At 36.4% G+C, this 288358-nt stretch overlaps 22 protein-coding genes, 7 long non-coding RNA genes, 2 other non-coding genes and 6 pseudogenes across 75 annotated transcripts; 21 read left to right on the top strand and 16 right to left on the bottom strand.

Annotated features, from left to right (window-relative positions):
- Positions 1-22756: 22756 nt before the first annotated feature.
- Positions 22757-24343, bottom strand: LOC147485621 (uncharacterized). The gene has a single exon (XM_086573564.1). It carries the CDS (start codon positions 24341-24343, stop codon positions 22757-22759), a length of 1587 nt encoding a protein of 528 aa, XP_086429690.1.
- Positions 24344-25731: 1388 nt separating this feature from the next.
- LOC147485620 (cytochrome P450 87A3-like) lies at positions 25732-28352 on the top strand. The gene is made up of 8 exons (XM_086571658.1): positions 25732-25963; positions 26098-26422; positions 26523-26672; positions 26799-27047; positions 27334-27412; positions 27585-27691; positions 27800-27927; positions 28011-28352. The coding sequence occupies exons 1-8, from the start codon at positions 25764-25766 to the stop codon at positions 28099-28101; spliced, it is 1329 nt and encodes a 442-aa protein (XP_086427784.1). The 5' UTR covers positions 25732-25763; the 3' UTR covers positions 28102-28352.
- An 8581-nt stretch (positions 28353-36933) lies between these two features.
- Positions 36934-37845, bottom strand: LOC147485619 (protein FAR1-RELATED SEQUENCE 5-like). Its single transcript, XM_086573563.1, has one exon. It carries the CDS (start codon positions 37843-37845, stop codon positions 36934-36936), a length of 912 nt encoding a protein of 303 aa, XP_086429689.1.
- Positions 37846-47543: 9698 nt separating this feature from the next.
- LOC147485618 (uncharacterized) lies at positions 47544-49448 on the top strand. 4 transcript variants are annotated; one of them, XM_086573453.1, is made up of 4 exons: positions 47544-47693; positions 47787-47912; positions 47997-48362; positions 48493-49448. In XM_086573453.1, exons 1-4 carry the CDS (start codon positions 47687-47689, stop codon positions 49209-49211), a joined length of 1218 nt encoding a protein of 405 aa, XP_086429579.1. In that variant the 5' UTR covers positions 47544-47686; the 3' UTR covers positions 49212-49448. The 4 variants fall into 4 exon arrangements, with proteins under 4 accessions (XP_086429579.1, XP_086429578.1, XP_086429576.1 ...); XM_086573452.1 differs by having other exon boundaries at positions 47578-47693; positions 47818-47912; XM_086573450.1 differs by having other exon boundaries at positions 47614-47693; positions 47799-47912.
- Positions 49449-49509: 61 nt separating this feature from the next.
- Positions 49510-49581, bottom strand: TRNAG-UCC (transfer RNA glycine (anticodon UCC)). The gene has a single exon. It is a non-coding gene; the product is annotated as a tRNA-Gly (tRNA).
- Positions 49582-50376: 795 nt separating this feature from the next.
- Positions 50377-53549, top strand: LOC147485616 (phytoene synthase 1, chloroplastic-like; annotated as a pseudogene).
- Positions 53550-56039: 2490 nt separating this feature from the next.
- On the bottom strand, positions 56040-59311 carry LOC147485615 (uncharacterized). The gene is made up of 3 exons (XR_015203190.1): positions 59178-59311; positions 58703-58771; positions 56040-56070 (listed from the first exon to the last, which is right to left on the bottom strand). It is a non-coding gene; the product is annotated as an uncharacterized LOC147485615 (long non-coding RNA).
- Positions 59312-61874: 2563 nt separating this feature from the next.
- LOC147485614 (protein FAR1-RELATED SEQUENCE 5-like) lies at positions 61875-63486 on the bottom strand. Its single transcript, XM_086573562.1, has 4 exons — positions 63177-63486; positions 62917-63026; positions 62265-62760; positions 61875-62206 (listed from the first exon to the last, which is right to left on the bottom strand). The coding sequence occupies exons 1-4, from the start codon at positions 63484-63486 to the stop codon at positions 61875-61877; spliced, it is 1248 nt and encodes a 415-aa protein (XP_086429688.1).
- A 249-nt stretch (positions 63487-63735) lies between these two features.
- Positions 63736-64698, bottom strand: LOC147485613 (uncharacterized). Its single transcript, XR_015202934.1, has 2 exons — positions 64188-64698; positions 63736-63954 (listed from the first exon to the last, which is right to left on the bottom strand). It is a non-coding gene; the product is annotated as an uncharacterized LOC147485613 (long non-coding RNA).
- A 3217-nt stretch (positions 64699-67915) lies between these two features.
- LOC147485612 (uncharacterized) lies at positions 67916-69146 on the top strand. The gene is made up of 6 exons (XR_015202182.1): positions 67916-68057; positions 68163-68262; positions 68379-68444; positions 68538-68609; positions 68749-68847; positions 69010-69146. It is a non-coding gene; the product is annotated as an uncharacterized LOC147485612 (long non-coding RNA).
- Positions 69147-72341: 3195 nt separating this feature from the next.
- On the top strand, positions 72342-76029 carry LOC147485611 (cytochrome P450 87A3-like). The gene is made up of 9 exons (XM_086573155.1): positions 72342-72600; positions 72728-73052; positions 73154-73303; positions 73429-73677; positions 73784-73873; positions 73967-74045; positions 74227-74333; positions 74447-74574; positions 74658-76029. Exons 1-9 carry the CDS (start codon positions 72401-72403, stop codon positions 74746-74748), a joined length of 1419 nt encoding a protein of 472 aa, XP_086429281.1. The 5' UTR covers positions 72342-72400; the 3' UTR covers positions 74749-76029.
- A 9966-nt stretch (positions 76030-85995) lies between these two features.
- LOC147485610 (uncharacterized) lies at positions 85996-90028 on the top strand. 6 transcript variants are annotated; one of them, XM_086571411.1, is made up of 11 exons: positions 85998-86256; positions 86681-86888; positions 86950-87252; positions 87434-87496; positions 87715-87896; positions 88147-88217; positions 88314-88536; positions 88633-88730; positions 88938-89119; positions 89427-89495; positions 89953-90028. In XM_086571411.1, the coding sequence occupies exons 2-6, from the start codon at positions 86685-86687 to the stop codon at positions 88148-88150; spliced, it is 756 nt and encodes a 251-aa protein (XP_086427537.1). In that variant the 5' UTR covers positions 85998-86256; positions 86681-86684; the 3' UTR covers positions 88151-88217; positions 88314-88536; positions 88633-88730; positions 88938-89119; positions 89427-89495; positions 89953-90028. The 6 variants fall into 6 exon arrangements, with proteins under 6 accessions (XP_086427538.1, XP_086427537.1, XP_086427536.1 ...); XM_086571410.1 differs by having other exon boundaries at positions 88106-88217; XM_086571412.1 differs by lacking the exon at positions 88147-88217 and having other exon boundaries at positions 85996-86256; positions 86995-87252.
- A 1445-nt stretch (positions 90029-91473) lies between these two features.
- Positions 91474-92599, bottom strand: LOC147485609 (protein FAR1-RELATED SEQUENCE 5-like). The gene is made up of 2 exons (XM_086573561.1): positions 92470-92599; positions 91474-92348 (listed from the first exon to the last, which is right to left on the bottom strand). The coding sequence occupies exons 1-2, from the start codon at positions 92597-92599 to the stop codon at positions 91474-91476; spliced, it is 1005 nt and encodes a 334-aa protein (XP_086429687.1).
- Positions 92600-94490: 1891 nt separating this feature from the next.
- LOC147485608 (cytochrome P450 87A3-like) lies at positions 94491-97150 on the top strand. The gene is made up of 9 exons (XM_086571632.1): positions 94491-94715; positions 94850-95172; positions 95268-95419; positions 95546-95794; positions 95900-95989; positions 96083-96161; positions 96335-96441; positions 96550-96677; positions 96757-97150. The coding sequence occupies exons 1-9, from the start codon at positions 94516-94518 to the stop codon at positions 96845-96847; spliced, it is 1419 nt and encodes a 472-aa protein (XP_086427758.1). The 5' UTR covers positions 94491-94515; the 3' UTR covers positions 96848-97150.
- A 4627-nt stretch (positions 97151-101777) lies between these two features.
- LOC147485607 (uncharacterized) lies at positions 101778-103679 on the top strand. 3 transcript variants are annotated; one of them, XM_086574973.1, is made up of 4 exons: positions 101778-101926; positions 102021-102146; positions 102231-102596; positions 102727-103679. In XM_086574973.1, exons 1-4 carry the CDS (start codon positions 101920-101922, stop codon positions 103443-103445), a joined length of 1218 nt encoding a protein of 405 aa, XP_086431099.1. In that variant the 5' UTR covers positions 101778-101919; the 3' UTR covers positions 103446-103679. The 3 variants fall into 3 exon arrangements, with proteins under 3 accessions (XP_086431099.1, XP_086431098.1, XP_086431097.1); XM_086574972.1 differs by having other exon boundaries at positions 101813-101926; positions 102052-102146; XM_086574971.1 differs by lacking the exon at positions 101778-101926 and having other exon boundaries at positions 101934-102146.
- Positions 103680-103747: 68 nt separating this feature from the next.
- On the bottom strand, positions 103748-103819 carry TRNAG-UCC (transfer RNA glycine (anticodon UCC)). Its single transcript has one exon. It is a non-coding gene; the product is annotated as a tRNA-Gly (tRNA).
- A 1300-nt stretch (positions 103820-105119) lies between these two features.
- Positions 105120-107592, top strand: LOC147485605 (phytoene synthase, chloroplastic pseudogene; annotated as a pseudogene).
- Positions 107593-108594: 1002 nt separating this feature from the next.
- Positions 108595-112228, top strand: LOC147485604 (uncharacterized). The gene is made up of 3 exons (XR_015201685.1): positions 108595-108810; positions 108912-109147; positions 111840-112228. It is a non-coding gene; the product is annotated as an uncharacterized LOC147485604 (long non-coding RNA).
- Positions 112229-115106: 2878 nt separating this feature from the next.
- Positions 115107-128506, bottom strand: LOC147485603 (uncharacterized). The gene is made up of 11 exons (XM_086573560.1): positions 128273-128506; positions 128077-128160; positions 127435-127980; positions 127177-127278; positions 126514-126777; positions 126016-126333; positions 124865-125134; positions 124574-124721; positions 124156-124193; positions 116125-116221; positions 115107-115412 (listed from the first exon to the last, which is right to left on the bottom strand). Exons 1-11 carry the CDS (start codon positions 128504-128506, stop codon positions 115216-115218), a joined length of 2298 nt encoding a protein of 765 aa, XP_086429686.1. The 3' UTR covers positions 115107-115215.
- A 2545-nt stretch (positions 128507-131051) lies between these two features.
- On the top strand, positions 131052-133110 carry LOC147485602 (phytoene synthase 2, chloroplastic-like). Its single transcript, XM_086573516.1, has 5 exons — positions 131052-131507; positions 131621-131671; positions 131751-131923; positions 132008-132243; positions 132440-133110. Exons 1-5 carry the CDS (start codon positions 131183-131185, stop codon positions 132795-132797), a joined length of 1143 nt encoding a protein of 380 aa, XP_086429642.1. The 5' UTR covers positions 131052-131182; the 3' UTR covers positions 132798-133110.
- A 1025-nt stretch (positions 133111-134135) lies between these two features.
- LOC147485601 (serine/threonine-protein phosphatase PP2A-2 catalytic subunit) lies at positions 134136-138778 on the bottom strand. Its single transcript, XM_086570457.1, has 11 exons — positions 138607-138778; positions 138440-138496; positions 138278-138361; positions 138125-138196; positions 137902-137973; positions 136982-137022; positions 136685-136751; positions 135144-135335; positions 134950-135039; positions 134745-134852; positions 134136-134616 (listed from the first exon to the last, which is right to left on the bottom strand). Exons 1-11 carry the CDS (start codon positions 138697-138699, stop codon positions 134551-134553), a joined length of 942 nt encoding a protein of 313 aa, XP_086426583.1. The 5' UTR covers positions 138700-138778; the 3' UTR covers positions 134136-134550.
- A 12016-nt stretch (positions 138779-150794) lies between these two features.
- LOC147485600 (eukaryotic translation initiation factor-like) lies at positions 150795-158006 on the top strand. Of its 3 annotated transcripts, none has more exons than XM_086572031.1 (4): positions 150795-150952; positions 151116-151154; positions 151266-151508; positions 157035-158006. In XM_086572031.1, exons 1-4 carry the CDS (start codon positions 150872-150874, stop codon positions 157095-157097), a joined length of 426 nt encoding a protein of 141 aa, XP_086428157.1. In that variant the 5' UTR covers positions 150795-150871; the 3' UTR covers positions 157098-158006. The 3 variants fall into 3 exon arrangements, with proteins under 3 accessions (XP_086428157.1, XP_086428159.1, XP_086428158.1); XM_086572033.1 differs by having other exon boundaries at positions 151082-151154; XM_086572032.1 differs by lacking the exon at positions 151116-151154.
- Positions 158007-159923: 1917 nt separating this feature from the next.
- LOC147485599 (DEAD-box ATP-dependent RNA helicase 37-like) lies at positions 159924-165544 on the top strand. Of its 4 annotated transcripts, none has more exons than XM_086570157.1 (8): positions 159947-160098; positions 160334-161254; positions 161384-161467; positions 162177-162419; positions 163377-163544; positions 163698-163811; positions 163988-164503; positions 165085-165544. In XM_086570157.1, the coding sequence occupies exons 2-7, from the start codon at positions 160493-160495 to the stop codon at positions 164492-164494; spliced, it is 1878 nt and encodes a 625-aa protein (XP_086426283.1). In that variant the 5' UTR covers positions 159947-160098; positions 160334-160492; the 3' UTR covers positions 164495-164503; positions 165085-165544. The 4 variants fall into 4 exon arrangements, with proteins under 4 accessions (XP_086426282.1, XP_086426283.1, XP_086426285.1 ...); XM_086570159.1 differs by having other exon boundaries at positions 159958-160098; positions 160374-161254; XM_086570156.1 differs by lacking the exon at positions 165085-165544 and having other exon boundaries at positions 159924-160098; positions 163988-164867.
- A 6207-nt stretch (positions 165545-171751) lies between these two features.
- On the top strand, positions 171752-172105 carry LOC147485598 (protein AGENET DOMAIN (AGD)-CONTAINING P1-like). The gene has a single exon (XM_086573559.1). It carries the CDS (start codon positions 171752-171754, stop codon positions 172103-172105), a length of 354 nt encoding a protein of 117 aa, XP_086429685.1.
- A 9957-nt stretch (positions 172106-182062) lies between these two features.
- On the top strand, positions 182063-185695 carry LOC147485597 (F-box/kelch-repeat protein At1g55270-like). The gene is made up of 2 exons (XM_086572401.1): positions 182063-182360; positions 183808-185695. The coding sequence occupies exons 1-2, from the start codon at positions 182301-182303 to the stop codon at positions 185056-185058; spliced, it is 1311 nt and encodes a 436-aa protein (XP_086428527.1). The 5' UTR covers positions 182063-182300; the 3' UTR covers positions 185059-185695.
- Positions 185696-186712: 1017 nt separating this feature from the next.
- On the top strand, positions 186713-188106 carry LOC147485596 (putative glucan endo-1,3-beta-glucosidase A6 pseudogene; annotated as a pseudogene).
- A 15-nt stretch (positions 188107-188121) lies between these two features.
- Positions 188122-194456, bottom strand: LOC147485595 (uncharacterized). 3 transcript variants are annotated; one of them, XM_086571689.1, is made up of 13 exons: positions 194294-194456; positions 193118-193297; positions 192392-192461; positions 191268-191464; positions 191081-191156; positions 190902-190985; positions 190745-190824; positions 190509-190635; positions 190293-190352; positions 190153-190203; positions 189893-190051; positions 188901-189033; positions 188122-188580 (listed from the first exon to the last, which is right to left on the bottom strand). In XM_086571689.1, the coding sequence occupies exons 2-13, from the start codon at positions 193279-193281 to the stop codon at positions 188414-188416; spliced, it is 1368 nt and encodes a 455-aa protein (XP_086427815.1). In that variant the 5' UTR covers positions 193282-193297; positions 194294-194456; the 3' UTR covers positions 188122-188413. The 3 variants fall into 3 exon arrangements, with proteins under 3 accessions (XP_086427815.1, XP_086427817.1, XP_086427816.1); XM_086571691.1 differs by having other exon boundaries at positions 194360-194382; XM_086571690.1 differs by lacking the exon at positions 194294-194456 and adding an exon at positions 194010-194103.
- Positions 194457-197923: 3467 nt separating this feature from the next.
- On the top strand, positions 197924-200182 carry LOC147485594 (glycosyl hydrolase 5 family protein pseudogene; annotated as a pseudogene).
- A 6258-nt stretch (positions 200183-206440) lies between these two features.
- Positions 206441-210953, bottom strand: LOC147485593 (uncharacterized). Of its 4 annotated transcripts, XR_015201502.1 has the most exons (9): positions 210446-210953; positions 209965-210056; positions 209598-209854; positions 209157-209254; positions 207514-207940; positions 207283-207339; positions 207115-207201; positions 206886-207032; positions 206441-206760 (listed from the first exon to the last, which is right to left on the bottom strand). It is a non-coding gene; the product is annotated as an uncharacterized LOC147485593 (long non-coding RNA). The 4 variants fall into 4 exon arrangements; XR_015201499.1 differs by having other exon boundaries at positions 207283-207940; positions 210446-210952; XR_015201500.1 differs by having other exon boundaries at positions 207283-207940; positions 209630-209854; positions 210446-210952.
- A 770-nt stretch (positions 210954-211723) lies between these two features.
- Positions 211724-216903, top strand: LOC147485592 (putative disease resistance protein At4g27220). The gene is made up of 3 exons (XM_086573558.1): positions 211724-211906; positions 212672-216106; positions 216508-216903. The coding sequence occupies exons 1-3, from the start codon at positions 211724-211726 to the stop codon at positions 216517-216519; spliced, it is 3630 nt and encodes a 1209-aa protein (XP_086429684.1). The 3' UTR covers positions 216520-216903.
- A 162-nt stretch (positions 216904-217065) lies between these two features.
- Positions 217066-221024, bottom strand: LOC147485591 (F-box/LRR-repeat protein At3g26922-like). Its single transcript, XM_086573557.1, has 3 exons — positions 219958-221024; positions 217757-217912; positions 217066-217589 (listed from the first exon to the last, which is right to left on the bottom strand). Exons 1-3 carry the CDS (start codon positions 220969-220971, stop codon positions 217305-217307), a joined length of 1455 nt encoding a protein of 484 aa, XP_086429683.1. The 5' UTR covers positions 220972-221024; the 3' UTR covers positions 217066-217304.
- A 1456-nt stretch (positions 221025-222480) lies between these two features.
- On the top strand, positions 222481-227915 carry LOC147485590 (mitochondrial inner membrane protease ATP23-like; annotated as a pseudogene). The gene is made up of 7 exons (XR_015201465.1): positions 222481-222615; positions 223133-223265; positions 223392-223513; positions 223746-223883; positions 223968-224052; positions 224711-224876; positions 227697-227915. The product of XR_015201465.1 is annotated as a mitochondrial inner membrane protease ATP23-like (transcript).
- Positions 227916-237925: 10010 nt separating this feature from the next.
- Positions 237926-239568, bottom strand: LOC147485589 (F-box protein At5g46170 pseudogene; annotated as a pseudogene).
- Positions 239569-246997: 7429 nt separating this feature from the next.
- On the top strand, positions 246998-252945 carry LOC147485588 (26S proteasome regulatory subunit RPN13-like). Its single transcript, XM_086573556.1, has 11 exons — positions 246998-247156; positions 247242-247358; positions 248112-248155; positions 248520-248600; positions 250770-250871; positions 251101-251139; positions 251235-251309; positions 251423-251489; positions 251592-251676; positions 251815-251938; positions 252593-252945. Exons 3-10 carry the CDS (start codon positions 248150-248152, stop codon positions 251855-251857), a joined length of 498 nt encoding a protein of 165 aa, XP_086429682.1. The 5' UTR covers positions 246998-247156; positions 247242-247358; positions 248112-248149; the 3' UTR covers positions 251858-251938; positions 252593-252945.
- A 1201-nt stretch (positions 252946-254146) lies between these two features.
- Positions 254147-256185, bottom strand: LOC147485587 (uncharacterized; the record flags this gene model as incomplete). Its single annotated transcript, XM_086573555.1, is given in 3 exon segments — positions 254147-255118; positions 255120-255926; positions 256030-256185. Coding segments are annotated over 3 exon segments (1854 nt in total), but the record flags the coding sequence as incomplete, so codon positions are not given.
- A 5702-nt stretch (positions 256186-261887) lies between these two features.
- On the top strand, positions 261888-265257 carry LOC147485586 (uncharacterized). 14 transcript variants are annotated; one of them, XR_015201397.1, is made up of 8 exons: positions 261888-262049; positions 262131-263236; positions 263329-263408; positions 263862-263962; positions 264099-264157; positions 264277-264351; positions 264696-264754; positions 265084-265257. It is a non-coding gene; the product is annotated as an uncharacterized LOC147485586 (long non-coding RNA). The 14 variants fall into 14 exon arrangements; XR_015201398.1 differs by having other exon boundaries at positions 265025-265257; XR_015201407.1 differs by lacking the exon at positions 265084-265257 and having other exon boundaries at positions 263862-263933; positions 264696-264990.
- Positions 265213-272592, bottom strand: LOC147485585 (uncharacterized). Of its 11 annotated transcripts, none has more exons than XR_015201417.1 (12): positions 272008-272590; positions 271858-271895; positions 271302-271391; positions 270546-270608; positions 269842-269916; positions 269669-269718; positions 268849-268926; positions 268265-268765; positions 267438-267503; positions 266570-267093; positions 266249-266400; positions 265213-265786 (listed from the first exon to the last, which is right to left on the bottom strand). It is a non-coding gene; the product is annotated as an uncharacterized LOC147485585 (long non-coding RNA). The 11 variants fall into 11 exon arrangements; XR_015201418.1 differs by having other exon boundaries at positions 271862-271895; XR_015201414.1 differs by having other exon boundaries at positions 271302-271895; positions 272008-272592.
- Between the last annotated feature and the right edge of the window lie 15766 nt (positions 272593-288358).

The following is a 288358-nucleotide window of genomic DNA, read 5'->3' as shown; positions in this document are numbered from 1 at the left end:
TTTCTTTATTGTATAAATAGCAAAATGAAAAGTATATTTTGCATAAGTTAGTGCTTTGTGTAGGCTCCTCCAACGTTACATGACTAATCTAGTTCAGTAAAATAAATTGTTCCATTGTCGTTAAAACCCGGGTTCATTCTCTATGTATAATATGTATAAGCTAGAATAAATATATATCAGAGTGATATAATATGATCATTGGTATATGGTAATGAAGTTTTTAATCAACTTCAACTAATCAAATACAAACTATTTTACAATCTACAACACCACATTATATTTGGTCTCATATACACTTCTTATTGATTCAAGAAATGCATTGGCACATAGAACCTAAAAACCATATGTGGAAACTTTTGAATTTTATTATCTCGCTCACAATTTTTAACCAAATTATTAACTAATGTGTAGCGTATTAATTTAGCAAGATTATATTGTAAATAAAGAGTTTAAGAGAGTAATCAAACCTGGCCCTCAATTCTCTAAAGAGGGCTGAGGTGAGAGTAAGGGCTTCACAATTTTTGTCACATCACAAATTTTCAGAAAATTTAAAATAGAGAATTAGCTAATATATAAATATCTCAATCGTCACCCTATTCAATCATCTGAAAACCCAGGATAAAACGAAAATCCTAACAACCCATTATCAAACACGACAATAAAAATCTGAGATCAAATTAAAACCGAAAGAATTCTTCATTCACAAATTCAAAAATAACTAACCAACTCTATTACATCTGGTTCAAATCAAAACTTTACACTTTAGAAAACTTAAACCAATAATACTCAAAGAGTAAATTCAAATAAAGCATCTTCATCCACTGCATTCTACCATCTATATTTCCAAGAACACACCCACATTGCAAAAGGAAGCAAACATGGGTCAATAAATTGAATTTGCTGGTATGAGTAAGACTAAAATAAAATATACAATACTACATTCAATATTCTAATAAATAAATAAAACATTACCAACCATTTCAATTTGGAATACAAGATAGTTATGTTTTCCAAAACAGTGTGTAATTTCTTCCAAACAAGCTCACTATAAATAATTTCAAACTAGAAAACAAACATATTATACATTACCTTTAATCTATCAAGTCGTGTTAAGGTAGGACAACGTCTTTGCATAAAAAGTTAATAAGTCCTTCTCTCCTGCAAAACAAAGTTAGATTTCCCAAACGTAATCCTTTACAATATATATCTATTTCACTCTCACTGCAACCACTATGAGTATACATAATCAGACTGAAGATATCACAAATATCAATATTCATATCACACCACCACATTCATCATATCACGCTAACCACATTCACATTCCTCCATAGAAAAAATCATATGCATCATATCATAATACACAACCAATCATATCCAACAACTCACTTATACATAAAATCAATATTTTACTTAAAAACCACTCGTCTACTTATGAGAACGAGGAAAATCATAATCATGGAGTACATTAATCTCTTGTGAGTATCAACTCACACAAACCACGTATACAATTCTTATAAGAAATCATGTACATCATAATACATAAATATTCATATGCAATAACTCACTCATATACGTGGAAATCAATATTTTACTTTTGCTTATTAATTATCTCATTGACTCATTTATTAATATACTCAACTTTTAGTTCCTACTCCACGCGATTTGCACTTCACACATTTACCAAATCACCCATACCCGGTGCCTCTCTCACACGAAAATTACCACTACAAGACATGTCCCAAGCGAGATATCACCTTAGAAAATATATTTCCATCTTGTAAACTTCGTAACTTGTGAGTCACAGCCATATTTGGGATTTCCATACACATAAACAAAATCTCTTTTGGGCATAAAAAAAAAATAACAGGTAATTCTCGTACATTCAAGGAATCCAAACTTACATTCTCGTACACTTAAGAAATACAGCCAGCCGACCTGCAAGACGAATACCTTAGTTCCTCTTTAAGGCGGTTTTTCACATTAAGTCATAAACATTTATTATTATTTTTTTTTTCAACAAAAAGGCGTGGAGAGATCTAATGATGTGGGCGACACATTAAATTTTCACACAACTTTTACAACGTGTTTTAACACCCAAGAGTTCTCATTAATATAATTCTTTCATCATGAAATCATCTTATCAAGTAATATAATATTTACTTAAACATACCAAACGCTAATAGCTGATAAGAGCCCAAAATTGTAGTTTTAACCCCTTAATAATACTACTTTTTAGACCAATTATGTGAGTAATAAATAAGAGTTAATGCTAAATTCACGGTTTTATGTATTTCGTGCATGGAACTCAATTATGTGTGGAGAAACGTACCCTTTTTTGGCGATATAAAGGAGCAAATGGTTGGTTGCTAAGAAGTTAAATGATAAAGGCCAAGATTCAAGGAGACAAAGCCTTTATAAATCCCGCCAAAAGCAGAAAAGTCAACACGGGCGAAAACAATTAACAAGTCGGTGAGAATTTTCAAAGACCATATCTTTGGACTCGTGCCTCGGTTTAGGCCTACCTTATGTCAAAACGACCGCTTCGGAAAGAGCTTTCCAATGGTCTAAGCCTTGACCCAATCAAAGGAGTAGAAGTGGACGAAAAGTCTGCTGAAGTCAAAGCAAATTGAAACGGGCTCTATGGATCTGAGAATTGGGCTTTGGGCTCGATTTTCCGCCCAAAACATGGCTCCTCAGCCCATGCACGAAATTGTGGATCTGGGCTCCCTTTTACAAAACAAGACTTAGCTCTTAAGAAAGAGATAGTTAGAGAATCTAGAATAGAAAGTAGCCATTAAAATAGCTTGTAGATCTAGTTTTAAATTCAATTAGTTAAATTAATTAGTTTCATACATTGTTTTAGATTAATTCTTGGAATCATAGTTCTTCATTGATTAGATAAATAAAATAGTTATTTCTTATTCATTTCGATTTTGTCATTTAAAATTGTTTGATCTAATTTCAGTTATTGTTATTCAATTCTTAGTTATTAATTTAGAATTCAATTATTGTTTAGTTAAATTTAATAAAGTTATAATCTTTATATTACGTCTAGTTTTAATTCACATCGTAGTATAATTCCCACCATTGCTCTCATTAGACTTTGAATAGATTAGTCAATCTAGGAAACTTGAATTCTAAAGAACTAAGAGTGGACTAACTTTTTACTCCACTCTATTTCCGAGAATTGAGAGTATAGAAATCTTTGATAGCAACGCGCTAATTAAAGTTTAGTTTCACTTATGCTTTGAGTTTCATCTTTCATTTCAGAGGTAAATTATTCAATTTTACATTTATCAATAGCCATTTAACTCACCTCAACATCAACTATATAAACAATATATATAAATATTTTCAATCATGAACAACGATTAATTGAATGCCTCATTAATATAATTAAAATACACTCCCAACTGGGAACCAACACTCAAAAGAGTAAAATCAAGTTTCATATACCATTTATCACGATACTTTAAATTTCCAAGATATACTAACAAAATTCAATAACTAGTTATAACCAATTCTCCATATATTTTAATATTTTACTTATAAAATGAAATGTATATCTTTTCATTCTACACCAATCTTTCCATAATATATATATATATACCGTGATACAATGACTTTCATACAACAGTTCATACAATAGATCTTGACCGCACATCATACAAAAATCTAATGGTTTTAGATAGAATGAGTTGGCATTAATTTTGGCGATAAAGTTGTGCTAAAACGGCTCAAGCCAAGCCAAAAAAACCCCACGATTCCACTCTATTTTTTCACCTTCTCGTATCTTTTAGATCAAAACAACAAGAAAAAATCTTAACAAACTAGATTTTTCTCCCTCCACGACCGATCGACATTCAATGACAAAAGGTTTGCTTTTCTCAAACACTTCCTCTAATTGAAAGAGAGTAACTTGGTTAAAATTTTGTTTTGATTGGTTTTTGGGTATCTACTTACTCATTTTGTTTTTAATTATTTCTGTAAATCTTGTCAAAAAAGTTGGTCACTTTCTTCTTAGTAATGAATTCAATTTAATAATGCACTTATATCATTGTTTTAGGTGCCATGGAAAAATGGAAGAGTCACATGTGGATGAGTTTGAGGTTACCGGCACTATGTTGGAGTCAAGAAAATGGGAAATCCAATGATGTCATAGAGACACCTTATGTTGGGATGACTTTTGGTTCAAGTGATGAAGCTAAACAGTATTACTGAGAGGTATGCTATAAGTAAAGGTTTTTCTACCGCTACAAGATCCTCTAACAAAGGTTGGAGACATTGTGACAGAAAGTGACAAATGTCTTTTGCTTGCTTACATTTTGGTCTCACAAGAAAAAATAAATGAAGATGTGGACAATCACCGCCGTTTGAATACGCCAACCCAGATAGGGAAATGCAAAAGCTCAAATGTATGTTAAACTTGGTCGAACTATTGAATGATGTGGGAGGTTGGCCAATTTTGTGATGAACACAATCACACTTTTGTCTCCAAATACTCAAAAAGAATGCTCCTCAAATCAAACCGAAGCATGCCTGATGCAATGAAGGGAATGGTGGAACGTTTTAGATGCAAACCTACAAATAAACAAAGTCAAAGATATTTTGAGGTGATGTGATTGGTTTTTAATGACCGTACAGAGGTGTTGGAACCATCTTCGACATAAGGCAAAAACTTGATGTTGGGGATGCTCATGGGTCTTTAACCATTTTCAAAGAAGACAAGTTGAGAATCCTCGGTTTTATTCTCATCTGATACAATGTGATACTGAAGGGAGCAAGAAAAATTTTGGGTTGATGCTAGGTCGCTGTATGTCATATGAACAGTTTGGAGATGTAGTCTCGCTTTGATACCACTTTACAAGACTAACAAGTATAATATGCCGCTTGCACCATTCATCAGTGTGAATCACCACTTCAAAACAATCCAATTTGATGTGGATTGTTCTGAGGATGAGAGATCTCGAAGAAAGTTTTATATGGCTATTTCGACTTGGAAAATGCAATGGGGAAAGGATCCGCCATTTATTTTCGACTCGTCGAATCTAGCTATGAGAGCAGGGTTCTAAAGTTTTCCCTACTACATGGAAGGCTATGCTATTGGCATATAAAAAGAATTTTGGTGAAAAGTTAGGCCACTTTGTACTATAAAAGTCAAGTTTCAAAAGAGCGGTCAAAGAATGTCTATGCTTTTACTATCGAATTGGGGATTTCAAGAAAAGGTGGGACACATTGATAGAAAAGTACAAGTTAAGTGAAAATTTTGGCTCCACTTAGCTATATGAAGATCGTGAGGCATGGGTACCTGTGTACAATCGAATCTACATTCTTTTGTTGGTTTGAACACTCACCGGGTCGAGTGAGGAGTTAACGGTTTCTTTAAAGATCATATCAATCGACGCAATGAATTTAATGGATTTTGTTAAAGTATGAACAAGCCTTGGAGACTGGAAGTAAATGAGAGAAATGAGGATTTTGAGTTCCGGAATGAATCACATTATCATCGGAGAAGCTTCATTTTAAAACATGGTTTTGAAATATATATACAAGAAAAATGTTTGAAAAGTTTAGGACTCGGTTCTTTAATTGAAGTTATACAAAAGTTTCCACATGGTATCGCGAAGAGTTAATGACATATGATGTGAAATTCATCCGTGAAGAAGACCAATTGGTAAAGGTGAGCATTGGATTATGAAGTGGAATCAACATATGTGTGAAGGAGTTTGTTGAGTGCCATCTTTATGAAAGTTTGTTGGAATACCCTAGCCCATATACTTAAGGTGTTATCCAAACTTGATGTCTATGAAATTCCAAAATGTTTCATTAACGAAAAGATGGTTGAAAGGGGCTAACCGATTTAGGAGGGTGACAAGGAAGGGTCTCTTTGCCAGAACAAGTTGATGCTATATGAACCTTAGTTACTTGTGCCAAGAAGCCACTAAATGGGGCGTGGCTGTTGCCCCAAACTCCGGCAAGCTATAAAAGTGTTCTTGGATGGTTTGAGAGAAACTTGGTAAAAAAAATTCAAAAATCATTCGATGAAGTTGTTGAGGAAGATATTTTCCGGCGAATCAATCTCCCATGTGATTAGGGGATGACTGTTCTTCACTTCAACCGATTTTAGATCCTAATGTATCACAAACTAAAGGTAGAAATAAAGACGATGGTGCAAGAGGAAAACATGGTAGATATGTGCATCGACGTGTAGGGACAACTGTGGGAATTATTGATCGGACGATCATATTATATCGGAAGTTTGCAATGTGTATTATAATATGCTATAGGGATACGATGTACAAATTTCTCGATCTAATACAATATATGTAGATGAAATGTTCAACAGGCTTAAAACCTTCCCCAGCATTACAACTGAGAGAAATGCACATTGTTATGTGTAGTAAGATTATTGCCCTTTTTGATATTTGCTAGTACTAGTACCTAACTTACAAAAATGTGTTCAGTTTTTCCCATATCATCAAAGATAGGCACGGGAGCAGGCAAGACCGCAAGACAATAGCCATGTCTACTGATTCTGCAGTGAAATATAGCGTAACCAGATTGCACTCTCCTTCAAATAAAATCAAGGCAGACTTCCAACAAAATTATGGAAATGCCGCATCGCCGACAGTGACTTGCATTTCAAAGAAATTGTCAGTAGGCATGCTGCAGTGAAAACATTATCAGCGAAAGATTCATGGATAACTCCAAAATTCCAACATACGTTTGTGGAAGAAGCATGAACGGTGTGGTCATATTTGCCCAAAAAATTGTGAGAATGTTCACCGTTTATTCTATTGCTAATTTCATACGCGACATAATGTTGCAACAGTCGTCATAAATTTATTATATTTTCTTGTCGCTTGTGTCATACACGACATAATGTTATAACACCGGCCATAAATTTATTATATTTTTCGACGTTTTGTGTCATACAAGACATAATGTTGCAACAACTGTCATAAATTTATTATACTTTCTTGACGCTTGTGTCATACACGACATAATGTGACATAATGTTGCAACAGCTATCATAAATTTATTATATTTTCTTGACGCTTGTGTCATACACGACATAATGTTGCAATAGCCGTCATAAATTTATTATATTTTCTTGTCGCTTATGTCATACACGACATAATGTTGCAATAGCCGTCATAAAAATATTAGCAAAACACCTATCTTGATGGCTTTTAAGATAGATAAAAAACAAGCGTCATAATATGTCATTTTTTTAATAGTGGTACCAGTAGCAACAGGTAAAATCAGCGCCAACTTAATCAACAAATACACAAGTGGGTACACAATGTCTTTTTTTATCTCAACCATTATTTTGGCGAGGCCGCTAATTCCGTTTACTTTACCAAACTTAGTATCGGAATGCACATCAATAATATAATTCTCAAACTAATTCGCTAATTCCATCTGATCTATCTCTGAAAAATCATCGGGATAAAGTCGAGCAAAATAGATCAACTTTTGCTTATCGAAAGCAACAAATGACTTACAAGGATCAAGACATACCATGCAAAGAAGTAATTCTGTGTTTGCTTCATTAAACCGATCATTTAACTCTTGAAGTTGCTTCATTAAACCAGTCGTTTATCTCGTATTTTTCTTTCTATTTTTTTTTTAATAGATACAAGATGGTTTCTGTTTGGGTTTATATATGGGTGGATAAATACAAAATAAATAGGAGCACAAGTACTATTGGGTTTTCTATTTGCTTTTTTGGTATTGTTGCTTTTTTGGTACTGTTGCATTAAACGAGTCAAATTTGTACATCAAGTACATCACACATCACATGACATCAGCAATCCCTTTTGTTTTGTTTCTCATGAGCACATGCCGCCCTTTTCTTTTTCTTTTTTGTCTCTTACCAGTTACCACTTAGAACTTGCGCCATAAGAGCATTCCCAATGCAAGTATAATCCCCCCTTATCACCTCCACGTAGGCAGTTATTTTCCCTCTTTTCACGGTTTTGGTGAAAAATAAGGTGAAGTTGTGCAATGCAAAGGTGAAAAAACATCTCGGATGGGATGTTGGATTCCGTCTGGACGTAAACCCGTCTGAAATTTTTTAAAAAAAAACCGAAAAAAAGTCGAAAAATCATGCGAGACGGAATCCAACATCCCATCCGAAAAAAAAACCCATTTTTTAAAAAAAAAAAAAACACACATGAGACGGAATCCAACATCCCGTCCGAAGTTAACAAGTCAGCCACTATCTCGGTGATGAGTTTCACCTTGAAATCAACTTGGCAAAATATTCACCAAATAATCACCTCTGCATTGCAGAGCAGTTTTTCCCCAAAACTGGTGACTATAGTCACAAACCCCTTGAAATCCCCTGCATTGGGAATGCTCTTAGAGCATTTGCAATGCAAGTGAATATAATCCCCCCCCCCCCCTTATCACCACCATCTCAGCACTTATTCAACCCCTTTTCACCAAAACGGTGAAAAACAAGGTGAAGCTGTGCAATGCAAAGGTGAATAAAATATCTCGGACGGGATGTTAGATTTCGTCTGGAGGTTTTTGATTGAGACGGAATGTAACATCCCGTCAATGTAACATCTCGTTTGGTATTTTATAACCAGACGGAATGTAATATCCCGTCTGATGACTTGTTATGAACAGACGCGAACAGGCTCCATTTTCACTTTCTTCCCAGCCTCCATTGCGATTTTCTAGCCTCCATTAATAACATTTTATCACAAACTTCCATTCCTAATGACTTCTCCACCCCCCCCCCCCCCCAATGCATCACCACCAACCTCACCACATGAAGAGCATTCCAGATGGTTTGGAAATGTCAAAATATCCAAAAACAAATGGGCAAAAAAGATCGTCGTCAAGAACGTAAAATGTGGGCGAGGAGGACAGGTTCAATTTCCCACTGCGTTGTGAAATCGAGGAACACCCACCATTAGCGTCAATATCGGTCCGACACGTAGCAAATCAAGTGGCGGAGTCTCAAGTAAGTTTTAGATTTTTTTTTTTATGTTAATTATTATTATTTATGTTAGTTTATATCAAGTTTGTTGTTGTGTAATTAGTTTGAATTTGTCGCATTATTTTTAAAAAAATTAGTTGTAATTATATCGTATTGCGTGTTGGTTGAATGTAGGAAGTACACCTATGAAAAGTGCGTTGTGCACTTTCAAATGTTGTGTCGTGGTGGCGTTGTATGAAATAAAAAATGGATCCTAATTTTGTCACGGTTACGAACATTATAGCCGCCACACCATTTGGGAACTTTTTGAATTCTAATTTGGGACAAAATAATCAAGCGTTGTTGTTTGGGATAGTTGAGCGGTGGTGGCAAACTACCTACACATTCCATTTCCCATGGGGTGAGCTTGGGATTACCCCTCTTGATTTCACAATGCTCACGGGTATCCCAATTGGTTATGGAGATGTCGTTCCTTTTGATGAAAATTTAGAGGTTTTTACGGGCGATGAGTTTCTTTGAAGGTTTTGATTTGGTTGAAGATGATGAGGAAGACAGTTTTAAGATTATCTATTTGAACAGCGGTTTAAAGGGAGGAGCTATAAATATGAGTTGGTTTACTTCGAGATATTTGAATAGACTCAAGGAGAAGCCGAAAGACTATCATATTGGTGAGGAGTCGATCCACGAATATGTATGTGCCTTCCTCTTCTACTTTGTTGGTGTGATATTATTTGGATATGCTGATAGTTATTTACGTATCGGGTGGATGGTCATTGTCTCGGGCGGACGAGAGAGGATATGGGATTATGACTGGGGTCAATCCATCTTGGCATACCTTTACCGTTGGCTAGACCTCGCAGTTGAGAAGAAAGCCGCTAAAGGCAATTTGTGCGGCTTTGTTTGGAGTATACCGGTAAGTCATATTTATTAAGTTATTGTTTCATTTCATTTATTTATCTAATTATTAATGTTGACATGTTTATATATATATATATATATATATATATATATATATATATATATATATATATATATATATATATATATTTATCTATTGATTTATTTAGTATTGGTGGTACGAACATTTTCGTGTGATGCATCCTGTGTTGAAGAGGTTGGAAGAGGATGAGACTCATGACCTAATTCCACGTATTCAAGCATGGGGGCTTCATCGTAGGCAGAGGGGGTATGGGGACCTATCGGATAATATTCATAACACTCGTCAGCAGATTGAGCTTTTAGGAGCTACCCAAATTGAGTGGCAACCCTGGGCCGAGTCCTTCATCTTTCAGACCCCTTATGCAGATATTCCAGATGTTCCAGAAAACACTAAGCACCGTAGACTATCCTATATGTGTCATAAAGCAAGGTTTCTTTCTCAACGGCGAATGATACTTATAGGGTCAGTCACTGCATGGTACCTTGGGGACAGATGTTGGTGGCAAGTATCTAAAGAGATTTTTATACCTTACCCACCACCCATAGATATGACAGCCTCTGATATTCTTCCTACTGCTCTTTCACACTATAGAGCAAACCCAAATGATTGGCCAGACGCATCAGCTTTCATTTTTACGGGAGACTATGACTTGTATTGGAAGAGGGTTGGTCGAGGTTTCTTGCTAGGTGTGTTATACCGGGGCACCAATTTTGAAGGGGTTACTTCTGAAGCATTGAGGCCCGACATTCATTTCCCAGGAGGAGTGGAGTTGCTTGATCATCCACAGCCAGTGGTGTTTCATGATATTCAGATGTCGCAAAGAACTCCACAGATATTTGATGAGGATGACCTTTGGCACTGGAGCATGATTACCTCTCAGGGGCAAGATATGAGCATACCTATTCCACTAGTAGATGCCGCATTGGTAGCAAATTTGTCAGTACAGTTTGAGCAGTTAGCCGAGGTTAGTATCATTTGATTATTCATGATTTGTTATTATTATTATTCACTATAACCTCTAACATGCATTTGTTTTGTTAAACAGGATGAAGTAAGGTCGGAGCTCCTTAACTACAACTCTCTCAGTTATGCCATGCGTGCGTCCTTCATGGAGTCCTCTCGTCGCAGTTTTGAGTACTTACAAGAAGAGCGAAATTGAACTTTGCAGCTTCAAAGACGTGTGCAAGAGTTGAAGAATACTGGAAGTGCCACACCTCAAGCACAACCTCAACCAGAGAGGCGACAATGACGTAGGGGGGAGAGCTCTTCGACCGAGCCTTCTCGTAGGGGGAGGAGGTCTCAGAAGATATTTTTTTGTAGTTTGTAATAATCGCCATTACTTGTCTTATGGCATTTGGGATTGTTGTTGTAACAACTTTTTTATTAGCAGGTTTTTCTTTGATGAGTTTTGGATATGAATATGTCATTAAACAAAGGAGGTTATGTCCAAAAAAATTCAGAAATTATAAGTTAGTTTTTTTACCAAGTTTCTGTGTTAGATTTGGGTGTTGTTCATGATTGTTGTTTGTCTTATTTATTATTTTCAAAGTATATTAGCAGGTTTTGGATATGAATATGTCAATAAAACAATTGAGGTTATCGCAAAAAAAATTAAAAATTTATAAGTTCGTATGTTACAAAGTATAAGTTCATATGTTTCCAAAAATTTCACATTCGTTTCACTCATTTCAAGGTTAGGCTAGACCTCGCATTTCACTCATTTCATATGTCTTGGTTGAAACAGAAAATTTTGATGGAATATCACTCATTTTTGCAGGTGGTTTGGTTCTGATAGGAATAGTGTATGGGATACCGAGACGGAATGTAACATCCCGTCTGGTATTTTTAGACCGAGATGGAATGTAACATCCTGTCTGGTTCATAGGTTCTTCTCACTGCATCTTTACTATTCCAAACATTGGAATTATGGATGGGGATGGTGGCCCATTGGAATTATTGAGGGTACATTTGGATAGACATTTGGATACAATGTGTTGTCACTTGGAGAGTGAACAAAAATCTGATAAAATGTGTTGTCCATTGGTAAGTGGACCAAAATCGAAGTATCACATGTGACCTTAGCTTTCATATTTCGTTTTACTCTTCTTTCTTTTAGATCAAACAAACAAACAGCCATCTTCTTCCCCACAACCAAGCTAAAAATATAAAAAAATGTCTAGAGAAGAAAGAATTGCATATAACCAAAGGTTATGGGGAGGATCTAGTAGTAATAGTTCGTCTTCTGATTTTACCGGGTCGTCTTCTAGTACTTCTGCTAAAGATGACTACATGGAAAGAGTAAGAGATGAGCATAATGATATGATGAGGCGAAGGAGGAGGAGGAGGTTGCAGTTATTATCCACTGCTGGGGCATTAATGACTCAAGCAGCCATTGAAATTAAAGATGTGGATACAGACAAACGCGGTGGATCTGTGAAGGGCAGAGATTACACGTTTAGAGATGGTGGTTATTTCAGTAAACAAAAGATAATGAGAGATTACTTTACAACACCTTGTAGGTGGCCTCCTCATAAGTTTTTAGGCGAAGGTCTGGGGATGACAAAGAGAGCTTTTTATGTATATGTTGCAAACCCGTTGCATCATTCGACGATTACTTTAAAGACAAGGTGGATGGATTGGGTCGGCAAGCAATTTCGGGTTACATAAGGGACTAGCTGCAGTTGCACAATTAGCTTGGTTGGTTGTTCTTCCGATTCAACGGATGAGTATTTACAAATTGGAGATTCCCCGGCAAATATATCTATGAAGCATTGGTGCAAGGCAATAATCACGGCGTTTGAGGAAGAGTACTTAAGACGACCAACTAAGGCAGGCACTGCTAGGATATTAGCTGAAAATGCGGCAAGGGGTTTTCCAAGAATTCTTGGATCAATCATTTCGTATGCACCGGGTGTGGAAGAATTGTCCAAGTGGATGGAATTTGGAACACATGTAGGGTACAAGAAGGAACCAACTTTGATACTTGAAGCCGTTGCGAGCAGCCGGACATTGTTGGATCTCGGCATTGCTTCTTCGGCTTACGTGTTCGTGATAATGACATTAACGTGCTTCATCATTCTCATGTTTTTGAATCATTAGAGCAAGGTAAGGCTCCTGCTGTTGCATTTAATGTGAATGGTAATGACTACGATATGGGATATTATCTTGCTGATGGTATTTACCCAAAATGGGACACATTTGTTCAAGCCATTCGTTATCCAAGAAATAAGCATGAAAAGATCTTTACTCAACGTCAAGAAGCTGCAAGAAAGGATGTTGAAAGGACGTTTGGAGTTTTGCAGGCACGATGGCATATTGTTAAGGCTTCTGCGCGTTGTCATAGTGATGTTGTTCTTGGAGACATAATGAAGGCATGCATTATAATGCATAATATGATTGTTGAGAATGAACGTGAAAGTGGAGTTTGGAATTGGAAAGGTCAGAGGAAAGAAACAATACCTGCGCTTTTTCAAGAAGAGGATGGTTTTCATTTTGTCTATCAGATGATTAAAGCAAGAAATAAGATCAGAAATGAAGTTACACATACTAATCTTTAAAAGGACTTAGTTGAACATGTTTTTAATTGAACTGACATTGAAGAAACAACAGATCTGGTACCAATTTATGATCCAAATTGGTCGGATCCAGATGAGGGAGAAGGAGGCGAAAATTAAAATGGAAATGAAAGTGTATTTCCTATGTATTTCCTAACGTGAACTATGAAGTTCAGTAGTATTTCCTATGTATTTCCTAACGTGAACTATTAAGTTCCAACGTATTTTCTATGTATTTCCTATGTATTTCCTAATATATTTTCTTTCCTAATGTATTTCCTATGTAATTCCAATAAGTTCTAATGTATTTAATGAGTTGTGTTTTAATGAACTATATTACAATGTATTTTAATTTTATTGGTAATTGTATTTCTATGAAAATAATTATATTAGAAAGAACATACATAGTGCATTAATTAAAAAAAACAGTGAGATAAAAATACATAGTTCATTAATTAAAAATACAATGAAATTAAAATACATAGTGCATTAATTAAAAAGACAGTAAATACATAGTGCATTAATTAAAATACATAGTGCTTTAATTAAAATAAAATACTAGATATTACATAAGCTTAGTTAGAGCTAGAACCACCTCTAGCCCTTGCCCATTTAGCACGTATTTCAGCTTGTTGTTGCTCGATTAAAAAAGCGGTATCGGGATGGAGGACACTTGTATCGGTCGCTAAAATCTTAGCTTCATATTGCATCTTTTGAAGCCAATTTTTTTCCAATTGAATCCGATTTTTTTCTTCTCTTGCCATCACAGTTCTTTGACCATATGCAAGTTCCATTTCAATTCCCTAAGTTCTAAGCATTTTTGTGTTTCATTTGCATCCTGTGAAAATGTATCCTCTAAACGTGTAAAATAACCCTCCAACATACCAACTGATTTTTCTTGGTTCCTCTTGGACTTGGCTTTCTTCGATCCAAGAGGACGCTCCATTTTTGAGGACGCTCTATTTCTTAAGAACTCTCCAATTCAACTCCACCAACACTTGGTGAATTAGAAGTTGAATCTTCACCATCATTTTTGCGACCTTTTTCCTTTGTGGGGCGGCTTGACCTTGCCTCAAAAACGTTACTCCACTTTGGATTATCCTTGAGTATAATGTAACAATAATCAAGTGAAAAAGCCGTTTTTTTTTTTAGTTGGTACGTCATCCTCGGACAACTAAAAAATAAAATGGTGGTAATTAGACTAAGATAATAATTAGACGAAGACTAAAATGGAAATAATAAATATACTAAGATAATTAGACTAAGACGGAAATAATTAGACTAAGACTAAGATAATCAATAAATTCCAAATTGACAACATTGTTGTATACTCAAAAAATTACAATCTCACTCTTTTTTCTCGACCTCTTTTTCTCTTCCCTTCTCTTCTTTTTATCCTCTTCCTTTTCTCTAACTCCTTCTCTCATCAGGTTCGTTCATCTCCACTACATCCCTCGCCCTTTAGCTCTCCACCTGTCCCACTCCCTATATGGCAGTTCTCGGTAGTTCTCGACAGTTCTCGGCAGTTATGATTCCGCGGACTTGATTCGCTGCAACAGGCTCTCTCTTCACTATACTGCGTACGACCCTTTTTTACCTCTGACTCCACATGTCATCAATAGGTCCTATACAGATGCCCCTCTCGGTTCCGTTGACATTCCGCGGTATCATTTACCCCGCGGACTGTATACGGTTCCGAGAATCATCCCAAACCTCCTCCTCCAAATATTCCATCTCTGGCATGCACCCCCTTTGCATGTGCGCCCTCATCCACGTGGCCAGAGAGCACGTGTATGAAAGCTGTCTTTTCGGCGCACGCGCATTGAACCTGCCCTTTCGCTTTTCGAGGACCCACGTGTCTTTTTTGCTCTGGTCCTTTTTTCTGCTGATATTACGCTTTTACCCCTGTCGCTTAGTATCCCGCTCAAACCTCTCTCTTCCTTCAAAACCCCTCTTTTGCATCTAAACTCTCTCACTTCTCTCACTTTTCTCACTCTGCTCCTCCTTCCCTCTTCGTTCTTTCGTTTCCAGTGGATTTTTGGCCGTTCAAGGTTCCAGTTTTCTTCATCGTTCTTCATTTTCGTTGCTCTTTGCTGCTTGTATCTCAGGTTTGTCTTCATCCTCCTTGCTTCTGTCCTTTGTTCCTGATTACGCTTTTTTGTGTAGCTGTTCCTCCATTTCCCGCCGTTGGAGCTTTCCAACTTATCGGATTCTATTATGCCGAATCGAATGCGGAGTGCCTCAAGCACTCACTCCAGGGGATCCGCGTCCTCCACCTCCAGATCTAGCGGTCATACCGCAGAACGATCTTAATCCACGGCTTCTGACATTTCTAGCCCTGCCGCGGAACCTTCCACTTCAGGAAGGAAAGCCCCTCTTCCTCCCCCGCCTTCATATCGTTGTAGACCCAACTTAGAGGCCATTAAAACTGCTTACGGCATCCCCACCGACGTGATCCTTGAGCACGTGCCTAGCGTCACCCATTTTCCCCACCTAGTCACACCGCGGTCCGGTTGTCTCGTCGCTACCATAGGTCAGATAGCCGCCGGTTTGCGGTTTCCCTTAACTCCTCTAGATGTTGCAGTATGTAACCATTTCAACATCCCCCCCTGCCAAGGCATTGGTAACTTTTGGCGCATCTTATACGCCGCGAATTTCTACAACAAAACCAATTCCCCCAAAATCCAACTCTGCGACATAATAGCTCATTACTATATAAAGAAAAGTACCAAGTTTGGTAGCGTAGGATAAAAAAGAAATCCTTTGTATAGACATTCGAACCACCATTGGTCATATTTCTTTTTATCGAGAGATAGAAGAAGCCATTGTACCCGACCACAGAAAAAGTCCTTTGTCCTCCACATTACTACTTCTGACAAAGTATGGCATTATTATCCGTTATATGTGTCCGGTAGTTTTCTATCCGCGGATCTTCCCTCTGACGTTTCTCTACGGCATCTCGGTTTCCTTTCTAGTGGTACGTAACATCTTTCGGTTCGCAGTGTCTTTTCCTAACTAGCTTTTAACTCCTCTTTCTTTTGTGACACAGGTTGGAGACCTGATTCGCGATCTAAAATTTACACCGGCGTCTCCTCAGCAATTTTCCAAAAGCTCCGTGATTTAGGAAGTGCCCAGTGTGAAGTTCTTGGTATAGATACATACAAGGGCAACCCTCTTCTCCTTGATCCTTCATTGAAAACCATAGGTAACTATCAAGGTCCGCTCTACCGACCAGCACCACCCAAAGAAAGACTTCCCAAATCCTCCCCTCGCCCTAAAAGAAAAGCCTTCAAGTCCTTCAAGTATACCAACAAGATATCTCACTCCAAAGCCGTTGCCCAACGAGCTGCCGCCCAATCTCGTACCGCTACACCTAATACCGCCCCCTCTTCCTACTCTGCCGCGGCTGATTGGGAAGACGACTTTATTCAACCCTCGTCCGCGGTATCAGACGCTGCCATGGCCACAAACAAGCTCAAACTTTGGGAAAGTGACTCGGACGGTGAGGAGGCCCCCGAAGCTGCAGCCAAGAGTCCTCCAGCCAAAAAGGCTAGAACCGCCGCTCCTGTCATCACTGAACCCGCCTCTGTATCACTGCGACCCTCTGGTCCTCCACGACGTCCTGGTAAAGAGCCCTACCCATCTGGGTCTTTGCCATCTGGGGCCATTGACATATGGCGCCCTCAATTCACCGGGAACGGGATGTGACAACTCGTGACTCGGCCTTAGAAAACACCGCTGTTGCGGCCTCTCTTTTCTTCAGCTCGCATCTTCCGAAAGATCAAGCATATGGAGATTCTGGCTCGTTCGCTTCGCACAGAGCTTCCATCTACCAAGGCTGGGAAAAGGTATAAATTTTTCCTTGCAAAATACCTTTTCATTTGTTTCGTTTAGTAACCCATCCTTCTTTTCAGTTGAGTTTGGACATTGGCTACGTGGTTTGTGGCCTGACCAACACACTGGAATCGCTGGAGACCTTGAAGCAGGAGGTTGAAGGCCCTGATGGCTGGAAAGCTAAGTACGCCGCTTTGGAGAAAGATCGTGACGATCTTCGTATAATAGCCTTGAAGAACCAAAAAGTGAATCGGTGAAGAAAAACATCGCGATTATGTGTCCGGTGTTGCCTCCAAACTTGAGGGCCAAAAAGCGGCGAGTAAGATTGCGCTCCAAGCCGCTGTAGACAAGGCTGTGGTGGAGGCTGCTGATCGATTTCGTAGTTTAGCCGAGAAGAAGATTAGCCGTGAACTCAAACAGCAGCTAGAAGCTCTCACTGCGTCTGGCCGTCTTCTTCCCGTTACCACTCCCGCCGCGGATATGCCAGCTCATGTTCCCCTGCCAGCTCCCCGTCAGGACCCTTCTCTTGATGATGCTGCTACTCAAGGGGTAACTCTACCCACCGCCGGGGTGGTTACCTCTCCCATTGACTTGGATAATGATCCTCCTTCCTCTGGTGAAGGGGATTTGGCGTCCGCCCCGAAAAATGCAACTGAAGGGAAGCAGTAACATATTTGGCTTCATGCCTTTGTTTAATCAAAATTTGTGTATTTGTGGTCTTTGTAATCATTCTACTATGACTAATTGCCCATTTTGTATGATATACTTCGCCTGTATTTCTGGGTAGACCCAGCAGGCTTTTAACATCAGTCTTTAGCAAATCTATTTCCCTTGAATGTACTTTTCATTTCTCTATCGTTGGCGTTCCTTTTATCTAAGTTTGTTGCATAATTAAATTTGGATATTCAGTCTACAAAGGCTCCTCTCCCCGTTGTTTTAATAAATCGTGGAGTCCAGTGGGGCATCTTATCTTGCCCCAAGTTTTATTCAGACATTTCGTCCGCGAAGGGCTCATCCCCTCCGCTGTCTTTGAACGGCTGTGAGGCCTAATAGGGGCAGCTCATTTTGCCCCCAGTTGGATTCGGACGTGTAGTTCGCGAAAGGCTCGTCCCCCCCGTTGTCTTTGAACGGCTGTGAAGCTAGATAGGGGCAGCTCATTTTGCCCCCAGTTTGATTCGGACGTGTAGTCCGCGAAGGGCTCGTCCCCGCTCTCTTTGAACGGCTGTGAAGCCTTATAGGGGCAGCTCATTTTGCCCCCAGTTTGATTCGGACATGTAGTCCACGAAGAGCTCGTCCCCCCCGCTGTCTTTGAACGGCTGTGAATCTAGATAGGGGCAGCTCATTTTGCCCCCAATTTGATTCGGACGTGTAGTCCGCGAAGGGCTCGTCCCCCCCGCTCTCTTTGAACGGCTGTGAAGCCTTATAGGGGCAGCTCATTTTGCCCCCAGTTTGATTCGGACGTGTAGTCCACGAAGGGCTCGTCCCCCCCGCTGTCTTTGAACGGCTGTGAAGCCTGATAGGGGCAGCTCATTTTGCCCCCAGTTTGATTCGGACATGTAGTCCGCGAAGGGCTCTTCCCCATTGTCTTTGAGCGCTGTGAAGCCCTGATAAGGGCAGCTCATTTTGCCCCTAGTTTGATCGGACGTGTAGTCCGCGAAGGGCTCATCCCCCACGCTGTTTTTGATTAACCACTATGCATGCTATTACGCCAGGAATGCAATCTTTGTTTCATTGACTTAGAATTCCGCACATAACATATATACATTACACAAAATATGCTTGTTCCACTGAAAGCTACACACTGCTTCTCTCATGGAATTTTTTCAGCATTCTTATATTCCATTGTTTCTCAATCGTTACCCCTCCCGGGGTCTCTATTTTGTAAGTACCCGAAGTTCCCTTTGCTGTCACGACATACGGTCCTTCCCAGTTGGGTCCTAGTTTGCCGTCATTCTCTTTTTTAGTGGCCGGAGTAACCCTTCGCAGCACCCAGTCCCCAACCATGAATTCCCGCGGCTTTACTCGTTTATCATACTGTCTCTGTAGCCTTCTATGATACTCCTCCAGTCGTATGCGGGCTGTATCTCTTTTTTCCTCAATTATATCCAACTCAGTGGCTAATATCTTTTCATTAAGACCCATTTCCACGGCTCTGGTTCTTGTCATTTTCTCTATCATTTCCACCGGTATGACAGGCTCTACTCCATATGCCATTGCGAATGGTGATTCACTCGTCGAAGTCCGCGGTGTAGTACGATAAGCCCATAAAACATGATTCAATTCATCAGCCCACGCTCCTTTTCGGTCTTCCAATTTTCTCTTTAAATTGTCCATGATGATTTTGTTTGATGCCTCGGCTTGGCCATTCCCCTCCGGATTATATGGCGCCGAGAACCCTTGTTTCACTTTGTAGGCTTGAAGAAATTGACGTACCTTTCCCCCAGTAAATTGTGTTCCATTATCTGCAATGATTGTATGGGGCAAACCGAATCTGCATATTATGTTCTCCCAGAGGAACTTCTTCACATTCTCTTCTTTGACTTGCTGTAGTGCCACTCCCTCCACCCACTTGGTGAAATAATCAGTGGCGGCCAACATAAATCTTCTCTTGCCGCTGGCCATGGGCAAAGGCCCCACTATATCCAGTGCCCACATGGCGAACGGCCACGGACTAAACACATTATGCAGTGGCTCTACAGGGGAATGGATTAGTTGTGCAAACCTTTGGCATTTCTCACAAGTTGTTGCATACTCTGTTGCATCCTTCTTCATATGAGGCCAAAAATATCCCTGCGATATCAATCTATGGGTCGTGGTTCGACCCGCTGAGTGACTTCCACAATCACCTTCATGTTCCTCGGCCAACACTTCTTGCACCTGCTGACTGCTGTGGCCCTATGCATCTCAGTAGTGGTCCGCTGAAACTCTTTTTGTACAAATCCCCATCTAACAAAACATATCTTTGACTGACCTGCTCCATCTTTCGTCTCTCCTTGGTATTTTCTATCTCTGCTCCCATAAGAAAAGTTACAATGGGCGTCATCCATCCTATCTCCTTTTCAATGGTGAGACACACACTCTCAGTTTCTGATGTACTAGGCCTGCTCAAAACTCTTACTTCAATAGAACGACCCTCTGTTCCTGGAAGCACCGCGGCCACAAATGCTAACGCGTCAGCATGTCTGTTCTCTCTGCGGCCCAAATGAGCAAACTGAATCCTTTTTAACTTGCTGGCTTTTTGTCGTAGAACCTCTAAATATCGTGCCATCCTTGGACAACGCGCCTCAAACCCCCCATTCATCTGACAAATAACCAAGTTAGAGTCAGAGAACACCGATAGCTCGCTTACTCCCAGATCCTGTGCCAAATTCAAACCTGCTATCACTGCTTCATATTCAGACTCATTATTAGAAGCCGCGAATCCCAGTTTCATTGATAACTCCAACCTTGTGTTGTCAGGAGTCACCAAAACCACGCCAATCCCATTTTCGGTGTCTGTAGCTGATCCGTCCGCAAATACTCTCCATCCATTACGCGTATCCCAAGGGTCCAAGGGATCACGTCTAGATTCTTCCTCCTGATCCATGACCATTTCCTCTCCCCAAGTGGGATCCTCGGCTGGAAATTCTGCTAGGAACTCCGCCATGGCTTGCGCTTTTTCCGCTGTTCTAACCTGATATTTGATTTCGTAACAACTAAGCATCACCGCCCATTTCAGCATTCTCCCTGACTTTTCTGCCTTCAACGCTTGCTTGAGAGGCAGATTTGTTATCACTACCACTGAGTGTGCATCGAAATAGGGTTTCAATTTTAATGCAGAGAAAATCAACGCTAAGGCATACTTCTCAATTCTACTGTATCGCGTCTCAGCGGCTAGCATGGTTTTACTCTGAAAATAAACCGGCTTCTCTATCTTCTCTACAATACGCACAAGGACTGAACTTATCGCGTACTCTGAAACCCCCAAATAGAGATATAATATCTCTCCTTCCTCTGGCCGCGATAGCAAAGGGGCTTTCCCTAAATAAACCTTCAACTCCTGAAAGGCTTCCTCACACTCAGTGGTCCATCGAAAATCTGGCGTTTTTCTCAACAAGCGATACAACGGTCTGCATTTGTCCGATGATTTAGATATAAATCTGTTCAATGCTGCGACTTTACCTGCCAACCGTTGCACTTCTTTTACATTCTGAGGGGACGGCATCTCCACTAGGGATCTGATCTGCTCGGGATTGGCCTCTATTCCACGATATATGACTATATAGCCCAAGAACTTCCCCGAAGATACCCCGAATGTGCATTTCTTTGGGTTCAGCTTCAGACTATGCTTCCGCAGTATGTGAAAGGTTTTGTGGAGACCCTTCAAATGTTCCTCTTCCGACATGCTTTTCTCCACCATATCATCAATATATATTTCCATGCCTTTTCTAATCTTGTCTTCGAACATTTTTTCCCCCAACCGCTGAAATGTAGCCCCCGCATTCTTCAAACCAAAAGGCATTCTTGTATAACAATAAGTACCTCCTTCCACCACGAATGTAGTCTTTTCTTGATCTGGGCCAAACATCGCGACCTGGTTATATCCCATGGAAGCATCCATGAAAGAGAATACCTTGAAACCAGCGGTTCTATCTACTAACTCATCTACTCGCGGCATATGATAACAGTCTTTAGGGCACTCTTTATTTACGTCTGTAAAGTCAACACACATTCGAACCTTGCCGTTCTTTTTTGGAACCGCGACCACGTTGGATGACCACTCCGTTACATCCTACGCCCCACGATTATACCCGCATCCCTAAGCCGTATAACTTCTTCGCGAATCCCCTCCGCGTATTTGGGTCTTACGCTTCTCATCTTCTGTCTTACAGGCTTCGCACCCTCCTTCATATGTAAGTGATGGCAAGCGAACTCTGGATCTATTCTTGTGATATCTTCAATCACCCATGCAAATATGTCAGCATTCTCTGCTAATAACTGTGCCAGTTTGAGTTTCCACTCCTTTGGCAAGTCCGACCCAACCGAAGTAAACTTCTCTTCCTCTCCCACCCCCAGGTTCACGATCTCAATTTCATCCAGAGTTTTTGGCCTCTGATGAGACTCGCATCCTTTAGTGAGTTCCGCCTCCTGTAATTGCTACGCTTCTCCCTTATCATTCGTCAGCTTTTCACCCCCTATTCCACGAACCATACTTTTCACCGTCACTTGGTGTATATTCTGAGCCGCGACCTGATCCCCCTTTATTTACACCCCCCGGGGAAGCGGATCACCTGATAATAGGTCGACGGAATAGCCTTCATTTCATGAATCCATCTTCTCCCTAGAATGGCATTATATTGGGACCCAGTATCTACCACCATAAACCTGGTGAATACCGTCGTCGGACCTGCTATTACTGGCAACGTTATCTCCCCCATAGGCTTTGTCATGCTTCCATTGAAGCCATACAAATTAGTTCCGAGAAACCCCTCAACCGATGATCCTATCTATATTCATCTCTTCCATGGCCCCTATAAACAACATGTCTACTGAACTTCCACAGTCTATCAACACTCGCTTCACTAGATAATTACCCATTGCTATGGTAATCACCAACGCATCGTCATGCGGCGAAATCACTGATTCCAAGTCTTTCGGAGTGAACGTTATGTTCCTTTCGGCAATCGCGGTTCCTGAAACTAACCGCGTCATGCTTGCCACCTCATTTACCTGTTGTAAGCTCGCTGTCCTTCTCATCTTGTCACGGTGAGCATTCCTCCCGAGTGTCTCTCCACTGTAAATGACATTTATTGTTCCCAAGATCCTAGCGGGAGCCTGTCCTCTCTCCGCATGACGAACCTCCGCGACATACTCAATCAGCATCCCCTTCTCAATCATTCTTTCCACCAGCCACTTCAAAGCATAACATTCGTTAGTGGCGTGGTTTCTAATCTGATGATAGGCACAGAAAGGTTTCCCCTCAATCTCTCCAGGTGTATTCCGCGGTCCTTCATAATGTTGCAACCCCTTGATAAGTGGCAAGATTTCCTCTAATGGCCTATTAAGAGGTGTTTGTTCTATCTCACGGTACGGCTTTCTTTCACGAATATCTCTCCTGTTCCGATCTCCAGATCTGTCGGGTCCACGCTTTTCCCCTCTGTTGGATCCCCCTTCTCTCTCTTCTCTCTTTCCCCTATCTCTTCTATCATCTTTATCCACCGCCTGCACTGCCTTCCCCGATCTCTTTTGTTCCCTCGCATTTCTTTGCATTATATCTTCGTACCGAATATATTTTTCTACCTTTGGGTACAGAGCGTGCAAAGTGGTGATTTCGATTTTGGACACTGATTCGTGAACCCTAGTCCCCTGCTTCAAGCCGTGCTGAAATGCAATGACCGCGGTATGCTCCTCCAGATTCTCCACCCTCAGGGTCTCTTCTTTGAATCTGCACAGAAACTCCCTTAATGACTCCGCTAACCTCTGTTTGATGTTAAACAATGCCGCGATATCCACTACCCTCCGTTTCTGGTGGATGAAATGGTCCACGAAGGCACGCTCTAGTTCTTCAAACCTACTGATGCTCCGCGAAGATAAGCGGTAATACCAATCCGAGGCACCCCCCTTAAGGCTTGCAGGGAACATCATGCAGCGCAGTCCGTCATACTTATTTTCCTGCCACAATGGCATCTGTTGTCTAAAATGATGCAAATGATCAGTTGGGTCGCCTTTCCCATCATACCTTTCGAATCTTGGTTGACTGAATCTTTTAGGTACCTCTGAATTCCAGATCGAATCCGCCAGTGGATTCTTGTTGAGGTTAGCAACCTCCTTTTGAGCGGCACTTTGGTTCACTTTTTCAACCGCACGGTTAGCTTCTCTATCTTTCTCGATCATGGCCTGTACCACTTCCAGCGTGATGCCCTCTACTGTATCTACTCCCCGAGACTGGTATACCTCATTCTCCCCTTCCATCTCACTGCCCCGACGATCCCCATGTTCCATGTCATCTTGTGCGGTGTCTCTTTCCTTTCTCAACTCATCGTTCTCGTTTCTTAACCTGACTATTTCTTCTTGCATAAGTCTGGTGGCATCTGCCGCCACATCAGATATGTCTTCCTCTCCACCCACCTCTCTTTCTTCACTCACTTATTCCTCTACTACCTCTCGAATAACTTCTTTTCTAGGTCTTCCTACTCCCTTTTTTGTTATGGTGGCCATTTTATCTCGCTCTTCCCCACAGACGGCGCCAAAATGTATACTCAAAAAATTACAATCTCACTCTTTTTTCTCGACCTCTTTTTATCTTCCCTTCTCTTCTTTTTATCCTCTTCCTTTTCTCTAATAACTCCTTCTCTCATCAAGTTCGTTCATCTCCACTACATCCCTCGCCCTTTAGCTCTCCACCTATCCCACTCCCTATATGGCAGTTCTCGGCAGTTCTCGGCAGTTATGATTCCGCGGACTTGATTCGCTGCAACAGGCTCTCTCTTCACTATACTGCGTACGACCCTTTTTTACCTCTGACTCCACATGTCATCAATGGGTCCTATACAGTTGTAATTACCCGGCTTTGTATTGTTGTACCACTTGCATGTCAAGCCTCCGCCGCATTCACAATTGCAACAAACTTGTTCATCATTTTTTAAATATATTTCCATCTACCGCTAATTGAATCGGAAGACCTTTCCGACCCACGTGCTTGATTGAACTCGTTTGTTACACGATTCCAAAATCCTTTTGCATTTTGGAAAACACCAACAATGGAGTCTTCACTAATTTTTATCCAAGCAAGACATAAAGCTTGATCTTCAGACATGCTAAAGTGAGTTTTTGCTTTTGCTTGAGTACTACCACTTGCTTAAGATGCTTGAGTTGATGCCATTTGATATATTATTTTTTTGAAGAACTGATTTTAAAGAATAAGAAATATGATATATGATTGTTGGAAGTGTGAGTTGAAATGAAGCAAATGTTGTATATATACCAAAGTTTTTTATTTTGACCGTTTTTACCGTTCTGACTTTCTAACCGTTGGTGAACTAGCCGTTAGGACTCCGGACGGGATGTTTGATTCCGTCTGGAAAAAAAATATATAGCGAGACGGGATGTTGGATTCCGTCTGGTGAGTTTTGTAATCCAGACGGAATCCAACATCCCGTCCGAAGTTAACAAGTCAGACACTATCTCGGTGATGAGTTTCACCTTGAAATCAACTGGGCAAAATAGTCGCCAGGTATTCACCTCTGCATTGCAGAGCAGTTTTTCCCCAAAACTGGTGACTAGAGTCACAAACCCCTTGAAACGGGGCATTGCAAATGCTCTAACTAATAGCCTTTTTTTTTTTTTTGGGTGAAGTTGAGGGTACTATAAGCCAGGGTGTACCCTGGCCCCCTGGCTCCGCCACTGGTTGTCTATATAAGGAACTCCCCTTCTTCCTGAAATGTATCACAACTAACTATCTCTTCTTTACTTCAGATATCTTTAAACATACGAAGAGATGTGGTCACTTGCATTGGTTGTTTTAGCATTAGTTATTGTATGGATGACCAATTATGCCTATAAGTGGAAGAATCCCATCTGCAATGGAAAACTCCCTCCTGGTTCAATGGGACTGCCATTACTTGGAGAAACCATTCAGTTTTTCAAATCTCAGACCACTTTCGATATTCATCCTTTTATCAAAGAAAGGATGACAAGGTAATAGATTTAATATATGTAGCTAGTAATGCACATTATATAACAGACGAGACTACATAATGCATGCAAGCTTCTATATTTTCTTATTGATAGATGTATCATGTATGTAACACCTTCCGTTTCATGATTTTCAGATACGGGCCACTTTTTAAGACTAATTTGGTAGGTTGGCCAGTGGTAGTCTCGACTGATCCTGAATTTAGCCATTTCATCTTTCAACAAGAAGGAAACTCAGTTGAATTGTGGTACCTGGATTCATTTATGAAACTAATTGGACAGCAAAGCTTGACGAGCAATACTGGTGCTATTCATAAGTACCTTAGGAACATGATTATGGATCATTTTGGTCCCGAGGAGCAAAAAGAGAAGCTTCTCTCTTACATGGAAAATATGGCGCGTGAAAACCTATCCATTTGGGCTGAACAGGAATCGATAGAAGTGAAAGAAGTCGCTACAACGGTAAACGCAGCTCATAATCTGTTCTCAATCTGATAAAAATGCGAGGTTGTGTTCTATATGTTCTTTTTTGACTTTAACAAATATTCCAAATTACATACAGATGTCATTTGGTTTGGGTTCGATGAAACTAATGAGTTATGATCCATCCAAGTATTCGGAGAATTTGAAGGACAAATTCACCAGCTTTCTTGAAGGCCTCATCTCATTTCCATTGGACATCCCTGGGACTGTTTACAATAAATGTCTCAAGGTAATGCCAAGTATACAAAGTTATTAACTGTGAAACTAATGAGTTATGATCCATTCAATTTAAGTAAATTAATTAATTAAGATACCATATAACATAGACTCTAAAGTCTAAACCATGTACGTACAGGATCAAAAGAGGGCTATAAGAATACTCAAGGAGATGGTGAAGGAAAGATTTTACTCCGATAAGAAGCATGGCGATTTTCTTGATGTTGTCATTGAAGAGATGAAGAAAGACGCTCCCCTTTTCAATGTAGAAAGTGCTGCTTACTTTGTCTTTACAGTTCTTTTTGCCAGCTTTGAGACAGTTTCCTTGGCTATAACTTTAGCAATTAAGTTTCTTTCAGAACACCCTTCAGTGTTGAAGGATTTAATGGTTCGTGCCGCTCAAATCATCCTCTCACTCTACGCACTCTTTTGTAGTATTTTGATTGATAGTGTCTTGCTCTAATTTCGTTTTTGGTTTTTGGTTTATTTTAGGTGAGCATGAAGAGATTCTCAAGAAGAGGGAAAATGTGGGTTCTCCACTGACGTGGAATGAATACAAGTCTATGACATTCACTTCTCACGTTAGTGTAGCAATTTTCACACCTTCATATTCAAATTAATGCAATCCAACACGGCCTGGTTTTAAAAAAGATTCATATTCTTTTGTATTGCAGATTATTGATGAAACACTTAGGCTCGGCAACATAGTCCCCTTGGTTTTCAGAAGAGCTACAAGAGATATACAAATAGACGGTAAGGTTCGAAGCAGCTTATATTTAATCTAAACATCTTGCCTCAAGATACCATCGAGCTCCTAGGGAAACAGTGCAGCACATATGAAATTCAATCATAACGAAAAAAAAAAATAAATAAAATCGATCATAACCAAGTATTCTATAATCGGATCAATTTTCTCATTTCACAGGATATCCAATTCCAGCTGGCTGGACAATCATGGTTTGCCCTCCAGCCCTTCACCTTAACCCTGAAAAGTATGAGGACACCCTTGCCTTCAACCCATGGCGATGGAAGGTATGTGGCTTATACATCTAGCCTTCCTTTATCCAACTACCTTAAGACAGGATTCGTTTGAATTAATTTCTCTGTATTTAATAATCATTATTCCGTACCAAAATACAGGGACAAGGATCAAATACAGCTTCTAAGAATTTCATGGCTTTTGGTGGAGGAATGAGATTATGTGCGGGTGCAGAATTTGCAAAGTTGCAAATGTCAGTTGTTCTCCACTTCTTGGTCACAAAATACAGGTAATTAAATTTTAGTTCAAGTGTCTTCAGTAAATATGTGCACAAAAACTCTGCTGTATTTTGATCTTATGAAATTTACTCAGGTGGACAAAAATCAAGGGAGGCGAAGTCGTTAAGACTCCCGGGATATTATTTCCAAATGGTTTACACATCAAAGTCACTGAAAAAATTTGAAGTTGGTCAATCACCGATAACACTGGCGGTACTTATCCAATATGCAAATTGTCCATATTAATCTTAAGGATTTAAAGGGGCACTGAAGTAAGAATAAGTGCCTACAGATGTAAGAGGACTTTTTAACCACAATTGTTCTAGGATTCTATCAAGACCCACAATGCAATAAGAGGGAAGCTCTCCTATTCACAATATATATTACTTGTAAGCAACAGCAGAATGCTAATTTATTCTATGCAAACCACTTTGTTTTCTAAGGCTTTTTGCCATTCTTTAGACATGATAAATGCTAATTTCTGGTGGGGGCATAATGAACATGGTAGTCATAAGCTACATCTGTTAAATTGGGCTGCCTGTTGTCGTAAGAAAAGCTTGGGTGGTGTCAGATTCAAGCATTCCTGGTTTCAAAATAAAGCTCTTATAGCTAAGTTATGTTGGAAGCTCTTGACAGAGCCTGAGTTGTTCTGGGTCAAGCTTATTAAGGCTAAATATTATCGTCATGTTCATTTCTTGCATGCGAAAAAGAGTAGTTCTGCTTCTAAGTGGTGGAAGAACATTATCAAGGTAAGAAATGATATCTCTCACCTTCATTGTTGGAGAATAACTGATGGTAATAATATTAGCATTTGGGATGATAACTGGATCCCTTCTCTTCATTTTAAGAAGCCTTTTGGACCTCAACCCAACCCTCTGACCTCTGTTAGATATGTTTTCGAGGTGATTGATAATGTTTCTCATTCTTGGAATACTAGTTTGTTAGATAATCGATTTTCACTAAAGCTATTGTGGATGAGATTTTACAAACTAAGTTATTTCCTTTGGATTTAGAACGAGAAAAAAATTTGGCCGTTAGAAAAAATGGGGTATTCACTTTGTCAAATCTATTCTGAGTTGGTTTACGAGTCAATCTCAGAATTGTAGTCTTACCAGTCTATGGTATCTGTTAAAACTATGTGGAGTCATGTTTGGAACACTAAAACTCCTCATCGTATTAAGCTCTTCATGTGGAAGGCTGCTTAATGGTATTTTGCCTACTAGGAAGTTGTTATTTGAAAAGCATGTATGTTACGTTTCCATCTGCCCTCGTTGTCAGTCGGTGTGTGAGAGTTTAGAGCATGCTATTTTTAGCTGCCCTAGTCTTGATAAGATTTGGTTCGCTTCCCCCCTTGCCATGTGTTTCCAAATTTGGCCTCCAACTTTTATGTCTCTCGATGTGGTTAGAAAAGTTATCTCTAATGGTCACTCAAAAGATAGCATTATTCATAATTTATCTATTCTAGCATCTATCGCATACATGATTTGGTTAGATAGAAATTCTATGGTTTTTGATCCTCATTATAAGGCCATTTCTCATACTCAGATGCTTGAGCAAGCACGTAGGAGTATTATTCCAAACACTCCTCCTATAGTTTTGAAGTATTTGATTCCAGAAGGGCATGTTTCTGAGCTTTTTATGCTTGCTTGTGATGGCAGTTTTGACCCCATCTCTTTGCAAGCTGGTGTAGGCTATACAATGAATAGATGGAATTCTGATATTTGCTATGCAGGAAGCAAGCCCGTCGCTTGGCAGGATCAGCGAAGAGGCAGAGCTGCAAGCGGTAAAACGGATTGGAACAAGCCCGTCGGCTAAGTGTTAGCAAAGTGGTCGTCTGTTCGATAATAAGAGCATCGCCCAAGATTTGAATGGAGTATCGGCCAGATGTTTCTTGGTCTTCGTTGGAATTTTGCAAGAGATACATCATCTCAAAACTAGTTTAGGTTTACGTAAAATTGTCTTTTGTCCTAGAGAGTGATCAAACATGCCCATCTTATGGCAGCATCAGCATCGTCTAATCTGTCGATAGTATGTAACAGCCAAGTTCCTACGGCAGTGAAACTTGGGTTCTATGATGTCTAGTCATGTCTGTACGAACTTTTTGCTCTTGGTTAATGGAAAGGAAAGTTTGTGCAAAAAAAAAAAAAAAACAGCAGAATGTGTACAATGAAATGAATTTTGCCTTCACATATGCAAACCTGGACTCTGTTTCAAACTTTGAGTAATATGGTTGTTGTATTATACTTCACTTCTTCTTTCTTGACAAGTTGCATATAAGTTTGTTCATAGGAAAGCTATAAGACCGATTAGTAGAAATTGAGGTGAGAATCGTCTTGGATTCCTGATTGGGATACTTCAAATAACTGTACGAATATCAACAATGAACACCAGTGTGTTATTGTCCTCGATCTTCTTCATTGCAGATTCAGTCGTGAGCAGATACTTCAAAATCTGATAGTGGTCGAGCTTGTTCCTCGGGGTTGCACCGATCTGAGGGTACTTGGGGTCTCTCGCCTTTTCAAAGTCTTTGGACGATGAAAGGTAACCGAGGTAACGGATCTTCTTGGCTTTCTTCTTTAGAGTTGGCCTTTTGATTTCTCTGCCTTGGCAACCTTCAAAGGCAGCGCTTTGGGTCAACCTTCTTTGTGGTAGAAGCTGCGACTTTCACCGCTGGGCGGCGTTGAGGAAGGATAGAGAAGGGTCCGGTCATTGGAGAAGAAAGGTTTTGGGTTTTTCTCATGTCTCGTAAGTTTTAATTTTCTCAACCGAATCATTCTACCGAAAATATCCTTTTCGGATTTCTAGAAGGCGTGGAAATAATAATGTAACCGTACATTGCTAATAGAATCTGACTGTGTGGATTTGGAGTGAGATTGGAGTCTACCCAACGGCTACCATACCCTAATTGAATGCCATTTTTCTTTGTTAAGTTGTTGACGGTTTAAGTGAAAGCGAAAATGGTCCAACCCAGCTGGTGCCCAAAAAATTGTGAGAATGTTCACCATTTATTCTATTGCTAATTTCAGACGTTTGTCTTATACATGACATAATGTTGCAACAGCCGTCATAAATTTATTATATTTTTTTGTCGCTTGTGTCATACACGACATAATGTTGTAACAGCCGTCATAAATTTATTATATTTTCTTGACGCTTGTGTCATACAAGACATAATGTTGCAACAGCTGTCATAAATTTATTATATTTTCTTGACGCTTGTGTCATATACGACATAATGTTGCAATAGCCGTCATAAATTTATTATATTTTCTTGTCGCTTATGTCATACACGACATAATGTTGCAATAGCCGTCATAAAAATATTAGTAAAACACCTATCTTGACGGCTTTTAAGTGGTAGCCGTCAAGATAGATAAAAAACAAGCGTCATAATATGTCATTTTTTTAATAGTGGTAGCAGTAGCAACAGGTAAAATCAGCGCCAACTTAATCAACAAATACACAAGTGGGTACACAATGTCTTTTTTTGTCTCAACCATTGTTTTGGTTAGGCCGCTAATTCCGTTTACTTTACCAAACTTAGTATCGGAACGCACATCAATAATATAATTCTCAAACTGATTCGCTAATTCCATCTGATCTATCTCTGAAAAATCATCGGGATAAAGTCGAGCAAAATAGATCAATTTTTTCTTATCGAAAGCAACAAACGACTTACAAGGATCAAGACATACCATGCAAAGAAGTAATTCTGTGTTTGCTTCATTAAACCGATCATTTAACTCTTGAAGTTGCTTCATTAAACCGTTCGTTTATCTCGTATTTTTCTTTCTATTTTTTTTTAATAGATACAAGATGGTTTCTGTTTGGGTTTATATATGGGTGGATAAATACAAGATAAATAGGAGCACAAATACTATTGGGTTTTCTATTTGCTTTTTTGGTATTGTTGCTTTTTTAGTACTGTTGCATTAAACGAGTCAAATTTGTACATCAAGTACATCACACATCACATGACATCAGCAATCCCTTTTGTTTTGTTTCTCATGAGCACATGCGCCTTTTTCTTTTTCTTTTTGTCTCTTCTTACCGGTTACCACTTAGAACTTGCGCCATAAGAGCATTCCCAATGCAAGTCAAAATAATCCCCCCCTTATCACCTCCACGTAGGCAGTTATTCTCCCTCTTTTCACGGTTTTGGTGAAAAACAAGGTGAAGCTGTGCAATGCAAAGGTGAAAAAATATCTCGGACGGGATGTTGGATTCCGTCTGGACGTAAACCCATCTGAAATTTTTTAAAAAAAACTGAAAAAAAGTCGAAAAATCATGCGAGACGGAATCCAACATCCCGTCCGAAAAAAAGACCCATTTTTAAAAAAAAAAACACACACACGAGACGAAATCCAACATCCCGTCCGAAGTTAACAAGTCAGCCACTATCTCGGTGATGAGTTTCACCTTGAAATCAACTTGGCAAAATATTCACCAAATAATCACCTTTGCATTGTAGAGCAGTTTTTCTCCAAAACTGGTGACTATACTCACAAACCCCTTGAAATCCCCTGCATTGGGAATGCTCTTAGAGCATTTGCAATGCAAGTGAATATAATCCCCCCCTTATCACCGCCACCTCAGCACTTATTTACCCTCTTTTCACCAAAACGGTGAAAAAAAAGGTGAAGTTGTGCAATGCAAAGGTGAATAAAATATCTCGAATGGGATGTTAGATTCCGTCTGGAGGTTTTTGATTGAGACGGAATGTAACATCCCGTCTGGTATTTTATAACCAGACGGAATGTAATATCCTATCTGATGACTTGTTATGAACAGACGCGAACAGGCTCCATTTTCACTTTCTTCCCAGCCTCCATTGCGATTTTCTAGCCTCCATTAACAACATTTTATCACAAACTTCCATTCCTAATGACTTCTCCTCCACCCCAATGCATCCCCACCAACCTCACCACATGAAGAGCATTCCCGATGGTTTGGAAATGTCAAAATATCCAAAAAAAATGGGCAAAAAGGATCGTCATCAAGAACGTAAAATGTGGGCGAGGAGGACGAAATTGAACTTGGGTTCAATTTTCCACCGCGTTGTGAAATCGAGGAACACCCACCATTAGTGTCAACATCGGTTTGACACGTAGCAAATCGAGTGGCGGAGTCTCAAGTAAGTTTTAGATTTTTTTTTATGTTAATTATTATTATTTATGTTAGTTTATATCAAGTTTGTTGTTGTGTAATTAGTTTGAATTTGTCGCATTATTTAAAAAAAATTAGTTGTAATTATATCGTATTGCGTGTTGGTTGAATGTAGGAAGTACACCTATAGAAAGTGTGTTGTGCACTTTCAAATGTTGTGTCGTGGTGGCATTGTATGAAATCAAAAACGGATCCTAATTTTGTCATGGTTACGAACATTATAGCCGCCACACCATTTGAAAACTTTTTGAATTCTAATTTGGGACAAAATAATCAAGCGTTGTTGTTTGGGATAGTTGAGCGGTGGTGGCAAACTACCCACACATTCTATTTCCCATGGGGTGAGCTTGGGATTACCCCTCTTGATTTCACAATGCTCACGGGTATCCCAATTGGTTATGGAGATGTCGTTCCTTTTGATGAAAATTTAGAGGGTTTTACTACGGTGATGAGTTTCTTTGAAGGTTTTGATTTGGTTGAAGATGATGAGGAAGACAGGTTTTTTAGATTATCGGCTGAGCAGTTTAAGGGAGGAGCTATAAATATGAGTTGGTTTACTTCGAGATATTTGAATAGACTCAAAGAGAAGCCGAAAGACTATCATATTGGTGAGGAGTCAATCCACGAATATGTACCTGCCTTCCTCTTCTACTTTGTTGGTGCGGTATTATTTGGATATGCTGATAGTTATTTACGTATCGGGTGAATGGCCGCTGTCTCAGACGTAGAGAGGATGTGGGATTATGACTGGGGTCAATCCATCTTGTCATACCTTTACCGTTGGTTAGACCTCGCAGTTGAGACGAAAACCGCTAAAGGCAATTTGTGCGGCTTTGTTTGGATTATACCGGTAAGTCTTATTTATTAAGTTATTATTTCATTTCATTTATTTATCTAATTATATATATATATATATATATATATATATATATATATATATATATATATATATATATATATATATATATATATATATATAGGCTCGTCGACATACTATTCTAACATACTATCTTGACATACCTAACCAACCATCGGATCAAGCGAGAATCGGCGTCGGATCTATTTCTAAAAAACCAAACAAATAAATTGAAAGAATTGAAAAAGGGCAAAAATGTCATTTTGTTTTGCTAAAGAAAAAACCCTTTTTTCTCCATCGTAGCTTTTTCCCCCAAAAAAGAACTCGTTCTTCTTCTTCTCGAGTCTGATTAGTTTGGAGATTCTACCTATTGCTTGCTAAGCTCATCCTTTCAAGAGCCTTGCATTTTGCAAAACTTTAAGTGGTACAGTTCGATAAACTATTCATGTCCGGTTCAATAACTTCAATAGATTTGCGGGGCGTGAATGGTGGCAGATTACGAGATATGCCGCGAGGAGGATCTTAGAAATTGAAGTCGAGGCATAGACCATATTTCATTTGGAATCACGCCTCCTAAATATTGATTATTGGAGACATTAACGCATACTCAAGCTTTGAAGCTTGTGTAATATCTCATGGAATCGCTTCTATAAATCTATTTCTAGACAAGTCCACATATGTAATATCTTGAAGAAGGCTGAATTTTAATGAGATTTCACCGAGAAAATGAATTGTCTTCTAGTCGCATGACGAATAAAGAGAAGAACAGTTGGTGAGAGAATTTTGGAGATAGGCCACTGTGAAATTATTGGAGAAGAGTATCGACTTGATCAAGATACCTCTGCACAAATATCTGGCGGAATACTCGGTGAAACCATTGGTAGAAACATCTACATATTTCAGTTTCGAGTTCTTTTCCCAGGTTGCGGTGGTCGAGGAGAAGTAGTTGTTCCATACAAGAAATGTATCAATAACTGGAAGGTCAGCAATGACATTAGGAACCGAACCACTCATTTCATTGTACATAAGGCCGAAGTAGTGAAGGTTTGTTAAATTTGCAAAGCTTTCGGGGTATTGGACCCGAGAAATGTAGTTATCGGACAAATCTAAGCTCACCGGAGATGTAATATTGCGAAACACCACGGTATCCTTCGGTGAGAATTTGTAAGAAGATAGATAATGAAGGTTGTGTTTGTGTGAATTAGGGTTAAGATTCTATGGTGCGCTTGGACCAAATAATCAGATTGCTAGAATCTTTGTTATGAAACATCACGGGTGAGATGTATCTGAGAAAAGTCGAGGTTGAGAGGTAGTACAAAATAATGTCTAGCTGACCAGAATTGGATGGAATGCTCCTGTGTCACGGGGGAAGGTTGAGAATTCGGCGATATAATGTGGTGGTTCTTGTAGACCTCCCAAGGATTGAGTTTTCCATACCATTAATCAGAATTTTCATCCTTGCAACGAGCAAATCATAATTGCTTATGGCCATTATGGGAAGGAATTCCCTTGAACCTTTTGAGTTTTGATAGAGAGGTGCATGGGGTATTCACAAAACTGAAGAACTGAATGAGTTCCAGGACGTTCGGTCCATTCGCAGGATTAAACCAAACATGAGGTCATGTTCCTTTTGCAGCGTCAGTAAGAAACCAAACTATTGTGAGGTAGTGAGGTACTGATATGCGTTGCAGTTAGACCTGTTGTCACCTTCAAATACATTGTCATAGCTCTCTATGAAAATAAAGTGGTCGTTAACACGAACTAGCAGAAAAGGAGTCATAAAAGGCATATCATGAGATGGGGATATTGTCGTGTCTTCACAAAATTAAGTCTTAAGACCTGAAATGTTACACACCTGCGTAAATATAGTAGCCCATAATAACTGAAGCAGGAGGACCTTATATCCTACTCAAACAACTTTTGTACCACCAGCTTAAACTTTTTATACGAAAAAAAGACAAAAACAATCAAAACACAGATGCAGACTCACAGAAATACTTATATGCTCCGAAGGAACAACAGATGTCTAGGGGATTGAAAAGGAAACTAAAATCTGCATTCATTCTCTATATCCCTCTTTTAACCCTCAATGCCTTAAGGTACATGAGTAATGTTAAAATTCTATTTATTTACATGACCATGGTTTCGGCCTTTGTATTTTCTGCTGCCACTGCATCTCCATGTTATGCTAGTGAAGGTCATACTGCCAGAGAACGGATTTTCTCCTGTCTCTGTCAGTCTATCCAAAGAACAACTCAGTTAAACATAAAAATGACACCCAAACTCTGTCAGTGTGTGCTGTGTACACTTGTGTCAACCTAAAATAATAGCAATTGACCTCTGTCCACTCTCTAGGTTCTGTGTACAGTCGTAACCAGATGATTCTTGTGACAACAATTAAAAGAATACTTTAGAACAATAAACAAGAGCCCTTCAAATTAATAAATCAGTTCATAATGCTCAGGAATATCTCCACTGCAGTAACGCAGTGTCTACAGTCTGAACACACTTTGTCTACCACATTGTTTCAAATGACCAAAAATAATTGAATGATTCAGCACTAAAAAAAAACCAATAACAACACTTATTATTGTTCGGCATCCTCTCCATGCGAAAAAATCAGCACACCCCTATCAAAGTTCAACACCGCAGCTATCAAAATTCAATATCTCATCCCATTGCTAATTAGTCATTTTGCTCGCTAAAAGTAGCCTGCAAATAAAATACATGTTAAAAGTTGACAACAAGTATCCAATATTAAATTTACAAAAAAAATATAACACGTTATTACGTTTTGAATCTTGTCCGGACAATTTCTTGAGTCATGTTTTACAAACTTTTGGCACGTTTTACACAACCTTCCATTCTTTTCTTCTTGGGGCTATCTCCGCGGACTTTATTCTCTTATTTCTCCCCTTTGTTTGAGAAATGTTGGGGTTCAAAATTAAAACCTGTGAAACAAAGGTTAAGGGGTTAAGCTTAAAATTAAATTTAATCATGGTAAAAACAAGTGATAAGAAAATACCTCTGCTACATCAACTTTGCGCTTCTCGTTAGTTGAAGCCACCTCTTTAGTAACTCCTTTAGTAGCTCCTTCAATGAGAGTTTCCTTGCACTTGGCAACTCCGATTGACAGTTCACTCATTTTCTCTATGAAAAATGTGTAACTCTCAACATTAGTTGCTGCATCATATGCCAATTGAGTAGCAACCTTAATGCAATGGGAAACTCTTAAAGCCTCTTGGTTTCCATGACCGTTCACTAATCCACCATCAAACACGACCCTGTAAGTGTTTGCCTTTTGTGTCCACCTCTTCAAAATAAAGTGAGCTGGAATTTCTTCAACGTCATACTGCAGAAAAATCTTCAAAAGATGAGCGCAAGGTATACCCATAAACTTGAAATACTTACATTCACACTCAGCCTCCAGGGTTGTTCTATCAAAACTCACTTTCCAAACATTGGTATTCTGAGGCTTTCTTGATTTCAAGAAATAAGTTCCATTTCCGTTCCTATCAACCACCTCTTCAACAATTTTGTAGTAGTTTCGTGCATTTTCCACCTGAGACTTAAATTTATTAAAAACATTTATTGTGTACACTTTGCCAGCATGCTTCAAAAGGAACTCGTTTCTACCCACATTGCGACATTTATGTTCAGTGTTGTAATCAAAGTCTCTTTTATGCTTGGCAATCAATCCCAAACTTCTTTCGTTACCATGAACAAACTGCATGAGAGTAGTCGTCAAACTAACAAAGTTATCATAATAAGAGTTCATTGATTCACTTCGTCCAGTTGTGTTCATTCCAGCAAAGAAGGTGTCTAAGTGATAAACCCAAACCCAATTTCTTCTTAACTCATACATATCATTCAACCAACTATGCTCCACCAAATCGTATTTTACCATTAGTGCATGCCACTTGCTTTCAAAATCATCTATCTTATAGGATTTAAGAACGAAATTTAGCTTTGTAGCAAAGGTGTTGTTTTTATGGTACACATGCCCCAACTTCTCTGAAAATTTATTTGAAACATGCCAAAAACAATGACGATGTTGTGTAGAGGGGAATACCTTAGCAATCGCTCGATCATCATTGTCCCGATCACGTCGGTGAGAATCGAAGTTGGAGGGCGACCACCCATAGCTGCAAGCCATGTCTGAAATAACCACACAAATGTTTCCTCAGTCTCATCAAGCAATAATGCACACCCAAATTGAATGGATTGCAAATGGTGGTTGACACCAGTAAAAGGAGCAAAAGGCATTTCATAAATATTAGTCCGGTAAGTTGTATCGAAAGATACAACGTCTCCAAAGTATTAAATCGCACCCGAGCCCGTCCTTCAATCCAAAAAAAATTAACTGCGGTACCACTTGGATCTAGTTGAACAGCATAGTAGAATTGAGAATTTTCTGCACTCTTTTTCTTAAAGTAATCAAGTACAGCCCGTCCGCGTCATTTTCTTTTGGTTTCTTTCTTGTGGCAGAATAGTTTTGACACATCTTTGAAGTAAGCCCAATTGCATCCCGGAGAAAAGCCGATGCAACTTTTGCCATTGGTAAACCCTCATTATCAAAAATCTCAGGTGGGTTCTTTTCGCTTACGGCATAGATTTATTCGACCTCATTGAACCCCCTCTTGTGCGGAGAAACCAAGCCATGACTATGGTTGTTTTCAACCAATGCGTTGTGTATATATTGTCAAGTTTTTCTTTTCCAATCTCATTCTTGCTCTACAATCACACACCGACGGTCGATGTGTTTCTTGATGTTCGACACTCCAATAGACACATCTTCTTTCTTGTTATGGATCCCCTCACGTGAAGCGGACCAAGAGACCACTAGAAGGCGTCAACATGTGATTGTCTCTTAGCGCACTCCTAACACAGCGTTTCAAATCCACATTTGTCGACCATACTCTTTGTAGTATTTCTTCGCTTCCTCGAAAGCGTTAAGCGACATCCCTACATACGGTGCTTCTAACAATTGTATGTCTTCGTTTGTGGCTTCAACTGGAGAAGAATCCAATAGTACTGAATCAGGAACATCGGAAGCTCCATTCAAAGTCATTTCTGGTACCCAAAAAAAAAAAAAACAAATAATTAAATAGAGAAATGGAGACGAGTACAACTTAGAAAAAAACATACAATCAGTTCATCAAGGACACGATTTTTATAGCCTAAAAACCTCATTGGATTGAATGGCTAACTACCCTACTGGACTCGATGAGTTCTAGAGAAGGCAGAATGATGTAAAATAACACATATACCATGTACAATAATTTCACAGGTGGCCTACCCTACTGGACTCGATGTTATCTTGATAGTGTTTTCTTTTGCTGGTTTTTCCCAAGGAGTGGATAAGCTGTGATTTGTGAATGTGTAATTTGATCCCCAATCATACCATCAGTATGAACATCTACTTACAGATTCTATGCATTCAACTACTGGCGTGCTTGGTGAATAAGTTTGGAGAATCAGTCAAACTCCAGGTAATGTAATTTCCTTGTTATGTATTACGTACATACTAGTCTTGAACCTAAGAGTGGGGCAGAAATTCAAGTTATGTTTATTAATCTGCCACCATTCACGTCTTGCAAATCTATTGAAGTTATTGAACTGGACATGAATAGTTTATCAGGAACTGTACCAGAAAGTGTTGCAAATTGCAAGGCTCTTGAAAGGATGAGCTTAGCAAGCAATAGGTAGAATCTCCAAACTAATCGGACTTCGAGAAGAAGAAGAAGCGAGAAGAACGAGTTCTTTGGGGAAAAAAGCTACGATGGAGAAAAGGGGATTTTTCTTTAGCAAAACAAAATGACATTTTAAGCCCTTTTTTTCAATTCTTTCAATTTATTTGTTTTGTTTTTAGAAATAAATCACGGGCGTCCCGATTCTGTTTGATCGATGGTTGGTTAGGTATGTCAAGATAGTATGTTAGAATAGTATGTCGGCCCGATATATATATATATATATATATATATATATATATATATATATATATATATATATATATTTATTGACATGTTTATATATGTAGCTATATGATATGATATATATATGTTTATATATTTATTGACATGATATATGATCTCCCTAACCAATTTGGCATTGCTGAAATATTATTCGAAAATTGGTCATACATGTCTAAATATGTCTGAATAACTGCTCTAAAAATTATTTTATTGAAATTCAAGCTTCTCCAAACTCAGGTTTTTTAGTCAATAAATGCAACTAAGTTTGTTTTAGGTAAAGTCGTTCAACACATGGTGTTACACTAGTTTGTAACACCAGCAAATACCATATTGCCACATGGACAAGATAACTTGATATCACCAGAACCGGTTCCAAGCAAAAAAAGGGGACGAAAAAAACACAAAACAAACAAATAAAGAGTGTGTTGAAAATTAAGTAATTTAAACATCGCCACCACCAGACTGAGAGCTTTTTAATTCTACTTCTCTACACCATTATTTTTCTTATTGTGGCAATCTCTCTCTTTCTCTTCATTATTCTATAATATCATTTAATTAGAACAAAATGCAACAAGTTTACACCCCAAATAATTAATCTAACATATTTTATGGTTCACTCTAGAACTTAATTAGCAAATAAAAGGTTTTACTTTGGAATTGAACTAGTTATTTTAAATATTTTGTTCCAACACCCAATTGATTTGAAATTCTCACATTAAAGACCCAAATCTTTGTTCTAGCGTCATGAATTTCATAATTGTGGTGAGTGAGCGGGTGGCAGTCGGTTAGAGAAGAGAAAATTATTGGAATAAAGAAGAAAAATGATTGCACCTTCACCGACAGCGTCGTAAGTCGTAACCGGTGGTTATAGTATTTTTTTTTTTTTTTTTGGTTGGTAAGCGAGGTTTTTAGAGAGGTCCCCTACCCCTTTTATTGAAATAAAATGTTGTAATCAGCTTGTTACATTCTCACTCTCTCACATATTGCTGACCCCTCGCATCATCATATATAATTTTTTTTACATCTTCTGCCAGCAAGGTCGGTACTAATTCTAAAAAATTACATGATGGGATATTAGCTGCAATAGCATCAGCTAACTTATTTGCCTCCCTAAAAACATGAAAAATGGCAAACTGTTCAAAATGGGCCTTCATTCGCATAATAGCCCGTACCATCTTCTCGGCCTGCCATGGTCGCTGACCCCTTTCCTTTAAATATGCTATTACTCTCTTTGAATCAGTCTGTGTTTTTAACTTCCTTATTCCCTTAGCGCCATTTTCAGCCCCTGCTCAACTGCTTCTAGCTCGATGAGATCAATCGACATCTTACTTGCTCTTCCATGACTTGCCGCCACTACTTCCCCTTCACTATTACGAATCACTGCTGCCCAACCCCCTAAATGCCCTTTGAGTGTTCCATCTGTGTTGAGAGTATAAGTTCCCATTTCTGATTTCTGCCACCGTACCAATTTTTTCCTTCTTTGTTTGATTTCTACTTCCACATTCCACATATCAGCAAACCTTTCAATTTCTGGCCCGTACTCCATTCTAATCTCTACTGCCTTCAACTTTGCTCTGACATCACCAAACAACACTCGAGCTATTTGCTCGATATTCACTGCCTTATTCTCGAAAATCCTATCATTTCTAGCTTTCCAAGTCACATAATTGTACCCATTCCACATTAGTTGCAGTACATCCTTCTCAATTCCTTGCCCCTGTGTCGTTGCTTCAACCCATGATACCTCTCCCTGCCATGCAGCTGCCATTGTTCTGCTATATCCCATTTTCTGAAGTATCATGCCCCATAAGGATTGTGATATAGAGCATTCATGGAATAGATGCGTCTCCGTTTCTGTTTCTCTCCAACAGAGTATACAAATATCTGACTCAACAACCTTTTGTTCTTTCAGTTTTGCCAGAGTTTTCAGTCCCCCACTTAAAGCCATCCAACTGATGAAGGAGTGTCTGGGAATCTTGTTTGAGTACCACACCAGTTTATGCCACTGAACTTCATGCCTTATCCCTCTCAGACTTTCATAAGTGTCCTTCATGTTGTACTCTCCAGTTGTGGATGCAGACCATACTATGTTGTCCTCGTTACCCATAATCTCCACTTCATTTTGTATTGCTTCAGTAATCTCGCCTATTTTATTTCTTACGTTACTCGTGAATTCCCATGTACCATCTGTTATGAAATTCGAAACCATGGCCTGCATGTTACAACTAGAGTCATATAACAAACCTTGTGGAAACTGATCTCTTAAAATCCCAAAAGGGTGCCAAGGATCGTCATTCCAGAAACTCGTTCCTCTGCCATTGCCTATCTGATGAAATACTATTGTTGATGCTTCCTTTCTCACTTTAAGTATATTCCTCCAGCTTGAAGAACAGTCATTTGGTGTTTTCAGCTGCCAGAAATCTCTCCCTCTGACTAGATTCCTTTGTACCCACTGTACCCACAGGTTGTCTGTCTTTGTAATGAGCTTCCATAGTGGTTTCATGATTGCAGCTTGATTAACCTTCTCTATGCTTCGAATCCCTAAGCCATCTTCCTCATATGGATAACAGATATCATCCCATCCTATCAAGGCATGAGATTGTTTGCAGTCTGGCCCTGTCCATAGAAAGTTCCTGAAAATTTTATTGATGTCATCAATTATTTTTTGAGGTAGTGTAAATGCAGCCATCCAATACACACTCAGATTATTCAACACTGCCTTTACTAATTGTAATCTTCCGGCGTAAGAAAGTAATCTTCCCTTCCAACTTTGAATACGCCCTGTAATCTTTGATATTAAAGGACAACAATCTGTGGACTTCAGCCTTGTAGTGATTAAAGGCAGGCCTAGATACTTCACGGGCAGCTCACCCCTAGGAAATAGAAGTATTTGCTCTATGGATGTACTTGTACTATCATCCACTCCGGCAAAGAAAATATTGCTTTTTTGTACATTCACTTCCAACCCCGATACTCTGCTGAAAATATGGAGGTTATCCTTCAGCTTAGCAGCTGTTCTATCATCTCCGTACATAAACACCATCAAATCATCTGCAAAGGATAAATGTGTAATAATAGGTTTCGAACACTTAGCATGTAACTGATACTGGCCTTCTCTAACACTGTGATGCATGATTTCCGTAAATAAATCCATCACCAGAACAAACAGATAAGGCGATATTGGGTCACCCTGTCTAATCCCTCTTTTTCCTTTGAAGTATCCATACGACGATCCATTAATCATAACTGAATAAGACGCTGTCTCCATACACAGTTTCACCCATTTAATGAACCTTTTCGGCATCCCAACTCTTCTCATAGCAAACTCGGTGATTCCCATCTAAGCTGAATCATATGCCTTTCTTAAATCTACTTTTGCCGCACATCTTGGTGGATATTCATTTATGTGATAATTATGTACTAATTCTTGAGATAACAGAATATTATCCTGGATATTTCTTCCACTAATAAAGGCTGATTGGTTAAGATTCACTAACTGTGGCATTAATTCCTTCATTCTCCTTGTCATTACCTTGGTTATGCACTTATATATAACCCCGCAACAAGCAATAGGTCTATAATCTGATAAAGACAGAGGTACTTGTACTTTTGGTATAAGTGTAATACATGTAGCATTTACCTCACTTAGCATCTGGTTCGAGTAGAAAAATTTTTGTATAGCCTTGATGAAATCATCACCAATGATCCTCCAAGTGCATTTGAAGAAAAAAGCAGAGAAACCATCACTTCCCGGTGCTTTTTCATCACCAATGTTTGCTAGAGCTTCTATTATTTCATCTCTAGTTACCCTCTCTCAGTAACTCCTCATAGTTACGTGTGCCGATTTCTTTGCCTTGACCCAATACCATTAAAAATCGAGACATCCACATCCATCATCATATTAGGGCAGTAAATTCCTTTGTAGTACTCCACACATTCATTACCAATCTCATTGTAGTCCTGTATTACATTCCCTCCTGCATCCCGCAAACATGTAATCTTGTTTGTAACTCTCCTTGCTTGCACAGATTTAAAAAAGTAAGTCGTATTATTATCTCCTCCCCCTATCACTTGATCTCTTGACTTTTGTCTATACATATCTTCCTCAGTTGTCGTTGCTTGTGCATAGGCTGTAATCACTTGTCTTTCTTTCATAATAATCTCACTGTTCTGCGGCTGAGTTTGTAGTTCTGTTTGCACCTTATCCATTTCTTGTTTTATTTCTCTAACCCGGTCCACTACACTTCCCACTCTGTCTCTATTCCATTGTATAAGTGCTGCCTTCGTCAGTTTTAACTTTCTCATGAAGACATACATCGGATTCCCGACCACCTCGCTTCCCCAAGCCTTTGCTACTGTATTCATAAAATCCTTTTCTCTATACCAGAAGTTAAAAAATTTAAATGCTCGCTTCTTTTGATTCCCTTGTATCACTGAATTCACTATCATGGGCGTATGGTCAGAGACGGCACCTGAATTCAAGAACTCCGCTTCATGGTTCTCATATGCCCCAACCCACTCTGCATTCGCCATTACTCGATCTAGTTTGCAGCTAATCCTATCAACTTGCCTGTTGTTCCAAGTATATAGATAACCTTTAAACTTGATATCTCTACCCCAACTTGGTTTACGCGATCCAAAAATCTGCATATAGATTACGTGGCGACTTCCAACCCACCAACTTTTTCACTTGAGTTCAGTATAGAGTTGAAATCACCCATTAGCATCCAAGGCTTCTGAATTTGGCATGCTAACTCTCCTAGGCTTCTCCATAATTCTCTCCTTGCATTCATATGCGTACTGATCGCATACACAGCCGGATATTACCACCTCATCTCGATATCGTGCTTACCTCCATTGTTATGTGCTGTGAGTCCTTCTTTAATAACTTCGTTGTACACGCCCGCTGATCCCAACAAACCCATATATTACCTCCATCAATGTCATTGTAATTGTCCTCTAGTTGCCATTGATTAAAAGTTTTTCCTAAAAATCCTCTCGATTTTTCTTTTTAACTCTTGTTTCTACTACTCCCATCATACTAATATCATACTTCCTCAACATTTCTTTAACTTCTACTTGTTTGAATCCTTTATTGAAACCCTCACATTCCAACAAAGTAATTAATCATTAAGATTTTGAGTTTGTGCTAAGAGGCTTAGCTTCTCCCCTTCTTTTTGCCCTACTACCTAAAGATGCGCTTTATGTGATTTCCCCTTATCTTTGCTCCATCTGATCGTGTAACATCACCTGATGGTTCATTCAAACCTTCATCCATCCCCTCTTCCCCTTCAGAACTCAGCACAAGATGTTTAAAACGATTATCTCCTTGTGGCAGCACCATCCTTTCATTCACTGCTGGGTTTCGTTCATTACTATTTTTTCCATTTCCAGCTGCATTCCTTTCACTACTGCTGTGACTTGTACCAGTACCGCACTCTACTACCTTTCCCCCATTGATGCTTCTCGCCTTATAGCTATGTTTCTTCTTTGGCGATTGCCACTCTGCAGGCCCCCACCATTTGAGTGTACTTCTGTACTTCTCCGTCTTCTAACTTCTTTGCTGCATTGTTCCCCTTAATACCATCGTGTATTTTTCCATTACTATTTCAGCCCTTTTCCCTTCAGATCCTCTCGCCACTCTCCTTCGCGACCTCTATGTCCGAGTTTTGGATTGTATTCCTTCGTAATTCCTTTGTCTCCCCTTTTTCAACCATACTTTCGTGCTTTTGTACGTACTTGGCTGCCTTTGGGCAAGTAATATCGATATGACCAAACACCTTGCAACCACTACTGACCGCGGTGGTCTCCAAATGTACTTTCGAACTCTATCTTATGCGCTCTTTCGTTGATCCAATACTCTTTGGGATTCCCTCGGATCTGGACATGAGGTATCTATCTCTATACACACTCTCGCATACGAAGTTCTTGCCATATTCTCCGTTAGGCGATCTGTGAACATCGGTATCCCAATCGCACTCCCCACTTGGCTAAAGCCATTCTTATTCCACATTTCCATAGGTAATCCTTTTACCACTACCCAAATAGGTATCGTTTTTTTTCAACTCTCGGCGTTTTACGCCTCAACAAAAGTCTCCAAGGCCTAACAACGCGAGCGGCTTGCTTGCGATATGGAAGGATCCAATATCCAACGCTACCTTGCGTTCTTCTTCCTTCTCAAACTGAAAAGTGAACATTGTATCTGCATAAGGCTTCATAATAAACTTCTTTGTCCTCCATGTTCTCCCTACTATCTCCTTAACATAGTTGTAATTCATACGTTTTCCCACAAACGACCCAACCACCAAATTCTCGAATCTTTTATTGAACTTCGATGAAACTGTGAGCTCTGCACATGGATAATCTGCTTTCCATTGACAGCGATTCGGTGGAATGTAACTTCAGTTCATCTTTTCCAGCAGCCCCTTTCCCAATTACCTCGCCCAAGAGCTTTTGACTCTTGATGTTCCCTTAACATTAACATTAATCGGATTTCCACTGCTCATTACCCACCGAACTCTTTCCAATCACTTCAAATATCATGGTTATCGGTCCTCTCTTTTCCCTTTTCGTTTTGAGATCCTATAATATCGGTGTTGTCATCATTGGTGATACCTTCATCTCCTCGAAGTTCTTGTTTCCTTACCATAATCAGACGTCTTCTTGTAGTTTATTCAGCGTTTCTTGAGTGCTCAGAGACGTACTTCCCACTACCAAGTCGTGAGTTTCCTTTCCCTTCCCATCAGTATGCTCAAGACTGCGCAGCGCTATATCAAGGGCAAGGTCCTTTAATACATGTTTTCTGTCGAAGTTATGTCCCTCTAGCGCCTTGACCTCTGCAAAGTCTATTCTTTTCCTGAATCTTTCTAACGAACCCACTCCGTACTTCTTGATGAAAGCAAAGTTTACTAAATCCATATCACTCTCCTCACTCAATGGTGAAATACTAAAAGAGTCATCTTCCTCATCCCTAACTCTAGCTGGTGTGCTAGGGTTTATTGTATTTGAAAAACCTAAACCGTGTGTTTTTTTCATGTTTTTTGTGTTTATTTTGTAAAAAGACCTAACTACCCCTAAGGTTTAAAATCCCCCCTAAGAAGTCCCCATTAACAACTAACAAGCTCTTTTCTATATTGCTGTGGTTATAGTATTGTGGAGAAGGAGGTTTTTTTTAGTAGTTTACCAATTTATCCACCAGTTATTTATGTTGGTCTCCACGTGGGTTGTTTCCATTGGCGTGTGTTACCAATTTATCAAGCAAAACCAACATACTATTATGTGTTTCTTGTATAATATTTTTATTTTGATTTATAATAATACTTAATACTAAATTGAAACATATATTTATTAAATTCATTTTTGTAAGTATATAATTTATTTAAAATTTTGCAAAATAAACATTAATCGGTCCGATCAAATCGAACTATAGTTGAATCCGGTTTGGAGTATTTTAATAAAAAAATCGGTTCGGTTTTCAAAACATTGGTTACACTTCGAGTGTCACACATTGTGTTACACTATATAATTTCCCGTTTTAGGTACTTTAGAATTTTAAGAAGGTCCAATACTAACTATGTCTTTGAGAATCCTTAAATATGTTGTGGGTCTTTATTCTTTAGCTATGGACCTAATATATCCAAACCCACAGTAACCGGACCTGCTTCGGGCCCAACATTTTCTGCGACTGACACAAGGAAAAATGTGACATATCTGAACCAAATTAGGGTATCTAACTATCTATACTTGGGTTCTTCCTCTGATCAATTACCTCAAATGACTGGTTAGTCTCACTTCTCTTCAATTCACTTTAGATATGAAGTATATGAACTATAGGATTGCTTTATTTATTTTATTGTTTTTATGTTGTATCAAGTATCAACATTAGCATTTGTGGTCCCTACTAGCTGCTCGACCAGATGGCACGAGCCAATAGGCAGAATTTGCCCTCGTATACGCAAACCATCTCTAGTTAGGTTCTCAAAACCATCTGATTATCAAGGTAAGTGAAAAGTTGATATATTCCATTTATTTTTCTTTTCTCGGTAAATTTCTTTTGAAATATATTAACGACTACCTGCGTCAGATTTTCAGAACTATGTGAAGCCATTACGTCTTTTACCGGCCACGGAACCAAATATCTGCACACATTCTACAGTGGAAGAGATGTGTGTTTCCTTGGAATGGCATTCTCAGTCAGTTTATGTGGTTAGAATTTATACAAGTAGTGCATTTGGCTCGGGTTTGACTGACTCAAGGGCTGCAATATTGATTTGCTTGATAGATGAAAATGGTGACTCGATATTACAGAGAATATCGACTACACTAGTAGGAACTTCACTAGATGGAAGTCTTCCAGAACATTGCTTCCAAAGAGGTTCTGTAGATGAATTCATTTTCAAGGGACCTAAGTTGGGAAGAGTACAAGCATTTTGGGTTGGCCTTGATTCAGGTAGTCTCTTTTGTTACATTAGTATTAGTATCCTTGATATTTGGACCTCATTTGCAGTTGGAGGCTGAGAAAAACGATAGATTATATATTTAACAAATTGTTGTTTTCATCTCTTCTATTTTCAAGTCAGGTCGCTGGAGACTAGGAGGTGTTAGCCTGATAGTCGTGTACGGGTACAAGGACCTCCCTGTTGGTACTGAAGAGAACAGCAGAGTAAACCTAATTAGTGGATTAGAGTATGGCTTTGAAGCTGATGATATCCCTGTTGGAGAGGGAGAGTGTATGTCTATGGTTGAATTGAGACCGAGTCTTATAACTGAAATATCTGGGGCTGACATATTGTCCTCATTGAATAAAGGTCTATCTCAATCAACTACACCGTTTAACCGTGAAGTATCTAATGAAGAGAGCATGGAAGAGTATGCAGATTTGAAGTCTTCCATACTTATCTATGACTCGATGCTCATCTTTGGTGGAACACTGATCGCAGCCATCTCCACTGGCGAAAAATCAGCTCTAGCTTTTCTAACTGGTGGAGCAGGGGGTTTCCTATATCTTTTGCTATTGCAGAATTCGGTTGATGGATTACCTGCTCCAGCGTCAACAACAATGAACAAAGAAGGAAAAAACATCAATCAACTTGTCAAAAGACTGAGGGGTCCAATTTCAAGCTTGGGATTTGCCATTGTACTTGCAGGTGCTGCCCTGAAGTATACTTCAGGAGCTTCACCCATAGCATTGACACCACAAGAGATCTTACTTGGGATGACAGGGTTTTTGGCATGTAAGGTTGCCGTGTTGTTGGCGGCATTCATACCTATGGAACTCAAACTGAAAGAAATGGAGTGATATTTTGACAGACATATTCAAGAATGTGTGCACTAACATATTTTCCAAAATAAATATATTCATACGAAAAAAAATGTGGGAGGGTGGAATGTTGTTAGTATGTAAAGAGAATTTCTAAATAGTAGTTGAAAAGAAGTTTGTATAAAGAAGAGTCAGTGTATATTGTTTATTGATTTGGAGAAAATGTGCACATTTAAATTCAAAATTGAAGAAAACCTGAGGATGTTCTCGTCTGAAGTTCTAATTTTAGATTACTTTGATAGGAGAAACTAAAAAAGGGAGAAGTATATGCCGGGACTGCGTCTGCCGGGAGTCGAACCCGGGTCTATTGCTTGGAAGGCAATTATCCTAACCGTTGGACTACAGACGCTTGACGAAACTATACGTATACTGCATTAATAAGATGGCATCTTGAGCTACGATGCCAACGGGCAACCAAATGAGTCCACCATGAAGATTGTTATTCTTTAGTAAACAATCACCTTACACATAAGGTTTGAAGTGAATAGCTTATGGTTATCAATTTCTTGATATGAATACTTAGCTAAAATAACCAAAAACAATATAAGAATTCATACGCAAAATCTAGGTGGGGATGGGAGGGGAAGAGTATCTAACTGTACAGGATCCCCATACTACGACGTGTAGGGACAACTGTGGGAATTATTGATCGGACGATCATATTATATCGGAAGTTTGCAATGTGTATTATAATATGCTATAGGGATACTATGTACAAATTTCTCGATCTAATACAATATATGTACATGAAATGTTCAACAGGCTTAAAACCTTCCCCAGCATTACAACTGAGAGAAATGCACATTGTTATGTGTAGATAGATTATTGCTCTTTGTGATATTTGCTACTTTGCTAGTACTAGTACCTAACTTACAAAAATGTGTTCAGTTTTTCCCATATCATCAAAGATAGGCACGGGAGCAGGCAAGACCGCAAGACAATAGCCATGTCTACTTATTCTGCAGTGAAATATAGCGTAACCAGATTGCACTCTCCTTCAAATAAAATCAAGGCAGACTTCCAACAAAAATTATGGAAATGCCGCATCGCCCACAGTGACTTGCATTTGAAAGAAATTGTCAGTAGGCATGCTGCAGTGAAAACATTATCAGCGAAAGATTCATGAATAACTCCAAAATTCCAACATACGTTTGTGGAAGAAGCATATGAACGGTGTGGCATATTTGCTATGCTTATCTTGGTCTCTTTCTACTGGTCAATAAATGCATTTAATCCTGCAATCATTGATGTTTTTTGTTGGGGTTGTTAATTTGGTGCTCTAATTTCAGGATCATTGTTATTGCCGGAGGAACAAAAGAAAGCTATATGGGCAATTTACAGTAAGACTCACAACAGTATATACAAACGATTACACGTTTTAACTTAAATGATTTCTTTCAAACTTACACTAGATTGGCAGCTTGGTGTAGGACAACGGACGAGCTAGTCGATGGACCGAATGCAATCAAGAATACTATCGTTTTTTATTTGTGGGAGCTAGAAGAGACTTCAAGATCTCTTCAATGGAAGGCCTTATGATATGCTTGATGCTACACTAACTGGTGTAGTCCACTAATATCAAATCAATATAAAGGTTTCTTATAGTTTATTATAATTTCAGAAACTCATTTAACTGGATAGTTGCTTAAAGATTCAATTGAACTGACTTATGCTAGCTATTTCATTTTTTCCTCCTCAAATGTTCCCTTTTATGGACATGATTATAGGAATGAGGATGGACATAACGACATTTAGGTATAAGAATTTTCAAAACTTTTATGAGTACTGCTACTATTGTGCTGGAACTGTTGGTATGGTCTATGTCCCTGGGTTGACACCTTGAACTGAATCTCTCTATCATCGGTACAAAAGATCCGTGAAGGTGCGTTGTATTTGGGTATTGTTAAACGAGCCCATTATATGAACTCCACCTTATATGAATTCCAAATGAACTCCACTACCAAAAGTGGATTTATAAGATGAATTGAAAGTTGATTTTTGGTGAAGATAGTATTCTTATAATAAAAAATCTTCTTACAAAAAAATCAGCCCAAACTAAAAGGGCCGCGGTATTGGCACCCCCATAAATGGGACTAGCACCCCTTTGACTAATTCAACGGTACTAGCACCCCTCCATTAAATACACAAAAAACACTAACGGCAAGCACCTGCCGCGGGATCACACAATCCACGGCATCGGGTTGCCATGAGATCCCATATCTCACGGAAGATGGCTGTCGTAGGTCTTTTTTTTTTTAATAGCCACCGTAAAAAAAAGTTAGTTACCGCAAGATTATTTTGTTTACTAAAATGGAGTCTTTGCTTGTGTTAATTATCAAAACTCTTCTTCACTAATTTGATCACAAAATTTTCTTATAGCATATGAAAATATGTTCTGCGAGATAGCAAAATTATAGTTCGATTGTATATTTTTTTTATCATGGTTTTGGTGTTGTTCTTGGAGTGTATAAAGAAACTTTAAAGAAGAAAATGAGGTATCAATATATCGTGTGTGTTCAATACACAAAATTTGAAGTGAAAAAAAACAAAAAACACAAAAAAAATATGCCGCGGCAACTGCCTGCCGTGGGATATGCGATCTTGCGGCAATCCGATGCCGTGGATTGTGCGATCTCGCGGCAATTGTTTGCCGTGGGATATGAGATCTCGCGGCAACTGCCTGCCGTAGAACTATGGGCATGTGAGGTGTAAAATGACATATAAGAAATAACCATTATTGTTTTACTTTTTGTCAAAGGGGTGCTAGTCTATTTATCAAGGTGCCAATACCGCGCCCCAAACTAAAATGTTTATCCTTGTCAAAAGTTGTTTTGAATTTTGAAAATTTTGGACCATTAGATAATTTTATAAAATTGTAAAGCAAATTTTGATACGTCTAGACATCTTCAAATGTGCTGATTTTTTCCAAAGATGATTTATATTGTGAGGAGACTATCTCTACAAAAAATCAGCTTCTAATTCATTGTTTTTCATGGTGGAGTTTTTTTGGAGTTCATATAACGAGTAGGATTGTTAAATTGTCAATTTCCCCATAAGTTCAAACTTATGTGAATAGTTAATTCTATTAATATATTAGAGACTCATATATATATGTCAACACTCTCTCTCAGCGGGACACGTTGGAAATACACAGGTAGAAAGACTGGACATCCAAGACCTCTCATACACCAGTGGTTCATCAATTCTGATACTATGTTAAATTGTCAATTTCTTTATAAGCTCGAACATATGTGAATATTCAATTATATTAATATATTAGAGACTCATATATGTCAATGCTATAATACTATGTAAATGATGACAAAGGAGAAAATGCTATGTGTGTTTTTTAGTAATGATAGTTCTCTATACATAGAGTGTGGCCGGGCGTACAAGCTAATCAATCTAGCTAATCAAGCATTTAATCAAGGGATCTAGGTTTCCTATCCTACTCAGAGTATATACATATTTCCTATTTACGCAGATATGTACATGTTTCGTGACTTAGAATTAGAAGATGTTAAATATCTTTAGCATATATATCCATATCTTCACAGGTATGGCCCATTAAAATTACCAACATCCTTAGAGACGTAGGGGAAGAGTAAGTTCCTACCTATTTAAACTTATTTTCAACACTTCTCATTGAAACTTTGGTTTTATGTTTGCTAGTATGCAATTCAAATTCTTGAAAAACAGTCAGATTTTTTTTTAAAAAAAAATTCTTTTGTTTGTTTGTTAAGATTCAGATATATCAATTGCTATGTAGAACAACCTTTTTTGAGAAGTGAATGCCTACTTTTTAGCAGTGCTTTGGCAGGTAGAGTGTATCTTCCACAAGATGAACTAGCAGCATTTGGGTTGTCCGCCAAAGATATTTTTGCAATGAAGGTTTCAGAAAAGTGGAAAGAGTTCATGAAATTTCAGATTGAAAGGGCAAGATTTTATTTCAGCCTAGCTGGAGAAGGAGCTGCTAGTTTTGATTTGGCTTTTCGTTTATCTACATGGACTATGCTAGTTTCGTACCAAACGGTCTTGGGTGAAATCGAAGACAACAATTACGATAACTTGACAAAAAAAAGCATATCGTGGGAAGATCAGGAAGCTTCTTATGCTGCCACTAGCATTCACTAGAGCTTTGTTCAATGTCTCCAGCATATAACTATGAGGTTTTCTAAGCTTCAGTGAAGCCATGGCTTTTGATAAACGACAATAGTGACATACACTGGACTGCGAATAACTGTCATGGCTATTGAAATAACTGTTTATAATTTGAAAGAACAAAAAGTTAGTGGAATTATATGTTGCAAAAATTCACTGAATTAATATAAGTATTGGGAACACTCAAGTTTTTCTGAACTGTATGTATGGCACCAGAAAACTACGTCAAACTGTCAAAGCCAGAAATGAAAATGAACATAAATGGGTCCGAAAACCAAATGGGTCATGTGGATGAGTGGATCCATGAATTCAGAGTAATTGCATGTGAAATACTGTGCAAGGTTAATTACTTAATTGCACTGTCATTGCTTGTTAAAACTTTTACGTACATGAATCTCGATACTCAAAAGTCAAAACACAAGGAGTTCAGGCCCGGTCACTTGAACATTTTTCCCACCATTAGCAAGCAAATAGCTAGCAAGATGTGTTCAGTTTTTCCATTTTCATCAAAGACGACGGGAATAGAAGCAGGCAATAAGAGAATCTCCTCTCATGAATATAGAGTCAAATATAGAATTGTTCAATCATCCTCTCCAAATAAAGCCAAGTATAAGCCTGACTTCCATCAAGAATTAATGAAATGCCGCATTGCCCATAGTGACTTGCATGTCAGGGAAATTATTGATAGTCACTCTCAAGTCCAAAATTTATCCATGAAGGATTCATGGACAATGCCGGAATCCCACCCTACATTCATAGAAGCAGCTTATGAACGTTGCGGCCATATCTGTGCTGGATATGATAAGAGTTATTACCTTGGTCGGTTTCTCGATAACATTCTTGCCGTCGTTGTTGTTGGTCTTGTTAATTTGATGTATTCTAATTTCAGGATCTTTGCTGTTGCCGGAGAAACAAAGAAAGGCAATATGGTCAATTTACGGTAAGGCGACTAGAGACACTGCTACAGACAAAATTATGAACAGTTAGAGTCTCATTCATTCACTTTGGATCGGTGCAGCTTGGTGTAGAACGACAGATCAGCTAATTGATGGACCGAGCGCGATCAATGTTAGTACTGCTGTTTTTGATAGATGGGAAGAGAGACTTCAAGATATCTTCAATGGAAGACCTTATGATATACTTGATGCTGCACTAACCGATACAGTTCACAAATATCCCTTAGATATTAAGGTGCTCAATTAGGACATAAAAAGTCAATGGCTCAATTCAGTTGCTTTATATTCAAATAAACTGTTTATGTTGTTTCAATGTATTCTTTCTTTCTAATGTAGCCTTTTATGCACCTGATTCAAGGAATGAGAATGGACTTAACGAAAAGTAGATATGAAAATTTTGAAGAGCTTTATGAGTATTGCTACTATGTTGCTGGAGCTGTTGGTATGTTGCTTGTCCTTGTATCGGGAATTCAATTTGATTCACCAATATCAATTCAGAAAATCTACGATGCAGCGCTGTATATGGGTCCAGTTTGCCCTTGATAAGGAGTCATACGTGCCATCGCTCTCGGTACAACAGGAGGTGGAAATATAGGCGGAACTTGGGCAACCTGAACTTGAGATTCATTTTGTTGCCTCTCAATCCCAGCAATTCGTCTCATCATCAGAGTTTGATTATCTCTCATTTCACCCATTACCTGTAAGATTCTCTCCATTGTGCTCTCAGGACTTTGATTGGATGAATCTCCTTCATTCCCCTGTCTAGGGGTGACTTCGGATCGGATCGGATTAACCTCTTTCGGAATTTTTCCAATTTTTTTTCGGAACCTAATATGCTAGCCAAATCCGATCCAATTTTTTTTCGGATTCAAAATATATTTCCAATTTCGGAACTTTCGGAAATTTCAAAATAACTCAGAAATTTCGGAATACTTGGTAAATTTTCAAAGATCTCTTTACTTTCAATTATTTTTGGAATATAATACGCCAATGTTTATTGTAGGGAGAGAAAACCATGTCCACAATACCAATGTACCAACAACAATACGCACTTGTTTACTGAGAAAACCCATTTTCATTCAAACAAGTGATCCAAGAAAAAACGAGAAAAAACAATAGCAAGCATTGCATTCTGTTGAGGTCTGGATATTTGTAATGTTTCAATCTTTTTTCGTGTGTGGAAATTGAAGCGTGAAGTGTCTGCATAAATAATGGATTATGGTCTTGGACTCTAAGTAGCTTTACATAATATTCTATCTATTGGAATTTGGCTTTTGGATTGGTCTGGAAGTCATTGTATGACTCAATGACATTTTTTTTCATATTATTGTTGTTATGGCGGGACGGTGTAATGTGATGAAAGTGGTCCAATTCAAAGTGGGGAAGTAGCAGCTAGGTTATGTTTTTGTTTTGTTTTGGAAGTAAAAACTAGAAAATGAATGAACGGTCGAGATCTAATCAAGTGGATAGTGAGATAAGTATATATTTTCGGAATAAATTGGCAATAATATCGGAAATTTCAGAATTTTCGGATCGGATCGGATTTTAGAATTATATCCAAATCCGATCCAATTTTTTTTCGGAATTTTCAGAAATCGGAAAATCGGCCCATGAAAACTACACCCAGAGCCAGACCAATTTCGGGTCGGATTTCAGAAAATCAGAAATTTGGCAAAAAGAGACACCCCTACCCCTGTCCTTGTGAATTACTCATCGTGTACCTTCAAAACAAAACATATAAACTAACAAAATGCTACACAAAGTAATTCACACAAGCACACCTATTATAATACACAAACAAATTCAAACAAGCATACTTTTATCATATTAACTTCTTTATAAAAAAAATATATTATTTTAACAATCTTTATAGATTTTTTTTTTTTCCAATCGATTAAACTCAAGCCCAAAGGATTCTAATAACTGGGCTCTGATACCATTCTGTAACACCCCAAAATCAATAAAGATTACGAGGCGTTAATAAGATTACTTTCAACATTAAAATTTAAATGAACCATCATATATTTTTTTTTCTACAAAAAATCCGGCAGAGTTTCCTTTGTATATTCAACATATCATATACCTAAACCTGTCGTAACCTGAAAAAAATCAAAATAACCTAATATGCATATATCAACCCTTCCAAGTTATATAACTTTACATAGTTTGAAAACCAAAACATATCTATATACAACGCAACCTAAATATATACAACCCCATCAAAACATATACACAACACCTTCCAAAAGATAAAGTATTGACTACACTACAACATATACATACAGGGAAATAAAGAAAAAAATGCATAGATGGGTAACGAACTATACCCTTAATCAAATATTGGGGTTCAAACTTTTTTTTGAGCAAGTTTGGGTATCTATGTCTACCACGTTTTGCAACGTTTGGTTCTGTTTCATTTCCGTCCATTTTTTTTACATGTGACATGCTATTTTTCATTTTCTCTAATTATTTTCCTATGTGGCTATGTAAAACTTGCCACATCGTTGCCACACGGCAGGGGGTGTTCATTCGGGTCGGGTCGGGCGCTCTGTCGGTTTCGGTTTCGGGTAACCCGATTAAAACCCGGTACTTCAAGACCCAAAAAAAAAACAGATCTGAGAAGAAGGTAGCGGCTTAAATAGTTATTCAAGATCTAAACCCCAAATATTTACCAATAAAAACAGATCCAAATCCCAAACACTTAAAAGTTATTTTTTCTTGATTCCTCCTTTCAAACTTATAGTTTAGACTTTGGAATCGGAAAATGAAAATTGAAAACCCAAATCTCTAATCGGAATCGGAAAAGTTTTGAGTTGATGATTTATTGTGGATAGTGATAGCTTTATCTAAACTAATCAACTTTTGTTATCGCCATGTTTTTTCTTTTTTTGATAGTGTATCGCATGTTTTTTCGAAGAGTAATAAATTGAAAGCTAAAGATGGTGGAGCAGTTCAAACAATGAAGACGCCACCTTAAACCGCCATCAGTTCTCTTTCTGCCATTAGAGAAGCTTGAAGGATCGAAATAATGTTTTTTCTTCCCGAAATATTCACTAGGTTGCAATGGCGATATCTGCCGAATAATCGATATATGTCGATTTTGGAGGATTCTATATGTCAGCATACCACAGGGCAACTTTTACATAGCCACATAGGAAAATAATTTGATAAAAATAAAAAAGGTGCGCCACATGTGAAAAAAATGGACGGAAGTGAAACAGAACCAAACGTTGCAAAACGTGGTACACATGGATACCCAAACTTGCTAAAAAAAAAGTTTGAACCCCAATGTTTGATTAAGGGTATAGTTTGTTACCCATCTACGCATTTTTTTCGGGAAATAAAAGGTTAACTATAAACAGCTTCACTCCAAAGCTTCTACTCCTCGTGCTGCTCTACATACTCCACTAAACTCAGATCGACATCTTGACAATTATATCTGAAAAGGGAGATAGGGGGTGAACAAAAGTCCGAGAGGAAGATACAATCGTTATTAATCATCATAAAACATTTCACGATATATATATAATATTCTAGTATAAGCTTAAACATTTAAATAACCAATTTAACCTTCATAGCAATATCTACCACAACCCGAAAGTACATTCCACAAATCAAACCACATTCTAATTAATCTACAGAGATAAATGGATGCGGAAAAATATGTGGGATTTCCGGATTACGTTAAGAATGTTTTCATCTATTAGAAACCCCATAACCGCTAAGAGATGTATTCTGAACCATCCAATATAATTCTTTGTTGCGGACGAATACAAAAGAATTATATATATAAGGAATCGCAACCAACCCTCTTCCAAACATCCCAGAGTATCGATATACAAGTATTTAGAATAAACTATGGCCCGCGACCTATTTAAACCACAAGCCCGCGGCTAATTTAAATGACAAAGCCCGCGGCCAATTTAAATGACAATGGCCCGCGGCCAATTTAAACGACAATGGCCCGCGGCCTATTAAAACGACAAGCCCACGGCTAATTTAAATGACAAAGCCCGCAGCCAATTTAAAAGACAAGCCCGCGGCTAATTTAAATGACAATGGCCCACGGCCTATTTAAACGACAATGGCCCACGACCTATTAAAAGACAAGCCCGCGGCTATTTTAAATTACTTACACCCTTAATCAATACTTACCATTCTTCAATCCTGTAATCATAACTGATAACTCAAAAATATAGCAAGCTACACTATCAACTAACTTCCATCTCTAAAACCAATACCATATATAACCAATCATTCTACAACACAGCCAAACAATCACACGCATCACATCAAAATTATCATACAATATATATTTTTCATAAATGACTAAGAGAAGTAATATCCACCTACCTTCTACTCGCAACCGAAACCCAAGCCTCGGTTAACTCGCAACCACTAGTTCTCTTCCATTCCAAACCACTGAAATAAATATTGGTAACTTATATTAATCATTAAGTCATACTCTAAACTTACAAGAATTCTCTAGTTTCTAACCGTAATACCAAACACTACTACACTCAACATGATTTAAAATTCATCGACGACAATCGAAATACACTCCACTGTTACTGTTCATATCCTCCATTCAATATAATCAACTAACACAATGAAAATTACAACTACTCAGCTTCAAATCGTGTTTCTACAAATACCTAACAAAAACCCATGAAAAATCATGTCTACACTTAAAAACTAAAGAATATAGTATGGTTCTCATAGCATAATGATAGGGTAGTATTTAAATCATAAATTTCTACTCAAAATACGATTATAGATGATAAAAAAAGAAGAAGAAGCAAAGAGGACGAAAAATCAGCAAACTTACCACTTAAAAGCTTTAAATTCGTCACCCAAATCAATACCAAAACCACCCTAATCACTTAGAGCACTCAATTCAATCATTTCTAAACAAAACCCCTCTAAATTTTGTTTGAAAACGCAAGCTTTCTTTGAATATTGAATATGCTTTCTTTTAAAATTAAAAAAACCATGTTTCTGTAAAAGGTTTTATGTTTATCTACTAAAACTCTTAAGCAAATAACATATTTATTATAAAGCCCTCCCTTTATTCCAACTTAAGCAAATAAGCCCTCCTTTCTTTCTACTTAAAAAAAAAAAACCCTTTTTCTATACTAACACTTTATTAAAAAATAATATATATATATATACCTAAAATGCTAACACTCCAAATAAATTAATATTATATTAACAACTAATATCAATAGTAATAAAGATTAATCCACCCATAAACCTTGCATCATTACAAGTAGACTAACCACATATAAACATTTAAAATCTTTTCTTATCCAACTAACACTTTAACTCTATCATAACCTAATCATTCTCAGCTGAAAAGAAATGTAGTTCCGTCATCTCAACCGGCATAGTTTCTTCCCAAGCAAAACTTCCATTATATTAACTCATTTTAATAACTCGTTTTAATATCTAAATACTTGAATTAATACTTACCAATATCCAGTGCTATATAAGGGTAGGACTGCGTCCCTGCACAAAATATTATTAAGTCCTACCCTCCTGCAAAAGAAAGTTAGAACTTGTATATAACATATGTATTCAAAAGTAAACCCAACCACGCTCGCATAATCAAATCAATACAACTAACCCGCAAGGCGTATACCTTAGTTCCTCTCTAGGGCAGTCCAAACAATCTGGTCATTCATGGCATATTCAATGAATACCCATATATAACGCTAACGGGCCATTTATGGCACATTCAATAAATGTCCACCTAACATATGACATCAACAGTCATAAAACTAAATTTCAAAACTTGAGGCGTGGAGAGTTCTAAAAGATGTGGTAAATTTGTTTACGAATTATTGCACTTTATTGCATATATTATTTTAGAGAACGAAGGAATATCTTGATTCATTTATTTTTGGTTACGCGTTATTAATATACCGATGTCTAAGTGTCATAGCGTTGTATAACATAAAAACTGAAATATCACATAGTAGTTAATACACATACACACGTATATATAAAGGTCTTAGCCTAAAGCCAAGCATGCTAATAGCCCTAGACCTATCCTAATAGCCCAAATCATAATCCGAGTTAAAAGGTCTTATTGGGTTAACTTGTCAAAGTCAACCCTAATCAAAAGTCAACTCTGGTCAAAATCAACCCTAGTCAAAGTCAAAGTCGACCTGCCAAGGGTCAACAGCAGTCAACCAATATAAAATGATCTAACCCCAAAAGCCCAAAGCCTAAAGCCCATAGTCTAAACTTAAAATCCAAATTTGAAAATCTAAACTAAAACCCATAAGCCCACCCACGATTGGGCCCAAGCCCAAATCGAGATTTATTGTTCATCTTCCTTCCTCACCAAAACCTCCACCAGCTCTAGCCACCACCGGCCATCACTCAAGATGAGTTATCACTCAAGATGAGTTGGTTCTATCCAACCCACACTAGAAATGGTTCGGCCCAAGCCCAACATCAAAAATGAATTTCGCTGTCATCTTCTTCCTCACTCCACCAGTGCCACCACCACCACAACAGCCACCACCGGCCACCTATAACCAAAAATAACCCAGCGGTTTTCATCCTTTTTCAAACCCCTACACACCTATCCTAACAATTCATGATTCCATCATACTGCAAAAATCCAAAATCGACGCCATTAACAACCTTTGGAGCTTCGACAGCTCCTCTACAACTCCCAAACACCACCGAAAACACCAACTTATCAGTCACCATCTCCAATTCAAACAACAGCCCATATCAACCCGACATACATCAACACCTCAACCCAAAACCCAATAAAAATCGGCTTACCCAAACTCCAACAGTAACAAGCTTATACCAAAACGTATTTAACTAATTAAATTTGATTCAAAAACATATTTTTATTTCATAGGTTTGTTTACACAGTACCCAGACGAAGTCGATCACAGTACTGCAGACTAAGTCGAACAGTATATAGAATAAACAGTATGTAGAATAACACTGAAGAATAATTGAACAGAAAATAATTAGCAGATTAGCAGATATCAGACATTAAAGTTTTTAAACAGACTTAAAAATATTGGTTTAGTGAAAGATGAAAATATCTACTCACAGTTTTAAAACCGAACAACTTCCCGAAAGCGAAACCCTGAAAGACCGACGTCGACTGTCGTGCGAAAAGACTATCTTCCTCGTTCAAAACCTTTTCAGTAAAACTCTCTCTTTTTTTTTTCTAAAACTCTCGCTGTGTTTTTCCCTCAAAAACTCTACGTGAGAAACTCCCCGAAAAACAAGGACAACACTTATCTATTTACCTACGGGCTTTTATCCGTAACTGCTGGATATCCTATATCTATTTTATCTATTATCATTATTATTATTTATTATTATTATTATTTTATTATTATTCTTAGGAAAATAAAAGAATAAAAACACGGGGTGTTATACCTGTCTTCCCTTGGCTAGCTTTTGCAATGCTTTTCTCCAAACCTCCTTTTATTCTAGTACTACTTTTGTAAACCTTCACTTCCTTTAGTTTGTGAGATGTTGGGATTCATAAGTAAAACTTGTGAGACATCAATTGTAGATTGTGAGTTTTCATTGACAGTGTATGAATCGACAACGTAACTGAAATCTTGGTCCCGTCGTTACTCTTATTTATTTTCTTGAGCTCCAATGATAGTGCTTGTAATCTTTTCAACATCAATTGGTAAGTCTCATTTGCTTCAGCCGCTTCATAGACTAATTGATTAGCAACCATTTGAAGTTGGATAGCTATCAGTATCTCAGAACTCTCATGGCCACTTACTAGTCCACCGTCATACTCAGCTCTATATTTGTTAGCCCCTTTCATCCATCTCTTTAGAATAAAGTGATCGGATATCTCTATATCATGACACTGAAAAACCTTTACAAGGTGTCCATAGTTTGCATTCGCAGTTACCTTCTTTTGTGGCTGGGTTGAACTTCACCTTCCACTCACGCTGATCACCTTCTACTCGAGACTTGTAAGTGTAGGTCGTGTAGCCATCATTACCCTTTTCATCATCATCCAAGACATACTCAGCTCGAGTTTTCTCACATTCTTTCTTGAACCTATCATACGCATTCCTCGTATATAGTTTTGATGCACTCTTCAAGAGAAAGACATTACTATCGACGATGCGATCCGAGTGTTCTGTAGTATAATCCTCTCTTTTTTCTCTTTGAATAATTCTACTCAAACACCTATCATTCTTTAACACAAACTCTCTAAGAGTTGTAGTTGAACGGAAAAAATTCTTGTAAAAAGAATTCATGCCTTCGAAACGCCCGATAGTATTAGTGCCAACATAAAAAGTATCAAAGTGATAAACCGGTGCCCATTTTTCTCGAATCTCATATAGTCCTATGAGCCATTCATTCTCCACCAACTCATATGTAGACATCAATTCCTTCCACTTCGTTTTGAAAACACTAGGAATATAAGTTTCTTGAATACACATTTTGATAGCTTTTTTGAAAGATAACCTCTTGAAATAAACATGTGGAAGTTTTTCAGGGAATTTTTTCAAAATGTGTCATAGGCAAAATCTATGTCGTGTATTTAGGAATACCTTCGCAACAGCCGCTGTCATAGCTATGTCTTGATCTGTGATGATTGAAGATGGGGCATGCCCGCACATGGCTGCAAGCCAAGTCTGAAAAACCCACTGAAAAGATTCTTCTGTCTCATCCAATAGAAGTGTACAACCAAACTAGATTGACTACATGTGGTGGTTTACTCTAGTAAATGGCGCAAATGGCATTTCATATACGTTCTTGCAATATGTGGTGTCAAAGAAAAAAACCTCACCAAATTACTGAAACTGCATACGTGAACGACCATCTACCCAGAAAAAATTTATTGCCCATGCTTCGCTATCCATCTGTATTGCATAGAAGAAATTAGGATATTCTGTACTCTTCTTCTTAAAAAAATTTAGCATTGCGGTAGCATCACCTTTGACAGGTTTCTTATACTCCTTCGACGGACCTAAGTGGTTCCAACAATCTCTGTCAAAAAAACCATTTTGTGGTCCGTCAAATATATCAACAACTTTATTCACAGGTATGCCTTCATCACGGAACGAGTCAATCAACATCTTAGCTGCAACAGGCAAATTTTTGTAAATAGGCATGCACATCCTTTTCGCCGGACTAACAAGGTTGTGATTGTGCGCACCAATCAACATACTTCACCACTTTCCATAATCCACTGTCTTGTTTTGTCACTCTCATTGTTGCCGCATTTCACCGTATTCGTGTTTCTCCTCTTGTTTATTACTTCTTTCTCGGACCCCTCATATGTTCTTTTTTTTACTCGTTCTATGTAACTCCCAAAATGCTCACAAGTCATTTGACAAGTACTCACTTCGTCTGAATGTGGAATTCTCTTTTGGGTACTTCAAGTAACGACACTAAATCACAATGCTTTTCTGTAGTCTATATAAAACTATTTCGCACCTTCCAGACTTGTAAAATACATCCCAAAATATGAAATCTTTTCATTTTCAACTATGTCTATGTCGTCTCTAGTTGGAGGGAAGACGAAGCGGCCTCATTTTCATTTTCCTCAGATACTCCAGTATGAAGAAAGACGTCATCAATTGATTCTATATAAAACACAATAGATAATCAGTTGAAAGCTAGCGAAGGGGGGAAAAAATCATCTTTGAGGATTTTCATCTGCCAGTTCAAAACAAGTTGAATATATAAGTTGAAAACCCCTAACATCAAAACAAGTTCGGAATCAACATCAAATAATTTCGAAATATAATTTGGCAATATAAGTAGGGTGCAAACAACTAAGTTCAATATAAGTATGAAAAAATCATTGTTTGCTCACCTGAATAATTTCATGTTGGCGTCGATTCCATCTCTCTTTCTGGTTGGCGGGAAACTGGACAGAGTTTAAAGGTTTGTTTGAGAAGAGAATTAATAAATTGGTTTGCTGGTTTAATGGAGAGAGTTTATTCTTAGTTTTTAGTTAAAGGTTTCAGATGAATCCAATAATATTGATTGTTTGTTCTATTTCTTTTGGTTCAATTTCTTTTTTCGTTTGGGGCGAAATGGAGAACGAATGGTTGGTTCTTTGTTTTGTTTTAAAATGAACCATTAGATCTCCAGATGATCTCACGAGTTGAGTGGTGGAGATTTGGAGTGGGATGGGAGTGGGCGAAAGATGGAGTGGGTGTATCCCTCCCTTTATATATATATATATATATATATATATATATATATATATATATATGGGGTAGGTTCCATTTACAACATTTTTTATACAGTACCCCTACCGGACCTTTCAAGATGTTTTAAAGGCTAATTTTTTATAGATAAGATGTTCTCACCATGGATATTACCTCCACAAAAAATCGGGTCATTTGAACATTTTTAAGTTTGCCAAAAAAGGATTACAAAATCGATAGTTTTAGACCGTTGATAAAAATTCATAGGTTGAGAGCAATTTTTCTCATGGTTACGAGTTTTCAAATGAGTTAAATTTTTGTAGAGATGATTTCCATGGTATGAAGATCATATCTACAAAAAATCAAGACTTAATTCATATTTTCAAGAGGTATTATATAAAATGTTGTATAAAAAGTGTTGTATATACACGACAAGTGCTCTGGAAGGCGCTCTCTCGCTCCCACTTCCAATTCACGAACGAAACTTCAGAATTCCACCTAATATTTCGGTTTTTCAAAAAATCGGAATTCCAAATATAGTGTTGAAATTTTGAAAATTTTGAAATTAACCGAAATTCCGAATACAATAGGGGTCGAAATTTGATGAATTTCGGTTTTTGGATTTGTCGGAATTCCAAAAATTCCGAAATCCCGAACTATGGTTGAGAACTTGAGATACGCTTCACTTGAATTCTCACTTGCACGATAGAATGGTGATATGTACGACTTACGAGATTGGCCCACGAGTCCACGACCCACTTGGCTCAATCAAGTCCTCGTTTTATGTAAACACAATCATTGACCAAAATATCGCCGATATATATCGATATTTTGGTACACCGACATCGATATTTTCGATATATATCCACCGAATATAGAACCCTTTTTTTCCCGATATATATCGGAATTTCCGATATAACGATATATATCAACCGATATATACGATATATCCGATATAAATTGTTGACTTTGATCGATATTGTTGACTTTGACCAAATATTGTTGACTTTGACCGATATATTGTCGATATTTCCGATATAATAGACGATATTTCCGATATAATCGACGATATTTCTGATATATCGACATACAAAACAAAATTTTGACTAGTCACAAAAAAAAATTGATATATCCGATATATATCGGTTTTTGGGTACACCGATATATTCATCGATATCGATATTTTGGGCCTTGAACACAATTAGACCAAGCACAACATATTTGAAGCTTGAACATATTTCATCGAAGAGCCTGAACATATTCGAAACAATTCGTTGCTGCTGAGGTAGGATTGTTTTCATCCAACTAAGAGAAACCGATACTTTGAACGTATCTTTTTGGTGCATATAAAACCCCAAATACTTGGAAGTTGGAACAATAGCATAGGTGATTAATAGCATAGGTGATTTAACTAACTCTTCTCTAAAGCCCGAAAACTTGAAAATTATAATTTCAATAAAGTTTTAATTATCAAAAAAAGAAAATAAAATACGCAGGGAAAACACCTGGGAAGCATGGGCATAACTTTCTACGCTATAATTTTTCGAATACTTCAAAGTTCAAAGTGTTCATCTCAAGCTAAATGCTAGCATGACAAGGAAAGCAAAGGTGCGTGTTTATTTGTTTGGATGTACGTGGATGGCCCATTTGTCAAAAAAAGAGACATTTTAGGTTCATTTTATATTGAATATTGCCTTTATTGTGGAGATGGCTGCAACCAACTGGATAAAATGAGTATGCAAACATACGGTGGAATGATTTACTCCACACTCCTAATCCAACTTAATTGTTGAATTCTTTATTTGGCGGCCAAATACTCGCCTGAAAGAATTCTTTGTGTCACATTTTAATTACGTCTCTCTTGCAATATTAAGAAGGTTGCTTAAAATTTTGCTCAATACTTGACTGAAAAAACGCCAAAACAAAAATTAGTTTCTTAGTCATTGGCGATCAAAATTTGTTTGTACTTTGAATAATATGCAAATCATTCCAAGTATCTATCAATTCAAAAAATGAGCTCTGGTTTTTTGAGAAGGGACAAAGAGAGATCACCTTGTTTTCATTGAGGGCGACTACACTATATCAAGGCCCAAAATATCGATATCGATCAATATATCGGTGTACCCAAAAACCGATATATATCGGATATATCGGATATTTCGGATATATCTATTTTTTTTGGTAACCAGTCCAAACTATTTAAAATATCGGAAATATCGGATATATCGAAATATAATATCGGAAATATCGGATATATATCGGAAATATATTGGAAATATCGGATTTATATTTTAAAATGGTCAAAAAGTCAACCGATATATATCGATTATATCGGAAATATCGATTATATCGGCGATATAAAGTTTCATATCGGAAATTCCGATATATATCGAGGAAAAAAGGGTTCTATATTCGGTGGATATATGTCGGAAATATCGATATCGGTGTACCAAAATACCGATATATATCGGCGATATATCGGATATATCGGCGATATTTTGGTCCATGCACTATATGGCCCAACACAAAAAAAACATCTCAACATGGCCCAGTACAAAAAAAACATCTGAAATCGGCTGTGATTGGACTGGTGGAGAGAGAGAAAAGAGGAGAAAGAAAGAGAATTTGACTCGTTATTTTATTTCACCAACCATTAGAATGTTTTTTTTTGTACTGGCCATGTGTGTCAGTTCTATCTTTTCTTTTTTGAGTCCGGTTCCTCTATAACCGGGTACATAGATGAATCTCTGTAACCATATTATTGCACCGTTGGATCTGTGCCGAGATACATAACACACAGATGTCGAGGTCGAGGTCTGAATTTCGAAGCAAATGTGTATATTTCGAGACGATCCAACGGTGCAATAACACGGTTACAAAGATTTATCTCTGTACCCGGTTATAGAGGAACCGAACTCTTCTCTTTTTAGAACGGAGACGAGAGGAACAAAAGTGTCATAATTGCAATTATTAGTATCTACAAAATATTGATAAAAGTGTTTTCAGGACCACATAACCAAAGGGTGATCTTGGACACACCCATCGAAATACTCCCATACCCCATAACTAACATAAATTTTTGTCATACTCCAATAACTGACTAAATCCAATAATATCTCCCATATATTTTTAGGGTATTTTATATGAGCATGTCTTCAGTGCGTGAGATGTATGGTGCGCAGGCAATGTGGGCCTTTGGATCAGTACTTTTGCCATGCAATACACAGGCACCCCTTAGTATGAGTGGCCCAGATTTGACAGCATACCATACGACCTGCACACCATAGATTTAGCCATTTTATATAAGGGTAGAAAAATTAAAAGAAAAGAAAAACAAAATAACGACACGTCTATTCTGTACCCATGTTTTTTTTTTTTTAGGGAAAGTTTCTTTTCACATTCTTCTTTGCTATATCTTCTACCCAATGGAAAAAAAAAAAAACCTCCTTTTGAGCCTTGCAAAAAGGAATTGAGTCTGTTGTATGAATTAGGTGTAGTCATTTTGGTGAATGATGAATGGTTGTTTGAAGGTGGGTTTCTGTTATTTTTCCCTTTAATTGTCTTCGCTTACAATAATTTATCAGATTCTCACGATTTTCAGCATTTTATGTTTCAATTTGTATGATGAACCATAGGCCCATACTTCTTCTGCCTCCAACTGACGTTCAAGTCATTGAGTGTAAGCAATCTGAAGCTAAGCGGGACTTCTATGAGGCCCTCTTCAAGAGATCCAAGGTGAGTGCCCAATTTACATTGTTTAATTCCAGTTTTAGATTTCTTTGCTGTTTGCAGCCAGTCATATGTGTCCAGCTTGTTAAAGTTAAGCTTACTAACCATTTGACACGGAACAGGTTCAATCTGATCAGAAGAATAGGGAGTATGTTTTGAAGGAGTTCAGTGATAGCAAAGAGAAGATGGTAATGCTCCTATCTCTGTTTTAGCATTTTTTTTTTCTCATAAAGAATTTTTTGATAGATATTCAATATTTTATTTAAAATTTATTGTTTCAGGTCTTATTGATGTCACTGAATGCGGGTGGTGTCGGCTTGAATTTGACTGCAGCCTCTAATATCTTTCTAATGGTAAACTGTAAAATATGCATTCAGTCTTCCCATTTTATTTTGCATCTATAATCGTCATTAGAATTTTTACCTTTTTTTTTTCAATTTTATTTTAATTTTCCATGTTTATCTAGGTTTCTAAATCCTTTTCCTGAAATAGAATCCATGGTGGAATCCTGCTGTAGAGGAACAAGCCATTATGCGAATCCATCGTATTGGACAGAAGCGAGTTGTTCGTGTTAGAAGATTCATTTTCAAGGTAACATTTATGGTTCTCAATATCTTACATTTCTACGTCTCTGTGTTAGTCATGCAAGTAAATTACACACGGAATACTAGTCATGTTCCCTACCTCCCAAAAGTCATGTTTTATTTTTTGAGGCAAAATCTAATAGATATCATGCATACTCATGGGATGCAGGACACGGTGGAAGAGCGCATGCAAGAAGTTCAGGCAAGGAAAGAGAGAATGATAGCAAGAGCTCTAACTAACGGAGAAGTTCGGTCAGTTAGGATTGAAGAGCTAAAAATGCTCTTTAGATGATTGTTCAATAATTATAGCTTTTTGCCTTTTTGAGAGAATTAGTGTGTGTTTGTTAAATTTTAACTCATGGAAAGGAAAGGAAATAAAATGGGTGGTCCACTATGGAATGGAATGGAATGGAATGGAAAGGAAATAATTTTAAATGGTATGTGTTTGGTAATGGGGGAAAGGAAAGAAAAACTAGGGAAAGGAATAATCATGTTTGTTTGCAAAAAGCTATGGAAAAGGAATAATTGTATTGTTGAGGTGGAGTGTATTAGTAGTAAGTTCCTATTTATCTATTTCCTTTCCTTTCCTTTCCACAAAAATTTCAGGGGTTAATTTAAAGACACAAAACCTTTTCCATTTGTTTCCATATGGAAAAGCCCATTTCCTTTCCATGGGTAAACAAACGCCTTAAAAACTATGGAAAAGGTGGGCCACTCTTATTTTCCTTTCCTTTCCATAGTGTTTCCTTTCCTTTCCATCATAACAAACACACCCTTAGAAATGAAACAGCTACAACAAGAAATAGTTTCTTAAAGTATATATGGTCTTTGGAGTGGAGTAGAGGACAATCCTTTTGTAAATTTTGTGTTATCTAATGCTCATTTTTGTGATTTCGAGTGTTGGCTTCATTTTTCTTTTTCTTTTTTTGGATAATTACTAGTTCAGTATTGTCTTCTATATATTACTCTCAAACATGGCTCAATTTGCTAGACTAGAACATCGTTGGTAGAGTCACTCCTGCAGTCCTGCCTTTAAGCCAAAATGATCCTGAGATAACTGACATGGTATCATCCACTGAAGCTTGAAGTCGCCACCGATTCCCCTGAACGCATCGGGGTTGGATTCTATTACATAGCATAATTTTAGGACCTTGACAAGTAAACATTTGATCCTGACAAAGAGAGCGGCCATGTTCACAAAAAGCAATAAGTTAGATTGTAACAAAACTCATATCTTTTTTTTTTTTTTTTTTTTTTTTTCGATAAACCACTTCTTTCCATATATTTAAAATCTCATAAGAGGAGTTCTGCACTCAAAACCCAATTTGGAGGAGGTCCAATTCTCGCATATGGGTCGCCCACTTGGCGAGTTCATGGGCATCTCCATTGGTGTTACGGCTTATCCAAAAGAACTCGGAATTGGACTCATTATTTATATTACAGACTTGAAATAAATCTAAAATTTTCTTCACATGTTCATCTACTTGCCAACCTAAGCTTTTCTCATTCCCTGCAAGTTAGATTGTAACAAAACTCATATCACTAACCACATATCCTATCCTAAATGACTCGGGTATCAATTCACAGCTCCATGCAAGAAAACAGCAAGGAATGAATGTGTATTCGTAACCTTGTAGGTACCAATCAAGCGGCTAAGAAGCAAATGACTATTGTATTTTCAACTTAATAGTGTAAAATATAGATGTTTTGTCACTCTTATTGGTTTTCAGTCTATGATACATCCGTTAGAAGTCGAAGACAAATCCAAAAATTCTAACCAATTAGTCTTTGTCAGCTGTTTTTTATTTTTTTTGTTTTTGGTAACCAGCTGTTTTTCGTTTAGATAGGAATAGAAAGTTAGTTTGAACATTAACAACTTAACGGAATTCAGTTGATTAAATTAGAATAGACCTTCACATTTTTGTTTGGTGTTTGTATCTGTTCATTGTATTAATCCAAAGTATAATAGTTTTCTGCATTTTCCCATTCGTCAAAATTTGATTTTGAATTTTTTATTTCATCCTCATTCAGTTGGTATTCATCCTTATTACTTTGGTATGATTTATTCAAATCAAAAGTGAGTGTTTGCATGTTTATTGATGATATAAAAGAATAAGAGGTTATTGGAGGAGGAAAAAAAAATGCGGTCTTTTTCTTTTACAACTAAATTACGTAGAGTAAATGATTTATTTTACTAAATAAATATTTTGGGTACGCCCAATAAAAAAGAAGGGTAATTTAGGAAAAAAAATGTATCTAAAATCATTTTATTTGTTTATTTTAAAGTTGGAGTACGGGAGTGTTGGATATGTCCAAAGCCACCCACCCAAACTAAATTACTAGTTGCAATTAGGATTTAAATGAACAGATATAGTACAAACCACAGACAAAAAATGAGAGAGGGGCACATTGAGACAAGTTTCCTCTGACACATTGAAGTACGGTTGCTTGTTACTCTCAGCACTATTTGAGGTTCGCCGTACCTCAAGTCTTGCAATTTTCCAAAGTAAAGTTTTTTTTGGTAACTGAAAGTAAAGTTATTTCATAACTTTGAAACAAGTTTGAATTAAACAAAGTCAAATATACCAAGTAAAGACTTGGTTTAATTTCAACAAATTTCCTAAGCAAATCATTCTGAAACATAAACGTACTGAATCTTTGAAGCTTATAGTTTAATATTGTAGGAGGTAGGGCAATAAGCCCATAACAACACCTCATCATAATTTAACAACAGTAACAGCCAAAACAATAAGTGTGTAGCGTTTTGAAATAAACCCCCAAAAATCCTACAGCTAAAAAAGAAAAAAAAATAATCCAATCTCAAAATTCAACTCAAAACGCCTACATACTTATGGAGGGTTAACTCAAAAATGTCGAATTTGATAATTAGGAGTTAGAATGAAAGGGCCGAACTTTGGAATAAGGATTATAGGCTATCTAAGAAGAGCAAACACATCCTTAGCGTTAAAACACATGTTTGCATCCATTATAATCCCATTAATAACGACAAGTCTTGAGTCTTAGGGGTTGTTTGTTTTTTCGAGCCTCTGAATACGTTGAATGCTAAATAAACCTACCATCTGAATGCTAAACTCTAAAATTTTGTTTGTTTGTTTTTGGTTACTAAATGCTTAATATAAGTTATGTGGACCATTTTGCCCAATGGAATTATAATTTTTTTTTACTAACATAATCTTTATATTTTGTTTGAAAAAAATATACTATTGTCAATATTTTAAAAAATTGTTTTCTGAATCTTCATGGACAGGCTTTCTCTCTCTGCTGTCAATAAGGAAAGCAACTTCCTTTTTAAAGAATTTACTCATTTTGACCAAGATGAAAAATGTGTTTTCCATTTTTCTGTTCTCCCAAACAGCCAAGAGATTCTACTTTCCAAGAAAATACTTTCTTTTCCTTCACTTTCCTTGAACCAAACACAACCTACTAGATTGAACATCCCATGCAGCATATGGTTGTATATATAAGGAACTCCCCTTCTTCCTGAAATGTATCACAGCTAACTATCTCTTCTTTACTTCAGACTTAAAACATACGAAGAGATGTGGTCACTTGCATTGGTTGTTTTAGCATTAGTTATTGTATGGATGACCAATTATGCCTATAAGTGGAAGAATCCCATCTGCAATGGAAAACTCCCTCCTGGTTCAATGGGACTGCCATTACTTGGAGAAACCATTCAGTTTTTCAAATCTCAGACCACTTTCGATATTCATCCTTTTATCAAAGAAAGGATGACAAGGTAATAGATTTAATATATGTAGCTAGTAATGCACATTATATAACAGACGAGACTACATAATGCATGCAAGCTTCTATATTTTCTTATCGATAGATGTATGTAACACCTTCGGTTTCATGATTTTCAGATACGGGCCACTTTTTAAGACTAATTTGGTAGGTTGGCCAGTGGTAGTCTCGACTGATCCTGAATTTAGCCATTTCATCTTTCAACAAGAAGGAAACTCAGTTGAATTGTGGTACCTGGATTCATTTATGAAACTAATTGGACAGCAAAGCTTGACGAGCAATACTGGTGCTATTCACAAGTACCTTAGGAACATGATTATGGATCATTTTGGTCCCGAGAAGCAAAAAGAGAAGCTTCTCTCTGACATGGAAAATATGGCGCGTGAAAACCTATCCATTTGGGCTGAACAGGAATCGGTAGAAGTGAAAGAAGTCGCTACAACGGTAAACGCAGCTCCATAATCTGTTCTCAATCTCATAAAAATGCGAGGTTGTGTTCTATATGTTCTTTTTGGACTTTAACAAATATTCCAAATTACATACAGATGTCATTTGGTTTGGGTTCGATGAAACTAATGAGTTATGATCCGTCCAAGTATTCGGAGAATTTGAAGGACAAATTCACTAGCTTTCTTAAAGGCCTCATCTCATTTCCATTGGACATCCCTGGGACTGTTTACAATAAATGTCTCAAGGTAATTAATGCCAAGTATACAAAGTTATTAACTGTGAAATAACTAATGAGTTATGATCCATTCAATTTAAGTAAATTAATTAAGATGCCATATAATATAGACTCTAAAGTCTAAACCATGTACAGGATCAAAAGAGGGCTATAAGAATACTCAAGGAGATGGTGAAGGAAAGATTTTACTCCGATAAGAAGCATGGCGATTTTCTTGATGTTGTCATTGAAGAGATGAAGAAAGACGATCCCCTTTTCAATGTAGAAAGTGCTGCTTACTTTGTCTTCACAGTTCTTTTTGCCAGCTTTGAGACAGTTTCCTTGGCTATAACTTTAGCAATTAAGTTTCTTTCAGAACACCCTTCAGTGTTGAAGGATTTAACGGTTCGCTCAAATCATCCTCTCACTCTACGCACTCTTTTGTAGTATTTTGATTGATAGTGTCTTGCTCTAATTTCGTTTTTGGTTTTTGGTTTTTGGTTTATTTTAGGATGAGCATGATGAGATTCTCAAGAAGAGAGAAAATGTGGATTCTCCACTGACGTGGAATGAATACAAGTCTATGACATTCACTTCTCACGTTAGTGTAGCAATTTTCACACCTTCGTATTCAAATTAATGTAATCCAACACGGCCTGGTTTTAAAAAAGATTCATATTCTTCTGTATTGCAGGTTATTGATGAAACACTTAGACTCGGCAACATAGCCCCCTTGGTTTTCAGAAGAGCTACAAGAGATATACAAATAGACGGTAAGGTTCGAAGCAGCTTATATTTAATCTAAACATCTTGCCTCAAGATACCATCGAGCTCCTAGGGAACACAGTACAGCACATATCAAATTCGTTCATAACATCTATCGAAAAAAATAAAAAAATAAAAATCGATCATAACCAAGTATTATATAATCGGATCAATTTTCTCATTTCACAGGATATACAATTCCAGCTGGCTGGACAATCATGGTTTGCCCTCCAGCCCTTCACCTTAACCCTGAAAAGTATGAGGACACCCTTGCCTTCAACCCATGGCGATGGAAGGTATGTGGTTTATACATCTAGCCTTCCTAGCTTTTATCAAAGTACCTTAAGACAGGATTCGTTTTAATTAATTTCTCTGTATTTAATAATCATTATTCCGTACCAAAATACAGGGACAAGGATCAAATACAGCTTCTAAGAATTTCATGGCTTTTGGTGGAGGAATGAGATTATGTGCGGGTGCAGAATTTGCAAAGTTGCAAATGTCAGTTGTTCTCCACTTCTTGGTCACAAAATACAGGTAATTAAATATTAGTTCAAGTGTCTTCAGTAAATATGTGCACAAAAACTCTGCTGTATTTTGATCTTATGAAATTTACTCAGGTGGACAAAAATCAAGGGAGGCGAAGTCGTTAAGACTCCCGGGATATTATTTCCAAATGGTTTACACATCAAAGTCACTGAAAAAATTTGAAGTTGGTCAATCACCGATAACAATGGCGATACTTATCCAATATGCAAATTGTCCATATTAATCTTAAGGATTTAAAGGGGCACTGAAGTAAGAATAAGTTCCTACAGATGTAAGAGGACTTTTTAACCACAATTGTTCTAGGATTCTATCAAGACCCACAATGCAATAAGAGGGAAGCTCTCCTATTCACAATATATATTACTTGTAAGCAACAGCAGAATGTGTACAATGAAATGAATTTTGCCTTCACATATGCAAACCTGGACTCTGTTTCAGACTTTGAGTAATACGGTTGTTGTATTATACTTCACTTCTTCTTTCTGGACAAGTTGCATATAAGTTTGTTCATAGGAAAGCTATAAGACCGACTAGTAGAATTGAGGGGCTAAAAGTCGAATGCAACTTAATCATGCATCATTCATGATTCAACAGAGATGAAAACCAAGTAATAAGCAGATCGAACCCATCTACTTGAACAACGAACTTAGATCAAATTTCATTCTCACCAGTACTAAAATTTAGACAATTTTATTTGGCCTAATAATATTACAGACGATGTCACAATCATATTAGATTCTCAATAACAACTTTCTACAATTCCATGGTCCAGGTTCTTGGACTTAACTTGCAACAACAAGCAAGACATTGGAAAAGTTTAATAGAAACTGCACCAGTCTGATATGATATAATAAAATAACAACAAAATAAAACAATAGCAGAGCTCAATACCTTCTGGTACTTCACCTCCTACGAGAATTGTGTAATGATCTTTGGGACCCTTCAAAGAAATCCAAGAGGTAATTTTGCAAATCATCGGCAGTGTACTTGATATACCTTTCAATATGCCGTTCACTATCCAGCTGACTGGCATGTCTTCCCAAGAACGTTCGGTATGCCTGGACTACTTTAAGTGACACAGAGATGCGGAGATCTTCCCTCAACTGAGGATCAAGGATCAACCACCCTGTCTGGCTCTTGTAAACCTCCTCAAAGGCGATATTGAAGCTCCTGAACCTCTCCTTGAGAATCGTCTTTGATTCCTGATTGGGATACTTCAAATAACTGTACGAATATCAACAATGAACACCAGTGTGTTATTGTCCTCGATCTTCTTCATTGCAGATTCAGTCGTGAGCAGATACTTCAAAATCTGATAGTGGTCGAGCTTGTTCCTCGGGGTTGCACTGATACGAGGGTACTTGGGGTCTCTCGCCTTTTTCAAAGTCTTTGGACGATGAAAGGTAACCGAGGTACGGATCTTCTTGGCTTTCTTCTTTAGAGTTGACGCACCTGATTTCACTGCCTTGGCAGCCTTCAAGGCCAGCGCCTTTGGGTCAACCTTCTTTGTGGTAGAAACTGCGACTTTCACTGTGCGGCGTTGAGGAAGGATAGAGAAGGGTCTGGTCATTGGAGAAGAAAGGTTTTGGGTTTTTCTCTTGTCTCGTAAGTTTTAATTTTCTCAACCGAATCATTCTACCGAAAATATCCTTTTCGGATTTCTAGAAGGCGTGGAAATAATAATTTAACCGTACATTGCTAATACAATCTGACTGTCTGGATTTGGAGTGAGATTGGAATATACCCAACGGCTACCATACCCTAATTGAATGCCATTTTTCTTTGTTAAGTTGTTGACGGTTTAAGTGAAAGTGAAAATGGTCCAACCCAGCTGGTGTCCAAAAAATTGTGAGAATGTTCACCATTTATTCTATTGCTAATTTCAGACATTTGTCTTATACACGACATAATGTTGCAACAGCCGTCATAAATTTATTATATTTTTCTTTGCCAGGTATAAATACACGACATAATGTTGTAACAGCCGTCATAAATTTATTATATTTTCGACGCCGCTTTGTGTCATCAAGACATAATGTTGCAAATACCGGTCATAAATTTATTATATTTTCGACGGCTTGTGTCATATCACGACATAATGTTGCAATAGCCGTCATAAATTTATTATATTTTCTTGTCGCTTATGTCATACACGACATAATGTTGCAATAGCCGTCATAAAAATATTAGTAAAACACCTATCTTGACGGCTTTTAAGTGGTAGCCGTCAAGATATATAAAAAACAAGCGTCATAATATGTCATTTTTTTAATAGTGGTAGCAGTAGCAACAGGTAAAATCAGCGCCAACTTAATCAACAAATATGCAAGTGGGTACACAATGTCTTTTTTTGTCTCAACCATTATTTTGGTTAGGCCGCTAATTCCGTTTACTTTACCAAACTTAGTATCGGAACGCACATCAATAATATAATTCTCAAACTGATTCGCTAATTCCATCTGATCTATCTCTGAAAAATCATCGGGATAAAGTCGAGCAAAATAGATCAATTTTTGCTTATCGAAAGCAACAAACGACTTACAAGGATCAAGACATACCATGCAAAGAAGTAATTCTGTGTTTGCTTCATTAAACCGATCATTTAACTCTTGAAGTTGCTTCATTAAACCGGTCGTTTATCTCGTATTTTTCTTTCTATTTTTTTTTAATAGATACAAGATGGTTTCTGTTTGGGTTTATATATGGGTGGATAAATACAAGATAAATAGGAGCACAAGTACTATTGGGTTTTCTATTTGCTTTTTTGGTATTGTTGCTTTTTTAGTACTGTTGCATTAAACGAGTCAAATTTGTACATCAAGTACATCACACATCACATGACATCAGCAATCCCTTTTGTTTTGTTTCTCATGAGCACATGCCGCCTTTTTCTTTTTCTTTTTTGTCTCTTACCAGTTACCACTTAGAACTTGCGCCATACGAGCATTCCCAATGCAAGTCAAAATAATCCCCCCCTTATCACCTCCACGTAGGCAGTTATTCTCCCTCTTTTCACGGTTTTGGTGAAAAACAAGGTGAAGCTGTGCAATGCAAAGGTGAAAAAATATCTCGGACGGGATGTTGGATTCCGTCTGGACGTAAACCCGTTTGAAATTTTAAAAAAAAAACCGAAAAAAAGTCGAAAAATCATGCGAGACCGAATCCAACATCCCGTCCGAAAAAAAAACCCATTTTTTTTTTTAAAAAAACACACGAGACGGAATCCAACATCCCGTCCGAAGTTAACAAGTCAACCACTATCTCGGTGATGAGTTTCACCTTGAAATCAACTTGGCAAAATATTCACCAAATAATCACCTCAGATTGCAGAAGCGGCTTTTTCCCAAAAGCTGGCGACTATAGTCACAAACCCCTTGAAATCCCCTGCATTGGGAATGCTCTTAGAGCATTTGCAATGCAAGTGAATATAATCCCCCCCCCTTATCACTGCCACCTCAGCACTTATTTACCCTCTTTTCACCAAAACGGTGAAAAACAAGGTGAAGTTGTGCAATGCAAAAGTGAATAAAATATCTCGAATGGGATGTTAGATTCCGTCTGGAGGTTTTTGATTGAGACGGAATGTAACATCCCGTCTGGTATTTTATAACCAGACGGAATATAATATCATGTCTGATGACTTGTTATGAACAGACGCGAACAGTGCTCCACCCCAATGCATCCCCACCAACCTCACCACATGAAGAGCATTCCCGATGGTTTGGAAATGTCAAAATATCCAAAAAAAATGGGCAAAAAGGATCGTCGTCAAGAAAGTAAAATGTGGGCGAGGAGGACGAAATTGAACTTGGGTTCAATTTTCCACCGCGTTGTGAAATCGAGGAACACCCACCATTAGCGTCAACATCGGTCCGACACGTAGCAAATCGAGTGGCGGAGTCTCAAGTAAGTTTTAGATTTTTTTATGTTAATTATTATTATTTATGTTAGTTTATATCAAGTTTGTTGTTGTGTAATTAGTTTGAATTTGTCGCATTGTTTTAAAAAAAAATTAGTTGTAATTATATCGTATTGCGTGTTGGTTGAATGTAGGAAGTACACCTATGGAAAGTGTGTTGTGCACTTTCAAATGTTGTGTCGTGGTGGCATTGTATGAAATTAAAAACGGATCCTAATTTTGTCATGGTTACGAACATTATAGCCGCCACACCATTTGAAAACTTTTTGAATTCTAATTTGGGACAAAATAATCAAGCGTTGTTGTTTGGGATAGTTGAGCGGTGGTGGCAAACTACCCACACATTCTATTTCCCATGGGGTGAGCTTGGGATTACCCCTCTTGATTTCACAATGCTCACGGGTATCCCAATTGATTATGGAGATGCCGTTCCTTTTTATGAAAATTTAGAGGGTTTTACTACGGTGATGAGTTTCTTTGAAGGTTTTGATTTGGTTGAAGATGATGAGGAAGACGGGTTTTTGAGATTATCGGCTGAGCAGTTTAAGGGAGGAGCTATAAATATGAGTTGGTTTATTTCGAGATATTTGAATAGACTCAAGGAGAAGCCGAAAGACTATCATATTGGCGAGGAGTCAATCCACGAATATGTACGTGCCTTCATCTTCTACTTTGTTGGTGCGGTATTATTTGGATATGCTGATAGTTATTTACGTATCGGGTGGATGGCCGCTGTCTCAGACGTAGAGAGGATGTGGGATTATGACTGGGGTCAATCCATCTTGGCATACCTTTACCGTTGGTTAGACCTCGCAGTTGAGACGAAAACCGCTAAAGGCAATTTGTGCGGCTTTGTTTGGATTATACCGGTAAGTCTTATTTATTAAGTTATTATTTCATTTCATTTATTTATCTAATTATTAATGTATATATATATATATACGGGCCGGCTACGTCGACATACTATTCTAACATACTATCTTGACATACCTAACCAACCATCAGATCAAATAGAATCTGACGTCCAGATCTATTTCTAAAAAACCAAACAAATAAATTGAAAGAATTGAAAAAGGGCAAAAATGTCATTTTGTTTTGCTAAAGAAAAAACCCCTTTTTTCCATCGTAGCTTTTTCCCCCAAAAAAGAACTCGTTCTTCTCTCGTTCTTCTTCTTCTCGAGTCTGATTAGTTTGGAGATTCTACCTATTGCTTGCTAAGCTCATCCTTTCAAGAGCCTTGCATTTTGCAACACTTTCTGGTACAGTTCCTGATAAACTATTCATGTCCAGTTCAATAACTTCAATAGATTTGGGGGCGTGAATGGTGGCAGATAACGATATGCCACGAGGGAGGATGCCGAGAAATTTTGAAGTCGAGGCATAGACCATATTTCATTTGGAATCACGCCTCCTAAATATTGATTATCGAGACATTAACGCATTACTCAAGCTTTGAAGCTTGTAATATATCTCCCCGAATCGCGTCAAATATATTTCTAGACAAGTCCACATATGTAATATCTTGAAGAAGGCTGAATTTTAATGAGATTTCACGAGAAAATGAATTGTCTTCTAGTCATGCACGAATAAGAGAAGAACGAATTGGTGAGAGATGGAGATAGGCCATCCGTGAAATTATTGGAGAAGAGTATCGGCTTGATCAGCATACCCCGCACAAATATCTAGCGGAATACTCTCGGTGAAACCATTGGTAGAAACATCTACATATTTCGCCGAAGTTCTTTCCGGGCATGAAGTGGTCCGAGAAGTAGTTGTTCCATACAAGAAATGTATCAATAACCGGAAGGTCAAGAATGACATTAGGAACCGAACCACTCATTTCATTGTACATAAGGTCGAGTAGTCGAAGGTTTGTTAAATTTGCAAAGCTTTTCGGTATTGGACCGTAAATGTAGTTATCGGACAAATCTAAGCTCACCGAGATGTAATATTGCCGAAAGACCACGGTATCCTTCGAGTGAGAATTTGTAAGAAGATAGATAATGAAGGTTGTGTTTGTGTGAATTAGGGTTAAGATTCTATGGTCCGCTTGGACCAAATAATCGATTGCTAGAATCTTTGTTATGAAACATCACGGGTGAGATGTAATCTGAGAAAAGTCGAGGTTGAGAGGTAGTACAAAATAATGTCTAGTCGACCCGGTGGATGGAATGCTCCGTGTCGCGGGAAGGTTGAGTCGGGGCGTATAATGTGGTGGTTCTTGTAGACCTCCCAAGGATTGAGTTTTCCATACCATTAATCGAATTTTCATCCTTGCAACGAAAGCAAATCATAATTGCTTATGGCCATTATGGGAAGGAATTCCCTTGAACCTTTTGAAGTTTTGATAGAGAGGTGCATGGGGTATTCACAAACTGAAGAACCGAATGAGTTCGGATCGTTCGGTCCATTCGCAGGATTAAACCAAACGAGGAGGTCATGTTCCTTTTGTGTAAGCGTCAAGAAGAAACCAAACTATTGTGAGGTAGTGAGGTAATCGATATCGTGTTGATTAGACTGTTGTCACCTTCAAATACATTGTCATAGCTCTCTATGAAAATAAAGTGGTCGTTAACACGAACCAGTGAGAAAAGGAGTCATAAAAGGCATATCATGAGATGGGGATATTGTCGGTGTCTTCACAAAATTAAGTCTTAAGACTGAAATGTTACACACCCGTAAATATAGTAGCCCATAATAATCAAGCAGAGGACCTTATATCCTACTCAAACAACTTTTTGTACCACCGGCTTAAACTTTTTATGCGAAAAAAGACAAAACAATCAAAAACATCAAAAGGCTCACGTAAATACTTATATGTCGAAGGAACAATGGATGTCTAGGGATTGAAAAGGAAACTAAAATCTGCATTCATTCTCTATATCCCTCTTTTAACCCTCAATGCCTTAAGGTACATGAGTAATGTTAAAATTTTATTTATTTACATGACCATTGTCACACCCCGAATTTCGACAGAATTCGGAAAAACATTATTTGTCCCCGACCCTTCGATCTCCGAGGTGTGACGCACTCTCAACTTCCAAGAACCCATAAACAGTTTAAAATATGCGGATAATTAAAACCAATAAAAAATTTTAACTTAAACAAAGTCCTCTTCATTATAAAACAATTTACAACTGAAAATGCAAATAATATTATCTCAACTGAAAATCTATATCACCTCAAGGGAAAACAAAACACAACCTGAGATGCAATGCTAACGCAAACCACAAGCAGCAACCAATCTTCTTCATCACTAAACTGTCAAGACTTATCAACTATGTTCATTTAATGAACACACCCGATAAGCAAACATGCAAATCGGTCAAGATTATAAACAATCTTTGGTGAGTAGCCCTCAAAACAACATATAATAATATCACGATATATATAATAATCCACAAGGCGCTTAGTTCCTCCACCGAGGCTTTTAACTTTCAACGACTAATATATTATCCTTAAGCACAATAATTAAGGCAGGTAGTTCCTCCACTGAGGCGCCTTAACTTCCCACTAACCACACAACAAACTATACACAATAATAAATAAGGCATGTAGTTCCTCCATCGAGGCGTCTTAGATTATAACTAAACAAATAACCAACCAAACATATTACCATAATTAGATTATTTAAAGCTTTCTTTGCGTGTCCCTAAAATCACGCGTCAGATCTATGTCTTTACCTAGTTTCCCGGCTACCACAATCGCGAACCCAAACTTAACATGTACATCCACATGCCTCCCTTTACATAATGAGCCACTCCGGCGTAACCACCGAAAGCGGGATGCCGCACACCGTAAATCCTCACACGGAAGCCAAATCTATGTAAGCACCGCCACTATTCGGCATAAAATATTGCGATCATCGTTCTATTTTTTAACGGAATATATCAAGCCACTATTCGCTACGATTGCCCAACACATGGGTCAATCACATCTTATATATACACCCAACACATGGGTCAATCATATCACATAAGCCCACACAAGGCAAATCTCATGAGTTGTGGTAGTCGTTCTAGGATTTTCGTTCGTAATTTATTCAGTGTCAAATGCGTTTATGACTCATAAGCATTTCTACTATACCACGCAAGTGTGTCAATTACCTTATTGCACTAAGCCACAATACATAGAAATATCTCGGTTACCTCATAACCATTTTCATTCTTTCACGTACAATATATTATTGACTACACCCACACCCCAGAAAGGCAAATATTCACCAATACTATATTAGCATCTCACATATAAAATAATGGAGTGTATATACATTTTTCCATGATATTGCAGTAGTAATATAACTATCTCAACATATTATATTATATCACAATGCTTCAACGATCGCATACATTTTATTATAACGTATTAGGAATATAATATCTCCTAACATCTCAATATCGTCACGTGTCAAAAATACATAACATCAAGGTCAAATCTTTCTTAGATATTGACAACCACATATATACTAGCTTCCACAAAGATTTTTTATTATTATATGTGTCCATATAATATACACATAAAACGATCACAAATAAAAAATCCACAAATCCATTAATCAAAGCCCAATATATATATATATATATATATATATTTTATACACTACTCACGTCAAATCTAAATTAGATAATGACAAACCAAGTTATATAATATCGACAACATTTTATTTCTATATTTATCCATATAGTCCAATATGTGAAAAACTAGAAAAGTCAACATTCACAGTCAACGGTCAAATGTCAAAGTCAACGGTCGACGGTCAAAGCCAAAGTCAACACATCATGGTCAAAGTCAAAGTCAACACATCATGGTCAAAGTCAACACATCATGGTCAAAATCAAAGTCAACCCATCATGGTCAAAGTCAACACATCATGGTCAAAGCCAAAGTCAACACATCATGGTCAAAGTCAAAGTCAACACATCATGGTCAAAGTCAACACATCATGGTCAAAATCAAAGTCAACCCATCATGGTCAAAGTCAACACATCATGATCAAAATCAAAGTCAACCCATCATGGTCAAAGTCAACACATCATGGTCAACGTCAAAATCAACACGCCATGGTCGGGTCAAATCATTATCATTGTCAAAGTCAAACAAATTCGTTTTCCGGTTCGGTTGCGGGTTCGTGGTCATAACCATGGTTCATGGCTAAGGTCAAAGGTGCATGGCTCATGGGCTCATGACCAAAAGGTAATGGTTCGGACCCAACAGGCGGAGCCCAAACCTTAGCACCCGGAAGTCTAAACAGTGAAAGACCCATGTAGATCTATTTTTAAGTCCTATGGACTGGTCCCAAGCAATATTAGAAAACTGGCCCAAAACAGTTAAAGGGGTTCGGTCTAAAAATACAAATGAAACGGGCCATAGACTAATATTAGAACCGGTCCCAAAACTTAAGTTAAACCGGGCCCAAACTAGACTTTAATTAAACCGTCCCAAGATCAAATTAAACAGCCCATAGATTAATATTAGAAACCGCCCAACAAAACAACCAAAATAGCCCAAAATGAAAAACCGCCCAAGGCCCAATGACTAACAGTGTGAGAAAATAGAGGCGCCCGGGAGCACCGGATCGCGTTCTCTGTCTTCTCCCTCCAACAGATCCAAAGACTACCAAAGAAACCACCCAAAACCGCCGGGCCACCATTCTTCACTTCATCAAACCGAAAATGAAGAGAAGGAAAACCACATAACATTTACAAAACCAAAAATCCCAAATCCTACAATCCAAACAATCACAAAAACTAGATCTAGGAAATTTTTCACGCGCCATTAATGCGGGCCTCAACCTTCCAACAAAGATTCACGCCTCCTCACTACCCTCAAACACACCCCTCACAACCAAATCTCAACCCATCAAAACGAAAACCAACAACCATCATAGTCACATAAACCATTATCGGCGATTTCTTGGTCGCCATTAATGGTGCCTCCAAATTTCCACTCGACAAAGACACCACACTCTCAAGATCCCTCATCTCCTCCATCAATCCTCCTAATCTCATTACTAATAACCCAACATCCAATCCCCAACCAAAACCCAAACAATAAACTTTAATATAACCGGGCGATTTTTCGGTCGCCGCCATTAATCTTGAGAGAGCTTCATCAAGACCACCCACGACCCAAATCACAATTTAACAAACCAAACCACACAACAATCAATGTAATACAAAAACGATATTGGTGTACCGCCATTAACGAACCGCAAGCTTTTACAGAGCTTCGACAGCTTTTAAGGCACAGTTCCAAAGTTCGACGCTTTTAAACTCAGAGTATCACAGTTCAACATTTTAATAAAAACCGATATATAACAAAGTTTAATACAACGGATGGCACGAAGTCCAACACAACAAAGATAACTAATGAAAGATTAATAGGTCTAAAACCTTATTCGATACTCCGATACAGGAAAACTATAAATCCGTGAAATAGCAAAATAGCTACTCACCTGTATGAACGACTCGATTTAATCCCTCAGAGTCAGTCCAACGTCGGCTCCACCCTCCGTAAATCTAGCTTTTTAAGCTCGCCTCCATTTTAATATATTCTATTCTCCAGAACCCTATTTTCTAGAAAAATGTGTTTATATACTTGGGTCCAAACCCAAGCCCAACACATTTCTGGCCCAAAACTGTGCCCACGTATCCCGAGTCCAATCCCAATTTAATTTTGAAAATAATTAATTAAATTAAATAATAAATAATTAAATATGTCTTTTTAAAAATACGCGCTATAAACCATGGTTTCGCCTTTGTATTTTCTCACGCCATCGCGATCTCCATGTTTATTTGGTGAAGGTCATACCGCCAGAGAACGGATTTTCTCCCGTCTCGCTACCTATCCAGAGAACAACTCGGTTAAACATAAAATGACACCCAAACTCGGCCAGGTGTGGTATGTACACTTGTGTCAACTCGAAATAATAGCAATTGACCTCTGGCCCACTCTCTAGGTTCGTATACGGTCGTAACGTGATGATTCTTGTGACAACAATTAAAAGAATACTTTAGAACAATAAACAGGAGCCCTTCAAATTAATAAATCAGTTCATAATGCTCAGGAATATCTCCACTGCGAGAAACGCAGTTGTCTTGACCAACAACACACTTTGTCTACCACATTGTTTCAAATGACCAAAAATAATTGAATGATTCAGCACTAAAAAAAAAACCAATAACAACACTTATTATTGTTCGGCATCCTCTCCATGCGAAAAAATCAGCACACCCCTATCAAAGTTCAACACCACAGCTATCAAAATTCAATATCTCATCCACTACACCATAACAGCATATTTGTGACACTGGGCATTTTCTAATTGTGACGCCATATTGGTGTCAGAAATTTTGTGACGGCATTTTGACGTCAGAAATTGATAATTATCGTCACAAAAATATCGAAATTTACATAATTTAATTCTGGCATTTATTCTAAAACATACTGATGGCCAAATGGCGTCAGAAATCAGGCACGTGTTAGGTCACGCAACTTCAAAGGGCAGCTCTCGTAAATTTGTTACAAAGTTTTATCGATCTCACCTCTTCCGTCAAAAGTGTTCTTCATCTTCTTCTCCATTTGCGAGATTTGTAAGTTTTCTGACAGTAATAAGCAACAAGCAAAAGGTTGCCTTTCAAACAGTAACGAGCCAACAAACGTAATAAAATTTCTCTCTCGCTCCGTTTTTTTTTCCCTTCATCTTAAAATCCCGATTCCCAATTCTCGTCTCAGATCTCACGCACGCAAAGGTATAATTTCTCCTTCCATTTATCATTTTAATTATATATATGTAGATCTGCAATTGTAAGTTTCAAATAGATCTCTGATTCAGTTTAGAAAAAGTTTCGATATATCAGCTCCATTTCAGTTTAAAATGAATTCTTTTCATCTTGGATTCTTAATTCTAGTGAATTTGATGAAAAAAAACACGAAAACGAAAACCTAATAAACTCCCCCCCCCCCTTTCGTACGCACGCATGCTTTACATCTGTTCAGTTCTCATATATATACTCTTTTCTTCGTCTCTCTTTCTGTCTCTTAGTAATTTTATCGTCTGTTTTCATACATGTACTTAAACTCGGTAAATGCAATCAGCATTAAAATTCAATTGCACGCCATGGTAAGTTGTTGGTGTCGAAATTTATAATCAATTGTTTACTTTACGCTTTACAGGTAAATGATGTCGTCACCAGGAGTTTCAGGATCACCTGCAACCATTACATCCCCAACTGGTGCTGAGGGTTCCCAGACTTTAAAGAGTCCAAGTAGTAATGCGAGTGATTCAGTTCAAGTTGTGGTGCCTCCACCTTCTTTCTCTTACGGCATGGTTCCCAAGGCTCTAACCGCCTCGGCAATCTCCCAGGAAGCTTCATCTACACATGTCAGTTTCCACCTCTTTTCTAGTTTTTGAAATTAATGCTGATGAGTCTGCTCTTTTACAGGCTACTGGGTCTAATGCTGCCATACAACCCCAACTTCCTTTTCAGGCTCAGGCAACTGGACCATCTTTCTCATACAATATTGTTACAAATAATGAATCACAGATTCATCAGTCACGGGGTGGTCAATCCTTGTATCCTTTTTCACCAGAGATGAATATGGTTCCCACCCAGTTACATCCATCTCAGCAGGGGTTGGTTCAAGTGGGTATGTCTGGAACTGAAAACCCATCAGATGCACTTAGGAGAACAATTAATCCTCAACTGATGGCCATGAATGGAGCTGGATACAAGGATTCCAATCAGGTTTGTGCTCTCTACTTCTCTAAATTTAAATTGATAACCGATACAGCTTCTCTTTATTTTCCTCTTTCTCTCCCCCTCTCCTACAGATAACTATTTTGAGAACTGTAATTGCAGAATTTATGTTGTACATAGATGTGGGATCATTTATAATTCATACTCGAATGCTTCCTTTAATCGACAGTTTCTCTACAGCATGCTTTTCCAAGCAATGTTTTTACCAAGCCCCGAGGATCTTAATAAAATGGTAAGCATTCTCATCTTCACGTCATTGTGGTAATGTGGTTCAATTATGTGCGTGCGTGTTGCTTAGCGGAAGTTTTTTATTACTTGCTACTTGTCTGAGAAAGAAACTGTGATTTACGTTCCTGATTTCTCATGTCTCGAAGTACGTCCGTGGAGAGCAACAATGAACCTATTGAAATTACACATAAATATTTTTGAATGTGTGATCGATGTGTGTAGGTCCGATTGGGTGATACAGAATGGTGTATTCCTTTTGAAATTATGAAAGAGGATACCTTTTTTGTGGTTTTGAGGAAGCAGAATGGAGCTAGGAGATTCCTGAAGACGGAGATCCGAGGCTACGAGGAGGGATCAAGATTTCTAGTTGTATTTCGTTTAAGGTCTGAAGATGGTCCTGTCAGGTATGTCCTTATTATATAAGTACTAATATTGTTTAGCATAAGGTGAGGTCTGTACTGGTGTTAAATTCCACCGCCTATACCTGTCCCTATACAATTTCTATGCATAGCCTTCTTTAGCTTCTTGCTAGTGGGGTAAGGGTCTATGGCTTTGGTCTATATTATTGTATGCATTTCTATGGCATCAATAAATCTTACTATACAAAACACAGTCTGTGCTCCTAATGTATTTATGAAGAATGCTGTCCACCAGATGATTTCAACCTGGCCTTGCTAACACTAGAACTGGCGTTTGTTAGTAAAAATGTCAACACAAGTGAACAGGTGTATATATTTAGCTGTTATTTAGTTCAATGAAATCTCTTACCTTTGCTGTTTTATATGGGACTGTTAGGGCTAAAATAAGTCCAATTCTTGCAGATTGATGCCGTTCTTTTAGCGCAGCAACTTCAGAAGAGATTGTTAACCAGACATTTTGATGTGATCTATTTAGTTTCAATATCGATACTTGTAGGAGTGATTTGAGAGGTACTCATTTGAAGTATATTAGCCATGGAAGGTCCAAAACCAGAAGAGATAACTCACTTACCAATGGACCAATTACAAGGCTTTGAATATTGTATTGACTCCAATCCTTCATGGGGTTAGTGTATACAGCTATCACTTCAACTCTCTTCTTTACTTCATTCATTTTTTACTTCACCAATTTTTACATTTTTCTGTCCTGTTTTTTCTGCAGGGGAAGCAATAGCACTTGGCTTTCAACACTATATTTTAGCTCTAGGAACTGCAGTAATGATTCCCACCATTCTAGTCCCATTAATGGGAGGATCAGATGTGAGTATAAAGTTCAAACTCATTTCTCAATGCTCTCTCTAATTACTAGTTACTTGGACTTGTGGATAAACATGAACCAATGAACAGGGGGAACAGAGCAAAAGTTGCTCATTTACCACCTTTTTTCTTCTTCTTTTTTCATTTTTAAGAAAACCTCTTTGTTTTTGGACTTCAAGAGTGGGTTTGTTGATGGATCTTCTTTGACAGGGTGACAAGGTGAGAGTGATACAGACTTTGCTCTTTGTTGGAGGAGTTAATACACTGTTGCAGACACTATTTGGAACTAGATTACCTACTGTGATTGGCGGATCATATGCATTCATTGTTCCAATTATGTCCATCATATCATTCACGATTCATCTTTGACTCAAATCCAAGATCCCCATGTGGTTAGTTCACCTTCCTTTTCTCAAAACTAACTTTGTACCACACTCTCTTGCTTTTTTGGCCAAAGTTGCACATTATGGGACCCCAAATGCCATTTGCCTTTGAACTGGTTACTTTGTACTTAAGCCCGTAGTCTTTATCTTTTATTTTTTATATCATGCATTTTCTTAATAATTCACATAATTATGCAAACAAGGCTGACCAAACATGACATTAACAAAAAACACAGATGGCCAATTAAGTAAAACTTGGTAGCTTTTAGGAGTATAAGGTTCAGTTGCTAAAGTTGTATTTTCTGGATTTTTGTAGCTTCTCTGCAGAATTCGCGAGCAAGTGCTTAGAGAGTTAGGATTCAGATATGTATTCAAGAAAGTGAAGGTCAGAATTCTGTCTTTAGCATACTATAGCCCATTTTGTTTAATTCTAGAATTCTTGCTTTGAAAGAAAGGTGAGTAGTTCGAAATTGAACCGTTACTTTTTTAATACTTACGATCTTGTTGTCTTGGTAACTAGATCACATCATTTATGTTATTCATGGATACATTTTACATATAATCTAATAATTTATATGTTGTACTATTGATAAGAGTTGGGTGTTTTTTTTTCCGCTCTCGTGGATCAATGATAATTTAAGAAATTTTAAATTAGCATAATTGTTCTTTATAAGTTGGATAGTGTTGTAGTAAACAAACATTGAAAGGTGCATCTTCTTCGACACAACGATTAATATTTTTTCAAAGGAAGTTGTAGCTGAGTTTAATTTCTCTGTAGGTGAAGGTTAGAGTGCATAGTCTCTTATTAGACAAGAAGTAAACTTGATTCTCTTGTGATGTAGTTGATGACTTGAAGCTTGATTCTCCTGTGGTTGGAAGCAGAGGTTTAGGAGTCTTTGAAAAGGTTCTACTCTTAACAAAGTCTAAATGCTAGTAAACTTCATTTTTTTTGTGAAATCATGCATGTGGAAGAGCATATTATGTTGCATTTCGCACGGTTAGTGAAAATTGTGTATATTGACTAATCAATAGCTTGTTTTAGTGGTTCCTTAGCTTGTATTGTCTAAGGTCTAGTTGAAATGAATTTTTTCTTTTTATGAAGGAAAATACACATCACCGAAGATCCAGAATGCCCGCTTGGTCCGTGGTGTGTATGTTTTAGAGCGAGACCGCCAAGAGAATCGCCAAAGACCCCATGCTCTTGCTTCTTAGGATGTGATATTGAGTTGTTGTATAGGGATTATATTGAAATAGTATGTTGGTAGATTCCGCTATATCCATACATTTATATCTTTTAATCTACATGTTATTCATTATTTAGTGATATATATACTTAGTCAAATTTTGGTGATGGTTATTACTAAGATTTTCCTTGTGTATAATTGCTTGTTTGGGGTTTATGTGGTTGTATTTATGCAGAAAAAAAAAAAATATAAATATAAGAATGGAAACCAAAAACAAAATATTATTTTTTTCAAATAAATAATAATTTGTGGCCTTCGACAAAGGCGAAGAAGTATTTTAAAAAAAAAAAAAAGACAAATTTATGATAACCGACAAAGACCGGAGTTAATTTGTTTTGGCCAAGTTATAAGCGCTTTTTTTAGCTTATTCGAAAGTTCAATAGTGATGGCGTAGAGGCGTTAGTAATTCACATTTAGTGACGGGCGTCTAGGCGTTAGTAATGCACATTTAGTGACGGCATACAGGCGTTAGTAATACACATTTAGTGACGGCGCGACGGTCAAGAATATGTGAATTGTGACGGCATAATGGCGTCACAAAAATTTCTGACACCAACACAGACGCCTAAATTCCAACGCCCTGTAGGCGTCACAATAAATATTTCTGACGCCTCCTAGCCGTCACAAAAGTGCTGTTCTGTTGTAGTGATCCCATTGCTAATTAGTCATTTTGGTCGCTAAAAGTAGCCTGCAAATAAAATACAAGTTAAAAGTTGACAACAAGTATCCAATATTAAATTTACAAAAAAAAATATAACACGTTATTACGTTTTGAATCTTGTCCGGACAATTTCTTGAGTCATGTTTTACAAACTTTTGGCACGTTTTACACAACCTTCCATTCTTTTCTTCTTGGGCTATCTCTCTGCCAGACTTTATTCTCTTATTTCTCCCCTTTGTTTGAGAAATGTTGGGGTTCAAAATTAAAACCTGTGAAACAAAGGTTAAGGGTTAAGCTTAAAATTAAATTTAATCACGGTAAAAACAAGTGATAAGAAAATACCTCTGCTACATCAACTTTGCGCTTCTCGTTAGTTGAAGCCACCTCTTTAGTAACTCCTTCTTTAGTAGCTCCTTCAATGAGAGTTTCCTTGCACTTGGCAACTCCGATTGATGAGTTCACTCATTTTCTATGAAAAATGTGTAACTCTCAACATTAGTTGCTGTATCATATGCCAATTGAGTAGCAACCTTAATGCAATGGGAAACTCTTAAAGCCTCTTGGTTTCCATGACCGTTCACTAATCCACCATCAAACACGACCCTGTAAGTGTTTGCCTTTTGTGTCCACCTCTTCAAAATAAAGTGAGCTGGAATTTCTTCAACGTCATACCGCAGAAAAATCTTCAAAAGATGAGCGCAAGGTATACCCATAAACTTGAAATACTTACATTCACACTCAGCCTCCAGGGTTGTTCTATCAAAACTCACTTTCCAAACATTGGTATTCTGAGGCTTTCTTGATTTCAAGAAATAAGTTCCATTTCCGTTCCTATCAACCACCTCTTCAACAATTTTGTAGTAGTTTCTTGCATTTTCCACCTGAGACTTAAATTTATTAAAAACATTTATTGTGTACACTTTGCCAGCATGCTTCAAAAGGAACTCGTTTCTACCCACATTGCGACATTTATGTTCAGTGTTGTAATCAAAGTCTCTTTTATGCTTGGCAATCAATCCCAAACTTCTTTCGTTACCATGAACAAACTGCATGAGAGTAGTCGTCGAACTAACAAAGTTATCATAATAAGAGTTCATTGATTCACTTCGTCCAGTTGTGTTCATTCCAGCAAAGAAGGTGTCTAAATGATAAACCCGAACCCAATTTCTTCTTAACTCATACATATCATTCAACCAACTATGCTCCACCAAATCGTATTTTACCATTAGTGCATGCCACTTGCTTTCAAAATCATCTATCCTATAGGATTTAAGAACGAAATTTAGCTTTGTAGCAAAGGTGTTGTTTTTATGGTACACATGCCCCAACTTCTCTGAAAATTTATTTGAAACATGCCAAAAACAATGACGATGTTGTGTAGGGGAATACCTTAGCAATCGCCCGATCATTGCCCCTCGTCTCCGATCGGTGAGAATCGAAGTTGGAGGGCTTACCACCCATAGCCGCAAGCCATGTCCGAAATAACCACACAAATGTTTCCTCAGTCTCATCAAGCAATAATGCCCACCCAAATTGAATGGATTGCAAATGGTGGTTGACACCAGTAAAAGGAGCAAAAGGCATTTCATAAATATTAGTCTGGTAAGTTGTATCGAAAGATACAACGTCTCCAAAGTATTAAATCGCTTGCACCCGAGACCGCCCTTCAATCCAAAAATTAATCTAGCGGTACCACTTGGATCTAGTTGAACAAAGATAGTAGAATTGAGGATTTTAATTTCTGCACTCTTTTGCTTAAAGTAATCAAGAATACAGCCGTCAGCGTCATTTTCTTTTGGTTTCTTTCTTGTGGCGAATAGTTTTGACACATCTTTGAAGTAAGCCCAATTGCATCCCCAGAGAAAACCGATGCAACTTTTGCCATTTGGTAAACCCCTCATTATCAAAAAATCTCCTCGGGTTCTTTTGTCGCTTCGCATAGATTTATTCGACCTCATTGAACCCCTCTTGTACGGAGAAACCAAGCCATGACTATGGTTGTTTTCAACCAATGTAACTGTGTATATATTGTCAAGTTTTTTCTTTGCCAATCAATCTCATTCTTGCTCTACAATCACACCTGACAGTCGATGTGTTTCTTGATGTTCCTGACACTCCAATAGACACATCTTCTTTCTTGTTATGGATCCCCTCACGTGAACAGACCAAGAGACCACTAGAAGGTAGGTCAACATGTGACTGTCTCTTAACTGCACTCCTAACACGCGTTTCAAATCCCTATTGTCGACCATACTCTTTGTAGTATTTCTTCGCTTCCTCGAAACTGTTAAACGACATCCCTACATACGGTGCTTCTAACAATTGTATGTCTTCGTTTGTGGCTTCAACTGGAGAAGAATCCAATAGTACTGAATCAGGAACATCGGAAGCTCCATTCAAAGTCATTTCTGGTACAAAAAAAAACAAATAATTAAATAGAGAAATGGAGACGAGTACAACTTTGAAAAAAACATACAATCAGTTCATCAAGGACACGATTTTTATAGCCTAAAAACCTCATTGGATTGAATGCCTAACTACCCTACTGGACTCGATGAGTTCTAGAGAAGGCAGAATGATGTAAAATAACACATATACCATGTACAATAATTTCACAGGTGGCCTACCCTACTGGACTCGATGTTATCTTGATAGTGCTTTCTTTTGCTGGTTTTTCCCAAGGAGTGGATAAGCTGTGATTTGTGAATGTGTAATTTGATCCCCAATCATACCATCAGTATGAACATCTACTTACAAATTCTATGCATTCAACTACAATGTGCTTCGGTGAATAAGTTTGGAGAATCAGTCAAACTCCAGGTAATGTAATTTCCTTGTTATGTATTACGTACATACTAGTCTTGAACCTAAGAGTGGGGCAGAAATTCAAGTTATGTTTATTAATCTGCCACCATTCACGTCCTGCAAATCTATTGAAGTTATTGAACTGGACATGAATAGTTTATCAGGAACTGTACCAGAAAGTGTTGCAAATTGCAAGGCTCTTGAAAGGATGAGCATAGCAAGCAATAGGTAGAATCTCCAAACTAATCAGACTCGAGAAGAAGAAGAACGAGAGAAGAACGAGTTCTTTTTTGGGGGAAAAAGCTACGATGGAGAAAAAGGGGATTTTTCTTTAGCAAAACAAAATGACATTTTCGCCCTTTTTCAATTTTTTCAATTTATTTGTTTGGTTTTTTAGAAATAGATCTGGACGTCAGATTCTGTTTGATCTGATGGTTGGTTAGGTATGTCAAGATAGTATGTTAGAATAGTATGTCGACGTAGCCGGCCCGATATATATATATATATATTTATTGACATGTTTATATATGTAGCTATATGATATGATATATATATATGTTTATATATTTATTGACATGATATATGATATATATATATATATATATATAGTCTATATAAGGAACTCCCCTTCTTCCTGAAATGTATCACAACTAACTATCTCTTCTTTACTTCAGATATCTTTAAACATACGAAAGATGTGGTCACTTGCATTGGTTGTTTTAGCATTAGTTATTGTATGGATGACCAATTATGCCTATAAGTGGAAGAATCCCATCTCCAATGGAAAACTCCCTCCTGGTTCAATGGGACTGCCATTACTTGGAGAAACCATTCAGTTTTTCAAATCTCAGACCACTTTCGATATTCGTCCTTTTATCAAAGAAAGGATGACAAGGTAATAGATTTAATATATGTAGCTAGTAATGCACATTATATAACAGACGAGACTACATAATGCATGCAAGCTTCTATATTTTCTTATCGATAGATGTATCATGTATGTAACACCTTCCGTTTCATGATTTTCAGATACGGGCCACTTTTTAAGACTAATTTGGTAGGTTGGCCAGTGGTAGTCTCGACTGATCCTGAATTTAGCCATTTCATCTTTCAACAAGAAGGAAACTCAGTTGAATTGTGGTACCTGGATTCATTTATGAAACTAATTGGACAGCAAAGCTTGACGAGCAATACTGGTGCTATTCACAAGTACCTTAGGAACATGATTATGGATCATTTTGGTCCCGAGAAGCAAAAAGAGAAGCTTCTCTCTGACATGGAAAATATGGCGCGTGAAAACCTATCCATTTGGGCTGAACAGGAATCGGTAGAAGTGAAAGAAGCCGCTACAACGGTAAACGCAGCTCCATAATCTGTTCTCAATCTCATAAAAATGCAAGGTTGTGTTCTATATGTTCTTTTTGGACTTTAACAAATATTCCAAATTACATATCATTTGGTTTGGGTTCGATGAAAGTAATGAGTTATGATCCGTCCAAGTATTCGGAGAATTTGAAGGACAAATTCACTAGCTTTCTTAAAGGCCTCATCTCATTTCCATTGGACATCCCTGGGACTGTTTACAATAAATGTCTCAAGGTAATGCCAAGTATACAAAGTTATTAACTGTGAAACTAATGAGTTATGATCCATTCAATTTAAGTAAATTAATTAATTAAGATGCCATATAATATAGACTCTAAAGTCTAAACCATGTACGTACAGGATCAAAAGAGGGCTATAAGAATACTCAAGGAGATGGTGAAGGAAAGATTTTACTCCGATAAGAAGCATGGCGATTTTCTTGATGTTGTCATTGAAGAGATGAAGAAAGACGCTCCCCTTTTCAATGTAGAAAGTGCTGCTTACTTTGTCTTTACAGTTCTTTTTGCCAGCTTTGAGACAGTTTCCTTGGCTATAACTTTAGCAATTAAGTTTCTTTCAGAACACCCTTCAGTGTTGAAGGATTTAACGGTTCGTGCCGCTCAAATCATCCTCTCACTCTACGCACTCTTTTGTAGTATTTTTGATTGATAGTGTCTTGCTCTAATTTCGTTTTTGGTTTTTGGTTTATTTTAGGATGAGCATGAAGAGATTCTCAAGAAGAGGGAAAATGTGGATTCTCCACTGACGTGGAATGAATACAAGTCTATGACATTCACTTCTCACGTTAGTGTAGCAATTTTCACACCTTCATATTCAAATTAATGCAATCCAACACGGCCTGGTTTTAAAAAAGATTCATATTCTTTTGTATTGCAGGTTATTGATGAAACACTTAGGCTCGGCAACATAGCCCCCTTGGTTTTCAGAAGAGCTACAAGAGATATACAAATAGATGGTAAGGTTCGAAGCAGCATATAGTTAATCTAAACATCTTGCCTCAAGATACCATCGAGCTCCTAGGGAACACAGTGCAGCACATATCAAATTCGATCATAACATCTATCGGAAAAAAAAAAAAAAAAAAATAACCAAGTATTCTATAATCGGATCAATTTTCTCATTTCACAGGATATACAATTCCAGCTGGCTGGACAATCATGGTTTGCCCTCCAGCCCTTCACCTTAACCCTGAAAAGTATGAGGACACCCTTGCCTTCAACCCATGGCGATGGATGGTATGTGGCTTATACATCTAGCCTTCCTTTATCCAAGTACCTTAAGACAGGATTCGTTGGAATTAATTTCTCTGTATTTAATAATCATTATTCCCTACCAAAATACAGGGACAAGGATCAAATACAGCTTCTAAGAATTTCATGGCTTTTGGTGGAGGAATGAGATTATGTGCGGGTGCAGAATTTGCAAAGTTGCAAATGTCAGTTGTTCTCCACTTCTTGGTCACAAAATACAGGTAATTAAATATTAGTTCAAGTGTCTTCAGTAAATATGTAAAAACTCTGATGTATTTTGATCTTATGAAATTTACTCAGGTGGACAAAAATCAAGGGAGGCGAAGTCGTTAAGACTCCCGGGATATTATTTCCAAATGGTTTACACATCAAAGTCACTGAAAAAATTTGAAGTTGGTCAATCACCGATAACACTGGCGGTACTTATCCAATATGCAAATTGTCCATATTAATCTTAAGGATTTAAAGGGGCACTGACGTAAGAATAAGTGCCTACAGATGTAAGAGGACTTTTTAACCACAATTGTTCTAGGATTCTATCAAGACCCACAATGCAATAAGAGGGAAGCTCTCCTATTCACAATATATATTACTTGTAAGCAACAGCAGAATGTGTACAATGAAATGAATTTTGCCTTCACATATGCAAACCTGGACTCTGTTTCAGACTTTGAGTAATATGGTTGTTGTATTATACTTCACTTCTTTTAAAGTATTACCCTTTCATTAATGGTTAAAGTCATCATACAGGTAGCGGTTTCTACCCAAAAAAAAACCTTTTCCAGCAGTTTCATTCCAATGTCTCAAACTCTCAATTATATCAAATTGGATGATATAATTACTACTGGACTTTTGCACGAAATTGAGAGAATATTTATCTTCGCGTTGAAGAGAACATCTCACGCTTCACAATTATGCGAAATGATATAAGTGCGATTGTCAGGCAATCTTGGTAGATGCTGAAATCTTGGTAGATGCTGAAATGATGTAAGTGCGATTGTCAGGCAAACCGTCGTGATCTTGGTAGGCCAAAATCTTGCTAGACGCTGATACTTAGTATTTAGGACCCAGTGATACTACATAGGTCATAGCAGGGATGTTAACTCGCAGAGTCGCAGCCAACCCTAGGCCCACGCGAGAGCCCGAGACAGAGTGGGCTCCAATGGCAACTGTGCGTCATTTATGGTGTGGGTTTTGCATAAAAGGGCTTCAATGCAGGAATGAGATTTCTTTTTTTCTTTTTCTTTTTGTAAGTGCAATTTTATTTATGTGATATTATGAAATGTACAAACAGCAATTAAGTCATTGAAAAATAAACTATTAACACAATGTGAAGGCCTAATACACCATAGAGAAGTGATACCATTAGTCAAATCAATTAAGTTATAAGGTAGATTTTTTTCTCGACTACCGAATGTGACCAACCATGTAGGATCACTGGCCTGGTCAGACCCAAGCCTGGCAAAACGATCAGCAACAAAGTTACCTTCCCATTGAAGTTTATACTAAGTTTATACCCAGCAAAACGATCACTGGCCTGGTCCAATGAAGTTTATACTAAGATTTCAACAAGAATATGTCCTTGATATCTGCAATAATAGACATAATTTCCCAAGGCAAAAGTTGTGAATTGTTCTTGATGCAATTATAGAGGTACTGCGAATCAATTTCAAAGATGACATAATCCAACTGTAATTTGATAGCCATTTTCAAGCTCATTCGCAATGCCAATGTTTTGCCATTGAGAGAAGAAGCCCTCCGAATAGGAGTGCTAAATCCCAATGAGATTTGAGAGGCATTGTAAAGTTATCTCTATACTATTAAATTGTCGGACAAATGGACAATGCTAATTGCAATCTCCTTAAACGTACTAGAAATTATTCACGTGTTTTGCACGTAACTTACATTTGCTTGATTTTGTCTAACTTTGTTTTACTTTTATGATAGTTTAGTGGTAAGGACCAAACAATAAGTAAAATGTTAGAAAGTAAGGCTAAGTCCAATGGTTTGGTGCCGCAAAACACCAAACCACAATAGCACAGTTGATAAGGTAAGCGTGATAGAGTTTATGGACCCAATGGTTTGTTTTTTTACCCGACAATGGCATAGGCGGCCAGCGAAAAAAACCCAAACAAGTCAATCCATCCTAGCATAGGAAAAAAAAAAATTGCCACACCATCCGCCACTCCTCTGGCGTGTAGAATTTTCTTCAATTTTGCTTCTGTATCCGCCACTCCTACTAGCGTGTAGAATTTTGTTTTTTAACACCCTGTCGATTTTACCCCTCCCATCTCGATTTATTTCTCTGGTCGCCACTCATTCTGGCGTGCAGAGTGATAAGCACCCAAAACTTTAATATAAACCTCATATAGACACTACATACATATTGGTTGATGATGTGTTTAATAAATGTAAATTAATTATATTTTTGTGCTTTCACATGTTTCGGCAGTTTACAATAAATTTGTAACAAAACCTGTATTTTGGCATAAAAAAGTTATATGGATTAGTGCTTGAACGTGAAATCTTCTCTCTTTGCCCATTTGAAGCTCAAAAAGGCCAAACTAAAGCCCATGGACTTAACACCGACCATTTCCAGTTCAAATCAAGACAACGGTGAAGAAAAGCCGTGGAACTTCCAAATATCATATCTCCTAATTTTGGACTCCGAATTCAACACAAGAATTGTCAAATCGATCAGTGCTGCGAGCTCTACGTAAAGATGTGAAGTTGTTAAAATTAGCATGGCCCACATGGACCCACCACTGGTCAAAGCACATAGGTCCATCACTTAGTGGGTGCTCAATTATTTGAGCACTAATTGATGTCAAAATCAAGTAGTGCACTAAAATGTATAAGTGGAGCACTAGATTGATTATTTTTAATGAATGGATGAGAGCAATTATGCTTGGTACTCATTCATTCCATGAGGAAATATTGTAAGTAAAAAGGAATTCCATTCCATAGGGAGAATTCAATTCATGTTTAGTTTGAGAGTAGAAAGCTTGTAAGTCTTTAATTGAGTCCTCTCCATAGTGTAAAATAAAAACTTCTTCTTCTTCTTCTTCTCTCTCAACCTGTTTCTATCTTACTTCTTCTTTTTGTTTTTTAGTTCATACTTCCAAGGATCATGAGCTAAACCCTCTCTTGTGCAAGGTTAATGATGCTCATATGAGGAGAAGCTCCGCATCCATTAATGGAGTCTTTCATTACTATTAGTTTTTCACAAATTTGTTGTCACATCAACTCCAAAATATTTGACGTTGATAACAAGTTAGGACTTGTTAGAGTCTTCTAAAGATAGAGTACCATAACAACTCCTCATGCTAGTAGGTTAGTTTTCTTAGAGATAAGATAAATCCACTAGGGATCAAACTCTAGTCCTATTATTGGGTTTGTCTATGAATCCAAGAATATATGATTATAGTTTTTGTAATTAAATCTTTAAAAATGGTAGTTATTCTAAACTTGCATGAGTGGAGTTAATTCTCATCCATATCTTTCTCTCTTTGTGTAAGTAGTTAAAAATCAAGTTTGCGTAGGTTGTATAGGCTGTAAGTTTAGAATAAAAGTAATTCAAGTGTTGTATAAGAACATCAAAGAAATTATTTGCTCATTAAGGTATCTTGTGATTATTTGAGTGACATTATGAACCAAGTGCGCTAGGAGTTAGGCATGGGACGAATCTTTGCTCAAGCTAATTAGAACATGATTGAGAGCAATGTACTTGATATAAACCTGCTAAAAAATGGTTTACCACAGAGCATACATTATATCGTTAAAATTGGCAGTATAGATAGGGAAACTTATACCGATAGCGTTGGCGGGTTAGTGTTTTGACGCACCATTGGATCAGAATTTATGTGATATTTGGTGTTTTGCCACACCATATATAGGACTTAGCCTAAGACACTCAGAACATAAGAAATTTTTGTCCCACAAAAAATCAAAATTCCGGTTCATATGGCAGATGGCTAACATTAGACACGTGTCAATAAAACAACACTTGTTAGAACTGAGTTGCAGCTCAAACAACTCACTCGCCCACGCCCCTTATAAGTAGAAGAGATTTAGACTCCATAATTACCTGAAAGATTACAGTCAATTCTTTCTGGGAATTGATATATAAGCATAACTTTGTACATTTTTGGATACATCTGCCATTTATAAAATACACTTACAAAATGAGTTCAGTGTTGATTTTAACAGGATATGATCTCCCTAACCAATTTGGCATTGCTGAAATATTATTCGAAAATTGGTCATACATGTCTAAATATGTCTGAATAACTGCTCTAAAAATTATTTTATTGAAATTCAAGCTTCTCCAAACTCAGGTTTTTTAGTCAATAAATGCAACTAAGTTTGTTTTAGGTAAAGTCGTTCAACACATGGTGTCCCAGCAAATACCATACTGCCACATGGACAAGATAACTTGATATCACCAGAACTGGTTCCAAGCAAAAAAAGGGGACGAAAAAAACACAAAACAAACAAATAAAGAATGTGTTGAAAATTAAGTAATTTAAACATCGCCACCACCAGACTGAGAGCTTTTTAATTCTACTTCTCTACACCATTATTTTTCTTATTGTGGCAATCTCTCTCTTTCTCTTCATTATTCTATAATATCATTTAATTAGAACAAAATGCAACAAGTTTACACCCCAAATAATTAATCTAACATATTTTATGGTTCACTCTAGAACTTAATTAGCAAATAAAAGGTTTTACTTTGGAATTGAACTAGTTATTTTAAATATTTTGTTCCAACACCCAATTGATTTGAAATTCTCACATTAAAGACCCAAATCTTTGTTCTAGCGTCATGAATTTCATAATTGTGGTGAGTGAGTGGGTGTGATCGGTTAGAGAAGAGAAAATTACTGGAATAAAGAAGAAAAATGATTGCACCTTCACCGACAGCGTCGTAAGTCGTAACCGGTGGTTATAGTATTGTGGAGAAGGAGGTTTTTTTTAGTAGTTTACCAATTTATCCACCAGTTATTTATGTTGGTTATAGTATTGTGGAGAAGGATGTGGTTCAATTTTAATAGAGATCAGGGAGCCAATTGTAATTAATAAATAGGAGAGATGTAATTTAAATAAACGTAGGGAGGTGGTTCTAAAATCTTAAAATTAAGAGATTATAAATACACTGTTCGGTTGAGAAGTGTAGTTCCTACAAACCCCCAGCTATCATATAGTGTAGAGATTTCCCGTTTTAGGTACTTTAGAATTTTAAGAAGGTCCAATACTAACTATGTCTTTGAGAATCCTTAAATATGTTGTGGGTCTTTATTCTTTAGCTATGGACCTAATATATCCAAACCCACAGTAACCGGACCTGCTTCGGGCCCAACATTTTCTGCGACTGACACAAGGAAAAATGTGACATATCTGAACCAAATTAGGGTATCTAACTATCTATACTTGGGTTCTTCCTCTGATCAATTACCTCAAATGACTGGTTAGTCTCACTTCTCTTCAATTCACTTTAGATATGAAAGTATATGAACTATAGGATTGCTTTATTTATTTTATTGTTTTTATGTTGTATCAAGTATCAACATTAGCATTTGTGGTCCCTACTAGCTGCTCGACCAGATGGCACGAGCCAATAGGCAGAATTTGCCCTCGTATTCGCAAACCATCTCTAGTTAGGTTCTCAAAAGCATCTGGTTATCAAGGTAAGTGAAAAGTTGATATATTCCATTTATTTTTCTTTTCTCGGTAAATTTCTTTTGAAATATATTAACGACTTCCTGCGTCAGATTTTCAGAACTATGTGAAGCCATTACGTCTTTTACCGGCCACGGAACCAAATATCTGCACACATTCTACAGTGGAAGAGATGTGTGTTTCCTTGGAATGGCATTCTCAGTCAGTTTATGTGGTTAGAATTTATACAAGTAGTGCATTTGGCTCCGGTTTGACTGACTCAAGGGCTGCAATATTGATTTGCTTGATAGATGAAAATGGTGACTCGATATTACAGAGAATATCGACTACACTAGTAGGAACTTCACTAGATGGAAGTCTTCCAGAACATTGCTTCCAAAGAGGTTCTGTAGATGAATTCATTTTCAAGGGACCTAAGTTGGGAAGAGTACAAGCACTTTGGGTTGGCCTTGATTCAGGTAGTCTCTTTTGTTACATTAGTATTAGTATCCTTGATATTTGGACCTCATTTGCAGTTGGAGGCTGAGAAAAACGATAGATTATATGTTTAACAAATTGTTGTTTTCATCTCTTCTATTTTCAAGTCAGGTCGCTGGAGACTAGGAGGTGTTAGCCTGATAGTCGTGTACGGGTACAAGGACCTCCCTGTTGGTACTGAAGAGAACAGCAGAGTAAACCTAATTAGTGGATTAGAGTATGGCTTTGAAGCTGATGATATCCCTGTTGGAGAGGGAGAGTGTATGTCTATGGTTGAATTGAGACCGAATCTTATAACTGAATTATCTGGGGCTGACATATTGTCCTCATTGAATAAAGGTCTATCTCAATCAACTACACCGTTTAACCGTGAAGTATCTAATGAAGAGAGCATGGAAGAGTATGCAGATTTGAAGTCTTCCATACTTATCTATGACTCGATGCTCATCTTTGGTGGAACACTGATCGCAGCCATCTCCACTGGCGAAAAATCAGCTCTAGCTTTTCTAACTGGTGGAGCAGGGGGTTTCCTATATCTTTTGCTATTGCAGAATTCGGTTGATGGATTACCTGCTCCAGCGTCAACAACAATGAACAAAGAAGGAAAAAACATCAATCAACTTGTCAAAAGACTGAGGGGTCCAATTTCAAGCTTGGGATTTGCCATTGTACTTGCAGGTGCTGCCGTGAAGTATACTTCGGGACCTTCACCCATAGCATTGACACCACAAGAGATCTTACTTGGGATGACAGGGTTTTTGGCATGTAAGGTTGCCGTGTTGTTGGCGGCATTCATACCTATGGAACTCAAACTGAAAGAAATGGAGTGATATTTTGACAGACATATTCAAGAATGTGTGCACTAACATATTTTCCAAAATAAATATATTCATACGAAAAAAAAAATGTGGGAGGGTGGAATGTTGTTAGTATATAAAGAGAATTTGTAAATTGTAGTTGAAAAGAAGTTTGTATAAAGAAGAGTCAGTGTATATTGTTTATTGATTTGGAGAAAATGTGCACATTTAAATTCAAAATTGAAGAAAATCTGAGGATGTTCTCTTCTGAAGTTCTAATTATAGATTACTTTGATAGGACCAAAAAAGGGGAAATGGGAAGTTTATTCTGGGACTGCGTCTGCCGGGAGTCGAACCCGGGTCTATTGCTTGGAAGGCAATTATCCTAACCGTTGGACTACAGACGCTTGTTGATACTATAAATATACTGAATATATAGGATTGCAGCTTGCGCTACGATGCCAACACATTTGGGTTGAAGTGAATAGCTTATACTTAGACTAAAATAACCAAAAACAATATAAGAATTCATATGCAAAATCTAGGTGGGGATGGGAGGGGAAGAGTATCTAACTCTACAGGATCCCCATACTACGACGTGTACTCGTGTAGGGACAACTGTGGGAATTATTGATCGGACGATCATATTATATCGAAAGTTTGCAATGTGTATTATAATATGCTATAGGGATACTATGTACAAATTTCTCGATCTAATACAATATATGTAGATGAAATGTTCAACAGGCTTAAAACCTTCCCCAGCATTACAACTGAGAGAAATGCACATTGTTATGTGTAGTAAGATTATTGCCCTTTTTGATATTTGCTAGTACTAGTACCTAACTTACAAAAATGTGTTCAGTTTTTCCCATATCATCAAAGATTGGCACGGGAGCAGGCAAGACCGCAAGACAATAGCCATGTCTACTGATTCTGCAGTGAAATAAGCGTAACCAGATTGCACTATCCTTCAAATAAAATCAAGGCAGACTTCCAACAAAAATTATGGAAATGCCGCATCGCCCACAGTGACTTGCATTTGAAAGAAATTGTCAGTAGGCATGCTGCAGTGAAAACATTATCAGCGAAAGATTCATGGATAACTCCAAAATTCCAACATACGTTTGTGGAAGAAGCATATGAACGGTGTGGTCATATTTGCTATGCTTATCTTGGTCTCTTTCTACTGGTCAATAAATGCATTTAATCCTGCAATCATTGATGTTTTTTGTTGGCGTTGTTAATTTGGTGCTCTAATTTCAGGATCATTGTTATTGCCGGAGGAACAAAAGAAAGCTATATGGGCAATTTACAGTAAGACTCACAACAGTATATACAAACGATTACACGTTTTAACTTAAATGATTTCTTTCAAACTTACACTAGATTGGCAGCTTGGTGTAGGACAACGGACGAGCTAGTCGATGGACCGAATGCAATCAAGAATACTATCGTTTTTTTATTTGTGGGAGCTAGAAGAGACTTCAAGATCTCTTCAATGGAAGGCCTTATGATATGCTTGATGCTACACTAACTGGTGTAGTCCACTAATATCAAATCAATATAAAGGTTTCTTATAGTTTATTAGAATTTCAGAAACTCAATTAACTGGATAGTTGCTTAAAGATTCAATTGAGCTGACTTATGCTAGCTATTTCATTTTTTCCTCCTCAAATGTTCCCTTTTATGGACATGATTATAGGAATGAGGATGGACATAACGACATTTAGGTATAAGAATTTTCAAAAGTTTTATGAGTACTGCTACTATTGTGCTGGAACTGTTGGTATGATCTATGTCCCTGGGTTGATACCTTGAACTGAATCTCTCTATCATCGGTACAAAAGATCCGTGAAGGTGCGTTGTATTTGGGTATTGTTAAACGACCCCTTTATATGAACTCCACCTTATATGAATTCCAAATGAACTCCACTACCAAAAGTGGATTTATAAGATGAATTGAAAGTTGATTTTTGGTGAAGATAGTATTCTTATAATAAAAAATCTTCTTATAAAAAAATCAGCCCAAACTAAAAGGGCCGCGGTATTGGCACCCCCATAAATGGGACTATCACCCCTTTGACTAATTCAACGGTACTAGCACCCCTCCATTAAATACACAAACACTAACGGCAAGCACCTGCCGCGGGATCACACAATCCACGGCATCGGGTTGCCATGAGATCCCATATCTCACGGAAGGTGGCTGTCGTAGGTCTTTTTTTTTTAATAGCCACCGTAAAAAAAAGTTAGTTACCGCAAGATTATTTTGTTTACTAAAATGGAGTCTTTGCTTGTGTTAATTATCAAAACTCTTCTTCATTAATTTGATCACAAAATTTTCTTATAGCATATGAAAATATTTTCTGCGAGATAGCAAAATTATAGTTCGATTGTATATTTTTTTTATCATGGTTTTGGTGTTGTTCTTGGAGTATATAAAGAAACTTTAAAGAAGAAAATGAGGTATCAATATATCGTGTGTGTTCAATACACAAAATTTGAAGTGAAAAAAACAAAAAACAAAAAAATATGCATGAATCGCCTTGCCGTGGGATATGCGATCTTCGCGCAATCCGATGTCGTGGATTGTGCGATCTCATGGGCGATTGTTTTTGCCGTGGGATATGAGATCTCGCGGCAACCTGCCGTAGAACTATGGGCATGTGGGGTGTAAAATGACATATAAGAAATAACCATTATTGTTTTACTTTTTGTCAAAGGGGTGCTAGTCTATTTATCAAGGTGCCAATACCGCGCCCCAAACTAAAATGTTTATCCTTGTCAAAAGTTGTTTTGAATTTTGAAAATTTTGGACCATTAGATAATTTTATAAAATTGTAAAGCAAATTTTGATACGTCTAGACATCTTCAAATGTGCTGATTTTTTCCAAAGATGATTTATATTGTGAGGAGACTATCTCCACAAAAAATCAGCTTCTAATTCATTGTTTTTCATGGTGGAGTTTTTTTGGAGTTCATATAACGAGTAGGATTGTTAAATTGTCAATTTCCCCATAAGTTCAAACTTATGTGAATAGTTAATTCTATTAATATATTAGAGACTCATATATATATATGTCAACACTCTCTCTCAGCGGGACACGTTGAAAATACACAGGTAGAAAGACTGGACATCCAAGACCTCTCATACACCAATGGTTCATCAATTCTGATACTATGTTAAATTGTCAATTTCTTTATAAGCTCGAACATATGTGAATATTCAATTATATTAATATATTAAAACATATGTGAATATTCAATTATATTAATATATTAAAACATATGTGAATATTCAATTATATTAATATATTAGAGACTCATATATGTCAATGCTCTAATACTATGTAAATGATGACAAAGGAGAAACTGCTATGTGTGTTTTTTAGTAATGATAGTTCTCTATACATAGAGTGGTGGCCGGGCGTACAAGCTAATCAATCTAGCTAATCAAGCATTTAATCAAGGGATCTAGGTTTCCTATCCTACTCAGAGTATATACATATTTCCTATTATTTACGCAGATATGTACATGTTTCGTGACTTAGAATTAGAAGATGTTAAATATCTTTAGCATATATATCCATATCTTCACAGGTATGGCCCATTAAAATTACCAACATCCTTAGAGACGTAGGGGAAGAGTAAGTTCCTACCTATTTAAACTTATTTTCAACACTTCTCATTGAAACTTTGGTTTTATGTTTGCTAGTATGCAATTCAAATTCTTGAAAAACAGTCAGATTTTTTTTTAAAAAAAATTTCTTTTGTTTGTTTGTTAAGATTCAGATATATCAATTGCTATGTAGAACAACCTTTTTTGAGAAGTGAATGCCTACTTTTTAGCAGTGCTTTGGCAGGTAGAGTGTATCTTCCACAAGATGAACTAGCAGCATTTGGGTTGTCCGCCAAAGATATTTTTGCAATGAAGGTTTCAGAAAAGTGGAAAGAGTTCATGAAATTTCAGATTGAAAGGGTAAGATTTTATTTCAGCCTAGCTGGAGAAGGAGCTGCTAGTTTTGATTTGGCTTTTCGTTTATCTATATGGACTATGCTAGTTTCGTACCAAACGGTCTTGGGTGAAATCGAAGACAACAATTACGATAACTTGACAAAAAAAAGCATATGGTGGGAAGATCAGGAAGCTTCTTATGCTGCCACTAGCATTCACTAGAGCTTTGTTCAATGTCTCCAGCATATAACTATGAGGTTTTCTAAGCTTCAGTGAAGCCATGGCTTTTGATAAACGACAATAGTGACATACACTGGACTGCGAATAACTGTCATGGCTATTGAAATAACTGTTTATAATTTGAAAGAACAAAAAGTTAGTGGAATTATATGTTGCAAAAATTCACTGAATTAATATAAGTATTGGGAACACTCAAGTTTTCTGAACTGTATGTATGGCACCAGAAAACTACGTCAAACTGTCAAAGCCAGAAATGAAAATGAACATAAATGGGTCCGAAAAACCAAATGGGTCATGTGGATGAGTGGATCCATGAATTCAGAGTAATTGCATGTGAAATACTGTGCAAGGTTAATTACTTAATTGCACTGTCATTGCTTGTTAAAACTTTTACGTACATGAATCTCGATACTCAAAAGTCAAAACACAAGGAGTTCAGGCCCGGTCACTTGAACATTTTTCCCACCATTAGCAAGCAAATAGCTAGCAAGATGTGTTCAGTTTTTCCATTTTCATCAAAGACGACGGGAATAGAAGCAGGCAATAAGAGAATCTCCTCTCATGAATATAGAGTCAAATATAGAATTGTTCAATCATCCTCTCCAAATAAAGCCAAGTATAAGCCTGACTTCCATCAAGAATTAATGAAATGCCGCATTGCCCATAGTGACTTGCATGTCAGGGAAATTATTGATAGTCACTCTCAAGTCCAAAATTTATCCATGAAGGATTCATGGACAATGCCGGAATCCCACCCTACATTCATAGAAGCAGCTTATGAACGTTGCGGCCATATCTGTGCTGGATATGATAAGAGTTATTACCTTGGTCGGTTTCTCGATAACATTCTTGCCGTCGTTGTTGTTGGTCTTGTTAATTTGATGTATTCTAATTTCAGGATCTTTGCTGTTGCCGGAGAAACAAAGAAAGGCAATATGGTCAATTTACGGTAAGGCGACTAGAGACACTGCTACAGACAAAATTATGAACAGTTAGAGTCTCATTCATTCACTTTGAATCGGTGCAGCTTGGTGTAGAACGACAGATCAGCTAATTGATGGACCGAGCGCGATCAATGTTAGTACTGCTGTTTTTGATAGATGGGAAGAGAGACTTCAAGATATCTTCAATGGAAGACCTTATGATATACTTGATGCTGCACTAACCGATACAGTTCACAAATATCCCTTAGATATTAAGGTGCTCAATTAGGACATAAAAAGTCAATGGCTTAATTCAGTTGCTTCATATTCAAATAAACTGTTTATGTTGTTTCAATGTATTCTTTCTTTCTAATGTAGCCTTTTATGCACCTGATTCAAGGAATGAGAATGGACTTAACGAAAAGTAGATATGAAAATTTTGAAGAGCTTTATGAGTATTGCTACTATGTTGCTGGAGCTGTTGGTATGTTGCTTGTCCCTGTATGGGGAATTCAATTTGATTCACCAATATCAATTCAGAAAATCTACGATGCAGCGCTGTATATGGGTCTTGCTAATCAACTTACCAACATCCTTAGAGACGTTGGTGAAGAGTAAGAATCCGTCAATTCCAACTTAATTTCTTTACTTGTCTTGGTAATTGGCAACTGTTCTGGTTTTTTATAATTCTCCCACTTTTACTAGTATTCTTGCTTAAGTTCTGTGATGGCTGAGAGTTATAAAGACTAGTACACAGTGACCCACTGGCCCGTGCCTTATGCCACTAATGCCTTGGCACAGCTTAGGCGTGCCAACAAAGGCCATGTCTCAGAAACAATATTTGGCCTCTTAAAGACTGCCCAAGCTAATAAAGTCGTTGAAATTGAAGGTGATGCAAGATTTGTCGAACTTCATTTCAATTGGCAAACTAGTAACAGATTTTATCGAATACTCCCTCTGTGCCACAGCTACACAACCCACACTACATGCGTGCCCCTTAAATATTTAGCCAAGAAATTTTGTTCTTTGACAATTAGTGGCTTCTTTTGACAGTGCTTCAATGGGAAGAATATATCTTCCACAAGATGAACTTGCACGGTTTGGATTATCCGACAAGGACATTTTTTCGCTGAAGGTCTCAGACGAGTGGAGAGAGTTTATGAAATTCCAAATCGAAAGGGCAAGATTTTACTTCGGCTTGGTTGCGGAAGGAGCTGCTCATCTTGACATGGTCTACCGTTGGCCACTATGGGCCACGATATTTTTGTATGAAAAGATCTTGGACGCGATTGAAGACAACGATTACAATAATTTGACCAAAAAAGCTTATGTAGGGAGGACGAAGAAGCTGCTTTTATTGCCATTAGCATTCACTAGAGCTGTATCCAATGTCGCAACAAAAAAGTAAGGGTGTGTTTGTTCTGAAGGAAAGAAAGGAATAGGTCATTTTGTATGGAAACAAAACTAGGGAAAAAGAAAAAAAAAAAATGGCGAAACCAAAGAAACCAAAAAAAAAAAAAAAAAAAAAAAAATGGCGAACCACTTTAAAAAAAAAAAAGAAAGCTCAAGCCACCACACCCTTCTTCTTCTCTTCTAATCTCTGACACCACTCAAACACTATACTCTATCTCAGGTACTTTCTTCCTCTCCTGTCTTTCTCTTTGTGGGATAAACATATTTTTTTAAATATACAATTTTTTTCTTATTATTAGTAATTAATTAACTTGATAGGACCAATCATTTCGATATCACAAACATTTTCATGTTAGTTAATATTATATATGTTGTTCTTAATATTTATCTGTTAATTAATTGTATTAATATTAACTCTTTGGTAATATTATATGTTTATCTGTTAATTAATTGTAACTCTGTTGATCGACTGTCTTAGGAATATGGATGACTACGAAATAGCTGCAGTCTTTTGTGTAATTGCTGTATATTTTATGGATGACTATGATTAATTGTAACATAGTTATTAGTGCCCAAGCTAAGATTTTATGTTCTTTTAATTTTGTGACAAATAATATAGTGTGTAAGCAGTTTTTGTTGGTTTAATTTTTGGTGTTGGTTCAGAAGATTCTTGAAAAATCATGCTTGAGAATTTGGTCTCGAGGATTGAATAAGATTTTTAGATCTGCGAGTCTGCTTTCCAATACAATTGGATTCATCTTGTTTCGATATTTGCACAGTAAGTTACGACTATTTTATTACATAATGGTCAGTCTGGATTTTTCTGACGAAGTTTTGTGTTTGGTGGCGTTCTGTGTATTTTCTGTTGGGAACCGCCTTTCATGGACTGAAAGTTAGTTGTAGACAATTTAGTGTAGTTTCATACCCAATTTATCTTGGACTAATCCGAGTTATACAAATAAAGTTATGACAGTTTTAGTGCAGATAGTTAAACAGGATTTTTCTGACAAAGTTCTGTATTTGGTGGCGTTCTGTGCATTTTCTGTTGGGAAACTCCTTTCGTGGCCTGAAAGTTAGTTGTAGACAATTTAGTGTAGTTTCATACCCAATTTACCTTGTACTAATCCGAGTTATACAAATAAAGTTATGACAGTTTTAGTGCAGATTTGTTCAATATTTTTTTATTAAAATTCAACAAATATTTTTTTATGTTGCAGGCAAACCCGAAAAGGAAGACCTATAAAGGTAAGCAAATACCTAGGTTGTTGGAGTGGGTTGAAGTGTCATATAAGTGTCTATTATTATTGTTAGACAATATTATATATGAGTTTGCAGGTGTCATACAAGTGTTTATACTCTTAAAACAAGGTAGTTTTTGTCATTTTTTATCGGTTCTATATGCTAAATTCATTTTAATTTACAAGTTTCATGTATATATCTGCAAAATGAAAAAGGTCATGTCATTTGTTTTTTATTTGTTTTTTTCAAGAGCAATGAGTTTTGGAGAAAAATGATAAGTAATATGGATGAATTATTCATGTTTCCAACTTTCTTTTTCTTTCCACAGCTTTTGCATAATCAAACAGGATTATTCATTTCTTCAGTTTTATTTTCCTTTCCACAGTGGACCGCTTTTTTTATTTCCTTTTCTTTCCATTAGTAAAATTTTAACAAACACACCGTAAATTTTTTTGTGGTACCAAAAGATCACCTAGATTTGTCTCAAGGTGTAAATAAATACAAATTAAAGTTTCTACTCTTCATTGGAATGTTGTCTCTATTGAGAAACACCAGTAGAACTACAAACGTTAGATTGCAATCAAATTTTTCATTTCATATTCCTCCAAATTAAAGTTGACTTTATTTATATTGACTTCATGATTTGATATACAGGTTTTGAACACTTACTGGAAGTGATACCCCGATTTCCACAACAGAACCTCAAAGTAAGCTGTTAAAGCAAGTGTTAAAGTAACAAAATAGTGAAAATACCCAAGAAATTAAACAACTGCTTCCCTATTTCGTTTACGTAAACAATTAGCGATGCAGCAAGGATGTCAGCCAATTTATCAGCCAAAACAAAACACACTGTAAATTAAACAAAATCAAAGCAATGGGCTCGGACAACTTAACCAAGTGTATTTCTAATTTGACCACTTGATCGAGTTATGTGGATCCGTAAATTCAGATCTATTGCACGCACCATGGCCATATACATTGCACATTTTTAGTCAAAGGTTAATTATTTTCTAGTCATTTTTCTAATATTTTTATTCCTTGTTGTGGTTTTAATATATAGCATATAAAGTATGATGTAAATTTGGGAAAGAAACACATTTTTAAAAGTCTGATCGGTAAATAGATTAGGGATACACCAATTAGAACAAGAGAGAATTAAGGTCATGGGAAAAAAAATGTGCCCTTGCTTAAAATGGGGTGGGATGAAAATTTTGTATCATATCTAAGACGTGGATACGAGTTGCTCGTGAGTATGCAAGTGTTCTGATGTAGCGAGTACTGTCGACGTTCGTATGTTTGGGGGTCGCGTTATATTGAGGGAGTCGTTGTACGTACACATCACGTAATGGGATGTCCTTTACAATCATCTTGTTGTTAAGTTGTTAGGTTTTAGCCACCTTTAATTATGAGACCGTTGCTTTTTCCATTATACTATAGGACTCAGTACTAGGGGTGCCAATGGGTACCCGATTATTCGGAACCGAATCGAAATCGAAACCAAATGTTCTAGTTCTGGGTCTTAAAAAATTAGACCCATTTAAAATGGGTAATTAAAAACCGAGCCGATAAAGAATTGAAACCGTATAGTAAAAAACCCATGGGTACTCGAACCGAAACCGAAACCGAATATTATGATTTCTATATATAAAATTTAGTATTATATTACATTTAAGATAATCAAACTCATACATTATAATATAAAATATATTTTTTACGTGTAAAAATCTATTAAATATATATAGCATAATAATGAATGTGTGTTGTTAAATGTATATTTTATAACTATATGTTAAACAAGTGTATCATAGATGCTAATAATAATATCAACGTGTATATTATGAATTAACTAATACATTTTATATCTATTAACTTATGCACGTGTATATTTAAATATGATACACATGCTTGATATATTGTGGTACACGCACTTATTATAAACCAATATATAGTGTTCATGTTAAAAATTAGTGATGAGATGTAATTGTAAGACGCATGTACTCGCATGTTCGATTTAAAATACGAGTTAATATACATGTACAAATATATGTGTATGCACGTAAAATATATCAAGGTAACAAATATATGTGAGTGCACGTGTACACGATCGAGTTAATACAAGGAAACAAATATATGTGTATGCACATAAAAAAAATCAAATTTTTAAGATTAGATATTTGATTATTTTAATTTCTATATCAAAGGTTGAAACGTACTATCACATGAATAATAAATGTTTTAACGTGTATGATTGATACATGTTCATAAATTTATATAAATATGATTGTTAATACATCACTAATTAAGTAATTATACATAAAATATTATCATGTAGGAAAAGAAAAAATAAAAATAAAAACAAGTTTTAGTGTTTAAATGATTGAAATTGTTTAATAATCATAACAAATAATAAAGACCCGAATTAGAACCGAAACCGATAAAAAACTATGGGTTTTTATGGTTTTGGATTTGATTCTATAATTTTCATACTAAAACCGTTGAGAACCGAAACTAATAGAACCACAAATAGTAAAACCCAAACCCAAACCCCTAAGACCCAACCCAAAACCGACCCATTGGCACCCCTACTCGGTACAAGGTTTTTTATTTTAAATCTTTAATATATAGAAAAACGAGGTGAATAGTGAATGTGTGTGGACATAGGGGCATTTTGGTCATTTCGTTCACTTAACGAAACTTCTCAACAATTCTCGAATTTTTCTTCTCTCTCTCGGTCTCCCCATTTTCGCTCTAAGCTTCAAACTCACCCACCCTTTCTCTCCCCCGCCCTCTCCGATTTGATTGCATATTCGTCACTTTAAAAAAAAGTTCTAAACATTTCTCGATGATTTTTCCTCTTGGTCGCCCACCCTTTTTCTCTCTACTCACTCTCTTGGCTCATTCTCTGTTTTTTTTTAGTTCAATTGGGGTTTTTTCATTTGAATTTTGAAATAGAATTGGATATCTAGAACTCTGATGCTCAACAGTGTGAATCTCTCTATAAGTTATTTCTACTTCGTCAATTGTTCACAAGGTTCCATTTCCTCTTTTTTCATTTTATTTATACTTACTCATTAATTTACTTAAATATATGTAACTGTAACTAATCTAATTGGATGCATTCTCTTGCCAATCATGGACAACTCTTAATAGAATTTGTAGTTTTGAAGTGCCTTGGAATCTTAAATAATTATATCGATGTAATTATATATACTTGGGCAGTGGTATTGCGTTTGTTTCACTAACGCCCAGAATTCTAGCAAACAACAAAGTGAATTTTTGAGTTATTTAAACTGTTCATTGTTTTGATGTTGTTAATAACTATTTGTATTTTTTCATTCTATTACCCATCTATTTGTTTAAGGGTGTGTTTGGAATGCTGGATTTGAGGGGAGAATTCATAATATATTTCCAAGAATTAGGAGTTACCTTGTTTGGCAACCTTTTGTGCGCTAGAATGGAAACTCCAAAACCACAAAATAAAGGAATCGCAAGTTTCGATGGGGGGGCAGAAACTTGAGATTTCCGTATTCCACAGTTCCTTGCGGGTGAAAAATTATCGGGTAAGATATATTTTCTACTTCTTTAAAACCTCTCGTACATCCCACTCTCTACCAACACTAGTCGAAAACTCATCCATTTTTTCTCTGAAACTCGTCCAAAGTGTGCACTCTCTCACTTATTTAGGTTGGTTTTTCATCTCTCATCCCTCATTATTCTTGTTGTTGTTGTTTGCACAGTTCTATAATTCTTATCTTTTTTCTTTCTACTTTTTATGCTTTATATTAAATTTCTAGTTCTCTTGATTATGTATCAATGGCTTACTGTTTTGAACATAAGGTTTAATCTGGAATCATCTTAAATGAACATGACCAATAAACAAGTAAAAGTGACTTCATTGAAATTCTTGACATGTAAATGGCGACTTGTGAGTCACGAAAACAACAAATATTAGAATCTCATAACAATAAAGTTGAGAATCCAGACATGTTCAACACCAACAAGTACTGCTGCCGAACAAAACCAATTTATTCTACACCTCGTCGCCCTCGTATAACTTGAGAACTTGGGCACGTGCTGCCAAAGGCTCATCCTTGATGAATCCCAAGTTGTTGGCAAAACGATTGTTTGAGTTGATCCCATTGTTGTTTGTAAGAATCACACGAGCCCTCTCACGTCCAGGCATGGCTAATGCACAGTAATCGTCTTTTTGAGGGTTGTTGATAAGCACTAATTCACACGGTGATCATCATGGTCATCCTTATTGGAATAAATTTTAAACTTCATATGCTCCACTTGAGTGCATCACCGCTTTATTTTCAAGATCGTGTAAACCACCGTAGGGTGTCTCTTAGCTTGCACTCTACCCTGATCCTAGCCTCTGGAAATACCATAATCATCAAAATCAATTTTGAAAGACAAAACCAGCTCCTAGCATATGTGAAGAATATTTTCAGTAAAAATTTAATATACGTTCCACCCACATGTAACATTTTCTCTTTTTTACAGATCATTTTAGTATTTTAGTGTGTCAACAACGAGATTGTCTGCCTTATTGGAATAAGTATTTTAGTACCCAGCAATAAATATTATGCATTTGTGTATGCAACTATAGTTATAGACAAGATCAGGCATTTAGTGATTCTACAAAGCTCAGTAACCTTATTTTCATGTTTAAAAGTGATATCACTTGGAACGATCTCAGCAAGACTTCAACAGGAAGATCCGTGTTTATAATTTTATACGACTGCAAAGAAATTAAAACACGAGTATTATGAGTCGCTACTAAATTATATTCATTTATAATAAAATGCTACAAGATCCATAATAAAAAATATGTATCATAGGTTTCGGTTTGTGGATTAAGGGTTGGCAGATCTAAACTCAAATACTTTGCCTTAATCAATCTATAATAGTCAGATCTGAAATCAGTATAGTATACCTGCGATGTATGTAGTGACGGGGGTTTCAAAACCACATTTGCAAGTGTCACAGTAAACACGACCATGTAAAATTAAAGGGTTCCTCATTGTTGATGGCTTACTGTTGCAATGCTTATTAAGTAAATGTTTTTATGCATTTTATTTGCATGTATGTATTGATGAATAATTTGATGCTTGTAATATGGATGGAAGATCATACATACGATACTGACGATGAGAGTATGGATGTTGTTGTAGCTACATGTGTGACTACAACGTTGTGTGCTGTAGGATGGTACCACGATACATATATAGATAAATTTCCTACATTCAATCTTGATATTGAAAGAGAGAAGTTTATGAATAGGTTGACTAATGGGAATGATAAAACAATTGTCGCAACATGTTACGGATGAATAAAATCCAATTTCTTAGTTTGTGTGATTTTTTGCGTTGAAAAGGAGGAATACAAGATTCAAAGTTTGTCTCTCTAGAGGAACAGATTGCATATTTTTTACATATCATTGCACATGATCGATGTAAGAAATCGAGTAGTAAAATTTGGTTTTAATCGTTCTGGGGAAATTGTTCATCGTTATTTTAAGCGAGTTTTAAATGCAATAATACGTGTGTATAAGTATCTTGTTAGACGACCTGGGGGACTTCCATATCCACAAATTGCCGAGAATCCAAGATTTACATATTTTAAGGTAAATTTATATTTTTTAAATATGTGTTATTTGTGGGAACAAAAAGTTTTGTTCTTATCCATCTAAAACTTTTCAACACGGGATATTAGGATTGCATGGGAACACTAGATGGAACTTATGTCCCTGCAAAAGTCCCACTTGCAGAACAAGGAGCTTATCGTAATAGGAAGAAACAAATTTCACAAAATGTCTTAGGTGCATGTACAATGGACATGAAGTTCACATACGTTTTAGCCGGTTGGGAAGGATCTGCGGCAAATAGTAGAGTACTACAATCTGCATTACGGAGGCAGGATCCACTCCCTATTCCAATTGGTATGTTCTTTACCAATTGCTATTAAAGGACGATATACATATTGATTAGAAATAGATCGACTAATGAAGTGTTGTCATTTTAAATAGGTAACTATTACCTTGTGGATGCGGGATATGTCAATGCCCCTGGATTTCTTGCCCCGTATCGTGGTGTTCGCTACCATCTCAATGAATGGAGGGGAGGCAGAAGACCACAAAATTTTAAGGAACTATTCAATCATAGGCATTCATCGCTACACAATGTGATCGAAATGACATTTGGATTGATAAAAAAACGATGGGCGATACTAAGAAGTGATCCATTTTATAGTTTTGAGATGCAAGTGAAGATTGTGCTTGCTTGTTATGATGTTCACAATTATATAATGACCATAGATCCAGATGATTCTTTATTAGCTGAGGTTGATATTGAGTTGGAAATCTTAGGGCCAGAGACAAATGAGTTGATCACTGAAATTAGTTATGGCAATGATGATTGGAATGTAATGAGGGACCAGATGGCACAACAAATGTTTACTGACTTTATGGCGTCGAGAAATCATTAGATGACTTAGTCTTATAGCTTTTCTACTTGAGAATTAAAATCGTTAAATGACTTAGTATTATAGTTTTTCTACTTGAGAATGTTTTATTTTCTAATCTATGTTTGGTCTGTTGCAATGTTTCTTGGATTGAATTTATGTTATTCTTTATATTTCTAATTAATAAGCATTTGTATCATGTTGCATGGGAACTCAATGATAATTTTTGTATGTAACTTCTAAACTGTTAGAAATGGAGAACAATCAATCACCTGAACAACCAAAAAGCACCAAAGCAAAAGGAAACTATGTGGTTTGGACAATTGAGATGGATCGTGTATTAACTAAGACGTTTCTTGACCAAGTTCAAAAGGGAAATAAATCTGGACAAGGTTGGAAGCTTGTTGTTTGGACTGTAACTGTTGATGCCATCAAAGAAAAATGTGGAAAAGCAGTGACAAAGGATAATGTTCAAGCTCGCTTAAAGACTTGGACTAAGAATTTTAATATCGTGACTGAGCTTCGAGACCAACTAGGATTCGGGTGGGATGACAATCGCAAGATGATGTTTGGGAGAACTATGTTAAGGTAATTTTTTTAGTAATATAAATTTGCCTTTTATTGTCAAGGTGTTTTTTCTTAAATATTGGTTAAATAATTTGCAGTCACATCCCGATGCCAAAGGATTTAGGTATAAGCCTCTCACAAACTATGATGAGTTAGCAACTATTGTTGGGAAGAATAATGCAAAAAGAGTTGGTGCTAACACAAAAGGAGAACTTGATAAAGCAAGAGAAGAAGTTGAAAACAATGGCAACAATGAGAATGATGGCCATGAGGACATTAATGGCAAAAATGAAGGAAGTGACAAGCAATTGAAAAGAGGTTCGGATGGGAAACAATCTGCAAATAAAAAAGTTCGCACAGGTGATGCCATTGCCGCAGCTGTGACTTCCATGACTGATACATTGAAGTATAAGGTAGAGACCAACTCACGTGCACATCTTCCCACTGTTGATGTGAACAAGTTATGCCAAGAAGTTAATAAAGTTCCGGATTTTGATCGTTCTCTAACACTACGAGTTGTTGACTTGCTTGCAGCTGATAAGACTAAGGAACACGTCTTTTATGGGCTTTCGGATGATTTAAAAAAAAAATGGTTGATGATGCATCTCAATGTTTAGAATACTACTTTTAAGAGGAGGTTTAAACATTCAAAAATAAAGTTTATAATAAATTTGGTCTGTATACCTGTTGGTTTAGAGTACATTTTTTTTTTAATATATCAACTCTGGTTTGGAAATTTTGAGTGGCCAAACAGTTGATTTGAGATTCTGTAGAATTTGGAAATGAATTCCGTTGTGCAACCAAACATAAGAATTCTAATTTGAGGAATTTTAACTACTTCAAATTGTAAGTCTTGGAATTATATTCTCAATTCCAATTTCACAGGAAAACTTCCAAACACACCCTAAGTGTGTAGTTGATTGTTTAATTATTTAATTGTTCAATTGCTTTTTTTTTTGTTACTGTTCTAATTTTTGATTGTATGTATTCTATTGGCCATCGATTAATTCAAGATCGATGTCGATCATGGACGACTCTTTCCTACTGGAGAGTGTTCTAATTTCTAATTGTATGCATTCTCTTGCCCACCAATTAATTCAAAATGTCGATCATGGACAATACTTCCCTACCAGACTCTACTATAGTTGATGACAGCAACGACACGACACACATTCGTCGAGAACATCAATGGTGAGAAAGAAGCTGACGCCAATACACGTCTGAAGAACAGTGAATACATTCCTGCCCCAGAGATACCTGCACCCACAGGTACAAGTATCATATAAATTTGTCTGATCAACATGCCTTCTTCACATTGATTTTTTAATTTTTTTTTGTCTAATCATTTATTATATTGCTAACAGCTAAATGAAATCATGATAGAGCTTCGTCCAGTGTTGGTACAAGATCTAACTCTAAAAAAAAAAAGATAGGTTGCATTCATACCATAACTGTGCGAGGGATTTTGTGGGCACTCTTTACTTTGAACCCTTTCGACTCCATAATTTCAAGACGCATCGTCACTGCGGAGCAAAATTATTTCCTTCTGAGACGAGCAGTCTTTGTTGTCTTAATGGGCAGGTCAATCTTCCTTTATTATCACCTCCAACCAATTTACTATGTGTCACAGCTCGAATTTCTAAACAATAACAAAGTGAATATTTGAAATATAAATATCTCAAACATCACTAGGTTAACTTGTTTAAAAACTCAGACTATGACGGAGGATACTACACATACAAACCCTAATAGTCATGTCATAAAAGAAACAACTTAAAATAAAATAATCCCAATAATTATCCGCAACTTCTTTATTAAGATAACATCCTTCCAAATAAAATATCAAACAAACTCTCAGAATAGTATTCCTCACTACCATGTTCTCACGCCATGAAAAAGGTAATCTACGTTATTACATCCTTCCAATAGGAATCAGACCTAAAAGAAAACTAACGGACGGCTCCAGGCAAGAATCTCAATCACAAGCCGCGGTTCCACTGCCTTCCACCTATGTTCCCAAGAACACACCCACGTTGCCAAAACAAAGCAAACATGGATAAGCAAATGGAATTTGCTGGTATGAGTAGACTAAATATATATAAACATTTCAAACTTTACTTATTCAACTAACACTTTAAATCTATCATAACCTAATCTTTCTCAGCTTGGAAGACAGTTAGTTCCGTCATCTCAACCGGCATAGTTTCTTCCCAAGCAAAACTTCCTTTTTATTAACTTCCATTTTATTAACTCATTCTAATAACTCCTTTTAATATCTAAATAATTGAATTACACTTACCGATATCCGCCGCTGTATAAGGGTAGGACCGCGTCCCTGCACAAAATATTATTAAGTCCACCCTCCTGCAAAAGAAAGTTAGAACTTGTATATATAACATATGTAGATATTCTATATGTATTCAAAAGGTAAACTCAAGCACACTCGTATATAAACAAATCCATTTCTCTTATCAATTAATCAATTACTTTTCTTATACACCCACCCTTTTTAGTACCTACTCCACGATTTGCACTCCCACACATTTGCCAAATCACACATTCCCCGTGTGCCTCTCTCCCACCGAATACCACAATATCATAGCCATCTCGGGCTTTCTACACATATTTCACAGCCTCTTTGGGCACAGAAACTCAGGTCATTCATGGCACATTCAATGAATACCTTAGGTTATTCCCGCCACATTCAAGGAATACCTATCATATCACTAACGGGCCATTCATGGCACATTCAATGAATGCCCCGGTCATTCCCTGCCACATTCAAGGAATACCCAATCATACATTCCCGTTACACTCAAGGAATACAACTAACCCATGGCGAATACCTTAGTTCCTCTTTAGGGCGATCAAACTATCCGGTCATTCATGGCACATTCAATGAATACACGGGTCATTCATGGCACATTCAATGAATACTTATATATTATTAACGAGCCATTTATGGCACATTCAATAAATGCCCACCTAACATATGACTTCATCAGTCATAAACTAAATTCCAAAACTTGAGGCGTGGAGAGTTCTAAAAAGGTGCGGTAAATTTTGTTTACGCATTATTGAACTTTATTGTATATATTATTTTAGAGAACGAAGGAATATCTTGATTCAAGTATTTTTGGTTTACGCGTTATTAATTTCATGGATGTATAAGTGTCATAACGTTGTGTATCGTAAAATACTAAAAAATCACCAAGCAGTAAATACACGTACACAAGTATATTTAGAAAAGTCTTAGCCTAAGTCAAACATGCTAATAGTCCTAGACTTATCCTAATAGACCGAATCATAATTTTAGGAAAAAGTCAAATTTTCGGGTCAACTGGTCAAAGTCAACCCTGGTCAAAGTCAAAGTCAGAGTCCACTCTGGTCAATAGCCAAAGTCAGAGTCCACTCTGGTCAACCGTCAATATTGGTCAACCTAGCCTAAACTCCAAAAAACCCAAAAGCCCAAATCCTAAGGCCTATAGTCTAAAGTGAAGTCCAAAAATTTAAAACCAAACAAAACATATAAGCCCATCACGATTTGGCCCAAGCCCAAATCGTGGTGTACTGTTCATCTTCTTCACTCCTTTTCTCCAGCCACCACCGACCACCATAACAGCCACCACCGGCCACCTCTAAACAAAAGGAACCCAGCGGTTTGCATCCTTTGTCAAACCCCTACCTATCTATACTAACAAAACACGATTTCATCATCTTGCAAAATCCAAATCGACACCATTGATGCTCTACAGAGCTCCAATCATCCCTCTCCAAAGACCCAAACAACCATTAACAAAACCTCACAACAAAACAATCAAACCCGACAACGGTTAAGCAACAACAAAATGCATTAAACTAAAGCGGTTAGGTTCTTGCTTGAACGCCATTAATGGCCGTTCAAGCTTCACAAAGACTTCCCCTCATCCATGGGAAAACAACCACCTCTACTTACTTCACTTGGATGGTCCACAACTCCACGCGGTTCATCCATCCCAACAGTATAACATTCATAAAAACAAAACAACCCATACTTCGACACAACAAAACTTTGGACGATTTGGTTATAGCGGTGACGCCATTAACAACCCTCGTCAAGTCTTTGACAGTTAAACTCTCCAATTGTCAGAATTGATTTACTGTAGTACTTAAAAATAATGGTAATGGTATCTAATAGAGTCGGCACCATTAACGAGTTTTACATCTTTGTGGAATGAATAGCGACATTCGTATATATCAGTCGACACCATTAACAGAGGTTTACACTATCTCAATTCTAGAAAACAGTATTACTGGGATGAATAGCATAAACATATATAACAAAAAAAACTTCAGACTACTTACAGTTATAAACCCGAGCAAACTTTCCTTAAGCGAGAAAACCCCTAAAGATCTGAAAGTCCACCGTCGCAAATAACCGGACGATCTTTCTTGTTCAAACCCCCTTTTTTTTCTCAGTAAAACTCTCCTTTTTTTTTCTCAAACTCTCGTTTTGTTTTTCCCTAAAAACTCTACGTGAGAAACCCCTATTTTCTAGTTTTTATTTAACTTCTCAAAAAATAAGGATAACTCTTATCTAGTTATTTACGGGCTTTTATCCGTAACTACTGGATATCCTATCTCTATTTTATCTATTACATTATTATTATTATTATTATTATTAATATTTATTATAGGAAAAGCAATTAAAAGACGGGGTGTTATACTATGTTTATACACATCACAATCAGCTGAGGGAATTCATTTATTTTTATTTTTTAATGCCAATCTTATTCTCTACATAAGTTTGACACCTATGTACTAAATACTATGTGCATATACTTCAATTTTTCTTTTTACCCTTGATGTCGCACTTCCTGGCCTCAATGGGCTATGGATATATGCCCAACCACAGAACATTTCCAAGGTATGTAACGAAATTATGTCTACAAATCCATGTAAAAGAAAATAATTCTCGGAGTACGTATAAGAAACTTAAAAACGATCGCTAAGATTTTGTTTATAATGAGAATTAGTAATATGTGAAATTTATGTTTGCTCATCCTAAAAACAAAGAAATCACCGAAAGTGGAAGTCTGGAACTATTGATGCCTCCATGTATAAATGGTTGCAGGTATAAGTTTTTGTACGTATGTGTCATGTGTGATGTAAAAAAGGACTTTTGGCGGCAACAAAATTTAATATCCCTATTTTGCAATGTAAACACTGATAATTATTTTCTTCGGAATGATCAGGGGACTAAATATGCTCAAGCCTCAAGCAACGTCAAGCAAGATGAAAAGGAAAAAGTAGTAGTGTTTTTAGCTTAGAGGACCTACAGGGAAGTTGCATAAATTTTTATTGGTAGTTTTGCGAGCGTTCCTGTCTTTTTACACTGTATTCCCTTGATTGAGCAAACTAACATTATTGGGAGACAGAGCTAAGGTAATTTTCTATAATCTTAAAATTTTGTAATTTTCTCGATTGATTTCATATATTTACAAAAACATCATAATGCAATTTCATATATGTTCACAATTGTGGTTTTCAGTTCACTACCCATAGATAGTTGGTGGAACCCACAATAAATTTTTCAATAAGCCCCAGCAAAAATGTATGCACAGATGCCAATTATGCTAACTGAATTTTGTGTTGAAGATAAATGTTGAGTTTGTGTATGGAGTTGACAGATAGGGGAATGGATATGGCCATTGCCCAAACAGAAGTAGTTTTGTTAGTTTGAACCAGATATTAAATGATAAATTTTGTTGCAAGGTCCCAAACGTAGATTTGTAATTTAGAACTTTCATGTGTAATTTGTAGAACCAGAGGATTCAATTCAATTCAGTTCTATATTTACTTGATTGAATTCTAAAGAGGTTATAATTATTTATATAGAGGTTACAAACAAAGAAACAAAACAGTAGGTGACTTGAGAAACACGAGGCGCGGGTCGCACTCTGTTTGTACTGGAGACGAACGCGGGTCGCGCTCTAACTACTGGACATCGTCATGCCTTAGGCGCAGGTTGTGCTCTATACATGCTTCATCTGAGCGCAGGTCGCGCTCTATACATGAAAAAGTGTATTCATGCCCAACTTGTCAACTGAGCTGTCAAACACCTTGTGAGATACACCTTTGGTAAGAACATCAGCTAATTACTCCTCTAAGGTTACGAACGGAAAACGAATAACCTTCATGTCAAGATTTTCTTTAATAAAATGACGATCAACCTCCACATGCTTTGTTCGATCATGCTGAACTGGGTTATGTGCAATTTGAATGGCGACTTGATTATCACAATGTAAATCCATAGGCTTTTGAAGCTTGAAGCCCAATTCCATCAAGACAGTAAGGATCCATAACAATTCACATACTCCCTGTGCCAGACCTCGAAATTTTAGCTTCGACGACTCGACCGCAACAACTTTCTCGCTTCTTACTACGCCAAGTTACAAGATTTCCCGGCAAAAGTGAAATATCCCGATGTAGAACATCTATCGGTTTATCAAATTTAATCTGCATCTGTATTCGACAATATCCAATACATCATACTTTCCAAATAAAGAAACCTTTGCCGTGTGCTTTTTTCAAATACTTCAAGATATCTAAAGAGATCATTTGTGATCCATATGTTCTTCACTAGGACAATGCATAAACTGACTAACCACACTCACAGCATAAGCAATATCAGGTCTAATATGAGATAGATAAATTAACCTTCCTACAAGACGCTGATACCTTCTTTTATCAGTAGGAACTTGATCAGGATGAATGGCGAGTCCATGATTCATCTCAATGGGTGTCTCCATTGGTTTGCAATCCAACATTCTTGTTTCAGCAAGCAAATCTAGGACATACTTCCTATGTGAGAGTGAAATTCCCTTTTTAGACTTTGCAACTTCAATATCCAGAAAATACTTTAGTTGTCCTAGATCCTTCATTTCAAATTCTTTTGACAAATACTTCTGCAATTCATTTATTTCCTTTGGATCATCTCCTATAATGATCATGTCATCAACATACACAATTAAAGTTGTAATCTCACCATCCTTATGTTTGATAAACAAGGTATGGTAAGAATTGCTCTATTTGTACCCAAAAACTCTCATTGACTGTGTAAGTCTTCCAAACCAAGCTCTTGGAGACTGTTTCAGGCTATACAAAGCCTTCTTCAGTTTACACACCTTCCCAACATCTTTGGGATGGTTCTTCACACCTGGAGGCATATCCATGTAAACTTCTTCCTCCAAATTCCCATTTAGGAATGCATTATTCACATCAAGCTAGTGCAAGGGCCAATCTTTATTTGCTGCAAGCTAAGCGAAATTAAAATTCGGACCGTATTGATTTTGGCCACAGGTGTGAAAGTCTCCTCATAATCAATTCCATAACGTTGTGTGTATCCCTTGGCAACCAATCTCGCCTTATATCTATTAATAGTTCCATCTGCATTAAGTTTCACAGTAAATACCCAATGACATCCAACAGTCTTCATTCCAACAGGCATATCAACTACCTCTCATGTTACATTCTTTTGAAAGGCTTCCAATTCTTCATTCATTTCTTTCTTCCATTTTGGATCTTTCAAAGCATCCTTCATGTTACTAGGAATAGATACAGTAGATAATTGATTTATAACAAGTGCATGTGACTCAAAAAGGTTATGGTTAGACATAGAGTTAGCTATAGGATATTTGGCATTGGCTTTGATGTCTGGTTCATATTGTTTCTTAGGAACTCCCTTACTAGCTCTTTGTGATTGTCTAGGTTCAAGACTTTCTAACCCAATAGATTCAGTAACGGTTATAGGAGGTACCTGAGGCGGATCATTCTGATCGAGATCTTCAGTTATTGATGTATAAGGGGAAATGTCGTGTACTACAGTTTCAGATACATCCGGATCATGTGCTTCCGTCTCTACTGCTACAGGATCAATTTCTACTTCATGAACTTCAAATCGTTCCTCCAAGTGTTCCAATTCCCTAAAGACATCAGGATTTCCTTCACCGTCACTCTCCCCCTGAAGGGAAGACTGGGAAACTCCCCCTGAGTAATACGGGTCGAATTCATGGAATGAGACATCAAGAGATATATGCATCTTGTCAGTAATTGGATCATAACACCTATACCCTTTCTAAAACTCGGTATAACCCATAAAAATACACTTCTTCGCACGAGGATCAAGTTTACTTCGTTCTGGTTGTGGGATATGGACATAAGTTGTACATCCAAACACCCGAGGCTCCAAGTTAGGCATGGATGGGATGGACAAAAGTGTATGGAGTTTTTGATAAGGATTCTAAAACTCAATTACCCATGAGGGAGTACGGTTTATAACATAGGCTGCTGATTTCACTGCTTCACCCGAATAGGATCGAGGTACATTCATGCCAAACAAGGAAGCACGAACAACTTCCAAGAACTGCCTGTTCTTCCGTTCTGCTAAACCATTTTGTTTGGGGGTACCAGAATTGGAGGTTTGATGACGAATTCCAATTGATCGGCAAAATTCAAACATGAGGCCATTCACAAATTCGCCACCATTATCATACTGAAAGACCCTGATAGATTGTTGATACTGTGTCGCCACCATTTTGAAAAAAACAGTAAACATCCCATATACATAATAGCGAACTTTTGTGTTTTAGTAATGACACTTAAGTCATGCGAATGCAATCATCAATAAAGGTCACATAATAGCAAACTCCAGAAAAAAGAAGAAACTTTGGCAGGACCCCAAACATCAGAGTGAATTTTCTTAAAAGGAAGATAACATCTATTAATACTTGGTGAATATGAAATACGGTGGCTCTTGGCCAGTTCACAAATGTCACAATGAAACTCAGAATCACTAACAACTGAAAATAAATAAGGTTGCAACCTCTTAAGATAACTAAACGAAAGATGACATAACCGACGATGCCATAACCACACAACTTCTTTTGCATTCTCGACCCTATTGACATGATTAGCTTGCCCCAGAGAATTCTTCTGTTTCTCTCCAGTTTATGTCAAGTCCAGATAGTACAGTTTTCCCCTTTCTAACACCATAACCAAGGACTTGTCGAGTCAGAATGTCCTGAAAAACACAGAAGGATGGATAAAACGTCACAGTACATGCAAGTACTAGAATGATTCGACAAATAGACAATAGGTTATAAGCAAGGGATGGAACAACTAAGACATATTCAAGAGTGAGGGTTTTAGATAACATAATAGAACCTTCTCCGCTAACCAGAGTTGGAGTACCATCTGCAATAGAAACAGCGGTTTGAGGTGAATCTCTAAGACTTTCCACAAGGCTAGGGTCATTTGTCATATGGTCAGATGCACCTGAATCAATTATCCATGTACTATTCGAAATAACCTTACCATTCATACCTGATTGAGTTACATTAGCCGAAGCATGGTCTGGATGTCCATGCACAACATTAGCAATGGCAGCTTTGCTTATATTCTTTCGTGGCCTCTTTGCGAAGTCCCACCAATCAAGATAACCAATCACTTCATAACATCTCTCCTTGCTATGACCCAATTCTCCACAAACACTGCACTTTTTATCTGCATAAGGATTGGATTTACCTTTAGGGTGGCATAAAGGACCAGAGAAATCGGGTGGAGTAATGGTCTTGCTATGAACAGCCAAGACAGAGGATTCAGTTGATACAAAGCGCCCCATAGCCTGTTTCTCCGATTGCACCTTGCGAATGTAAGCATAGCTTTGCTCCAAGGAAAATTTAGATTCCTTGCGAAGAATCTCTCCACACACCTGATCATACTCCTAATCTAATCCACGCAAAAACATATGAACCCACAATCTGGTCATTGTTGACGTCTCATGAACTACAGCTGCAACATTGTTATTATGGGATGTCACCCTTTGATCAATCTCTTGGAACATGGCCACCAATTCGTTGTAATAGGAAGGAATAGGTCTCCCATTCTGCTTCACTTCAAAGCACTTCGTATTCAATTCAAAAAGCAGTTTCATCAGATTCAATTCAAAAATTCGGAAGGGAATATAATTTCATCATAAGAGAAATATCCATAGAATCAATAAGCCAACTTTTCACATTTTCATTATTTGTTGCCCAAGTTTCATATTCAGGCGAAGTCATATTTGGTTCAACCTTTGCGCCAGTCAAAAAACCAATCTTTTTCCTTGCTCCAATACGCATCCGCATGAGAGGAGCCCATATAGTATGGTTGGACTCATCTAATGAAATAGTTTTTGGGAATGCGGAGTTGTCTTGTAGGGTGTAGTGGTGATGTATGACGTTTGAGGAATTGTTGTCAGATTCAGCCATTGCAGAAAAAAAAACAAAAAAAAACAAAACAAAAAATTTGGGTTTTAGGTTTAGGTTTTGGAAAAAAAAAATTGGGTTTGAGATTCAAGGATTCAAGGATGGTTTGATTAATGGTTGTAATACGCAGCAGATTTCAATGGTTTGGCTCCGATACCATGTAGAACCAGAAGATTCAATTCAATTCAGTTCTATATTTACTTGATTGAATTCTAAAGAGGTTACAATTGTTTATATGGATATTACAAACAAAGAAACAAAACAAGTCGGTGACTTGAGAAACACGAGGCGCGGATCGCGCTCTATTGTACTGGAGACGAGCGCGGATCGCGCTCTAGCTACTGGATATCATCATGCCTGAGACGCAAGTCGCGCTCTATACATACTTCATCTGAGCGCAGGTCGCGCTCTATACATGAAAAAGTATATACAACTTTCTACATAATTTATTTTTGTTCTCTCCTAATTTTTAGGTTCAAATGGATAATGTATTCTTGACGTTGCGAACAGCTACGACTTCTTCTTTTCCACTTCTGATATGCAGTACAATATTGTCTGTAAAGTACTCTTCTATTGAGTTGATGTCCCTATCTTATGTCCTACCTTGGTCAATTTTTTAACTTGACCAGTTTACCCTATTGACTTTTTGGGAGTAAACAGTCTTGATGAATTGTCAAGAAATTTAACAAGATTGATTTTTATTTTATATTGCTGTAGATTTAATCTTAACATCTGTATTATTAAGATTTTTATTGTTGTGGATGTATTATTAAGACGTGCGTCGCACGTACACGCTAGTTCAAGTTAAACGTCACTCCTTCGGTTAAAAGTTTCTTTGGGAATTTCGATACTTAATCAGATACAAAAGGCCAAAATATTTCTAACTCTGGCCATTTGGTATCTTAAAGGCGGCAAGATCACCTCATTACCTTTGATAAACTGCTTAATTAAGTGCCACGTGCCAGTTAAAAATTATTGCAAAACTAAGCATGAAAACGAAACATTCGGTATCAGAAATTATTCAGATCCTTATGTATTGATGGCAATAGAAGACGAAACCCCAACATGCTCATTGCTGGGTTGGTATCTGACAAATCGGCATCTTTCACTACAGCATTCCAAAGTCTCCTTTTTATTCATTTATTTTATTTCTGAACAGTATGATCAGCTAGCCTTATTATAGAGATTTTGACTCCAATTTCTTACCGTTGCTGGACCTCTCATGCTATGTAGTCGTTCTTTACAGTTTAAGGTTTTATTAACTTGAAAAAAGTATTATAAATGTGAGATTGAAATTATAAATAGCAGCTGTAATAATCCTTTTTTTTTTTTTTTTTTTCTGGCTGGCTAATGTTAGGGCTGGAATTCGATCTTAGCAATACGAAATTTAGTATACCCAAGTTCATCTCATTTTAAAAACGAGCCATAAATCTGTTAAGCTCTATTTAGTTTTAAAACATATTGGCTCTGTTTGGCAGTGTGAATACAGAGTCTATATTCAGAATTGGTGACGTGGCAGCCATGTTTACTTTGTATAGGTGTTTGGTCTGTTTAAAACGTGGATACTCTAATAAGCCTCTTGAATTGCGGGAACACAAAAGTGTGGATAAGCAAATCCAAAGGAAAATCCCAGATTCGCTAAAACGTGTTTTCAATCTATGAGAGAGAAAATAATAATAAAAAAAAACACGTAAAAACTCTTTCTCTCTCTTTCATGGGACTCTTAGTAATAGAACCACAACCTTATGTATTTTCTCTCTCTTCGCCTTATTTATTTTCTCACATTATTTTTTTTTTATTCTTTTTTTCAAAAAGTGGTGTTTAAATCTTCACATTATTCATCAAATTGGGATTTTCTTTTTTTTTTTGTGATGTTTTTTGTATAAATCAATTGGGTGCTTATGTATTCAATATTTAATTAGAGTTTTTTCCTTTTATTTGTTTAGGAGTTTTTATTTGTTTTTAAGTTTTTATTTGCAAATTTTGTTTATGATTTTTTTTTTTTTTAGTTTTTTTTATGATATCAAAAATGAGTATATAGGTGTAAATGTCAACCAAATAGTAACCAAGTAAAACACGTGACAGAATAAAAGGCAAACACACAAATAGTTCATCTTATGACTTGTATCACCTAATCATTTAGTTAAACAAACGAGCTTAGCCCGAACAGCTCTGCTCATTTTACAGCATTAATCATTGGTGAAAAACCTAGAAATAAGTGTCCACATGACATAAAATAGAGAGGGCAGCCAAAATTTTAAATTTCTTTAGGAGCATTTCTAGTTTTTTTTTTTTTTTTTGGATAATAGGAGTCTAGTCGGACTCCCTATTCTGATTCCATATTGGATACTGGATAAGTGGATAGGTAACATATATGGTATTTACTAATTTACTCTTCATAAGGAGATTATTTCTTCTTTCATTTTTTAACAAGGATAAAATATACCAAAAATCCACACAGCATATCTGTAATATGTCGTCGGTCCTTATATATTATATATAAGAAATGTAAGTGAACATTATTCCTTAGTATGTACCGTATAAAACAATACAATTTGTGCATGAGATGAAAAACGGAAGCACAGCCTTGTTGCATTATATACTTTGAGAAACTCCTTTGAGAACTTATATCATTACCCTTATACTGCTAAGCCCTTTTGTTTCTAATTTTGTCACAGAATGAGTTTGAAATTTTCGCTTTCTTCGAATCCTGTCACAAGACCAAACAAGAAGGTAGCCTTGCCTCATGATTCTTCAATCAAATGTAGAAAAACAGAACTGCCCTTTGCACCAAACAAGACCAAGTTGCGTCAAGTATTATCGAAACGTGGCGTCCCCCATACCGACTTGTGTCTAAAAGAAATTGTCGATAAGCAGTCTCATGTGAGCAAATTACCCATGGGGAGTTCATGCAGAAGGCCTGAATTCCATCCTGCATTCTTAGAAGAAGCTTATGAGCGTTGTGGCCATATTTGTGCTGAATATGCTAAGACCTTTTATCTAGGTAACCTATTAGTTGATCTCTTTGTTACTTTGTACATGAAAACAAAAACAACCCAACCAAAACATTGTTATTGCTCTTATACTGATGTCTACAATTTCCTGGTCTTATTTCAGGAACTTTGTTAATGACTGAAGAACGACAGAAGGCAATATGGGCGATATATGGTAAGCAGTCTCAGTGAAATTCAATGATTGAAAATAAGAGTTTGTGTTATTTTCATTTGTATTAACTTAGTTTGATCAGTTTGGTGTAGGAGAACCGATGAGCTAGTCGATGGACCAAATGCAATCCACATGACTTCTGCTGTTCTTGATAGATGGGAAGAGAGACTTCAAGATATCTTCAATGGAAGACCATATGATATGTTGGACGCTGCGCTAACCGATACCGTCTACAAATTTCCGATGGATATCAAGGTATTCAAGAGATTGCCAAAGAAATTCAATGAAATATTTCCTTAAGTTGCTGAAATGCTGATTAAGTTGTTTTTGTAAATGTAGCCTTTTTCAGACATGATTGAAGGAATGAGAATGGATACAAGGAAATCTAGATATGAGAATTTTCAAGAGCTTTATCTGTATTGCTACTATGTGGCTGGAACTGTTGGCCTAATGAGTGTCCCAGTAATGGGGATTGCACCTGAATCTCCAACCTCAGTCCACAACATCTACGATGCAGCGTTGTGCTTGGGTATTGGTAATCAACTTACGAACATACTCAGAGACGTCGGAGAAGAGTAAGCATTAATACCTATGTGTTTAAACTTCATTTCAATTTATTACGACTAAAATTTGGGAAATAAGTCCTTTTTCGTTCTTGTTAAATGGTGGTCTTAACAATATTGCAAGATGACAAGCGGCTGTTTCAATGTAGCAATACTTATTTTAATCCTACCATTCACCCCATTAACAATGTTTTACTTCTCTTAACAGTACCTTAAGAGGAAGGGTATATCTTCCACAAGATGAACTTGCACAATTTGGGTTGTGTGACGAAGATGTTTTTTCGAGGAAGGTTTCGGATGGGTGGAGAGAGTTCATGAAAGTTCAGATCGATAGAGCAAGATTTTATTTTAACCAAGCAGAGGAAGGAGCTTCACAACTTGATAAAGCTAGTCGTTGGCCAGTTTGGTCGTCTATGCTGTTATATCGTCAAATACTGGATGCAATTGAAGACAACGATTACAATAACTTGACAAAAAGAGCATATGTTGGGAGGACTAAGAAGATTCTTATGCTGCCACTGGCATACACAAGAGCTTTATCAATGCCTAGTCTTGCTTTTCACTGAAAGGTTTCAAATTTGCATATTCAGAGGCTCAGACTCGTTGTATAAATGATGAAGACAAAAGTCAAGAACAGGTTTTACTTGAGCATCTCATATGAACTAGTCATGGGCTCATGGCTATATATAAAAGCACAAAACTAGTGACATAAATTTACTTTAAGCTATCATATATCAATTGTACAAAACAGTTCTTGAGACAAAGTGTTGAGGCAAAAAGACGAAGGTGAAGGTTGAATGCGATTTTGTATGAGAAAGAAAAGAAAAAATATATTTTTTGTTCATATCAAAATAAAATAATGTTTCCATTTGCCATTGACACAGTTGGTTTTTAGTCATCACATTCTGTTGAGTTACTCAAAAGATTGTAGAAGATTATGGACACCAATGTGATGAATGCAGGCACTAATGAATTTGTTTTGGGAGGGTAAGGTTTGCTATTCAGAAGGGACTAGTGGCGCAACTTGTAGCCCGCTTGCCTCCTCCCCGGTGTAATTTTCTTAATATCAATAAAAAAAAATTAGATTAAAAATAAATGTCAGAACTGTTAGTATGTTTCCTCGTGACCAAACTGTTGGTTCCAAATTCCAATAGATTAATAAAGAAAAAGGAATGCTAGCAACCTCGCATGCCACTCTAACCTCAGCTTAGAAAGATTCAAAACTTCAAGCTACATCACTACTAAATACGAATATTTCATTTAGTCATTTGCATAGTCTTGTTTTCATACGAATCTCTTTTGAGCTCGAAAAACAAATTAATGCTTCGTTTGAACCAGACCTACATCACAACACGCAGTCATCAGGACTACTACGCGCCTTAGCGCTCACATTTCGTTACAAGACTGCTCTCAGAAGTAGTAGATACGTAAATGCATCTGAAAATGAGTTTGTCGCATATAAAGACAACCCGGTGTTGCAATGCTGCAGCAGGTAGTGTTGGTGACACTTTAGGTACAATATATTTGTATCACGGTTTTGAGCACTATGTTTTCTGACAAAAAATTCAAATCAGCACCTCGCAGTCCTCCCTAAACTAGTTACATACGTTGAAATATGCCTAAGCTTCAAAAAACTGGACAACTCAACAAATATAATCACAATTCATCCAACCAAAACAGTTTGCATTCAGTCATTCAGATATACATGACAAAAGGATTTGCGACAAACGAGGAATACAAATTTGCTATAGATTACTTCAGCACTCACAGTCACAACAATTAAAATGGCAGTTCCTAACCAGTAAATACCTTCACAAAATATCTTCTGCAAATTAAGGCATTCAATAGCTTAAGGCATGAATTAATTTTCTCTGGATCGGCGAGGAAAGTATGAGACTTCAGCGGGGAGAAACAGCTATTTAAATCAAATAAGTATTTGAAACAGATCAAAAGCACCCAGTAAAATTATAATCCCTTCTCACATCTACAGACCCCAAACAAAAATTACAGAAAAAACTGACGACAGGTAAAGAGGAAAAGAGTACATAAATGATGACTTTTAGATGGATTGATACATGCTGGTCAAGCGACCCATCTCATTGTCTCACAACAAGGAGATGTTCTTACTTTCAACACAACCAAAATGTCTCTCGTGCCCCATTTTACCTGCTTTTGGTATCTGCCACCACCACATCCAAAATGCATAGCAGAATTCTCGATGTTAAGAAATAAATAGCTATTGGCAGGAATCGGCAACCACCTATTCAACCAGAAAGTCAATAGCTATGTAAAGTCAGCAACAACTCTCTATCAGCTAAATTATAAGAAATAGTCAGGCGTTCTACGAGTCACATCCGGCTCTCCTCTCCTTGGAGCTGGCTCAAACTGCACATTGTATAAAGAATGTCAATATTAGTTTCTCGTGCTACAACTCCCAACCCCCTTAGAGTATGTGTGCAGTTATCATGTGTTGTATGTGACATGCATGCATGCACAGAGAGAGAGAGAGAGACCTGGATGAAGGTGTGCCCTTTGCAGTCATCCACTTCCAAAATAGATGCCATGTTTCCACATCGATAGCAATAATTAGGTGCACTAAATATGGTTACCACCTTTTGTTCCTGTCAGGGAAAATACGCCCAATTTACTGAAAATTAGAAGGGCAAGAGCAACTCACAGACCAAAAGAAACAAAACTGGAAGAAAAAAAACTGATTACATGTCCCCAATTGAATCCCTCCATAACCAGTTGATGGGCTCTAGCAATTAGCTTCAAGTTGTTGGTATGGTTGAATTGCTCGGATATGTCCTGTCATCCCAATGAAGAAGCGAGTAACTCAGGCAGATTCAACATGTCAGCTATGAGGGAGAGGGGAAAAAAAGATAAGAGAGAAAGAGAGGGGTCTATATTACTTGGCCAAATGTGTATCCAGCTCCACGAGGAGAGATACCCCAACCACAGCGGTCATCTGGATCTGACCAAAGTAGATCACACATTGGCCCTTCATGAGGAACTTCTTGAACTCGATCGAAATTCCGTATGTTATCAAGAGTCTCAATAGAAGGAGATAATCCACCATGCAGACAAAATATTTCTGATTCAACCTTTGCATATTAAAAAAGAACAGTCAGAACTCAACAATGCATCATAAAGATCTACAAACAGTGAATCACAAATAATTCAAGTAAAAAAGAATGAATGTGGGTCCTTGACCAAGTTAGAACCACCTTATTTAGTTCATCAGGAAATTCAAAGAGTTGCATGTTTCAAAAATAACTCGACTAAATAATGCTACAAATTTAAGTTGGTAAAACATTCACAAACCAAAACAAAAATCCAGAAATAAAATAAGACCAAGTTAAAACCAGCTAATTCAATTCATCCAGACATTCAAATAGTTACATGTTTACAAAATAGTTAGAATAAAATAATGCTACAAATTAAAGTCAATAGAACATTTACAAACCCAGAACAAAAATCCGGAAATAATATAAGACACTGCCCTGTTAGAAGAATCATCGTTTGTTAAGCTGCAGATAGATGGAAGGGCGCATGTGTGAATCAAATAACATGGTAATCAAGATAAGATTTCCAGTAATAAAGAACTTACAAATATTGAATCAACAATATATTCAGCCATTCAAAGATAATAAAAAGACGGCAGTCTTTACGTTTTTTTAATACCAGACAAGTCAGTACTCAAAATTTGCAGGCCAATGAAGGCCATTCTATTCATTTGTTGATCAGTGGCAACGAAAGAATTTCTCAACAAGTTGAGAAAATATTATCATTAGCAGCAGACCACAATACTGCTTCAGCAGATTACGCCTCGAGCCAAATAAGATTAATAACAAATGAATGTTTGCCCCATGTATTACAACTGAGCCACGAGAGGTATTCTTTACAGTAGCCAACTGTCTCTAAACCGACTAAACGAGCCAAGCAAATGGGATCAGTACGCAGCAGGTGAACACTGCATCATGCCCAATGAAGGAATAACACTTGTAACGTATTACTTACAATGTAAGCTGCTCTAATGCCTTACGCATGAGTGGATGGTAGTATTAGGTTGTATCATATATATTGCTCTTATGGGAAGGGTGATGTCACTTATCGATTTTCATTGAGGTCAAACCTGACCACAAGGTTGAAGTTTTGGACACAAAGTGGCTGAGATTCTCAAAGAGTTTGCAGATGTAATGCCACTAGCAAATTAAACCTCGTCCAGAACCATAGTGCTCCTTGTTGGAATTATACATCATGTTTATTTCAAAGAAAGATTGCACATGGAATTTCCAAAATGAGAGTCACAGTCCCCAGAAGCCAACCAACTGTGTTATATATGATAACAAAAGAATGCATGCACCATAACTCGAGCAGCTTGGCATAAAATATTATGGAATTAAAGGATCACTAACGTAGCAAGAATCGTACAGATAAAAAAACTACTCACCAAAGCTGTCAAAGGAAAGTAGTCAAAAAGGTCAGTGAAGATCTTCCACACGTTAGCATTACCATATCTGAGATCAACAGAAAGAATAAATCTGTCAGTGTTAATTTATAGGGACAGAAGCTATGAAGGAAAAAAAAAATAGCGGGTGAACGAGGAACATGATCACATCTTATTTGATCCTTTAACTAATTAAACCCACGATATAGTTGTTTCTCTAATTTAGGGTATGGAAAAAACATAATCAATAGAGCAAACCAGAAGCAGACAAAAAAACAAAGATAAGCACAAGAAACTCACTTTCGTAAGCATTCATCATAAAATCCGTACACTTGTGTAATCTGCAAGGTGTGAGATGAAACAAAAAAATTTAAAAACTGTAAAATTAAGTTCAAACATTTATTAAAATTTAAAAACAAACTTAAAAAGTCAAACTGCAAACAAGAATATAAATCATGGCAGCCACGGTTTAAACTACAAAAACATAATGAAGTGGCATGACTGGCACAACGATGATCAGCTAATGCCATCACAGTATGCAAGTAACTTAACAAGTAACCTGTCTTTTACACAGGTAAAAAATATGTAGTCTGGACCTTTTTCTTGTCAATATGTAAAAAATAAGCCACTGGTCCAAATGATTTATTAAATATACTGATAATACAAAGAAATACAGGGTCTTCACTCTTTCCTAGATTAGTAACTTCAATCTAGGTACTATCTACTGTGATATGCATCTTGTCAAAAAAAAATCTGACTTCTTTTACTTGGCTTTTGTGTTTATCCAAAGGGCGGCAGGGCAGGGTAGGTGGAGACAATTACAGATAAGTACTAGCTAGTTGGAAAGTGTTTCGATTGATTTCATGGTAGGATGACTATGAAAAGACTAAATAAAAGTTTCATAACAAAGAAAAGAAAGCAAAAAGTTTATTAAGAATGTAAGTCCCCTTTCATACCACTTGGAGGATCTCCCATGGCTCCAAATGGGGACCCAAATCAATAAAAGAAATGAATAGACGAGAAAGAAATGTGATTCATGCGCTCCCCAGGATGTCTTTAGGAATTAACTTCACTTCATGCTAATCAAAGAAGACTCCCTAACTAACTCTGCCATACGATGCTCTAAGCACTGAACTGGGTTAAGGAATTCTGAGCACAGGAGTAAAAATGTTAGATAGTTAGTCGCCATTGGAGGATATCTTAAAGTGAGTAGACTATACCTGACGACTTTCGTGGTTTCCTCTAAGGATGGTAATTCGTTGATGGTAACGGACTTTCAGGGCCACCAGGAGCTGATTACAAAAACTAGTCAGTATGGTCAAAGTAACATCACCACTAAATGAATATGTTGAATAGCACCATGCCACCATCAATAGTACAACCCCAATTGCATTCAAGTTTAAATTTAGATAAAGAAAAAGCTTTGTGCATCCAATCATTTACCGTTACAGTTTCAACTGAATAATATCCACGGTCCACGTAGTCACCCATAAATAAATAATTTGTATCTGGACACTGCCAGCAAACAAAAAAAAGAGTTTAAACATCAAACAACAATCCAGTTCACATAAGAACAACTAAAAATCATACAAATACCTTTCCGCCAATTCTAAATAGTTCTGCAAGGTCATGAAATTGCCCATGAATATCTCCACAAATTGTAACGGGGCTTTTTACTGGCTGAAGAGGAAGAAAAGATGAAAAATTTATTCTTTATGTTGACAAAATGGAAACAAAGTGAATGCATATATAACAGACCTGAACATTGCTTTCTTCCATTAATATTTCCTTAGCCTTGTCACATAATGTTCTCACCTATTAAACAAGAAAAAAAAAACAGACCAAACAATTAATCAAATTCCGATCTATTATGTTGAAAGTTGAAACAGCTCAAGGGGCAACAATTAATCGAGATGGAAACTAACATCTTGTTCGGACAAGGGTTTGCACTGCATGAGTTGAGTAATCTGTTCATCGAGATTCCCATTTGAGTTTGATGCAACCAGATCCACATTCATTTCTTTCCGTTTCAGAGCCGAAGGAATTTTTTTTATTATTATTGTCGAGTGAGCTGTTCATGTACTTGTGTTTCTGTGCTCCTTAGTTTTTACGACACAAAAAACAAAATATATATGCCATGTCAGCAGCAGAGGACACAAGCAGCTATTTACACGTCAGTAAAATAACGAGCACATTTCTAGTGTTGTTTTTCATTTGCATTTTGGTCACTTTTTCCCTCATTATTCTTAACGTAGTTGTTACTTCTTACTATAATTTGTATAGTCAAATTCTATTACGATGATTTCCCATTTTTAGGTCAATTGTGCATTTCCATGGTGTTGAAAATTGAAATCATACTCGCAAAACACTCATCATGAATATATTCACTCATGAAATGATGGTAATGGTGTACTTGCCAGCTACATTAATTAGAAGGATATCTTACTATATTAGAAAAATTTTGGAGTCTGATGAACAGTATTTTTCAACATCACAGGGACATTGTCGTCTTTTCACTATCTAATGCAGGAGCATAATCGTAAATTTGCAAAAGTAGATATATTGTACTAAATTTTGTAAAGTTCTATAAAATTGGTTTAATGGTATTTCGAGGTTTAGACTAAGAAAAAGCCCTAATATAGTGGCTTTTATGTTTATACTATGCTGTTTGTATAGGGACATTTTATGTCAATCAGGCATAACTAAAAAAAGAAAATTCTAGAGAAAGAGAGTACGAAGAGAAGGAAACCCAACTCTCTCTTCTCGCCTGGCCTGATAAAAAAAAACCCCCCACATCTTCTAGATGAATGCATACACAATATTCGATCCAGATTATCTAGTCCTGATTTGTAGAGAAGATCAATATAAAGCTTTCAACAAAAGAAATTAATCGAAGGTTCGTCATGTCGATCATTCTCCCTGTTTGTTGATTTGTTTTTTTTTCATCTATATTATGTTTTTTGTTGTGTTAGTTCCAAGTTCCAATGTGATATTAGTTTTTTACTCTAGATGACGTTAGATATTTCCGGATTATCTCTAATTTGATCAATATAAAGCTTTAACAAAAGAAATTTCCTACTCATCATTTTTCGTTTTTTTTTCATCTATAAAATTGGAATAAGGATTAGAACCAACCTAAAAGTTAAAAGGATGACAATTACAAATTGGTTAAAGTTCTAAGGATTGAACCAACCTAAAACTAGTGACAAGTAAGTTTACTACTACTAAGTTTACTACTAGGTTTTTTCCTATACAAACATTAAATAAAAACATTAAGATTTGAAATCATGCAATTAATACAAAATTCAATTTACTAAAGAAAATGTGGAGAGCTAATCCTCTTCATGTGAAAATAACATTTAGTTGTTGATTTGAGCGAGGTTCATTTGATTCTTCCTAGACTCATAGACAAGCCCTAATGGAATAAAACTTGATCCCTAACATGTATGGCTCATTAAAGAGTTCATACATCTTAGCAAGTGGAACCAAGCAAATGACTTATCTCTAAGCTCATTACTTTGATTTCTAACTAGACACTACACCAACTATCATTTTGGGATAGGATGCGTGTCTAGTTGTTCTTCCTAACAACCTACCAAGCCAACCACAAATATTCTCCCTCACATGAGATGGATTAACTCCCAAAAAAAGAGAAGTTAACTCATGATCCTTGGGATGATGAATTACAAGCTAGAAGAACAAAAGAGAGAGAAAGAAGAAGAAGAAAAAACTAACTAAACTCACTTGCTTTTTATTTATTTCCTGAAGAAAACCAAGGTTTCCTCCATTAAAACTATTACAAGCTTTCTTACCAAAACAAAAAACTAAATAATATGAATGACTAAGGAACTAAAATAATACAAGGTAAGGAAAAAAGAAGTCGAGGGAGTAAATGGAGTGTCCCCCCTGTTTTGTTTTATTTCTTCATTTGAGAGACATCTCATTTCCTCCCATGTGAAACATCAAACCACATTTACTCCATTTTTATCCACCACATTAAAACAAAGTGACACCTTGCCTTTTTTTCACTATTAACACCTAATCTAATTAATTACATGCAAGGTGTCAACTTTGCACCAATAATTTGTCATTTTGTCTTGACATGCTCCATGATTGATGACTCATCCAATCTTGCGGGCCGTATAGTGGTCTTATGTGTAATCCCGATTGGCGGTCCGGTCTTTGGGCAATTTTATAACTTCCCCTATCATTAGTAGAGTTCATCGCCATGATTGTCCGAAAGCAGCTTCACTTGTCGTGATTCGAGTCCTGGTTCAAGAGGTAGGAGCTCGGAAGTTTGATGCTTCGTCGCGGATTGAAGAATTCATATATATGTCGTTCCTCGTGGTTTTATCAAGGGTTTAAACCATATTTCTATGTTTATCGCTGAATACCAAAAAGTATGAAAACATATTTATTTCATGATTATTAAACACATAGTTAACCAAATTTATATGTCTCAACGGGGTTTCATAATACACTTTTGGGTGCTTATCACACTACCCCCAAACAAAGACTTTGTTTGTCCTCAAGCAAAGAAGAGACATTAAAACGGATAAATGGCCAAAAATGTGTAGTCCTAACTAATTCGTTTTAGCAGAGAGTGGGTTGCATTGACCATATGCAACAAGGCCTTAAACCACTAGAAATTCCCTAAGTGGACGAAGTTATAGCCTCGTGAGAGTTTTCGAAAAGATACTCACAAAATTCATTTATACTACAACGACTTCAAATGATGTAAACTCGTTTCCTAAATTAATCTCGGATATCCATACATCTCCTTAGTAGGGAACGAGGATTGATTTCTTTGAAACTCAAGTTAATATGTATTCAATAATTAAAACATCTACATATGATCATGCATGCAAGTGAACTTTTCATTGAAATGTACTAGCGGGGTTGTTTTCGAATCCTTTGGAGAGTGTACCTAAATGGGTTCTCACGGGTATGTGTCAAAACACAATTTCACTCAAAAAATTTCCACTCGGGTTTTGTTAACTCCGATTAATGCGGTGAGCACACGTTTCCTCACATATCAATGACGGTCGAGGAGCCGATGTCGATCAATCACGTCTACTACTTATTATCACATCACCCTACTCCTAATTGAGCTAGAGGTCTTTATTAGGTATTGTGGGGCTTAGGTGATAATGTACAAGAAAATGGAAATGGATAATTAAAATTTACGAGTATGAGAGAATAGGGTCTTCATATATTTACACTAGAGAAATATTTGTTTTATTTCCTTCTTCTAACTGAGTTTTCCAACCTTGTTCTTAAGCCTCTAATTTTTTTTTTTTTTTTTTTTTAGATGGCTTAAGAACATGATTCTATTTTTCTTTCCTGAAGCAAGTAACTGACTTTTATTTGGGACAAGTCTTTCTCTTTATTCTTTTCATATTTCATCCTATTTCTCATACTCATCACTTAGGTAGGTTCTTTTATTTGGTTTAATAGATGGGTAAGGAATTTTTTTTTGTGAAAGTGAAAGGTTTGATGAAAGGTTTAGTGGAGTGACTAGTGGTAAAATTTGTAACAGGTAAGAATTTTTAGCTATGTTGATCCAAAGATGGCCTAAATTCTCTTTAGGGTTCGGGTGGTGATCAAGTAAGTAGATCGTGATTTTTCTCTAATCGGAAAACTACTCTCCTATGTCATCACACACAAATCACTCATGTCAAGGTTTTGGTTAGATTCTCACGGGATTTATAGTTTAAGTAACTAACCATTGGTTCCGTAAACTTACTTGCTATGTACAATCAATGATACTTTCGATACATGAATGTTCATGAAAAGATGTATAAACTATTGCATACATATTATCTTAAGTTTCTTAAAAAACAAATCTTAATTCGGATACTAATGTGAGATTTCTAGACAATTTTCATCATTGAAAAGGAAACAAGATTTTGTCACTAGTACAATTATTAACATAAAATAAAAACTATATACAAGTTGCAATTTGCCTAATATTTGATATAGGTTTAAAGCACCCCCAACAGAATGATGCTTAGTCCTCGAAGTATCAATAATTAAAGAGAGAAAGTACCTGAGAACCGTGAGCAAAATTAGGGTTAGATTGCTAGAACAGAAAGGTTGGAGAACATAATATATTATTCAGAAAGAACAAGAAAATGTTCTATAGCACACTAAACATAGCACACGAAATAAAAAATAATAGTATACTAAACATGAAAAACAATAGCACACCAAACATAAGGTTTAGCTAGATATATGTACAATGGCAAACTCAAGTTTACCATCCAGCAGGATGTGAAGTTCTGGCATCCTCTTAAAGGAAATGCATTTCCTTAGCATCGCGCCAAAAGATAATAGTCTGCCAAATTTATGCCCATTCTTCATTTCCAGCTTTCCTCAAATGTGTCTTCATAGTTTCATCCTTCGGGTAACAACTAACATGCCTCCAAAAACCGTTTTGAACGCGCTTCCATTGCCTAAACCTCAATGAGCGAATGATTCGTTTTTCTTTGGGCACATAGAATCTACTTTGACCCAGTCATGAAAAGTAGCTGCAAACTGTGGGAAATGTGTCTTCATGATTCAGCAAGCGGTGACCGGTAAGAGTATATATTGATCCTGAAAAGTGCGAGCTCGTTTTAGGTTGGAGATAACACAATTTATGATGTTAAATAATGTATGACATTGAGCTAGGGCACCGAATACAACGCAAGCAGCCTCATTGGCAGTAGAAAAATGCCAATCTCCCATAATATTCAGGAGTACAAAGAACATCGCAGTCCCCATGTTCATGGTCATGCTTGCCAAGGGAATGGTGACGTCACGCCATGCCACATGTCCATTTTCTTCTCGTTTAATCTCAAGACCATCACCGTAAGTTTCACTCTAAACGCTTGCCACCGAAAGGCACGGTAAGAATTATGATAGATGTAATGCCATGATCTGTGCGGGATCGTGGTATGGAAGATCCAAAGTTAGTGCAAGTTGTTGTTAAGAAAAGATATGAGGTGTGTCACCAACTTGGATTGTGAACCCGTCTAAGTAGAAACCATGTGCATGGTTGAATCTTTGGTGTGTCTTCCATATTAGCATAAAAGTATGCAGCCAAACTCAAAGAATAAGTTTGGTCAGGTTGAAGAATTAGGGAAGACCATCCGATGTTTGTAATGTAGTCACAGAAGAGATGACCGTAGGTATTGGAATCCATCATAGACTGAAAGGATTGCTCAGGAATGAGTTTGGGAGGTACCACGTTTGATGAAGATGCAATTAATGAAGATGTCATAGTGGATAAAGTAGATAAATAGGTAACGACAAAGGCAAATTGGATGGATAAATGAGTATGTAAGATAATAGACCCTCCTATAAGCACATGTTAAATTATATTAGTCACAATGCAAATGATGACAATCTTATTAAGCATTTTATACAAAAGAAGACACAAAAGTAAGACACAATTCATAATACGACGAAAAAATGTAATAACATATATGAGTATTTATTTATGGACTTAGTAATAGTAGAAAATTATGGATTGTTATGTTGATCTTGGAGACGCATATCGTGCACCAGACTGTTTAGTTCTTCCATTTGTTGGCCGAGTTGCATCTGAATGTCCCCTTGGCTGGCAGAGAGTACAGTTTGATTTTCCATTAGGAGAGCGTGGTTTTGCAAGGATTGAGAATGATTTTCCACAATCTCCTCCTTTTCAACATCATGCATTGCTTGACGATCTTGGAAATCCTGAAGAGTTGTGATGATGATATTCTGACGAGCATGTAGTTCCCTCAAACCCTGATGAAAAAGTTTAATGCCTTCCATGGGATTAATAATGTTCAACATGGCATTCTCATCAAATAAATGGTCAGAATTTGAGCTTGGGTTGTTATGTTCCTCTATCAGAGTATCAGGAGTCCAAAAACCAACGGAGTAATCTGTTTGGAGTACTTTTATTTGTGCTCTTTGAAGGGGTGTCTCTGGAGAAATTACTGGATAACCCCAACACATCATAATCTGCGTTACTAAAGTGGGTAGGGTGTCGACCTTCTTGTTTTCTTTGTGATTACGTTCCGAGGTGTTGGATTAGACAAAAGTCATCTCTTTGAGTCCGCAAAATCCAAAGTAGGTGAAGTTGAGACTTTGTGACTTCGATTGGTGTGATGTACCTACCACATCATTGGTCCCAATTGGAGAGCACAACACGTTGATTCTGTTTCAAAGAGCGTTGAAGAATAATGTGATGTGTATTTCCGACTTCGTCATGAGATACGGTAGCTCGTAGTAAAGTTTTGGCGGAATCAAATGATGACTCTTGAAAAAGGGACCCCTGGGTATTCACTGGGATTTGAAGTATGTCGGAGATCATTTCCTTAGTCAATTCCGAACGTTGTCCATAGGCATTGAAGTAGAATTTTCCATTTTCAGATCCGCTTAAATTGGTAGAACATCAAAACCAATTCGGGAATAACCAAATTCTTTTGAATGATATAGAAGAGGCCCATCCATCGACGATGATTTGGTGTCAAAATAAGGAGAAAACCGCCATCTTCGAAAGTTTTAAGGTAGTCTTTCTCTGCCATTATTTTTCTTGGTTGATCCATTGATAGTATTACTGAGGGAAGGATAGTGAAAATTGTTTGAATAAGAATGGCTGAAAAAGAATAGATTTATAGCCAATTTATGAATCTGTACCCATCTGGATTCCAAGTGTAGTTAATGACCCATGTGATTATGAACAACATCAAAGGGGATCCACAGTAAGTCATGTCATGTCAGATATCCAAATACAATTAATGAGATGGTTCAATGTTAGAAAATACGGATGAAAGTTTCATAGGGTAGTTAGACTTACACGTAATTTCAGAAATGATGATCATAACTCAGTAATAGAATATGGATAGAATAATCGAGCTGCATGTGTGACAAGTGTTATGCGTACCTTGTAGCGTGCGTGATTTTCTCTGAACACCATGTGGATCCATTAATTATTTTGGTGAGTTTTGGATGGCCTTACTTTGTTATGGTTTGTTTATTTATTTACTTATTATTATTTTTGTATTATTTTTATTTTTTATTTTTTATTTTATTTTTTTTAGAGAGGAAAAGACAACTAATATACACAAATATTTAATACGGAACTTCTCCATTTAATACGTAACCCGTACAAATGTGTGAGAATTATTTAACACACCATAATAATATACAAAATGAAAATCAGAAAAAGAGACGGTTACATAGATCTAGATGTTCTTGATCATGTTATGCATGAGTGACAAGAGAATAATGATAAACACTGTTATCACGAATACTGTGATAGCCCATTCGCATTACTCATTTTCCCATCGCTCTATTTGATTCATTATGTTCAAAAAACTGAGAATTTGTGAAAAAGAATTTGTGAAGAGGGAGAGAATGGAATGAGTGAAAGTGGAAAATGAGAGTTGGATTTATAACTTGATTTCTGACCGTTGGGCATCTGACCGTTGGAATTAGTCAATTTGGTTCTGACCGTTGGGCTTTGAGAGTAAGCCCAATGCATCAATGGACAACTAATATAGTAGGAATTACAATAAGTGCATAACTTAAATAATTTCTCATTCAAATCGTCTGGAGATACAAAATTATGATAAATCAACCGATCGGCATTAAAAATTCCATCCACTGGAATATGACATAATCACATTCAAACTATTTTTTTTTTTTTTTTTTTTTTTATTTACACTTTTATATACAAATGTACAAGACGAAAGGAACATGTCAACAACACCGGAAATCCAAATAAAACAACACATCACAACAAGCTTTTAACTTTCGAGGGCAACTTTCATGTCATCGGGCGAACCCAATCCCGCCGGTGCGGGCTTAACCTTTATGTTATAGGGGCCTAGGGTTCAGGACGGTATCATCCCTGACCAATGTGCAATGGTCTAGTAATAATATTACCCTTAGTACATATGGTATAGCCTCAAACCTCCCCTTGATACAGTCACATAGAAAACTGATCGGGGTTGGCCTGGTGGAATCCATTGCCCGCACGAACTAGGAAATGTCCGATGTTGCATATCATGACTTTCTTTGGGCACCATGCTTGGTGCTAAGGGAAAAACGAGTATATACATGTTTAGTCTTTTAACGTCAGATCCTCAAGACGAATGTGAGTCTTTATGATCTAACGTTAAAATTTATGATTAACGTTAAGATCTGACGTTAAAACTTCAATCTTTCAAGTTTCCTAGACACCATTGGAATATGATTAAAATTTATGGAATTAAAATTTATGCAAAGGCTGTATTAATTTTAATTTAATTTGTTTTATTTGCTTTTTTATTTGTTTTTATTTGTTTTGTTTTTTTTAAGATTTATGCAAGGGTTAAAATACAAACATGCAAATACGATCTACTCATACAATACTAGGTGCAGTAGCATGTGAAGATACTTTACTCATACGTATAGCTATACGAATAGGCAAGCTTGTGTCATCGATAAATACTTCCATACGTACAGGCAAATATACATTAGTAATACATATATGTACGCTAATTTGTAAATCGATATTACGTAAACGTATATCAACAGTAACAGGCAAATTTGAATCACTCATACGTATCTAAATACATTAGCATGCAAATATAGTATACATACGCAGAATAATACGACAAAACTAAACATGCAAAGTATTATACCTAAACTAAAATATGACTCTTGTATTGCATAATAATTCGATTTCGACAATATTCATTGAGATTGCGAGTGTCATATAGAGAGCAGTTTTACCCCGTAGGGTTTAGAAACAACTTACCCAACTCAGATTTTAACCCTCATTGGAATGTTCTCCTCTTTCTTGACAAAATCGATTTATTAAACAACACCATTTTCTAAAATGATGATTTTGGAGGGGAAAACAGTTGATTGGTGGAGACAGTGTGCGCGCTGTCGAGATCTTTCCGAATTGAGCTCACACGTGTTATTTAGAGAACCGTAGCCAAAGTTATGGCCAAAATACCAAAACACATCCTAATTAGTATGTATAACTCCTAAGTTATAGATGTTAACATGCAAATAATCACTCATTCGGTAATATATATGCTAAACACGTGACTTTTATATATATATATATATATATATATATATATATATATATATATATATATATATATATATATATATATATATATATATATATAAAACCATACAAATGTAATTCCATTTGTTTGTATATATATACATTAATATATAATTATATATTAACTGCATATATATATATAGCAGCGATTCACATGATTCATGCATATTACTAACCTAATACGCTAAAAATATAGTCCATTAACTACAACATAATAACTACATACATGTGAAACATGCAAAAATATTTAAAATTTGGAACCGCAAGCTTCCCCCAAGAATCCACCAAATAAAAGAAACGCGGCACAATGCAATGGATCAAATGTTTCACAGTAAGCTTAGTGATTGTTGTAGCATAGTTTCTAGGTCCTAGCATTTGGAACCTGTCAGTTCAACCAAAATCGGAATGTTTATCAGTAGCAAAAATGCGGGAAATTTTTAAAAAAAAAACGAAGAAAACATAAGAAAAAGAAATATATGAAAGGATAAGCGTGGGGGGTTTCCCCTTGGAGCAATTCCAGTTTGCAAGCACAGGTCCTTGGGTCTTTAGAATGGCAGCGGCGCCATTTTGATATTAGTTTTTTTTAATACGTTAGAGATTTGACTCTCTAATTTGATGCGAAAGCGAACTCAAAGTTCCTTACTCACGATCTTTATTTCGTAAAGTTGGAATAAGGATTCGAACCAACCTAAAGTCTAAGACAACTACAAATTGGTTGTTACTCTTAGGGAACTAGTGAGTAAGTTTACTACTACTACTAGGTTTCTTTCCTATACAAACATTAAAGAAAAAACATTAAGATTTGAAATCATGCAATTAATACAAAAATCAATTTACTAAAGAAAATGTGGAGAGCTAATCCTCCTCATGTGAAAATAACATTTAGTTGTTGATTTGAACAGGTTCATTTGATTCTTCCTAGACTCATAGACAAGCCCTAATGGAAGAAAACGTGATCCCTAACATGTATGGCTCATTAAAGAGTTCATACATGCTAGCAAGTGGAACCAAGCAATGACTTATCTCTAAGCTCATTACTTTGATTCCTAACTAGACACTACACCAACTATCATTTTGGGATAGGATGCAGGTCTAGTTGTTCTTCCTAACAACCTACCAAGCCAACCACAAATATTCTCCCTCACATGAGATGGATTAACTCCCCAAAAGAGAAGTTAGCTCATGATCATTGGGATGATGAATTACAAGCTATAAGAACAAAAGAGAGAGAAAGAAGAAGAAGAAAAACTAATTAAACTCACTTGCTTTTTATTTATTTCCTAGAAGAAAACCAAGGTTTCCTCCATTAAAACTATTACAAGCTTTTTTACCAAACAAAAAACTAAATAATATGAATGACTAAGGAACTAAAATAATACAAGGTAAGGAAAATAAGTCAAGGGAGTAAATGGAGTGTCCCCCTGTTTTGTTTTCTTCTTCATTTGAGAGACATCTTTTCCTCCCATGTGAAACATCAAACCACATTTACTCCATTTTTATCCACCACATTAAAACAAAGTGACACCTTGCTTTTTTTTTTCACTATTAACACCTAATCTAATTAATCACATGCAAGGTGTCAACTTTGCACCAATAATTTGTCATTTTTTGTCTTGACATGCTCCATGATTGATAACTCATCCAATCTTGCGGGCCCGTGATAGTGGGTCCTATGTGCAGTCGATGGCGGTCCGATCTTTGGGCAATTTTACAACTTCCCGCCCTATCGTAGAGTTCATCATACGATTGTCTAAGCAGTTCACTTGGGTATTCTGAGTCCCGGGTTCAAGAGGTAGGAGCTTGCGGAAGTTTTGATGCTAAATGCGGATTTGGAAGAATTCATATACATGTCGTTCCTCATGCTTTATTGCAGGTTTAAACCATATTTCCATGTTTACTGCGAATACCTGTAAAAGTATGAAAACATATTTATTTCATGATTATTAAACACATAGTTAACCAAATTTATATGTCTCAACGGGGTTTCATAATACACTTTTGGGTGCTTATCACAATGGTCCGAGTTTTATTGGGTTAGTGGTTAAATTTTACAATTGACTCATTATTTCTTTGTTGATGAATAGTTGACTGTGAGAAACAAGATTCAACTCACAAAAGGCGGAACACAGCTTTAGTACAATCAAACTAAAACCCTTTCTAATAAACTAATAGGACTTATGAGGAAATAGAGATCTAAGTAGTGTATCATTTAACAATAATAAAATTGATGACCAAAGACAAAGGGCTTTAGCCAAATGTAAGAGAACTAAGAAATGTATGTACATAAAGGAAAAAAATGATCGCATCTCTGCATCATATCTAAGATGCCATTATTATAATATATCTCCTATTCTATCTAATTATTATACACTTGGAACTGATGCTCCTTATCATCAGGTTTTATCTATGCTTGCCACTGGACAAACTTGAAAACTAATGGTTAGTTCTAATCAGTTACATTTCGGAGCTGATCCTATAGTTGTATTTCAAAAAGTTACAAGACACGTAACAACATTGTAAAACTATATCCCGAAAGTAAAATTACAATACGTAAGTATACCTTTATACTTTGCAATCAGATGTGTTGTTGGTAGAATGGTAGTTTGAATGTAGGAGCAAACAGATCATCTAGAACAACTTTGACTGAGAAAATGTAATGAGGAGTTGACAATAAAGAGTTTTTTTTCTGGATGTAACATGGGTTACGTGTTATAGATTTTAGGAAACAATGTGAAATGCAATTTTATATTGATTTTAATTTTAGTGGTGTTTGTACTTAATGATTGAGTTATATGTGTTATTCTGGCCACAACTTAATTCATTTGCACTCCGAATGGATAACTCTGCCCAAGAAAACACATTGGTACTTAAACACAATTCATGATTGTCGAGAGCGGCAGTGACTGAGACAAAAAAACCGACGACAATGCATGACTAAAGAACAACTTTCCGCGCACAAAGAACGCGAACGTTTGCATCAGCGAGAGAGAAGACGGCGAATAATTGATGAACAACGATCCGTTGAATGGGACAATATCGTGAATACTATAGGCGTCGAAAGAATGCTTTGACTGGTGACCGAATTCAACATGATCATGGTACACCACAAGAAGGACCTACTAACGTCAAAGGGCCGAGCCAACTACATTCCCAAAGAGAATACATTCCAGGTAATCAGGTTTCGCAGCATTCAGATAATTGGTTACTTAGTTTATGTTGTATTTGATTATTTATAATTACTATTTGCATTCATATAGTTATCTATTTATATCTTACTATATATATATTTAATGTTGAAGAATCAAGCCAATTATATGTGAACTTCTAAAACAGAAGATGGTGCCTGAGAAGATTGTACACCACATTGTTCAGGTTGTTATCAGAACCCTCTACATTTTAGTCACTCCTCCTTTTTCCAATTTTTTTTCTTTATGCTATGTTTTCTGTGTGAGTTTCTTAAGTTGTTATGATGATTGATTACAGGAGTTGTTGGGACAAGACCCTAAGATTTGTCCGGATGAGGGAAATGTTGAGGCTATGTCAGTTTTCTCAACACCATTGGCAAGCAAGCTGGATGAAAGCCCCAAGTTTCGGCGTGTTAATGATGCCTACTTCAACCGAATGAAGGAATTAACCACGCACCCCCAATTGGCACAACAACTGAAATTCATGGTTCGTGGTGTTCTGGATCTGCGAGCAAACAAGTGGGTCCCCAGCCGCAAGGAGGTATATGTAGAGAAAATTTCTGTTTTCATTTCGAGGCCAGCCCAGAGTAAAGCGACATTCTACTTCACTACTCTAATGATTTAGCGGCTCAAAGAAAGGCCTTGGCTTTCTGGTTTTTGGCCAGTCTTTTTATGGCCTCGCTCAAGAATCGCGATTTTTGGTTTTGGTATAAAACAAAATTTTTGAAAACCTAACTTTTCCAAAACCAAGAAAGAGAGTGATTACAAGAGAACAATTCTTTGTGAGTTGAGTGTTCATTCTTTGTGAGTGAATTGAGAGAGACTTGTAATCGATTACTTTGGACATCTAGTAAAAAGCTTGGAACTCGCAAATGCGGAAGTAGGCAAATTGCCGAACCACGATATATCTCGCCTTGTGGTTTGTTCTTCTTTTACATTGATTGTTTTATTTCATATGCTTGTTATTTGATATGAGAAGTGTTGGGATATTGCTTGGAGGGTGTTGAAGTCTTGTCTATTGAGAAAGATCAATCTTTGTGTAGGATTGATCCGTTTGGTATGGGTAACGTTGTTTCCGCAGATTAATTATTCACAAACAATTGGTATCGAGGCGTAGGTATACGACCTAGGATTTTGAGTTTAGTACAAAAAAATTTTTGTGTAGACAAGGTGTTCGATTAAATTCGAGGTGAAACTGTTTCTTTTGGGTTATTTGTGTAACTTGAAAGATGGCTCCCCAAGATGTCAAACGCAAGGTTTGAAAGTAGAAGTTTAATGGGAAGAATAACTTTGGGATTTGGCAAGTCCAAGTAAAGCGACATCCTCATCCAACAAGGTTTGCACAAGGCTTTGAAGGGGATTAAATCTAAGGCGGCGAGTATGAGTAATGATGATTGGGAAGAGTTCGATCTTCAGGCTTGTTCATCAATCCGGTTATGTCTTGCTAATGAGGTCATGTATAGTGTGATGGGAGAAAATACCGCGCGGTATTTGGCTCAAACTAGAGTCTATGTATATGACCAAGAGCATGACGAACAAGATGTACCTTAAGAAGCGTCTTTATCGGTACATGATGGTCGATGGTTCAACGATGTAAGAGCACGTGAGTGAGTTCCGTCGACGTCTAGCGGATTATTTGAATGTTGGTATGAAGATGGATGATGAGGATCAAGCCGGCATGTTTAATATTCTCCTTGCCGGAAAGCTATGAGCATCTAATGACTACATTCATGAACAGAGAAGTCGCCGATCTTGACGAAGTTCAGAGTGCTCTTCTTTCTTATGAGTTAATGAAGAAGACGTGTAGAGAATAGCATTGATGCAAGTCGGGGGCTAGTGGCAAAGGAAATTCGTCCGAACAGTAATTATTCAAGTAATGATAATTCTAGGTCCAAGTCAAAGAAGCCTTTAAAACATGTAATACGATCTACAATTGCAATGAAAAAGGACATTACGCAAGTAATTGTCCCCAACCAAGAAAGAGAACAAGAGAGATGGTCGAGGAAGAAAGGTAAGGCAAAATTTGAGGCAAATTATGCTTCGTGCTCTGAAGATGATGAGTTCGATCTTTGTGTGTCCACACAAGACTATATGACCGAGAGGTGGATTCTTGATTAGGATGTTCCTATCATATGTGCCCGAATAGAAAGTGGTTTACTTCTTATGAGAGCATTGATGGTGGTTCCGCTTTTAATGGGTAATGACGTTGCTTGTAAAGGCGGTAGGATTGGAACTATAATGGTCAAGATGTATGATGGTGTAGTGAGGACTCTAACCGATGTGAGACATGTTCCCGAAAGCTAAAGAAAAGTCTTATTTCTCTTGGTACCTTGATTCCAAAAGGCCACAAGTTTTGGGCTTAAGGTGGAGTCCTAAATATTGTTAACGGCTCTTTAATTGTTATGAAGGGTCAAAAATATGGAACCTTGTATACTCTTATTGTAGTAGTACGGTGATAAAGCGATGTAGCAGATGGGGGTGCATGTAGTAATGATTCCGAAAGTGCACTAAGATGTGGCATATGCATTTAGGGCATATGAGTGAAAAAGGGTTTGTCCGAAGTCAGAAGCCGGTGGTTCTTGAAGAACTTGAAGAAGCCAAGTATGGGGTTCCGCGGAGCATCAAGGCCTATGGGAAGCAATCAGAGTCAAGTTCAAGTCAAGCAAGCACACGACAAATGCATCCTTGATTATGTGCATACGGATGTTTGGGGACCTCCAGGTGGCTTCCAAGGGAGGTAACCGCTATTATGTCTCATTCATTGATGATCATACTCATTATGTGTGGGTGTATATGATGAAATCGAAAGATGAAGTGTTTGAGACATTTAAGAAGTGGAAGGCAAGCGGTTGAGAATCGCACGATAGGAAGGTAAAGACATTACGGTCCGACAATGGTAATCGAGTATACCTATGGACCTTTCCAAGAGTTTCAGGCGCAATGTGGAATTGCCGCATTAACGGATCGGGGGCACGCCACAAACAAAATGGAATGGCAGAGAGGATGAATAGAACTTTGCTTGAAAGAGCAAGATGTTTATTGTCTAAAGTCCAAGGCAAAAGTATCAAGGCGATGCAAAGTGTCCATGGCGTGTTACCCGTGATAATAGGTCACTAGTACCAGCCTATAGATTGCAGGACACCTTATGAGGTGTGGTCAGTAACCCACCGTGATTATAGTATCTTGGCGAAAGTGTTTGGATCGACGCTTTACTACCATGTGAGGAAAGAAGCTAGATCCCTAGAGCTAAGAAGGCCATATTCTTAGTTTCGCAAATGGGGTAAAGGGATACGATTGCGGGTGTCTAGAAGCCCACAAGTTCCCGGGTCGCCAGAGATGTTACTTTTGATGAGACTTCCGCGGTTATCTTTCAAGAAGCAGGAAGAAATAGGTAGCGAAGAATGGTGAAGTCCATGAAGTTCAAGCTACCGAGCTTGAGTTGTTCGACGCAGCCAGACGACCGGTTAGATCATGATGAGGTACCAAATCATGGAACCACACAAAGAACAGAAGAAAGAGCAAGAGCATCCGCGAACTTGTAGTGGCCGACCCAGCCACAGAGACAAGTTAAAGAAGTGCACAAGTATGGGCACGGAAGCCGTGAAACACTATGGTCAAGTGGATTTAGTGGCATACGACCGAATATCGAAGATGATGAGCGGATAGCTTCAAGGAAGCCGTTAGAGATGCTCATTTGAGAGATTGGTTGGTAGCTATGCAAGCAGAGATGGAATCTCTTGATAAAAATCACACATGGGACCTAGTTTTATTCGCAAAGCGGCAAAAGGACTATCTACGATAAATGGGTGTTCGAAGAAAGAGGTCCTTCCCCGAGTCCGACAAGATCGGGTACAAGGCAAGAGTGGTAGCAAAGCGGTTTTTCACGTAAGGAAGGAGTTGACTACAATGAGGTATTTCCCGGTGGTCAAACATACGCCCATTCGTGTGTTATTAAGTTTAGTTGCTCACTTATTTGGGAGTTAGAGCAACTTGATGTGAAAACCGCTTTCTTGCATGGGGACTTGGAAGAAGAGATCTATATGAGACAACCCGGGCGGTTTGTCGTTAGCCGAGAAAGAAGATTATGTATACAAATTGAATCGGTCAATCGTGACGGGTTAAAGCAATAGCCCGTGCAATGGTACAAGCGCTTTGACACATTCATGATGCAACATGAGTACACCGGAAGTAAGTATGACCGCCCTGCGGTCTACTTTAGAAGGCTTCGTGGTAATGACTTCATCTATCTCCCGCTTTATGTGGATGACATGCTTATTGCTTCAAAAAAGCATGGTGGAGATAGACAAGTTGAAATCTCAACTTAGCTCGAAGTTTGAGATGAAAGACTTAGGTGGAGCCAAGAAGATAATCGGGCATGGAGATTAACAGAGATAGGAAGAAGCGGACGGATAGTTGTATCTCGAAGAAATACATTGAGAAAGTAATTTTCGATTTGGTATGGAGAATGCAAAGTCGGTTTCTACTCCTTTTATTTGGGCATTTTAGGCTTTCGGCCTAAGTTCTCTCCTAGTTCGATTGGAGGAACAAAAGCATATGGCTAATGTTCCTTATGCAAGTGCCGTGGGTAGTTTGATGTATGCTATGGTGTTTTTACATTTCCGTGCGAGTTAGTGTTGCGGAGCGGTATATGACAAACTCGGGAAGCAAAGCATTGGGAGGGATGAAATGGGTACTAAGGTACTTGAAGCGGTACTTTGGATGTGGGATTAGCTTATGGTGGAGGCACTTGTTATGTCGGTGGGTTTGTGGATTCCGATTATGCAGGTGATCTAGATAGACGATGATCGACCATCGGGTTATGTGTTTATGATGCATGGTGCACCGGTTAGTTGGAGGTCTATGCTTTGTGCTACGCTTGCTCTATCTACCATCGAGGCAGAGTATATGGCAATGGCGCAGAGGCAAATGAAAGAGGCACTATGGCTTCGGAGGTCTTCTAGATGATTTGGGTATTGAAAGCGAAACGGTGTGTTGCGGTATTGTGATAGTCGAGTTTATTCATTTGGCGAAGAACCAAGTTCATCATGGTCGGACCAAGCATATTGATGTCCGATATCACTTTATACGGGATGTCGTTGAGGATGGTGATGTAGCACTTGAGAAAGTAGACACCCATGACAACAACTGGCGATATCGACGAAAGTTGTCACCGGAGTTAAGTTCCAACACCGTTTGGACTTGCTCCAAATCCTACATGTTTGAAAGAGCCCCAGTATTGGGCATAGCCGCTTCTGGGCGGATTGACCGTGAGTGCATGCCGGAGGTGTTCCCTACCGATGTGATCTTCTTTGGATGTGTTCGGGCTTGGTTTTATGTGTTAAAACCTCACCGAGGTGGAGAATGTAGAGAAAATTTATGTTTTCACGGCCGAGCGCCCGAGAGTGGCGCGACTTCGCCACTACTACCAGATGATTTAAGCGCCCGTGGGCCGCTAAAGAAGCGCGCAGCGCGGCCATGGCTTTAATCTGGCACCGGCCATGGTTTTAATACGCGGCCGCTCGGCCAACATCCGTGTCTTTTTGCGTGCCTCCATTACAAGAACCTCGATTTTTGGTTTTGGTATAAAACAAAATCGTTTTTGGAAAACCTAACTTTTCCAAAACCAAGAAAGAGAGTGATTACAAGAGAACAATTCTTTGTGAGTTGAGTGTTCATTCTTTGTGAGTGAATTGAGAGAGACTTGTAATCGGTTACTCGGACATCTAGTAAAGCTTGGAACTCGCAGTGTAGAAGTAGGCAAATTGCCGAACCACGATATATCTCGTCTTGTGGTTTGTTCTTCTTTTACATTGATTGTTTTATTTCATATGCTTGTTATTTGATATTGAGAAGTATTGGGATATTGCTTGGAGGGTGTTGAAGTCTTGTCTATTGAGAAAGATCAATCTTTGTGTAGGATTGATCCGTTTGGTGTGGGTAACGTTGTTTCCGCAGTTAATTATTCACAACAGTATACTTCCTCAATTCCTTTTCCTCATGAAAGCCTTACATACTTGAGTCCATCTTTCTTTACTTACTCTCCCCAATTTGTTTTGACATATCAAAGCTAAGACCATCATTGAAATTCATTCGGACACAGAAAAGACTCTTGGGTTGCATCCAGGTGTAACCGCTAGCATGAAGGTTAATCGTGGTACTGGCGTGGATGCAATTGGGGGTTTGAGCCCAGGAGGTTTCCCCAACCGACCTGGCATAGGGGGTATGATGCCAGGAATGCCTGGAGCGAGGAAGATGCCCGGGATGCCAAGAATTGATAATAATGACAATTGGGAGGTCCAACGCAGTCGTTTGATGCCAAGGGGTGATCTTTCAACTATGCAGTCTGCTGTGTGTGTCTAGGCTCCCTTTACCAACAAGCCAACAGCCGTCAACTCAAAGCTTCTAACTCAGGGTTGTGGTGACGTAATAATTGGGAAAACAAGTCTATTGTTGCAAGGTAGTGGTGTAGGTTCGCCTGGTTGTCCTTCCAATACAACTACTAATATTTATCCTATAGCATACAGTCCTCCTACTAAGCCTATCACTTCAATAACACCTGTATTGCTGGCAAAGAAACGACCATCTCCGGTTGCAAAAATAAACCCAGATGACTTCGTAAGAAAACAGTCTCTCTTCTCAAGGAATACTTTGGCATTCACATTCTAGATGAAGCTCTACAGTGTGTGGAGGAGCTGAAAGCTCCGGAATTCCGCCCGGATGTTGTAAATTAAAGGAGGCCTTTTTGGTTGGACTGGATATGAGCCCTCACATGGTAGAACATATTGTGAAACTCCTTGAGTATTTGTTCACAAGGAAGGTTTTAACTGGCAGTGACATTGGTACTGGATGTCTACTATATGGGTTTCAGTTGAACGAGATTGACATTGATTTACCCAAAGCACCCAACAATTTTGGTGAGATCATGGCGAAGCTAGTCCTTTCTGGGTGTCTAGACTTTAAAGTGGTGAATGAGGTTTTGAAGAAGGTTGAAGATGATTTCATCCAGAAGGATATATTTGATGGCACCATCAAGTGCATTAGTGCAAATCCTTCTGGTTAGACAGTGTTGGAGGCACAAGCCGAAGAGATCCAGGCTTGCAAGAGTCTTCTCTCTTGAGACATATAGGCCTTTTGATAGGCATTTATTACGTGCGATCGTTCAACCTCTGCAACTCTGTATTATTATTACGTGCGATCGTTCAACCTCTGCAAATCTGTATTATTATTACGTACATCGCACGTGCATGATGCTAGTCTTGGGATGGTTCTTCTACATCAGTGGATTGCCTTTGTGGCTACTATACTACTTTTTTTTTCACTAAACCCGGCTACTAGATTAATCCGGAGAAGTTGCTGCTAACATGAATCGATGAGTGATCTTCAAACTTTCTGCATAGTAACATTAAAATAATTACTGATATTATGAAGTACCTCGTGTTTAATTTGTTTTGCTTTTAATAGCGGTAATGAGCAACTGGAGGAGCGGCCAGGGAAAATAATTTGTAAAATTTTTACGTACTTGTTCAAGTCGCACAAAACTGTATTTTCATAGTTCCATGTTGCCATTAATGCAATATATATATAATATTCATTTTCTAAAGTATTTATTAAAATTTTAGGTGTTTGTGTTTCTGGCCTAATTTGTTCGATAATATGGAAGAACTACAATGACAACATATTTATTTTGTAATCACACAGTTGCCACTTTCCGTTATTTGCTAGTAGTATGTTATTTGATAATATATAATACACTAGTATGTTATTTATTATAATGCACAAGTTTTAAGGTGTGTTTATTTATAATTTTATATCGCTTGCTAGTAGCATCAGCAAGGATTTTAACAGACTGGTATATGTTTGTGTCATACGACACATACAGTGCGGTCTAAGGCAAAGCCACATAAATAAGTGCTTTGGGCCCCATTATTTTGGCAATGTAATGGGTCACCACTAATAGTCCACAAAACATTTTAACACACTTTGAAATATACACTTACTATTAAAAACAATATAATTATAGGTTTAATTGAAGCTTATGGTTAATGAAAGTATTAAATCCACTTTTTACTTCACAGATTATCACATCAAAAAATGTATAAAATCTTATTTGTTACATAAAAAAAAAAAATCGAAAAAAGGAAAAACAAATAATAACACGAGGCAAAAAAATACATCAATTTTTTTTTTTTTTTTTGACATGTGAATGGACATATATAGGGTCACATTTTAATCATTGGCTTCGGGCCACCAGAAACTCAAGGCCGACATTGGACACATATCAACCTCGCCACGCCATGTTTTCAGAGTATCTAAGCGTTGGAGAAGTTTGAGCGAATTTGAGCCATAAGATGGAGGTCATGCGAACCCCACAACACTATATTTTGTTAGATAAGAATATTTGTTTATTCTTAAGTGGAGCGAGCTCTTGTATTTTGAGAGAGGTGGGGAGGATCCAAAATTGTAGTTGAGTCATCTCGTGTCTCTCTTTCAATCTATTTCTTTCTATTCTCAATTCAATTCCTTCTCCAATATCTTTGATGCTAAATCAACTCCTATTATGTTCTTTTTCATTTTTTTTTTTATGACTGATCCGCAATGAAAAACACATTTTTTTTTTTTTTTTTTTTTTGTAGTATAAACTATTTTAGAAATTAGAACGACAATAAAATAAAATATAAGGGTTAATATATACTTAATATAAAAGGTGCTAAAATAGGTTAAGCATGCTATATTTTGTAAGTCCATTTTACATGGACTGCCTCTCATGTGCTACCCTGTACACCAGCTAAAAACTTGTAGTTGTACACTTTATACGGATTAACAGATATATATATATTTTTACCATGGACAGTAAATAAAATTACAATACACACAGATAGATAAAAGGATAAGAAAAGTAAAAAGAAAATAATTAGAAAAGAAAAGAAAAGAAAATTGATTGGGTTGAAAACTTGAAAGGAAGAGAAAGAAACACCAAACAAACAAATAAAGAGAGAAAAAAAAAAAAAAAACAGAGAAGATATTTTTGCCTGTGCTTGTTTTCTTCTGCAAAAATAAAAATAAAAATTAGGGTTCCTAAAATTCTTCTTCTTCAACACACATCTTCATTTCCAATTATATAACGCTAACAGGTATACTTTCTATCATTGGATCTCTTTTGCAGTAATGGGTATCTTTTATTTTCTCATTTTAGTGTAAAGTTTGGAACTTTATGTTGTTTTGAATAAAGGGGGGTGTTTGTTTAGCTGCTTTTTGATTTTGGGTTGTTGGGTTTTGTGTTTTTGATTAGATTTGTTATTGTGCATGTGATTTTTTTGCTGAAATGGATTGGTTGGATTTGTGTTTTTTTTTGTTTGATTTTTTTAGGAGTTTTGATTTGGTGATTTTGTTTTGATTTGAGTGGAAGAAAGGATTGTTGTTATTATTGTGCGGTGGAGATTTGAAGTATTTTTTTGAGAAAGGTGGTGTGTGTAGTTTTTGAGGATTTGGAAGTGGAGGAAAAAGGGAGGTAATTTTTTCTGAGTTATGCGAACTGCGTGGGCGGATATTACAAATTCAGCAGCTGAGAATACAGCTGCTGGTGCGGGTTCTTCGGCGAATGAGGGTGTTGGAAACACTTCACGACCAGCTCGATCTTCATATGTGCCACCACACCTTCGTAATCGACCACCTTCATCGGATCCACCAGCTCCAGCTGTTACAGGAGTAGGACCTGGTAATGATAGATCTGGTTATGGTGGACCTGTTGGTGGTGGTTCTCGTTGGGGTGCTCCGAGGCAGGATGTAGGCCGTCCTGGTTCAGCTGGTGGCCGATTCGGTGGCGGTGGTGGTGGTTGGAATAATAGAAGCGGTGGATGGGGTGGAAGAGAACGGGAGGTGAATCCCTTTGGAGACGATGACGGTGAACCTGTGGAACCAGATGTATCTGAGAACAGTGGCATTAACTTTGATGCCTATGAAGACATACCCGTGGAGACCAGTGGGGACAATGTGCCACCTCCTGTGAATACTTTTGCGGATATTGATTTAGGAGATGCACTTAATCAGAATATAAGGAGGTGTAAGTATGTGAAGCCAACACCTGTGCAGCGTCATGCCATTCCAATTTCTCTTGCGGGACGAGACTTGATGGCTTGTGCTCAAACTGGATCTGGGAAGACAGCTGCATTCTGTTTCCCAATCATTAGTGGAATAATGACTGGTCAAATTGCTCAGAGACCACGAGGTGCACGAACAGTGTTTCCTCTAGCTCTTATTCTCAGTCCGACTCGGGAGCTTTCTTGCCAGGTGAGCTCACTATATAAACTATTTATTCTGTGCTTTGTGTTCGAGCCTGTGTAATATTGTTGCTATTGTTATAATATTAACTATTATTATGATTATTAGCTTATGGGCTATTTTATGTTTACTTCACAGATACATGAGGAGGCTAAAAAGTTTTCGTATCAAACTGGTGTTAGGGTTGTTGTTGCTTACGGAGGGGCGCCAATTAATCAGCAGGTTAGACATTATCCTTTGTTTTCTTATTCTGAATAATCTGTGAAGCATATTTTCCTGTTAGTAATTTAGCATTGCTGCTTATATCTACATGACCAGTTTTTGTTTTTGTTTCTTTTTTTTTTTTGGGCACATTACAAAAATCTACTGGACATTGTAATATTGAAATACAATTGATTTTACCATTATTAAATGTGCATCTTGTAAGTCAGTTTCAAGTAACAATTTCCCGTCAGAGAGTGACATGCTTTTATTATGTTAAGTTTGCGTAGAGTTGTAGATTATACCAATTTCATGTCTCTCCATCTTTTATCTCTCTTTGATCTGCTGAATTTCGGAAACATGGGATAATTATTAAATTATTGTGTTAGGATTTTAGCTACTTGTAGGTGTCAGCTGCTGTCAGTAATATTCTTAGATTTATGTTGGTTGTTTCCTATTCCACTGAAAAAGCTTGAATCTGTCAAACCTTACCTGGTTTCTTCTTGGAGATGAAATGCTTGCTGGTCATAGAACTTCTAGGATCTGTCACCCAGATTATAAGAAACAAAGTAGAGAGACTAGAAGCAAATGTTGTGGTTTTCTTGTTATGTTTCAGATGATTTTCTACAATTCGAGTTTTTTTTATCTGCTTATGATGTCGACATTTGTTCACAGTGGATGTTTACTGATATTCATGTTTATAATAACAAAGTTGCATCTTGTTTTGCAGCTCCGAGATCTAGAGAGAGGTGTTGATATTCTTGTTGCTACTCCAGGTCGGTTAGTGGACTTGTTGGAGAGGGCTAGAGTTTCATTAGAGATGATTAGGTATCTGGCTTTAGATGAAGCAGACCGGATGTTGGATATGGGTTTTGAACCACAAATTAGGAAGATTGTGGAACAAATGGACATGCCTCCACGTGGTGTGAGGCAAACAATGCTTTTCAGTGCCACTTTCCCCAAAGAGATACAGGTTTGTAAAGTTTCAAGCATTTGAATTGGACTTTACCATAAGAAATATAGTTCAAGTATTTGAGTCATGAATTATGATATTCAAAATTTGATCGATGAAAAGACTTGAGATTTGACAATAATTATGATATTTGAATATAATGTGACAAATTACATTTCCACGTAGTCTTAACTCCTATGACGAATTTGCTCCGTCTTACATTTTGTGTTTATAGTAAGCTATAATTATGTTTGAATTGGGTTTTCTTTGTTCCCAAGAACTAGCATGTTGTATTGTCTACATAAGTATACCCAAGATATAATGGGCATGTATATGCTAGAGGCCTAGAGCAAGAAAGATAAAATTGCATATGCATCCAATGATCCAATGATCCAATGATTCAATGTATGTCACATATTTGGATTAAGCAACATTTCTGTAGGTAATTGGACCCAGCTATTGCTAGGTCCTTAATGCAATCAGCCTTATATCCTAGTTGCATGTCTCATAAGACACCACCAAATTTACGGTTTGAAAGAGTGGAACTAATTTTTTTGACATACAAAGCAACCTTCAATTATCTCATAAATTCATGTTAACATAACAATTCGATTCCTGGCACATGCCACTCACAAGTGGACGGTTGTGTGGGGCATCACATACTTGATTTTGATCACACTCTTATGCATTACCCTGCCACTTATCCAATTACACTAGGGTCCACACCTGATCAATTTTTTTTGCATGTTCATATGTTCCAGATATAAGCTTTGTTTCATGTTCAAGTTACTGAATCTATTTGGGTGGTGCATGCTTTTGTCACTTTGGTATATACTTTTGATATTTGGAGTTTTTTGTTGGTATTTAGCGGATATATATATTAAATTTTGTTAGTCTTTGTGATGGTGATTGACACTTCTGATATTTTCTTACTACATATACTCCTTTTGCACCTGTTGGTTTTGTTTGTGTATGCAGAGACTAGCCTCTGATTTTCTTGCAAGTTACATATTTCTTGCTGTTGGAAGGGTTGGCTCCAGCACTGATTTGATTGTCCAAAGAGTGGAGTTCGTTAATGAGTCAGATAAGAGAAGCCATCTCATGGATCTTCTTCATGCTCAAAGGGAAAACGGAACTCATGGGAAGGTAATTAATTGAAACTCAGATTTATGCATGGTCTGTTCTTGGTTTCTCTTTTTTTTTTTTTAAAAAAAAAAAAAAATTAAAGTTCAACTTTTATTTTCTTAACAACAAAGTTTCCTGTTTCAAATATTTGTTTGATTTTTGTTGTGTTTGCAGCAATCTTTAACTTTAGTTTTTGTGGAAACAAAGAAAGGAGCTGATTCGCTGGAACACTGGTTATGCATGAATGGTTTTCCTGCTACTACGATTCATGGAGATAGAACACAGCAGGTAAGTTGTGCTGTTATGTTAATGTGAAACCATCTAGCTCGATCTCGTGGGTGCTTAATTACTCGTGCATTTTCAATGATTTATCGAGTACAAGTTTCAATCTCGCTGCAGTTCACGTGTGCGACTTCCGGAAATGCTGCTTGACGAATGATGATCAATTCTAATTGTGTTTGCAGGAAAGAGAATATGCTCTGAGATCGTTTAAAAGTGGAACAACTCCAATATTGGTGGCAACAGATGTTGCTGCACGTGGCCTTGATATTCCCCATGTTGCACATGTGGTCAACTTTGATCTTCCCAATGACATAGATGACTATGTCCATCGCATCGGAAGAACAGGGCGAGCTGGTAAGAGTGGTTTGGCAACAGCATTTTTCAATGAAAACAACTCCAACATGGCAAGGTCATTAGCGGAGCTGATGCAGGAGTCAAATCAAGAGGTACCTGAGTGGCTCTCTCGTTATGCGGCCCGATCATCTTATGGAGGTGGGAAGAACCGCCGTTCTGGTGGTGGAGGGCGCTTTGGTGGACGTGACTTCCGTAGGGATGGTCCTTTCAATAGGGGTGGCGGGGGTGGCGGGGACTACTATGGTGGAAGCAACAATTATGGTGGTGGATATGGAGCTCCTCCTGGAGGGTATGGAGGTGGTTATGCTCCAGGTGTAACCAGTGCATGGGATTAGCTATTGACGGTACTTGTCTTCTTCTTAATTATATTGTCGAGATAAAGGAGTACACTTTTTCTATTTCACAAGTCAATGGTGATTCATTATCTCTTTTTTTTTAAAAGATTTTGTGCCTCATGGTTCTCCTATGGTGTTAGTCCTGAATGGAGCTGTAGATTGGTACAACACCACCCAATGTTAGGAAAGGGGCCCACTGTTAGGGAAGGCTCTCATGTCATTGTGTGGGTGGAGTGGGAAATAACAGATTACAATTTGGTGACCCTCTCTTTTATAGTTAACATCTGTTTCTTGTAATTCATGGTGAGTAATGCCGTAATGATTTGTAGAATATGTAGGTGACAAGTGAGAAAATGAGGTTTCTGTTGGGCAATTTTGGCTGATGTCCTAGGCATATTCTTTGTTGTTACATTTTCTTGTGAGTAGTCTTTTGTACTGTGAGCTCCTTCCCATCGTCAGGAAAATTGTTATATACATTATGACGGTATAGTTGAAAACCCTTTCTTTGGAGTAGGTTTAGAGACCCTTCAAATGCCTTAGACTGAACATTGTTGCATTTTCACGAAATATTTCACTCATTTTATTTGCAGTGTACGAAGGCCCATGTGGTTCGGGGGAAATAGGGTAGCCAAATTGTGAATGTTGGTAGGTGCTGACTAGTAAAGTCAGTGAAACCTGATGATACCAGAGGTCTGAACCCCACCAGCATCAAAGAGTTATTGATCTCATTTACAACAGGCTTGCCTATAAAAAAAAAAAAAATTGTGAATGCTGCTGATCATGAGTTAGGAACTCTCTGAGTTTGTGCGTGGTGAAGCGTTCACTCTTTTTCACCCTGCGCAGTATGAAAATAGAAGTTTGTTTAACGAACTGTAATTTAGCAAAGTGATTTGAGGGTTTGGTTGTTCGACTAGGTTCCAACTACTAGGTTTTTTCAATAAACAACTTTTGTATTCTATCAGAACCAAAGATTACAACAAATAGCCAACAAGTCGGAATAAATTATATGAGCCAAAGCAAAGATGAATAACAATAAACTCATGTAGAATATTTTGTTGGCTATCAGTAAATATAGTGTTTGATGTACATCTTACCAAACTAACACCAAATCAAAACTTTCGAAGCAGCTATCTTCAGCTAGTTCTTCCAAAAAGACCTGAAGGTCGGAATAAAAGACCGAAAGTCTTAATTGTCAGAGTGATGTTTCTAAATGAAAATGCCTCACCAAGTGCATATTTGAGGTGCAGCGGTGGCCTGACTGGAATTCATGCCAATGTATCGATACACCAAGACGGATGAAAAAGAGAAAATGAATTCAAAAACATGTACTTTGAAGAATGAGAGGTGTAATTCGAACAAACATAACTGACACACACTATGGTTCCATAGCAGAAACTCAGAACTGAACTGAAACTGGTGGGTGTGGACTTGCAACTGCGGTAACCAAAGATAGCAGAACAGAAACACCAAAACACACTAAAAGTTATATATATATATATATAACTTATTGTAGGTCTTATAAGGCATAAGAGCATCTCTAGGTGGTAGTAGTATACTCTTCAAATTTAAAGAAAAAGATTGGAGAATCTAGTCGCAAATTTCGATCAACTTTAGATGGTCGCAAATATCGACCGCAAAATTGGTTGTAGCCCCCACCACGAGTGCCATTAGTACTGGCGCACGGTAGTACCACTATCGCACGCCATTGGTACTGTCGCGTGCTATGCCTGTTAAAATGTCGCACAACAGTCAGACTTTTGTCATTTCACACATTTTTTTTCAACCTAGTTTCTCTAGTTCTAACCAAAAAATGGATTCCGACGACGAATACGTCTATAATAACCAAATAAGATGGAGTGGTGACAGTGAGGAAGATCAAAACAGTGGTAATATTACCTCCGTTTGGAGCAATCCCATAGGTGATCTAGATGATGAACCAAGCACTTCTGGAGCTGAAAATCGGAGCTGAGCCCTGACGATCCTTTGTTGCTTTAGTATCAGCAAGTCGATTTTGAATTTTCTGCTGAGGCTATGGATTTCAGCCATCTTAGACTGGTGTCTATGAGGTTTCATAATAGGCATGTCTCAAGAGTTGTTCTTGAACAACAGATATGTATTTTAATTTCATATATTAGCAGTAGTAGTAGTAGTAGTAGTTAATTTTAGTAGTTAAATACGTACATTTTTATTTTTATTTTTTTAATTTTAGTTTTAGTTTTATTTTGCGTACATCAGAGATGTGTTATGTATCGGGTTCGGTGCACTCCACGTGCACTTAAGACGTGGTAGGATGATATTAAAAAAGTCAGTGCACTTGACCATGTTAGAGATGGAATTCTAGCGACTCCCTTTGGTCATCTAGTTGACATACCTTATAATAAGACTGACATTCAGAGAGTTATCAATGGTTTAGTTGATAGATGGTAGGATAGTACACATACTTTTCACTTTACTCAGGGAGAGTTGAGCTTCACTCCACTAGATTTTTATATGATATCTGGTTTGACTATAGGATTAGGTCAGCCGTTGAGATGTAGCACTGAATTCCAAAGTTGTGCCCAAATAATGACTTTCTTATCTTGTCTGACCGAGGAGTCATATGACAGTGCTGGTGTTAGGATTTCTGGTATCAAGGTTGTATACATTACACCATTGACTAATGATGATGGGTTGCAATTTTTAATAAATTATTTGTCACTTGATTCTGATGATGGTCAAGCACATGTTGATAAGTATGTAAGAGCTTTTTGTATGTATTTGATGAGCGTCTTGTTTCTTCCTTCTGGCCATTCCACGATTAACTTGAAGTATCTAACCAACTTTGAGCACTTGCATGAGTTGGGTGGTATTAATTTTGGTAGAGCCCTATACTATAATTTGTTGCGATGTTTAAATAGGGCTTCTCAGCAGACTGGTGTTGTTAGTAGTCCCAAGATGGGAAAGTTTGTCATTCTCTTAGAGGTATGGTTTTATGAGTATTTCCGTGCTGCAAATCCTATCCTCACAGAGTACACCGGTGAGAGGCCTAGGCTCAGGGCTTGGCACGGACATCGTCGAGCTCGTCTGACCAGTGAGATTAGTCATAACATATCCGGACCTAGATCGAGCTTAGCACACATGCTTCTATTGTTTGGAGGCCTTGGAGGACATCTGTATACATCGACGAGAATGACTGTAGATACGCATTGTTCATTTCTCATAGGAGGATGATATTCACTTGTGGGAGTGATATGGAATGGTATTTAGGGGATAGATATTATAGACAGCTCACACCATGCTTTGGTATCCCCCCTGATCCGCCTACCCATGTATCAGAGGCGAAAGACATGACCTTATAGCAAGTCATCGAGAGAAACATGCATTGGAGTTGGCTAGTAGCTTTTGACCTAGTTACATTATAGACTTATGAGCAGTATTACCTTTATTGGTTTAAGGTATCTATTGGTCATTTGCTCTCAGTTGTGGGTCGTATAAGCAACATTCATATGATTAACAGAATGGGTGTCAGACGTGAATTTCAAATTGGCCAGCTGTCACAGCCGACGTTTCAGCATGGACCTGTACACACATTTGTTCTAGGGTGAGATCCCCCTCAATCAGAGTGCTTTGGGTTTTCAGTTTGAGTGATCCGAGTGGCCAGACGATTTACCATCCCATTTCTTCTATTGATGACACTTTCGCGTCGTACAGTTAGAGCGACCTTGGACATCTACCTCTGGTAATTATTTTTATTGGTTTTGGTTTATTATTTTTGTTTATTATGAAAATGTCATAAATTATTAATGAATAATTATTTCAGGATGAGCTATGCATGAGATATGAGACATGTCTTCGTGTAAATGATGGCTTGCGCTCCTCGGTATTCGCCTACAGTGTTGAGAGAGAGAGACTTCTTTCCCAGGCTCATTTGGATTATGACGATTTGCAACACCAGGTTGATGAGTTACAGGCTCAGATTTAGTGCACAAGGGTGAGTTCATCACATGGACAGACGGAGAGTTCAGCAGAAGGACAGTCGAAGAGGAGTTCACGGTAGAGGAGGCGTATGTAGGAAGTGAGGACTTGATGATTTATAATATTAAGTTTGTTGTATGACGATTATTATTATGTTGTGTGATTTAGAATTGTTCATTTGATCATTTTGATAAGTTTTAATTTACTTTTTTTTTATCAATTTGATTTAGCAAATGAATTGCAATTTTTATTAATAGAACGACAACTAATACATTATTGCAAAAACATAAAATAAAAATAAACAAATAAAAGACAACTATTACATATCACCCTTATTACATACTACTAGAGTTACTCTAGTTATCAAGCCAGTCATCATTTTCTTCATTATTTGCTCCTTCACCGTCGGAAATTTCATTTGTAGTACTTGATCCAGCTATTTTATTTTATTTTATTTATTTATTTATTTATTTTTTCATATTTAGCTACAATTGTTTCTTATTTTAGCTCTAAAACCCTTCACGCACGAGGATTGAGTTTGTCAATGACATTGCCAACAACCTAGTCTCATTTTCCTCCTCTTTAACACGGAGTTTTTCTTGCTTCAAAAATAACTTTTTTTTGTGTCTTCTCTTGTTTCAATTTTATCATAGTTTGAAATTGCCCATTTAGAATCTCTTCTCTATTTCTTCGACTTTCTTTAAAAGCTTCAAGAAATTCATCCATATTTTTAACATAGGATGCAACATTACCCTCGACAGTAGAAATAATTTTCTTATTCTTCTCAATTTCTTTCCTCTGCTTCCTACCGACCGACCTCTCCAAAAAACCTTCGGTACTGCTAGGATCGTATTCCGAGTATAGTGAAGGTGAAGGGTTAGAGTGAGGCGTTGAAGAGGTTGGGGTTGAGGGTGAAGAATCGAAGCCTTCAAGATCTCTGGATCTTGCTTTCTTCTTTGGTCTTGGAGCAAGCGTTTCATTGTGTAACTGAGTTCTTTGCCACTTTGGCGTATGTTTTACTAGATTATAACAATCTTATCATATCCATGGTTTCCCAGTAGTAGCCGCATAAGTTGCTGCCGCGTCTGTAAGCTACGTTTATTAAAAAAAAAAATCAATATCAATGTCTTCACGTAGTATATAAACAAAGTATAAATTAAACGAAGTATAAACGAATCTTACAATGTCTTCACGTCCCCACCTGCTTAGAGGTTGTTCTTCAAGCTTTCTTAGTATAACATAATATTTGTTGAAGAACGGTAAAAGAATCGCCCAACGTTGTGAGACTCCCTTCCACTTACGGTTGCGGTCAAAACTTTGAATTTTATTAATCCTAGCCATAATTCGTTCCCAATACACTTGTCCCGATTGATCATTCTCTACTATATGATCTTCTCCAATCTCAATCCACGCTCTAGTAAGAGAAATATTTTCTTCATTTGTCCAACTTGGACCCTTGCTTTGTTTTGGTTGTGACATTGTAATTGTCTTGTTTTGTTGTGTGTGAAATTGTTGAGTTGTTTGATAAAAATGTTTGAGTTGAGTGTATGTAAAATGAAGAAGAAGATGAGTGTAGATATATGAATGTAGAATTTCGGCCGTTTTTTGTCATTTTTTTTTTTTTTTTTTGGAGCATGCGACATTGGGCAATGGTGGTGGCGCCGATAGTAGTGCTATACAGATCTTTGGTCAAAATTAAAAAAAAAAATAAAAAAAATAATAATAATAAATTGGGGCGACATTTGCAATGGCGCGCGCCATTACCAATGTCACTCCGCATCCATATCCAAATTGTCAAATTTGCGAACAAGAATGCGAACAAACAGGTGATGCGACCAGATTTGAGGCCACCTAGAAATGGAATTTTGAGAAATTTTGAAGTTTTTCTTCAAATTTGAAGAATTTGACATGTTATACTACCACCTAGAGATACTCTAACATACTCCAAAGTGGTGAGTAAGAAAATCATAAAGAAATCTTTTAACACAACCACAAATTGAATAACAAACTAGCCCATAACTATTGCCGATCAAAAAGCAATATACCAACCTCAAATTCAGAACGGAAAAACCTGTTTCTTCTTCTTCATCTCGCTACCAGAAGTGCTTTCATACAAATCAAATAAACTAAAAATTTTGAGGTGAGGAAATTTGTTGGAATTTGATGAAATTGATTTGTTTTATTGGGATTTGGGGTATGGAGTTGATGAATTTGGGTTAGGGATTTAGTGATTTGGGTTGGAAATGGAGAGATTTTGGAAGAAATGGGCTACCATTTTGAATCCCTAGGAGAGAGGCTCAATAGTGCTGATTTTACTAGTACATTGCCATTTACCAACCTCTACTGATTTTTGTTATTTTCCCAACTACCAGTTTCGTAGTAAAAGATGATTATTTAACATCGCACTAAAGAAGTTGATTAAATAGAGAGGTGACACTCCAATATTGTAGAGTGAAATTGAAAAGGCCTGGACTACCACGAGAATATCCTCATAGGAATGAGGGTTCCGAGACTATTGGACGTGTGATCCAACGGTCCGTTGTTTTTTGTTTTTGATTTTCGGACCGTTGGATCCAATGGTCTCAGATCTTGTCCCTATAAAGATATCTTTGGGTAGCCATCTAAAAAAGCTCCACACGAGTGTGTGATTTTATGAGTTGTATCCAACAGTATTTTATTGGTTTATTGTGTCATGGGAAGTTCTTTTTTAGGTTAAGTTCTAAACACTAAAAAGTGATTCTCCAAAGCAAAGCTAATGAATGGTAAATTTATATGTATAAGGCTATAAGCACAGTTGCACAGGGAGAAAGAAGGAGCTAGGTCTGCAAATGGAATTTAGCTAAATGCTGATTTTACAAATTTACGTATGGCAACCGTTATCCTAGGATTCCTATCCCATAATTTGGCAAAATGTTTAGTCCATTTGCGCATGTTATTGCACAGGGCCCAGACATACGGAAACATAAAATCAGTAAGCACCCAATACGCGGGTTTGCTTTGTGGGTAGAGTTGGAAGCATCTGTTGTAAGATTTAGTTAAGTTCGGTCGCAATCGCAACCTGGCACTGGTTTCTAATTCTGGTCTTCAACTGAAATTAGTAATCCGTTTCCACTTGTTATTTGGATTTTGGAAGCGCTTTGTTTCCTTAATTTACAAGCAACCACCTGTATTAATTGCTTATATATATATACTACTCATCACCCAAACAGCATTGCACAATGGCATTTAAGAGGGGTTGATTTAGTTGAAGTTCATAGCAAGGAAGAAGGGTACGTAGGGTCTTATTATGCAGCAGTCGTTGTTATGCGATTAGATCGTAATGAGTACGTTGTTGAATACAAGACATTAGTAACTGATGATGAAAAACATCAATTGCAAGAGATTGTCCATATCAGTGAGATAAGGCCCACCCCGGCTGAAGTTAATGTATCTGAGTTTCGTCTACTAGACAAAGTCGACGCTTATGATAACGAAGGTTGGTGGGTTGGAAGGATTACTGGAAGGACTTTTCACCAATACCATGTTTACTTTCAGAGCTCTGATGAGAACCTTGCTTACCCTGTTGACCGGCTCAGGGTTCATCAAGAATGGAAGAACGGGATATGGTCCTCATCTCTGATCAACGACAACAAGATTGATTCTCGAGCTTGTCAGTGATTTTTTTGTTTACGTTACAAATTTACAATCTTCATGTATGTTTCAACTTTCAACCACGTGGAGTCTAAAGGCTAACCAGCTAATGTTATTCAGTAGCTCTGTTATTCAAACGTAGCTTGTAAACAGTTTATCTCTTTTGTTAATTTTAGTTTTGTGGTAATAATTTCATGACTGAATACTTGTGCTTTTAATTCTTCAATTTCTTATTTCTGATTTTTGTTATGTATTTCATATCCATAATTCCATATATCCCTCTTATTTGGTCTTACTTATCCTTTTTTAGCCCCATTAATACTCATTGGTTAATTGGTCTAGAATTCCAGATGGACAATTTAAACATATGTTGTGTTTCTTGGGACATGTTGTATCAAAACTTTGGTATCTGTCTCAGAGCTTCAAGTGGTCATATTGTTGGGTCGACTGACCTATGATTCTACGAAAGCCTGCACATGTTCACAAATAAATTGAACCGTGCAACCCTGATAACCCCTGTGCTGTACAATGCTACAAACAAGCAATTTCAATTTTCACCATATAGGAGATTTGGGAATTGTCAGTGTTGATTTCAATGGCCAGTTTCCTCTCAGAGAAAATAGAGGATTTCAACAAATAAGTCAATTTTTGGACGACATATGCAAGATTTTAAGAGTCAAAATCTTCGAAATTTTTGCATTTTTTTCAACCGTTTTCTAGCTTTAATCCCTTCTCCCCCGAACTTAGGTCAATTAGTTTTACCTCTCAGTTAGTTCTTTCATTTAGAGATTTATCCCCCAAAATCATACCACATCCAAGTCAACTGTTATCTTTTTGGTCAATGTATATAAAAAGACGTCAGTGCCTTTTGCCATTTTAATAGTTTTATAGTTTTTGGTCAAGACAAATGAAAATACTATAATGCCCTTTTCTAGGTATAATTATATAAATACCCTGTGATTTGGCGAAGATAAAATTGGAATTCAAATCATTTAGGACACATGTCATAATCTTGTGAACTCTATCGACAGCCATACACCATCACTACTATCACTGTAGCATTATCTTCTCCAAGTCATACACCACTACCACATAAAAAGACTCCATTACCCTTTTACAGTTGGTTTTCTCTTAGCATACATGTAGCTTTTAACAACCATGAGATTAATTATGTAATTTCATAATGTTAAGAGTGTGGATGTCATGTGATAAAGATTGGTGGTAGCGGTCGGATAGAGTTCATAAGATCATGATATATATATTTTTTTTGGATTGGCAAGTCTGTTTTTAAATGAGATTAATAACTCATAGATACGGCGGGGTTCGAACCCCAGACCTCTAGTATTATCACCCAAAAATTTTACCAACTTTACTAGTTGACACCTGTTAAAAAAAAATGTGTGGGCAAGATCATGACATGTGTTATAGATATTTGAATTCTGATTTTGTATTTGTCAAAGTCACAGGATATTTATGTAATTATACTTAGAAAAGGGCATTGGAGTCTTTTCATTTATCTTGACAAAAAATATCACGGTCAAACTTAGTTGACTTGGATTTGTTGTGGTCTTGGAAGGTAAACCTCTAGATGAAAGAAGAGGATAAAACTAATTTGCCTAAATTCTGGGAGGATAAAAACTAAGAATAAAGCCTAATTGGCCTAAGATAAACTAGAAAACTATTAAAAAAGAAAAGCAAATGAAGTTTTTTATCAGATTGACAAAATGGAGAGAATTTGGATGTGGTGTGATCTTGAGAGGAGGGTAAATCTCTGGATGAAAGAACTGAACTTCTTATAAAACTGTTTTTTCAATGTTGACCATACAGTTAATTGGACACGAGCCATACATGACCCTTTCTTAGTGCTCCTCAGCGTACGATTTTCAATTTTTCAACGATTTTTCAATGCCAAATGAACTTAGCCTTACAAATTGTTTTTCACTGCTAAATGAATTTAGCACTTAAACGACCAATAAAGATCTGTAATCGAAAACCCAAAAAAAAGTATTCGGGAGGCCGGGTGAATGATGCAACCACATTTCTCCAGATCATTTGGTGCAAGTATATCTATAGGAATATTTTTAACAAAAAGAATTCCCCAGTCCTACACGCGAGTTGATTTCGCATCCAGGGATGACTTTAAAATGTAACTGCCGTATATGATTCTCATAGAAGCATTCTTTCGAAATCAGTAAGGTTACTAAATTATCCAAAGTTCCTATAGCTTGGTTGAGGAGTGAGGACTTGAGGCAGGCAGCATGCTTCTTTAATTGTTCGTGGAGTGGGCCTGGCCGGCTTGCCCATATATGTGCGTGCATAGACTGATATACAAGGGACAGGGAATCTGGGTTAGGGGTAGTGGTGGGTAATGAGCCAGGTCGGGCTAATCCCGCTATAAACATTTAAAGCTTTTGAGATATTAAAGTCGGGTTGGCTCGGCCCTAAAGTCAGTATAGGATCGGGTCGGACCGGGTCATAAGTCTAAATTTCAAGTCCTGACCTTATCATATGCCTCTCTTTAAAAGCTTTATGGCCGGACTTTAGGGTCGCGCCTATATATTTTTTTCTTTTTACTACATTAGTTTAGGCTAGTGCTCATTGTTCTTCATGGTTGCTGACAAGTTTTTGTTATATACGATAAGTTATTGAAAGTACTCTTGAGTGTAAGTGATAAATTACAAATGACAATGCTATTTTAATTGAAAATATTTAACAAAGAGTTGGATAATTATGATATGTGTATTTATAGTGAAAGTGTGAAACTATAACTAGGGCTTGGTTAGGGTCGGGCTAATGAGGCTTGAATTAGGGTCAGGCCTATGTTTCAAAACCTTAGCCCTAGGGTCGCCCCTAAATGTTTCAAAATTTATAGGACTTAGAGTCATTCTAGTCGGTGGATTAGGATTAATTCGTTAGGGCCAAATTCCCACCCCTAATTAGGGGGCAAGATATATGACGTAGAATAGAATAAAAATTAGAAGCAGTTTTTATTTTGTATTTTAGAGTCCAAAAAAACCCTATTTATAAATATAGATTTTCTAATATTTTGTAAGAACCAACTCATTATGATTATTATGATTTAATTTATATTAAATAACTCTCTCAATTGAGTTATCTTTGTTATTATATCTCTTTCTACTATAAATCTTCATATTCTTTTAAAGAGTAATTGGCCAAAACCCCCCATTTTATGACATACATTTGTGTTTACCTCCTAAATTTTGAATCATCACAAAATAACTTTCACTCTGTTCGGTCATATCTAGAAATCATCCATATTTGTTCTATTGCCTAAAGTATTCCTAAAAACTTCGGGGGTAAACACAAATGTATGTCACCGGACTCTCAAAGTGAAGCAATTAGAAAAACATTACATCTCTAATTATTGCTCCGGATTTATATTTCACCTTATCGAATTTTGCATCCAACCTTGAACATGCTAATTCCTTCCATGACTTCTCTGAGTTTGTTGGCAACCGACCTCCGACCTAATTATGGAAAGCTTTAAAGATTATCTATTTATCTGCACTTGAGAAAATCACTGCCCCCATGCAGTTCGTTTCCCGGCTTCGCTTGCGCCATTTTCACTTTTGATTGGTTTAATCCATACCGACCCTATATGTTGCTATTAGGCAAACAAGACATGCCACACAATGACAATTCATCAGTTTTTGCCCCCAAGTTTGAGGTTGACGAGGGGTTGGTCTATCTCTTAAGCGAAAGAGTTCAAGAGATCTCTCTCAAGAAGAAACGGGTGCACCAGTACACTCCTTTCCATTCCATTTTCGTTGCTCGTTTGTCTGCCATGAAATGATTAAACCAAAGCGGATCATCCTCATCTTTAATGTCCAGATGGAACTCTTCACTTGTTATGAACAACCATTTTTCCTCCGAATCATAATAAATTATTTGCTTTCTTCTTAGCTGCCCTACTTGTTGAAAGAGTGAGGGGCGGTGCGATTGGACCAACATTTACTAACCCCAACCAAGACCGCAAAGTTATAGACCCAATGAATCCTCTTCCTTCCGATACATCAGACTAACAAGCGTTGTCGTCATTGAATTGTAAGCAATTGCAAACCATAGAGAGATCAACTAAGTGAACCCGACAAAATTTGGTAAGAACTAATTAAGAAGACCACCAACACTCCATTAATGAATTTTAATGGCAGAGGAAACAACAAGGGGTAGTTAATTTAGTTTGAATGGGTTCCGGAATAACACTAAAATTAATAGGTGAAGTTTATTGAACAAAGAAAAAGAAAAAATTTATTATTTATGTATAAATATGTTTGTTAATTGAAGGATAAAATAGGTAATAAAGCAAATATAGATAATTTATGGATGGGACTGGGACGGAGTGGGGGTTTTTTTGTGATGATTCAAAATTTGGGGGGTAAACACAAATGTATGTCATAAAATAAGGTGGGGTTTTGGCCAATTAACCTTTCTTTTAACATATTGTTGTAATTCGTCTAATCTTCTAATCTTCTAATCTCTATTTTTCTTTACTTCTACAATCAAGATCTCCGTATTTTTTTTTTTTTTTTTAAATTACTATCTCGTTTTTCATTAATTGGTATCAGAGCTACATTTTTTAGATTCCTATCTAGAAAGCGATCACCACCACCATAATACATTACTTTAAGATTTTTTAGAGGCGGAACTTTTATAGTTTCAGGAAGTTTTGCATTGATTGTAGTATAATTTGATGGTTTTTCTAAATGTCTACATCCCTGCTATATATGATACACTTCATATATGGTACACCACAATTATTCACACATGATTACAGGAGTTTTGTATTTCATGAAACTTTTGTTAATTAGGTGAGCGAAATTTCTTTGACTGATTTATGGATAAGATAACAACAAGTGAGAAGAACCAAGGAAGTGAACTATTTTACCTTAACATTCGCAATGTTTTGAATATATATATACGATCTAACAGTATATTCACAATGCCCTTTATTTTCTCCTTTTGAGCATTAATAATGCAGATAATTGTAGTGATCTCAAAGCATAACAAAAATGGCCTATAAATCTATTGAAATTAGTTAGGTACTTAGGTTATAGATTTTAAACTTTGATTCAAACACACAAAATTGAATAATAGTGTAGAAGATAAACTTGACTTAAAAAAAAATTATTATATCAATTCAACCATTTATATTAAATTTTCATGAACAAAAGAACTTACCACTTCATACCGATACATCTCTTTTCAACAATGCATCTATTTTATTATTATTATCTCATTTCTTCTTAAACTAATGTCTAGGCACACACACACACACACACACACACATATATATATATATATATATATATATATATATATATATATATATATATATATATATATATATATATATATATTCTCCAATTACTAATTCCTACTAAATTACTAATTAGAAACATCTAATACCAACCAAATTTTAATCTTATTTGTATTGCCAATATCAATTTGATTTCATAATAGCAACTCAAATTTGCTAATCACATAATTTTCTAATTAATTAACCTCCAATACTAATAGAACCAAATTAGTTATATGTCAAGTTAGTAATTCCAACAAAGGTGAACTTGCAAATCATGTTAAACGTACACTTACTACTTGACTCTTAATTTGGGATCTACTGGTTTTAATTTATGGAATTTGACTTAATAGTGGATTAGTTGAGGGAACCAGCAAGTAATCGACATCAGTCTCAATTTATTAAAAGTTGCATTAAACTCAGACTTTTCTTTTTATAAGCACATGATCGGTACCGGCCATTACATGTGGTTCATACACTTCTTAGGTGAAAGAAACCAAATTGCGATATTGAGATCACTCTTAATGTTGCACCCCCCTTATTTGTTGTACAAATTAATGCCACCTTGTTTGTGAACAACATCAACTGATGCGTCTCCTTCAAAGTTATTTACCCTGAATAGTTGATTATGAAAACCACATTCTAGACTTCTGTAGACTTATAGAGTCAATGAGACAACCTAGAGGGAGAATTAAGGAAATTGAATAACCTTCTAATAATTTCAAGTGCTTAATGAGTCAACAGAAGGGGTTTGTTGGTTTAGGTGGGGCACCACTTGGATAGAACAAATTAAGCAGTTAAGTACTTTGCTTATCTAGTTATCTTAAAACAAGTACGCAATATAGAGTTGTTTTTGACAAACGCATATGATCCAAAAGAGCAAGTAATGTATGTGAATTATAGAAGGTCAAAAGAAAAACATCTCTAACCTTTTGCTTTTGTCATGTTAGTAGTAGTCACCATGTTTTAACTGTAGTGTTATCTTTATTTTTGGGCTTAGAAATACTTCCAAAAGCCTGAATTGCCATTTCTTCCCAAGTACACAGTAATAATAATTATTGAATAACTTGATTAACTGTAGAAATTTTAATATTTCACAAAGAAACATTAAAGACTATGGTATGAACTGATCGATGGATAATAAGCTCAAAAACGAAAGTAAAGCGAAATCAACTTGTGTAACAATATGTGGAGCACTGGACATATTATAATCAATGGAGAAAGTAATTATTGGATTAGGCGACTAAATTAAATGCCAATATGAATTGCAATAGGTAGCACAAATCTGTAAGGCTGAGTCCAATAGTTTGTTGCGGCAAAACACCAAACCACAATAGCACAGTTGATAGGGTAAGTGCGATAGAATTTATGGACCCAATGGTTTGTGTTTTTTTACCCACTAGTGGTATAGGCGTCCAGCGAAAAAAAGCACAAACAAGGCAACCCATCCTAGCCACCGGATCAGGAAAAAAAAATTGCCTAACCATCCGCCACTCCTACTGGCATGTAGATTTTTCTTCAATTTTGTTTCTGTATCCGCCACTCCTATTGGCGTGTAGATTTTTGTTTTTTAACACCCTACCGATTTTACCCCTCTCATCTCTCTCGTATCCGCCACTCCCACAGAGATTTAGATTTATTTCTCTGGCCACCACTCATTATGGCGTGCAGAGCATACACTATATCGTTAAAATTGGCGGTATAGATAGGAAAATTTATACCGATAACATTTGCGGGTTAGTGTTTTGACACACCATTAGATCAAAAGCTTTGCAACGCTTAATTTTTGGCATAACTGTACCGTTCTAGTACACTATGCCGTCGGGTGGTAAACCTTAATCAAAATGTTGTCATTGCAGTTTTTTTTTTTTTTTTGAAGAACCAAGATGTTTAAACCTAGGCTTAAAGTGTCTACATATAAACAGACTAGAGCCAATCCACACACAAAGCAAACATAGAGAATATAGAGCAGTTGAGAATAGAAGTTGTTACCCGTCTTCTAGATACTCCAAAGTCCAAAGTCTCCAAAGTCCAAAGACCTAGCTAAGGATGTACATGGGCAGGTCGGGGATGGGTTTGTCATCTCCATCCTCATCGCCCATTTCAATTTCACTCTCCATACCTGTCTCATCCCCACTCCAGAGGTAATTGGGGATTCCCCATCCCCCCTACCCCCCATTAACCAACTTAACAAAAGAAAAATTTATACTTATAATCACCTAACTAAACTATTTTTTTTTTATTTATATTAAAGACCCTTCAAAGATTTTGTATTATGCTAGTAGAAAAATGGTCATGGTTTTAAAAATGAGGTCTTGAGTTTAATTTATTTTCTTGCAACGTTTTTATAAATATACATAATATAAATAATATATGCAAATTATATACAATACATACTTAATTGGGGTGGGGGACACCAATCCTCGTACCCGCCCCATACCTGCTTGGGAGGAGTCGAAGATTCCCCATACCCGCCTCCATCCCCATTTATTACCCCCCATACCTAGGGCTTTCAATGGATCGATCGGTTTGGGTCGGATTCTGGAAAATTCAAACCCGAACCGATAAGAAAAATGGGAAAATCAAACTGAACCGAACCGAAAAAATTATATTGTGAACCGAAACCAAATGGAACCGATATATTATGAACCGAAATTAAACCGACCCGAATCGAAAACTATAAAAATCAATTAAATCCTAAATTAAATTGATTAATTTCAGCCACACAATTGATTAACATATACAAAACTAATCATAAATATTACTAAAATATCATCTTATCGGTTCAGGGTTCATATCGGTTTAGTGGAGGGCAAATCCAAAACCAAACTAATATCTTATCGGTTCGATTCGATTTCAAGTTAGTAGAGGGCAAACCAAATTACTAAAATCCAAACAATTTTTTATTAGTTTGGTTTGGATCGGTTATCGGGTTACCGAAACCCATTAACAGGTTTATCCACACCTGTCCCATTAGGGTCTCCATGGATCTCTATCCCCATGGGTAATATTTACATTCCTAGAAATACCAAACACATCCATAAAGTTAATTGTGTCATTTTCCCAAGTTAAACTCTTGTTTACATTGTTTAGAGTCTTCTCCGGTTATTTGATTTAGATTTCTAATTGCTCATTTCATTTTCAAACGCGTACAATTGTGTGATCGTGGGTGTTGGGATTTCAGTAGAACTTTTCTTGCCACAAAGGTCCAATTACTGTACCATTAACTAAAGTAGTAGACTAGTAGCATTAAAGAACTCCTAATAACCAATAGGCCCTCAACGTGAAAAGAGAAGTACCGCACCCCCTATATCAGTAGTGGCGGAGCAAGGGTGGGCAGCTGCACCCTGAACTTTCCCAAATAAAAAAAAGGCTAAATCTATGGTGCGCGAGATGTATGGTGCGCCATTACATCTCGGCCACTCATACCAAGGGGTGCGTGTGTATTTAATGGAAAAGTACTGATCCAAAGGCTCAATATTACCTGCGCACCATACGACCTGCGCACTGAAGACATGCTCTAAAAAAAATACAAATTATGCACTTAAGTACTTACATGCATTGATTTGTGTTTTTTCCAAAGGGGTAAAACTTTGCTATTGTGTTACCCCAAACGTGTTGTTTTGCTGTCACTTGATTTAATTTAGATTTATTAATTGGGTTGGACTTTCACTATCTTTAATGCACCTTAGCAAAATTTCTAATTAATTAGAAAGAAAATAAAATCTTCATTCTTCTTCAAAAACTCCTACTAAAAAACTTATCAAGTGTGGGTGTGTGGTTTATATCATTGATTCATTGAAAAACTCTAATCTTTTGTAAATTTTCTCGTAATCTCTAAACAAATGTTGAGAGAGTATTTTCAGTTATGCATATTGTAAGGAATCAACTTCGAAATCATATACGAGATAAATGGTTGAATGAATGTCTAATAACATATATTGAGAATGAGATATTTAAAAGCATTGATTCTGAGGCGATTATGCAACCCTTTCAGAAAATAGATACTCGTCGTGGAAATTTATAATTTTTTTGTTTGATTTCGAGCTTTTGGAAAATTTTATTTTTTGGATAATCAATATACACATGTTTAGAATTTTCAATTTTTAGTATTAAGAATTTTGAATTGTTTTTTTTTATGTTAATTTGCCCTCTTTGAACTAAAATCTTGGCTCCACCCTGTATATCAGGCTAAATGATTGAATGATTCATATATATGATATATCTCACATTACGATTTACAATCTTCACCCTCCGCCCCATTGAAACAATACTTTAGTAATTTTCTTTTCTTAAACGCGGCATTTCCTCCAATTAATGCTCGTACCCATGAATTTTGCGTGCCTTCAAAGTTCAAACTTACGTAAGGGGAAAAAAAAACCAGTTGCTAGGAGCCTAGGATCATAAAACTCTACATGAATAAAAATTAAAAATCATATCAATAAAGACGTGAACAAATTTCATAGCCCTAGGATCATCTGATAAATATTTTTCACTTCAAGCAGGGGTTTGACTTAAGTTGATATGCTTTTTGTCTCGAAATAAAAATTCAACAAATAAATATTATTATAAAAGGTTATAAAATTAGGAAAATTATTAAAAAATTAAAAAAACTTTTAAAGAAAATAAGAAGTTGGTGAAAGCAATGGGTCCAGCTGTAAATCTTCAGTTATAGAGAGAGAGAAGTGTAGGCAGAGCAGAAAAACAAACAACTCCATTTTTATTTTTTTTCTTTCTCTCTCACACTTTCAAGGCTTGTCCTTAAAACTATTTGCATTCATGCCTTGTGTCAATGTTTGAAGCTTAACAAGTTCGATCTGTATACTTTTTAAGCTTCTTTAACTCTTTATCAGCAACCACCCCTTTGTTTAGTTGATGAGCTAGCTAGTTGGTGGTTTTTTTGAGATGGAAAGTGTTGAAGCTTCTTCAAATGGGCAAAGGATTCTTCGTATTCAAGCTCCAATTGTAAGTTCATTTGAGCTTTATATATTGTTATTTCAAGTTAAGTACTTGATTTTATGTGTTTTTTTGAGAACACCCCTTTGTGGAATTGTTGAAATGATTGATGTTTCTGATGTAAGATTGTAGCTTTGAACATTTGTTATTCAATTCATGTGTTTTTGGCGATGCCCAAGTTGGAATTTTATTGAATTTCGTAGATTTTTTGAGGAATTTATATGTATATTGATGACCATGTGTGGTAGAAGATGTTTTGAGCTCATTGATTGGTTTTGGTGGTTTGTGACTGGTAAATTCTGGTGTATTTAAGCAGAAGCATGTCACATTTCTCATTTGATGTGTTTTATGATTTCCCAGAGAGGATAATTGCCAAATTAGCATTATAAAGTCTTTACATTTTAAAAGAATTTAGAAGCTAAAAATGAGCTGGGTTTTTGGTTTGTGCGTTGAGTTTGTTTTTGTTTATGTCTTTATGATCTGCTCCGATGTATGATTATGGTGCTTTCTATTTTGATTTTACTTCTGGAGGTTTTTCTATAAGGGTGGAAACGCATTTTGTATATCTATGTAAGTTTTTCGAGTTTTACTCGTTTTTCACATAATATTTGTATTTTCAATACAGAAGGCACTATTGGTTTCTCTATCTAAATCTTTGATTACACTCTTTGAAAGTTCATTTTGTTTTCACGCAGTTATGTTGATTGATGACGGGTATCCATTAATCTTCATCATCTCCAGTTCATTCTCTAGCCTTTAACACTTCCTCAATCTTTTGTGTGATAATTGTAAAAGCTTCTGAAAAACATAACTCTATTGGTGCCGTTTTTATTATGATGGCTTACTACAACATCTTTTGAATTGGTAGTCCATGATGGAGGCATGGAGCCAATGTCGTATAGCCATTTTAGATTTTACAATCATGGGATTCCAGAACTATCTAATCATTATTTTCATGGATTGTAGTTTACTACTGATTAAAAAAAATGTGGTACATAGTTTTTACTGATTAGTGCTTTAGGCATTAAACTGAATTTAGGCTGTCTTAGTATGTCAAAGGGTTGGTGTGTGTTCAATTTTGAAGCAAAATATCGTATCCAATATACCGAATGTATGACTCCTTGATGGGAGAAGTATTGTTTCTAAGCATCTTCTTTGGTGCTCAAATATACGTAAAAGAAAAAGAGGGATAACCTGCTCGCCTCCCAGAAAAACAAAAATAGTTTACTTGATCCCCCAAAAGCTTTATTAGGAATCCCGTAATTCGAAACCACTGTATGTGTGTGTGTGTGTGTGTGTGGCTTGCCTATTATATTTTTATGTCTACAACTCATTGCACTTCAAACTTGTTTGGATGGAATTTGTGATACTCTTTTCTTTGTCTTTGTCAATTGTAGCAGTTGTAAGTTATTGTGGTCTTTACCCAACATCTACCTTAACATGAAGTTTATGGCAGGTTGATTCTGTATCATGCTACTGCAGAGTAGATGCAGGCCTAAAAACGGTAGCTGGGGCCAGGAAATTTGTGCCAGGTGCTAAACTTTGTATACAACCTGATATTGATCCTCGTGCACACAAGAGTAAGAACTCACGCAGGGAGCGGAGCAGGGTCCAGTCCCCTCTCTTGCCTGGCCTCCCCGACGATCTTGCCATTGCGTGTCTGATCCGTGTGCCCCGTGTCGAGCATAGAAAGCTTCGTCTAGTATGCAAGAGATGGTACCGACTTCTAGCCGGGAACTTCTTTTACTCTCTGAGGAAAACACTAGGGATAGCAGAGGAGTGGGTTTATGTTATCAAAAGAGATCGTGATGGGAAAATATCATGGCATGCATTTGATCCTACTTATCAGCTCTGGCAGCCACTTCCACCTGTTCCAGTGGAATATTCTGAAGCCCTTGGATTCGGTTGTGCTGTTCTCAGTGGTTGCTGCCTATACTTGTTTGGAGGAAAAGATCCACTGAGAGGGTCCGTGAGAAGGGTCATCTACTATAGTGCCAGGACAAATAAATGGCACCGTGCTCCAGATATGCTGAGGAAGCGCCATTTCTTTGGTTCTTGTGTCATGAACAACTTTCTCTATGTGGCAGGTGGGGAGTGTGAAGGCATTCAGAGGACCCTGCGGTCAGCTGAGGTTTTTGATCCCAATAAGAACAGGTGGAGCTTTGTCGCAGATATGAGCACAGCTATGGTGCCCTTCATTGGGGTTGTTTACAACGGAAAGTGGTTCTTGAAAGGGCTTGGGACTCAACGTCAGGTTATGAGTGAAGCCTATGTTCCAGAAACCAATAACTGGACTCCAATTAATGATGGAATGGTTTCCGGTTGGCGCAACCCCAGCATCTCTTTAAACGGGAGACTCTATGCCTTGGACTGCAGGGATGGGTGCAAGCTCAGAGTCTATGATGAAGCTACAGATTCTTGGAAGAAGTTTATGGACAGCAAACTCCACCTTGGGAGCTCACAGGCCCTGGAGGCTGCTGCTCTTGTTCCCCTCAATGGAAAGCTCTGCATCATTCGTAACAACATGAGTATCAGCTTAGTTGACATTTCTAATCCTGACAAGCATGTGGAGAGTAACCCGCATCTTTGGGAGACGATTGCCAAAAAAGGGCATTTTAGGACTATGGTCACTAACTTATGGTCCAGTATAGCTGGTCGTAGTGGCGTGAGGAGTCACATTGTGCATTGTCAGGTACTTCAGGTATGATAGGGTATGGAGGCTTCTGAAGAATTTCAACTTGATCCCATCCACCATAGGGAGGTCTTACACTCTCTGTTGGTCAAGATAGTCCTTAGAGTTTCTCTATACAGAATAGAATTAGTTACCGACTTTTACTGGTGTGCTCTACACCTGGCAAAACAAGCAGCCGATGAATTCTAGTGCTATCTGTTCTCTGTTGAGACTGAATAATTACACATCAATGGTTGGTCTTGGGATAGAATCTCTCCGCTCACATTGATGTCGTGAGCATCTTCACGTCACAGTTTGCAAGCGTGTAAGGAGAAAGCAAATGCGCAGTCAAGTATCTATTAAGATTGACATTTAGACTGTGACTAGAGCTGTTCATGAATTTTTCAATGTGCTGAGAAGTGTTAGTAGCAGGCTTGGATGGAAGAGAGTATATTGTGCATATACAAAGGATGAGAGAGAGCAGTGTAACATCATGGTATCACCTACTGGCCACTACTCATGAATTTGCTCTTTGTTTTGCTGTGGGACGTGTTGCGCCCTTGGAATTAGTCTGTCAATACACATATATGTAGCAGCTGTCAAACGATTTGCTCCTTTTTCCTTTTTTGCTCTCTACTTTTTGTATTTTCTGAATGAATATTTCGTTTGATCATTCATTTAGTAACAAGGATATTGGTAATAAGTTAAGCCATTTACATGACATCTTATAGATGGTTATTTGACAAATATAACCCTACTTTTACATCACATTTCTTGAATATAGAATAAATGAGTTCAAACTGTTTTCGTTAACCCGGGATAAAAATGAGTGCAAAGTCGCTTCACCAAGTTCCTCCATAAGTAACTAGCTGGGATGGTAAATACACGTCTGTTTCACCATTTTGTTGGTCCTCAATCTTTTGATTGATTTCACCATCTCATTTGGTTTTGCTTGTAAGGTACTAATTTCCATTTACAGAAGCACTGGAGCTTTCTTTGACTGAAATCACTGATGGTTCAAGTGTTCAACTGCTTTAGGTTAGGCATCATATTCACATTTGTGTTAATAACTCCTGTTGGAGAGGTTAAAACTGAATATTTTATTTTGTGGACCTCAAATTTTTAGTATCTGTAGAAGATTAGATGGATCAGTATGGGGGTTACAATTGAAAATTCCTAATACCAGGCATTATCTTATAGTATACCTTACGCTCGTTTGAATGTTATGAATGATTGGCATAATATACCTTACGCGCTCACATTGATGGACCAGTTGGCCTGGGCTACCACGAGAATATCTTCATAGGGATGAGGGGGGTTCGAGACCATTTGATGTGTGATCCAACGGTTCGAAAATAAAAAATAAACTCACATTTTCTCGATCATTGGATGTGTGATCCAACAATCTGAAAATCAAAAACAAACTCGCATTTTTTCGGAATTGGATTACACATCCAACAGGTCGATCCGGATCTCATCCCTATGATGATATCCTCAGGGCAGACGAACTCTTTTCAGTTTCCACTATCGTCTGTGCCTGGCTGGAACTCCTGAATGAAATGTCACTAACGACTTCGGACAAGGTAAACAAACAATGACGTGGCTGCTTATGTGGACCATAGTGACAAAGTCTTCGTAGCGATCGAAATTCGAGACTACTCAAGTGGTTCATCTGGTCAACCACATCTTCAAAACTCAAAAGTCTAGTGCGGATTTGTGGACTTTCTTATCTCCCTGTGCTGTTGTGTAACTTCAAAATATTCGACTTTGCAGCTACGGTCTACAATACTCCAAGTACCATTTCTCTTCCATCTCTCGTCAAGAAGATGAGTTCATTTTTCATACTATTTTTCTTCTCTTTTCTTGCTATCTGCATTAATGCAAATATTGGTGTCAACTATGGTCAGTTAGGCAACAATCTCCCTACACCATCTCATTCCATTCGTCTCATAACAAGCACACTGAAAGCTACTCAAGTTAAAATCTATGATGCAAACCCCACATCCTAAAATCTCTATCTAAAACCAAACTTCAAGTTTCCATCATGGTCCCAAACCAACTTATATTCAACATGTCTTCGAACCAAACCTTGGCAAACCAATGGGTCCAAACCAATGTTTTACCATTCTACCCCAAGACTCAAATCCGATACGTACTTATCGGAAACGAAATTCTTAGCATTTGGTCTAATCTAAACATGCAAACTTGGTTACGTCTCGTTCCTACTATGCGTCGAATCAATCGTTCTCTTAAAACATTCAAACTTTCTAATATTAAAGTCAGTACTACAATAGCCATTGATGTTCTTGAATCATCATCCACTTCTTCTTTTCAACCTTCAAATGCTACGTTTAGGTCCGATATTAAGGTATCGGTTATGAAACCTATGTTACAATTTTTAAACCAGACAAAGTCGTCTTTTCATTATGATGTTTACCCTTATTTTGCTTGGTCCACGAATCCTCATGTGTTTGATCTTGAATATGCACTTCTTAAAGGTGGTGAGAAGTCAAGGTATACTGACCCAGTGACTAAGTTAACTTACACCAACCTTCTCGACCAACTGATCGACTCGGCAATCTTTGCAATGAACAAGTTGGGCTTTCCAGATATAAAGCTAACGATTGCCGAAACTGGTTGGCCGACAGCGGGTGATAAGAACGAGGTTGGAGCTAATATTCACAATGCTGCCATATACAACAGGAATCTGGTTCGAAAGCTTTCAGCTAAGCCACTGGTTGGAACTCCGGCTCGACCAGGTGTTGTCATACCTACTTTTATTTTTGCTTTGTTCAACGAGAACCAAAAGCCCGGCCCGACAACTGAACGACACTGGGGACTATTTTATCCAAATGAAACCCAGGTGTACAAGATCACATTGAATGGAGAATAGTATTTTTTGTAAGTTCGTTATGAAGTTATCCGAGTGCAACCTGTAACAGGCTTTGCTCAAGTCTTTTAGCATGCTGGATTCCAGCTCGCTTTTTAGATTGAACACTCTTGTACGTATGGTTTTATGTAGTAAATCTGCAACAAAATGTAATATGCCAAGTATAATAGTAGCAGATGACAGAAATTGGTAAACTTGAGCAAGCATAATTGTAGAGACTAGCAAAAAATTGTTTTTTTTTATATATTAAGAACTGAATAACTATACAACTGATCATTGTACTGTACAACTTTGATTGTACTGGACATTTGTGATCTGTACAAATGAGAATAATTTAAGTGACCTACATGTAAAAGTCAGCAGATATGGCACCCTGTGGACATGTTATTTAAACAGGTGCACATGTTTTCAGTTTCATTATAAAGCCAACCTTTTCTTTTGTAGCATCGAGCATATATCCATTCCATGGCTTCAAGACTTGTTTAATCGAGCCCTTCATCACTAAGATAGAAGGGGTTCTGTCAAAGGTTTTGTAGGGTGAAGGTCCATGGAGTAAGTAATGAGCACCCCAAGAAACGCACAAGATGCAGGAACAAGACCCAAACCATATCTAGTAAGTGACAGACATCCCCTGAATGAATTGCAGCTGTGGAGGCTAGAAGATGAACCTGCAAATAGGGTGTGCTTTTAAGTTGAACAGCCAAAGCATCATCACATAGGTATATTAGCTTACTAATGATTGCTTATGCCTACAATACTGTGACATGCACTTTGCTCAAAGATCTACTGGCTACAAGCTAAGCAAAATGGTTCTGCAATGTGCAATCCTAAAATAATTCTAAGAGCAGCAACACAGCCATGATGATGACCAACAATTTATGTATCTTGTTAAAAAAAAAGCTCACTATCAGCAAGCAAAGTCTAAAGATACGAATGCAATTCTTTCTAACATACTCCCTATCAAAGAATAAGGAGGTAAACTGCTCACCCTGATAGGATTCAAGGACATACAAAGCAACGCCACATGAAATTTTGTCCAAGAAACTCAGAGATCCATAAACGATTGCACAACCATCAATATCTTCCCCAACTAGAAAACTTTGCATGCTAATGCATGTCACCTGTGATTCCATTGAGAAGAAAGTTTTAGCATAAATAGATTTTGGAAAAGTTAAATCGGTCAAGAACACTAAGGGCGAAACATTCAATTAAGAAAACATAGTTATAAGCATATAGCTTTGCAACAAAGTATTCTCTACATGTAAGAACAGAATTGACAGTATCCACTTCTTTCACCCAATACTTGTTTACGTATAAAAATCATAGGAGGCGTACAACAGTCAGAACTATCATGGCAACAAACTTCTGAAAACTGCAGAATAGAGTTATGTAACCTAATCAATTAATTTGGTAGCTTGCGTCAGTCCATCTTCTTCTTATTGTAATTAGACAAGGGATAACATTTTTCTCATCATCTCTCTCATTGTTTTTACTTTGTTGTTGTTCTTCTTCTTCCTCTTTTTTCTTCTACCTCCCTCTTTGTGGGATAAAAGAATATAACTTCAAATCTTCTCAATCCGTGTGTCTCTTTGTATCCCACACAAGTGTTATATAAAGTGTTTTAGTTTCATCCGATCGATTTCATTTTGTTGTGTGAAAGTAACTTTAATAGACCGATCAAGACTATTGAATAAGTGCAGGGATCCTTAGTATTTGTGGTCAAAGTCTTGCTCTAACCATGTTGAAATATAAAAGAAGTGTGAGATATAGTAAAACCACAAAGGACCTTACATTGATCCTCCATTATGAGTATAATGGCCAGAATTGATCATTTGAATTTAGAACAACAATTGACCCTTAACTTTTTCCTCCAAAAAATACCATCTCATTCTTTCTCGGTAGCCTTTTCAAACAATCCAATGAGTTTAAATTGAAGGATCTGTGTGTGCATAATTATAAATTTCAGCTCAGAGCATTTACCGTCATCAATGCATTGGCGACACCAATAGTCACCGATAAAAGGTACATTATATTGTGCATGCTGCTGGGAAGAATGAGGACCCCTGCACCAGAGAATATCCATAGAACACTTCCAGCAGTAAAGAAGACCTTGAGACGATTACCAGTCCACGTCATCTCCTACAAAGTGTATTATTAATGGGTTAATGAATGGATTAAAAATGATACATAAAACTTAAGAACAAAATGTTGAATGAAAGGATTGAAATCAAAAAGCAAACCTGTAGAATGATAGATACCACAAAACTGCATATGTATATGATGGCAGGTACCTACTCACATTCGTTAAATGGTAAGGTAGGACACAAAAGAAAGACGTGAAAGATTGTGAATAACAAGTTTATGACATATAGGCACTTACAACAGCCTTTGATGATTGACCCATTTGTAGATCATTAATGACATAGAATGCAAGAAGTGCCTGCGAAATAAAGTAGTAGCATTAATGCACAAAGACAACTTGAAAAAACCTATTCACTACATTTCTCTTCCATATCAACTGCAGTAATTGCACAGAAAAACTGATACCAAATAAGTTTTAATTCATCTTTGAATATGAAAATAAGAGACCTATTACCTGTGACACGTTGGTCACTAGTCGGGTGAGCATATAAAGCACGGCAACTTGGTAGTACAAAACTTTCTTGAACCAATGGGCCCATGAAATTCTTTGACGAACTTTCCCTGGAACATTTTGTTTCAACCTATGAAAAGGACACTTTTTTTCACACTTAATCAAATTCGTTCACTACTAAAATGCTTGTTCATGAAGAGCTCAAGAACGGAGAACACGATTGAGAATAGTAAACACACCTTGGTTCTTTTGTTCCAATCAGAAATATGCCCACAAAACAGCAACCGAAAAAAATTGACAGGTATGCTATCCAACGGTACTGCTCAATTCACAAAAGGGTCAGACTAAAACCTAATGAAAAGAATTCTAAATATGTTAAGTTCACCAAAAACATACCTGATTTTCAATGTCAATACGTGTTCTAGACTTGCTAGCACTGAAAACAGCTAAAGCAACAGCATAGAGGGTAAGATTGGCTACCTTTTCGATGAACAAAACAAAAAGGATCATTAGTGGCTTTGATTATAATGTCCCAACAAAAAAATCAATTAAAATCATAAATAAGATGTGCTAACCATTGTAAAAGCATTACGGCAGCTAGCTAGGACAACTCTGCTTGTTGGATTTAGTGTGATGCAATTCACCATAGACCTTCAATGTATTGAATTACAAACTAAATAACATTACTGATAAGAAAAAACATAAAAAGGAAAAATGTACAGACAGATTGATTTAAAACTGCAAGGAATGAAGGACCAGTACATATGTGAGACTTGTGCAGCAGCCCAACCCACATTGAAAATTGCTGAAAACACGCTGTATCCAACCGTTCGCATTATAGATGAATTTGTACCGAAGATTTTGCAAGGAAGGCAACCACCAAACACAGAAGAAAATGAAATAGCGACTACAGCTGATCCTGCACCATGCCATAATTTGAAATGTCCAAACCTGTCTATCTAACATGCAAAGAAGGAATTTTTTTACTGCGACAAGTAGAGAATGAATGAAAGAAATTGCTGTTTTTTTTTTCAGGATTGAAATGTGTTATTGGCACTTCGGTTATGATTTATCACAGAAACACGTCAAGATACTACACAACAAGAATTGTAGACACGATCCATGATTGCTTTTAATCCCAACAATTTGTGTTCAAGTCATTATTACAGGGCAGGACATATTTGAAAGTTCCTACACCAGATACTAATTCTAATGAAGCATGGCATTTGCAATATTAATACAGTTTGAAGATAAACTAAACCTTCAGGGCCGTGTCCATGCTATCCTTTTCAGGCATATACAGAAGCTACTCCAGACAAAAATGTGAAAACCCTTGTCAGTTAAAACATGGGATTTGGGTATCTAAACTCCAGTTACAGTATGTGTCCAAGTCCCAACACAATGAATGAGGGTCTCTGGACCGTATAAATCACATTGAACACCGACGTATTAGTTTCTAACTTTCTATTAGACATGTTCCTAATAGAGTGCAATCAAAAACAAAGATCTACAATAAATGAGATATCCAACAACATATCGTTCTTCTCAACTTTATCATTTTGTAAGCCTTACAACTAATAAAATATAGGTGACAAACAAGTAATGTAGCTAACAAAAAGTATTGTTCTTATCATCATCAGCATTTTGCAAACCCAAAATCGATAATAAATTAGGCAATGTAAAATAGAGCCTGAAGCACCTACTCAAGAACGACACCTTAGGAATATCATACAACTAAGTTTAAATGCTTCAAATGAAGAATGTTCCAGATATGTCGCTATAATTCTCAAACATACTCAAAAGCTAAATTACAAAGGTTACAAATTACGATATTAAAAAACCTATGCAATGTCTAGAGTATGATCTTCTTTGTATATTAGATGTACCAGATCTCCAGCGAACATGACTGTAAATGCATCAGCAACTTGACCTGAAAGCATAACTGCCGCTGCATCTCTACAAAATAAGATTGCATAAATAGATATCAGAACACAGATCTTGACTCGGTTCAAATTTTAAATGTCATGGGACACAATGGCAAATACAGTATGTATAGTAAATATATATAACCCAACACTCCAAAAGTTAAAGTTACATTTCACATTCAATTAGTTCCTGGGACTTCCTGCTGAAGCTTTTACTTGCAATTAGTTGGTCCAAATTTCCAAATACCAAGGTAATAAATCTGAATATTAAGATTTTAGATGAGATGGGCTAGCCAACATCTGGTGTCGGGTGTGGGGAACATTTCCACCTTGTTCCTCTTCTTTGTTTGCCCACATTATTTCTATTGAATAAGCCTCATATTCTATTCTTGGTGAAAATAAAAAAAATCAAAGAATATGTCAACCTTAGGAATAATCAAGTATACTTAAGGTTCACTTAGCTAGTCAAGTATACTTTAGTATGCATGCTCGAAATATAAGATAATAACATCAGGAAGTAGCCCATATCACATACTATTAATAAGTGTCTTCGGATGGAGGACAAACAAACTTTCAGATACTTCATTAATCATTATATTACTTTCTTATTTCCTACATTAAGCCTAAATAAGAAAACAAAGAAATGTATGCCACTAAGTACAGTTCACAGGTTACTGAGAACATTACCTTGGCGAAAGTCCAATATCTGTTAAGAACACTAGAAGATACGTGAACCAACATGCAGATGTGATGTCATTGAGCATGTGGCCCACACCATAGTAAAACACTGAACACCTTCCAATCAGTTCGGTACATGATTCCTCATCTTCCATAGCAGAACCAATGACCATAGTTACTTTAAGCAATCTGTTAAAGAATATGCTCTTATAAGGTATAGGTGAGTATTAGGAAAGATTTATATCCTGCATATTAGGAATGATTGCACTACCACATATCTTATAACTGTGGTAAGTGAGGTAGTATAATTTCCTTCCTTGTTTGTATATTAGGTTCCTAGTATTATAAATACATCTATAATAGTAGAGAGATAATATAATTCTCTACAAATCTTTCCTCCACCATTATTTTATTGTTCTTCTTCTCCACCCTTAGTATCTAACTTACTGGTTTCCCTTACTATGAGAATGTTACAACTCTCCTAGCATCACCATTTACACAATCTAATACAGGACAAAAGCACAACTCATTTCAAAAATTGCTACAAAGTATAACACGGCAATTCAGGTTCATTAATACAAAATAAATTATCATCTACATAGCGAGAGGCTAACATACAAGAATTTGCAGTAAATATCCAATAAAGTACGCCATTCTACCTTGAACTATTTAAAATCACGCGTTAACACAAAATTCAACTACAACCAAGGGCATGAAACATTGCAGGGCTACTGGTCATAAATTAGGCCTCATCTTTTTCACTACTACAATGACAATGTCTACTCAAGTGTTATTTTCACCGATAAATTATTCCCTGGAAAGATCATTTGCAACATTCTAGTCTCCAAGAGGTATTTTGGAATGTTAAGTCAAATTCATAAGGTTCATATATACTGATCACTTGCATCAATATAAATGCTCATAAAATCCCACACATCCCATTTTCCTCAAACAACTGTTCAAAAATCCAAAATTTATGCACTCTCCAACGAAACCCAATCCTTTATCCTGAATTTATGAGCATATATTATCCATCATCACTTGAGTAGAAATGAAGCATAATATATGAAAAACAAGCATGAAACAGAGAAAATTGCCCATCTTATTTTACAAAAGGAGAACATACTAAACATAGAACAGTCAACAAAGCAAATATAAGACTTGTGAAAAGTTGAGAGCTCATACATGTTTTGAAGCTACGTAAACACCCAAACAAAGAGAAAGAGAGAGAAGGGTGTTTTGTTTCCTTACTAAAAGAAGAAGAAAAGACACATATTTGGGTGGTGTGGAACGAAGAAAGAAAGAGAGAAGAAAGGTTGGCAAAGCTCATTGTTAGGGGGCTTTTCGCATGTACTTTTGGTCGTTATGTGTTTATATTGTACTCCTATGGCTACTAAGTGATGTTTAACACCTGCCTTCATGTATCACCACATGTCCTAAATCTTCCTAAATTTCCTTTTTGTACTTTTAAATATTTTCTTTCAGAATGTCAAAAAGCTTTAAAAGGCAGGAGAGTACATCAAATCTTTTTGCCATATCCAGTTACCCGGTCCATTTCTATTAGTCGGTTCAATTTAACAACGTTGGTGGTGCCCGACACACAATTCAGGTAGGGTCAAAACAGGACCCTTTATTTATGTTTTCTGGTACTCTGATAGTGATAAAAGAGCATTTTTACAAAAACAACCAAATCAAATATCAAACCAAAAAAATACCAATCAACTTCAAAAGGGATATTAAATATTCGACACTAAACCACGTACGGCTTTCGTAAAACTGTGCAAGACACCAAGCCTAAGTCCAAGCCCACGCGGCGACCCATCAAAATTTGGTGTTCGAAACACTACGAGATAGAGACCCAAACTAACACTAAATCTCATGCGGTGTTCTCAAAACCCCACAGTTTATCCAAAACCCCAAGAGAGATTTGATACAGCACCAAAACAAACACTAAATTTTGACATTTGGTATTTTTGTAGTGTTTTCATTATCTCCCATGAATATAAAATTTTGGCATTTAGTGTTTTTGTAGTGTTTTCATCAACATGTGTTTCTCCTGAATATGAAAAAATACTAAATTATTGAAAATTTGGTGTTTGATACTAAAATAGTATCTCACCTAAAAATACTCTAAACTTGGATTCCAAGTTTCCAAAGAGTACATTCTTAACGAAATATAATTTTTTTGCATAGAGAAAGAGAATTGTATGGGTGCGCAGGCATGAGTGGCCTTGGACAGTATTTTTTTTGTAGCAATACACTATTATTTTTTTGTCTGTATGAGTGTCCCAGATTCAATTGCTCGTTCTCACTCTAAAAAAAAGTTTAAGAACTTCACAGAACGCACAAGTAAATAGATTCACCTTGGGCGTATTGGTCCAAGTGTCCAACAAAAGAGTTCAAAATATTAGAGGTGACTTAGTGGGACAAAATTACTTCACATATGCAAACAAAAATTTCACAACTGTAGCATATGGAGTAGGAGATTCATAATTGTTGGGAGCCTTAGGCCCTTAGCCCTTAGGTCACGAGCAACGTCGACCTCGAAACTTTAAAAACCGCTATTTTCCTTTCAAGTAACCAAAGGATGCCGTCATCCGTAGATATATACAGTTAGACGATTACAACTCTGCAACCAAAAGGTAACGATAACGTAATGCATGTCATGTCATGCTGGCCCACCAAGACTAGCCGTTTTCTATGAATCATGGCATTGTAAGATTCCAAGATACTAAACGGCTAGGAATCTTCCCACGTTGGAATGCGTTTTTCGTGTCAAATCCTAAAATGTAGGCATAAAAGAGCGGTGGCCCCAAATTTGTAATCAGAAAATTAGTCTAGAAGAGTTAGTTATAAATATTTAATAGTCTTAAGACTCTTCTTAAATTTGTTTAAAATTTAATACTCCAATTTAACTAGAATATAGAACTAACCACTTGTTATCCAATTTCATCAGGAATAGACGAAAATATCTTCACTTGGAAACAAACATAACCGACTATCTACCCAGTACCATAGTGGGATACAAAACAAAAAATTGAATTTCACACAAAAATTTCACTTATAACTACCTGCCTTCACATTTAAAAATGCATATAATGAAAATAGGGCATCTAGGGTGCATCAAAGTGTATGAGTGCGTAGGAATGAGAGCCCTTGGGCCGATACTTCTTTCTTTTCGCAAATACACTAGTACTTGTGCCTATATGAGTGGCCCAGATGCTATACGCTGAGTACACCCTGCGCACACTAGCTTTTCGGTAATGAAAAAACTAAAAATATTATGCCTCCAATATTTTATGGACGCATTTGACACTAGTCGTTAAGTCTAAACTCCAAACCATTAGACACTAAACCCAAAATCTTTATAAATTAGACCCTAAGCCTAAACCCTAAATCTTAAGACACTAAACCCTAACCCCTATAAACTAGACCCTAAGCCTAAACCCTAAACCTTAAGACACTAAACCCTAACCCCTATAAACTAGACCCTAAGCCTAAAGCCTAAACCTTAAGACACTAAACCCTAATCCCTATATCCTAAATTTATAAACATTAAACCCTAAACCAACCCGTCTCATTTAATAGTAGTTAATCAAACCCACAAAATAAATAATCAAATGCATTTTGTATCTGCATTTTAAAATGTGTAGTGTGTATGCATTTTAAAATGTATAAGTTTATAACGTGGTGCATTTGCATTTTAAAATATATAAGTTTATAACGTGGTGCATCTGTATTTTAAAATATATAAGTTTATAACATGATGCATCTACATTTTAAAATGTATAAGTTTATAACGTCCACATTCGGTTGAAAACACGTAGTGTCAAATTTAACTTTTGGAGCAATACACGGTACTTTTTACTAAATTCTATTCAAACCCAAAATCTACTCTTTTTGTTCTAGCAGTTATCTTATCTAACAGTAGTTATCTTATTCAATCTTATTCTGGTAGTTATCTTATCTACAAGTAGTTATCTTAGAAGGGTGAAAAAGATAATAATTTATATTAAAAAAAAATAATGGTGCTTTTGGTCTCGAGTCAAAAAGCTTAGATTCTAAAGATTTTCTATAAAAAAACATTTATGGCGGATAAAAACAATGTTGGGGTATTAAAACCCAAAAAATTTATGGATAGGGCTTTTGAGTTGTTTTTTTTTTAAAATGAGACTCTCTAGCCCAATTTCTTGAATTTGTAATACATGGAAGCAGGATCTCCAATCAAGGGCATCAACAAGCCCATATAAATAACACAATTTGATCGGCCCAAGTTATTTTGGGTCGGAAGACCGGCCATCCACATGTACTATATAAAGTTCAGGCAGGAAAGGAGTTAGGATTCTAAGCTGGGGGTGCGAGATTATTTGCACACCCCTTCCCACTTCACCTAAAAAAAAATATGCAATTTTTTTATATTTTTTTTGTAAGAAAGTATCAACAACAAAGATCAAGGGCGGTCTGGTTTGCTACTAGATTGCGTTTCAAGCTAGATTCTTACAAACGTTTAGCTGTTAAAGATTTTGTTGGCATGGCCTCTGGTTTAAACCACCCCCTGGTTGGCTTGTGGAGGTAGAGGAGTGGAAATTAACATGCCTGTATACCTACTGGACCATTTGGAAAGAAAGATGTGCCCACATTTTCACGGGAAAAACTATTTCTTTACCTATTGATATAGCCAATACAGCAAACCACCTCACTTCTCAACACCTAGGTAAACATCATAAAAAGCTAACACAACCAGCACAACCGTCCACCCATTTACCTATAACCAAAACTTGGCTTGCTCCACCATCATCCTTTGTCAAGATTAATATGGATATAGCTTTTTATTCGGAAATTAAACCTGTTGGTATTGGTTATGTTATGCGAGATGACAATGGAATTTTCTTAGCAGTAGGTACCAGCAGAGCATGTGGAAGAAACGCCGAGGAAGGAGAGAGCCGAGGGCTCAAATGCGCCATCCAATAGGCGTATGTCTTAGGCTACAACAAGATTATCATTGAAACGGATTGCAAAACAGGAGGTGACTTTTGGAATCACCGGGCTACTAACATAACATCGGGGAGGATAGCCGCTAATATAATTATAGATGCACAGGACTACATCTCTTCTTTTGATTCCCTAAGTGTAACACATGTAGATAGATCATGTAATAAGGTCGCCCATCTGTTAGCGACCAGTGTTCATCATCTCAGAGACTGTTTTTGGGAGATGGAAGCACCCACTTGGTTATTAGGACTATTGTAGGAGGAACTTATAACATGTAATATTCAGGTGCCTGACGCACTTTAGTGCATATTTATATATATATAATGTGGTTTTACCAAAAAAAAAAACAAAATTATGCATTTATTTCAATTCACAAAACTAAAATGCGATGACTACTGAGAATTTAATATGGACTGATGAAGTTAATTACTTAAACATTTAAGTCATTAATTGATACTACTATGTCTATGTATATTTACATAATCTAGTCCCCAAGTCTACAACAATTTAACAAATTGTTAACTTCCTATAATGTTATAAGTCTATATAACCATACTATCATGTGGAGAAAACTATAAAATATTAACATTTAAAGTAAAAAATTACCTTATTATTTTTTTTAAGTGAAAATTTTATTGATAATGATATCATGCTTTACAAATAATTATGACAAGTGTGCAACAAGCTGCGCTGCAAATTTTTTGTTTTTTGTATATATATTTTTTGGGTTAAGTCTGACGTTTGTTTAAGAATTGAGAGTGAAAAAAATGAATGAGAACTTACATGTTTGTTATGGGTGATTAAAATTATACAAACTGACCGGTTGGGCTTTGACTCTTTGACTATTTATTTTATTCTCATCAACCCATGAAACATTTAGGCACATTTGTCTCTCTTTAATGGTTTTAGACTCAAAATAAATAATAATTTTGTAAGAGCAAAAAGAGAAGTAAAAAAATGTTGGTTTATTGGAATGTTTTTTATTAGTTTTTTTTTTTCATACTATTTTTTATTATTATTATATTCTCACTCTATAATTGTGAAAATTTTGGGGGTGCGGTAGTAGAAGTTTGCTAAAAAAAATTTGGGGAGAGGGGGTGCGAGTCCTTATAGTTTGAAGATTTTTATAGGCAATTAGTTATGTGGTAGTGGAGTTTTTTTAATATCAGGAGTGCGATCGCCCCCACACGCACCCACTATATCCATCTGTGTGATAGTACCACATACGAGGTTACCAGTATGGCTAGCTCTAAAAAACTTATATATTCTCTTTTTTAAAAAATGTTTGTGTGTCCAGAAAATTGTTTTGAGCCTTGAAAAGAACAAGGTCGTGGTGGTATTGGACAACCACGTCACTACGCTAGGTTGGTGTTGCAGTGAAAATGATGGGAGTGGTTTTTTTTTGCGATAAAGACTTCGATCCAAAACTTTGGATCAAAGGGCTCAGTTGGATGGCCACAATGTTCAGAGGCACAACAAATGTGATAGGGATGAGCCTTAGAAATGAGCTAAGAGGAAAAAAGTCGAATGTGGACGTTTGGTACAGGTAAACATCTTAACCATATATCTTGTCAAACCATGCAACATATCAGAAACTATTTGTATATCACCAAATTTATTGACTACGAATTTTCGCAACTAGTAACTATTTATATTTGTGAGAATAGGTACATGCAAGAAGGAGCTGAAGTAGTACATGCTGCAAATACAAACATCTTTGTTATACTTTATGGGTTAGAATTTGATAAAAACCTCAGTTTCTTAAGAAACAAACAGATGAACGTATCATTTACAAGAAAGTTAGTCTTCGAGGGGCATTGGTATGAATTCTTAGATAATGAGACTTGGGTGAAAAATAATGCTAACGATTTTTGTGGAAGTTTCATGAATAACATGATGAGTAAATTTGGGTTTTTACTGGAACAAGAGTATCCAGTTTTCCTCAACGAATTTGGGCAAGATCAGAAAGGCGGCAATGTGAACGACAATAGGTACTTTAGTTGCATATTAGGTGTTATAGCTGATCTAGACATGGATTGGACTTTGTGGACTTATTTACAAGGGGATTACTACTTGAGATAAGGGAAACAAAGACCGGAAGAGGTATATGGAGTGATGAGTCTTGATTCGGGTAGCGTAAGGAGTGAAAGTTTTTTATAATGCGTTCGGGCTATCCAACCTCAATTTCAAGGTATGTTTTGCTCAAACTTATAACATGCTAGAACTAGTGTAAAAAATAACACTTTGAGCATGTATCCTTTGTGACTTTGTTGTAAAATGCAGGTCCAGGTGTTTCTGGATGGAAACAACACAACATAATTTTCCATACAGCAAGTGGTCTTTGCGTCGAGGACTCATTACGACTTCATTCTTGTTATGAAATTCCGGCTTGGAGTTACAATCCTCAAAAGAATATAATCTTAGAGGGAACAAATTTTTGTTTGCAACCTTTTAGACTAGGTTTACCAGTTGATTTCGGAACTGGGTATCAATTGCAGTGAATCAAATTCAAATTGGGAAATAATATCGAACTCAGGATTACACCTCTCATCCAAGCTACCCAACGGGAAGACCGCGTGTTAATTGGATGTTGATAAAAATGGAATTCTTGTTACTAACCAATGCAGATGTCTGAGTAAAGATTCTAACTGTAACCCTACTAGTCAATGGTTTAAAATAGTTAAAGCTACAACAAAATCGACCGTAAGAGGATGAAGTGATCAATGTATAGAGCAGCTAATAACAGGAATTCGGAACACACGTGATATAGTTTTAGGCTTGCAAAGATTTTTGGTCCTCGTTGTTTGCATACATAATTTTTCCTTTTGTCAATCTCAATGCAATGGATATGGACTGAAGATACTCCCTTGGGACGGAGCCAGGATTATGTGCACATCCCACCCCAAAAAAAAAAAAAATGCAATTATTTATTTATTTATTTATTTTTGTCAGAAAGTCTAAACAATAAAGATTAACAAAATTATGCATTTATTTCAATTAACAAAACTAGAGTGCGATGACTACTAAGAATTTAATGTGGACTGATGAAGTTAACTATTTAACCTCTTAAGCTATTAATTGATATTACTATGTCTATATATATACATAATCTAGTTCACAAGTCTACAACAATTCAACAAATTGTTAACTTCCTATAATGTTATAAGTCTATATAAACATACTGTCATGTGGAGAAAACTATAAAATATTAACATTAAAAGTAAAAAAATTACCTTATTTTGTTTTTTTGTTTGTTTTTTGTAAGTGGAATTTTTATTGATAATGATAACGAGTTTTACAAATAATTATGACAAACGTGCAACAAGCTGCGCCGCCCAAGTTCTTTATGAATTTGTTTTTTGTATTTTTTTTAGGTTGAGTCTGACTGCTTGTTTAAGAATTAAAAGTGAAAGAAATAAGGGAGAACTTACGGGTTTGTTATGAGTGATAATTATACAAACTGACCTGTTGGGCTTTGGGCTATTTGTTTTAGTCTCATCAACCCATCAAACATTTACAAAAGAGATAATTTTGGACTCAAAATAAATGATAATTTTGTAAGTACAAAAAAGAGAAAGAGAAGTAAAAAAAATGTTTTTTATTATTTTTTTTTCGTATTATTATTATTATTACTAGTAAACGGGCACGTGCGTTGCACGTGCTAGGTGAGAAAATTGGGGTAGAGAAAATCAATATGTAACATGTTTTAGTTTAATAAGGGAAAAAAAGTTCAATACGTTATGTCATGTTGCAAATAGATCTTGTCGAGCATTTATATGCAATTGAGGAACATTGTTGGATTTATATGAGGGTACTAACTATAAGATATAAGAATATTATATCATGGTGTGCAACATAATTGCTATTCTATATTGAAGAATAAAATTTCTCAAAAAAAAATGCAAGAAGAATAATTTTTTTTTTATTATTGTCTTCAAAAGGATCTAGAGAATCCATAAGCTCTTTTTTTAATATGATTAAATAAGCAGGTAGTTTGGACAGAGAAAGAAATTGTTGGTATCTAACAAATGCAAATTTTTTAAAATATTTAGATAGATCACATTGAGAAACAATTAGAAAAATACAAATGACACTGTTATATTTGTGCTATAATTAATATGTGGATTGAATTAAATGTGTAAATTAAAGTTTTATGGAAGATATCTATGTGGAAAGACTAACATTTAAAAAGTTTCAATAGAATGTGAATCTTATTTCATGTGTATGGAGATTCAATGATTCAAATGATGGTGTGATGATTTTTTCAAACTATCTGTTTGGAGGTGGCGTCAAAAGGAAGAAATTATGGATGTCAATCACATCACTGAATTTCATCTGTTTAACTCTGTTGTTAGTCGCACAATCCTTTGATCAATTCTTGCATTGGTTATTGGTCTCCATTCTGAAAATGTTATTAGCACTTAATTCCAAATGCATTTTTTTTGTAGGTTTTAGGCTTAAATAAAGAAGTAAACGATAGATATTTTCTATTGTTTATGTTCCATATTATGATTTCCTACATAAATATCTCAAAAGCAAAAAATAAATAATCAAACAATATTCAACCAATATGTGGCTTTTATATGCAACTTGAAGATGTTGAAAACAAAACAACCATCACACATAACAAATAAAGATAAACAGTCTAGCTGGTAAACCAATTTATACGAACTTTAACTCGTAATAGTAAACAAAGTTTTTGATAGGAGTTACAAAGATTGGAACGATAGTGAGAGAGATGACGCTTTCTTTACGGCTTGAAAGGTTTAATTGTGTTGAAGGAACTCTTAGTAAATGGATGTGCTGAAAAAAAATATTTGGAGAGGAATCTAGCTGTCTGTCTTTAATTAGCAATTTTTTAGTACTTGTGAAAGGTACTATTTAATTTTAAAAAAAAACTTAATATATAAAATAAGGGGGGACAAAATGAGAATAAATAACTCAAATTTACCTTGATGCTGCTGCTATTATAACTTGGTTCTTGAAGTTGTGCATTGAACTCATGAAATTCATTAGATTCTAGTGAATCAAAGTCCTGAAAAAATGTTCATAGTTGTTAGTTTGTAATAAATTCATATTTTTTGGATGTACATTGTAAAAAATGTATATGATGAATCAGAAGAACCACTTTTTCCTTATTGTATTTGAAACGATCAATTGGTTTCACGATTAAGAATGTCAATCGAATCTCACCTAACCAGCATAAGCATTGCAAGATGTTTGAGAGTTTGGGAAAAAAAAAATTGTGATTAAAGATGGTTAAGATGAAAAAAGAAAATACATTGGTTAGGAAAAATTATTAATAGTTTGTTTCTTGTGGTATATAGGCTTTTTAAATGTTTTGTTTGGTGAAGTTGCAAAAGTGGGCATAATTTATCGGGGTCATTTTTTTAGTGTTGATGATTTGGATCAGCAAAGGGAGTAGCATATTACCGAACCGCTTGAGGAAAGAGCATGGGAAGGCATGCGGCAGGAGTAGTTGCACATAAATACACCTCTATTCTTAAATAGTTGGAAATCTTTGTTGACATTTTCCACACAAAAAAAGAAATTGTTCAAGCCTTTAAACTTGACAGATTTGACATATCTAGGGAATTCAGCCAGGTAACAGAAACTGATGGGAAGATTTTCCAAGTGTGTTAGACTTGGCAATTCATCAACAAAGGTGGTTCCAATTTCTTATCCATAAATATGTACATCATCCACACAGTAGATTTGTAACTCTTGGAGTAATGGTAAGGTGACTTGTTGTAAATGAGATCATAACGTCAAATAAAGACACCAACAAAGGGCTTCATACACACTACCTTTAGGAGAAACATTTGCAACTGAATATTCTTTGGGAGGGATCCTGGTGGTGGAACCACTTACCAAGTCCTTGAATCAGACTGTTCTAGCTCAAACTGTAACTAGGAAAACTTTGCAAAATAGCAAGGATTCAAACACAGTCTTCGATCTTCATTGTTCTATTTGTCTGCCGGAAAATTTTCTTCTCACTCTTTCTTGGTTATCTTCTTGCTTGGTTTTCCATCAGCCTTTGAAGGATATAGAGGAGGTACTCGATTTTGTGCTTCCCCATCATCAAGATGTCTCTCCAGAATCCTGTGATGCTCAATGAATAAGATGATTCTCTTAGGTTGTGAAATGCTTTAATTGGTGTAGTTGACAAACTTTTGCAGGAGGTCGTAGATAGGGCTCTCCACCCCCTCACAATTGTTCTCCAATTTTTTTTTGCAAGAAATTATTATTCAATACAAAATTGTTTGTAAGATAAGAATGTAAGGGTCTTAGGTCTTGATAAAAATTATTTGGAACAATTGCATGCATTTGATTTCCCTGAAACCAAAACATACGAAATTAGTTGGTAATTGTTTGCAATAAAAATAATAGAAATGGAATTTGTTCAATTCAAATAAAATTGGCTAACTTTATCGTCTATCAAAACCATGTCAAATCTTATAGTTTTTCCTTGCAATTCTTTTGCAATGTCAGATAAAGGAAGATATGTCGGCGTTGCCATTTCGAAGGAAACCTATAAAATTTTAAAGTCAGAGGAATATAAAGCTGGGAAGGAATAACAAAAAAGTAATAAATCACTGTGGAAAGTGTAGTTGTCAAATTGCTATTTCATTATAAAAAAGTACAGTACTATGAAAAACAAATGAGACGATGAAACAATGTAGTAAGGATAAAATTGTGACCATTTTAATTTGATATATGCAAAGTTTTGCAGAAAAGACTAAGATAGTAATGAGCAAACCTGTTTTACAGGGTGATGCTATTCCCAGATGCCAAAGATGTCACATGAAAAATTGGGAAGCAAGAGAAGAAGTTAGGCATTGGCAACATAACAATTTCTGTATTTATACGGACAGTTTCGGTGCACGAACGGTTATTGCTTGAAAAAACCATATTAGCGATAGTTAGAGCAGTTAGTCTTTGAATTTTGAAGGAAGAGTTTTTTCACGGTTGAGGGAATTAAACTTCAAGCAGTAGAGATCGAAGTGATATATCTGTTGTTGTTTGTTTCCTTCTTGGGCCTCGCTAGTTTGTCTACAAATCTCAATGGTATGGGCATTTTCCAAAAGTAATAGTAGAAAACCGCTTTCAAATAATATCTCGTAGGTGGCTGATCCATGAAGGCATGAATGAAGACTCAAGGGAAGACTCCTAGCTCCTGCCTAACACTTAAGTATCTTTTCCTTAGCGCCATTTTGTTAGTTTTTAATTTGCTCTTTATTTGTTTGGTTTGTCAGTGGTGCCTTTGGTGCATTAGGAATGGGTAAAAATGTACATCTATGCGGAGTGTTGGGGAGATAGAGCACTTTGTCAAAGTCTGATAATGAGTATTGTACTGATTCATAAATGAGGTATCACCTACTTGGATTGTATTAGTCTTATAATAGTATATGCGTCTAAGTGAGCTTCTATACTGTTCTAACATAGACATAAGATTGGGATTTTAGGTCCTATGTTAGCGTAGTTGAGGGCGTAAACCATATAAGCTTGTCACTGAGATAGCAGTAACTATCGATGAAACGATATAGTAAAAAACCTGATGTACACTGTCTTCATAACATAATTATAAATAAAGATATTGCATTGCTGAATTACGCAGAGAACATACAGATTGAGTTCATGGCCATAACTCGTGCGAAAACACAGTTCGTTACACCAATAACCACACAAACCAAATTTGCAAAACAAAAAGTAGGGTAGCTACCAAAGTGTGACACCGGTGGCTAAGATCAATGTGACTATGGTAATGAAGCTAGCCTCAGAATTGGGACGGATTATTTTGCTAATATTTGTGCAGCCATAAATATATGAAAAAGGGGAACTTATGTAGTACCACAAATCATGTCAATAATCATTATGGACTGGATATGAATGAAGTGACTTCTAGAGCTAAGTGGCCAGTTGGCAATGGGGATAGATCGAAACATAATCGTTGAAGCTCTGAACTTCGGCAAGAGTGAAATGAAAGGGGGCAATGCTGCAGTCAAGTCCTTCCTCCCGAACAATGAACTGACTATGTCAACACAACGGAAACTATTTGAGACAGCAAACAGATATATTATTAGAAAAAGGGGTTTGAATAGAAAGATCGATCTGGTGTTTAGGCGTCAAAAGAAAGTCATCTTGCCTCGCATGGCAAAACATTAGAAAAAGAAGAGTTGGAACCAACTGGACTAAACTAATTTGGAATGTGCACATCCATCCTAGAATACTTCTGCTTGGAAGCTCATTGCTCTCCATTGAGAAAAAAAATCAAAAGAGGAGCTAAGCTTGCTCTTGCTTCCTGTAGTAGACTTGCCAATGGAAGGAAGGAATAGCAAGTTAGTGACATTATATATTTATTTATACGGTGCAGTTCTACTTCTCAAATTTGGAGCTGGATCAAAACGAAAATTAGAACTGATGCAAGCAGTATGAGTTTACGATTAAGAATTTAAGATAGCATGTGAATGCTGCAACCGTTGGAGACACCAGGGATAGTATATGACAAAGAATAGAACATAAGATTATTGATCAACTTCTTAATATATGCCTCAAACTCTTGGAGATGCGCGGAGGTTGAGAGGGCCAGCAATGTGAAGAGCGATCATCTTGACAGGACAATCCTCATTTCCAGCAGCTGCAGCTTTCCGCATGGCAGCCTGTAAAATGGAGAATAATGGATTTATTACGGGCTACAGCAACATAAATTTGGCCAAATAAGCTAACCAAATCATATTAGCAAAAGAAACAAAATGAATTAAAGACAGCAGTATGAGATCATGACCTTGATGTGAAGAACCCCATCCATCTGAAAACATTTCATTTCAATGTCTGCTTGTATTTTCAGCGGCCGTAGGGTCATGCGCCTCCTAATGTTGATTAAAAGAGCATCTTTAATCTCATCTGACACAGCGGGTAACAGCTTAGTCACCTGTATAGTGAGCAATTGATAAGTTAAACACATACAGAATAGCTTCTACTACCAAATAATGAGCGGCGCGAATTATAGTTACCTCCTTCCCATCTAGACCAACTTCCTTGATCTCGCGTGTAAGTGAGTCTAAAATGGAGTCAGGATCATTCACGATTAACCTGAATGCCTGGTTAAACAATAACGCTTAAACCAATTTGCAATTCAGTCAACAACGTGACTTTAAGGTGAGCATGGTCTAAGAAATTACCTCATATGCATGTCCATATTTTCAGTATAGAGGCCAACCAATACTGATATAAAGATCCTGCTGGAAGAAAATACAATCATATTATTAAGCAAACTAATAGATAACAACCAATAACTACACTAAACAATTAATTCTATAAACTAAATCAACAATTTATAGATTGAGAGGCTTCCAAATTGAACAAACTTCAACAATTCATAGGGGCTTTTATCCATTGTAGCCACAATGAACCTGTGGCCTGCATCACTGCTGGGCTTTCATTGCCTGCAGCACGAGGACTTAAAGGAGGCGTAGAGAACTCATCCAATGGCTGCAACTCTTCAAACTTTGTAAATGTGACCAACACGCTGATAGTAGGAACCACAGGAATAGCAACCTTAACAGGAAAAGTTCCTGGTGGAAGATTTGTAGTAAGAAGTTCTCTTAGACGACGGATTGCCTTGACCTTGTTTGCGAGAATATCAAGCAAAGGAAGGAGTTCTTCTGTCTGAAGCGGGAAATTGGGTGAAAGTCAGAGAATAGGTCTCAATCCTTTTTTGTCCTCACCCTAGATATACTTCATACGTCCCATGGCATAAGGCTGATACGATAGCAAATTACCGTTATTAATGCTAAATACATCTGGCAAGGTATCATTTCCACAGCAATATTTAGCAATCTGCAAACAACCAAGAGCAATATTTAACATTTAACACATGTAAACACAAATAGCTTGGGAATAATAAAAGTGTCTCTGTGCATGATCCACGTTGGAATCCTATTTTCTTTTTTCAACCCATTGCTGATCCTAATATCGAGTCCTCAAAAACTTTCAAAGCCGATTGAGATTGGCAGATTAAAGTAAGCATTGAGTTTGACACTGTACCTTGATCTACATTGTGTGTTTGTGTATGGGATGTCGAGACTGTAAAACAATGAGCGTCACAAATTAAAGCCAATAAACAAAGTTCCTTAAAAAAAATAGAGAAATTGCTAAAAAAAAAATTATGTGTGATACATTCAGCAGGAGTAAATGAATGTGGGGTTTGAAACCGCGTTCGATATCTATTTCTATCCCTAATACTATGTAGAAGTTTACTTTGAGCATTAGTCATTCGTTGCTTACATCCGATTGGGTGTTTCTGGTGTTAGTCGAAACACAGGGACAAACACAAAGATGAAATAAAATTAAATTGGACAAAATGCAAAAACTTAGAGATGAAATGCAGTAAGCAAAACTTCAACCCGTTTAACTTTGATATATACATTCTCTCAATGCAACACTCTGAGGCTAACTGAAAAGGTAGAAAAGAAAACATTCAATGACATCAATCATTTGGGATAGAGCTCAATATAATCAACACAATTTATTCAACACCAAGAATATAAGTCAACTTATGCTAGCGCTTGGGATAAAATACAATATATTCAATACCAATGATCTGAAGAAGACTATAAATCAACTTACACAAATAATAAAAGTGATGTTTCGTCAGAAATTTTAATGGAAATCTCAACAAAATAAATTTTGGACTGCAAGCTCCCAACCCCTGGTTAAATCACATAAAGCTTAAAACTTATAAGATCAGTGAGTCCTAGGTGTGGTAGGACTCGACAATTTCTTCACTATTAAAGGGTGTGGCAAACAACAGTACCTCCTGGAATCATGGGGATTCCCAGAATACCAGACTGTGATGAAACGAATTCAATCTCCGTGCTTTTTGAATGAAACAATCAACTTATTTTTATGCCCATAAACGTTCCAAACTTATTAGTCCTTAACCATATAATGCATACACAGAGATCCCCAATCTCACTATATAATTTAACCTATAGCTCAATAAGGAAACCCATTCCAACGAATAAAATAAAATGTGAGAAAGAATGATACAAACCTCTTTAGAGAATGTTTTGGTCGAACACTTGAACCCCACCATAACGGCGTAACGGCAGGATATGAGTGATGAGTCCCTCTATTTTTGACATCAAAACACTAAAGAAAAAAAAAAGAATAGCACTGATCGAATATCACCAAAATGACGTGTGCTAATCAGAGTATATTCTAAACTCCACAGATCAACCACTTCTCTTCATGTATTTTCCCTCTTTGTATTCATGTAGAAAAGTATAGCAGACAAATTGCAGGATGAGGATAAGAGCACATAAGAGCTATATTTAAAAGAAAAAATACCAAAAAAACAAACCAAACAAAAATTATCTAAGTTTAGTTCTATAGAGTGGTCAATAATGAGTGAATTTGAGTTCAAAAAAATCCCCCTAGTAAGCTTTATGAACTTAGAGTCTCATGCGGGCATTAATAAGTACGATATGCTTACCAACAAAAATTATCTGAAAGTCGCATGCCCACCTATGGACAAAATAAAGGGCATATTGAACTTGCACCAATATCTTGAACTTGAGAAACTGCCTTGAAAAGAAAACACAATTTAGGGCAGCATGTAACGGCGGAAGTTTTGATGTAGAACGAAATGTGTGACACATTTTTAAAATCTTTAAAACCCAGTGCTTATCCTGGATGCCCTTGTTGATTCAAGTGGTGCTGAGGTTGTAGGGGTGTTGAGATTGTGATTATCTGCATACACTTAGAACAATCAACAATCTGAAAGCAGTATCCTTTAAAAGGTAGAAGACACAATTAAGTAAATTAGAAACACAAACCACTAAAAGGCAAACTTAAATTACCTAAACTTATGTGTATTTAGCCTGATGCTGAAAGACGGTAATGCGCATACCCGTAGGATGTGTGAACGTGGGGAGAGTTTGTCTATGGGATGCTGAAAATTAAAAACAGTAATAAACACAAATAAATTTCAAATTTCAAATTAATGGTTGGAAAGAATGTAGGAGGAAGAACTAAATACCAAAAAAATTAAAACTTAAAATAGGACAGTAACACGGAATAATGACATCGATAAAATTAACGCAATGGCAAAGCAAATGTGGGTGTTCTAGGTAGTAAATCAACCAACGTGTGAAACACTGCGAAACGATAAAAACAAAATAAGAACAAATAGAATCACATAACATATATAATCATGTAAAATGGAAACGAATCACGTGACGGTTTGATGATCTAGGAGAAAAGAAATTAGGAAAAATATAAGGAAAAGTGAAATTACAAACTAAGAAATTAAAATACCAGAGAGAGAAATTAACAACTCACCTCTTTCAATCTTTAGCATAAGAAACAGAAAGCAAGCTAATGAGATGCCAATGGCATCACCAACAACATGGCATGAAATGTAATGTGTGGGCTTAGAAAGAAAACCACTGCAGTAGATGCGCTCTGCCAGACCTTCAGTTGTGCGAACGCTCCTTCCTGATACAGATTAACTACTTAATTAGTAACCCATCCGGAGTAACTTGAGATGTTCATAAATGAGAACAAAATAAAAGATGTAAATAGTGGTTTTCATAAGGGACAGAAAATAACTCTGACAATTGACACGTGATGAGTAGCTATGTAGTGCGAGAGAATAGAGAAGAGTGAGGCAAGAATGAAACACCTAGTTCACTCTTTTTTGAGGTACCAAGCTTTGTCATATCAAGGCAAAATGGGAAAGATCAATTTAAGTATGTGGAACAATATTTTATAGGAACAGACACCTTAGGCAGTTGTTCGGTTTGTCTGTTTAGTGAAGATTACTCTCTTTTTTTTTTCTTTTGTTATGGATAGTCAGGAATGGAGAAGACGAACAATGTTTTTTTTTTCATATGTTATGGCAGTAAATTATTCAGATGAATTTTCTCAGTGGAAAATGAAAAGGAAATAAAAATGGGGTAAATGTACAATAGAAAGATCTGAAAGAGGGGTGATTGGTCATTGGTGAAAGAGATTCGAATTTTTTTGGGAGAGAATAGCGAAGACGAACAGTTTATTTGGGAGAAACAGGCGAAACGATGCGACTGTTTCCGGAGGATTTTTTCAGTTTGGGAATAGGTAAACTTACTAAAATGCCCTGTCTATGAAGAGACAAAAGAAAGTGGTTGTTAAATGACAAACATACCCTTCAACTTAAAACTGTCCAATATTTTTTTTGGGTGAAACTTTTGGGTACCCTTGTGATTTAAAAGTTTGGGTTAAAACCAAAAATACAGAACTAATAAACGGCGGCTAGTTTTCCCATTATATATATATAAGATTATTATATTTTTTTTGTTAATTATATTCTTACTAAAAATTGGAGGCGCCACTTCTTATAGTTTGAAGATTGTGAAGTATTTCTAATAGAGTCCGAATTTGTGGACAATTCTGTCCAGCAATTTCTTATTGGTTAACAATTTTTTTGGGCACTTTTAACAGTTTTTTTGGGCAGTTTAATAGTTTTTTCGGGCAGCACTCAACCAATCACCAACTGCTGTTTTGTGGACAGCAAACATATTTCGATTTCTAATATCAGGGGTGCAAAGTGCAAACGCCCTTGTTCATCTCACACTAGCAATGGCAGAAGTGGCTGGTGGTCCAGTTGGTGAAGCTTTTAAATGCACAATCTCTCATACTGAAAGTGAATTTGGCTATCTTGTTCACTTCAGGAGAAACGTCAATGGCCTTGAGATCAAAAGTGAAGATCAAAGGTCTGCAAAAACGATGTGGAAAGAAAAGTTCCAGCAGCTCGGGACAATGGTAACCTGATTAAAGCACAGCAGTGGAAACGTAGCAAGGAAAAGCAGAAACTGTCCTAGTGAAGGCAACAGAATTGAAGGACGACGCAGAACCGATCAATAGATGGCACAAAGGGCGGTGACGTGGTGTACACTCTTTCCTTTTCGTCTTCTTCTCAGCCATTATTTTATTTGTGCCATTGGTTATTTTATAAAGTTTGCCTCGTTTCTCTTGGTTGTACAGTGTATGATCTGAAAATAACCAAAGTGACATTCCTGCTTCTTATTTCAATAAAGAGGTCGAATAAATGTAAAATGGAATGAAAACTCGAAAGTATATACGTTTCTTTTAAAAAAAATATGACTTATACTTGAAGGTGTGTAAAGAGATAACCAAAGTGATTCCAAGTCAGTTATGCAGCATAGTGTGAACAAAACAAAAGAAAAAAAAAATGTAAAATGATTAAAAGAAAAGTGAAATGGCCCCAAGAAAAATAAAATAAAAAAGAAAAGAACTTGTTCAGAATTTAAGAATGATTGAAGTTTCTTCTTTGCATCTTCTCATTTTTTCTTTTGCATAGTTTTCTTTCACTTTATTCTGAGGGTTGTTTGTAATAAATGTCATGGACTAAGTATCTTATGTATGTTTTTAACCATCTCTTCTTCTATTAAATCACTTGTTTTCATTGCTTTTGTCACTATCCCATTTCAATATCACCTTGTTTATTATCTGAGCAACGGAAAAGATTATAAGTAACAATGGAGGATGCGGTGAGTGGTCCAGTAGGAGAAGTGTTTCACATGCACTGTCTCTCATATTGAACGTGAACTTGGATATCTTGTTAATTTCAGGCGAAACGTCAATGTCCTTAATGTCAAAATTGAGGATCTAAGGTCTGTAGAAAATGACGTTGAGCGAAAAATCTTAGCAGCTAGGAACAAGGTCGAGTTGATTAAAGACACTGTGGAGAACTGGCAAGGAAAAGCGAGAACTGTTCTTAGTAAGGTAACTGAACTGAAAGATGAAGCAGATCTAGTCAACAGTTGGTACAAAGGGTGGTGCACTTGCTCTCGATTTCGTCTGGGTAGGAGAGCTGAAAAGAATATCGCCGACATCCAAGCTCTTATGGATGAGAGGAATATTTTTGGTGATACTGTATCAGTCCCAAAACCAGCTCAGAGCTTACCACTAGTGCTCATTGGAGATTTCATCAAATTTGCATCCAGAGCACCTATTACACAGCAAATCAGGGAGGTCTTGTTGGATGAAAATGCTAGCTTAGTCGGTGTATACGGCATGCCTGGGGTGGGCAAAACCATGTTGATTGATGCAGTTACTGAAGAACTGAAAAGGGAGAAACTCTACGATGAGGTTGTGAAGGTGACTGTGTCCCAAAACCTGGACTTGCAAAAAATTCAAGGCGATATCGCAAAGTTGTTAGGCCAAGAGCTTCTTGATAACGACCCAATCTCTTTGAGAGCTGGGCAGTTGTTTGAGAGATTGAGTCAGAATAAGAAGATACTTGTCATCTTAGACGATCTATGGGAAAGAGTTGAGTTGGCGAAACTTGGAATCCCCTGCAAAAACAACAAGAAAGGCTGCAAGGTTGTTTTCACGACAAGAGATCAAGGGGTATGTAATATTATGGAAAGTGATCTGGAACTTCAGATAGGAGTGTTATCAGAGGAGGATTCCTGGAGTCTGTTTCGACTGAAAGCAGGTCAGGTGGTGGACTCTCTTTCTCACCAAACAGCTGCCAGAGATATTGTAACTAGATGTGAGGGTTTGCCCTTAGCAATTGTTACATTAGGAAGGGCCTTGAGAAATAAAGACGCAACGATTTATGCTGATGCACTGAACCGGCTGAAAAAGTCAATCTTTTACGATCATATGAGTCCTGTCACAGCTTCCATAAGGTTGAGCTATGATTATTTGCAAAGTGAAACAACTAGATTTTGCTTCTTATTTTGTTGCATGTTTCCTGAAGATTTTAAGATTGATTTTGAGGTATTGCTAACTTATGTGAAAGGAGAAAATCTAGTTAGAGATGTAAATACTTTGGGTGAAGCCAGGGGTAGGTTGCATGCAGAGGTCGATAAGCTAGCATCTTCAGGTTTATTGTCAAGAGCTAAGGATGGATACATAATGATGCACGACGTCATCCGCGATGTGGCTACATCAATTGCATCTGAGGAAGGGAATGAGTTTATCATGAGAGCTGGATTGGAATTGCGCGACTGGCCTGACTTGGGTAAATGCAAGCGACTGTCATTGATGAATAACAAAATCAGGTGTGCTCTCCCTTATCAAATTGAAGCTCCACAACTCTTAACCTTGTCCTTAAGTGGCACTAGGGATTATTTATCTAAAATACCCGATGATTTTTTTCAAGAAACTAAAAGCCTCAAGACTCTAGATCTAAGCCACACTAATGTTGATTCACTTCCACCGTCACTCTCATGCCTTGTGAACCTCCGTACACTTCGCCTGGAATATTGTCATAATTTGGTCAACGTGAACGCAATTGAAAAATTGGAGAAACTTGAGATACTTAGTCTATTCCATAGTGGTCATTCTAGGTTTCCCAATGGAATAAAGGGACTGAGAAACCTGAGATTATTAAATTTGTCATATACCGACTGGTTTGGAGTTAAGTCAAATTTTATGCCGAATGTGATATCAAGCTTGACGCTTTTAGAAGAATTATATTTGATGAGAAACCTCGACTCATGGGAGGTTATAGGAACTAATAAGGGAATAAAGGAAATTTTTTATGAGATAGCTTCCTTAACTTGTTTGACATCTCTAGAATTTTATGCGCCATTACAGCCGCAAGAATGTTTGTCCCAAAACATTTTGTTTCAGTGGGACAGATTGGAAAAGTTCAAAATTCATGTTGGTTGGTCTTATTTTCATAAATTCCCTGAGCAAAAGTTCCAGGAGAAAAGTACTCAATTCCATAGGAGTATGTTTCTTCAAACCCCATCAGTTCCTTCTGTGAACTGGGTAGCAGAGTTGTTGGAAAAAACAAACTGTTTATTCCTATATGGATGTCTGGGAGTTGAGAGTGTTGGACAACTTGATGCAAGGGGCCAGAATGAAAACTTGAAGTATCTTGAGGTTGGTTGTTCTGAAATGAAATATCTCATGAGTACTACTGTGTTGAATAAAGCTCCAAAATATGCATTTAGTAAGTTGGAGGAGTTACATTTTGAAACAATGCAGAACTTGGAGGCAATCTGCAAGGGCACACTTCCACATGGATTTCTTTCTGAATTGAGGATCTTAGAAGTGGACACATGCAACAAAGTAACTATTCTGATCCCTTCTCATTTGCTAGTGAGGTTGAAGAATCTTGAAGATCTCAAGGTAAGGGCTTGTGCGGGTTTGGAACTACTTATTCAATTTGCAGGAGGGGATGAGGCAGTAGGGAAGGAGCAATTGTCCCAGGTACATACTTCTGCAAGTACTGCTTTGTCTTCCTCCCCCAATAACACGACAAAGCAGTCAAATATCAGCAACAAATTGTCTAATTTCCCAGCATCCCTAATACTCCCGAGACTAAGAGTCCTCGAGATCAGTTCTTGCTGGAAACTGAAGTACCTCTTCCGAATAAGAGAAGTTCGTAATTTGCTGAAGTTGGAAACACTCTGCATCAATTATTGCACAAATATGGAGGTGATACTTGAACAGGGCAATGACGACAAGGACAACGCAATTCTCCCTCATGTGAAGATTTCTACTTTGGGTACCATGTCAAAGCAGTCCAATATGATGAGCAGTATATTTCCTAATTTAAGAGTTCTGGAAATCAGTTCTTGTAAGAAATTGAAGTACCTCTTCCCGACAAAAGTAGTTCCCGATCTCTTGCAGCTAGAGATGCTTTCAGTTGTTGATTGTGAAGATATGGAGGTGATACTTGAACATGACAATGACGAAGAGAATGGGAGCGAAGAGAAGTACAAGGTAATTCTCCCTCGCTTGAAAACTTCAACTTTGGGTAGACTACCGAGACTCACCAGTTTCAGCCGACGAGATTCACACTCTGATTGGCCCTCCTTGGAAGAACTAAAGCTGTATGAGTGTGACAACTTGAAGAAGCTTCCCTTGGGTGCCGACAGTGTACCCAGACTTAAAGTGCTTAATGTAGATCCTGTTTGGTTTGATCAGTTGGAGTGGCAAGATCAAGGCCTGAAGACTCGCTTGCAGACCCTTTTACCGGTATATTCCCACACCTTTTACTTGTTAACACTGTTTTTTGTTTCGTTCTTTCCAGTTTTATAAGCTTTCACTTTTCAAATCCTCTGCTCTTGCACAGAACGTTAATGACTTTCTGTAAAAAGCATCCCTTCACCGATCTAGATATTGAAGGGGCCTGTAATCAACTTGCCCACACTGCTTCGAGATACACTCGTTTCCTTACACAAGCACATCGGGCTATGTATGTATCAAAATTAAGGTGGTGATGCATATCTCAAAGCAGCATGGGCTAGTGGATCAGGGGTTCTGGCTTCTTCTTCTTTTTTCAGAAAAGTTGCTTCAAGTGTTTTAAGTTTATGAATAGCAGAAATATTTGTTGAATAAATATCCTAGAGTTAATGGTGAAACCTATGACGTTGTAGGTGAAAGAATGAAGTGAGAACATGGATAGCTCGATTATGTGGAAAAATAATGTAGCTAGTTCTTCAGTTCTTAACAGCCATTACTCTTCAAGTGCTGTAAACAGTGACGTGGAAGAAGCACGAGTTCAAGCTGAAGATATTGTACGTGCATGTCTTGTGGAGTTGTAATAGTCATATGTGTGTTTTGTTTCGTTGTTTCCATTGTGCTGTAAACAGTGACGTGGAAGAAGCACGAGTTCAAGCTGAAGATATTGTACGTGCATGTCTTGTGGAGTTGTAATAGTCATGTGTGTTTTGTTTCGTTGTTTCCATTTGAGACACCTAAGCTCATTAGAGAATTCGGAATATTTAAAGTCTCCCTATTTGTAAATTGCTTCGGTGTTGTGGTTTTACCAAGAGTAGTGTTTTCTAAATTGTTGGTGTGAGCAAAACGAGGGGGTGGTACTTCATCTCACCAGTGGCTGTTATTAGGTGGTAAAAGGAGGAAGTATAACCACACATCCAGTATTCATAGCTGAAAGCCCTCCTAACTAAACCAGCCCCACGCTTGTAGTCGCAGCAGTATTCATAGGAAAGATTCGAGTAAAACACAAAAAAGAGAGTAAAACACCTTCTGTCTCCATCTAAAAAGCCTAGGATAAAACATGCTGACTAGGTGACTGAACATTTTATCTATACCCCAGAATATTTTTCTTTGTTCATATTTTTTTTGGGGGAGGGGTGGGAGCACGGTTAGGAATCGGGAATCAACCAAATTAACATATCGACACTCCTAAGGTATAGGAATTTAGTCAAGCTCAAGCATCATAACATGAAGTTTTTAACTGGAAAAGAATTCTGACACCTGCTGACGCTGGAGGTATAGAGTGCATCTTCTTCCTAAACTTCTCCAGCTCTTTCTCTTTATGAAGTGAGCATACCTTGTGGGTAGTGACTGTCAATTCCTCTAGCAAAACTGCTGTTTTCAGCACAAACTCAATGAACTTTAGTTCCGTTGTACAGCCTTCAATGTCCTGAATCTCAATAGATTTCAGGTAATGAATGTTTTGGAACACCTCTCCCCAATCTTTTGCCTTCATTACCTGAACATTGGAAGAATGATGCATAAGAATTGGAATGAAGCTAAGATAGGCTAAACACATGAACCAACTACCAATAATGTGCGAACTGTAGCAAAACACACTACTGGCCACATGAAGAAGAGAAATAACTCTTAATAAAAGGAATGATAAAGCCCTTTTTTAAGAACCTGATTTACTCCCAAGACAAGAGTTTCTATATGCGGAGAGCTCTTTAACAAATTTTGAATAGGACTGCTGTCAGACCATCCGAGTAGCTTTAAACTTCTTAGGTTCAAAAAAGGATCGAATTTCTGATCCGATGTATCATGTGAAGTTCTCAAATCCTTCAGAAAAGAAAATCAAAGAAAATAAAATAAAGTTAGCATCGAATGTAAACAACCATAACTGCACTGGTATTGCAACATATGGAAAAAAGAAAGACATGTTCTGTATTGCTTAGGAAAAAGAGTTACAGTATGCCGATATATTACTTAGAGGCTGTAAGCCAAAACCATCTGAATAAAAATATGTGAGTGCATAAGCAAATATATAAAACATAAAACAGAGATAACTATGTTGTCTTGAAAGCTAACAGGGGATATACAAGCTGTAACACGAAACATAGTATGATACCCACATGATAGAAGATAATGAACAAGGCAATACAATAATTCTGTAACTTACGGAAGCTACTCCACCGATCGATATGACAATGTCAAGATGGATCTGACATAACAACAACATTTTGACACTTACAGACTAATTACGCAGCTGTATCTGCTGTACTGCAACAGATTTTAATTACAGAGCAATTGCTAGTTGCGTAATATTACATTGTTCTCGAAACAGATTGTAGGTATCGGGTATGAACTAGTCATCATTAAAATCCATACCAATAGTACCTACTAAAATAATTACAAGTAAATGTGATAATCATTCTACCAGCTGAAGTCTTTTTGATTTGTTCCCCTTTTAACTAGGAAATAATATTTCAGGACAACTTTTCCTAAATGAAGTCTAAGTACGAGTATTTGGTAGTGTTTGTGATGATGTGAAGGAATGCCATCCAAGACCCCTAGGTAAACCTTACAACATGAATGACTTTGTGCAATATCATTTTAGTGCTTACAAGAATTAATAGAGCAGATCGACAACACTGCCCCTAAATTTATAATATCACCCTAGGTACATTACGTGAGCATTCTGTAAAGGTATATATATATATATAAATCCCCGAATGTCCAGCATCGATGGTGTTCTACAAATAATGCTATAAGCAACTTCCCTTAATAATGAATTAATGATAACAAAACAAGATTACGAGACTCCCAAATGGTTTTTACATGTCCGTGAGAGGGAATTGATTAATGGGATCTGGTGCATTCCCATCAAGCAATGATCCAGTTTAACAAGAATGAGGAAACAACTTGCATAATGTGCAACTGGCCATACTACAAGAATCCCTGGGAAAGGAAAAACTATTGTCAGATCTGAGGACAAGATGAGCCATACTTCTTCAAAATAACATACCAAATCTATACCTTCTAGTTCTGTTTCTAGATATGTTAACCGTTCTAGATACATTCTAATGTGCAACTGGCTTCAACTTTACCATCAAAGAGAGTTAGGATGCTGGGAATAGCTATGATAATGACAGTCAAGATGATCACAAAGGACTGAAAGAAGCTACTGCTACTATCCCACAAAAGAAGGCATGTCACCTTGATCCCTTAAAGTACGTATAAAAAACTAGCAAGTAAAGAGAGGTGGACTTTTGAGGATGCAAAACGAAACACTACATATAAACAGAACCAAGCATTCGGTCATGATTTACACACCAAGAATAACGAGGGAGGGAAACCAAGATGCGACAGTCAAACCTAACATGTGAATGGTGCACACTTTTGTTGTCCGGAGTTGATTATCAGGGAATTAGATGAAGCAACAAACTTTATCTGTTACGAGGATACGAAGCATCTGCATGGTGGATACTAAAGTAAGAGCCTACAACTGTTACATGGCTCATAGCAGAACTCATATTCAAAAGTTGATAACTAATATGATAAAGATCCTAAAGGTATAGTCTGAGTTTGATGCGATCGTTATTGCCCTCTTACGATCATTCAAAAGTCAGATTTCTTCTTTCTGTTGTCTAAGAAAGAAATGAAAAAGAGCCTATAATGCCCGTAGATATTTTATGTAGGTGGGAATAAACTATGTCACACGGATATTAGAAATTCCTTGATCATCTCAAGGAAGCAGAGGTCGACGACAAATTTAGGCAGGATTGAACATACAAGTCCATGCAACTTCTTAGAAATTCAAATTTTTTTTTAAAGCGAGGCTCTAATGCATGTTAGTCACTTTTCTAGTAGAAGGAAAAACATACCGTTGACAGTGACTGTCCGGATAATTCAAGAGATGTTGCATTCTGAAGACCTCTAAGAATTTTAATCAGCAATTGAGGATATACTCTTTCATAGAGAAGACACTCAATCTTAGCATCCACTAGAGAGGAAAGATTTTCTAGGTAATAGTTCGCATACAAACTACCTTTCAACCGTAGTGATGTCAGATTTGGAGCAGATATCGAGATAAAACAAGAACTATTTCCGCATTCAACTGTATTCTGTATCTTCAAATTCTTCAGTTGAAGAGCAGATATGTTTAGCATATAAATATGCGAATGATCACAGTAAATTATGCTTAAATTTTCCAACATTGGGCAACTGAATACTACTTCACAAATTGAATTGCCTTCCGGAAGTCGAACAGACTCTAATTCCAAAGTTTTGAGTTTAGGAGCCAAACATATAGAATTGGGAACTTGAAGAGCATGAGGAAAACTACTTAACTTGAATACTGAAATAGCTGAATTGAAGATGAAGCCAGGCAGTACTGTATACATTCCAGGATCATAATTAAGAATGACTTCTTCTACATGTCGTGTTACAGCAACTCGCATCCAATCATCAACTTGATCAGTCTTACAATAACGGGAACAGTGAAAACTGAGAATCTTTATAGTACTAGATATGTCGCGGAGAAGCAAAACTTGCTTCACGAAATCCATAAACATACGTTTTTCACTATCTCCGCTTCTCATCTTATGTTTTACATACCACAATATGTGACTGAAACTTAGAATAGGAATATATTTCCATAAATATCTCCATCTTCTTGAAAGAGAATTCGTGCCCATCACTTCTTTCATGTCCATAAAAGAGAGGATATGATGTAGTAGTGGATCTGGTAATGCGCTGATCCTATCACGTCCATCATTATTACTTTTAGTCTTTGTTCTTTTATTTGATCTCAAAGACACACGATCATCATCACTATAGTAATCTTCTTGATCAACTTCTTCTTCAGATTCTTGATACGATGAGCTAGGAGACTGCATGGTTATGACAAGAAAGTAGTACTCAAAAACGAGGTTTATGTAGTTTCTTTCGATCACGTAGTTCATTATAAACACAACAAGTAACCGACATCTCTTAACACTATTAAACTATAAGATTGCCGAACTGTCCGCGATCACCCCAAATCTACGGAACAGTGTCTTTTTTCTCACCCATTTCTCATTAGTTAGTAACACCTCCCTGTATCAAATTGTTCACAAATAGTTTTCCAACAACTGTTTTCTCATTATTTAGTAATACCCTCGTGAACTCAACTTATTCACAAATAAATACCAAATGTGCCAAGATCTTTTAGCGCTGATGCATACTATTATACATTTATACACTTAAAATTTTGACCAAAATTTGTGCGTATCATAGAATAGCCCCGGATATTTAGGAGGCACACTTCTAAACCGAATAGTGTATTTATAATCTTTCTATTTTAAGATTTTAGAACCACCTCTCTTATTATTCTAATCAGCTCTTTCTTTTTTAAACAATTTACAAAAAACTCTCTCACTTTACTGAAATTAGAATTAGCTTCATATTATTTAAAATAATTTAGAAAACCTCCTTCACGTCACTGAAATTATATTCAACCCCTCATAATTTTTTTTATCAGGGAGTGACTCTCAAGGACAAAACTGCCGAAAAAGTAACTCTCAAAAGACATTTTTTTTTTTTTTTTTTTTTTCTCTCGTAACTCACAAGGATCGGGGTAGATGAAAGGTCAAGTATATCCTTGATGCGAAATAAAAAACGGATCGGGTAGATGAAATGTCAAATATACCATTGATGCGAAATAATTAACGGCCCGGCCCAGACGAAACGACCCGGTGTATTTACTATGAATATTGAATGTTCATAGTCCTTGGGTATGAATATTAATTGAGTATGGACATTCAATGTTCATAGTCTTTGGGTATGTATATTCAATATTCATAGTACACTAAATAAGGTATGAACATTCAACGTTCATACCTTAATATTAGTACATGGATAGGTATGAACACTCATTGTTCATATCTATTATTATCGTATAATACGGAGGGGTTATACTGATATTTTAAAAAAATGGAAAATTTCATAGAAGGGTATAACTGATATTTAAAAAAAATAAAAGGGTCGGGCCAACTTATTTTGTCCTTGAGAGTTACTAAATTTGAAATCGTGGGTTCGTAGGTTACTAATTGCTAGAATTTGGTGTTGTGAGTTACTTTACAAAATTGGCGTCCTCTAGACTTCCTTTTCCCCAAAATTGGGAGACCAATTTCTTATTTTTTTATATTAGAACTAGGATTCAAAAAATCATACTATCCGAGATATATGTTAGACAGACAGGTTAAAACACTATATCACGGTTCACATACTTGTAAAAAAACTATATATCAAGCCTTATTTCAATATTTCCGTCTCTCTTTTTTCTTCCATATTTACCCACAAAACTCATCATTTCGACATATATATCTGAAATTTCGACATAGAAACTGAGGTTTTTTAAAGCAACCGAAATTTCGAACATTTCAAAGGTTATGTTTGATCACTTTATTGCCTCTCTCTCTCTCAAACAAACATTTTTTTTTTTTTATAGCAGAAGGCTTGAAATTAACATGTAGGCAAATTTGTTGCTGAACAATCCAAAGGTATAATCTTTTTATGTTTATAATCTTAGAGCTAATCAATTAGATAAGCAATGAATGCTATTTTGAGTTGTTTCTTTACTTTTGTGATTGACTTTTTTTTTTATCTGCAAAAAGAGAGAGTGAAAATTTACTTCAGCGAAATTGATGGAGATATTCTTCGAGATTCTTTGCCACGTCGACTGCCCAGTTTGATTCTGGGTCTTTGAGTGGTTGAATTATATGGAATCTTGGTTCGTCTGTATCCATGTTTAATTGAATTGAATTGAAAAACCCGAGAATTCAGTTTAGGAAAGCCCTATAAATGAGAGAAGGGTAAACTGGGGAATTGGGATTTGAAAGGAAACTTGTTTTGGTTATTTTTGGGGGGGGTTGGTCTGATAAGAGTGAATTGAAGAAGAGAAAGAGTGTGTTTTAGACTTTTGAGTTGTTTTCCCGCTCGGCTCGGAACACTTTTTACTGTAGTGACTAGGGAGTTATGAAAAATATTTGGGCTGATGCCAGATTTTTTTAGTAGTAGATTATACTAGAGAAGAGAGCGATAATGGCAAAGGAACCCACGTCAGGAACTGGTTCGAAAAGCTTTTCTTCCAATGATAATGGTTTTAGAACAATAGAGAGGTGCCACGACATGATTCAAAGAAGTTTGAGACGTAAGTTCCTCCTTTCGGCTTTCTTTTATTGTCTTTCTGTCTTTACTATTTTGTTTTTTTTTATTTTGATTGATAAATGTTTCTTAGATTTTTATTCCTGCGCTTAATAGTTCTTTATTTTTACAGTTCCAATGGTGGAGTTTTTGAGAGAACATCTCGAGAAGTCTGGGTGCTATGTGGGAAACAACTTCATCAAGGCTGTTAATTGTGAGCAAAAAATTGCTGGTGGTTATCTTCGTGGCAGAGGGGTAAGGACTCGGTTTCCTCTTATTAGGTTTATTTGGGTAGTTAACTAGTCTGTCATTTGTTGCATACAAATATACATTAGAAGGAAGAAAAACAAAATGCACATATGATACAAGCAGAACAATCGAAAGAAGAGATTTTAGTATCATTTGTGTAACTTAACAGCGGAAACGTACCTGGAAATTTATGATATTTGATCATGTAGTAACACCTGTCTCTGGTTGTCTGTGCCAGATAATAGTATGTAGTAACCACATGACCTTCCAAGACGAGGTGAACCAAGTTGTTATACATGAGTTGATTCATGCTTATGATGATTGCCGGGCTAAAAACTTGGACTGGAAAAATTGCGCACATCATGCGTGTAGTGAGGTAACCCATCCCCCTTCCGTCTATCTTTAGGTACCAATTGTTGGAAAGGAATTTCTGTAATTACTATTTTTTATCCCTGTTCAGATTCGTGCTGGGCATCTAAGTGGTGATTGCCACTACAAAGCGTGAATTGTTGCGTGGAATCATGAATTTGCGGGGTCAGGAACAAGTGAGTTCTGGTTCTTGTGAAACTCAAGTAAACAAAATATACTTCTTTCATAATGCTTGTCATGGAATGTAGTCTACTTTAAGTTAGTGTTCGCAAATGCATCAAGTTATTGAAGATTCACAGCTAAGGGCTTGATGCTGATTGCTTGCACAGGCACATGTCCTTCAATGCATTTTTTTTTTCCAAGGAGTAACACTTCTTTACTTGAATGTGTAACCTATTCAACGGAGTGGATGTGGGTACCAAGAAGAGAACATGATTCTTGCCATCTTAGTCAAACAATTAAAGCCAGATAATTTTGAAACTGTACGTTAGTTCAAGAATGGGCACCTTTGATCAGCTAGTGGAGTCTTAAAATTTTAATAATAGTATGTCACCTTTGGTTCAAATTTATAATTGCTTGCTTTAAGAAGAAAAAATATGTGATGGGCTGTTCTCAGTTTGCTCTTGAAGAGTGTGACACACTTACTGCGTATTTTGCAGTTCAAACTAGTTTTTGGACATGGTTTTACAACTTGGCCTGTCCAAGTTTGAACAGGTGGGTTCTGTAAACCATGAGCGTGGACTAATTCAGTACTTTGGTACTAAGAATTTCACTCTGTAAAGGAGTTGTTACAGATTTACTAACTTTTGTTTTTCTGTTTATTGATGTGTAAAGGAATGTATCAAAAGAAGAGTTATGCAGTCACTCAAATGTAATCCAAATTGCTCTGGAGCAGCTGCGAAAGATGCTATGGACGCTGTTTGGGATATTTGTTACAATGACACAAAGCCTTTTGACAGAGCGCCTTAAAGTCATAGATGTGGGTTTACCTTCATTTTTGGTACGTTCTTTAGGATAATTTTGAACTGATTACTGAGAAAGAAATTGGAACTGTTCCAACCCCTTCTGTTTGAGCTACTTATAATTTTCTCAAAATGACCATCTCTGTTTATCTTCCTTCTTTTTCTTCCCCTGTCCTGATGATTATTCGCTTTTTTCTCCTTGATCGTTTGATGTTTAACCAGGTTGAGATTGTTGTTTTAACATTTGATATATCATAAATCAAACAAGATTATGCAACATTTGAAATCTCCATTATGCCAGTTAGAAAGGAATCCTTAGTTATGTGGTTGTGCCTTGAGCCCGTGATTTCATTTAATTCAAATATAACTTTTGTAGGTAAACTAGAGTCCTATATATCCATGATTTATTTTGGCCTCTGGAAAAAGCCTATGGCTTCTATAATAACAATATATTAAACATTGCCACTTTCTTTTGTAGGAAGTTCATTTTTGTGGTCGTCTAGGTTAATGTCTGTTAAGAGTATGTTTGATTACATCTGTTTTTTTTACGCCCAGTACAAGTAGAGTATAGTGAGGGAGATCCTCCATGGACAAGAATACAGGATTACATTGGTGTACAAAGTTCATATGAACATACAAACTAGAAAAACTGGAAAGAAATTAAATTATTTAGAATCCTGTAATAATAGTGTCCAAGTGAAGGACTAGATCCGGGAAGTGAAAATGCAGTGCATAACCAGTGCCAGACAAAGGCTTTGTCTACAATGTAGGCACGTGCTGGAGGGGTGATCTTTGGTGGAAACAGTCATTCTTGATTTTCCACAACACCCACAAAATTGCGTGATTCAGCTTCTACAATTTGGCTATGAAGCCATTTCCCCTCATCTTTTGCCAACACCTAAGCTAGTTCTCTAATGAGTCAACTCTTGCAAAGCCTCGGGAAAGACAACCCAAAAGATTGCATTATAATGGACCATACCTCTAGAGTATAAGAGCAATGTAGAAATATGTAGCTCATCCACCCTCCCACACATAGTGCAAGTCGGCGAAACATTTGAACCCTTATGTATAAGAGCATCCACTGTAAAGGAGCGTGAGTGCGTCCAACCAAAGCCGACCAAAAGAAGAAGCTCACTTTAAGTTTGATTAAATCTCTACCTTATGAAGTTTGATCCATTAAACTAGACCTTGATTATATCTGCTTTGTCTTCAATTGAGAACTCTAAAAGTGGGGATGTAAATAGGGCGGGTCGGGGGTGGGTTTGCCCTCTCCATCCTTGACTTCAATTTCACTCTCCATACCCACCCCATCCCCACTCGAAAGGTAGTCGGGGATTCCTTATACCCTCCCCACCCCCCATTGACCAACTTAACAAAAGAAAATTTTATACCTATAATGTAATATCCCGTTAGATAATTATTTTTAATTACGTAATTAATTCACTAATTCCACAAAAGCTTAATTGTTAATTTTAGATTTGGGCTTTTAGTAGTAGTTTACTTATTGGGTTTATTGTAGGCCCAAGTGTGTGAATAAAATTTAACTATTTTTTAGAGTTCTTATATATATTCACACATAACTAGGGTAGGAGTTTATTCACATAACTCAAAAGAGAGAGAAAGAGAGGGTAACAAGGTGATGGCTAGGAACCAACATTTTCTTTGGAAGGAAAGTTGCAAAGGCTTTAAGACAAGTACCTACTTGCTGTTTTATGTAATATAATCTTAAAGCAACATTTTCTTGTGTTTTATGTATCGTATGTATATATAATTTCTGATATGCTCATAAGTATGTTGATTTGGTGTAGTAATATAATCTATGATTTGTTAGTGACTTATTGCTTTTAACTGTTTTTTTTCTTACTACACATTTTTCGAGGATTGTTTGTTCTTTCCATGTTATTAGTTTTGTTGATAGTGTACACGCATGAGTGTCTAGTTTATATATAGCTTATGCCTTTCTATCATCTTTCATGTTTGTTACCATCATGTACGTGTCATGCATGCTTTTGACTTATTTTGAGATTCTTTGTACTGTTGCATCTGTATACTGTCCCATGTCTTGTTTTTATATCGCTATTTGTTTTAAGCAAACTTTTCATTATTTTTTTTCTATGTATATATTTACTCATGGTTGATGAAATTGTGTACTTGCTGTATTGACTAATAGTTTGAGAGTGGTTCTGTCACGTAGTAGAAAGGGACTAGTATTATCACATGTTATTCTAACTTCTAAGTACTCCTAGTAATTAAGTATGTAGAGATAAAATACTAACTTTGCTACTTTAAGAGTGGATGTATGTAGGTTGTGTATAAATTTATATTATGTTCGTATGTGTATTTGTCCACTTATTAGTATACAAGAATTTGAAGTGTTAGTTTCTTGGGATTTTTATTGTGAAGTTTAAGTGCTCGTTTTTGTCTGTTGGATATATTCTGGTTACATGTATACTAGGCATTAATTGCTTCTAGCGAGTTTGTAATAATGTATGATTACGTTAATTATAAGAATAATGGATTAAAGGAAAACGGTTTGTCGTATTACTCAACTAGTTGATAGCATGATTTGGCGTGCTCTGGACACGACCTTTTAATGAGGACAGTTGGGGGCAGTGCGTAATTTTCCCAAAACCGCGTAAAGTAAAAGAGAAAAACCTTGAGTTAACAATTTAAATCATATGTTCTGGTTATGAGTAGATTTAGTGTTTATATTGTTTTGTTTACTGGTGTCATGTTATGATATGCTATATTAACACATATGTAAGTGTAATTGATAATTCTTTGGTTAGAATTGTAGTGCAATTTGTAGTGTAGTTGCTGTGCACGTTGATTTACACATCTATTTGTCATTTTTACAGGTGAGCACGGTATAGTATGTGGAGCACGTTCTTAGAGTCTTGGCATGATCTGGCGTCCAGAAAATTCTTAGTTTAGGCGTTTTTGTTTTAAACAATATTTATTTTCTCTTGCAGAGACAAGTTCAGTGTTAAGTTATTTTTCAGACAAATTGTATTAAGCTATTTATTTAGCAAGAGTGTGGTGTTTTATTTCGATAGTTAATAAAAATATTTTGGATCTATTTCGTATTTTAAAAGTATTTAACTTTAAAGTTTAGACCTGGAATGTTCAAGGCTTTGTAATAGCTGAAAATATATTTTGGGGTGTTACATATAATCACCTTACTAAACTATTTTACTTCTTTATATTGTCTTCCACCCCACCTCCGGTCTCTATGGATCCCCGTCTCAATGGGTAATATTTACATCTATATAAGAGGAGCATGTCTTCAGTGCGCAGGTCATATGGTGCGCAGGTAATGTGGGCCTTTGGATCAGTACTTTTGCCATGCAATACACACGCACCCCTTGGTATGAGTGGCCCAGATTTGATATGACCTGCACACCATAGATTTAGCCATATAAGAAAGCCTCTCACTTTCTAGTGTTAAAAGTATTTTGTTTGGGTTGATCACTATCTTTTAGAAATCCACTTTATGTGCTCATCTTTGGTAACTGGAATAGAAATGTAGAATAAAAAAAAAATTGAACTCTTTTTGCTCTTTTTGAAATAATATACGTTGCACTAAACCATGACAACCATGGTGCTTAGTTCGCCTACAGCAAGCTGAATTACTTGCATTAAAGCATGTAATGGCAATTGAGAAGGCTATTTTGGCAGGCAGCGTTGTGGACACTCATGATATTAAAGAGGAATTTCTTCATTGTGAAAGTGTGAAACTAGAGGCTCTTATTTTGTAATTAAAAACGTGCTCTTCAAGAACGTGGAAGTCCCTTGGGTTGGAAATATCAAACAATACTCTAGCCCCCTAAGTACTTTTTTTTGTAATATTATAAGGCTAAATCTACCCTGCACAGGTCGTATGGTGCGCTGTGAATTCTGGCCACTCATACCAGGGGTGCGTGTGTATTGCACGGCTGAAGTACTGAATCCAAAGGCCCACATTACTTGCGCACGATACAGCTCGCGCACTGAAGACCAGCTCATATTATAAACGCCGTATGTACTATGCACAATATTTATACCCCACTTTATGGGATTGGAACCCATTAGTAAAAGGGTAAACGAATAATGGTTATTTCCCATATGTACTTTTACACCTGCGAAATGGTCCAAGATGTCGTGAGTTTTCACACTCTGCGACAGAGTTTTGTTGTGAAGGACTTTTTTTTCCCACCTCAAATTTTGAACTCCCATGGCCTACGGATGTTGTAATATCCCAAAATCTATGGCATACGAATACCATGATGTCTCCAAAACAACGATAACCCATTATTGCGAGTATATAAAGACTTGTAGAGGCTCGTTGCCGTGAGAATAGAGGGGTGTACGCCAACTTATACGATTAATGGAGGTGTGCCAATAACTTGAAATTTGTCAAAGGGAATCCCATTCATAGTCACAAAAATCTTTAATTTTTTCAATAAAACATAAAAAGTCACAGAATTGATTGGTTACTTATTTTCTAAATGAATAAATGGTAAAAACGGTAAAATCTTCAAATTATCGATGTTTACCGGTTTTTACCGGTTTTTATGATATGATGGATAGCTTTCTATACATGTATTTTGATTTTTCACATTCTAAATTGCAAATATTTGTAGAATATTACAAGCAATAACAAGATTTAATATATATATATATATATATATATATATATATATATATATTTGCAGATTTTGAATTTGATATATGCTCAAAGTGACCCTTGTGTGATGCACAATCACACATTGCATAATATTTTACGTTTTAATTATTTATGGTTTTTCCGATTTCTTATCGGATTTATAGGAATTTTACATGTTCATTCTTGCCGAATTGAATGAGTGGCGAATTTGTGACTATGAATTCCCATTAGTTGGGGTGTAAATAGTAATTTTGCTAAAATCCAATTATTAACTCATTCAAAATTCAATTCATGAAAAAGCTGATGCCACCTTTTCTAGAAAAAAAGATTGGTATTTAGAAATGTTTTGCCTAAAGCTGCAACTCTGCAAGGGATGCTATCGACACTGTTTGGGATGTTTTTTTCCCCCCAAATCATTATATACAATAATTATGCAAACCATGCTATCGATACTGTTTGGGATGTTTTTTTCCCCCCCAAATCATTATATACAATAATTATGCAAACCGTACGTGCTACACATCGGTTGTTTTTAAGTCTTCAAGAACATCTACCGTCTATTAGGTTACAGACTTATAGGGTTAAGTTAAAGGTAGTATGATTTTTTGAATTCTCTTTTTAATTTGAGAAATAGTTAGGGGATGATTATAAATTTTCAGTGACGTAAAGGAGGCTCTTATAAAATAAAATAATATAAATAGAGGAGTTGATTATAATTTTGTGTGAGGGAGGTGCTTCTAAATTGTAAACAAAGGGAAATAAAAAAATAACCTATTTAGATGTTGAGGGACTATCATATAGTACAATGGCAACAAATTAATCAAATTCATTTAAGTATTGCATGAAAAACAAAGATATCACGAAGGTATGAAGAAGTTTACATATAAATTTAGTTTTTTACCTTAAAATCGCTGCCACAGGGTGCAACATAAGATTTTCATGTCAAGTTTCAGAAGCTTGATTCCACTATTTTGTAATGTTATTTGCTCACTACATGTTGATGTTATGCCAACACCACGAATGAAACTACATTTTTAATAAAATCATAGGTACTCAATTTTGAGGAGGTTTTGATCCGTAAATAATATGAGGAATTGATTCATAAAACCTTAAAATTAGTGGAATAGAAAATACAATTTTCTAGAAATAAAATGAGAGCAGTCTAGAAATAAAATGAGAGCAGGGAGGAATTAGTGAAATAGAAAATACAACTTCCTATAAATAAAATGCATATAAATAAAATGCAGTAGGGAGGTGCCAGCTTCTAAATTATAAGAAAATGGAAAACACAAATACACTACTCGATAGTTAGTTGGGGAGGGGTGTTGAGAAGCTCGGCTATCATTCTATACTAGGCATGCGACCCGTGCTACACACTAGTTCTCGAAGGTGTAAAGAACTAAAACAAAAATTGTAATTTAGGATTATAGTGAAGAGGATTATCGATCTCTAATATTATTGGGTGAGGAGGTGGTTCATTTTAATAAAATAGAGCAGGGAGACAACTGTAATAAATAAAAGGGGGGTAATTTTAATAAAAATAGGGAGGTGGTTCTAAAAAATGTAGTGATTTGTGTTTTCGGATATCCGAAAATTGGATTCGGATACTATTTTTGATATCTGTCGGATTCAAATTCTGATAGCAGGATTCGAATACAAACATATCCGCATCCGAACCTATCGGTTTGCACCCCCCTAAATTCCACTGTTTGGTTAACAAAAATTTATCTATACTACGTATAATGCGGCGCATTGGAGCAAGCCATGGAACTATCACGATATCCGTTCTCTTTAATCATCCGTTATTTTTTTTAATCACATGGACAAGTACAATTACAACTTTTATATAGGGTTCTGCTCACCACCAACCAGTGGAGTATATATAGGTAGGACTGTAGGAGTATATTTGTAAATTGGAAACTTTTTATTTTACTAGCCATTTGGCCCGGCCTATGGCCGGACATGCTACATAGATAGTTAATGACTCAAAAGCCTAAAGTCCACTTGAATAAATAATATATGTATATTGATAGCTAATAATTCATTGCATACTTTATTTGAAGGGTTTATGTTTTTCTATTTTTTTTAAGAGATTGGAAGCTCTCAAACCTTGATCTAGTAAATGTAATGCATACATTTTTTCTAGGTGATGCATCAGCAGTAGCGGAAGACAAATCGATATTAATTTCAAATCTAGATGAATATCATAATATAGGTGACAATGAATGTTTGTTTGTACACCATATTGCACCATTTGCAATATTGAAGTATTGAGATAAATAATAATTATCACAACAAAAATGTAATTTCTTTAGATTCCCAAAGTCAATTTGATCAAAATTCCAACAGAAATTCCTTATAATGCAAGTTTCATTGGAGTCAGTTAACTTTACCCCACTACACCTCCTGCTAGTACTGAATTAGTTCCTCAATATTATTTTCTTTAGAATTATCCAAAGTAAAGAATAAGAATAAGAAAACATTTTCTCAATAACTAATGCAAGTAATCAACAAATGAAAACCTGAAGAACTAAAGTTTATTTTCCTAATTTACAGATAACTCCTAAGCAGTTTAGAGAACAGGGAATAAAAGCACCACCAACACACACAAATATTATTTAATAATATCATGTCATTTGGGGCGAAACCAAAAGGAATAAAATAAAGAAATAAGACTCAGCAGTTCACAATGGAAGTATTACCAGCCATCACATGGCCGCTTCAAAGGACCTATGGATAATTGCAATCAAACCCTGAAGTACAGTCGGCAATAGATTTGGAGTTTTGAGGTATTCAAACAAATGGCTGAACGCACTTCTGGAAGCAGTAAATTCCATATCACCATTAAGGATGCCACCATTGCTGCTAAAACAAATTCTCTCCAAAAAAGCTACCGCAAAGAAGATAGGTTGCCTTAACACCTGCAGAGACCGAACACAGGAAGGACAGCGAACAAAATAAATATCATGTCTTTTATCTAACCAATCAAAAGTTGTTCTTGAGTTAATCCCCTAATTCATGGCAAAGAAACATGGACTTTCCCAAACTGACGATTAAAGCCTCTTATTTATTTTCTTCAACTCAATTAATTCATTTAAACACTTTAAACATCATATTTTTGGAGAAAAAACGTAAGGTTGACCTAATCTTTAGTCCAACAGTCAGAACCTTCACTCGTGATTTTCCATAATATTTTGAAACGAAGTCACCAGCGAGTATAACACCCCGTGTTTTATTTCGTTTATTTTCCTAATAATAATAATAATGGATAATAGAAAATAAAAATAAAAATAGGATAAGTGTTAGTGGAAATAGGAGACGTGGGTTTATGGGATAAACCTTCTTCCCTATTTCGGGGGTTTTGTTTTTAACAGAAAGAGAACATGATAGAGTTTTCTCACGAGAGTTTCTGGGGGAAAAACATAGCGAGAGTTTTACACAGAAAAACGGGATCTTGCTGAAGGAAGGAAAGGAAGGTTTTTCCTGGTAGCTGGTTGATAATCGGAGAGCGTTGCAGGTGAGTAGCTATTTTTGCTATTTCACCGAATTTATTGTTTTCGTGTACCGGTGTATACTGTTAAAAAGTTTTTGCTCATATTTTCGTTTATTATTCTGTTATTAGCATTCGTCCGATCGTTGTTAAATTTGGTTAAACTGTATTTTGGAAACTCTGTTGGGACTCGGAGATCGACATTGAACCGTCGAAGCTTCGAGAAATAATAATGGCGCAAGCCCCACAAACAAGATGTCGGCTTGGGTTTCGTTTAAACTCTGTTTGGTTGTGGTTTTGGAAACTCGAACTTAAAAGTTCAAGCTCTGAAGGCGTCAATGGCGTCGCGCCCAAACCAAAGGGCGGAATCGTCCCTGTTCATATTTGTTTACGCTATGTTTTTGTGATGTTAAACTGTTGTATGTTGTTAAGGGATGGATTGATGGAGGTTGGGATATCGATTTGGGCTTGTTGGTTTTTGGGAACATTTGAAGCTTGCTCGTTCATCAATGGCGTGACAGAAATCGCCGATGGATTATGTGAAACTTTGGTTAATTTGGTTTTATTGATGCTAGAATGATGATTGATGTTTGGGGAGTAAAGGTTTGATGGTTGGGTCGATGTATATGGAGAAGGGACGATTGAAGCTTTTCTGACCATTAATGGTCGTAAATCGCGATTTTATGAGAAGAGGAAATCGCAAATTGTTGGTATTGGTGTTGAGGGTTTCCTCAAACCCAACCGCTGGGGCTCAAATTGGGTGGCGAAAGTGATGGCCGGTGGTGGCTGTGGTGGTGGTGGGTCTTTGTGAGGGGGAGGAAGGAGATGAAGCAGTCGCGTTTTGTTTGTAGTTGGGCTGGGGGCGAACTTCGATTATGGGCTTTAGTTTAGATTTTCAAATTTGGTTTTTTTGTATTAGACTTTGGGCTTTAGGCTGTGGGCTTTTGGGGTTAGATAAGTTTGGACTGGTTGACTGCTGTTGACCCTTGGCAGGTCGACTTTGACTTTGACCAGAGTTGACTTTGATTAGAGTTGACTTTTGACTATGGTTGACTTTGACAAGTTAACTCAATTTTGACATTTTAACTTGGATTATGATTTGGGTTATTGGGATAGGTGCTTGACTTTAGGCTAAGACCTGTATATATATACGTGTGTATGTGTATTAACTACTATGTGATTTTTGCAGTATTTTATGATATGCAACGTTATGCCACTAAAACATCCCTGAAATTAATAACGCGTAAATCAAAAATACAGGAATCAAGATACTCTTTCGTTCTCTGAAATAATTTATGAAATAAAGTTCAATAATGCGTAAACAAATTTACCGCACTCTTTTAGAATTCTTCACGCCTCAAGTTTTGGAATTTAGTTTTATGATTATTGATGTCATATGATAGGTGGGCATTTATTGAATGTGCCATAAATGGTCCGTTAGCATTATCTATGGGTATTCATTGAATGTGCCATAAATGACCCGGGTATTCATTGAATGTGCCATGAATGACCAGATTGTTTGGACTGCCCTAGAGAGGAACTAAGGTATTCGCCTTGCGGGTTAGTTGTATTCCTTGAGTGTACGGGAATGTAAGGTTGGGTATTCTTTGAATGTGGCGGGAATGACCTAAAGTACATAGGTTGTGAAATATGTGTATAAGAAAAGTAATTGATTAATTAATAAGATAAATTAATTTGATTGTGCGAGTGTCCTTGGGTTTACTTTTGAATACCTATAGGATATCAACAAATGTTAGAAGTTCTAACTTTCTTTTGTAGGAGGGTAGGACTAAATAACATTTTGTGCAGGGATGCGGTCCTACCCTTATACAGCGGCGGATATCGGTAAGTGAAATTAAATTATTTAGATATTAAAATGAGTTATTAGAATGAGTTAATACAATGGAAGTTAATAAAATGGAAGTTTTGCTTGGGAAGAAACTATGCCGGTTGAGATGACGGAACTAACTGTCTTCCAAGCTGAGAATGATTAGGTTATGATAGATTTAAAGTGTTAGTTGGATAAGTAAAGTTTGAAATGTTTATATGTATTTAGTCTACTCATACCAGCAAATTCAATTTGCTGACCTATGTTTGCTTTGTTTTGGCAACGTGGGTGTGTTCTTAAGAACATAGGTGGAAGGCAGTGGAACCGCGGCGTGTGATTTGGATTCTCGCCTGGAGCAGTCTGGGAGTTTAATTTATTAGGTCTGATCTTTTGGAAGGATGTAATAACATAGGTTACATTTTTTTATATGACATAAGAATATGATGTTGGAAATTGTTATTCTTAAGTTTGTATTGGGATGGAAGAAAGTTTTTAATAAAGTGATAGTTGAGGAAATTGGAGTTTTTTTGTTGTTAAGTTGATCCTGTTGTGATGTGGGTTTTAGGTTTTGACATGTGTTGTATCCCCCCATCATAGCCTGGGTTTTTAGACAATTGAACCAAGTGATGGTTGAGATATTTATATTTCAATTATTCATTTTTTTTAATTGTTTAGAAAATCGGGCTGTGACAGCGAGTCTCTATTTATCAGAAGTAAAGAGAAAGACATTCATTCAAGTACTAACCTGCAATTGCGCTCATTGCGCCCACTTCAACTTGACCTCCTAAAGCTGCACAAAGAGCTTTGCACTAAAGCAGCTTTCTCATTACCACTACCTCGACGACTGCCAGGGCTGTGAAGAGCATTGAGCTCTAGCTCATCTTCAAGCCACTTCACAGAACTAACAACCTGCAGGGGACATTTCAAATTGCAAACTCAGATCAGGAACCAATCGAACATGACGAACTACAAGATCATATAAAGTGGGGGAAAAGGGCTAGATTCTAGAGCTAAATGATCATATAAGAAGATAAAATCTAAATTAGTTTAAGTAAAACCATAGGTTGTTTCAAGACCAACACAAAGGTTAGTTTGATTATAAGGGAGTTTGATCACCTAAGTTTCTTTTATTCGTTTTTCTACTTCTTTGGCATGTCATCATTCTTGGATTGTGGTACATATGTAGTTGTATGATGCCTCCCCACCCTTGGTCATGAGTATGCAGACTCCAACGTGGAGCATGGAAATTTTCTGGATATAAAAAGCCAAGAAAAGGTAATCAAATTACGTAAGGCTTCAATTCCCACTCACACACATACAATCTCAGTTCAAGAGTGTGTATCGAAAAAACATCTAAACATTTGAACACCGAAACCCAAGCAGAATTCATGTTGGTTAAAACATTTGAGGTAGACCACATGCACAACCAAAATATTTCAATGTCGATCTAGCCATAAATAATAAGCATTCCAAGAAACTTTTCTAAACGTTATGCTACTCCAAATAATAAGCAGTGGGGTTTATGTTCGTAGCACACACCCAAGAAATCTTTTTCATATTCAATATATAAGTTTCATGACTCTTTTTGCTCTACTCATCCCTTATTTGTAGTAGAACTTATCTAGCTAAGATATTATATATCTTACCTAGCTAAGTTAAACACAAAGTAACACTTGATTGCCTTACTATTTAGACCTTATACATTCGTTAATAATCACCCTATTAATAATCAACACATGCTTGTAAAAATAATCTACAAAAGTACCTTTGGTTTATCCTAATAACGGTACATTGCTAACCCTAACACTAACATCCACGGATCAATGATAGAAAGTTAAGTTGTCCATCATGCATATTAGCGGATTTGATGTTTAAACTCCCTTCCATGGTAAAAAAGTTAAAGTTATTCAACGAAAAATCACTGGAGGGGGCTATAGCTATTGGTGGATAATATAGTGTCTTTGCTTCATTCATGAAATTTACATGTCCATGTAATGAAATGGAAATATCATGTAGGTTATGCATAAACTAACACCTGTTGTTATATAACTACCAATATTACCTTATTGACACAAACAATTAGTAGTGGAGGTTCTAAAGTCAAATTGAGAAAATGAGTTTGGAAAAACCTGTTGTCTACTTGTACCTTGAAGTCTATATGCAGTTCTACCCAGCAATCATCTAGTTAAACCCCAATGAGTTGTCAAGAATAATAAGACCAAGGACATATTAGCACCTAACAACTTTTGATAAGCAAAAAATGATACCTAGGTTTATGTAGTCATAACCAAGGACTGAGAAGCTAGTAGACACCATTGCATTAGCTGTGAATCAAGTATATAAGAACAAACCTAGAGAAAAAATGACAGTGCTATCAAGAAATTAATAAATCTATTGGTAAATGCACATATCCAATCTCCTTCCAATGGGTAGCAATCAGAGAAAGCGAGTGATCTCATCCTAGGTCCGTCCTACTATCATCCCCGGAAAGACAAAAATCTCGAGGGCTTCTGCAGTCAAGCCGACAACTTCACTCAAAAAAACACTTAAAAGCTACATTTTTCATGCCAACATTGATGATTAGAGATGTGTTCATAGTTTCAATTAATTTTTTAACTCATTTTTATGAATTAATAAAGATCACACCCTAACTACCACATATGATGTTATATGGGTTAGTTGAGTAAACCACAACACCTATAACTAAACCATTTTTTTAGGTAGTTAATATTAAAAGAAAAGTTATGAGTGCCCATAACTTAACCTGTTATACAGATCACATGTTTTATTTTTTTGGAGTGAGCCACCATTCAAAGGAAAAAAAAACTACAAAATTATAGCAACACCAAATGGGGACCTCATCTACCATTACGTGAAATGTGATTGCAATTCTTTTTTGGATACTCCATTGCAAAATATGCTCCTATATAGTAGTATACTTTATACTATAATTCTTATATATTATACTGTTTCAACAATCAAATTCATAAGATATCTACATTTGTATCTTTGTTACTGATATATGTACTGGTATCTAAGATTACACTACAGTTCATACCACATAACTATAAACTGTCCAATAATATTTTTAACATAATTAGGAAACAATAGAATTTACCTTGGTTAAAATGCCTCTCAGAATGAATTCATCTCAAGACAATAGGTCCGTCTTTTCTCCGCAGCACCATAAGGCTCCTCAAATGTAGTAGATGGTGATAACGGCTTCACCCTCAGTTCCTCCAGCTGATCTTTATTCATACAAACCATCCCTTGCCCATCTGCATCAGTTAAAACCAAACTGTTAAGCGTCTGATGCTCAGCAATTATAGGTCAGTAGCAAATAATGCCTAGCAGCCAGGCAGCAATCAAAGAGCTAATAGTCCAAACCAGTCGCAATTTCAAACCCCCATTTGTATAAAACGATTCAGGAACACTCCCATTATCATCTGAACTATTACCAACAGCCCCAGTAACATTATTCTCCTTAGGAATAACCGAATAACTGACGATGTGCCTAAAATGAAACAGTTATCAAACGATGAACCAAAATCCGCTCGCCATTTCAATAAAACAACATCCCCTATCCCCAATTCTTCACTGGGCAGCTCAATTCGAAGACTATGAATCTCGTTAAAATTCTTCAACACCCGTGTGAGTGAATGATGAATCACACCACTTGATGATGATCCAATCTCATCATCCGACGTGGAAGCAGTAGTCGAATTTATAGACCCACCACTCGATCTTTTCGACGAATTAAGAAACTGTCCAATAGATTGTAGTGGCTTAACAATCCCACCGTAAAAGAATCTAACAAAACTTGAGAACACCACCCCTCGAACTGAAATTGAGGTTGAAGAAAGAGAAGCTATGAAATTTTTTGAGTTTATGTTAAGGTAATGAGGAGATAATCGGTCATGGAAGTACTTACTCGTAAAGTGTTTCTCTCCTGATTTCTCGTGAGTATTTTTTTTTCGGCAGCTTCTTTTTTCTCTCTTTAGCAAAGTCACCTAAAAGAAGACCCAAAAAACTTCAAGTGTGTTTGAAATGTATAATAGTTGTGTAGAACCATGCTCATCAACACCAATTACATTTCATGCCATCACCTCAATCTATCTTTTCATGCTTCTCATGAAGAACAGGATATGACTGCAAAAGGTCATGGTTGACACATTCCACCAATTCCAAGCGAGCTCACTTCTCTTCTCTTCCAAAGCCCTTATTGGAAATTGCAAACCCTTGGTCAAGGCAAAGAATACAAAACTCAAAACACATCAAGAATGACTCAACCACATAATTAATAAGAAGTTTGCTAACCTTGCAGTAAATGGCATGATGGGGAATTTTTGACTTATTTCGCTGAAGATAAATCTTGAAGCTTTCATCTTTAAGTGATAGTTATTGTCAACCGCTCTCTTATATATAGTAGTTTGTTTCTCATCTAAAAGTTTAGGATGAAATATTTTGCATCTTAGTATAAAAAGGACACACAACAAAAGGAGTTGTCCTATAAAATTGTGAGCTAATAACAAATGACACTTACCTTGCCGTCCCCTGTGCTCGTTACTATATCAACCGCATAGGCTTCATTCTCTTCAAATTCTGCATTGTCAACTTTGGTCTCAGGGTTGGATGCACTTAGAATGACTTTGTTCCCACCAATTACGAACTGCTTAAGCTAATGACTGAGAAAGCCTTCAACAATTTTGCAGTCATAAGCAAACCGCGAACCTTCGAATAGCTTCTGTTACGTCTTTGTTCTGCCATATTAACAAAGTTTCAGTAAACATATAATCAACCAAAATATTCTTCCTTAAACAAAGATTATGCCTATGAACACTATAAAAGAAAAGAGTACTGATACGTGATAAGCAAACCGACATACTATCAAATTAATTAGGATATTTTTTTCTCGGCAGTTTCTTTTCTCTCTCCTTATTTCCCGTGAGTAATTTTTTCTCTCCTTATTTCCCGTGAGTACAAAATGGTTACTATCAAGCCAAATTGCAAAAAGAGATAAGGAGAAAGAAGGTTTTGGGGGACTCGTGGGGTTTAGAATCTTATTTGTGGGGGGACTCAATGTATAATTCCTTTTTTCTCTCCTTATTTCCCATGTGTCTCCCGATTTCCGTGAGTAAAAGTAAGGTCATTAACGCCTTGATGGTTTGTCGAAAATTATTGGCTTGGACACCCGATCTCAATGCTACCTATTAGTCCATCAATAGACTTTGGCCTTTGGACATTCTAACATCTTGTTATTGGGCATTGCCAAACATTCAACCTTTAGATACTAAAGGCGGAACCCAACATATTAATCTGATTCACTTATGGATAAAAACCCATGTCACTTGATTACATCAATTTGCATAAAGGTAATCTCCCATCTTTGGCTTAACTCCCGTGAGTAAAAACTGGTTACTATCAAGCCAATTGCAAAAAGAGATAAGGAGAAAGAAGGTTTTCGGGGACTCGTGGGGTTTGGAATCTTATTTGTGGGGGGACTCAATGTATAATTCCTTTTTTCTCTCCTTATTTCCCGTGTGTCTCCCGATTTCCTGTGAGTAAAGTGTAGGCTGTTGACGCCTTGATGGTAACCTGTCGAAAATGATTGGCTTGGACACCCGATCTCAATGCTACCTATTAGTCCATCATGTAGACTTAGGCATTGGACATTCTAACATCTTGTTATTGGGCATTGCCAAACATTCAACTGAATTCGTATACTAAAGGCGGAACCCAACATATTAATCTGATTCACTTATGGATAAAAACCCATATCACTTGATTACATCAATTTGCATAAAGGTAATCTCCCATCTTTGGCTTAATAGAAAGGCTTTTCTTCCCACATTCAAACAATTTGTTCCACCAAGGAACAAAACTAAATTCCCTTTGGTAGAAGGAAACACCTCTCTCCTCCTCCAACATCTAAGCTGATTCAATAGGACTTACTAAGGATGCATTTCTGTACATCACAAAATTTGAAACTCTAAAAACAACACGCACCAAATTAAACACATGCAATTTGCATAGTAATGCTGAATAATTCTAATTACAGGCTATTTTAGAGACATTAGTTTTGTGAATCTGAATTTATAGTCTTTAATTTATTGCTGAATAAATTGGTCCTCTATTGGAATTATTGGAATGTCGAACGAACCCAGCTTTATATTAAAGCATATAAAACCTTTTAAACTCCTTTTGGCTAGTAATATTTTAGACAAAACATAGTATATATATCACTAACATGTTATAGAATTTTAAGATCTAAATTATTAAAATTTGTATTCAAAGCAGGTAAAAAATTGATAAAATACCGAAAAAATAGCTTGATTATATTAATTAAAAGAATATCAATTTATACAATTAAGAAAAACATTACCAAATCATGAGATGGGTATCTAAAATTTTAAATTGACTGGAGAAATTTATACAACACATTCAACAAATAGAAAGAGAGAGAATAGTAACCTGAACAAATCCACGCTGACACTATCATATTCCATGTAGGTTGTTGACGCCTTGATGGTAACCTGTCGAATGTATCCAATGTTCTTCTAACATAATTATCCTAGACAAAACCACTTTAAACAAATATCAACTCTTTTATACCTGTAATCCAACTTACATGGGAATTTAAGTTCTGAAGGAAAATCAAACACTTTGGTGATGAGATCGAAGAAAGAATTAAAAGTTTGGTTTTTGGTTGGTCACCATTGAGAATAGAGAAACCCATGATTTGTGAAGATAGATGATTTCAGAGTTTTGATAGCAGTGAAGTTCAAGAGTTTGATATTATCTTCGTAGAAAATAGATTCGCGTTATTTACACCCAAATCGATTTATTGAGAATACAGATCAACGACCTTCTTAGATCATTTTGCCAATCGTTTTTTTTTTAATTGTGAGAGAGTGACCAAACTTACGAAGAGATTGAGAGGTACCTAAAGAGTTTTTTTTGGCAGAGTTGGGGTGTTTTGAAAAGAGAGTATGGAAAGAGGGAGTTTGTTTTTTAACTATTTTGGGTTACGGAAATAATTGAAATTGGCAAAAACGGGCGTATATTTACTTATTTTATGCCAAATTATTGTAAAATCTGATGTGTCAGTCTCAGAGAATAAAGAGGGGCTGACGTGGGTCACTGTGAGCATTCTCAACTACTCAATATTAATGGTCTTTGATTTTTTTCCTTTAAGACCCCACCAACCAGTTTTTGTTCCCCACTTGTAGTTCTGCTCACTTGCGTGCAGCACATAATCTAATGAGTCCTAAAAGTCGGCTATTTATTGGATTAAGACGGTTATTGGGATACGGCAAAAACTTAAATTGTCCTATTATTAACGGACCCCATTTTGTGTTGAGCAGACCCAGCCCAATTTGGGGTATGTAATTGTGTTGGGCGCAACCTAGAGTTTTGGGCAGACCCCATCACCAAAGCCCGATAAAAAAACACCCGGAAATAACCAATTACCTTCTTTACGTTACATCCTTCGTCTCCGTGTTTCTGAAAATGATTCAAGTTACCACACTGAATATCTTTAGCAGATGGACAGTATAGATAGTTGTCATTTGAAACTTCTCGGCACGCAGCTCTTGATCAATTTGTTTCAAGATTGGGAGGAGTAGATGCACCAAATACTTGTAATACTTAGCAGTCTCATCTTTCGGTAAATTAAAAGGGAGAAGTCGAGAAAAGAATTGTCATTGGCAGATCAAATCCGAACTGCAAAGAAGAAAAGGGCAGAATCTGCTAAGAAGGAAGAACTGGAAAAAAATTCCTTCAATATCATAATGGATAGCAGAGTAGAAGAGTTGGTTTGCAACGTGCAATAACAGGCCATAGGGTGCTATGCAGATGTAAGGTCGCAGACTCATTTCATTTCTTGTCTCCGTTGGTTCGTCGTTCTGATTGTGCCAGAAAGTGCTCGAGGCCAGAGGCAGAGATACTGAATGCTAGTTGTGATCCTAGCATTTTTACTGACTTCATCAGATTGTAAAATTCAGGTATCCTTCCAAAAACTACAGTATCAACGACCTCATCAGAGGAATCTTGGCGAGGTGGAGATCTTCATCTGAACTACAATTTTTCGTGCATTGTAATTCAGGTATCCTCTGAAAAACATCGATGCCAAACTCACATTGACTTGTTAGAGTTTTATTGTGCATAGAATGTCATTGATGAGAAGAATTTGTTCTTTGTTCTTCTAGTGTTGTAAAGTTACAGCTGGAACTTATGTGCTTTAATCTGTTTATTAAGCTCCTCTTGCTTAGGTTTCGTGTCCTAGAGCATGCAAGAAAGCAAACTGAACTATTCAGATATGCTATTGTGAATTTTGATGCTGAATACTAATGGCTGAATGCAATGGAGTTTCTAGTACTACATTGATTTCCTTTTCATGCATGTATTTGTTTTCCTTTTGCAAAAAACCATAAAATCACATTGTACATTACACCTTTTGATGTCTCTAAATTATTTCTCACAATTTGAACTTCAGTGAACCATTATAGTATACAGATTACAGACAAGTGGTGGTATCAGTAGATGAGGACTCAGGATGAGATCAATTTTGTTGTTCTGCCTCCCAACTGATTTGGTTCCAAATATAATGGAATCAAAATTGCGTGATTGATATCACTTCTTATGGTTCTACGAGATTTCTAGAAGTGTTGTCTCCGCCCATTTAATATTGCATAGAAACCGAAACCGAAATTGTTGACTCACAAAGTTGAATTTGATCGGTGGTCATCTGTTTTATTGACTGGGATGAATGCCTCAGCGTTAGTGCATACGAATATGCAGTGCTGTTAATAGATTCAACATTTCAACTAACATAGGTTGGACAACAAAAAATATATACCAAATCTACAATGCGCAGGGCTTTCAATACATTCCCATGTGCGCATATCTGGACCGTACATACGTAATCTTTGATATTTAAGATGAAAAAATGTTTAAAGGATAAAACCGGAAGAAAACTGGCCATAAAATTTGTTTACTTCTCTCGGTTCTAAGTTTCTAACTTGCTCTAAACTCGCGCTCTCTGTCTCCCATTATTTTCAGTTTCCTCAAATTTCAAATACTTTTCTCTCTTCTCAATTCTTCATCAAACTATTGGGATTTAGTAATGGCGGTCTTGAATTACCGGAAGAGACTCGTTTGCAGAAGGAGAACTACTATAGGCTGCGATTGAAAGATTTTTTTGGTTTCGATTGTTGTAGAAAGTCTTAACTGTTTTGAATGCAATCACTTAAGTTAATGTAAAATTACTCCTCTTTTGAGTAAATTTTAAGTTAATTTATTTTGTGCATGTTTGGTAGGTCAACATGACCCTTCCCTCTCTGTATTTTTGTTAAATATATTTTATGACAGGATAATGGGACTGGGTGTGTACATGTGGTGGGACACTGGATTATCTCCAAGGATTGAAGGTTTGTCTTATTCTGCAACATCGCTATATAGAGATGTCTCAGTGAATGTATTACCTATTAATTCTATTTACCATCTGCATATGCTTGGAGTGAAGCGCATTGAAAGAGCTCTTCCGATTGGGACTTCATTGACTGTTGTTGGAGAGGTGATATTAAATATTAAGAACTAGTTGATGCCCGTGCCAGATGGCACTCATGACACACTGAACCACCACCAGTAATGGCAAATACAATCTAATTTTACCACTAAAAGATCCAACCACAATTGAACCACCACCAATAATGGAAAAACACTGAAAGTTCGTCCCTCTAGAAGACTGATGTCCAACGGATATACTCTCACTTGCGAGATTCTAAATCATATCTTTTCGATCACGCTTATCCCACCTACAAATCCTATTATCATCCAAACCCAAGAATATCGATGCTGAAGGGTCCAACTGAGACCCCTTACTATTGTTAGTTATATCACTCATTGTAATATCAGTCCTGTCTTTCTCAAACTTCCATTCCAAAACTATCCTCCTCATTTCAATGTCAAGCTGATGAAGCCCAGTCGAATGAGAACTAACCTCACCCATAGTCGAATTCATATGCAGCGTATTAATTTCGGCCCTCATAAGAAAAAAAAATTCGGTGTTGAAACCGAATGGCCAAAATGTGAACCAAATCTAGAACTCCCATTATCAAACTTCACATAAACACCTTTCCCTTGAATCCCATCACTAAAATTCTTAACAACCTCAACACCAGAACCACCAACCAAAAAACTATTCTCCAAGCACCCAATGCCAAACTCTGTATTCCTCCTCCTTGTGCTGCCTCCTCAAACTCCTCTATCAAATTTTGAGTAGCCTCGCCGACCCACCCCCATCTTCTACACCCTCCCAAATAAAAAATCATCCGCCGCCTCTCCCTTTGCCAACCTTATAAAGTCCTTCCCATAAACCTTAACCTTATTAGCCTCATTAGCTACAACCCCTTGAACATTCTCAAACAAATAGTCCTGAAACTTTGTAACAAAGCTTGGATATCAGGAGGTGTTTTTTTGTTTGAGGGCAAAATTTTATATTTCTAGTGAGTGAAAAAAAAGGAGTGCCAAAAAAAAACGAAATTGATGCTGGGCTCTAACTCGAACCCGCGACTTGGTGTGAGAAAAGCCCGTAAAAACGAAGTGGGATTCTTTCCCGTTAATGTCATATTCCAACAATTAAATTCGAACCCTTATCTTGAGGATTCACAAAAATTTGGAAACACGCAAAGTTAAAGAATCAAAATGGAGCTCTAATCAAAGAGCATGGCGAAGACTCAAAATAGTAAATAGTAGAACACCTAATTGAAAAACACTGAAATATATTGATTTTCATATATATTTAGGAATTAACATATAAAATTCTAATTCAATTAAGTCTATTATTCAGCTTTAGTATACATTGACTTTGTGTTATAGTGTGATTATGTTGTAATGTAATAATCATACGATTCTGAGGAGTTTAAACATTGAAAAAAAAAGAGAATAAATATTAAAAATATGCATTTTAATCACTGAAGAATATTGTAAAAGGGTCGATTGAATGTAGAAAATATACTAACATATTTCAAAACACACCGCTCATCGAATGAAGGAGGTGATTAGGGTTAGTATGAAAGTAATGGGAAACGCCCCACCAAAATCAACTAACAAATAAGATTCCATTCTCTGTTTTTTCTCGTATTTGAATAATTCCCAATTTCCCACATTCAAATGGCTTACATAGGCATGAACCGAGTTAATAAGTCATATGAGTTATTTAAATGTGGCTCAAACCGGACTTGAACTTGCCAACAGATTTGTGGTCCGAGCCCCCCTATAGGCATATAGCTAAGAAAAACTTTGATTATCGAGATGGTGTGATCAACAATCCCGTGTTTAGCGGAAAAAAATGATCAACAATCTCAGAGGTGACTGCGGTACACATACCACTGCTGGTCTTCATCAACTCTTCAATATCTTGCCTCTTCATCAACCCTTCAATAGCTTGCCTGACATCGAAAATCCTTAAGTGATAAGCAATTGTAAAAACTGAGATAACAAACTCACATTGATATTTGAACATTTTAATAACATTGTTTCAAATTGCTGAAGTAAAAATTTATAGAAAGTGATGTCTTTGGAGTGAAAGAAATTCCTGCGGGTCTGCAAACTCTTAACTAATGTCGACTAAAACTTTTGTGAGCTGAGCTAAACTTTATTTAATTAAGTATATAAAATTGATACCTAGATGCTGCATGATACTCACTTTTGGAGTGGAGGGGAGTGGAGGGTAAGTAGTGGAGTCGACTGTGTGTTTTAAGAAGATTTGAATAAAAAAAAAACCGAAACTCGTAGTGTTCTCTGGGTTCGAACTCGCGACTTGTGTGCGAAAAGCCCATAAAAATCAAATGGGATCCGTTCCCGACAGTGTCCTGTTTCAAAATTCTAATTAGAACTCGTATCTCGAGGTTAATCACTACTCAGTAGCCGTGGGATGGTGATAGAAATGATCCCGACAGTCCTTTATTATAGTTTTGTCCTGTAGCGAAAAAAAACACCCTATCTTTTTTTTTTTTTTTTTTTTTTGTTTGGTAAGCCTGTTTTAAATGAGATCAGTAACTCTTCGATGCTGGTGGGATTCGAAACCCAGACCTCTGGTATCATCACCCAAAGATTTTACCGATACATCATTTTAAAATGCTAAAAATATATGTTGTTAAACTGTTACCTCTTGTTATTTGTCTTCTACTCTTTGTTGGTGTTACCTCTTATATTTTTGTGTTTCTTTTTTGGTTGCTTAGGCTGTCAAAGATGATATTGGGACAATACTGATTCAACGACCATACAAAGGGCCATTTTATGTGTCCCCAAAAAGTATTGATCAACTCATTGCAAATCTTGGGATATGGTCAAGGTTGTTTTCTAAAATGTGGTACCGAAGTGTTTCATTTTTAGTACATTACCAGTTATATGTTATTGACTTGCTACAATTGGTACAGCTACAGGTTCTACAAGTACGCCTCTATGGGGTTCACCGTAGTAGGTGTTTTTCTGATTGCTAAACATACTATTCGATACATCATGGAAAGAAGACTCCGGTATGATTTGCAGCGAAGGTAAATCTATTTTTTTTTCTTTAAATCTTAAATTTCGTGGTACTGTTATGAGAATATGCATAATTGTCATCATCCGAAAGGCAGAAATGTACACAACCATATCAATGTTAGAAGGTTGGTACTATGAACATGATGTAACACAAAGGTGGAAGCAAAATATGATGATAAACACTGAAATTTTAACGAAAAATGCACCTAAATGTAGGGATTAAATCTTCAATTAGAAGAACGATTCTCTTAATGGAATCTGAATATGAACTCACCCTAATTCCTATTCCTATTTGAATATGGAAACCAAAGAAAATAGAAACTACTAAGTAGCATATTGCCAATTTAATAAAAATAATAAATAATCTACTTCTAATTCTCTGCATCTGAGCAAATTAAAGATCCCCATCTTCTTTAATGAGATTGTAGCCCAGCACATGACCACATAACTTCTTGGATGCATTTGATGGATTTCTGTTTCACTATCATGTCTCTGTAAGGCACTGATGGATTTCTGTTGCACCACTTGCACTACCTTTTTTACACCATGAGTTTGTAGGTCAGACATTAGTTCGCCACTATAAATCTGATACACAGAAGCATGACAGAATGTTAATCAGAGAGGAAAGTCTGAAAATTAAACTTCTAGATTAAAATTTGTCTTGACTCTGCAGGGTGATTTTGTCAAGATGATATATTAGCAGGTTCTACTATGCTTCTTTGTTATCCTTCTGAAAAACATGTAATGAGGTCTTGTTCTTTCAGAGTCCTTGCTGCTGCTGCACAAAGATTAGAGCAGGATCATGATGGTACATTTCTCCAGTGGTTGTTTTAGTTAGTTTAGTTAGTGCTTAAATCAATCTCAATTCGTCTCTACTACTATTACAAACTACACCCTATATTAATTGTTTTCCTTTCTTTATCACTTGGTGTAACAATTTTAATTCTTTTTTCCGTTTACGAAAGATGTTTTCGGTTAAGTTATAGGCAGAGTGAAGAAATGGGTTTGGTTTCCAAGAATTCTTACCCGTTTTCGAATCTTAGGAATTTAGTTATGGTAGCTGGTCATTCAGTTTATACTAGTAGTAGTTGTATAAATAAATATATTTGTACCAAAAGCATGTAATTGAAATATTCACCGTGTTATATTATTATTATTATTTAATTGATTAGCAGGAAATTGTGTTGGAGTTTCGTGCCGGTAAAATGATTATGGACGGAACTAGAGTTGTTCCTGATACTCGTAAAGGTCTTGTTTTTTTTTTTTTTTGATCAGCAAGCGGGGTTGTTAACGGGGTCCCCTACCCCTTTATTGATAATAGAAGCTTATGTACATGTTACAATCTCTCATACTCTCTTCCTATAACATCATTATCTATGATCTTGATTACATCATGTGATAAGGAATTTATACTGATGTCTACATATGCCTCATCAGGTATAGTACTAGCTAAAGAATCAGCTAACTTATTTGCTTCTCTGAAAATATGAACAATAGTGAATTCCTCAAATTCTGCCTCCATTCTTTTAATGCTCCTCATCATCTTGTTGGCCTCCCATGGAAAGACATCTTTTTGTATGAATGATAGCGCATTTTGGGAATCTGTTTGTGCTCGCAGCTTTGTAACATTCCGCGCAATTGCTAGCTTCATTCCCTGCTCCACGCCCTGTAACTCGACCAAGGCGATGTTTTTATATGTCGATTTACCTTTAGCTGCTGCCGTAACTCTCCCTCTGTCATCTCTAATTACAACTGCCCACGCTCCTTGATTCCCCTGTACCGTACCGTCTGAATTCAAATTTTGTACTCCTTCAGGCGCCCTTTCCCATCTACAGAACCTCTTGTTCTTCTTTACTCTGTCTACTTCCAAGTTCCACAACTCTGCAAACCTCTCCCTCTCTGGCCCATCCACCATCTTCACATTCATAGAGTTTAACTTCGTTTTTACATCACTGATCACATTGAATACGATGCTATCACCCACTTTGTTTCTCTGTTCAAAAATCCTCTGATTTCGCTCCCTCCAAATCCAATAGCAAAACCCATTAAACACTAATCTGGAAGATCTTGTTTACAGCCATTTTACCCATTTCACTTCTTCCTGCCAATTTGTCGATCTATTTCTTGAACCCACAAGCTGTCAACACACCTCTTGTGCGAAAAGAGCAGTTAAAGAACAAGTGTGTCTCGACTTCCTGCCAACAAAAATGCATGTATCATCTGTCACTTACGACTTTCCTCTCCTTCATTCTTTGCAAAGTCTTCAGGCTCGTCTGAAGCAGGTTATGAATGAATGCCTGGGAATTTTGTTTGTAAACCAAACAAGAGAGTGCCATTCTGACCTGTTTTGTATTCCTTATACTATGGTGCGTGTCTTTTTAATGTAAACCCACCTCTATTTGACACAGTCCACACAATCTTGGCTGATAATGCTTACCTCATCCTCCCATTCTATCGAAGATATGGGTTGCTTGTACCCTAATGTGATTAGGTATCGCCACCTGCCATTCTCGATGAACACAGCTACCTTGCTTATACAGGTCGAAGTCATATCTCGAAAGTATTTGTGGGAACCTCTCCTTCAGAATTCGGGGATGCCATGGATCTTGATGTATTCTCTCCATCTCCAATTTGAAAGCAATATGTTTTGCTTCATCCCTCTCCTTCATGCATTTGCCAGCTCCATGAACAGTCATTTGCTATATTCAATCGATTCTTATATACCCATTGAACCCATATGGGAAGTTTCATTCTTATTTATGATGTTCCATAAGTGTCTCATGTTAGCTGCATGATTCATTCTTGAAAGATCCCTAACTCCCCCTCCTCTCCTTCTTCATAACGGATAGCGGATACTCTCCCAACTGATGAAGGCATTTGACGCTGCACAATCGGCCCATTCCATAAGAAGTTCCGCATAGCTTATTAATCTCATCAATAATTCTCTGTGGTAGATACACTCAAGCTATTCAAAACTGATTTTATTAGTTGAACTCTTTCGCATAAGATAAGAACTTCCCTTTCCAACTCACGAATTTGTTAGTAACTTTTTGTAATCAAAGGCAGGCAATCAGCTGAAGTTAACCTTGTTGTGATAAGCGGCATGCCCGGATATTTAACAGGGAGCTCACTTGCGCAGAAAGAGAGAGAATCATTTGGATTGCCTCACAACTGCTTTGGTCCACCCTGCAAAAATACTTTACTCTTGTTCACATTGACTTCCAATCCACGAACATTTTGTAAGAGGGCATCAATATCTCCATAGATCATCGCAAAAGCCGGATGAGTTATGATAGGTTCTTGACATTTCTGATGGAGCTTGTATCTTCCTTCCCTTACACTATGCATCATAATCTCAGAGAATAAATCCATAACTAGCAAGGGTACGTTTTTTTTATTTTTTTGGGTTAGTTGAAATGTAGTCCGTGGTTTGTATTTGTAAACTGACTGTGTTTGTAATACAGGGTGAGGAAGGGTTGGTGCATTTTCAATGGCTTGATCGGACACGAAATGTAGTTGAGGATGTATCCTTTTTTCAAGTCCCCAAACACATGGCATTCACACACTAAAAACTATAGGAGCATATGGGAAGCACAGATTGAAGTAAGGATGGTGATCAGAACTTTAGCTATCACCATGACTCACTTTTGCTCCTTTATTTGGGATAACTCAGTAGATGCTCAGAACTATATATATATATTCTTTTAGTTTATAGTAGAGCTATTTAGTTTGCCTTGACGCAAAATGTCACAGGATCAGATCATATTTCCCGATGAAGCGGTTTTTGAAAAGGTATTCTGCTCGTTTAAAATTTCTTGATTAGTCATTTACTTACTCTTATCTGTGGCTTTTCATCTTTGCAATTTCCAAATGTGCTTTTTATTCAGATCAGTGAATCATCTGGGAGGGTATTTCTTTTGAAGTTCAACACAGACAATAGGAGGTTCTTCTTTTGGATGCAAGTAAGTTGTGTTGGGTCATATTGCTTCTTTCATACATTTGGATTTGTATTGCCCTTTTTGTACCTTTTGAGATTCTCAACTGCCTTGTTTTGTTTGTCCAATGAGTAAATCAGGAGCCAAAAGCTGATGGTGATCACCAAATTTGCGTCTCAGTTAACCATCACATGAATCAACCATTAGGTAGATGGTATTTATATCTCTTCCAGTAATTTGAAGCTTTCATACTATTAAGTTCATGCTTATCTATTGGCAATTTTGAAAAAAAAAAAAAACTATTTACAGATGTAGCTGGTGAAGGAGAGCCTGAGGCTTCAGTGCCTCTACCTGAATTGTCAGATGACGTGGCTGAAGATGACATATCCTCGAGGTATTTTCATTGACATATATGTCTATGTGATGTGAGTGATTGTTGGTTTGGAGAAACTTACTTGTTTGCGGTTAGAAGCTTGAATAAGCACCGATAGTTCTATTTTTGATGGGTTAATTGTTGACGTTTGTTGTTTAGGCCATCTGCAAGACTGCAAAGAATATTGCAAAGCCCATTATAGCTGAGCAAATTCCAAAATATAAAATTGATTCAGTGGAGTTTGAAGAACTTACTTTGGGCTGCCTGCCTCCAACTTTTCAAGGTTAGTGATGCTACTCTTTAATTGGTAGTTTAATTGGTAGTTTCAAGAACTTACAGTAGGTCATCGTGAATGCTAGTTTGGGCTCTCAAATTAGAGTGTGGGTTGAATTAGAATATGGGTTGAATTAGGAGTAAATACCATAAGAGCGTGCACTACCTTAAGATATGATAAAACCACCAAAACCACAGCCCCAAGAAGAGCTTTTGGAAATATCCGGGTTGGATTTTGTACCTCCCCTGCCAATGTACTTGCTTTATCCCAGTAATTTAAGTTCCAAAACATACTATTAAAGTATCCCCTCCAATCCACCTTACTAAAATCAACAACTAGCCATTTTTTAGGCCTTATTCGAGGAATTGAAAGAAGTCCCATTACTAAAAATGGCAAAAGCGAGAAGGCGGCAAGGGAAACAGCTGTAAACCCAACAATATTGAGTCCTCTGTAATTCAAATATGTCAAAGACACAGTGCATCCTACTTAACAAATGGAGAATAAGGTGCTGTGTGGATGGTGTTCTCTTTATTAATTAACAGTTGCCTGTATTTTTAGTTGATAAGGAATTAAGTTTGCCAAATATTTCCCTTCAGACTGTCTTTTGTTCCATTTGGTGTACTTATTCTTACAAAACACTAATTATTTGTATGCATTTTTTAGGTGTGGACATATGTGCTGTTGTATGACGTGCTCATCACACTTGACCAGCTGTCTACTTTGTCGGCGACGAATTGATCAGGTGGTAAGGACTTTCCGCCATTAAACAGACATTTTCTTCATGATACTGAGCAGAATCCCCCCAGAAGGTTGTGGCATGGAAGATTGATGATTAGGGTTGGGGTGGTGATGGAAAATTTTGAATGAAAGAATGTCTTATGGTAGATGCACATCTTGAACTGCAGGCATTACCAATTTACAGTTTTACATAGTGGTCATGTTGAATGGACAATGTCCTACTCTGTACATACTTTCTTCTTGAATTTTACAATATATCCGAGATGATTTAGTTGCAAGTTGTGACCCACTGTTGGATGTTTACTTCCTGTTTCTAATTCTTCATTCTGTACTAGAGTAATTGAGAAAGTACGTTGTTGACCTTATTGTGTGTTGTTGTTTTCTCTCAAGTTTTGATTCTACACGCATGTTACAGATGTATGTTGTTTGTACAAGTTTTTTGGTCACTAATTCAGCACTTAGCCAGTGACCAGTGTTAAGTAGATAGCATGTTATACATTTTTATCCAGTTATTTCAACCGTCCAGGCTGTTTACCTCTCGAGTTGCTTTTAACGTAGAATCTCAGTTCTACTCTAATAAGTCTCTTAACGTTTAAACAATCAATTAGAATTGATATATTGAAATGATTCAGGACCTTGTCAGTCTTCTTGGACACATTGAAAAATCACCCATCATAGTTCTTATTTTTTAATATGTATGCTAGAAATCAGAACGTTCCAAGGATCTTTTGTTGTACTGTTAGTGAAAGCGTTCAACACCACCGTTCTTTTTGCTTAAAAATAGAACTGTTATTATGACATGATGATGAACTTCTCAAACCTCTTTTGATTCCTTAGTAAGAAAACATGTAAAAAAAAAGAGTGAATATGTTCTGGAACTAGGCATTTAGAAGAAAATGAGCACTGTATCTTATCGGATGACGAATCAACCTCTTATGAACCAGAGGCAACCTCCTGAAAATATAATCATTAGAGAAGCACTGCAGGACCCTTATACCCAAACTCTATGTCAAAGCCACAGTGCCTCAAACTCATAAAAACATCCTAGTACCATTCACAGTGAATTCAATAGCAGTAAGTGGCGCCGGCTAGCCAAGACTACCACATCAAGAACTATCAGTGTCCCAATGAGGACCCACAGTGCCTTGCGAGGTATCTCTGATCATGGAATTAAATTGTAGTTTGTCGTAAATTTTTTGATTATCCACACTTGTTTGAATAAAATAGGGCAGTCTGGTCTAGTTGTATTCCTCTGACAGTATAAAGCTTTTCTAGTAACTGTGTTTATCTATGTTAGTTGCAATGGTATGAGGCTCATCAAGTTTTGTGCCAAATCAGCACTTTAGCACCTACTTTTAGCATTGTTAAATAGCAGATTTTGGCCTGTTTAATGTAACCGAAATGAACTGAAAATTCTGAAATTGTGTCGTCCTCATGGAAGAAAAAGCAACTCTTAAGGACAGAAATCAGATTACGATATATTCTTCTGAATCAATATACTTGATTTACTTGTTGAACTCAACATTCAAGAATACAATCACTATTTTTGCTTTCGAATTTCTATACATGAACATCAAATAGGCCAATATTTCTAAACCTCAATGGTGGAACTGCTATTACATGAGACGCGTCAGGAATCTCAAGGACCTTCCTTGCAGTTGCCTGCGAATCTTCACTCCTGCCAAACTTTCTAGGCTTGGTTAAATCTGAGGTAGGGGTGGGAGGACGAGATCGCTTCTCCAAATCGAGTTTCTTCTGTTGCAGTCTTGGGCTTACAGATCCTGAGCTTCTTCCTAAGCTTACCATGTTTTCTCTTGGCAACTGTGAAGACCTTGCTGGACTGTTTGTTGATCTTAGGTTCCTGGTACTCGCTTTCCTATCAGTGGAATTAAGAGGGAGCTTGGCAGGCTCTCTGGGATTTAGCTTATAAGGCAAGTCCTTAGCCATTCGATTGTTAACCGAGCTCTTCTTGTTTTCAATCATATTTCCTCTCTGAAGTTTTCGAAGATCTGATATACCTTCAATAGGTATAACAGAGGAAGCAGGGATGCCAGACTTTTTAACGAGTCTGGCTGGTTTCATTATCACAATTGGAGACTCGAATGTCCTTGGTGAACTATTTCTCTTGGCGGTGGTAGAAACAGGATATCTACTTACCGGACTTTGTCGTGCCGATCTTTCATTCTGATCAAGGATATTCTGCTTTAGATTGTCATAGTTTCTGTCAGAAACAAAACGTTGATCTTCTTGCTTTTCGGTTTCCAACAGCCCTTTGGCATGCATTGCGTCCAGTATCTGCTTAAGAGCTCTAAGATCTTTGTCTGATTGCTTGAACTCAAGCTCCTTCAACCTTTTCTCAATCTCAGCGTACACAGAAGATGAGCCACTAGTTCCCCTAGGAGGGCTATCACGACTCCTGAAGACAGGTTTCTGGACAGTATGACTACTATCCATCTGCCTCGACAGGGAACCGTGAATTTGGCAATGGTTTCGTGACAGCATCGGGATTTCTTAATCGTGGTGAAACAGACTCCTTAAGGTAATTTCTGGGGGAGATTGAATTTTGCTTGCAATCACTTGTTGTTCTTGATGACTTTGACAAAGAATCATGATTACCACCTGGGTAGATAGAGGTCCTAGTCGGCCTCGTTGAGCCTTCATTGGCTGCTAAGGATTTGGGGATAGCTTCCAAGCCCATCAATTTCGCCACAACACTGTGATTGTGCTTGTGACTTTCCAACCCTTGATGTGTATTTGAGGTTCTATTCGAATTGCCACCACCGTTTTGGAAATCCCCCAAAAATGAGTTTGATTTGGAGTCTGAGTCAGAACCTCTCATGGAACTTTGCCTGCTATCCAAAGAAAGCCTTGGCAGCTCTCTGAGTTTTGTGTTGGATTTGAAGGTGTCTCGGGAATCAAAAGAAGAGCGAGGTATTTCACGTCCATCATAAGAGAGCCGAGGGGTGTCCTTTGGTACTGAAAAGGAAGTTCTGTCTCGAACTTCATACGGTGATGATCTTGGCGGTTCTCTTGTATCATGAAAATACTGAGGCGCCTCTTGAAGTTTAGTGAGGCCATTCAGAGGATCAACAGACACCTTATACTTCCCATTGATCCCCCTCTCAACAGATTCATCTACAGATCTGTTACACTCAACTGAGGAGAATGAAGATGAACAAGAGGAAGATGAGAAAGAGGCCCTTGCTGACTCCATAGAAACTCTATGATTCTCAATCACGTTCTTGCTCGAATTTTTGTCCTGCAATTGCAAGTCAGAACTATATTATATATCCCTCACATAATATTATACAGATTCCAAATACACCAAAGTGAAGCCGTTAATAGCTGAGTTAAGTTTTTACTTTAGCTGTATGCAGGTCACTATGACACTCATCTCCATGGTTGCTATTGCTGAAGTGAGAATGGACTGTTAAGAGAGAGATGCATGGCTTAGAATATGAGAAAAAAATTAAAATGTTAACATACTTGAACTTGGTAATACAACAAACGAAATGGGAAATAAAAAGAAATCACAAGTCCATTAACCCTTCTTGAACAAGCAATTTGGCCTACAGTCCAGAAATGTATATAGGATAGCTTACCAGTAAAGAGGACATCACCGATTAAAAATAAAATTATGTATCCATAAAGTGATTTTGTAGCAAATCAAACATTTCTGGACTGTAGGAACAAAAAGCGTTGCAACATGAAAAGCTAAAAACTTCTAAGCAACGGGAAATGGATGAAAAGCTAAAAAATGGATACATGTATACCTCGGAAATGTTAAGTCGCGAAACAAATGAAGAAACGACTAGAGACGTGGGGGGTTTGAACCTTGAACGTGGGGGTTGGGAGTTCCGAAAAACCTCCAAAATAACCTCAGCAGTTTCTTTTCAGCTAGCGTCTGTTTACATTGAGTCCGTTTAACTCGTCAACGTTTTCAATATCTGGATTCGCGGGCTTTTCTCTTTCGGGCTTTTTTTTTTTTTTTATCTTTTGGGCTTTTTTGTAGACTTAAATTTGAGTACTGCTACATGGACCTACTTTTTAGATCTACTATTGAACTCACTATTTGTATGAAGTTGGTTTGCATTGCAATACACACACACACATATCTCTATGTAAATCAATGATTAGGACTTTTGACATATCAGTAGGTTCAAATAGTAGGTCAAATAAGTGGGTCGATGTAGTATTATTCTTTTTTTTTTTTTTTTTTTTTAAACAAACAAACAAAACCTGCAGATCTTGAGTATTACCAAACAGCAGTTGACTTTATTACACAATGATTTTTTTTATTTATCAGATACACAATGAAATTACTTTAGTCAAATCAGGCCAAGCCAAGGCAATATATTCTAAATACAATAAATTAGCCGCAGGGCACAAGTTCGTTTCAAAACAACTCTAGAGAATATGATTTTTTTTATAATCACTCACAAACAATGAGCTATGAGTACGAACAATGAGCTATACATCAACATGAGCAATGAGTACGAACAATGATTATTCATATCTATAATGATTGTTCATACCTATTTGGGGGGGTTCATACCTCAACCTGAGCTATGAACAATCATTGTTTATATGAATACTCATTGTTCATAGCTATTTAGGGTATGAACAATCATTGTTCATACTCATTCATACCTCAATATGAGTATAAACAATCACTGTTCATACATTAACATGAGTTATAAGCAATCACTATTCATAATGTATAAGTTCATATCTTAACATAATGTATACTCAGTAAGAACACATATTGGAGTATGAATAATCATTGTTCATGAGTTCATATCTTAACATAAAGTATAATCAGTTAGAACACATATTGGAGTATGAACAATCATTGTTCGTACATATTTGGGGTATGAATATACATCAACATAGTGTATGAAGCATAGTACAAAATATCGCGATATATCGTGATATATGGCGATATATATTGAGATTTCAGCAAAGGACAAGTAAATATCGCGATATGCTTATAGATATTTACAACTACAAAAATCAGCGATATTTTCGATATTTTGAGATATATTGCGATATTTAATGATATTTGGCGATATTTTGTGTATGTAACAATTTTATTTAATATTTACCATTATATTTCAAATAAATATAAATTATATATCATGATATATCAAGAAATTTCCATAATATAATAGATACTTGTCGATATTTTGGATATATCCACGATATTTGCATATGAAACAATGTCAAATATCTATTAAGAAGGGGATATATCCACGATACATATACATAAATCAGGAATCGATATTTGCCTTATCCTGATATTTTGTACTATGGTATGAAGTATGTTAACATATTTGGGTATGAACAATCACTATTCATATATCACATAAGGTATGAGCAATGACCAAAACGACATAAAATGCAAAATCGGAAAAAATTAATTTCAAATCCGGGATATTTGTCATTACACGTCTTAAAGTAGGTATTTTTTTTAGGACTATTTAATGAGTTCATTCTTTTTCTTTATTCTAATGCATGTAATGACATACGGTATTTTGATTAATATCGATTTGAGATCATTCTACAAGTATTGCTAACAAGCAATTAGATGCTTCAATTCGTTGTGGACGCTCGGTCTCATTCCCTAAGTTCATGTTCATATTCATTGATCTTATGTTTGTATCCTTTCAAATTGAATGTTGTGTATCATATAACATTCAATTAATAGGTTTACATCACTTTTCTATCCTTTGTTGTTTTTTTCATTATATTTGAGTTATCTATATTACCCAAAAATAAAACCAAGTTATTCATATAGTGCCTTTGAGATGGTTTTTTTTTCCTTTGGATAAACAAATTATTCAACATTTCAACATAAAAAGTAAGACTGTAGTTCAACTATTCAAGGCCTTCAAGGTATCAAGGTAATGGGCCTGAGCTTTCACTGCACGTACTATCTCAAGTTAATTCATATTATACATTGAAGATATGGTCGAATAAATTGTGGGATTATAAGATGAGATTTCCATCGATGACCATGGTTAGAGAAGTTCACTATAGGTTGGGCAATGAAGCTATATACGTATGTTGACAAAGGCCACACTAATAAAGCAAGTTTTCTTTTTCATTTTTATTTTCTTTTATGAAAGATGACTAAACATGGTATACATTAGCTTATGCAATTTCAGTTTGAAACTTGATTAAGGTATATTTGATTTTCATTTCAAAAACAAAATCGTTTATAATTAAGGTATATATGTTTTCCTTTTGACTGAATTTGCCTAATTAGATCAAGGATTTCAACTCACCTTTTCTCCATCACTGGTGTTCAACGTCCAAAGTACATATCAAGGAATATAATCATGGATTCATGGTATTTCTAAAGTTGCTCCTAGAAGCATGCTCATATATAAGGAATCATGTAACTTGCATATTCTCTATTAAGTGGTTTCTCAGTGCCAATGCATGAACACCAATATCAAAACACATTGAAGTAGTACCACAATTAAACTTATTAGAAGATCAATGTTTTTAAAGTGGCATCCACGCTATGAATGAGGAATTGGAACAAGTCTATGTACACTCCACTTCTGGATGAACAAATTGTTCTCAATACATATTCTCGGGTAGGAAGATTTTCTAAGGCATATTCAATTAAGGGTATCACAATGACACTAACAAGTTCAATTTAAATGTCAAAGAAAAAAAAAGGGTAATTATGTTGTAAAAATTAAATTTACATGTATTCATTTAATTATGACTCGAGTGGCGCAGCCACGGGTTAAATTCTAGTTTAAGGACGAAATGAGCTGTGAACACTCATTGTTCATACTATACATTAACATAAGCTATGAGTATGAACAATGACTCTTCCTATCTATAATGATTGTTAATACCTATTTGGGGAGGGGGGGTCATACCTCAACCTGAGCTATGAACAATCATTGTTTATATGAAGACTCATTGTTTATACCTATTTTAGGTATGAATAATGAGTGTTCATACCTCAATATGAGTATGAACAATCACTGCGCCATATCATTTTAACATAAGTTATGAGCAATCACTATTCATATTGACAATCATTATTCATATCTATTTGGGGTTATTGAGCAAACACATAAGCTGATTTTACTTCCCTCATAAACCAAAAATTGTCAAATAAAAATGTTATTGAACCCCTAACTTAGTTATTTTTCTCTTCAACCAAGGTCGAAAATATCGTCCGATATATCAATATATCGAAATATGGGTACATGATATGGAAATAATGTATATCGATTGACTTGGATCGATATATATTAGCAATATATATGATATATTTGATACATATCGGTTGACTTGATTGTTTGACCGATTATATTTTTTGTTGATAGATAATTTGACATATGTTGTTTGTTATATATCGTGATATATCGGATATATAATGATATATATTAAAATTTTAACTATTTCAAAAAAAGTTCGAATCTCGAAATATCGATATAGATCGTTATATTTCGGTTTTAAATATATGGTGTGTGTGTGGAGCTATGTTCAAAACCAAAAAAACCGGGTAGGGCCGGGAGGGTACCGTTTGGACATCCACATGTGGAGCTATGTTGCACCGAGAATAAAAGCCCGAAACGACTTCGATTATATCTCAAAAATGTAGGACGCGAACGCAACAAAGGACGCGGAAATTAATTAATATTAATAATTTTATTTTATATAAATTGAATATTAAAAACTAAATTAAATGTATCAACATTTATAAATTCAAAACTATTAAAGATAAATAGCCACAAAATTAAGTTTAATATTTCCTAATCAACCTTTAAAAACATGTCATAAGTCTTAATAAAACAAAAAATGAAAATTTTTAGTTTTTTAATATTATTTTGATTTATTTTTTTATTTGTTTGGGTCAAAATCCGCGTCCTGACCATGTTGACCCGCGTCCGGACTGCGTCTTGACCCGCGTCTAGTTTAGTTGACCGCGTCTGCGTCCGTCGCGTGTCCGACTTGGACACAGCCCATGGGTTAGTGCGTCCGTGCTGTAGAGATCGACAGATATGGAAAAATTGGGCCATGTGGATTTGCCCCGTTACCCACATTTCGGATGAAGTGCAATTTTCAATTTTGTTTCAGTTTATCGGAATTTTCAAAATTTCAAAACTTCAAAACTTCATTTATTACCTCCCTCCCAAAAAAAATTAGATAATTTATTTTCGTTTTGGCTTCCCCACACACACCACGCCCAAAACCCCACGATCACCATGTTCCCCCCTCCACTTTTTGAATGGATCTCCACCGCACATTCTCTATTTCCGCTCCATTTATTACCTCCCTCCCAATTAGAGACATCAACCATCAACAACAATAAGATTGTTGTTATTTATTTTTTTTTCAGCGTTGTCAACACTAAAAGGTAATATTTTCTACGTTCTATATGTTTTATGCTTTAGTTCTTCATGTTTAGTTAATGAAACAGTTTGTTATAAATTATTCTCTGGGAATTATTCGATATTCATGCATGTAAGACCATAGAATATTACCCAAAAATGTAATCTAGTTTCGTAAGTGGTTTTTTAGTTTTTTGTCTATGTTATAGTGACCAATTTGACAAGAGACGTTGACCATGGTAATTGGTTCATATGATTTTTGAGTTGAGTTTTATATGTTGTAGTCTCTAGTCATGGGAACCGATCTTATGTCAATGAACCCTTGGGAATTCAATTCGCCTTGCATGTCTTTTAATGATGTTATCTTTGAATCTTGTTCCTTCGGTTATTGATTTGAGAGAATGTGAGTAGGACTCTTGTAATTTGTTTAAAGAGAGCCTTTATTTATGTTTACATCTTGTCTCTCACTTTTAAACGTTATTGAATTTATATTTGGATGGAAGGTTGTTTTCAGTAAGCATGATTTGAGACTAGAAAACCTGACCAGAAATCAAGCAACTCAGTGTGGTGTATGTTCGTCCCTGACATAACTAATATATTCTAAGAGTGAAAGATAGACTATACTTAGCTCACTATTCCCGTGAAAATTTCAATAAGTTATGAAAATAGAGTAACTAGTTAACTATTTTACAGTGCTAAAAATTCGCTAGATAGTATATGCAATGTTGATATTGTCCTAGGTCTAAATGTTTCTTTATTTATTTTTTCTCTTAGATTTCCAAGTTCCAATGGATCGACTAGAGGAGGAGGTGGCTGGTCTGAAGATGAATTTGTATGCAATAAAAGAGTAGGCTTTTATTGGCATAGTGTCTCATATCAACAATATTGAGAAAAGAATTCAATTGATTAAAGAAAAACATAAATTTGCAAATGATGCAAATATTACAGATCAAGGTGCTAGCGATGCTTCACCCGTCACTCTTGGACTGATGAAGGAGGCAATGAAAAGAAAAGAGAAGGTAAATTCGTGTAAAAGTTTTTATGATTAAGTAGGAATTAATAAAATAAAAAATTGTTGAATAGTGAGATGTTTTTTGTAGGTAGAGTATCTCGGGGATGTTGAAATACCTTCCTATACTCATTGCTACTTTCACTATATGGATAAAGTTCCAGAAGTTGTGAGGCCATTCACTTTGGATATTAAAGAATCAATGGGAGATGGAACTGGTGGTTTTATAGCCTTGGCTTTAGCATTGGGTTATCGTAAAGAGAATTGGATAAAAGTACAAGCAGATCTGTTGGTAGAGTTGAGTTGCTTTAAGCAAGAGTATGTAAAGATGTTTAGTGTTCATGGGTTTAAAAATTGTGTGGAGAACCTTTCAAAATCTGGTACGGATGAATTTATGAAGATGCCTGAAGCTGGTTATCTTGCAGCTTCGAAGTATCATACTGCCGTTGTCTTTTTTTCAAAGGCAAAGTCCGTCACATTTCTCCACTGAGATCAGCTATCCCTAAAAATGGCCCTAATGTTATAAGTATTGGGCTTGTCGAGAACAAAATGTTAAAGCTCAAGCTCAAAACAAACTATCCGATGCCAGAAATTGCGAAGCTCTGGTTTGACTATCATTATCCTACTAACGGTGATTGGGAAACGTATTTTCAACCACGCTTTGATGCATACAAGAAGGTTGTTGGTACAATTCCTGAATCCCGAGGGAAAAAGCGTGGTAGTGGTGGAGTTTGATGGACTGGATAGGAGCAGTTTTACTTCCTTGTTTTGGTTTCTTAAGACTTATTTCGTTGGTGTAGAGAAGTTTCTAGTTTATGTTGTCTTTATTTCAGTTAGGTGTTTGGACAGATAGTCCTCTTTAGTGGTCTTTCATTAGTGTCAATAAGTAAATATTATAATTTTTGAATTTGAGTTATTTTGTTTGTTTATAGTCTTTCTTTAGTGTTGATGTATTAGAACCCTGTTTTCCTTGTTACTATATTTTCTACAGATTGTTGCTTGCTATCATTCCTCCTGTTTCTACAGGTCCATTGTAATAGAGCCACCATTACTCGCTAGCACTGTAGCATAGGAGTCTACCTCCAATCAAATCCTAATCCAATTGTATTCCACAGCTTTCTCAACTCATGTATAAGGCTAAGACCTGACTGGCCGGAGGCGTACTATAGGAAAGAAGTTGCATGGGCTACACTAAAAGTGAGTGAATTTTCTTAATCTTTCCATCATCCTTGAAAATATGTGCTCATATCTCAACTGGGGATTTGCTAATCTATACTCCGGAAGTGCAGAAATTCAACTTGGCACCAAATGCATTCTCTGAGGGTTTGAGGCGGGATCCTGAAGACAAAGAACTCCAAATTGCTTTGAGGTTTAAGTTATATCTGTACTAACACTTACACCCTCATTCTTGATATTGCTAGCAGGGATTTGACCTAGGAGTGCCCTGTACTTCACTGGACCTTTAGAAAAACGTGAGATGTACCATTTGTGTTAAAAAAAAAATCTATGCAATACATATATTTATTAAATTAATAATAATATCCTTAAAATTTATTGATTAAGCTAAAGGACTTCACTATGCTAGTAGTTGTTGGACAGTTCCACTGCAGGTTTCCAGGTTAAATAAACTCTAATGTTATAATTTCCATGAGAAATATTTTGTTTGTTAATATGTTATTTTGACAAACCTACAGTATGCGATTAGCAGACAACACAGTACAACTAACACCTACAACTAACACAGTACAAATTTCTTCTTTCCAAGTTTTGAGGGTAAGTACCTTAGTGTGGATTTAATTTTTAAAGGAATAATGGTCTTCAGGCAGCTGCTGTAACCCTTTCAGAATTAGGAGAATATGGCCAAGCTGCTTCTCTACTTGAGAAATTGTCCAAGGTTTGCTCCGCTCTTGTTCTCAATTATCAGTGAGTAGAACCCAAGTAGAATTTGCTATATACATCCAGTTGTTTGGACAGTTCTGGAGGTTACTTTCCAAAAAATTTACTTTTGTATTTTAGGAAAAGCCAAGTGATCCTGATGTTTATCGTTTACTTGGCGAAGTTAAATATGAGCTCAAGGATTATGAAGGGAGTGCTGCTGCCTATAGGAGTTCTGCATCTGTCAGTGGTTTATGAAATTTGAGATTAAGTTTACAAATCTTGCTTTCGCTTAACTCAAAAGTATTGGCTTACTTCTGAATTCTGACCAGATCCCACAAATGTATTCTCACTTGTGCTAGGTGTGTGAATCTATTAACTTTGAAGTACTGCGTGGTCTCACAAATGTGCTTCTTGCAGCTAACAAACCAGATAAGGTTTGTTACTAGATTGCTACGTTTTTTTGTTTTGTTTTTTTTCCCTAGTTTTTGCAGTGGAATATCCACTTTGCTTCCGCCTCCTCATGTATGAAATAAGCTAGTGTCTTAAAACAAATATGAAATAAGCTAGAACATCTCTTGGAAGCTGACTCCATTGATCTTGGTTCTCACCTTCTTCATTGACTAATACTAAAATGTAGATGGTTCTTGTTTTCTAAACCAATCAGTACGTTAGGAAGAACGTTAAACCAAATAGTGCTCGTTTTATATGCTTTTTGCTTCAGGGGGGGAAGGGTGAGGGTGTGTTTCTGCTTCGTTTTCTGACACATCATATGCCGCAGGTTCACTCTTTGGAACTCTTGAGGCAGCTAAATCGGGTCTGAGTATTAAGTTGATGCAGGTGAGATCACTATATGATGCATTCTGATTTCTCTTGAATGTTATCCGCTTTATGATCCAAAATCTTTCTTTGCTAGTTTTAATAGAATTTCATTATTGTACTTCTGTTCTCAAGTGAGAAAATCATGTTCTCCATTGAATCGTTTTCAATTTGTATGGTTAAAACTTTCAATTTCTTGTAATCTATTTGAAGAAACTTATTGCATATCTACTAGAAAAGACTGTATTTTCGTTTGATCTTTGGTTCTCATGGTTGTTGGGTTACATGTAGTTGCTGAGGGAAGAAATACATATCTTTGTAGACTAATGTGATTTGTGCTGTTATATCAGAACTATCTGTATGGTGAAGCGGCTTCATAAATACTTTTATTAGCCAAATATCAAGTTCTGTATTTAACGTGTTGAGCAGTGACTTCGACTTTTGAATGGCTGCGTTCATATCACAAGACTTCAGCTTGATGGTTTAAACAAAATTTACCATATAACAGTTGTTTCATTACAGAACTGAGTTTCCATGTTAGATTTGCAAGTATAATGATGTTACACCATCGAGCTCTATAAGAAATGAGTACTTAAACACGTTAAACATTATAAAAGAAGAATTGAGGAAAATACCAACTCCTTTCTTCGTCAGAAACAACACTATACCATTTCTTGCAGCTTCTTGTATAAGATTAAGCGTATTCAAGTATTGCGCCTGTGTGATTGAATCCGCAAGATACTTCCAACGCTTTTACATTCTTCCCGAATTCTACCATCATTGGTTCGTAATAGTCGATATCATCTCCATGTCCCAACTGACCACCAGGGGAATGTCCATCTACAGAAAATGTTCCATGTGATCCTCCCCAACCCCATGTGAAAACCTTACCACCAGAAACTGCAGCCGTATGCTTCCAACCACAAGACACCTTAAACACAGAAAATTTCAAGAATGGACCTTCAACTCGTTCTGGTTCATAGATGGCCTCCGTGCAACCGACTCCAAGGCATCCATTCTCATTTGATCCCCATGTATATAGTTCTCCTCCACCTGTATGCATAAAAAACATAAAAACACAATGAACTGAAGTTCCAACCTGCAAATTAATCATCAAACGAGTTATTTTTTTCTCAGATCATCACATGAATTTTACACAAGGAATGCAAAATTGAACTGAATACATCCATGACATCATACTGTTAGGTAACGTAAAGCCACAAATGAAATAGATCCTGTCTAATAGGCTTAAGTGCTCTTGAATGCCCAAGAACTGGTCAGGACTCATCAGTAGGTAAGAAGAATGGCAATCTGATGTAATATATATGCAGTAGTAACTAAACTATGGTAGTACGTTTTATCAGCCCGGAAATATTTGACACCGACTTTCAGTACAGATCATATACAACTGATATATATAGTTAATAATTATATTATGAGATTTATTATTCTTTGTTACTATTAAGAAATGGAATGTCTAATATAATTTGAGAAGGGGAGTAGTGGAGTACATACAAACTGGTAATCTATGCATAAAAGAGAGGTGTGGGGGTGGGGTGGAACACTTTGGATTGGTTCCTAATGAGGTGAATTGAACACCAGCACAAAAAGCAGACAGCATCAAAAAGCAGGAGTCAGTAGTGCATTACTGGCTAGCATCAAAGCCTCTGTACATAATAGCACACAAAATTATTAGAATTTCCTACACCTCGGACAAATTTTTTCTTGGTACGAACAATTTGATTTTCCTCTCTTTTTCTTCAGAAAAGCAACGACTTCATATAATTGAATATTATCAAAAGAAGAATAACAATCATAGGAACAAGGCAATATTACCTTCCCAATGCAGGGGTGATTTGAAGAAGTGGATAGTAAATCCACCCTGCGCCTCCTAATGCAAGGGTTGGTGAACAGGTAGTGTCGGGTACCAACTTCCAAGAATGTAGTACATACATCTTTCAATATAAACAATAATTCCACAATCTCATTAAAAAATATATATGAGATTAATGTATGTATATCGTACAACACTTAGTTCCCTTTCACCTACAAGGCTACAATACAACCGCAAAGTTTTCTTTGCAACTAGCAAAACCAAATTCATCGTAAGAACTTGGACTTACTAAACTCCTTCACAGTGAACAAGAGGAATGAAGGAAAACTTGGGGAAACAAACTTCTCTGTGTCCCCTAACTGGGGATCAATAATTCATAAATAACTTGTCTAAATTACAGAGCTTTGCTCTAGGTACTTAAGCCCATAACTTATCCAGTAACCTTTACATGGTGACGCTAATCCTTTTGATAGAAGGATAGAACAAGATCCGTATGTACAGAAAAGAGCTGTGTGTCTACAAAATGCTGTTCAACATAAAAAGAAATTAGTAACAATACCAACTTTTATGTTGTTTTCAACTATACAATGACTTGTCGGATTTTTTGTATGTCCAGAGTCTTTACTTTTTATTATTACACCGCTACAGGTAAGGAACTAAGTGAAGGGTCAGGACTCTGTAAGAGATCTCAAAGTAATGTCTATTTCTAGCATGGTTACATCAATATTTTTGGACATTTTTGCAGTATAAATATACAAACTGGTATGAAGTGCGATAGTAAATTTCAAAGAACCGACTATTTAAGCAGACGCTTAAGTACAATTTATATCATTTAAAAGACCTGTAAAACTAGTTGTTTAAGATGCTTACCCTCATAAAAGACCTGTCTCTGTTTGGAAATGAATCAATGAAACTCTCCTTCAAGAGTAAAGACACCTGATAGTGGAAAGAAATGCAGGCGTAAGTGTGTATAGTGTCGGTTAATTCTGTCAATGGAGAAGCAAATAATCATTTTTTTCTTTTGTACAAGAACAAAGAGAGGAAAAAACACAAAGCCAAAAGTGACAAAAAAAATCTCTGCTCCTAAAACTAATCTACCACATGCGACACACCCAGTACAAAACGGAACAGCTCCCCTAAAGACAAAAATATCTGAGAGAAAGACCACAGCTCCTTAATCACCTAGGCTCCTAATGACTAGCTGCACACAACCACCAAGACCAAGCAGCAAAAAGGAACCACAACTTCAGAGGCACTTTCTCACTTGAGAGAGAGACCCATGTACCAACGCCCGCTAGCATGACACAAGCCATACTGGACATCTACCAAAGTACTATTACAAAAAAATGTGCTAAGACAGAGGCCACCTCAGAATGTTCTTGCTGACACAGGGCCAGCCACACAAAGAACAAAACTTAATAACGGTCATGTTTCTCTTCCAAAGATCATTAATGCTTCGAAGGAGAACGTCCTGTTCGATGAGACTATGGAATATCAAGTTTTTCACCACTCACTCATTAACTTTATGAATAGACTATGGGCAATCACACCACATGACCTGAATGATTCTCCAATATAAAGAACGTGAACAGATGGTGGCCCAAGAAAATACAAAGAAATTTTAAAGTCGAGGAAGGAATCATATTGCCCTTCAACTGAGACACATTTTCTGCTACTGGTATTGGGGGGGTACCAACCTTGTCATCATTAGATTGCACATTAGTAATTGTATGAGACCGGAGATTTGAGCAAAGAGAATCCAGGTAAGACCTTAGAACAGCTAAGAAGCCCTTCGCAGCCTCAATATGCACGTAGAAAAAATTGGTATATAAGTGACCAAACAAATTTTCAAGTCGCTAAATGTGAGAACAAATTCAGACGCAGTTCAGATTGTTCCGTCCTGATTTCTACGTGTGTTGCACCTGTGTTTCTATCCCCAGGCCTCCTCTTCATAAAAATTAACAAATTGTGGGACCGAATAACGAGCAGCAAGCAATTGAGAGAGTTATTAGCATTTCACAGTCAATAACGTCTATGCACTTTGTATTGTGTTAAGAGCCAACCTGAACATCTGTACACTCGAAGACAGGTTGGCTTCTTCCTAAATAGCTTTCTCCAACAAGCTTTGCATGGTATGGACTCAACGACTTGAACAACTCTTTGTTCTGGGGCAATTGAGGTAAAGTGGGAGACCGCACCTGATTTTTACAAGTATAATTTTTTTTTGTTAATTAAAATTTTATTTATTATGAAAGTTCTACTATGTGACGAAACTAAATACGTGGTTCTTGTTAGCGTCGACCAGAATGACATTTCCTATCTTCGATTGTACTTCACCAGTTTTGTTCTTTACACCAACCTACAAGGAGCTCTAAACATTTCTCATTCATATACAATAATGCTAGAAACCGAAGGCAATACAAAACAAATTTATTATAAGATTCCGAATTCAGTGATTCTATTAGGTAGTCTACACATAGGAATTCTCACTTGAAAAAGATCTTTATTAATTTGCTTCCGAAAAAACACGGTATCTACTACGTTGTCTGTATAGATCTTAGAATACCTACCATGATGCTTGCACCAATGCACCTGCTAGAATGGTTAGTGCTGATGAGTACTAAATTAACCAGTCAGACCTATTTGCACAGCAAGGAATCCACTTGCCCTTACTTAATTTTGACTTCCAGCTAGTCATCTCTTAGATGTTAAAGAGGGAGTTGAAACAATTGATGATTGATGAAAGCAATACTCAAAATGTCTATATATTCTCCTCTTTCAATATCATAGTCTCCTAAAGATTGTCTCTACTGAAAGTGTTAGGTGCTACATCTAAGTTTAAAACTAGATGAATTTTATATAATATCTTCAAAATTCTTTAGACGACTTCAGAAAATTCTATAATTGTCAGTGCCAGAAAAAGACCCATCAGCATAGCTTAAAACTGTCAAGATTGGCAGTAAAGTTGCCTTGAGAGTATTGAAACACAAAAGTGAACTCCACAAATCCACAAGGTAAAATAAGAAACAATGCAGGATTCTGCGGGTAACATATTACATACAAGATGTTTAAGAAAAAGGAGGAAGTTAGAAAAATTTTACTATATATGGGACCGGTGCATCCAAAAATCATGCATGTCATTTGGCAAAACCTGAAAGTTCATACAAGATGCTATAGACTATCAGGATATACTGACACCTGAATCTCCACATTACAATTACAACGAATTGTTCAAGAAATTTTTACACTAATCATAAAGAAGAAGGTACCATACTGGCATTAGAAGGCTCTGCCACTGGTAGGGCCGGATTAAAGAAATAACGGAGAGAACTGAAGCAGACAAGATTCCCTGAAAAAAAAAAAACAATATATCCATAAGTTTTATCTAAAAGCACCTAATATGCAAGGGCAGTAGATACACTCAAAACTATATCAGCACAACCAACAATAAAATCACAAGGTTTTGGATGAATCACTCAGATCAAATCTCACTCTTTTCAATGAAGTGATGGGTTTGAATTTAGAATTCAATTCATGTATAAAATTTTGACAGTGACGGCAGAACAAAACAGAGCGAGGAAAAAAAGCAGGCACACATGCTGGGAGGATGTGCATGTGGTGGAGATAAAATTATTGGTTTGCTGCACTGAATTTCTAAAAATGTAGTGGCTGATAGGTACTGACACACTTCATTACATAGATAAAGCTCATAGCACTACTGACTGCTTTTTTAAGGCGGCGTCTATTGGTTAGATACATAGATGTTACTGGTGAAGGCTGGACTCAATGAGCCCCAAGTCAATCAGCCATAAAACTCAAGTCATTACAATCTTCCACCTCTGGCCAAGAAACAATTCCTACATGCTCAAGTAACAGAGTAACTCCTTATTCCACATTTGTTTACAGTGGACAGGCTTTCTACAAAACCATAAGTACATGGAGGATTCACATGAAGTCAATGTCATAACTCAACCATACCAAGTTAGAGCAGACAACGACAATTTGCTTCTCCAAAAGTGCCCCTGCTAACATTGTCAATACCTGAAACATGCAAACACAATCATAGGATGTAAACGGGCACGCTTACAGCATCAGATTTAAAAAGGTTTCTTGTTACCAATTTTCTTTTGGTCTTAACATAATTTATCATTTTCTATGGAACTGAAGAATTCAAAAGCAAAAATCACCCATTTGAAAACTTATTAGATTTGACATGAAACGCTGGAAAAAGGCGTGTGCAATGAACAAATGTTTCAGATAATCCAGCAAAATTAGACATTGGTCCTTAACTTCTACAGTTACTTAATTTCAAATTAACCTACTCCACGACTTTTTCCCTTCTTCCTAAGCATACAATATGAATTTAAACAAAAGTTCAGTGAAAGTTTTAAAGCAAGAATAGGTACAAACGATTTCAACTTCAATCCAATTACTCTACATATAGTATCAAAAATTACATGTATACTGTATACACTTAAATTGGGAGATGCATAATCACTTGAAGATAAACCTGAAGAATTATACCATTATAAATAAGAAGCTATAACAAAGCTGATTAAAATATGTATATGGATCACCTGATCCGAGGAGTGAACACCACAAGAATTACCCTCAATAATGACATCATACAGACATACTTTCTGGTTTTCATAAGAAGGCTGACAATTATAACTATTTCCCTAGGATCAGATGATAGGGCATGGTTTTGTCAATCGAGATAGAGCAGATAATTACATGTTCAAGGCGCAACAAGCCACATAAGCATGCAACTGTCCACACAGATAGAGCAGTTGCCTCCTCCTCTGCTAATACTGCATTGCGTGCCTGATAATATCATAGAGAAGTGAAATCAGAAATACATACATAAATGTACATACAACATAATTTTTTTTTTACATTTATGCTAGAAAAAGTGACAATTTAGTTTCTCTGGTCTCAAGGATTGTTTATGCTCTTGCATGTGTCATGTGTGCCACTAAAATTATAGGATCAACTAACAATGCCAACAGTGATATCAGGATGAAAGTAAATCAGTTTAACTGGTACACTTTTAACTGTTTAACTGGTACACTGTTTAACTGATCCACCCTCCCCCTCCTGTGTATGCCTATGCCGAATCACGTTTCTAACTAATAATTCTTTTTTCTCAGCCACTTGCTCATTTATTTCCTCGCATTTTTGGCCATGAAGCATCAGGGTTCGTATCTCTCAACTCTTTTTCACTTGATCACATTATTACTGTACACACTTTAGCACAATCACATAAATATTCTAGATTATAATCTGGTACCTACTTTAACTCAATTTTGCAATCCCGCCATTTGTCTACTGCACATCTCAAGAGTTTACAAACAAATTTAGTGCAATAAGATAACTACTACTACACTTAAATTTATGAACATGCCAAGTTCATCAATAAAATAAGTGTTTCTTATCTAACATGTTTTTGCTGGCCAACAGAGGAGGGTTAGGGCATTGCCAAGACATCAGGTCTAGTAGCGATCACTGCTGTTAGCCTTAGTAGATAGTACTATCGCCTAGCACATTTAATTGCAGATTCTGATGGCATCAGTGCATTTATATAGAGGAAACCATGATATATGTGTGAAAGTCATAAACAAGCAAGAAAAACAAACCATTGAACCAAAATATACATGTAAAAAACTTGTGTTTGCCATTGAAGACCAAACACCACCATATGTAAATAACAGATATTTTGAAACTAGATATTAATTCACTAATCAATCCATAGAAAAATTTCATAAACTAAGCCTAAATTACTAAATACTCATATCCAAAACTGAAGGAGTATTGAAGGAGTATTTGAGAGATGCACAATCCAGAGTTTGAAATGCAGAGAATTTCTCTTAGAAGATAGTGAAAAAGGGAAACAATAGAGATGAACTCAGTTTAGTGGAGATGAATCAGAAAAGAGTATGAGAGTTTGGCGCCAACTGTTTTCCTTTTTTATTCGAGCCTGCCCGAAGTAAATATCGAAGTATTTATTTGACTTTCCAATTTCCACGATGGTTATGATGGTTATTAGGTTGGATTAGTTTTTGGGTAAATTTGGTATTTCATATATTTGTTTTTTTCCCAAACCAGTTTATCCGGTTAACAAGTCTGTATTGGATCATGGATTTCCCAACAAAAATCAGATGTGGGGCTGAGATTAGTGCACATTGGAATGTCTGTGCATGGAAGCAAACCTCAAAAATATATTCCTCGATGCAAAGGAGTCAACTTCTTTTAATATCTACTATCTATATACTAAAACAGAGTAGGGGTGGGAATTTGGCCCTAACGACCCTAACCCTTACGACCCCGACCCTAACCCCCTATAAAGCCCCCACAACTAAAGCCCTATAACTAACAACTAAAAGCTATTATATTTAAGATTCTAAAACATAGGTTCTAACCGCCCTAACTATAAATGCAATATAATTTTGCTTTAATACATTTTAAAATAAATGGCCTTTGAGTTTGTTAAATAGATTATTAATAATTTACATTTTGTAATATAAATGAGTTTTAAACCGATGTAGTAATAAAAATAAAAATATATAGTCAAAGTCCATAACTTATTATTCCAATTTAAAGCTTATTTCTTATAAATTATATTTTTAAAAAGCTTTTCTAAGGGCTAAAGGGTTTCCTTCCACACGAATTAAGGCTTGAGGTTTAGACATTTTGTGACCGGAAAAATGACCTCAAACATTTCTATCACTTGTTCAAAAGCCAATATTTTCATTTCCATATACAAAGCTTGAATCACCAAAGGTAATATTATATTTGTTTGAATCTATTTAAATGTTTATGATATTACAAATAGTTTAACAACTTCCCTTGCCCATAACCAAACCTATAAATGTTTCTTCTTTATATCTAGAGACATCTAATAGTTAATTATTTTCATCTTTCATGTTAGTATGTAGGTTCCGTATAAGGAAGAACAAATTCAACATCATCAGTTCATTAGATTGTGGATGGCATTTTAAAATTTTGGCACAAGATTATTCTAGTGGTTGTTCCTCTGAGTTTGTGGCTAAATGAACACTTGTGATACCACCTAAAGAACAATATCATCTCCTTCAACTAGATTAGCATTGGGAGGATCATGGTCTAATTTCTTTCATCTTTTAAGTATGTTATGCTTTTGAAAAGCCCTATGTCCGGGTTTACCACAAACATAACAATTTCCATTGCATTGGGCATCACTCCCTTTAAAAGATACAATCTTTAAAAATAATTAACGGAAAAATAATTAACGGAAATCGGAAACCGGATACAAATCACATTGAACTAATCTCAAAAATATCTTTGGATGGAGAACCTCAAGAAATAATTAACGGGAAATCGAAAACCGGATGCAACTGTATTGAACTAATCTCAAAAAATATACTGGATGCAAAACCTCAAGAAATAATTAACGGGAAATCGAAAACCGGATGCAACTGTATTGAACTAATCTCAAAAAATATACTGGATGCAAAACCTCAAGAAATAACTAACGGGAAATCGGAAACTGGATGCAAACTCATTGAACTAACCTCAAACAATAATTAACGGGAAATCGAAAACTAGATGCAAATGCAACTTTATCAAATAATAAATACGAGAAATCGAAAACTTGATGCAAATACATTAAACTAATCTCACAGAATAATTAACGAAAAATCAGAAACGAGATGCAAATGCATTGAACTGACCTCAAAGAACAATTAATAGAAAATTGGGAATTTGATGCAAATGTATTGAACTAACCGAAAAGAATAATTAACGATCAATCAGAAACTGGATGCAACTGCATTGAACTGATCTCAAAAAATAAATAATAGGAATTGGAAATTGGATGCAACTGCATTGAACTAACCTCAAAATATAAATAACGAAAAATCATAAACTAGATGCAAATGCATTAAACTAACCTCAAAACATAGTTAGGTTATATGTTGTGGGAATGTCTCGATAAGTATAATTTTGCATTTAAAATGATGTTTATCTTATCTCTTTCCGTATGATTGGGAACTCCTTGCTATTCAAGTAGCTTCAATATATATGAATTTCGCCTTATTAGGCAATCTCACAAAATTTCAATCAAACTTCTATTATTAAACAAAAAAATGAAGTTGAAATTTTTTATCAAAGGTGAGTTTTTTTTTTTTTTAATGGAGAGTGAGGTTTTCACGTTATAAGAAATTTGGTTGAGTGATCAATATAATATTAATATATAATAGTTATGCATATTTGCAAATATTTTTTAGAATAATTAATATAACAACACCCGTTCGTAGATAATCTTTGAAGATTCCACATAGTGGTGAGTCATGCATAATTTAAAGAATAATTAATGAGAAATCGGAAACTAGATAATCTTCGATGATCCCACATAGTAAATTAAGCATAATTTACTTTTTATGTCATGTTTTCAAGGACACTACATATGGATCAGTAGAAGTTGGTATTATACACCACATTGGATAATTATAAGGAAATTGGAAACTTGATTCAAATACATAACTGAGCTCAAGGAGTAATTAACGGGAAATCATAAACTTTATACAAATTGCATTAAACTAATGACAGAGAGTAACTAACGGAAAATTAGAAATTGAATGCAAATCCTTGAAAAATATTTATCGGAAAATCGGAAACGGTATGCAAATACATCAAACAAACCTCAAATAATAATTAATGGGAAACCGAAAACTGGATGTGAATGCATTGAACTTAACTCAAAATATAATTAACATAAAATCAAAAACCGAATGCAACTGCATTGAACTAACCTTATAAAATAATTGGTAGGAAATCGAAAACTAAATGCAAATGCAAATGCATTGAAATAACCTCAAAGAATAGTTAACAGAAAATTAAAAACTGGATATAATTATATCGAACTAACCTCAAAGCATAAATAATCATAAACTATATGCAGATGTATTGAACTAACCTTAAATAGTTATTAACAGAAAATCGAAAACTGGATCCAAATACAATGAATTAATCTCAAAGACTAATTAATGAAACATTAAAAAAATGGATGAAACTACATTGAACTAACCTAAATGAATAATTATCGGGAAATTATAAATTTGATGTAATAGCATTGAACTAACCTCAAAAAATAATTAATCGGAAATCAGAAACTTGATGCAAATGCATTGAACTAACCTCAAAGAACAATTAACATAAAATCTAAAATTATATGCAACTGCATTGAACTAACCTCAAAGAATAATTGACGGAAAACAAAAAATTGGATGCAACTGCATTAAACTAAAATTAGAGATTAACTAACGGGAAATAAAAAATTGAATGCAAATGCATTGAAATAACATAAAAAAATTGTTAACTAGAAATCGGAAGTCGGATGTAACTGCATCGCACTGACCTCAAGGCATAAATATCTACTTTTTTAGTCTTCTCATATGAGTAATTACAAGTAATTATGAACCCAAAACGAAAATGAGTTTATAAAAACAGACTCTTACATGTATGCAAACTGTATAGAAATTGTAAACTATCGAACTAACCTAGAAAAACAATTAACGGGAAATCAGAAACTGGATGCAAATATATTGAACTAACCTCAAAGAGTAATTAACGGGAGATTGGAGCCTGGATGCAAATGCAATGAACTAATCTCAAAGACTAATTAACGAAACATAAAAAACTGGATGCAACTGTACGTACTGAATTAACTTTAATGAATAACTAACGGGAAATCATAAAGTGGATGTAATTGCACTGAACTAACCTCAAATAATAATTAAAGTTTTATTATTATTATTAAAGTTTATTTCACTAGCTCCCATGTACAATCAAATAGCTCCTATTCTATTTTTGATTTCCAACAAATTGGAAATCAAAAATTGGATGCAAATGCATTGAAATAACATAAAAAAATGGTTAACTAGAAATCGGAAGTCGGATATAACTGCCTCGCACTGACCTCAAGGCATAAATATCCACTTTTTTAGCTGGCCTTCTCATATGAGTAATTACAAGTAATTATGAACCCAAAACGAAAGTGAGTTTATAAAAACAGACTCTTACATGTATGCAAACTGTATAAAAATTATAAACTATCGAACTAACCTAGAAAAACAATTAACGGAAAATCAGAAACTGGATGCAAATATATTGAACTAACTTCAAAGAGTAATTACGGGAGATTGGAACCTGGATGCAAATGCAATTAACTAATCTCAAAGACTAATTAACGAAACATCAAAAATTGGATGCAACTGTACGTACTGAATTAACTTTAATGAATAACTAACGGGAAATCATAAAGTGGATGTAATTGCACTGTACTAACCTCAAATAATAATTAACGGGAAATCGAAAACTTGATGCAACTGCATTGTACTAACCTCAAAGAATAATTAATGAGAAATTGGAAACGGGATGCAACATACTATATTAAACTAACCTCAAAGAATAATTAATGGAAAATCATAAATTTGGTGCAAATGCATTGAACTAATAACCCTAAAACATATTTGTATTTTATGTAGGGGGAATAAATGTCTCGACAAATATAGTTTTGCATTTTAAGTAGTGTTTATTATAATTCTTTTTATTGTGATTGGGAATACCTTGCTATTCAAGTATCTTCAATATTATCTTCAAGATTGGGCATTCTCACAAAACTTCAATTATTAAACCTAACAAAAAAAAAAAAAAAGTCGATTAGTTTTATCAAGATTTGGTGCTTCCTTTTTATAGAGAGTGGTGCAAGAAATTTAAATGAGTAATTAATATAATTTTCATATCTCATAACTATGCATAGTTGCTAATATTTTTTAGAATAATTTAATATAACGCCACCCGTTCGTAGGACATGTTCATATGATAAATCTTTTCAAGTGGGAGTAGTGTATTATTTAAGGATATGGAAACAATCAATCTGTTTTAGTGATTTGTACACATTAGTACATAAGCCGAACGGTGATGATTTACCGCTAAATCACCATAAATCTAATAAAACTATTATACAAGCTAGATCGAGTTTAAAATAATTTTATTTGAAAATTACAGATTAATATTCTAAACCACAAAGTGAATAGACTATCTCAATTTGATCCCTTAATTCCAAGTACTTATGCACCATAATCGCTGCTCATTAACGTATTTCGGTTTATTTTCAATAAAAATATATTTTGATTCAAAAATTTGCCGCTAAATCACTATAAATCTAAGAAAACTATTATACAAGCTAGATCGAGTTTAATATAATTCTATTTGAAAATTATAGATTAATATCCTAAACCACAAAGTGAATAGGCTATCTCAATTTGATCCCTTAGTTTCTAAGTACTTATGCACCATAATCGCTGCTCATTAACGTATTTCGGTTTATTTTTAATAAAAATATATTCTGATTCGAAAATTTGCCGCTAAATCACCATAAATATAATAAAACTATTATACAAGATAGATCGAGTTTAAGATAATTCTATTTGAAAATTACAGATTAATATCCTAAACCACAAAGTGATGAGGCTATCTCAATTTGATCTCTTAATTAGTTTCCAAGTACTTATGCACCATAATTGTTGGTCATTAATGTATTTCGGTTTATTTTCAATAAAAATATATTCTGATTCGAAAATGTGTGTGAGACATTTTGTAAAGCATTTTCAGCCCACAAAATATTTAATAGATCCTGGGCGTATGTCCGGGTCCAAAATCAGTGTTTGTCTGTTGCTAGGAAAATGAGGAAATATACTGGCTTCCCCATCTGATTTTTTGACATGAAGTCAATACCGCCTAAAACAAACTGTTTTACAAGTTCAGTAGCGAGGCGTGGTCCACAATCACTTCCTAAAACTAGGTTTTGCTTTTTAACATTGCACATGTTCATTTGATCTTACCTTGCCAAAAGGACCATAGGTGAAATGTTGCTTTTGGTCCATCTTGAGTTTCGTTTCATGAACCGACTCTATTGAAATGAAAATCTACGTAATAATTTACTTTCAGGAGTATATATGGACAATGATTCAACAAACTAAACTCTTAATACAAATTCAAAGGAAGGCATTAGGAATACAAGACTAGCTTCAGTATAACATTGTAAGTTTGTAACGAGTCTACAGGTCTACCCTAAAAATACATTTATGCACACATTCTATAATTTCATTACACACACAAGGCACACTAAACGCAGCCTCCACCTCCGCCGCCATCACTTCCACCACCTCCACCTCCACCTCCACCGCCACCGCCACCGCCACCGCCTCCACCACCACCATCGCCTCCACTGCCGCCACCGCCTCCACCACCATCGCCTCCACCGCCACCTCCACCATCGCCTCCACTGCCGCCTTCCACCATTGCCTCCATTGCCTCCAAAACTGCCAGCACCATCGCCAACAATGCCACCACCACCGCTGCCTCCAACAATGCCACCACCACCACCACCACCACCACCACCACCACCTCCCACCTTCGCTATTCCGACCACAGATAACAATGATCATAAAAAAAAGAAGGAACACAGGTCCTACAACGGCTAGAAGGACTAGAGGGGTATCCATGAAAAAAAAGATAAATGGGGATGTTTTTTATGTTGGGAAAAACACTATTGGATCAAATGCTCAACAAAGTATAGGGAGTTTTTCTCAAACACTGTATGGTAGAAAGGAGATTGAGCTAGGACTTTATTTGTAGAACTAAATAGTGTATCTCACAAGCAAAAGGCTTGAATGGTTCAATCTACGTAAGTTCAAGCGAGGTACGACTAGCAAGCAGAGGTAATCGTGTTTCGTGTCTAAGTTTGTCTTTTCCATTTTAGTTGGCGCCTCTTTCTGACTTTAAAGTAGTGTTTGGTTCAAAGAAATTTCATTCTCAAATAAATTGAACATCTAGAAACTAATTTGCCAGACGCCCAAAATCCATTTATGAAGAATGTTATTTATTTATTTTTTATTTTATATATATATTTTTTTGGAAGGGGTTAAAGCAGACCCACACCACCGGTTGCATCGAATGACTCTAGCTTGAAGACTTACATTGCCCGAAGGCTCATCAATCCCAAAGGGAACCTAGCCCAAAGGTTCTCGCCGATGCACCATTTTGAGTACCCATAACCGCCTCCACCTTGTCCATGAAGACTTGGTTTCACTCCTTGGTCCACCTATTATACCTTCTCCACATACCAATAAGGGTAACTGTAAGTACCCTCCATTCTACACTACAGAGCACGTGTCCACAAGACAGGGCGTCTTACTTCAGCTCGTTAATTTGATTAAGCGTCTCAAAGTTATGGCATAGTGCACGCCCTCTGGGCATCAAATTGAACCAATCTTAGTTAGAAAGACATCAATATATGTTACACAAAAAAAATATAACACTGCACAATTAATTAAATTACATTAGTAAAGCATAGTAATTAAGTTAAAGGCGCTAACATATAGAGCTTAATTGTTTTTCTAAATGTTTCACTTGAATAACTCTAACATGCACACCTTCAACTCCAATTTTCAGATTTTTATCTTCCGAGCAATGAACTTCAGCAATTTGAACCTCCGAAAAAAAAGTGTCTGCTCCCAAAACCCCAACAGATATATTAACTCCATTGTTATCACCTGTTACCTCACTGTAAAGAAGACATCAATCTATAACTTGAGTTCCATCAGTGATTTTTGGCCAGTGAATTTGAATGTAGAGTATCAAAAAGCACATTCAACACAACCTCCTCGTATTGCAAAGAAGCATTTTGATTCCCATTAAGAACAGGACTCCGAATTGTTTCCGTTGTCATGCATGTCAATATCAGTATTATTGCCTTGTTGTTTTGCATGATCTCAAAAATTCTACTCTTCCTTCTACTCTTCTACAGGTAAAAGCCTCATAAGAAGAAACAAATGTATAGGAAAAGTATTTGATAGTGATTGATTCCTTTTACCTTGCTTATACCTTCACCCGTATCAACAAATGTGGAGCCCCTAGCTCCCCTAGAAAATTCAACCGGAATCGTCTTAGAAGCTGATAAATAATATAAGTTTTTATACAAACGGTGAAATCTATTACCATAATTGAGATCTTACTGGGACTATCTCCTATGCAAAGGAACCACCATTTTGAGTAGCAATGCAATGCTCAAAGCTCTGAGCATAATCATCCTGTAGGACTCACATACAAAAATGCAATTCAAAAAAGTAATAATCCGCATCAACCAAATAGAAGAACTACACAAAAATGAACAACTTAAATCAAATAAGTTGTATGATGATAATGTTATTGAAAGCAAGGTACCAATAATAAGGAACATCAATAATAAGGAACATCGTTGAGGTCTACACACAAAGCAAGTACACTTAAATATGAGATTTATGGTGCTTTACAAAGCAAGCAATTCTAACCCTTTTTATGCTACCTAATTAACATAACATAGAAGTAAAATAATATTCGATCTACATTATGACAACAAATTTCAAATTACAAATCCAGGAAAGGAAGTTCAATTAAGCCAAGCTTAAATAATACTTGAGTAATTGACAAATAATGATTCACTTCACCTGAATGAAATCAACACCAGGAAAACTCTAAAGGAAGTAATGTATAATCTTCATACACAAAGGAGTTGCACCATTTCAAACTTGTTTCAAAGTCCCCAAATCACACCTCTCTAGAGCCTTTCTACTTATCAAAGCCATCAATAACGGCGGAAGAGTTGGCAAGTGTGTGACACTATGCCGATTGATAGCTCTAACCATCTCATCTCCATTAATTAAAATTCCTAATAACCACAACATTAGAACACAAAGACTTTTATTGTATACTATTCAATATTATGTGATTAATGCTATTTTGTTATTGACTCCTGCGACAGTCTAACGATGCAAAATAACCAGACAAAAAAACACCATTCAATAGTTATTATTTTAAAAAAAGTCATAATTATTTTAAATAAAACAACAAATATACCTAAACTCAGTTATAACCATAGAAACCATGCATCCCTAGCATAAGAAACTATGAATATTGCTACATATATAATCTGCTATGTCCAAAACTATGCTCATTGGGCTATTAGCGGCAGTTCCTGGTTCATAACTTATTTCATCCCGCAAAAGATGAACACTTAGTCTAGGATTAGCTAATTCCAATTCGGGTAGGAAAAACAACAAAAATGGTCCAAGTGCAATGCCATTTAAGAAGGGCATGCATAGAGAAGATTGATGAAAGATGAACTAAATAATTTAGGACATACCTGAACCGAAGTTAAAATCAGAAAATCAATTCAGTCTTTCTCATATTTGTTTGTTGTAATTGGTAAACGCGTGGGTTTCTCAAGAATAATCCATTGTAACTCTTCATAAAAAACACTCAATCTCTATTCAGTTGGCAATATCCTCCATCTCTGAAATAAATTTCAATGGATCTCCAAGTCCAGCTTTGATTTCGGATGAGGACACTTGGAAAATTAGCAATGCTTGTACATATATATGGTTTTGAATCAAAAAACCAATATACACGGCAATATACACTTTGCACAAATAAAGATAATCCTTTGCTTGTCTTTGGACCTCGATATAATATAAACAACCCATAGCAGTTCATTTTATAAAAATTACAAAAAATTTGGAAAAATTCAAAAAAAAAAAAAACCTGAAAAATACTTCAAGTATGAACACATTTTATGCAATGACTTTCAAGTCACGAGGAAAAAAAACCTGAAAAATACTTCAACAACTTCTTTTTTAATAATATTGATTACTCTATAACCATAGCAAATTGAATGGCCTTCCCCTCCGCGAAAACAGTGGTAAATGCGTAAGAGCATCCATTCTAGATAAAAAAAAAGTGCAAGTCTGCTGAGAATTTTTTTGTCTCACTCCTTGCTAAATGGATTACTAAAAAGAAGTCATTCTAGTGGCCAACCAAATTAGTTCAATCAAATTCCAACGTCATTACAACAGTGAATGCATACGGCAGTAACTCTCAAATAGTTTTTTTTTTTTTTGTAACACTAAACTATATGAAACACCTTGAACAAACTGGATTCAATCAATCAAGATTCACGTCTACAACAAATCTCATCTCGCCGAGTATCATATTATAGATATATGCATAACATGGAAAAAACTTGACTAACACACGACGAAAAACACTAACAAACAGAGCAATGCTTCATTTTCATTGGGCATGGTCAACAAAAAAAGAGATGTGGTCTCTCACAAAAACTACCTGAGCTGGTGCTGGACCTGTGAGGGAGATGAGCTGCCTAAATTCCAACGTCACTACAATAGTAGGCAACTAAAAAAAACCCTCATGGCAATATTGAACTACATGAAACACCTTGAACAAACTGGATTCAAGATTCACATCTACAACAAATCTCATCTCGCTTACTAACATATTATAGGTGTATGCATACATAATAATAATGCAATATAATAAAGTTTATCAATTACCATTATTAATAATGGAGTTTAACAGTTTAGCCAAGGAGGGATACCCAATGAAATATGTAATATAGTAGGTGTGGTTAAACTCTCGCACCTTCAGTAGTAGGCAACCTCTGCTTCCTTTGAACAACTTGCTTTGGAACATTGATATCAATAGCAACAACAGCTTCCAACTATATAATAACTTCAGCAACAATTGATCATGCCATTAAAGTGAGATTTGTAGTTCTAAAAATTTAAACACCACTACATTCAATTATGATTAATATCAACAATACTAATAATTAAAAAAAACAAATATAATTCTTCTGGAATTAGTAGCTAACTTTAAAATCTATACTTCATGCAATGCTTACTATGGAGAACAAAATAAAAACCTAAAGAAAGATTGGTCATTGTTGTCTAGGCAACACTTTTATAGGCACGACTAAGGAAATAATGCTTACTTAGGGCTGACAGCGACATGAAAATATTAAACTAATGACACCACGAAGTGAATTCCTAGGATAGAAATTATTTATGATACTGAAATTCCTAGGACGATGATGAATGCCTATGCTATTAAGCTATTGACACCTTGCCACATAAAGATCAAAAAAACTATTGAACACACACACGAACATACATATTAACAGAAAGTTTACCTGTTGCACATGCTAGTTCCTTTTAGAAATAGTTTAATGCTATACATTAAAAATTAATCAAAATGGTCCATGATTTGTACACTAATTATATTCCATAAAAAAAGCAAAAAAAAAAAAAAAAAAAAACTTGATTAACAAATTGAATAGATATATTTGTTAACAAATTGATTAACAAATTAAAAATTGGTACAAATGTAAACTTTGGTATGCCAAATTACAACAGAAATAAATCATAAGATATATTATCTAATAAAACCTTAAAAGTACGTATTACTGCCAATAATTGGAAATTTATCTTACAAGCGATTAGTGTTGGTGGTTCATTCACTTTCATGAGAAGGGTACAGCAGATCCACTTATCAGAAAAACAGGAAAGTGAAAAAGATGTAACATGTAGTGGATACACACATTCTAAAGTATACGTGTTTTGGTCACTATATGCATGTTATTGCGAAGTCAATCTTATCAATACCTCGTCATACCATTCTTTGTAAGATTTTGTATTCACCATAATATCATAGCCTAAGAATCCTAGTCTTCTAGGGTGTAAAAATGTATTATAAAATGGGAAAATGGTCTTACAAAGTGTTGCATCAAAAGCCTTAGCTTCAGACATACTCATATACCACTAGTACTACCTAGGTTGTCTGCTTCTTAAAAAGCACCCAAATGGAGCAAATAGGGAACTAAAAATTTGTTTGGGATGGTTTGCACAAGCAAAGTTCAGAAGTGAAACCAATGAAAAAGGAGAGCCATAACAGATATTGAAGAACCTAGAATGGAAAAGTCGGGCCCCCAGCCGCTCTTCCAAATTAATTTGGAGATTATCTATAGTAAATGTGATTTGCCAAAAAAGAAAGAAACGGTCCTTCATGGGTACAAAAAGGTGGTACCTTCAATTCCTAGAAAAGAAGTGCTAGACTGATAACAGATTAACAGGGAAGCGAACTATTTAAGACAGATATCAGATAACTGACTGCACCACTCTTGTTTAGAACTTTCTACGGAGTGCCTTATTTCTTTCATGTATAAAATCGAAATTCACAGTTTACTTTTGAGAGAACTACATCCCGGTGTGTGGCAGCAAACATAAGGTGTTATCGCAATAGTGATTACACATGTACAATTAATACTCACCTGAATGATCCAAGTCGTGCTGTGGTGTAAGTACCTTGCCTTAGCAATCCAGCTGACAGGCCATGAATAAGACTAATTTCTTTAAGAAGGGAATATACAAAAGATATTTATATAGTAAGGAGTAAAAAGAATGCCCCAATACTGGAACAAATGCATGAGACGTATAAAATGCAATGTAAGTGGAACAAAATGCATAAGATAATTATATCAACATTGTCATATTGGCTTCATTAATTTTATGAACATATTTATTGGCCAAATTCTCGACTACTCATTCCATTTCGGTTTCGTAACTTAATATAAGCTTCTGCTTTCAACCCAAATCTGAAAAAACACAAATAGTTAACTCAAAATTAAAAAATCTTCATTATGTGTAGGAAAGAAATCAAAACCAACATTATGTAGAACGCAAACCTTGTAAAAGGCGTCAAAGCCTCTTCACAAAGAATGTTCTCAGTAACTTGAGCACCAGTTCCCTAGTGCAATTGAATTCTTACATGAAACAACACATTCCAATTAAACACTAAAAATAAACAAACCAACATCAAGAACAATGCATTTAAACAATACCCAAAAGAGATTTAATACCAAAAGCCCTACCATTAACATTTATGCAATTCGTCTTTTTTTGAAACAAAATGCACGCGTAAGTAATGGCACAAAAAAATAATTATGTTCAAATTGATGGTGTAGCAGGCTTTTCAGTCATCCCTTAAATGCTTGCAGTAAGGAGCCTATCATGATGAGTTATGGTAAGTGACAGGGAAACCACAGTAATAAAAGTTACCTGTATTATAGGCTGCAACATGGATGGATCAAAATCTTCTGACGATTGAAGAAGCCCCCATATTCTAAAAACTTGATCTCGAAGTGCGAGAATGCTTTCTTGCTCAGTCGCACTTGCTTTAAGAGGTCCTATTATGCTTCCATTGAAAATTAGAGACCTCAATGGATCGGGAATGGAATTGTAGGTAGATAGGAGATAAAGAGAGGGCCCTTCACTTTCTCTAATGGTCTTACACTCAACTCTTTTGTTACTTTTTTTTTCCTTTCGTATTACTGGGAAAAACCCAAATGTAATGAGAAAAAAAAAATATGAGAAACAAAACAGATGGGAGAGAAGGGAAAAGAATAGCTTCCTATTCTTTCATTAGACTTTTGCTTTTCTTAACTTATTAAATAACCCAATTATTGGTAATTAAATGCCATTAATTAGTAAAATTGGCAATTAATGAAGGATAAGTTGTGAACAATGGAATAGGGGCGTATAGTTGATTTCCGACCTGAATTTACACATACGTCCTTAAGTTACTATATAATCTTAAGGGTATAGATGGTAGTAAATTTTGAAATGACTAAGTAGTCCTTTTTAAAAGCATTGAATAATTGATTTTAATATTTTATCAAGGGTATTTCATGGTAGAAAAAAGGCTGGTCCAATTTAAATGTCCATGTTAATTATGGTATACTCTACTAATTGAGATAATGACAACTCTCAACGAGAACTACAAGCCAGAAAGATAATTTCTTCTTCCACAAGTATTTGCAGTAAACACAAAAATCAAGAGCTAACTGAACATTTGGATTCGTGAAATCATTGTATCTTACCTTTCAACAAAGCTACTTAAATACATATATAATTATAAAAAAAATAATTTTGCAAAGTGAACATAAAATCAAATGTAAAGACAGCATTTTCAAAACAACTCTACCTTTTCTGGAATTGTTACATTCTCAAGAAGGCGAGGAATATGTGTGTTGCTAATAGGGAATTCATATGTTGCACACCTGGAACAGTAATGACTATTATTTCTGTGGAAAATTCAGTTCATAATATGCACAACCTTGTTATTTAGCTTACAGTACATCGTTCTTCGTAGCGCTTTCCGCTTGCTTCACAGATGAGGTATCGTAGCCTGAATACTCGCTAGAACCATTATTATATTTCGTTTGGTTCACATCAATTTTGTTATAGTTTTAATCCATACCTACCTTTGAGTGAGAGAATGGAGAAGAAGGAGCTTTTATATCCATCAAAATTCATGGGTTGGCAAATTCGTGTGGGAGAGGGTAGATTAGCTCGCGTGGGAGAGGTAGGAGTAGCCTTTTTTTATCTTCTTCGTTGGTTTGCAATCACCAGCACCGAAAGGCACCAATTATCTCCGACAATATCGATAACAAAAGATATCGTCGAAATATTGCGATATATCAACAAATTTTTTCGATATTTGCACTGGTATTTACCCAAATTAATATCGCGGTATTTCTTTATCTATCTATGAAATCTCGATATATATCGCGATATTTTGTACTATGAGTCTAAGTACAGTAATTCCAGATCTTGTGAGAGAAAACTAAAAATCAATTCAAGAAAGTGCAATCGCAAAGAGAAAATTTGTTGATATTGAAGTTTATAACTACTAATCCGAGTAGGCAGTAATGGCAGTATTGTAGTATCCATTATTACTCTTTATTTAGTAGCTTTACTAGATTTTGGACCCGGGCATACGCCCGGAATCTATTAAATATTTTGTATGTTGAAAAGACTTTACAAAATGTCTCACACAAATTTTGTATGCTGAATAGGCTATCTCAATTTGATCCCTTAGTTTCAAAGTACTTATGCACCATAATCGTTGGTCATTAACGTATTTTGGTTTATTTTCAATAAAAATAAAAATATATTATGATTCGCCTATACTACCACCTAGAGATACTGTCTATATACTAAAGCAGAGACCTCTAATTGAGGATTTTCTCTTTCCTATGTGGCACTCTAATATGAGAGAGTTAGTTTTTTGTCGTAGTCTTTTCTAATAGCCTACAATCTCACATACATAGAACCTCTTAGGAGAGTTTGAGTGTATTTATAATTATTATATTTGGAGAGTTTGAGTATATTTCAAATTCTCCAAAGAGTTTTACTATCTATATACTAAAGCAGAGACCTCTAATTGAGTGAGGATTTTCTCTTTCCTATGTGGCACTCTAATATGAGAGAGTTAGTTTTTTGTCGTAGTCTTTTCTAATAGCCTACAATCTCACATACATAGAACCTCTTAAGAGAGTTTGAGTGTATTTATAATTATTATATTTGGAGAGTTTGAGTATATTTCAAATTCGTACATATTTAATTAAATAAAAAAAATAGGTGATTTGTAAAAGGTAATTTCCTATTATGAATCAAACACTTTTAGTGTTCCAATTCTTATATATTTAATCAAATAAAAAAAAAATGTAGAATTCCTTATTACAAATCATACAATTTTAGTGTCTATGATAAAACACCGACTTATTTCGAATATATTTTTAACACGGCCTCAAAACATAGTTAAAAACAATTATACAAAAAATAACATCACAAAATAAATAATGAAAATGATAAAAAAAAAAATAACAGCCAAGCAATAACGACAAATATTTTTAAAAATTGCTAAAAAATAGGTGATTTGTAAAAGGTAATTTTCTATTACGAATCAAACACTTTTAGTGTTCCAATTCTTATATATTTGATCAAATAAAAAAATTGCTAAAAAATATGTAATTTGTATAAACTAATTCCCTACTACAAATTATACAATTTTAGTGT

The sequence above is a fragment of the Coptis chinensis genome, chromosome 7 (genome assembly GCF_015680905.1).
Source record: "Coptis chinensis isolate HL-2020 chromosome 7, ASM1568090v1, whole genome shotgun sequence".
Lineage (NCBI taxonomy): Eukaryota > Viridiplantae > Streptophyta > Magnoliopsida > Ranunculales > Ranunculaceae > Coptis > Coptis chinensis.
This window is presented reverse-complemented; position numbering and strand designations above follow the sequence as displayed.

Excerpts from the sequence above, each read along its gene's own strand:
- LOC147485621 (XM_086573564.1), bottom strand. The coding sequence starts at position 24,343 with ATGCAAGAAGAAATAGTCAGGTTAAGAAACGAGAACGATGAGTTGAGA.
- LOC147485620 (XM_086571658.1), top strand. The coding sequence starts at position 25,764 with ATGTGGTCACTTGCATTGGTTGTTTTAGCATTAGTTATTGTATGGATG. Across the intron at positions 26,423-26,522 it reads TGAAAGAAGTCGCTACAACG|ATGTCATTTGGTTTGGGTTC; the intron begins GTAAACGCAGCT and ends AATTACATACAG. Across the intron at positions 26,673-26,798 it reads TTTACAATAAATGTCTCAAG|GATCAAAAGAGGGCTATAAG; the intron begins GTAATGCCAAGT and ends ATGTACGTACAG.
- LOC147485619 (XM_086573563.1), bottom strand. The coding sequence starts at position 37,845 with ATGGTAAAATACGATTTGGTGGAGCATAGTTGGTTGAATGATATGTAT.
- LOC147485618 (XM_086573449.1), top strand. The coding sequence starts at position 47,774 with ATGTTGTATCAAGTATCAACATTAGCATTTGTGGTCCCTACTAGCTGC. Across the intron at positions 47,913-47,996 it reads AAAACCATCTGATTATCAAG|ATTTTCAGAACTATGTGAAG; the intron begins GTAAGTGAAAAG and ends TACCTGCGTCAG. Across the intron at positions 48,363-48,492 it reads TTGGGTTGGCCTTGATTCAG|GTCGCTGGAGACTAGGAGGT; the intron begins GTAGTCTCTTTT and ends TTTTCAAGTCAG.
- LOC147485614 (XM_086573562.1), bottom strand. The coding sequence starts at position 63,486 with ATGTGCATGCCTATTTACAAAAATTTGCCTGTTGCAGCTAAGATGTTG. Across the intron at positions 63,027-63,176 it reads CTGGGTAGATGGTCGTTCAC|AAGAATCTTTTCAGTGGGTT; the intron begins GTATGCAGTTTC and ends TGGATGAGACAG. Across the intron at positions 62,207-62,264 it reads CAACCCAGCCACAAAAGAAG|AGATATCCGATCACTTTATT; the intron begins GTAACTGCGAAT and ends GTCATGATATAG.
- LOC147485611 (XM_086573155.1), top strand. The coding sequence starts at position 72,401 with ATGTGGTCACTTGCATTGGTTGTTTTAGCATTAGTTATTGTATGGATG. Across the intron at positions 73,053-73,153 it reads TGAAAGAAGTCGCTACAACG|ATGTCATTTGGTTTGGGTTC; the intron begins GTAAACGCAGCT and ends AATTACATACAG. Across the intron at positions 74,046-74,226 it reads AAGAGATATACAAATAGACG|GATATACAATTCCAGCTGGC; the intron begins GTAAGGTTCGAA and ends CTCATTTCACAG.
- LOC147485610 (XM_086571407.1), top strand. The coding sequence starts at position 86,685 with ATGATGTCGTCACCAGGAGTTTCAGGATCACCTGCAACCATTACATCC. Across the intron at positions 86,889-86,949 it reads AGGAAGCTTCATCTACACAT|GCTACTGGGTCTAATGCTGC; the intron begins GTCAGTTTCCAC and ends GCTCTTTTACAG. Across the intron at positions 87,497-87,714 it reads CCGAGGATCTTAATAAAATG|GTCCGATTGGGTGATACAGA; the intron begins GTAAGCATTCTC and ends CGATGTGTGTAG.
- LOC147485609 (XM_086573561.1), bottom strand. The coding sequence starts at position 92,599 with ATGCCTTTTGCTCCTTTTACTGGTGTCAACCACCATTTGCAATCCATT. Across the intron at positions 92,349-92,469 it reads ATGGCTTGCGGCTATGGGTG|AGAAGTTGGGGCATGTGTAC; the intron begins GTAAGCCCTCCA and ends ATAAATTTTCAG.
- LOC147485608 (XM_086571632.1), top strand. The coding sequence starts at position 94,516 with ATGTGGTCACTTGCATTGGTTGTTTTAGCATTAGTTATTGTATGGATG. Across the intron at positions 95,173-95,267 it reads AGTGAAAGAAGCCGCTACAA|ACATATCATTTGGTTTGGGT; the intron begins CGGTAAACGCAG and ends ATATTCCAAATT. Across the intron at positions 96,678-96,756 it reads TTCTTGGTCACAAAATACAG|GTGGACAAAAATCAAGGGAG; the intron begins GTAATTAAATAT and ends AAATTTACTCAG.
- LOC147485607 (XM_086574971.1), top strand. The coding sequence starts at position 102,008 with ATGTTGTATCAAGTATCAACATTAGCATTTGTGGTCCCTACTAGCTGC. Across the intron at positions 102,147-102,230 it reads AAAAGCATCTGGTTATCAAG|ATTTTCAGAACTATGTGAAG; the intron begins GTAAGTGAAAAG and ends TTCCTGCGTCAG. Across the intron at positions 102,597-102,726 it reads TTGGGTTGGCCTTGATTCAG|GTCGCTGGAGACTAGGAGGT; the intron begins GTAGTCTCTTTT and ends TTTTCAAGTCAG.
- LOC147485603 (XM_086573560.1), bottom strand. The coding sequence starts at position 128,506 with ATGGCTGAATCTGACAACAATTCCTCAAACGTCATACATCACCACTAC. Across the intron at positions 128,161-128,272 it reads GGGCAACAAATAATGAAAAT|TGCTTTGAAGTGAAGCAGAA; the intron begins GTGAAAAGTTGG and ends TTGAATACGAAG. Across the intron at positions 116,222-124,155 it reads TCGTCTCCAGTACAAACAGA|CCATCAACAATGAGGAACCC; the intron begins GTGCGACCCGCG and ends TGCAACAGTAAG.
- LOC147485602 (XM_086573516.1), top strand. The coding sequence starts at position 131,183 with ATGAGTTTGAAATTTTCGCTTTCTTCGAATCCTGTCACAAGACCAAAC. Across the intron at positions 131,508-131,620 it reads TGCTAAGACCTTTTATCTAG|GAACTTTGTTAATGACTGAA; the intron begins GTAACCTATTAG and ends GTCTTATTTCAG. Across the intron at positions 132,244-132,439 it reads CTCAGAGACGTCGGAGAAGA|TACCTTAAGAGGAAGGGTAT; the intron begins GTAAGCATTAAT and ends TTCTCTTAACAG.
- LOC147485601 (XM_086570457.1), bottom strand. The coding sequence starts at position 138,699 with ATGAATGTGGATCTGGTTGCATCAAACTCAAATGGGAATCTCGATGAA. Across the intron at positions 138,197-138,277 it reads TATTTAGAATTGGCGGAAAG|TGTCCAGATACAAATTATTT; the intron begins GTATTTGTATGA and ends GTTTGCTGGCAG. Across the intron at positions 137,023-137,901 it reads GAAACCACGAAAGTCGTCAG|ATTACACAAGTGTACGGATT; the intron begins GTATAGTCTACT and ends CACACCTTGCAG.
- LOC147485600 (XM_086572031.1), top strand. The coding sequence starts at position 150,872 with ATGATCATGGTACACCACAAGAAGGACCTACTAACGTCAAAGGGCCGA. Across the intron at positions 151,155-151,265 it reads TTGTACACCACATTGTTCAG|GAGTTGTTGGGACAAGACCC; the intron begins GTTGTTATCAGA and ends GATTGATTACAG. Across the intron at positions 151,509-157,034 it reads GGGTCCCCAGCCGCAAGGAG|CTAAGACCATCATTGAAATT; the intron begins GTATATGTAGAG and ends GACATATCAAAG.
- LOC147485599 (XM_086570157.1), top strand. The coding sequence starts at position 160,493 with ATGCGAACTGCGTGGGCGGATATTACAAATTCAGCAGCTGAGAATACA. Across the intron at positions 161,468-162,176 it reads GGGCGCCAATTAATCAGCAG|CTCCGAGATCTAGAGAGAGG; the intron begins GTTAGACATTAT and ends CTTGTTTTGCAG. Across the intron at positions 163,545-163,697 it reads AAAACGGAACTCATGGGAAG|CAATCTTTAACTTTAGTTTT; the intron begins GTAATTAATTGA and ends TTGTGTTTGCAG.
- LOC147485598 (XM_086573559.1), top strand. The coding sequence starts at position 171,752 with ATGCGATTAGATCGTAATGAGTACGTTGTTGAATACAAGACATTAGTA.
- LOC147485597 (XM_086572401.1), top strand. The coding sequence starts at position 182,301 with ATGGAAAGTGTTGAAGCTTCTTCAAATGGGCAAAGGATTCTTCGTATT. Across the intron at positions 182,361-183,807 it reads TTCGTATTCAAGCTCCAATT|GTTGATTCTGTATCATGCTA; the intron begins GTAAGTTCATTT and ends AGTTTATGGCAG.
- LOC147485595 (XM_086571689.1), bottom strand. The coding sequence starts at position 193,281 with ATGGTCATTGGTTCTGCTATGGAAGATGAGGAATCATGTACCGAACTG. Across the intron at positions 190,825-190,901 it reads GTATTGACATTGAAAATCAG|TACCGTTGGATAGCATACCT; the intron begins GTATGTTTTTGG and ends TGAATTGAGCAG. Across the intron at positions 190,353-190,508 it reads TAGTGACCAACGTGTCACAG|GCACTTCTTGCATTCTATGT; the intron begins GTAATAGGTCTC and ends TTTATTTCGCAG.
- LOC147485592 (XM_086573558.1), top strand. The coding sequence starts at position 211,724 with ATGGCAGAAGTGGCTGGTGGTCCAGTTGGTGAAGCTTTTAAATGCACA. Across the intron at positions 211,907-212,671 it reads TCCAGCAGCTCGGGACAATG|GAGAAGTGTTTCACATGCAC; the intron begins GTAACCTGATTA and ends GTGGTCCAGTAG.
- LOC147485591 (XM_086573557.1), bottom strand. The coding sequence starts at position 220,971 with ATGCAGTCTCCTAGCTCATCGTATCAAGAATCTGAAGAAGAAGTTGAT. Across the intron at positions 217,913-219,957 it reads CCGGACAGTCACTGTCAACG|GATTTGAGAACTTCACATGA; the intron begins GTATGTTTTTCC and ends TCTTTTCTGAAG. Across the intron at positions 217,590-217,756 it reads TTGTCTTGGGAGTAAATCAG|GTAATGAAGGCAAAAGATTG; the intron begins GTTCTTAAAAAA and ends TCCAATGTTCAG.
- LOC147485588 (XM_086573556.1), top strand. Across the intron at positions 250,872-251,100 it reads CACGAAATGTAGTTGAGGAT|GATCAGATCATATTTCCCGA; the intron begins GTATCCTTTTTT and ends AAAATGTCACAG. Across the intron at positions 251,677-251,814 it reads GAAGATGACATATCCTCGAG|GCCATCTGCAAGACTGCAAA; the intron begins GTATTTTCATTG and ends TTTGTTGTTTAG.